Here is a 288,358-nt window from a genome sequence, read left to right as displayed (position 1 = left end):
CCACAGCTGCTGGTGGTGTAAGTTGCATGGACTCCCACTGCAGTAGAAAGCGGGAGCTCCCAGGTTACTCCAGCTTACTGGAGATGTTTCTGTAGCTGGGTTTAGCCAACTGCACGCTTTCCCCACTTCAGCCTGGACATGTGCCCCTCCTAATGCTGTCAACTGGACCCCAGGCTCTTCCTCTTCAACCAGTATGGCTCACAGCAAAGCCTGAAGGCTCCAATGCCTGCATCCAGCTTGGGTTCTCCTGCTGGGTTGAGAGCTGCAGTTATGCCTTCCCGGTTTGGGGCTTTTATAAATATTCTCTGTTAAATTTTTACACCTACAACATTGCCATCCATTTGGATTTGGATTTATGTTACCAGGAAGTTGGTTTTGCTTTTTGCACATCAATGCACAAACCTATTTTTGGCAGATTCATTAAACTGTCTGAGGAGAGAAAAGGGAGGGAAGGCACTTAGACATCATCCAATACTCAAAGAGGACAACTGGATATTTTTATTTGAAGGATTTCTATAATTCTTCTTTTGTGGTTCCTGTTCAGTGTTCTTCAAAGTCAACCGTGTTCTCTGAATCAAATTCTATGGCTGTATAGGCTTTTAAAGAGAAACTCCACACATTAGTGTAGTCCATGTTAGGGACTCCTCTTTTGCAGGCTACACTGAATGCATCTCCTTACATTAATAAAGGCATATGGGAAGAGAGGAAGGCAACCTCCCTGCTTCATGCTAGGAGTTGTGATGTTTGGAGGCTGCGCATGCAAACAGCTAGCTCCTCTAGGAAGCCTGCCGCTGCTTCTCCTAGCTGTGGGAAAAAAACGGAGGCCATAAGTTGATTCTATTTTTGTCCAAACAGCCTGTGGAAAGCAAAGTAGAGTTTCCTGTGAGAACACGCTGCTTCCGAAGCCACCTGAGCCTGTTGGTGACAATGGCGCTGTGTCACACAGCCAGTCTCCCTTGGTAGCGGCATGCGCGTGGTTACTGGGCAAGGACAACAAGGGTGGGCAATGGCACTCGTGGGCAAGCCGGCATTTTTCTTGTGAGACTTTGCACAGGTGAACAGCGATATTGTTCCTTAGGGAACCTGTTTCTCACACAGGCTGGTAAGGACAACTCATGGGTACAAGAATGACATTTATAGCTTGGTGCCAGCAGGAGGCAATGGGGGAGAGGGTTGTGGTCATGGCACCGAATGCCTGTTCCTGCATGCTTGTTCCTCATCAGTCAGCAAGTGTTCCCTGAATAAAATTGTTCTGACTTGTCTCATTAAAATGCTTCCCCCTGAAATGGCCACAGTTTGTTGCCAGGTTGTTTTTGTAGCCTCATTATAATGCTGGAATCCCCCATAGCTTACAGCCACTTTCAGACCAAGAAACAGGAGCTGAAACAACCCCTCATTTTGAGCTAATGATTGTCCTCGCTCAAAACGCTTATAGGAGCAAGACCCAGCAACTGCAGTCTGACTGAGAGGATGGACTTTTGTCCAGCTATCCCGTGAGAGGTTATGCAAACCAATGAGCTGACCATGCTTTGGGGTGTCATTGCTTCACATCTTCTTTCACTCTCTTCAGCCACTTTCCCATTCCTCTAAATGTGGATTCCCAGGAATGGCAGATAATCCTTTTTCTTCCGTCCTGGCACCTCCTGGTAAGACCTCAGCAGCACATGGACAAAATGAAAATGATCTCATAAGGGAAACACAAACTAGCACTTTGCTCCTTCTTTCACCACCAGCTTGCCTCTCTGTGTTACAAGCCTGGCCATACCTCAGAAATCCCAGTTTTCTTGTAGGAGCTCAGAAGTCTGTGTCATTTTTTCAGTCCCCAGCTTTTTAAATGCAGATGCTGTAACATTTTCACACGTTACAGAGCATTAGTAGCAAAGGGCTCAAGATGTGCAGCACAGCCCTTTGCGGTTATGGGTAACAAATGCTGTAATGCCCTTCCCAGAGTATCACATTATATCTTCACAGTAGCTGGCAGAGGAGAGTAAAGAAAGTTAGGTATCTTCCAGTTCCTGGTATAGGCATAGCTATGGATCACAGACATCTACTTGTCCTCATGCCAGCATTACTCTTCTTCTTAAATGGCTCTTTTTCTTTTTTCTTCCTCTATGTGTTACAGACAGCAATCATGCTCTCCACCTTCTCTCTGCTAAAGCAGCCAAATTCTTCCATCCCCCTTCATACCCGTAAAAGAAATATCATTGTTCTTCCCTGAGGCAGTGCCCACAAATGATTTTCTGGGTTTTAGAGCCATAAGGTCTTACAAAAGGTAGACCTGCAGCTGACTCGAGGACAGTGCTTCCTGACCAGAGACAGTTAATCATTAACAGTATCCAGATGGTTTGTGACTGGGCCTGGTGATGATGCATATACTTGGGGAATTTCCAGGTTTTGTTCATGATTCATTCAGCTTTGACTTCCCTGGCTGAAAAGGGAAGATCTCACAAAACATAGTAATAGTTTGCATTATACAGCACTTCACAGACAGCTTTGCATCAATTGAAATGGAGATTTTGAGATGACTCCTTCATGGGGATGTTGTGGCATCGCATCATGAGGTTGGATCTGTATCAGTTTTCCTCTTCTGTTTGGTACAGGCACAGGCTCACAGGAACTTTTTATACGATTCAGTTTATCTGTGTCCAAGGCCATTAACTGCTGCAATGGGAGAGGGCTTAGCTTCCCTTCCAGTCTGCTGTTCTGCTTGTATCCCTGCTTTAATAATGACAGTAATGCAAACTGTCACTCTCCTTTTATTCCAAAGGCAGCTGACTTTTTACAAACTGACACCAGCTTTGCATCTTATAATACAACTGCATTCACTCAAATGAGTGGTAAGAAATGCAGCAGAGCATCCTTTTGGCACCAGGAACATATGCATCTACTCTTGGCACTTCAGTGATAATGAGATGCACCTTATCAGTGTGTTATGTGAGCATCTGCAACATCCTTAAGAGGTTCGTCCCACTTCAGCTAACTGCCAGGAGTGTGCTGTAGTCAGAAAACATGGTGGCATTTCAAGGTCAAATCGTGCATATTGCTCACAGTCACAGTGCTTGATATATTCTGAAGAGGTTTGACATAATAGGTTGGGTTTTGTTCTCCTTATGGAGCAGAAACTTGCAGAAACTTACAAGATGTTGCTTATCATGAATGTGCTCACCTACGTGAACATTGCAGCACTGCTAGCAGCCACACATAGCTAGCACAGGCTGGTACTCCCTATGCTTTTTTCTCCTGTTGCCATCAGAACACTCACAGTCCGTGCCTTTCACCGTGGGCTGATGGCTGCTTTAAACCCCCACAGGCTCCTGCCCCTCAGGGCATGCTCTGCTTTCACATCTGGGCTGCTGCGGACAGGGGACACGGTCACTAGTGGGCCCAATGTGGTTATATCCCTCCTGGCACCTGCAAGCATCCCAGCAGCACCCCCAGCTCATAGGACCCAGCACCTCAGGGTCGGCAGGGAGGTCTCCCGGGAGCTGTGGCACAGCCTGTGTTCTTCCCAACGACAGTACGCTGTTGCACGTCCTTTCTGGGGAAAAGCCCCATAACCATTGAATATTACTCCCCATCATTTAGTCTCTGCTGCAATGCTCTGCTGGAAAGGCAGGGTCCTCAAGACACCTCAGCTGCCATCGCTTCCTCTGTCCCCTGCATCCTTCACTCCTCTGGCCCGGCACACCCCCATCTGACAGTCTCCGTGGCTTGCCCCGTGCTGTCACAGGAAAAAGGGAGACCCATTTCTCCACTGTGCCATTCCCTTCCCTTTGCCAATGACTCATCCTTGCTGTAATTCCTTCAAAAAGCAAGTTAATACAATCAATTAAAAAAAAAAAAAGAAAAAGAAAACAAAACAAAACATTCAGTCCTTCCAGCTTGTCAGCTGCTTCCTTTTTATTTCGATCTGCAGGCTCTCCAAGGCATCTCATTTGTGTGCTAAACCACATCGAGCACTGACACCACTTTTCTGATGACAGAAACACTCTGTTCTAGTGGCCAGCACTGCCTGTGTGCATGGGGACATAAAATATTCTGCAGGACACTTTATCCACGTCCCTAGAGGCTCCAGGGAAGAGGACTCAGGGTGGCAGTGCTGAAGTGTTATCACTCATCCGTGTGCCACAGCCCAGGCAAAAGTCCACCTCTCAGCTCCTCAGTGCTCCCCAACTCAACAGCAGAGGCAGGAAACAAGGATGGCAGAGGAGCTGCCCCACCTCAGGTGACCAGTGCAGCCCATCAGTATTTTTAATAAAGCGGGTTTCAGCTGTTGTTTGAGCTCTTTCATCGTTTATGTCTCTTCCCCTCTTCTCTGGGAAAAAAAAAACACCAGAAGGTAAAAAAGTGGAGGGAGCCTAGACCAGAAACGCTCTTGCTTTTCCAGAAGAATGATAATCACTCCACTGTGCACTGTTCTTGTATCATAGCCTTCCCAAAAATACCACTAGAGAGAACAGTTTGCAATTTGGAGGTGCCCCCTTTCCCAGTTCAGTGCAGACTCAGGCCTCAGAGGTACAAGCTGGCAGAGATTCTCCAGAACCAGCCCTTGCCAAGGTCCAGGCGGGGCAGTGACTGAGCCCACGGCTTGTGCTTTGCGCCATGTGGTCATGATCCACCCAAGGTGCCTCAGCCATGCTTTCTGTGTGCTCTCAAGAAGAGGCATACCTAATGTCTAAGAAAGGCCATTTTTGTCTTCAGCCCAATGATCTAATCCAATACTTTTCTTCTTGAAAATAAAACAGGTTAATGTTAATATTTTTTGGCCACATGCAGTTTGTAGGACACAGGAAATGATAGAAAGCATCTTTTAACTACCATGCCTGGTTTATTCCATATCCTCTGACTACAGCGGAGAAATGTATCTTCCTGTTACCACATTCATTTCATTTTTACTAGACTTGTGTAAACTTTAACTTCTGTGATACACAATTAAATTTCTTTTGGGTTTCAGAGGCAGTGACGAAAGAAGGAAGAACATCTAAGGAACATCCACCCACTTTATTACTGTTCCTGGTATCTCACCACCCCACCCTCATTTGGGCTGTCAGATGAAACCAATAGCTCTCCTTTAGGCTTCCCTATTCAGAAAACAGGGGTTATACAGCACTAAAAGGGCTTCCTGGAGGAGAAGCCTGATGATTTGAGTTGTATCCTGTGGGCCAGTGCAGACCAAGGGTGTTTTACTGGGTCAGCTTCTTATCATTCCCAAATATCTGAAGGCAGCATAGGCAGCAAAAGAAGTGAGCCCATGCTCTCACAGTGTCTTGACATATGATGGGACACTAATAATTAAACAAATCCAACACACCAAATGGCAAGTTCACGTAGTACAGATGGCCAGTTACATTGCTGCCAGTTTCACTCTGTATTTTGCATGGGTTCTCAGTACTTTGAAGCCCTCAGCGGTTGGTGCATCTCCAGTGGACCTCCACCCTCAGCAGTTCTCCTGGTCTGAAGAGCAGCTGGCCCAGTCCTACCACCCAAGTTCAGTGTTTCCATTGCCTCTCTTGTGACAGGCTCACACCCGAGCTGCAAAGCCACATCTGCAGTATTTGCATGGTGCCAAATTACTGTCTCCCATAAATCATTCATATGCTACCACTTCCCTTCCCTCTCCTTCCTTGCCTCCCCTCCCCTCCCCTCCCCTCCCCTCCTCTCCCCTCCCCTCCCCTCCCCTTACTTTCCTGTTGTTGGCATCTGCCCTAAAATAACTTTCTATCACAGAATGCTTTTAAATCTGTGGTGCGCACTATTTTACACCTTTCCCTTTCTAGAGCTGGTCTGCCTTCATTGCCACCCTTCATAACTTGGAATGGCAGAAAACTCAATAATGTGATTATTAAATTCTAAATACTTAAAATAAACCTTTGTTTTAAATTGAAAGATCAAAATTTAACTCCAATATTTCATTATCACTGCTAAAAGCACTGTTTCTCCTTGGAAGAGAAATAAAACTTGAGAACTGGTTCTGCTCTTGCTGTGGAGGATTTGATTCTCTCCTAGCCTATATATGATAGAGTTACTTATCCCTGTGTAGCCCCAAATGAAAATGGGTGATATGCAATGCTTATAAATGGTATGGTATAGTATCGTGATTGTAAAATCTATAGGAAGAACAGCTTTATTTCTGCATGGTATTAGTCTTTAACACAAACAATTGAGAGTTAGTGCATCACCTTTTTTTTACACCAAGTTTATGCTTTTGTATTAAAATTACATTTGAACAGACAGCTGTGAGGTCAAACTAAGGTGTTGAGTTTTCACGTAGAAATTTAAAAGTGATGACTCTGAAAAGAGCAGTTCCTCACCTGAATGTAGCCCTTTGTGTTAAGTCAGCACAACTCCCACCGAGAGCTCTTGGGACTGAGCTCAGCTGAGGCAAAGAAATGTGTCAGGGGGCGCAGGGGGCACGCTGAATGCAGCAAGAGCAGCCAGGCACAGTCCTGTGGATTTGCTGTGCAACTCTGAGTGTGTCCATGCAGACCCTGATCCTCAGGGAAGTGGCGAGCACCAGAGTGCAGCCCTGCAAGATCCACCAGCAGCTGCTCCTGGCCCTGTCCCAGCATCGTTGCATGTCCCAGCATGGCCCGTCCCTGGAATCATTCAAGGTCAGTTTGGACGGGGCTCTGAGCAACCTGATCTAGTTGAAGATGTCCCTGCTCATTGCAGGGGGGTTGTACTGGACGACCTTTAAAGGTCCCTTCCAACCCAAACTGTTCTATGATCCTATGATCCCCACAGGGCATGGGGCTGAGAGCAGCACCTGGTTGTGCTCGTGGACCTGGCCAGGGCAGGCCCCACCACTGGAGATGGGAGGTTATAATTCCCATTGATTCCTAAGGCAGTAAGCTACCAACATAAATACGGCGATACTAATCTCCATCCTCAGGGAGGTGAGACAAGGAGTGGTGTTATGAAGGCTCTCAGACACTGGTAAAATATACGCTTGATACATGCAACAAGATAAGGACTGTATGTAGATTGTATGTAAATCTACCTTTTTTTAAACTAACTAATGCAAATGGGGTAAAAACTGGCAAGCAGTCAGGCATGTGAGCACACCTTCCTTCTCCATAAGCCCACAAGCTTGCTCTTGCTTACGATTTTAGACCAACCCTGCTGAAATCCTACCACCGATCTATACCGAAATTAATTTGAATCAGTGTGGTATTCTGTGGATGACTGCAACTTAAGTTTCAAAGAAATGTATGGCAGTAAGGATAGAGCTGTGGTTTAAGCACTCCAGAGATGCAGGTTTATTTCTTTACGGCATCCTGAGTATCGCAGGGCGTGCTGCCAAGTGATGCAGTTTTCCAGCTCCTAAGATAAAGATACTCTTTCACAGATATGATGTTAGAATATTGCAGTGATTTGACATTTTGTGAGTTTTTAAAATGTGTCCCTTGGATTTAATTCTCTATATCAATATCAAGCCACAGACCTAGATAAGAAAGTTGAAGTAAGAAAAACAGAGTAGAGTGTATTAGAAGTTGAGACCAATTCACCCAAACCTTGTAAGACTTAGAGGGAGAAGGAAAAATACTGATCCCAGTGGAATTTCCTAGAATTTTGTCATGAATCTGTGAAGATTTTTAAGCCAGAAAGGACTTGCTGTCAAACTTCTGACACTTTGAAGCTTTCTTTTCATGAAACGGCAAACTTTTTATACACTCTGCTTACAGAATCACAGTGAGGACGCATTCAAGTAGAGGGAAATAGGAAAGATGGTACTTTGACTTAGGAGTCTTTCTAAAGTTCCCAGGGATTCAAAGAAAGCAGACAATCAAGCAGTTCCCTCCACTGGAGTTAGCCTTGGCCACCTGGAATATATCCCGTAACAGCGTGACATAGCTCCGGGTTACTTCAGTAATCCAACAAATGTGATTTCAACCCTGCGGAAACAGAACTGTGCAAAAATGTAATTATAGGCTTAGAAAAATCATACTTTCCTAGTATTCCATTGCTTTCCCAAGAGAAATATATTACCTTGATGACTGAAACGTGTGTGTATTTGCTACATCCATCAATATGGATGATACATGAAATCTACTGCCACTTCTACCTACAAGTACAAGATGCTAGAGTCTGGGGTGCCCTTACTGTAGCAACTCCAGTGAAATCAAAGTACTTATGTCAAACAAGATACTCATGGGTTTAGATGAGAATCAGAGACATCAAAACAATTTTATTTTAGTATTATTCCTGCTCTTTACGTCACGCATAGATCCACACTTCATCTTTTCATAGAGATGTGTTGGCTGCAGCGGACCTACACCAATTTACACTAGCCAAGGACTGGAATATGTGTTTAAAACTGCCAAAAAGTCCTTGAGTGGAATATGTCAGCAGGAACATGCAAGTACTGTTCTTCATCCTTCCAGCAAAGAAATGCAAATCAAAATCATTCAGTCAGCCTGAAAAGCCTTAACAAAATGACTGCTGTAATCCCTGTTGCTTGTTGGCAGACCTTGAGATCGATGAAGCCCGCTTATTTCATGATAGCTCTCACCTGCCCTATCCTTCATCAGTGGAGGTAGATCAGCAACCTTCCCGTATGGGAATTGCTATGGGGATTCCGCCAAAAACATGCTTGCTTGGAAAATCAATCAGGATTTTTCAACAAGCATTGGTGACCCACAGTCAAAAGAAGAAAAACACTCCTGTCTCCGTCATCTTTTTCCACCCAACAACCCAAGCTTAGGGAGTTCACAGGTTAAGATGCTTTTTGAGAATTGAGATGCTAAGGTGAACATCTCTGCTTTGTGACACGAACCAACCTGCTCTTGGCCATTTGGGCACGACTGAGTCCCGCTTCCTGATTTCTTGTGTACAAAAACATTGAAGTCTATTTCATTCTGACACGGAATGGAAAATGATTGAAATCTCCTGTCTTGGGTGCATGTGGCAAGCTGTTGGCAGCGGGGAGGTGCAGGGATGGCCTCTGTAAGGAGAGGCTGGGGCTGCCCCTGGTACCAGCTGGCTCACTGCAGGGCACAGCTGAACACCTCAGCCACGATGGTGGCACCTCCAAACTGACCAGAGGAGTCTGTGGCGCTTCTGTGAAAACATATCTAATAAAGGGTGGTAAAAGCTGAGAGAGAGGGAAGAGCAAGTCCAGAGGAGTAGGAGGCACTGCATGGCAGAGCTGGTAACACCCCCCGAAGGGACTGTGGCACGTGGATAACCCATGCCAGAGCAGGTACTCCCCCAAAGAGACTGCAGCCCATGGAGGATCAATGTTAGAGGACAGAAAAAGTGCGAGAAGGAAGGTGCAGTGGAATAAAAGAGTGAGAAACAACAAGTGGCAGAAAGAAACCTCTGTGCCCTGACTCCAAGCCCCTGTACCACCCATCACCTCACCAAAGGGAGTGAGAGCAACCTGTGGCTGTCACACGGGGAGTAGAGACCAGGAAGGGGAGAGGAGAGCTGTCTGGAGTGAAGCTGAGCCTGAGAAAGGCAGAGGAAAAGTGTTTTCTCTAAGTATTGGCATGTTTGGCCTCTTTGTTTCCCAATACGTGAATCAGCAATTAAATGTTTGTGTTAATTGGCAATAAATTAAGATAATTCCCCAAGTCCAGTCTGGTTTGCCCTCAACAGTAATTGCGGGCAACAGCAAGTGATCTACCCATCTTTACTTCAACCCACACATTTTCTCACTCTCATCCTTCCTCTTCTCTTCCCTTGCCGCTGGGGAGGGTGAGCAAGTGGCTGACTGTGTTTGGCTGCTGGCTGGGGCCAGCCCACAACATCCCCAGAACATTTGTGGCACAAGAAAATAATCTCCTGTCCTCTCTGACTGATGGAGTAGCTGTGGGGATCATGAAGCATTTGAAAAGGCTGCCTGAAACAGCCATGAAGTCTCACCTGATGGTGTTTTTAAGGATCCATGAGTGAACTATCTGCCAGGAATGACATTGTAACCTGGGTGAGGTGGGGGAGTAGATAGAATCACAGAATGTGGTGGGTTGGAAGGGACCTTTAAAGGTCATGTAGTCCAACCCCCCTGCAGTAAACAGGGACACCTTCAACTAGATCAGGTTGCTCAGAGCCTCATCAAGCCTGGCCTTGAATGTCTCCAGGATGGGGCCTTCACCACCTCTCTGAGCAACCTGAGCCAGTGTCTCACCACCCTCAAAGTAAAGAACTTCATCCTAATGTGTAATCTAAACCTACCCTGCTCTAGTTTAAAGCCATTGCCCCTCGTCCTATCACTACATGCCCTTGCAAACAGCCCCTCCCCAGCTTTCCTGTAGGCCCCCTTCAGGTACTGGAAGGCCACTATAAGGTCTCCCTGAAGCCTTCTCTTCTCCAGGCTGAACAACCCCAACTGCCTCATCCTGTTCTCACAGGAGAGGTGCTCCAGCCCTTGGATCATCTTCGTGGCCCTCCTCTGGACCTGGTCCAACAGGTCCATGTCCTTCTTGCACTGAGGGCTCCAGAGAGGGACACAGTACTCCAGGTGGGGTGTCATGAGAGCAGAGTAGAGGGGGAGAATCACCTCTCTGGATCTGCTGGCCACGGTTCTTTTGATGCAGCCCAGGATGCGATTGGCTTCCTGGGCTGCAAGCACACATATGAAGCGATCCTATTTCCTATGACCATATGGTCTCTGTTTCTAACATTCCAGCTACCACAGATCTGATCATTCAAAAATGACAAATGAAAAGGATCTACGTTCATGTTTATGAACACCCACAAATGGATAGCTTTGTTTTTATCATGAACAAACGCCTTCAAAATTTGTTTTTCGAATAATGTCACATTTATTTTATCATACCTTGTGTAAGAAGAATCCAAGGGTGCTTTTTCGCAGTATGAAATAACACTGGAACAAAGTAATTGCTCAGGAATGTTGGTGCATACCTTATCTCACCTCTCTGTCAGCAGCAACGCAGACACCACGTGGCTGAGTGCTTCCTGGAGCTCCAGCAGGAGTTAACCAGACCAGGATGATTCAGGCAGAAGTCCAAGGATGATACTGAGGAAAGGAAAACTACAACTTTGTTGGGGATTTTTGGTTGGTCGGTCGGTTCGTTTTGGTCATTCCTAAAGGTGTACGTTGGCCATCCAAGAGAAAAAGAATGGTAGTTGTTGTTCTTCCCATGTTGGCCAGCCAGAATATTCTGGACTTTTCCTCCAAGTTGGTATGGATGAGACAGCTTAGCTTCTAAAAAATTTACCATATGTGGCCTCCTGGTATAGTCTGTTGCTCTTTGTAGCTTGGACCACACTGTTGGAGTGAGGTCACTGCAGACCTAATGTGCTGTGGTCCTGATGTGTAAGTGTAACTGCGTGATGCTAAAACAGCTAATAATGATCTTGAAAGAATAACTTGTTTTCTTTTTCCAAATAAGCAGAGCAAAAAAAAACAATGCAAAATGAAAAAAAAAGAAATCTACATTTGAAATATTCCTGTCAGTTACAATTCTTAAAAATATCCACTGCAGAATGTAGGAGGATAGGAATTGTTCGGTCATTTTTTTTGGTCTACCATATTTTTTATCACAATAATTCATACAAGTCTACCAATGGTGTATCTGCACAGAGAGCATCAGCCAGTCCTTGGTAGTTGATGTTGCTCCTCAGAGTCCTAAACACATGGCGACTTGCAACTGGGGAACTGAGGATAGCTGTCACAGATGAACCTGTCATATTATTATTCAGAGCGTTTCCTCATACCGTATAAGTTCTTAAGCCACTTAGAGTGTGGGGTTTTTTTATTGGGTTTCTTTTCCTGACAAAAATCATTATCTTAAAATGTTCCTGCCTCATTTAACAACAATTACTGCTAATATATTTCCATGGAGTAATATTGTAATGTAAATTTAGCTTGTCTGCATGAAGATGCAGGGATTTGCAAGTGCTGCTGAAAGTGTTGCTGTGGGAATCTACATTAAGCTCTGAAAGTAAGATTCTACACTTTGTCTATAGTAAAGCAAAAGGGCTCCTGACACCTTCCAACTTATCCTCCAGCCTTATCCTCGTAAAAGCTGGGTAAACCACAGCATGTAACTGAATTGGACAAAAATAGGATTCCTGCTGCCAAGGAGTGACAGGGCCATTGGAGGCAGCACCTACATTTTTGACAAAAAGATCCCATGTTTGAAGTAGAGAGAAAGCACTGGAGTCCAGCAAGTGCCATGCTGACCTCCTGTCGGTTTAGGCTGTTTGCAGACAAATGAAGCCCAGCAAAGCTCTGAAAAAAAATGTATCTTTGGTGCTATTTCAGCTCACAACTCAACATTTTCTTTCTCCCACCTTGACGGCCTCCCCATGCCCCGTCCTGGGACTGTGAGGGCCCCAAGGGATGCAGGATGTGAACAAGCACACTCTGACCAGATCTGTTATGCTGCAGTGCGGTATGTGACTGCTATCCACGCGGGCTGGTGACAGGCACAAGCACAAGGGATGGCGGAGCCCCATGGCCTGACAGGGGTGCCAGGCCGGCAGCATGTGCCCCTGCCCTGTGCTTGGGCTGGCCAAGCTCAATGTGCTCCAAGCAGAGGTGTACCCTGGCTTTGTCACTGGCTTCGGAGACACCAGCAGGGAGGAAAACACCCTACATATTTCCTTTTTTCAAAGGAGAATTGCTGCAAAAAAGCATGACCCAAGAGATGTGAAAGCAGAGGAGGAGAGGGGAGTGTGTTGTATCACTCTGTTTTCACCCATGAGATCAGGGAACTATTGTTTTGCCTTTTTCTCCCTAAAGAACATTTTGCCATTGCCCAACTGCGCTTCAAGGAGAGGGGCTGAAGCAGCAGCCAGCCAAGGCATCACGCCAGACAGACTGCAAGGTATGGTAAACCCGATTCAAGTGAAGGGAGGCTTCTTGCCCGTATGATTGAGCTCTGTGAAGCCCAGACGTTAGGTCACCCTGGCCTCTCTTCCTTAAGGGAGCATGCTTTCAAGGAAAGCACATTGTCTTGGCTGTCAGTTCCTGATTTAGCCACTATTCAGTATTTTCTTTTTGAATTTGGCTACACTAGCCAAACCCTGCTTGGATGATTGACATTTTTATAAGAGACTAGCAAATAGCAGATGACAAATGATTTATGTCTCCTGTAGATTTATGAAGTTTGGGATTTATAAACATTTTCATTACTGTGCCACAGCTATCTAAATGTTTCCAAACAAAGAGAAACAGAAGCTCATGAGGAGTGAAGCCCTCAGTATCAGTTGGTTATTCCAGAAACTAGAGCTGTGTTATGGAATCAGCTCCAACACTTGACCTATCTTTTACCCTTTGCTTCATCCCTTTCGCTTCCATTGCCCACTTTTCATTGTTTATCCTCTTGCATGCCTATATACTTTCACCCTTATGAGTTTTACTTCAAGTGTGCGGAGGTTTTTCATATTATGTTGATTTCTAAGACATTCAGAAAGCTTAAGGATGCTGTTTTTGAAAAGCCTCGAGTATGAAAGAAGCCTATGCATTTACAGGCTGTGACTTTCAATGAAAGGCAGGTACTTCACTTTCCATGGAACAGCCTGTTGTACCCATTCTCTGCTCTCCGTGCTTTACAGATAAACACATGCTCATACAGCAAAAAAAAAATGAAATAAATCTATTTACTTAGACACTGAGCTGCACCAGCGTGACAGTATTGCTCAGTATCTGCAGTCCAGAAAACACCTTCCCACAGCCGCCACTTGAACACTATCGGATTTTGCAAAGCCACCACCTCCAAACAAGCCTCCCCATCACATGGCTCAGTATGTCCCTTGCCAACTCTGTTGCATGTCTACCATAAAATGTCCTTGACCAGCCAGTTCCAAGTTTCAGACAAATGTGTAGGCTCGTATGGTGGCACAAAAGGTGCCAGCTGAGGTTGACCGTCCTGAATGTAAAGCCTTAAGCATGGTGCTGCAGCAGCAGCCATAACCTATTTCTATTTAAACACAAACCTCACATAACCTTCCTTTTGGAAAGTTCCTCATTCACTTAATTAACTGTAACCTTCTCTTTTCATATTACCCTGTCCCTCTGCTAATCTAATTCACTGTAGCCTCCTCAAAACAAGGCGGCTGGCTTCATCAGTGAAATTCATGAGTGAACTTTTAATCCCATTTAGTGGTCAAAATGGGAGGGCAGAGGTGCCAGCATGGAAATTCTCAAGTCCTGGTATAATGATATTGCAGCTCATTGCTCAGTTGTAGAAAAAGTCAGGCTATTTTACGAGGTTCCCCTAAGGCACACCAGCCTTTTCTGCCCCAGGGTTGTGCCCTCACTAAGCTCCTGAAGTTCCAGTCCAGCCAAGACTGTGCTCCTAGTACAGGTGCTAGGACAGAATCTTTTCACTGACTTTACTGTAGGACCCTATGGTTATAGTCACTAAAATCTGAGTAAAATGTCAGATTAATATCTGGCGGGAGCCTCTTGCTCCATGCTGACTTCTTGGAAATACACTTCCACCAAACCAAACAAATGTCCCTTCAGACCGCTGCAAGGCTCTGTGTGAATGCCCTGCTTGGAAGCAGGCTGTGGGATGGAGAAGGGGTTGACATCACTGGCCATCTTTTTATTCTGGTTGCGCTGTTCTGTGAACCTTTCTCTCGTGCTGCCCTGGCTGCCACTGAGAACCACCTTCTCCCTCAGACGTGTGAGCCAAAGCCTTGAAGAGGGTTGCTGCAAGAAAGGTAAAGCGTTCGTCCCACTGCATGCGAAAGAAATCACCAGGGACCTTGCTTCTGGAGCCTGATCTGCCCACCGCTCTCAGGTTAGAGTTTCCCTGTTCAGCTGTGAGTGAGCATCCTGATGCTGAGGAAATCTACAGCCAGGCACATCGGTGAGTGCCACATTAGCAGCAATTTCTGCTCAGAGCTCCCCATTGTCTCCTCAATTAAAAACTGAGATCAGGATCAGCTAAAATAAGCTTTTGAAAAAGTCTTTACCGAAGAGAGGAATACCTGTCTTTTTGGAACTATTCTTTTCCATATATACACGCTAGGAGCACGTAATGAGTTACTGAAGTGCATGTGTTTATGTGCACATGCATGTACACATATATGCGCATTGTAAAGAGATTTTGTTTTGAAACAGCAGTAAGGCACATTTGCCAACACATAAATTAAAGGCAAGGAGCTATATTAGGCAGGAGAGCCAGAACAGAGACCTGCAGGGAAACATCAGTCTCTCATTTGAGTAAGAAAGAGAGTCTGCCGATTGATGAAAGCAGCTTTCTCACCCTTTCTCTTCTAACACAAAATTTTCTGTCTTTAAAGGCAAGCCGTCCCCCGCAAGGATTTGCTAAAAGGATAGAAATGCGAGAGAAGCCTTCCTCCTGCAGCAATGCTGCTGGAGCCTAATAACCTCAACTGACCTTAGGTGTCTCCATGCTCCAGCTCTGTATCTCCTCTTAGCTCATTCCGCAAGAGCTACTTAACCTAATTACAGAGGAGAAGACACCTCAAGACTATGGCAGGCGAGGAAGTGGGGGGAGGGTGGACAACGCATGCTTTCGCCCTGCATCCTCATGCGCGATTTGTACAGGATGAAAACAATTCCCTCTTCCCTTAAAAGAGAAACAAACAAGGATAAGCTCCACCTTGCGAGCCCGGGAGAGAGGAGCCGGGGAAGCCACACACCGCCGTGTGCAGCTGGGCTGCGCTTCCCGGCAGCCTGCGCTCCCGCATCGCCCAGGGCTCTGGCACTGCTGCGTCCTACGCTGGGGACAAATTATGTGGCACATGTAGGTTCTGCCTCTGCAAGCACTGCGACGTGCCCTGCTCTTCCCACGGGCGGGTGGAGCCCGAAGGACAAGCCGTGAAAACGAGCAGAGGACCGCTATGAATTTCCTGCGTGGAGATGTTGGTGGCAATTGAGCTGGAGGCAGCGTGACAGCTGCGGAAAACAGTAAACGGTTACGAGGAGAGTGAGCAGTATCATCTCTAATTCTTGCAACAGAAAAACAAGAGGGTATATGTGAAACGAGCCTGGCGAAGTTTTCTCTCCTGACTTTTCTTGAGTTGCCTGTGGAACGTCACGAGAGCTGGAGATGGGATGCAGTAAAGTGCATCAGTAATCTGCTTCAGAAAATTCTTACTGTATAAGAAAATTTTAAAAAATATATAAAAAGAGGCAAATCCCTCCTTAGGTCATATACATGCCTGTAACTTTCAGTAATTGAAACTTCTTCAAATGGCAACTTAGGCAAAAGGAAAAATTCTCCACAATAGGTTTTTTGTACCTTTTTCTGAAATGCTTGTTTTAATCATTCAGGGAAAAATATCGTAAATAGAGGAGCGGTAAGAGTCAGTGTGATAATAGCACTATTGCAGACATTTCTGAGAGCAGATCATCGATGAATGGTGCAAAACACACACCGCTGAGGTCTAAGCCAGGCTGCCGGGCTGTTTTCTGACAAGACACATGCGTGTAATTTGCATTCCTGCCTTTTGCAGGAGAAGTGTGGAGAACTACTTCAGCCATTGCTGCCCACACTTTTGAGGGTTACAGGAAAGGAGAAGGCTGGTTTTTCGTCTGGAAGATGAAGGGGATCCTCCCACAGGCCTCTTCCCCGTTCTTATGCAAGGAGAGCTGCAGATAGTTTTTCACGACAACACACGGAGAAGTTCATGAGCAGAAATCGTGCCGCTTTGCTGGGCAGAGAGGAGCCATGCGATGCTCCATGGGGATAGCAGTGCTGCTCTCCCACCCTTTCGTCGTGCTGCCTCAGGTGGCTAAGCGTGGCAGGGAAGGCAGGCTTGCCCTTCCTCTGCACTGCGCCTGGTGCAACAGGCTCTGGGGAGCGATGGGGACAGAATAAGGACATGACAGCTCTCCAGATCTGCTCGCACTCTCGCTCAGAGATGAACCAAGCCTCCCAAGTGTTTATTTGTGAAACGGACGTTTTTCAGTACGGTTGTTTTCAGACCAAACACCTCTGCTTTGCAGCTGAACTACTGGAGCCATCTCTCACCCCCCTCCTCTTGCCCCAGGGAGTCCTGCCTGGGGAGCCCCGCACGTGGTACATCCCTTCTCATGGAAGCCTGGATGACACCACTATGTGCTGTGCTGACAAAAGACTGGCTTCGATAAACCTGCGAACGGTGACACATTTGCATTTCATCAAAAAAGTCCTAGCTAGCTGTAACCCTGAAGTGAGGTGGTGTGACCTTCAGGCATGGTACAGTAGAAGCAATGAGGACAACAGCGTGTCCGATCATTGTACAAGAGAGGGTGGGAAGGACAGGTAGAATGTATGAGTTAATAACATGAGTCCTGACCACAGCAGAGGGTGCCTGACAAGATTTGACTGCACTCCTGAAAAATTGCAAAGCGATGCCTATAGGAAGCCTTGTAGCAATTCCCCTGGGATAGTGTCTCTTCCACAACATCTGCTTTTCAGATCTGGCTCCTTCGCAACCTCCAAAGTGTGTAAATCACCAAATATGCAGACCAGGATTTTTGAAGCAAGCGGTAAGCAATGGGTTTGGGCAGGGGGGAATTTAATTCCAGCCTAACTCTTGCAAGCTGATTTGATCTGCAAAACCCTACAGGCATGAACGCAGATCTGGGAGGACCCCAAGGTCTTGGCGCAGCACTTCCGTCACTCACCCTGCCCGCCGTCAGCAGCCCCAAGGTCACAGGGACATCTCTGTGGGGCAAGAGGTCAGGAAGAGAAGAGGACTCTGAAATGTCAGATAAGCAGGAGAAAGACTCAAATATAGGGAAAGGTCAATCTCCTCCTTAGTTTCTCAGTGTAAGTGATACAGAATCACTCCAACCACAAACACCATCAAAGGAAATAGCACCAATCACGTAGGATTTGCTACTGATAGATATATCCCACCATCCATACGCCTTGAGACTTTCTCCTTCAGAGAGGCAGAAAATGTAGAGATCCGTTCATACAGCCCAAATTACGAAACCTAACTTCTGTGGCTATAGAGGTGCCCCAGCACGTAACCCACTCAGTCCCACGCCGTGCTTTTTGTCTGAGGGTTTTACTGAAATTCCGTTAAAAACCGGCTGTTGTGTAAACCTGTCCGCTTCGGAGCGGGATTGGAGAAAGCCCCGATAACATTTACGACTGGGAGCTTGATATAATTCACAAGAGGGAGTTTTCTGGTTGGGTGCGTGGAAAGGCATCATTGTGGCAAAACTGCCGCCACCGTATTCCCCCCCCCCGTATTCCCCCCCCCGGCGCCGTATTCACACACGTTGCAGATGCTCCGACCTCTGGTGGCAGCAGAGGGGCGTTACAGAGGGGTTTCTGGTGATCGGTGTGGAAAGACCAGGAATAGAAAAAGCATCAGTACCTGTTTGAGCGTTCACATGTAACTGTAGATATAAAAAGCTTCAAAGCAGCTGAGTGAACGTAAAGCTGCCTGAAAAACTTTTTTTTTTTAAATAGCAAAGCAAAAAAAAAAAAAAAACAAACGACAATAATTTATTTCTGTGAACTCAAAAGGGAAGTGTTTTGGTATGCTCTGGTTCCAAAATGAATTGAGATAACATAAATTTAAAAGAAAAAAAACCACACACAGAACAATTTTCCTTTTTTTTTGAAACCCCTTTTTAGTTATTTTTATGAGTAATTATTTGAAAGGATAATCTGAGCTTTTTCTAGCTTTGTTGAGGAACTATTGTCTGACCTTGACTGGAAATGCCCCAAATTGTTCTGTTACATACACCTTCAAAAATTCACTTTTGTCCAAAAACTTTCACCAGCTTTCAGAAAACATTCCAGAAAACATGCTTTAAACAAACAAGTGTTGGTTAGGCAGGCGGAGTTTCATAGGGCAGTTTATTAATGTTGTTCTATAGGAAAAAGCATCCCTAGAGGAAGTAAGCTCTGCCTGGCCATCATGCTCCCTCTCTGATTGCATTCAATATTATATTTGGGGTGAAATTACCAAGCATCATAGACTGGAGATTAACTAAATCAAGAAAGAAAAGGAAAAGAAAAAAGAAAGAAAAGAAAAGAAAAGAAAAGAAAAGAAAAGAAAAGAAAAGAAAAGAAAAGAAAAGAAAAGAAAAGAAAAGAAAAGAAAAGAAAAGAAAAGAAAAGAAAAGAAAAAAGAAAAAAGAAAAGGAGGGATATGAAGACATAAGGATAAGGGGAACATGCTTGAAATTTCCTGAAAAACTTGGTTGCTTCAGGAGCATGGCACTGGAAAGGGAGAGGACCTCTGTGGGGAGAAGTGTGCTTGTCCTTCCAGAAGGAAAAGAGCTTTTTCCCTGACCCAGAGAAATGCATAACAAATGCTGTTGAAATATCCTGAGCTCTGGACTCAACAATATCTGATCTACATGTTGCTGACGTTAATATATACGCTGATTCCCTCTGACTGAATGAGCTGTCTCTTAATTTGATGGAGCAGACCCACCTTGTGGCACTGAAACAGATATGCAGAGCAGAGTGATGAGAAACAGCTGAAATTTCGATCTACATTTAGGTCTAGTGGACCTAAATGTAGGTTTCTGTGAGAGTTTCCAGAGAATTTCAAGCAATTTCATCAATGACACTTTATTAAAATTATTAACCAACATTTTCTGCTTACCAAAAGGGCAAGGTAAAAATGTTTGAGATGCTAACTCAATTTCAGAATCAATCTAGAAGCATAAAGATGTTTGTACAAAATACTGAAAAAGTCAAATGCAATGAAACCCCTGAAAAAGGGGTGAAAAGTCCTGCGATTATAAAGCGGGGTCATTTTTCACTGGAAAGCATCAATTGCCTCTGAATAAATAGAAGACACATACACACATGTACTTTCTCTGTACCATTTGGTAGCATGCCTCCCTTTGTCACATCCTCTTTTGTTCGGCTAAACTAAAAATCTCTACAAGTTTCAAAGTATTGGGGTGTTATTTATGTAAATGTAAGTAACAAAGACCTTTGCAGAAGTGACTGGGACACTTGGGAGCAAAGGCCTCTCTGCTCCTGGCTTACTTGTGGAAGTGTCCTCCGACTTCTCTGAACCACTCAAATTTCTGGCAAGTCTGTCCCAGGCCAAATGACCATAGAAATGTCTAATAAATAAACAAAAGCCCCTGCATTTTGTCAGTTTTGGGACTGTAGGAATACACCCTTTGCTTTTGGGAAGTCTGTCTTACCACGCTTGGCTGTGCAAAGGAAACTGAGCAAATAGTGCGTCTATTCTATTATACGCAGTTTCCTTTGATTCCTTGTGCTTGAATTATTATTTTTCTTCAGAAGGAGGAACAAAAACTGGGTAAGAGGCAAGTGGAGGTGCTTCCTTGATAATCAAGCCCGCCTTTTGTCCTTTTCAGTGGAGTTTTATTTGCAAATGCCTGTCTGCACAAGCTTTAAAAGGCCTCAGCTTCTAACAATGCCGTGTCCTCATTGAGGCTGACCTGGAGCGGACCTCTATTTACCAAATATAAAGATGCTAATTATTTCGTGTATAGGCCTTAACGTGATTACAGCAAGCATGGACACTGGTTGTTGTTATAGCAATCTGAATTAAATTATGCTTGTGCCAGCATAAATAGGATCCCCCCCCATGAGTCTATTGGGCTGGCATTTTAAAGTGGCATCTCAGCAGCTTGGTAAAAACGATGACAATTTCACTGTTGTGCCAGCTAAAGCATGCAGGCTGAGAGACTGAAAAAAAAAAAAAGGAAGACATTTCTTGAGCAAATCCTGAGGCGGGAGGTCTGGGCTTTATGAGAAGCCCAGAGATGGCTTTCCTGCCCCTCTGAGCGTCACAATAAATACTCTTAAAAAAAAAAAAAGGAACTGGAGTTATAAAAACTGAACTTAGGCCAGGCTTTCCTTGTTAAACGAATGCCTTTGCGCCGTGGAAACAATTGTAGTATTCAAGCCCTGGAACACAAACGAGGTAGCAAAGTTATTAGGCTGGGGACAGGCGTGCACGTTGTGGGGGCGAGGAGGGGCAGCTGAGGCGGGCGGCGGGTGGCAGGGAATTTCAGAAAGCCAGGCAGGAATAAGGATGCAGCTGGGAGGCCGGATCGGTGCCTTTGGCCAGCCCTGGTCCCTGCCATGGGCAGAGAGGCCTCAGGCCTTTGGCAGGAGGCAGGATATCCCTCAGCAAGGCTCCAAGTGTCTGTGCCGCTGTCCCTCTGCCTCCCTCCTTGGGACCCACACTGCGCCGGCTGCAGCTTTATGACACACCTTTGGCAACAGCTGAAGGTGAACACGTGTCTTCTGCCTCCTTTCTGCTGTTTTGGAGGACACTGTCGAAAGCTTCCCGAGGGCCAGGGCAGTTGGTGTTTCCAATGGAGAAGCTGCATCTGCATGCTGGCTCTGCTCCTGGTGAGTTATCCCCAAGGACCAGAGGGAATGTCCCCGGGGCATCCCTGCCACGGAGCGCGCCTGCACAAGCCCCGCACCCATCTGCTGCTCACCGGTGCGGACACCCAGTCCCAGAGTTCCCCCCAAGGAGTGGCAGCAGGGGAGGGACACACAGAGCTACAACATATGACACGTGCCTGTCTGAATCGTAAACACTGTCAATGTGGTCAGGAGGGAAAAGGTGTTAGTTTCTCACAGGAGCTCCAGCATGGGTAACTCTGGCAGGTGGTTCGGCTTCTAAAAAAGATGTTAGTCCATCAGAGGTGTGAGTCTCCTGGTGGCAGCAGCGATGCAAGTCGTGCGTCGGAAGCCTGTGTGGTCAGTACTACAGGGATCTCACCGCAGCAGAAAATCACCGCGTCAGACACTTGGTGGGATGCTTTGCTTCCAAAAACCCATAAAAAATTAGCTGAAAGCTAGACAAATGCATTGCAGCCGATGGGATGACACTCGCATTTTTAGTTATGTATGTGCTTAAGGAATTTGTGAAACCAGGGATTGTAGTTTGCTTTCACTTCCAGCACTTTGCACAATTCGATTTTCTGTGTATATTGTGAAGTCAGAAACAAGCAATAACATCAAGTCTACTATACAGAGAAGAACTGCACACCTTCCACATGCTTTCGAGGAACTCACCTCGAAAGTTTCTGAATATACAACCTTGTTAGCCAGGGCTTATGTTCTCTGGGATCATGGTGAGCCACAAATGTGAAAGAGGCCGGGAAGGAACCAGTTCACAGGGGAACTCCCACGCAGCAGAGCTCACTGACCTAAGTGGTCCAAGACACTGTCTTTGAAACTGTGAAAAGACTGCGGTAACAGCAGAGCAGCAAATGCAGCTTCCCTCGTCCTCACTATAGACCAGCCCCCTCATAAACAGCAACATGAAAAAGGGAACATTACCTTAAAGGCTGGTACTTTCAAGCGTATATTTACATCATACAATTGCCATTCAATCACCAGCATTATTTGCCCTAAGAATCAAATCCTGTGGGAGGAAAACTTTGCAATCAATAATAAATATTTGCAGTTAAGCTTGTTGGGGGAGTTAGGTAGGCTTAATCAAGTCTTTGTCATACCTGATGGCTCGTGGTAGATTTTCCTCCCACCCCAGAGCAGTGGTGGGACAATGCCAGTAGGGTAAATCTCAAGGGCCAGATTCAAACCCTGGATGGCTTCAGTGTTTGTTGAAAACAAGAGTTGGAGAAGACTTTTTCTTGGAAACAGGATCACCACCCAATGCATTCATGCATTCTGCTGTCAGTAAATATCCTCCTCTGTCCTGCTCTATCCATTTCTCCAAGGTGATCGGTCCCTGTCTTGCTACAGGGCACATCCATCACCGGCTGGAGTGTCAGACCTGCTCATGGGAGGCTGCCCTATCATGCAGGAAGTCCTCACACTCTAGCAGAGCCTCAGCAGCACCAACAAAAAAGATTTTACCCTTCCAGGGATGACGAGACCAACTCTGATGTCTCCCACACCCTGTGTGAGTGGCGTTATTCTCCTAACAGTCCAAGGAAAGGTCCTCCTTGGCCCAAACAGGCCCAACACCCAGCCTGTTAGGGCTTTGCCTTCTGTGGATGATGGCTCCTCTCCAGCTCCAGGCAACACCAGCTTTTGGCCCCCAACTCCCGTGCTTGAAGGAGCCGGTCCAGAGGTGCAGCCCAGCCTCCTGCCCAGGAGCAGGGAGGAAGAAGGGTGATAGAGGTGGAGGGATGCACGTTGTGGGGCTGGTTTGACACTGGCAGTAAAGCCACAGCTGCCCCTTTTTAAGGCAACCACGTCAGCTTGTGGCCAAAGCCAGACCTGCACTCCAACAGCAGGACCCAGCCGTGAAAGCTGACGAAGCATCTTAATGATCACAGCAACTGGAGGGGAAAGAGCAATTATTCATGCAAATTCTGGTAGATTTTTTTTTTTTCCCATGTGACACCCGAAACAGGAGCATCTTGCTTCCCTCCCTCACAGCAGCAGTATTTCTCCTGTACGGCTGCACTCAAGGCGATGCAGTTGGGTCGCAGATTCGTCTGCAATGGGTGTCTCAGCGCAGCAGCACAGGGGGGATCTTCTTGCTGTCAGCAGTCGCGGTGACTGCATTTTATCTAGATTCAATCCATGGATCTTAATATAGATCTTTGTTACGTGAGATTGAGTACTGTTCCTGTGAAAGCACTGCCTTTTGCAACAACATTTCAATGAGTTTATTATAAGAGCACTCATCAAATTGCTGGGAGGGGGGAGGGGGGTACAGGGTGGGGACAAGCTATTTTAGGAATTGAAAATGAACTCATGGTATTTAGCATAGAGCAGTCTTATAGGAACCTTCAGACTTAAAAAAAAAAAAAAAAAGAAATAAAAGTAAGGAATCAGGCTTCGATAAAAACAAATACAAATCTTTATGATATGATGTGTGTCAGTTCCCTGTGGCCCATAAAGATAACTCAGCATAAACTCAACCATGTGGACTTATGAAACAGATATAAGAATAAGCTAAGCTGATGTTATAGGGCATGGACTAAAAGCAATTGAATAGTTTACCGAAGTAACGTGACACAGAAGATACCAAGAGGGCACACATAATAGTCTGGCTTCATTTTCACATCGGCAGGGCGCTTCGTTTGAAGCGAAGGAACAAAATCAGTTCATTATTTCTGCAAAAGTCTCCAGATAATAGTGCAGTCTGAATGCCATTAATGTTAGTACCGCTGGATGTTTTACACCAGCTTGACTTTTGCTGCTCCTTCCTGAATTTGAGAAGAATTATTTACCTGTAACTCTTGTGCTGTCGGCATACGCAGAGGCTGTACCGGGGAGGCAGCGGGCCGGAGACCAGAAATGGGAGGTTTCCTCAGCTATTAATTTCTCTCCCCACTAGATGGCTCATACCTCTACCCATGAGCCGGGGGGAGGAAGAATTCTTCCCTGCACGTATTTCTGCTCGACAGAGCGATCCCACGCCGGCAGGCAGGCTCCGCAGGCTCGCAGCCCAGTGTGGGGAAACCTATTCCCTGCTGCCCTAATCCTGGCATCGCTGAGGGCTCTGTTTTGGAAAAGCCGTCTTCTGTATCTAGGAAGAGAGACGCAGCTCGCAAACCCTAAAATACGTGCCATTTCACATACGACTACCCACCGGAGAACCAGTGCCAATTCTGATGGTGTTTTTCCAGAAAACTGTATTTGGAAACTCGTATCCTGAATTTAAAGGCAACTCCCCTGTTTTTACAGCATGCAGATTTTTCACCTGCACATCGCTATTCCTTTTGCTGCTCCAGAGAAACATTTACATAGCTCTAAGCAGGTCTGACACTGCCCAACAGAAAGCAGGGTGCATCCTCTTTTATATCTATGTACACACACTCTTAGGTACCTAACTTCCTTCCCACATTGAAGAGGGAAAACTACCCCCCCCCCCAAAAAAAAAAATAAAAATCTCTAGCTACATTGATCTGTGAAGATAAAAATAAAATATTTAATTTCCTCTTTGTGACCCAATCAGGACAGGAAAAAAGCAGCTCATTGTAAACATATTTACCTACAGCTAGAGAGCAGGAAGGACTGGCATATTTCAGACAAAAAAAAAAAAAAGTAATCTGTTCATCAGTGAGGACCTCTGATGTAAAAATGGGAGCAAACCAGCATGGAAGCAAAACCAATGTTTTATTTAGCTTGACGAACTGGGATCCAGGTAAACTAGAAAACCTGACATTCCCACTCCAAAACCAGAGACTTCATACTAAGAAAGAAGTCAGACACACAGCGAGGAAAATCCTCTTCTGTTACAGCTTTTATGACATGACCATCTCCTTGCATTACATCTGCACCGCTCTTAACTATATGTCAAAATCGTATAGCCTAAGGAATCCATGTCCTTATGGTGGAGGCATAAAATATGCACACACATTATTAAAGTTGCATTAGTTTCGTTCAATCTGCAACACGAGACCTTGGAGGCATTGTTGCCTTGAAGAGCAAACACCAGTTCTGGTAGTTAAGGAGCATAAATGCTAATTCCTTCTCTGATATTCACCTAGCTTGAAACTTCAGCTATGTCACTTGTGCTGCAGTTTCCTTACTTGTGAGGCATGGAGGAAATAGCAGTGTGTTTGCCTTGCAGGAGTATCTTGAACTGTTAATGGTTGAACTCTGATTTGAATACAAATGGCTCTGTATTTTTAAAACCCACTTCTTTTTTCAAGAAGTCTGAGGTCTTTTTAGTGATTCATCTGGTTTTCTCTTGGTCACCCTTGTGACAGGCTGTGTAGCTGTTCCCGGAGGAGAGAAGGAAAGGATATTGGATGGCAGAGCATGGGCGCAGGGCACTCTGCCTTTCAGAGGGACACTGCAGCTGCCCACGTAGAACAGCCCAGTGATGCGTCAAGCCCGGCATGCATCACCTGCAGTGGCACCTGCAGTGCACTCCAGAGGAAAGGTAGGTATTCCCACATAACTCAACGCGTCATGTGGTCAATATTATACTACGGAGACAAGCTATGCATTCCTGACCTCCTCTGTCACTCATGCCAAGAAAGCAGATTAATGACCCCTGCAAGGACCAGAATAGAAGTGGTACTAGTAAATATCAATCTTCCTCCTTTCTGTACTATCCAGATCCGTACCTTAGCACAGACTAAGTCTGCGTCTGAAAATTCCCAGAGGTCCTAGCCAAAAGCACCAAAATCCTCCTGCCAGGCTGCACTGTCAATGTAACGTGCTCCTATCTCCCCTTAGTGCTCTGTTTGCCCCTCTTCTTGGGGTGGTTGATATGCCAGTGCCTTGCCTACTTCACACATCCTGACAGACAGACCCATGTTCTTCATGACCCTCAAGGAAGAAGTATGACCATCTCCAGCCGCCACACATCCATAGCAATTTACCCTGGCCATTGCTATACAGTCTCTGTCTCTCAAGCTACTGAAGACATGAACATCTCAGGCCCATCCAAAACAGGCAACCAGAGGCTGATGTGTCAAGTCATGGCTATTCTGTGGAAAGGACTTGGGCCTTAGGAATAAAGGGTTGTACTGATTTGATAGGCAACAAAATACAGTGTGTAACATGTGAGCAGTTTGCTGTTGACCAGAGCACAGGGAGCCTAAATGAAAGACAACTGAGTTTTTGTATAACCTTGGTGGAGCTGGTGTAGGACTGCAGCCTTTCTCCCTCTCCAACATATGTGGCAGAGTTCTCTTTTCTTCTTCAGTAATTAGAAGTGAGGCCTCAGAATAAAAAGCAACCAGTATAATACAGCTGCAGTACTGATGTCAGATGTGCGTGGAGAGACCATGGAGAAAGAAAGCAAGAGCACGTTGCATATGAATAATAGCAGGTCTCCGTGAAGTTGTATGGCCAGTCAGTTGGTGGAGTAACAATTTTAGTAGCGCTTTTTTTTCCCCTGGGAGAGAGACCCTCAGTAATGGAGTCCTTAGTATCAAATAGTACTAAGTGTGGCATTCCTCAGGGGTCGGTATTGGCACAGGTGCTGTTCAACATCTTTGTCAGCGACATGGACAGTGAGATGGAGTGCACCCTCAGCAAATCTGCTGATGACACCAAGCTTTGTGGAGAGGTTAACACACTGGAGGGAAGGGATGCCATCCAGAGGGACCTGGACAGGCTTGAGAGGTGGACCTGGGAGAACTTCATGAAGTTCAACAAAGCCAAGTGCAAGGTCCTGCACCTGGGTCAGGGCAATCCCAAGCACAACTACAGGCTGTGTAGAGAATGGCTTGAGAGCAGCCCTGAGGAGAAGGACTTGGGGGTGCTGGTGGACAAGAAACTCAACATGAACTGGCAACATGCACTTGCAGCCCAGAAAGCCAAACTCATCCTGAGCTGCATGAAAAGAAGCATGTCCAGCAGGTCGAGTGAGGTGATTCTGCCCCTCTACTCCACTCTGGTGAGACCCCACCTGGAGTACTGCGTGCAGCTCTGGGGCCCCCAACATAAGAAAGACATGGACCTGTAGGAGAGAGTCCAGAGGAGGGCCACAAAGATGATCCAAGGGCTGGAGCACCTCTGCTATGAAGACAGGCTGACAGAGTTGGCATTGTTCAGCCTGGAGAAGAGAAGGCTCCGGGGAGACCTTATAGCAGCCTTCCAGTACCTAAAGGGGGCCTACAGGAGAGACAGGGAGGGACTCTTTATCAAGGAGCATAGCAATAGGATGAGGGGCAATGCTTTTAAACTGAAAAAGGGTAGATTTAGATTAGATATCAGGAAGAAATTCTTTACTTTGAGGGTGATGAGACACTGGAACAAGTTGCCCAGAAGTGTTCAAGGCCAGGCTGGATGGGGCTTTGAGCAACCTGGTCTAGTGGGAGGTGTCCCTGCCCATGGCAGGGGGGTTGGAACTAGATGATCTTTAAGGTCTCTTCCAACCCAAACTATGACTGTAATATTGATTTTTGTGATATCTCCAACACAGCAAGCAATCCTTTCAGCCATCAGAGTTTGGTCACTGGAGAAGTGCAGTCTAAGATAATACCGATGTATGCATCAGGGTGAATGACTGACACAACTGATTTCCACATTCTCATGATGCCAAACTGTTGAAATTTGGTACAAACATACATTAGAAATGGAGCTGCATACAAACAGTTGGAGGAGAAGCAAATTTCATTTTTGATGTTTCTTTCTGAGATCACCAGAAGGTCAGCTTTTTTGTTGGGTCTCGTCTCAAGCACTAATGCTCCCTTTAAGCTGAGATTTTCAAATTCATTCTGGTCCTATGATTATGGAAAAAAAACAACTTTAAAATTTAGTATTTCTGTCACAAAGAGGTCATCAGTAATATTCTATCATTTTATTTAATTTTTCATCTGTGGCACATGTAGGACATGAAACTTCTAATTTGGAGAAATTAAAGGTCCTTTGAGGTCACTGGTTCAGTTTTTTGAGCTTTACGCAAGACACCTCTCAAAGGGAAGCAAGCATATTGCAGACATTGATGCTGATTGTCACTGTGAGCTAACGGGTCAGCTGCGGTCAATTAATAAAGCCTTGAGGTCCATACAAAGAGGATCCTCATTTTGGGTGAATCTGAGCACACATATGCAGGAGCTTCCACAGTAAATAACAGTTCAATAGTTATGTTACTGCTTCATATTATGTTCCTCCTTAATAACGCTAATTCAGCAATGTGCTGGGATCCAGAATCTGAAAACTCTTTAGCTGTCTAATGAAGAGCAAAATCATTGGAAGAAAAGTGTCTTAAACCACCATGGAAGGTGCTTTAGGTATCACATTTCATAGAAATTTCAACTTGCTGAGTATCACATTATTGACACCTCTTTCTCTCTGAAAAGCACATCACAATCTTTTCCAATCCGTCTTCTAAGAAGAGTTTCCGTCTTCAGAAGCAAGAATCCCATGAAGTTTGTGAGAAATTTTGCTATTTCTAATAACTTTCCAGGGCAGGTGCTCATAGCCTGCGGCAGGCAGTTATAAGCCTGCACTTAGGCATAAGTACTTAAGTCTCTGCTGTAGTTAAATCTCATCCTAAGTGAATCCATGATATGTCAATCAGAAGACAAGTCAGAGCTGATGAAATTTCTCTGTAATGCTGAGGAACAGCGTAGTGATTGTGAAGGCAGTTTAGGTCAATGATTATGAAATTCTGCACCCAAAAGGACATACAGATAATCTATATAAATCTTTAAAGCCTTCACAGGATTAAATTTAAAATGATCTAATATCAGGCTAATGCTTTCTCCTCAAAGAAGAGAACACACTGCTTCTTAGCAGGAGCTGTAGGTAAGCTTCAAATTATCTCTTTCCAGCCAGCCACAACAGAATGGGTCACCAATCAAAGCTTTTCTTCCCCTTCCTGAAGTGTCCACCTAACAAAAGGTTATTTCCATGACAGAGAAACTGAAAGACCAGAGGAATGTAAGTGTGCAACAACTCCCATGTTCTGCAAGTTCTCAGGCAGAATAAAGAAGTCACAGACGTGTCTGAACCCCTCTAAGAAACCAGTATGTGATTCAAAGGCCCAAGAGACTTTGAAACGTAACTCAAGTGAACTATCCTCAGCACTTCTTGACAGAAAGTTGTCGCTTTCCTCTTACCTACCACACTAATTCTGAGCAGGAGCTGTATCAACACAGGTTGGAAAAGCAACAGGTGTTGAAGAAAAAGCTGGGAGGCCGAACATCCTCTTCATCAGAAGCAATGAAGTACTTTTCTAATCCTAGTGGACATTCTCTGTACCCTTCCTAAAATATTTCCCCCAAAAGGATTCAAATACTATGCATTTACTCTTGCAGCAGCTACTCCACAAAGGACAACATATTGCCTGTCTTTCCTCTAAGTTCTCTGTACATGCCTGTTCTTTGACTGGGAGCTTCTGTGATCAGAGAGTGCTTGGCACATATCTAACGTGTGCTTGCGATTAATTAATTGTAATCAAAGAGAGGCCTGTAGGTACAGACAGACTGCTCGCCTCCCTGGAGAAAACATTGCCTTTCTCATGTCTAGTATCCACAAATGAAACAAGAACCCCAAACACCACCTTTTGTCATCATTCTGTTGGAAAATTTACATTCAGGGACTGAATGATGGGAAAGGCAGCAACGTCTCACACAAGAGCTCTGACTAAACTCCCGTCCCCTTCTCTGTTTCCAGCCATGAGTGAGGCCGTTAGGATGTGGAGAAGACATCCATCTCTGAGCTACTGGACATGAATCCTGGTGAGTTCCCTGCCATCTGTGGGCAGCACAAACCTTGCGCTCCCCAGGAATAACCTAGAGCCCTGTGACAGCAATTTCTGCCTCCTGAGCAACCCTCTGCAATCAAAACACTCCCTTCTCTCAAAGCCTCTCAACATACAAAGCAAACAAAAAGCCCATAACTCTAGAAGAAAAGAACAAAAGGAAGGAGGCTGAGGGGATGAATCTAGAGGTGACTCCTCCACACGCCCATTTCCGTACTTATGTTAGCACACCATACATCACAGGACAAAGTTACTCTGGGAAGGAAACCCACCAAATATGGCTTCTCTTGGAAGATTTTTGGTGCAAAGGTGCAATCTGGCTAAATGCTTCTGTTCCTCAGAAGCTGCCTGGTTCTGAGACAAATCAACACCAAAAAAAAGCCATCCTCTGGCCTGTTGCAGCAAAGACAGCAGGTATAAGTATCTACTCATGGGAAAGCAGTAACAACTGATCTGTGACCAAAACCAGCCTGCATGACTTGCCCGTACAGGACAGTGAAGCATGTTAATATGACACAGTCAGATGTGTGCCTTTTCTGCCCTTTGTGAGTGCTGAGTGTAACAGAGGATATTTTCAACAAAAAAATCCACTTTCTTCCAGAAGAAGCAGCATTAACATGCAGAAAGGGTGATGACTAATGCTGGACAAATTAATTTCGTTGCAACATTTGTTTTGTGAAATGCCTCAAATGAACCTCTGTAATTTATTTCCAGAAAGCAGTGCTCTTTACTGATGACTGACTTTTACTGATGGCATTCTTAGAAACCCCCAAATGATCGTTTTGGGAGTTGTCAATGTGGCTATTTGCAGGTGATGAAGAAAGGAAGTAAATAAAAATACGATTTGACATTTCATTAGTAATGCTAGAGATGGCTGTGCACAGGGCAGAGGCAATGAATATTGCACCTGCTGGAGTGCAAGCAATAAAGGCAAATGCCTAGCCTGCTCTGACCTCTAGCCTTCATTACCCAGAACAATATGCTGTTCCCTGTATCTGAAATCATACTACGCCTGTGATAGCAGCAACCAGTGGCTGGATTTACATCCAACCAGCCGGAGTTAAATTGCTATGATTCAGCTACCTCCTTCCTTTCTCTCTTGAACATAACCTGTCTTCTAGCTAGACTGCTGCCTTTCCAGTTGGGAATAAGCCACTGTTTTAAAGAAAAAGAACTGTGTGGGTGGAACGAAATGCTTGGAGGATATATGCTCTGCCACTTAGATTTTTTTTTTCCCCTAATAAAGAAAGGGTGCAAAAAAGATGCCAGAATCCAAAGCACAAACTCAAGTGTGCAACTGCATCTTTGAACTTCTTGATCATTTAGATAAACAGATAAAAAAAGGCAGAACGCAAGGTCCCAATTTCCAGACTAACTCCGAGCAATCAGCGGTGAATAGTCCAAATATTTTAACGGTAACAAAGATTAATATTAAAGTGATATTCCTTTCTAAAGAATGTAGCGATTCACACAGTTTACAGTGGCATAAATAAGATCAGAGTTTGACCCTGTATGAACATATAATCTATTAGTGAGCTACCCTGTGAACAAAAAGCCATTTCCGTGTACTTGATACTTGAAGAGATTATGAGAAAATGATATGCTTTGTATAAAATATAGTGTACAGGCTTGTGCCACTCTAGCTTGAAGGAAAGGTTACATTCACAACCCATTATTAGTAAGAACCTTATTTTTCTCCTGGTCATCTAGTTCTTGACTTCGAAATAAGAGCATCTAGAAAACACTGTGTTTGTTTTCCATCTGGTGTGGGTGATAAAAATGATTTCCCAGTGCCAGTCTTGCACAAGATGCCCACACTTGGCTCTAGCAGTGGTCAGTCTCAGTGAGAAGTGCACTAGGAAAAGCTGTCATTTGGAGTCCACTAACAGTCAACCTCCCTGGTATCTTCTGGCAGAAAGTGTTAAACTCAGCCAAATAACACAATCTCCCTGCCCCTCTCAAACTGTTGGTCCAGTCCACGCACCATCGCAGCTGGGTGCATCATGAGGGAAAGTCTAAAGGTGTTCATGGTACGGCTGAGTCTGTGTAACGGATCTGAGCTTATCTTTACTAAGGACATTAGCTTTATGTATGTGTAAATCTATGTAGAGAAATACATAGTAAAAGATATACATTTATCTAGGTTTAAATATACAGAAGGATAGATATAGGTATAAAGATATAAATACATAGAAATAGAATTTACCCCTTCTTTACAGATGGGCTACAAAATATTTTTTGTGTCCAGCAGTTCCCGTCTCCCTTTGGAGAGCTGGCCAGTCTCTGCCATGCTTTGCTTGCTGGGTTAACCCTCTCCCTCTCCCTCTTTTGGCCACCTCCCTCAAAAGAATAATTAACTTATACTGCTTTATGCCTGAATTGATTAATGTCACATTCCAGTGTGGATGAAAATCAGTTCTCTCATTGACTTGGCTGCTCACATGCACACATACCTTTCCAGGATACAATTCAACGGCACCCAGGAAATTTGGACTAAGGCATGACCTGATGGTGATGGTGAGAAAACTGCACAATTCCTCACTGGAATCTAGAGAGGAGTAACTGTGCTGATGGAAACACCGCCTAGCTGCTGCACAAATGGCAGAGCTCTTCCTAGAGACTTGGGACATAAACAAAGCACCAGGCACAAGCTTTTCTACCTGGCCTGAATTCAGATCCAAAATTATTCTATCAGAACGGAATAGCTCAACCTTGCTCTCTACTTCAGAGGAGTATTGCAGGCAGCGAGGAACAAAGCTACCAGTAGTTATCAACAAGACTGCATCTTAGGGTACCCGGTGGCATCTCATTTATGGCATCCATCAAATGGGTAGAAGACACAAGGAAATTCGCTCAGGTACAAAGAGGAATTGAACCAAAGAGGGATTTTGAGCTGTGTCCACAGAGCTCAAAGATGTAGCAGCAGCTGTCCCGCCTCTGCATGACAAAGGGTCAGTGAGAGATGTTCAGTCACTATAAACAACATTTCTGACAGTAAGTAAAACCTACCTGCGGAAAAAAAATGCTCAGCTCTACTCCCGCATCACTTGGCCATTTATGAAAATATTGGCCTAACCCAACAGAACCATTCAGCAGCTTCCAGTAGGAAACAGAAAAAAAAAGTAAAGAAAGAAAATGAAATCTTTCCAATAGCATAAGGATTTGTTGTTTACTTTTAGAGTGCAAAGGGCAGGTGGGGCATCTGACTGTTGTTGATATTCAGTGGAAGTCAGCATTTCTGTGCCTTTTGAAAATTTCCCTCATAATTTCTGACAAAGAGCCTAGACAGTGAGAAAGGAGGAAGTGTCCCAATCATCTGGATAAGTGAACTAAACAGTCCATCTTAGTCTGGCATCTCCGCAGAAATTAGTCTGAGAAGGCCAGTTTCTGATCCTTTGTGAATCACATCCTCACTCTACAAGGTGGTAATAGAGACAGTACCTAGTCTTGCATATCGTTTACAATCCATAGGATTCAAAGTACAGGACTAATCCTTTGAATGACCTACTCAAACATGGAGTTAGGAGTTCACAATTTGTTCTCAGAAGAGGAAAAGGGAAGTAGTAGCAATGTTCTAGCTTTGTCCAGTTAAAATCTAAGCTTTCTGTTACACCAAATAAGCCAAGAACCATAGGTTCAGTCCTCAATGTCGATCAAAATATGGTCAAGATTGCAAGCATGGAGTCTGGGGACTGCACATAAGCACGTGTTTAAAACCAAAAATGCACCCTTCCCTACTACGTTCACCAAAGGCAAATGTCCAGCACCTTTGAAGCGCTTCTTTGAACCATGGTTTCTGGATCTGGGCCAAGAGAGAAACAAATTCCTGGCTCCAGTGAGCTTTGCAACCTGCCCTCAGGTACATAAATCTCAAGGCACCTCATCTAATTACAGTTTCAAGAGCAAAATATTGGAGGAAGTAGTTTTAAAAAAACGTTGCCATCACTTCTGCCACATAGATATTTATGATCTCATCTCTGTCTGCAGGGTCAATACTTCCACCTAGAGGTGGTTTTCCATAAGAATGTCAAATTTATGTTGACGCTTTTGTAGAGCCGTTCTGCAGAAATGAATGGGCTGGAGACTGGGGAAAGCTCATGTCTGCAGCCAATTATTCCTGTTTGGCAGGAGTCCTTCCTTCTGTTTTTAAGTTGTGGCCTATCATTTCCCTGTGATTCACTCACACTTCAGTGTTAAGCCTATGTACAGACACGGTGCAAAGCTTAGATACAGTCAGAAGACCCAGCGAAGCCAGTTGGCAACTCAGAGGAGCTAAAACTCTGACCTGTTTACTTTTAAAATCAAACCTTATCTTTCCTGGCTTGCTGGAGGGCTAAAGACAATGTAAAGGGAGCTTTCTCACCTTTCCATGATGATCACTCCTGAAGTCTTTGCTTGGAGGGGATGAAATCTTCCCTCCCTCCAGCTCAGTAGAAGACATCTGCAAAACTTCATCCTTAAAATACGCTTTAGAAGTGTTACATAGAGCCCTTTACACAGAGGTGAATTTTACAGAGCAGTGGCACTTCAATTACTTTAGCACCCACATGTTGTCTCTGAAAATCCAGCAGTCCATTCTCCTTACTTCAGAAACAAACAATTAGCATAACATTTTTGCATTCAGTGGCTCTGATTCCATTTTCATGTGCATATCTTGAACCCTGGTGTAACTTTAAGCATACTCAGATACAGTTGCTGTAACTGCTGACAGCAGAAGACCTAGAATGGTTCACATTTATTGCATAATTGTGACTTAATACAGAGGCAAGCGGTGAGTGTATTTGTTTTACCAATATCAGTTTTTTCTCAGCTTAAAACTTTCCCTTTCTTTTTGGAATGCAATTGGCATTATATTATTCTGGACTGTGAAAACCTCAACAATTACACTTTTCTTGAAATACCAGGAAAGTTAAGTCTGTCAAAAAGAAGGATGCTGCCTTGCAGACTATGAATGAAATCCTGATCACATTGAAATCAGATTTACAATTTAATTTGACTTCAGGGAAGACAAAAATTTCTTACCAACCATAATTACTCAGAAACTGTATGCGTTACCTTCGCAGGGACTTTCTGCAAAAAGCTTCCTGTCTGGGTTTGCAGAATTTAACTGAATGTAAGGTATCTGAAAAGTCTTGATGGGAAACGTCCTTCTTTGATGTCTCCATGTTTAAATTGCCATTCTTTTTTATCTGAATCTATTTTATGGAACAAGTTGGGCTGCTAGAATTCTGTTAAATAGCTCTTATATAGCTTGTTGATTTGGGGGGATAGTTTTTGGGGTGGGTTTTTTTTTCAGAAATGCTGCATTCAGAAATGCAGCTTTGTACTGAGGGGATAAGAGAGCGGCAGCGTGCAAAGCTGTGCCCTGTGAGCTACTCAGTTGTTCCCGACACAGCTCAGCCACCTTCCCCCTGCCTGGACATGGAGAAGTGCGGTGTAAGATCTCCCCTGGTGTGGTGCGCCTCGCAGGCGGCTGCCTTGATGGGCACCACCACCGTGAAGCTGTGGGACGAGATGACATTCCACCACTGACCATGGAGCATCACCTCTGGGCCTCGCAGAAGCTCCCTCTCAGTTTTACCGTACCGGGCTTCAAAGATGGGGGTGCAAGTGTTGCTTTTTCTTCTGGTTTCCTGAAGGAACAGGCACAAAGGACACAGCCACTTAGCATCCTGACATCTTACCTGTGAAATGGGAATAACGTGCTGCTTCTGCCTTAAAGAAACACCATGAGGATGAACCAGGGCTGTTAAAGTCCAGCTGAGGTCTGAAACTCACTGACATGCAGCATCCAGAAATGCCTTGTTTGTTCCCCTCCTGACCCCTGTGCATCTCCTGGCAAGAGAAAAAGGTGGCATGCAGGACCATGAGTCTCTCACATTTTTTCATAGGCTTCTTCTGGAAAAAAAAAGTCTGTTCCTTTTCATTGCTATTATTTTATAATTCAGGAACTGCAGGTGAGACGTGTGAAACCCTTTTCTGTATCATTTGCTCAGTTATGCTGTCTCAATGACTGCTGTGATTAAAGTAAAGCAGGTCCGTGAAGTATGGACCTTTAACTTGGCTTAATGTTATTTAAAGCTGGTTCCTTGGAAGAAAAGGAAAGAACTGTATCAATGAAACCTTGTCTTTACTGTCACACCTTGTCAGTTACCAGTACAACCACACCAAAATCCACATTCTAAGGCAGTACGTGGACCCCAGATATATATCAGTACAAAACCATGGTGAAGCTGTGTGTGGGGAATCCTTCTTCACATATAAAGATACTAATCAAACCTAGCCATTAAAACACTAGATGAGTAATGCCCAAATTTCTTGTCTCAGCAAACAATGGGGCTTTTCCAGCAGCAGCAGAAGTCCTTCTGCTCTACCCTTGTTACCCTACCACCGCAAAGCTGTTCCCCGTACCCAAAGCCAACACAACGTACTCCCAAGCCACTGCTAGGAGGAGGCTGAAGGCCTGACATGTTCGGGCACCCTCTTGACTGTCTGACAGGCCTTTGACTGAGCATCCCAGCATCGGACAAAATCCAAAGCAGTCTCACTGCCTTGGCAAGCTAACCTGCCATCGCTGACCTCAGCAATAGGAAATAAAGCTCTCTGTGCTAATTCCAGGCAAAATCCAGGGAAAAATCCAGAAAAACTCTTCAGCATATCTGATATTAGCTTTTGGACCTGCTAGTGATCTGCTGCTCCTCACCCGTTAGACCTTGCCCCAAACCAGTTAATGGCACCAAACACCAGAGGCTGTGGCAGGGGACCGCACTGTTCCTTGCACTGAACACTGAGGGGTACCGTGGCCGAGTGGGTACCTTCTTGGGTACTTTACAGATAACACAGGTGAGTCTAAGCACAACACAGAAACAAGCAAGATCAGTGTCACAGAAATTGAGCATTTATGTTGCTCTCCTAGTCCATGAGGCTTGTACTCTTGACAACTGTGCAGAGATGGAACCACCACCCAGGACTTAGATTTCTATAGGAGTGGAGGGGGGAACCTTCTTACTCAAAATATCTAACTGGGTAATCCATCTCCAGAAGAAAAGCATGATCACATGGGAAAAAAGTTTTTACTATGGGTTTTTTTTAATATTCTGTTATGCACAAAGTAAGTTAATAGTTAACCAGCTAGGCCCACATGGTATGTTTGATAGTAGGGAGGGCGTGAATGAGGAAGATTAAGGGTTGTAGAAACACAGTCATGCAACTATTCAGCTGATTTGTATGAACGTCCTGGTGGTTTTACCCATGCTTCTTCCTTTTTTTCTTCTTTTTTTAAGAAAACATGTTGGATGCAATCCTGGTCCCTCTGAGATGAATGGAAAAGAACATTGACTCACTTTGTGTGGGCACTGTGGAAGAAAGTGGTGGGGATTTTTTTCAGGGAGAACTTAAATAACAGGCTGGGTGGACCAGCATAGTGAAAGACGACCGAGACTGCCGTGCAAAAGTAGTTGGCGGTGTTGTGATTTTTTTTTTTAAAAAAGAAACTAGGGCAGAAAAAAGATTGTAGGTGGCTCACCACTTCATTGTGGGGGTGGGGAATGGCGGGGTGAGCACAGCCATTTTGGAAAGCTGAACAAATAGGACAGAGTGTCATTGAGTAGTCACGGTGCTGAGCTGGGAACATGGGGAGCTGTGTTTTATTCCCACTTTTAACAGCGCTGAAAGGTTCATGCCAGGCAAACCATTTTACCTGTGCTGCCTTCTCCAGGCCCCTTCTCCATGGCTGTCCCATGGTATTGCCCTTCAGGGCACAGCGACGTTTCTGACTCCTATGTTTCTCAAAGTAGGGTTTAGCGAGAAAGTCCTAAATTGTTTTAGACCCATTCTTCCTCTCCTTTGCAATCATACAAGTGAGCTTGTGCCTGCTGGATCATGCCCCATGGCCACCCTGATGCTGGGGCTTTACCTCCATGCTCAATGGTGTGACTCTATCCATGGCAGGGCATGTTCCCGGCACGCAGGCATCCTGACTTTACTCCTGGCAGTATTGACTTGGAGAAGTCCTCAACAGCCGTCTGGAGCAAAGCTTTGTACTCACACTTTTGGTAAAGTCGTCTGAGGTATTATTAGCTGTCCAGTTCTCGTACCCTCCTGTTGTAATACAAACAGTAAATAATGAATAGAAATGGCAGGCGTTCACTATGACTAAATGTTATCCAGACCGTAAAACTCAAACAGAAACAACAAAGAAATGTTCCGCTGCATAATTACAGCTGGAAATATTTCAGGCATTTAGTAGTGTGAAGTAACATCAATAAAAGGAGAAAGTGCACTCAGGAGTTTAAAAATAAATATTTATTTGAAAAATTGATAATTGAATAAATTATGTTCACAGTCTCTTCAAAAGAGGCTGAATATTTACCGGTTAAGCCAGAGACCCGTGACTTGGCTGAGCTATAGGCAAAGCTGCTGAGTAGGTGATGTGCTGCAGGCAATTTATACTTTGCTCTTAGCTGCAGTTTTAGGGCACGATGCTGCCTGCAAGCCATTGCCTGAGAACCACTTCTTTGCACCAACATTGCCTAACCTTTTGACCGCAATAGACCGCACCTGCCTCCTCCATCAAATGAGCAGAATTTTCTGTCTTGTGTTCCTGATCCCAAGCTTTCCCAACAATTGACGAGGGTGTCATACAGCCCCATCAAACAACTCCACACACCTCCACAGTCAACCATATGAATAAGGGGACACCTCTGTTTTGGTCACTTAACCTATATGTGTCTTTTTATTGCAGTCAGACAGTGTGAGGTACTTAAGAAAGAGGATAGCAGGAGGCCAGCTGAGAGATACCAAACCTCTGAGCTGTGAACATTATTTGCTCCCTCTCCACATTTGACAGGCTTCAAGAAAAACAAGGAGCAAGCAGCGGACTGGATTAAATCTTGTGACAGGACTGAACTCTGCCTACTGGAAATTATTATATTTTTTACAATATGTACTGTGGCAATTTATTGGTACCCCATAGAGGAGCCATGCATTTTGCATGGCCACAATAATAGTAACAAACTTGTATTTATTTTTTTTTTAACAGCACATAAAAATCTCAGCACTATCCACTCCTGGGTGACACCAACACAGTCTTGCTAGCTTAACTAACTGCACTAACATCAGCGACCTCTTTCACTGGTTAGGTCAGTAATCACATCTCTTCAACCCCTCACAAATAGTAGGGTATGCTCAATTTATCCAGGTTCCAGAAAATCATCTTCCCAGGAATAGTAGATATTTATCATCACAACTAGAAGAAATGTTAATTCCTTTATCATAAAAGATAGGCAGGCCTGTGTCTTAGAGATTACAGCTGTGATGAACTCTGCACTTCAATATGAACTAAGATATTACGTCCATTCTAAAAATACATAAATAAGATGTAGGAAAAGATCCTTAGCAGCTTTAGAGCATTGTAGCTTTGTTGATTTCAGTGGAGCTTTATTAATTTACATGAAATGTAGGTCCAGCCCTGCATTTGCAGTGCACCCTTCTCAGATGGAGCATAGGAAAGAAATATAGAAAAGATATAGTCCTTCAAACTGAGTATTAGTCAAGATTACAGAGACATGAAACAGAGTAAAATCCTGATCTTATTTCTAACAGTGTATATTCTTTTCTTGGGATTATTTTTGATCTTCCCAGTTTGGGTCAGGCACAGATGCATAGGATCTAGATCATATCTTTTAGGCTCCCTCTGATTCAACATCTAATAGTGTTTATCAGTTGCTAATTTAAAGGGGACAGAAGTTATCAAGTAATTGATGCCTTATCTGCAAGAAGTAATTCTCTTGATAGAAGCCTCTGAACAACACAGAAGCAGTCATTATTTCCAGGAACTTCTAACTAAAAAAAAAAATGCATCCTTGAAAAATAGCAATCTAATTCCTCGTAGTAAAGCCTCATAACTCAACAGTTTAATTCACTTTTAATAATTCACAGCCTTTCCCCTGGAGAAAGCTATGTGAGGTGGTCAGAGTGGTCATCAAATGAGATGAGGTGAACTTTCACATACTCTTAATTAATTGTCCTGTGCCCATTGGTCTGTGCCTAATAAGAGCTTGTGGTGGCTTCATGAACTAGGGGGTTGAAAAATATTTTAAAAATCACTGGTATCTACAGCTGATAAACCTAGTATGTTTTCTAAAGCTATTCTCCCTCCTTCCCTGAAGAGTCAGACCCCATTTTCTGGCTTCCAGCTAGAGATTTTAGGCTGAGAAACAGAGAACGGAGAACCACTGTGGATACCAAACCCCATCCACTGCAATCACAGGCAGCCACCCGGCTATCGTCACTGTCTGCTTATGAGACATCGTCCATAAACCTGGCTTTTCCATCTTACCCATTGGAAATCTTTGATTCACGAATGTTCTAGAAGATGCCCAAAGTGTGACAGCGTTCTGCTATGGTTCAGTGGTGAATCAGAGAAAGGACCGGTAAGAAATAAGTTTTGATTAAAGGATATAGCATCATTTTTTGTAAGAAGCTTTGAGAAGATGACATGGAGAGTGGCTGCCCTTGCCCCTCTTCCCTGACTCCTTAATAGTGACAGCTGTAAATCAGAAAAAGCAATGCAAATGAGGTGGTGCTACCATTTCTCCTCTTTCTCTCCTTGAGAGCAAGAAAGGCCAGGTCTGACTTGCTTTTTCCTAGAGAGGTGAATGGGATGATTTCATGTGTAAATGAGGAAACCTTGGCAGTCTAAATGAAAGTTATAGCGGTTAATGTTTGAGAAAGTCGACCAAATGGACTAGTCTAACTGTCAATAAAAATAAATGATCTAAAACTAAATCATGAAGAAAAGAGCACTCTGAGAAAATGGGTCTCAATAAAAAAAGCTGTTCTGGAAATATGAAATTCCTTGAGTGGTTTTGTAGAAAAGAACGCATAGTAAACACAGCCATCAGTCCAAACAGAAACACAAGTTAAGACTGAGTTAGTTATTTTCTGAAAGAAAATCTGTTATGAGTACATTTACTTCTTCGGGAAAAACACGTTAAGTCTCTCAAGATAAATTCAAGCTCTCCTGTATGTGTATGTTATATGATATCTGTGCAGGTTGTCTGAAGGCATTTAAAAAGCAATTCAGTAGTTTGTGTTAATATTTTCAAAATCCTGCTAAGGTTATTTTCTATGAAACAGTCAATTGCAGGACAGTTTTCTAATAAATAGCCCATTTCTTTTTGCAAACTCTGCATCAAACTTAATGGTGAACTCTATGGTCGCATAACACACACATCAACAGCTTCACTCCGGTCTCCCTTACGGAGGTAGCTCTCTGGTGTCACCAGCCCCAAAGAAGCAGAACCACTTCTGGAGAAGGAATGACAAGAGATGAATGACCAGGCAAAAACTGGCCTTGGGGGATTTACAAGGGGCAAAAACTGTACCTCTGCTGTCATCGGGACATTTTACATCCATCTAGATCTGGGGTGGTTTAACTGGCATTGGATGAGCTGAAAACACTGTGTGGATTCAGTGGAGCTGCAAAACTTTCATCCAAAAGATCAAATTTGTACTTGAGTTAATTCTTGCCAAAGCTGCTAATACCAAGGTTAAAGTACAGCTTCAGGTATGAAGGAATGTATGGACATGGATTAAATCAGGGAGGTGCCTGCTTTGTCGTCTTTCACTAAGACTGCTCTTCTGGCTCTTTGGTACTTCCATTACATTCATTTTGTACCATGAGATGGTACAAGCTGTAATGCCTTGCAATTTAGGGTTTTTTTTTCTGACTAATTTCTGACCAACCTGTTAATGTCTTCAGTTACCTGTCTTAACATCTCTCTTGCCTATACCTGACTGCTTTTCTTGCCCCCAGATTTTCTCACTGAAACTCCTTGTTTCAGAAGAGAGTGTCAGTCTGAACTGACATCCATTTCATGTATGTTCAGAGGCCTACAAGATACAGCTACCTACATCTAGGCTAGTTTTTCTTTACAGTCAGTGGGGGGAATCAGGCACTTATAGGACGTGATTCATATGACCTATTTTAGACCTGCTTCAGATGAAATGAATCACAGCCTAATCATGCCTATTTTTCCCTCCATGGAGTCAAAGGAAGCCTGGAATGACTTGTTCAGCTGTGGATATCTGCAGTTGAGCTGCCTACAACACGGATATCCATATAATGTCAGATGGACCCTACCTTTGGTTGATAGACTCATTGTAACAGCAGCTTAACTTTCCTCCAGAAACATAACACTTACTGTTTGGTGAAGATATTAATTCCATTGAATTTTTCTTTCTTTGGTATTCATCCCCAAATATTCTTCGCTGTTAAAAGGAAAGTGACTGTATCTTTTGATGTTTTTTTGTGAAACTGCTTCTTACATGTGCTCTTTCTTTTTTCCTTTTTCATTCTTCCTCTTAGCAATGCTGCTGATAATAAACAATGAATTGAAAAGAGAGAGCAAAAGCAAACCTTCATCTTCTGCCAAGGGCCTGATGGGTTAGTCAGAGAGCTGCTGGCTTGGATTTGTACATTAGGTGTAAGGAATTTACGTTGGAGTGTTGGTTTTCTGTTCTAAAATATAACTGTTCTTTAATAATTCCTAGCCTCTTGAGAACAAGACAGCAGGGCTATCCATGTTTTCTCATGGTTCAGCATTTTCTGAATCCTGAACTTCTCATTAGGATGAGGCACATTCTAATGTAGCAAAATTTTCTCTCTATCTGTAGCCTCATAATAGTTTGTTGGAGCAGAGTTCATACAGCCATGGACATAAATGCTCTATAGTTCAATACTTGTGTTTTTCAGTATCTAAACTGCACCGATAGGGCCCAAAGACTCTGCAAAGAAGATGGGAGGAGAGTTTAGCAACACGATGAGGTGAATAGCCAGTTGTTTCAAAGAGCAGGTTGGAGACTCCTTCCCTTGCAGCTCAGGCATGCTATTAGAAGGCAGAGGAATACAAGAAGTAAATCAAATAGTTGGTATTGTAATGCCAAGGAATGTCCAGAGGAATAAGAAATAAGGGAGATATAGTCATCTGCTTAAATAGGATTTGGTCAGAAAAAAATCTACAGATTTCCAATGCAAAACTACAGATACCCAATGCAAAAGTTACCTCTACCTCAACACATGAAAGTGAGAGCCAGAAATCCACCAAAGGCGTAGACGGAGATCAAATACTATCAAATGCAAATTTCTCAGAGTAAATACTATGTATTAGATATACTGAATTTGTAGCAGAGTGCTCCACAGGCTCTTAGGTCATTCAGAGGAAAAGGAGAGGGAAATATCTGGACAGTGTGCTGAGAATGAACATGGAGCATCTCTCAAGGCGGCAGCCAGATCTCCCGGTTAGCTGCAGAAGCCCTCCATCAAGCAGCACATAAAGGGAACTGTGGCATTTAACCACTACAAGGACACACAGAGGGCAACAACCCAAGGCAGAGAGGGATGATGGATCCATGCTTGTGTCATGGTGGCAGAGGAAGGACACTGATTCAGCCTGACAAAGTTATAATCAGAGAGCAGGATGACAATCATGGTAATTCCAAACTCCTGCAACATCTCCCTTTTGCCATGTCCCATGGATGACATGCACAGCACGACAGAGCTTCCAGGGCAGCTTGTAAAAAAACACTATGGAAGACTAAGACTGCAAGGTCCTACATTTGGTGTTTTTCTATCTTCTTCTCTTTTCTTCTTAACAAATTTTCTGTACATTGTCCTCAGTCTTGTTTGAAGTTTTGATGTGAAGTCACTTCTCCATAGGCTTTTCCCCCTTCACCACTCCTACTCTCAGGAGTACTGCCAATAATAAGCATCGCTAACACTGTCAATATTAAACACAGGTTAAAAACTCTTAGGAAATTTAAATAATTAGCACAGGCTAAAATCTATGCCCAAGCACAGGTGTAGTCTCATTCACTACCATAGATCTACACTTGATCTATGGTAAAGGAGAGAATCGGGAACAGAACTGTGAGGGAACAGAATTTCTTTCCTATGAAAGCATTCAGGATTTCAAGGACTATTGATGAAAACCAAGAATGAAGTCAAGGAACTTGACATTTTCTGCAAGAACAGAATTTCCCAGGGAGGGAATGTTACTGGGTGAAAGGGAAGGTGTCATTCAGAATTCCATGACAATTGCTCCATACTTGGTATTTTTTTAAACCAAAAGTAAATTCAATGTATTTTCAAACAAAACTGTAGAAAACAGGATATTCTTTCAATGAGCATCTGTTTTTTCAGAAAAAAGTCATGTCTCTGGTAAAAGCATTTTACGAGAAAAATATTCAAACAGGTCTAGCCAGGAGAATTTTTTATTTATAACTGTGAAACAAACTTGAAAGAATTTAAATTTTCCAACAGCCACTACATAGTTTATGTCTTACTTAAGGCATCTAAATAGTATTTAGCTAGAGATAAGGGAAGTAGAAGGAAGTTCTTTTTTCCCCCTGTGTTCATGAGATTAATGTATTATATAGCTCCTCTTACTCAGTGTAGCAAAATGTAGGCTTGCGGGGGGTATACACTCAGAGATACGAAAAATTTAGGAGCATGTTTAACCTAAAGGATAATGCTGGCACGGAAACAGAGGGTCCAAAACTAGCTATGAAGAAGTTGATGCCAGGCAGCTTCTGGCTCTGGAGCAACCTTCCAGGAGGAAGGTGAGGGAAGGAAATCTATATGCAGTAAAGTGATACATTTATAAAAGAGATGGTACGACCTGTTTGCCTGTGATAGAAGAGAGCTGGACACAAGGATTTTTGCACAAAGCAAGGTGATGAATACATCAGGTAAACCCGAATGATGGCTTTTGGTTATTACAGCCTTCGGAGTACTTTCCCGTTATCTACCAGCAAATCTTCCAGCAAATGCTTGTAAAAAAATAAATTAGCTCAGACATATTAAATGTGGGAGGAGAGGAAAAGAGGGTGCAGGGGGGAAACATGTGCACGCACTCGGACTGAATGCTTGCACTCGTAGCTCCAACCCAAAAAATAAAATAAAATATCAACCTGTTAAAGAGGCAGTACGACCCATGGGACAGAGTGCTGGCCTTGCTCCAAGGGGAGCCCCATGCAGCTCTGGTTGTGGTGTGAGGGACGACCTTCACCGAATCCCTTTATCTCCTGAGGTTCCCCATCAGCAGTGATCATCAGTGTTGATGATTACAGCCCCTTTCTTCAAGGGCTTTGAGATCTACACTTTTGAATTACTGTGTGAAATAGATATTGTTACTTTGCCACAGATTTAGTGACGGGAGATTTCATTGTAAACTTTATCCAGTACGATACTGTATATACTGTATACTCTTATATCTACATGGACAACAGGTCCCTGGGGTATGTTTTACAAAAGTGTTTAAGAAGTACACACTTAAAATACCTTTTTAAATATCAGCCTTAGAATTTAAAAAAAAAAAAAAAAAAGGAAAGCAAAAAGAGGAAATTGCAATCTAAATTAAAGCAAAATTGCTCAGGAATTCTGAAATTTGAGTGCAAATAGATCTTCGCAGAAAAATGGCAAAATAGTTTGTCTCAGATTTTTAGGTCATCGCAAACTTGCTACAAATAGTTTTGAGGATGTGCAGGCCAGCACTGGGGGTAAGACACACACCCCACCCCCACCCCCCCCGCAATGCCCTCTGAATAAAGGAAGCCTTCTTTTCAGTTGACCCTGGTCTGATTTATCACCCAAGAGAAAACTCATGACAGTAGTTCACCTTACTTCATTTTTCTTTAACAAGCTACCAAGAGCACACAGCTAAACAGAAAGCCAAATATTAAGATTTCTAGACTGACATTAAGTGTCAGTTATATAGACGCTATATAGACAACTATATATACAATTTCTATCTCTGCGCATTTCCTTTGTACATTTTCTCTCTTAATCTTGCCCAAACACCCTCACCCCAGACTGAGAGGAAGGTGTAGCCACCTGCCAGAGTTAAAAGATACTCACACAGAGAACGACGGGGCTACTCACACTTCTCTGGCAAAGCGGACCCGTTATGACTGCCTAATTTTGTAACGGCCATGTTGGTGGTTGGGATTACTACTCTCTGTGTGATTTACCTTACCGTTTAGCTTACCTTTTTCCCCATATGTTTCGGGTTGCAACAGGCCTTGTTTTGTAGGAATGCACGGGCTATGTTACTGACTAAAAATAAAGCTGACCTGGCACTACTGGTAAGCATATTAATCACCAAAATTTGTTTTGGCACAAACCTTGCTTTTGGGATGAGGAAAACGTGGTGTGAGTTTGACTTTGTTTCACTGCATTACTGAACGACTGCATTTCTTTTTGGTAGGTTTTATTTCAACAAAATTCTTTTCTCCAAACCGCTTTTGTTTTAAAGCGGCTTTCTTTTTGTTGAAGAAACAATAAAATGACTAAAAGAAACTCTCAAACGCAGAATAAAATGTTTCGAGTGAGGTCATATGAAATATATTTTTAATATAGTTCTCTTGGAGTTGTTTTGGTTTTTTTTTATTTTTTGAATGACAAATGAATCCAGCAGCGGTCAGTCGTGAGACTCTCCTCCCACTCTCTGCACGGTGCTGCAGACCGATGCAATCAGACCTGTGGCATTTTATACCCGCTTCTGTTTGAACAAACACAATTAAAGGGCAAAGTAAGCTACAAGGCACTGGCGTATCAGGCCTTTTGTCTTTAAGGGTGATATCTGTGCGCTGCCTATACAATGTAGGCAGGAGTCCAGCAGCCAGAGTTGATACAGCTGGCCTCTAGAGGTAGTCTTGCTTTTCCACAGTGTAAACTACGATAAGGTCTATATGGCTAAACCTGAGCGGAAACTGAAACAGATTACCACGGAGTATTTGGAAATTATAACCAACATCAGTGTAATTCCTGCTATTTGCTGCACTGAGTGGATTTAGATACAGCCAAGAACACAGCCTGACATTATTTCCTGCCTGGGAATTTCCTATTTGTTTGTCTCTTTCATGCCCTGAGAGATAGCCTAGAGCCTATTAAGAGGTTTAATAGACAGCAGCATTAACAGGTCACATTTATAATAGTTTACAGGTTCTAAACAAGCTTCTCCCAATAAATTCCATCAATTGGTCCTAATGTCCTAAAGCAAAATTCACTGCCTAAATCACAATGTTTAATTTTTTCTTGTGCTCTTAGTGTACTTGTTTCAACTTCTGGCCTTTGCTTTTAAAAAAGAGGAGGTGTGTACGGTGGAAAATGCAACCAAGGACTTCAGTTGACATGAAAGTGCTACATCATCTTGATCTGCAGACATGCAACTTCATTCATAAAATGCATGAGTAATTATGTGGCATAATTACATGGTCTATCCAGGTAATTGCATGTGAAATTGAGCATGGTGTCATGTGCTAATGAGGTTTACAGCTACATTTAAATTTTTCTGTGTATGATTGCATTGATAAAGATAATTTAAATCTGCTCATAATAGTAAGGGTTATTCAATTGTCTGGTCTAAACTACTTCCAGCAGGGTGAAAGCCTACCATCACAGAAGTTTAGCACAAGGCCTTTTCATCACTGATATTTTTCAAGCAGAAATTAAATGCGAGCTCTTTCTCCTCCCACTGTTGGTCCAGTTACACTGTAAAAAGCTGCCTAGCAATGATCCATTTCTCTTGTGCCAGTGGAAATCAGGAATCAACAGGAGAAATCAGGAAAATCGCTGAGGTCTTGCTACCGCTGTCATGTGTCAATAGGCTGTGTACAGAATGGTAGATAAAGCGTGTCATGTACAAGCTGGGTGTTTAGTGCTGACATATCAGAGTGGTGTACAGATGGTTATCCTATTGCCTCAGGGAGGCAGCAGGAGGAGGGCCTGGTAGACCTGCCTGGGTATGGTTTTGCTCCTCAGGGTGACGGAGGGTACGTCCAGCACCTCTCAGAAAGCTGCTGCCCGTGTTATTTCAGTATTTTGTGGAGCCCCCAAGGGCAGGTTTGAGGCTAGGTACTCTATACAAATCCTGCAGAAGCCACCAAAGAACCTGCAGCGTACCCTGCTTCCCGATAGTAGGACCGACATGCAACAACCACCAGGTCTCAGGGACCTTCCCCACTACAGCAGCCCCCAGGCAGGAGCTGCAGCACTGCCCACTCCCAACAGCAATCCTCCTCCACGATCTCTTCCCTCCTGTCTTCTGTACGTTCTGCTATCAACTACTGGAAAGGAAGGGAGGTTCCACAGCGACGGCAACGGCTGGCCAAGTGATCCTTTTGCCCCAGGTATTACCCTGGCGATCCCATCATCATTGCCATCTGTGGATCTGGTAAGGCTGAATAGTCCAGGAGAGTAGGCGGAGGGAGGTGTGCCTGACCAAGGAAATTAAAGACCTATTAAATGCTCATTTACAAAGGGGGGTGAGATCATACCGGAACACAGCACCTGGCCTTTCTTGCAAGTTTATAATACTGACACCTGCTAACATTAAAAAAATACCCCATTAGGAAAATGATTTCACCTACACTGTCTCGCAATTGTCTTTCCTTTCACTGAAAAGGATATATTAGCACCAAAATCTTCTGCTGCTGTTTTCCCACTGGCTGCAGTAATACTGGAATCAAGCCTAAATGTGAACATAATTGAGAACTCTTTTGAATAAAATTATCTCATTCAGACATACTGGTTCTAGGAAGTCAGGCTAATGCAATCATTACGGTAGGAGTCTAGAAGTCCAGGGCTGCTTACTTCTACACCTGATTTGCCTACTAACTTGTTTTATGACTTTAGAAACGACTTAACTTTTCTGTGATTCATCTCCTTCAGCTGGAAGATGGATATGATAATGTTTGTTTATTTCAATTAAGTCTTGAGTGGTTTAAAAGGGATTAATTAACCTCCATCAGACAACTTTGAAAGGTACTAATGCATAATGTTAATAATATTATAATAACCCTAAAAATGAGGAACAGGAGGACGTTTTAGAAGAAGTTGCAGAGCTTTAAGCTTACAGGTGGTGTAAATAGGAAGGAAAGACAGTCGTTTTATGAGCAAGACAAGTTAGATTTTGCACATTTATTTACCAGTGAACCATGTGTCTTCTAATACCTTCTTGGCTGGTAATCCATTACAGTTAGTTGGGGAATGTTTATGTTTGTTATCATAAAATCCCATTCATACCTCTCACTGTTTCAAATTAATTAACCCAGCTCAAACTTCAGTCTACGTTGATCCTTTCAAGAGTAGCTTACACTGTTAATACATCCAATACACAGAACTTGGGATCATACCACATTGCTCAAAAAGAGCATTAGATTTGCAGCCTACTCCCAGCCAGCATGGTTGTTCTTCCAGCACAAATTTGCATTCTTGGGGCTGAAAACCTGAGGTGATATTCTAAGTGACCTGAAGTAGATCTCTACAATTTCTCTGAAGACAATTGAAATATATTGATCCACAAGAGTTGATGCTCTAGCCTTGCCATAATATATATAATTAAGAGCTGTGCCCATGTCAAAAAAAAAGCACAGTCTGCATCTGTACTTATTTCTGTATTTTTAAGCAAGGAATTTAGTGTTAAACTCAGTCCTCATGTACTACTACGAATAAGTACCTAAAGGCAGAGTTGATTCTTGCTGTCATCCATCTTCCTCTGTAGCTGCCAGTAGAAAGCACAAATCTGAGGACCTTTAGGCTACAAGATCCATCTCTTTCCATGAGTAGGTTGGGAGTAGATGGTTCTCCAAAGGTAGAGTTTGTCAGTGCTGGTGTGTGTTGCCAAGTTATCATTTAAGTTCGTTATAGTTTTCTCAGGACATTAAGGCAATTATGTCATTGCATTTATAGGTTATATCAATAATTAATAGAGCCTAGAATTAGTCCTGTTTGGAACAGTCGCAAATACACAGATGAACTAAAAATGATCATCATTCTCTATGTGGCTACTTTCACCCCATGTCATCAATAAGTTAAATAATACTAGAAGCAAAGTATTCTTGAGAGACAGCTCACTTATCAGTCTTCTTCCATGGAAAGGCTGTTTGTCTCTGTCATAATGTTGAACACCTTCTACATAATAGCTCCTTCCTCTTTGGAGGAGCTCTTCCTCTCCAAATATTAGTTGATTTTAATTAGACTCTATAGGTCCCCCAATACACCACTTGGTCTCATCTGTATGCAGCTTCCACAATTTTCCTTGGTGAATTTAATACAAGTGCAGGATTAGCGGTATTTTAGTCTTTGCAGTAAGTGGCTGTTTCTAAGTATTGCTCCTAGGGAACTTGTGGTAACATTTTCAAAATCACCTAAGAGCCCAAGTTCCACTTTCAACAGTGAGCAAGTGCCCACGTCTCCAGGCGAAGGAGCGCGCAGGCAGCCTGACGGCCATTTCAGTGTAGACCATGCACCAGCTGTGGCCCAGCATTATGGAGGTGCAGAAATCCCCCTTCTTTTGGTCACACCGGGCTGCTGAAGAGAAACTCATGCTCATAGAGCCTTCTGGATATCTCCTACTTCATCTGCATTCATTCGGTATCCCTATGGCAACTACAGCAATTGCTCACTTGGAGTAGTCATCTTAGGATAGTATTATATCAGTTCTTCTTCTAAGTGATTTAGCAATGGAAAATAAAAGAAAACGGTAAAACAGCATCAATGACCCAATAGCTCTATGAAGACAATGTGCAACTACTTAATAGGACCAGGAGATGTCTGAAGACTGCTGCTTGAGTGGAACTGGACTCAGCAAAAAGCTACAGCCTTCCACTTGGGCAGCTCAGCACATTTCCTTGGCGCTAATTAGAATGGGGAGAGGGGGAAATAGCTCTTAAATCAGAAAGAAACCTCAAAAGTTACATTCAGGGAAGGAGTAGCTTTTATTTAGGTCAGTGCTTCTGAGGTCTCTAATTTCTAGCATCGCTCTCTTGAAAGGGTTTTGCATCTGTGAACTGAAATTCTTTATCAGGGGCTCTAAATGGCAATGAAAATTATACAGTGAAGGGCTCAGCCAGTATTGGGATACATTTCTTTTCTCCATCTGCTTATCGCTTAGCATCCATATCAATGTGGTGGGTTTGGTTTCATCCAGCTACTGCAGAAGCATTATATTAACTGTACATCAATAAAGCTTTGATTGGTATCATGGTGTTTTTCTTGTTTCCATACGCAGCCATTTCGTGGAAAATGTCTGTTAAAATCCTCAGGTCTTCATGGTTTGCAGGGGTTTATTGTGTTTCACAGTCCCCAGTGTCAGCAAAGGTGAAGTCAATCAGATCATTTCAAGGCCTCTACACCACTTTAAATCCAATTTAATCATGTTGAGAGATTTTAGTGACGTACAACACTTGTGTTGGGCCATCTTTTGTGCTGTGAGACCAGATATAAAAAAAATACTTACATTTTTGAGGTCCCTTCCAACTTGGATTATTCGATGATTCTGATTTTTTTCAGATACAATTTTCCAAATTTGTCTTACTCGGACTGGCACATTTGGATTGCACTCACCTGCAGTATGCTCAGCTTTCAAGCTGAATACTGTAAGATGTGAACATGCAACAGGTCACAAAACTGTAAGCTTAGCTTAAAGGCTGGGAGATTTTTAAATAGTAATATACTTATGCTTGAGAAATTGTGGCTTTATGCAACACGCTGATTTTTGTAAGACTTTGTAAAATACTGACTGCTATAGGACTAAGAAATGCATTAAAGTTTCCGTGTTTAGTTCCCATCAAAGGTTTATGAGAAAACATAACACCACCCATGAGTGAGGCAGTGGTCCTGACAGCACAGTCAGAGACAAGCTGATAAAACTTCTCTTTCTTTCATGAAAATTAAGTCTTTTCCATCTAGGTGACAGCAAAAACGAGAAAATTTCATTGCAAGTTATTTCTGTATTTAAAAAAGAAACAAATACCTTTGAGCACTTTCACTTTGAGCCTATCATATTTTCTTCCATATTAAAACATGAGTAGAGGAACCTCTGTGTGTGTATCTGTGGGGTTTTTTTGCATACATCTAGTCACACAGATATTTTAAAACATCAGTGAAATCAAACACTTGAGGATTATATATGTCCCTTTTGAAGCCAATGGCTAACAAGCAACCTCAACGTGTCCATCCTTACCTGTAATTATGTCTTGAGATTTACCTGGAAAAGCTTAATTTGTTGTCAGTGGAACCAGTCTCTCCCTTGCTAGTTTATTATGGATTGTTCTTCCCGAGAAATTAAGAGTAAGAGGAATTGTAAAAGGCAGGAATAGAAATCAGATTTTCCACTGATATATGGGAAATCTGACTGGCAGCAACAGTCAGATATACTGAGATGAAAATCTGAAGATACAAACTTGGACTGAGATTATTGGAAATATAAAGTTTACTTAGTTCAGAACTGAGAAATGTTTACAATTGTAACTATTTCACATATTAACTTTCATTACTTCCTTAGGTATATGTAAACATCAAAAGTTACAAAATAGAAATAAATGCTTTTTCAAGTTTATTCTCCAAAATGAGTTACTTCTAATGAATTTCCTTTTTAATATATTTTTAAACACTGCATTTTCATATGAGTTACAAAAATAAATCAGAAAGAGAAAAGAAACATATATAGATATGTACATACTTTTAAAATCAACATATGTTCAATTAAATTGTATTTTGCAATGAGGTCAGCCTCCTGCTTCAGAAGCTTTCCTGAAAAATATATTTGTGTAGATGAATCATTTTAAGATTCAACAGTCAGTGGAAGTTGACAGAGGCTTTTCATATGAAATATTACACAACCTTATGAACATCAAAATTATATGGCAGGAACTGTTCTGTTGAGCACTACAGTCACTTTCCCAGGATCAGATCAATACATTTTCTGTCAAAGAACAAAATCTGCTAAAACGACCAGAAAATTTTTGCAAGAAAATGTTATTTTTGATACAGCTAAGCGTGTGATTCTAGACCAATAGAGATAGGCTTTTATTGAAGTAAACTGAGGAGGTAACAGAGATTTCCCAGTACATTTTCACAAACTCAGACGCATCTTGCAAAAGCTTTTGGACATGCTTAACTTTTCACAGAGGTGTATTTATTTCAATAGGCTAGGTCTCTGCCTGCAAAGTAAGCACATACATTAAATCTTTTCAAAAGTGGGGTCTTTGGTGCTGATCACACAGGCAGCTGCATAAGCTCATCCCTGTAACTTGGATAAATCCCATTTACAACATGTGCAAGGGTTGTCTTCACAAACAGCTCTCAGGGTATAGCTAAACTTTGGAAACATTCTGCATGTGCATAGCTTTTCAGGAGGAGTATAATTAAAGACTACCTTGTTTGATCCCAGTGGATCCAGGCACCGTTGCAGAATTGTTTTAAAGGTCTTTCCATGTGTCGGCTGCAGCTCTTTATGCACGCCTCGTGGAAGCTTCTGAGCTGCTTTCAAGGGGAGTCAAGATCTCTTTCTGTATGATATGAGACACAAAGACAAAAGGAGAGGTTGATATTTCTTTGCTTTCTAAGAAATTAGACATCATTTGCAGGACCAGTCATCATTTGGTCTCTTTGTTTTGATAGATCTTTATTCCCGTTCTCAAGAAGTCAATGTCCCACTGATGGTAAAGAGTTAATCAGTAAAAATAATTGGTTTCCTGTGTTGGATTAAAAATAATGGCATCGTATTGACGGTTGCAATGCCTGTAACAGGGTGAAGCAATAAAATAGTTGTTGAATTGAGTCTTTTGTTACGGTGTAAGAATGTGTTTGAACCGTACAAACTTGATTATTTGAGGCAGGGATCCCTGGATGCTTAATTTAAATCTGGTGGAGAGGAAATTAGCATTTTTTTAGGTTCTCTGTTCTTCTAAATCTTCATACAGGAAAACTAACTTTAGGTACCTAAGCACTTCTGCCAAAAGACAATCTCCTCAGATTCTGTTTATAGACAGTGAGGGGCGCTGAGCAACGAGCAAAAAAAACCCAGAGTGAGCCTAGGTCCAAGGGGGGCCTGGTGAAGAGGAGCCTAAGAAGATCTAGCCTAAACTGAATCCCCATCTAATTTGACTTATTCTAGGCCTCATAATCTATTGCTTACATATTCAAAGGACCCGATCACTTAACAAACAGACAGCTACAATAGAACTTAATCTCCCCATTCACAAACCCTTTGCTTATGAGTCTGTGCACAGCCCAAGTTAGTCATTCATAGATTCTTCTTGAAAAACATGTCCAAAGTTTTGCTTTTGTCTCCAAATTCAAGCACATAACTGGATAACAATGGCTTTATTTGTCCTTCACCTCTTGCAAGAGGCTTAAGATGCCTCAAGGCTGTCTCTTCTAACAGATACTCAGGGAAAGAAATGGAGTGATGGCTGCAGGACACCTTGTGAAGCAACCACAGAAGAGGGCAGTAGGTGCAGCGCCTGGTGTCTCAAGGGGGAGTCTCACACACGGATAAGGCCTGAGCTTCCAATGTTCACCTCCACTTTGGCGGTGCTTAGATGAATAATGAGGTTCTGAGAAGGTACCTTCCTATTTCCCAGTGAGCTGTCATCAAACGTATCACTTCCCATCACATAAACCCAATTTGAGTATCTGCTGTTGTCAGTATCTGAATACCGCTTGGTCTTCTGGCTAGGAGTAAATTTGTCTGACAGGAAGGACCACCTGTCTGGACACAAGGCTGTTTTTTTGAACTTCTGATAGTGACAGAATTTTCTTCAATTTCTGAGCTACCATGCAGACTCCCTGGAGTTTGGGAAAAGTGCATTCCCTTTTCTTCTCAGAGGTCGTAGTGGTACATTCCTTCAGTAACGTCAAGGTCATGTACAAAACCCATTTTAGCATCTGGGTGATGCAGGCCATGGTGTGAGAGACTCAGTCCTCCACTAGCTCACACTTCTCCTCCTTGGATTACTTCAAGAAGGAGAGAAGAAAAGAAACCAAGCCCTGGACTTTGCCTCCTCTGGGGGCATCAGGAAATCCATGGTTCACTTCAAGCATCCTTGGACAAGTTGCACCCATCTGTCTGCAGTACCGTTTAGTTTCAGCCCACCTACAACTCAGGACTGGCTCTGGTAGAGAAAACTACCCCTACCCTGAGGATTTAAGTGGCCCTGTGTTTGGTACTGGTGTGCCAGCAACAGTGACTGTTTGTGCTAAATTTTAATTCAAATTGTCTTCAACAATTTCTTTTTGCAGAACTGTGAGGCATCAAGTTTTCACCGTCTCCAGCCAAGAGAGAATGTAAAATGGCCCCAACAGGTGCAGCAAAGAAGCACTTTAGAATCCACTCATAAGTCAACAGACACAAAGTAAATGTATTCAATAAATATTTTATTTTGACACATAGTACATATTCGTACTTTAAGAAAATACTATAGCCAAAGGGATGCTTACAAAGAGATTGACACAAAAGAAATAGCAAAGCATAAAATTATCATTTTCCTGAACAGAGAGATTTTTGTACTTAGAAGAATTTTTATATTATTCATTGAGTACCATTCATGTGCTCTGTACTGCTGAGAATGTATAGCCAGCCCTGGGATAAATATTTTCAGAGTCATCAAGTGATTTGGCGACTAAGACCCACTGGCTGTCAGTAGTTATTAGGTGCTTTTGACGGTGTTACCTGCCTTGTGCAGTCCACAGGGCTCGCTATCTAAACCCTTGAGTTCATTAAGAGACTTTCCATTTACTTCAAAGGCTCTGTGTCAGGCCTGCAAGGTGCTGTAAGCTCTCTATGAGGAGACGGGAACCTTTCTGAAACAACAGATTGCTTTGGACTAAGAGAGATCGTTTAGTGAGGATAATACAAAGTATTTTTAAGTAGGTGACGCTCATTGCTAAAATGCGAACAGCTGAAGGAGTGGCACTAGGATAATACTGCACGTGCATTTTGTCCTTTCTAGTGAATTAGGAAGAAAACCTATAAAAACAACACCCCAGTTTGATTCAAACTGCTGCAGTCTTCACTCGCACCTTAGCCAGGGAAAACTCAAGTAATCTTTGGCAAACCTGCAGCATCCCATCAAGATTAGCAAGGAAAAAAAATGACTCACCTTGCTCTCTTCTGTCTACTCAAATTTGAAAGAATCAGGGCTGCCTTTTGTTATGAAACCCAACCTTGTGTGGATTCCAAGCTGATGAGCACGAGAGGCTGAAAATATCAGAAAACTGTGGTTTAGCAAGAGAAATAGGGAGTGAGTGGAGGAGCCATCCTGTTGATTTTGGAAGGAGTGGCAAAAGTTCCACTGACTTCAGCTGGGCACGAGCCAGGCCCACTGGGCATAAAACTCCACTTGGCATCTCTTCCATCTTCCACACACAATACTGACAGGGGTCCTGCAGACAAAACGTAATTGATTGTGGCACTCAGACATCACCCAGAAATTGTTTCTTTGTGGTAGACTTTACCCGTGTGTAAAGAGTCAGCGCAAATAGGACTATGAGGGACTTGGATGCTACATAAACCTTGTTTTGTTCCTCTGCATAATTGAATTCCACCCTTGGAGGATAAGCAAGGAAGTCTGCTTCTTAATGGTTAGTTTTCTGTTACGACACATGATGGATGACTGTTTTTAAAATATTTGTAAAGGCATGTATGCATTATACTAAAGAAAGGTGTTAGTTTGATGGTGCTGGGGAATAGAACCTTGGATTTAGTCAGAGATAAGAAATAACCCTTTGATACTTTCATAAAATCTCTGGTTGAAACGAAGATACAGCTGCATCCTATGGCTTCATCAGTCCCCAGCACCACAACTGTTTCCTAACAGCCTTTCAGAGAGCTTAATACGGAGGACAAAGATCAGCAGGATGCTATTATCAAGCAGCATGTGCTGGGAAAGGGTAAATGCTGAAACAGTCTGTACTAGCATCCTTGTTGTATTGTCTCTGCATCCAGGGATAGTGAGAAAATGAGGGCTTCTTGGAGTTAATTCACCTGAAGAATTTGACCTTCATCTTACTATTATGGTAAAATATTACTTCATCATACATAAAGGAGTCACAAAGTGGAGCAGGACAAACGCCATACTGAAAACTTTGAATTTTGTAGGATATTATTCCCCTCTTCAATTCACACATTCACATACACACACGCCTGTTCAGAGTGAAAACCAACTAGCTAGCAATCCAGAAAATGCCTCCAAGAACACAGAAGTTTTGCAGCATAAAGCAACGTGTTCCAGCAGCAACATATGCACTGGTTACTGCCATGAGAAAGCAGGCTACCCCTACAGACCTCAGTGTGGGAATGGCAACCTAACAAAATCACACCCTGGACTTACTTCAGTGTCCCTGGAAAAGCTCTGAAGAAAGCTGGAGAATAGAAGAGATCAAAACAATATTTTAAATAACGGTTGGTACTCTAACAAAAACAGCATCAAGATTTCACCACCTGGGTCTTTTCTTGGGAAGATGCTGAATGGGAAGGTAGCAACCAACAATTTTCTTGGTGTCACAGATTAGCAAAAATTAAATAATACCTTTGGAGAAAGTGCATTATTCATGATAGCAGGAAAATGCCCAAAAGTATTTGGGCCCTTTCATTAAACCACTACAGCTGATTACATAAAAACTACTTTTGGGGAAAGATTCTGTATCTATTACAGGCCCTAAATCATAAAGAAGGAACATAGATGTGAACGAACTCATTTTTTCCTTGATTAAAAGTGCTACTGAGGTTGTCTTCAGCATAAGGAGAGATTCTGAAATAAGAAAAGCAATAAAACAATCTAGCAGGAAAAACAATGGGGGTGACACCCATCCGAGTGCAAGCAGAGTTATAAACCAACACAGAGAAAAGATAGAAAGAGAAATGAAGGTGGTGGAGAAAAAACATTAAAGAAAATACATTAAAGAAACTGTGCCCCATATTCCTACTCGAATGCCCCTTGGAGGACAAGGGGTGTTCCAGCCTTTCCTACAGTGATGGAACGACTCAATAGAAAACACAACAGAGAAACAGTCGGCAACAGTTTTTGCCTTGTAGGGCAAAGTTTATAATCAGAAATCAAACCGAGTTAATACAGAGGCAACACTGACAAAAGAAGAACTACAAAAGATCCCTAGCGTAGAACCACCTACTTCAATAACAGAGGTTCAGTGTATGGTGTCATCCTTGCGTTCTCATTTTCCTAGAAGATACCTTCCTATAGTACTACGGACAGATTAGACCTAACCTGAACATTGAAGGAGAAATGATTATTCTCTAACCATTCTGCTAGCAAGAGCCATGCAAGTTCATAGCCTCCCAGACACACACTGTGTCTGACTGTTGAATGATTTAGAGGCACTGACGTTCAAAGCGGCTCCACCAGGCACCTGTGAAACTATGCTCTTCCATCTAGCACCATTTTGATGCCATTGCGGGTAGTTCATTTGGATTGGCAATACTTCACTCAGAGAATTCATTATTGTAAAACATCTCGAATTACTGAACTAGTGGATAGCTAAAGTGATTCTTGTCCTAGCTCCCAGCAATCTTTTTCCAATCACAATTGATATCCAATAGTTTCAGTCCACATTTCATGTTTGTGTACACCATATCTTAATGGTGTCTTTAATTGGTTTTCACTGTCCCATTTCAGAAACAGGATAAAACATTCTAGAAATGGGCTCGCCAATTAAATGTTCAAATCCATAAGGGATATACGCTGTATTACCCATGCTGTTTCCCATACTGAAAGGCACTAATTTAGGAAAAACTGCTGTCTTTTGGGCATGTTCATCCCCATGTGCATGGGATGAACCTCACAAACACACTGGGTGAACGTGCATTTTGTGTAAGCGAATTTATCCCTGGCAATAACCTGTATTCAGGCTTGCATGCTTACTCCGTCTCCATGTATTTGGCTGGTTCTGCTTATAAACTTGTGTGTATAAAGAGCTCAGTCCAGTATTCATTCTATAAGTATATTAACAGGGAGGTGGAACTGGGGAGATCTTATTCGTGTTGGTGGGCATTTACTTAGGTCATTGTACCTGCTGAGAAAATCTTGCCAACAGGTATTACAGCTCCACAATCTAGCCTCACATAATCAGGTTCTGCCTGTATGTGGTTAGAGGCCTCCACAATGAAGCATTTCCATTCCCTGAAAAGGAGAGCTGCATGTGGAATCAAGCAAGCTGATGTTTTCACCCATACAGTTTTTCTCTTGCCAGGAAACTGGTTGGGTTTTATTTGTTTGGTTTTTTTGTTTGTTTGCTTGCTTGTTTTTATGTGAATGTCCACGGGGAAATGTAATTTCCACTTAAACTTCTTTTTTTTTTTTAATTTATTTTGGTAGTAAACGCAAACAATTCAATGAAGATAAATGTTCGGCTTGGTATATGTTGCACGAGAAGTATGAAAAATTCCTAATAAAATGTATTCATTTGAAATTGGAAGGTGAAGAGGTTCCTGTCAACTATAATGTGAAAGACTAGGAGGATTTGTCCTTAAGGAAGTAACACTTCCCACATCAGTTAACACTCTATGTGGTAAGGAAAGGAAACAGAAGAGGGTGCATGGTCACAGCTTCTGCTCCACTCATCCACGCATGCCTGTTACACCTGCATGTGTGGATGCGAAAATGCCAAGCTCTGAATTATACCAACCTCATCAAAACAGCAGAGGTTTGAGAACCACCCTGCGCTGATTGACACAAATGTGATGCTTTCCAATAACTTTGACAGGGTTTGGTACAGGACTCTTTTTAGCATGGGTTCACACAGCATTGTGAGGGCAGCCAGGGAGAGACTTCACTTTTTTTTGATAAGTCAGCATCTTATTTCATGATTATTATGAAATAATGCATGCATAGTGCTCCTTAAAAGTACACGTAAAAAAAATTGTTTTCAACTGCTTCCAGCTAACTGAGGAGTTGCACTGGTGCAGGACCAAACCATGAGTGTGAACATACGGGACTGAATGCCAGTTTGAGCACAGATTCAGGTATATGACAATGGTGAGGACAGAAAATTGAAAGCCACATGAACACTAAAAAAAACCCCAGTCATGATGACTGGCTTTGGGAGATCCCTGAGGTGGTTCACAGGGTGCCCATAGGCACAGGGATGGTTCTGGCTGTTTGTCTATAACTTAAGGCTGGAGAAAACTCAGTTTCATCTCCTGTTTGGCCACCATTTTCCATTGTAGCTTGGAAAGAGCCATTGTTACTCTTTGTGCTTCAGTTTTCTAACTGTAAAACAGATATAATAATGCTTACTTTCTTACCATTTGGAAATGAGGTGAACATACAACACCTACAGTTCAGAGGCAGTACAGTAATCTACATGTAAGCACAATAGGTAAAAGAATGGATACAGGACTGGACTCTGGTCCTGAACCTTAGTTGCTATTGAACCAGAAGGTAGCTTAAGTAAAGCCTCACACTCCTCTTCTCTCTGCCTTTTCAGTGACTCAAGCCTGCAAGGGCTTGTTGAGACCTTTGGGTTCCTTCATAGCTCACTAAAGCTAATGCTGAATCCCTTTGCAAGGCTGCTACGAGAGCTCTGTGTCAGGAAATTTCTGTAGAAAGCTCAGTACATATATACGTACACACTGTTGTTACTGTTAGTACGCAGAGATATTACTGTTACCTGTTGCTTCAGCTGCTTGAGGTGCTTAGCCAAACCCCTGCTCCACCATGGCATCTGCCAGATTTTCTACAAAATCCTTAGGGCCACGTTCTGCTGTCTTCATACACTTGGAGGGTGAGGGCTAAGGTTAATTTGCCTGCTTACTCATCTGCTTTTGACACCTGTATTTAAAGCAACGGGCCTCTCGTGCAGCAGCAGGTAGAGAAGAGGAGCTGGGTGAGTGAGGTGGCTTTCCCTGCTCCTGAGCTGATACGCTGATGGGTGAACCTCCACACGCCACCCTGCTTGGCGGCCAGTGCCATTACCCGGCCTTGTAATGAGTTTTCCATCAGCACGGATGTGATGGCTTTGTCCCCGGGAAAACATGAGCTCCGCCCCCATTAGCAAACATCCCACACAACTTTTCATCCTCACATAAAAATGGCTTTTTACCCCAAAAGCACGAATACTGGGAGTATTTTCTTGTTACTGAAGTATATGGAGATCGGCTTTGACACAGATGTGCCACTGAGGGGCAATTTTGGTTCAGCTTTTGGTACTTCGCATACCCATTCAGAAGCACAATGAAAAAATAAGGAAATAAAAATAATAATAATAAAAGCTATACCAGCAAATGTGGTTATACCAATGAATTCCCTCAATTCTTTCCAGTAACAAAAATCTGGGGTGCAGCAATGGTTGACTGAGAAATCTCAGACCAGGTCTTGAGTCTAGCTATTGCCACCTGTATTGAAATACAAGAGATCCTGACAAGTACTTCTAAGCTGTTGACAGCAAAACAGTATCCCTCCGTAGCCAACGAGAGCCCCATCACTGCGTTTCACACTGTCAGGATTTCACTTTACTGACTGTTAAGTTTTGGAGCAGGAAATGCATCCCAACACAAAGCTCCAGCTTCACAAGGAAGACAGAAGCGACAGACCTTTGAAGCCACTGTCACTCGTTTCTAGGCAGGCCGTCTTGGAAGAACCAAGATCATGCGCAAGCTTAACCTTATGTGCACAAACAGCTCCCTCGAAAGTCAATAGATGAGTACATAAACCTCCCTTTGACTGAGACCTAAGTTTGGATGTAAGGCGCTCTGGTACTTTTTAAAATAAGGTTTTTATATGGGCAGGAAAAGTGGAGTGGAAGCAACAAGTCAGGCTGGAAATTTAAGAATGAAGGGGAAATAATTATTAACTTAATCTGCACGCTGCTGAGCATGCACAAGTTAAGTTCTTCTCAGTAGGACTTCAACAGAGTCACAGACTTAAAGTTTCTGTATGAACACACAGTTCATCACAGACCATAAATCTCACCACAGATCTCTGCATGCCTTCCACAACTTCCATTTGAAAAAAATCCAGACAGGGCTACGCAAACCACCGATTTTTCAAATTGTTGGAAGTTCCAAAAAAAAGCCTGGGACAACAGATCACTTGTGTTAACCTGGACTGATTATTTTTCAAAAACTTATGTTGAAGCAAATTGACATTGAAGGTCAGGAAACTCCACTAACAATGCTATGTTTCAGGTTTGATCATTTTTAAGAATTTTTTTAATTGAAACACGGAAATGTTTAATTTAGAAAGCATTTGAAAATTTAAACTTTTGCATGCAAATACAGGTACTTATACCTGCCCTTCCCTCCACATACATAAACATAATTACCCAAACCAGCAATTCACAAAAACCATCATTTGAAAAAAATGGCCCAGTATTATCAAACTGATGTTTTGCTGATAAAACTTAAAATATGGATCAGCTCCACCACTTACCTTCTATAAAATTACAAGGAGAGACAGAGCATTACAACCAGAAACGGCTGTAACTTTTAGCGATGCAGAGTTCTCAACACAAATAAATGCTTCAACTGGAGCTGCAGACTGTCAGAATAAGGGAAATACACACCCACCATGGGTGTTTGAGGGCTACACCAAGCAGGGTTGGCCGATAGACTCCAGTGTGGAATTTGCTTACTTCATAGAGCTAAACAGCTTCCTGGCTACAACACTGGCACTGGGGAAAGCTATGAGAACCTGCTGACTTCAGGGAAAAGCCACATTAAGAAGGCATGGAGGAAAGCACTATATATTTTTAAAAAGGCTAGTTCTTACAGGTTGGCCTGCCAATGATTCTCATGTTGGAGCAGGGAGGAGCAGGAGAAAATGCCCTTCTTAAATTTCACCTTCTTCTCCATTTTAACCCAGTGAGACAGAAACAATGCAATGTTCTGATTTAATTTCCTCTCGTGAGGCCTTTCACCTGGATGCACTGAAGCAGTGCACAGCCTTGCTCCTGCAGGAATATTTATAGTAGGCTGCACTAGTCCAAGACAAGAATTGTTTTCTTTTTCTCTTCTTTTTTTTTTTTTTTTTTTCCTTCTGGAAGGCCTCAAGATCCATCTAGTTTTGTTCCCCACCCTACATCATTCCTCAAAGCTGGTAATTGTGATTCCAAAAGCAATTCCTCAAAAAGGAAAAGCTAGATGCGGTCCCCTGTCTCTGGGCTCCACTGGATTGGATGCTTCTCTTTTTGCCAGGAGGTAAGCCAGGACTCCTTCACTGTGTCCCCACATGACCACCACCTGAAGGAATAAAATTATGACCTCTGCCTCTTTGAAGCCTCTCCCTTGCAGAGACGAACAAGACCACTAATATTAAATCTGCAGTGCTCTGTATTTCCCTAGATATAACAAGTTAAAGAGTCAAATACCATGTCTTTGAGTAGTTCAGTGACTAATGCATGCTCTTGTTATTTAGGGTTAAATGGTCACTTGCTTTGTTTACTTTACAAATGGTAGCAGCACTGTGTGGCCAAAGATGTGTGCTGCGGTCTCAAAATGGACATAACTACAGGCATGGCAAGTGGGGCAGTAAGATACGCATCTGGGAAGCTCACCAAGCTGTAAGAATTCATGCTCAGACCTAATGGGTGCTGCTCTTTCACTTGAGTCGCTGCAGGGACTTGCCACTTGTCAAGCACAGACTCAATGACATCCTCTTCAGTTAAGCAGTGGACTTAGCAGGCTAAAAACTTTTTACCCCTTGATTGTCCTTGCTCCTCTAGGCAGAAGTAAATATATATTTGTGAGGTAGCTCTGAAGTCTCTGGTGCTATATTGGAGGTTGGAGGAGGACACTGCAACAGAGTTGTAGTTTCTTTAAAGCACCGTGAACATTTATAGAAAAGGCAGAATGAGCAAATAAACAAATAAATGTTTGAATAATACCAGAAACAGAGATAGGAAAAAGAGGCCCTTGGGTGGAGGAGGGAACTACTTGATAGCACTGAACTGTAATAAGGGGCAAACAATCTAAAATTGAAAAATGAGTTCCAATTACATTTTATGCTTAAAGCAGTTAAATATTATTGCAGTTTACATGCGAGTTAAAGCAGCAACTGTAAAAATCTTAAGTGTGGGGTTGCAGGAAAGCCGCTCTCCTTTGGCCCAGCTTTTAATGGGGATTTTGTCAATAAGTTTGAAGGAATCCCAAGTTATTAGATGTGAACGGTAGACCCACTGCTCTCTTGTGTGTCGCTGGCTATGGAAAAATATTTGCTTGCACTATAATAACTCAATGGGCTCCAAAACCTCAGGAGAGCAGGTCGGATCTGATTTACGTATTTTTTGTAATGCAGCATACTTGTATAAGGACAAGGAAAATCTACTGAGTTTAGAGCTTAGCAGGCAATTGCTTCATTATGACAGACATTGCATATTTCACATAGGCTAATATGTTAAGTAGTTAATATCTATTAGTTTAACATATACTTAAATGTCTTGCAGAATCAGAAGCAGTTTTTACAGAGGTGATAGACTCAAATGGGTCTGGATGCTCCAGCTAACCTATTACTCAATTCTTCTGAAACAGGAAAAAATGGTTAAAAAGCTCCTCAAGGTGTAGTAATATTTCTTGGAAAAAGGAAGGCGCTATAAAAGAGAAATCTCAGCGCAACAGCGAAAGAAATGTATGGAGCAACACACTGCAAGTTAGAAGCCCAGATTTGATTCCTGACTTTGCTGCTTCCATACTGTGAGACTACTGGCAAGTCAATTCACCTGTCTCTTCCCCTTCCTACTCCCTTGTCTAATTTGTCAAATGAAACTGCTAGCAGCTTAGGCCAGAGGTTGCTTGTAGGATCTAACGCTCTTAGTGGGTGGCTCTATCAAACGGCTCTAATCAGAGTTGTCAATGTTCCACTAACAAAAAGAGGCATAAAAAAATAAGAAAAGGAGTTAATAGGAGTCAGTGGGAAGTAGATGCACACGTATGGAAAGAGAACGTTCAAAAGCAGCATCTCAAAATTATGAAGAAGAAATTATCCTCACTATTTAATGTTGTGAAATAATAGGAGCAAGGAATAGGAGCAAAGAAATAGTCAGTTTCCCGCAGAGAAACCAACCGAGCAAGTTAGCCCTTCCTTTGACTTCTACAAACTTCTGTTGAGTTCTCAAGAAACTGAAAGTGTTCCTAAAAGGGGCTGAGTTGGGAACAATAACTTCCTAAAAGTGTGGTTCTTGAAGAATGGCTGTCCTGCACTGATCCTGTAGTTCTGTTCCCACTCTAAAGTGGATATTCTGCAGCTTTAGTTCAGATAAAATGCCTCCTCCCTTCAGTGCTTGCACATAAATTGCTATTAATGTTACCATGTTATACAAGTGCATTGGGGAGGAAAATAGGCCCACTAATGCATTGTCCTGCTCCAGTGTTTTTTAACCTGGAGGATGCCACGCTATTCCATGGACTGTGGGTGGGCACAAGCCATGGGGAAAAAAAAAGCAACAGAGGTGGGACAGCCTCCACAAGGCTGCATCTGCCTCACCCTTTCTTCCCCACGCTTCTCCCCAGGCTGCGTGCAAAGCTTAACGCAGATAAAGCATATGCTCCCCGAGTTGCCTTATGGCCTTCCTCCCCTGCTCACATGACAACCGTCACTTGTAGTCAGCCATGGTAGCAGCTCAAAGGGATCCAGGGCCTGCAGGCTCAGACTGCAGCTGGCTAGTCCAAGCTTCCTTTTTATTATCTGAATACATTTGAAATGGCCATGGAAGCACGCGTCTATCTCAGCCCAGAAGAGCTACCAGCGGTCAGCTCGGTTCTGCAGGCAGCAGGTAGCTCCTGCCATGGTCAGGAGGAGGAGAGAAAACGGTAATCAAGGACCAAACTCAGGACCCCCTGATGTAACTGAGCTCCACAGCAGGCCCCAAAGGAAGGGCACAGAACAAATCCTGATTACTATTATTTATATCAAGGCTATCATTTTTCCTGTTACTATTAAAAAAGAACAAAGTGAAGGGAAATATTTTTTTCCCTTTTGACGGAGCATAGACACATGTCTACTTATGTCTTTTATGTTGTGCCACAGATTTAATTAAGAAGGGACATGCGGTCAGGAGGAAGATACTCCACCGTCACTTGAGCGCAAAACAGGCAAACCCAGATGAACTCAAACACATGTGAAACTTCGAAGCCCCAACTTCTGTTGTGCCGGCATCTGAGCAAACTGCTTGATTTGTGCTGAACTGCATCAACTCTAGCGGATTGCTGGCTGTACGCAGGAGTACCTGTGAGCAGTCCGCAAGGTAGGCTCAGGGCATCATTCTTTTAAAAACTAATACCAGTTACACAGAAGTGAGAGAAAAGTGCCATGTGACGATACAAGTTTCTGCAGAAAAATCTGGAAATGCAACTTGTGCGGAGTTTTAAAACGACTAATAATCAACACGCAATTTTAAAAATTTCAGCACTCACTGTCCCTCGAAAAATTCCTCACAGACTCTGGCTAGCACCTTATAACTCTCGATAACAGTGACTGACTAAAGCCAGAAATATCTCCAAGTGGGCATGCAAAGAGATTAATTTGCTTAAAATAGTATATAGAGAAATGGAAACCCAGAAATATTTACTATTCTCTCCCTCTCCCCATCACGACCTCAGTGTTTGCAGAAGGTCCTGGACTGAGAGCCCAAGAAAATACAGTCCTCTCTTTCACTATGGACACAATAAATCAAAGGCAGCGGAAACTCAAGCATTTTATTTTCTGACCATATCAGTGTACCTTAGCTTAACTCATCTCTCTTAAAGGCTGACAAAATACTTCTGCTTCTGTAGGTCTAATAGGTGGCTGCCTTGCAACTCATGAAGCCATTTGTAACTGTACAAAGTGGACACAAAACACGATTGTTCTAATTAGTAGTACTGCATATCCACTTTGTATAGCTGTAAACAACCACATTGCATGCAAGGTGTCCCTATTGACCTCTTTTCTGAAATGGCCAGTAAAGGCATCAAGTGTAACAGAGAGTCCTGTTAACAACAAAACGGAGCATCCTTTAAAATGAACTTCATGTATACTAGCAAGCATCTACATCGCTTATATTGCTTAGTAATTACCTATGTTGGCAGGATTTTAGCAATGAAGAGGTACAAGAGGCTCCATGATGTACTATCTTTAATATGGGTAAAAGAATCCAAGAAACAAGGCACTAATACTGAGAAGTAAGAAACTATACCATGTAAGTTTTAACTGTCTGGCTTAGGCCTCTTACTGGCAACTGCTTATGCATACTGAAAAGATGCTGCTTACCTACAATTGCAAAGCACTTGACAATCTACACACGATAGAAGGAAGCTCTGCCTAAAAATTAGGCCAACCTTTTCAAATGTGACTAATAACATTTGTGTGCCTTCACTTGCCAGCGTCCCGACCTGTGACACCTGACGTGCACCTGACTCCCAGCGGGTGGATGGTCGGCTCTGCTTTCTTAGCACTGGAAGTGAAAAAAATGAGGCAGAATGCTTTAATTAATTAATTAATGCATTAAAATATGTGGGCTGATTTAAAATGACTTCTCAGAAACATGGATGCAATTTAATTTTCTAAAATCAGCTTGTACTTCACCCCACCATTTTATTCAAACATAAGAAATATTATTTCACAGTTATTTAACATAATTGTGCTGTAAAGAAAAATGGGGGGAGAGGGGAATGAAAGAAGAGTAGGGAAGCAATGGGAAGATGCTGAAATCAACTACACCACAATGGAAAACAGCTCAGGACAGAGAACATACGGAAAAAACTCTGCAACACCCTTGGAGTGGTGGCTATGTCAAGCCATTGTGAAGCACAAACGTTGCTTTTTTACTGAAAAAAAACAAGGGCACTTCGGTTTCCGTTGTTATTATTACTAATATTGTTTCTGATATTTTATTGTTTTTTTTTTTAAATATGCCAACTGCTGACTGGAAGTCCCACCTGGAGACAATGCCGCACAAAAATTAATAAGAATAAATACCATGTGTAAGAATAAATACCATGTGTTCTACTCCTAAAATACATGAAGTTCTCGTGTTATGTTCAAATCCTTGTGAACGCTAATACGTCGGGTCAGTGTACACAGTATGCTTTCATGCCACGTTTGATTCCCGCAGGAGAAAGGAGCTTTTCCAAAGAAAGTTAGACTATGTTTCCACGGGGCTTTTCCGACACCCGTCAGCACAATCGCCACGCAGCCACCCAAAAGCCGCTGGCCTCACGCTGTCGCTTTGTCCCCACCAGCCTGCGAGTCACACAAATATCCCAGATGAACTTCACACCCCGGCGGCCGGTAACCGACGTGAGGTGCAGAGCAGACAGCCGGGCAGGACACCGGAGCCTGGCAAGGACGCCAACCTTACACTTCTACTTGCGCCCAGCGAGTGCCCGCAGCCCCCGTGGAGAGCGATGTGAAGACGGCTCCGCTGTCGATGCTGGGCCGCCCAGGGCCTCTCCGCCACCTTTGGGCCAGGATTATTAGCAGGGCGGCGGGGCACCGCCGGGGCTCAGCCGCATCCCCCTGCGGCGCCGCTGCTCGAAACCCTCCGGGCCCGGATCAGGGGGCGACCGCCGGCCTGGGCCCCCCCCGCCCGCCCCGGGGCTTGGCTTCCCGTGTTTACTCCCCGATGCGCTGCCGCCTCCCTCAACTTCTCCGCTCGCTGGCGTTTCGGCCTCTGAATGAAAGCCGCCCAACTCGGCAGAGTAAGTTAGCGGGGGGCAGCGCGGAGGGTCGGCCGGGGACCGGCCGGGGCCGGGCCGGGCCGTGCCCGCCGCCCGCACCCCGCCGCCACCGTTACCCCGCGGCGCTGCCCGGGGCAGGCGTAGTTTACTCTCGCAGCCCAGCCCGGGCGGCCAATGGACAGCGGCTGCCGGCGCTGTGGCCGGCACGGCTCCGCGGCTCCCCTCGGCGCCGGCGGCCCCCCGCTACCTGCCCCGCTCCGCCACCCGCCGCCACCAGCCCCTCCAGCCCAGCGAGGAGCAGCGCGACGATCTTTGTGTGAGTGTGTGCGGGGAGTGTGTGCGCCAGCGGCTCCCCGGCGGGCCGCGGGTGTAACGGCGCCGCTGAGTGGCTGGCCAACACGTCCCTCAACGCACCGGCCAATGGCGGGCCGCCTTATATCGCGGGGAGTGTTGTGGCGCTGCCCGGGGTTGCATGGCTCTGTGTGGAGCCGCGTTCCGCGGGCGCCGAGGCGGAGGGGCTCCGCGCCGCGCCGCGCCTCGCTCCGGCCCAGCGGCGCCCTACCCGCCCGCCCGCCGGGCCCGCCGAGGTGAGTGCGCGGCGCTCGCCGCCCCTCGGCGGAGGGCAGGGAGGCGGGCGGAGACGGGCAGCGGCGGGCAGGGGAGAGGGGGTGCCCTCGCCCCACACTTTCCCCTCAGCGGCGGGGCAGCAGCCCCCGGGCCCCCTCCGCGTCGGCGGCGGACGGGAAGGGAGACGCGGAGCTTCCCCTGCCCTGCACGGCGGCTGCCGCCGCTCCCCGTCACTTTTCCTCCCTCTTGGCAGCCCTGCCTTCGTTTGAAAGTTTGGGCAGGGGAGAACCGGGTGGGTTTGGTGCCGCCAGCCCGCTGCCCGGCCGGGAGGACAGGGGTGAGCGGGCGTGTTTTACCGAAGGGGGTTGGGGGGCGAGGTGAATTGCAGTACAGCGCCGTGTATTTAAAAAAAAATAATTAAAAAAAAAAATAACGAAGAAGGCGGCGGCGGGGGTAGGCCAGCCAGTGCCAGGCTGCGTTTGAAACCAGGCACCTCTCGCCGCCACAGAGAGAGAGAGGCAAGAGCAGCGGCGGCCGCGACGGAGGGAGGAAGGGGAAGGAGGGCGAGGAGGAGGAGGGATAGCCATCGGCCGCCGCTCGGTGTGTGCCTCCGGGGGGGGCGACTTTGACAGGGAAATCGCGGCAGGCAGAAACGAAACTTCATCCCGAGGGGCGGCGAGGCGAGGCGCGGGGGGGAGAGTGCGCCGATCGGTATGGGTTGCCGCCGGCCTGGGGGGGCTCGGCGCCGCCGCCGGGAGAACGGGGCGGGAGAAGGGGGGGTGCATATAAAACCATGGAGGGCGAGGGGGCCGATCCGGTGGCTGCACGGGTTGGGGAGGATGGTGGCGGGGGGGGGGAGGGAAGCGGGAGGAAAAACCCCGGCGCCGACCCCGACAACAACAGCGGCCGGGCTCGGCCGGAGAGTTGGGCTGTGCGTTTTCCGGTAGTCATCGGCGATGCACCCGGGGCGGCGGCGGCCCCGGTGGGCAGCCGTGGGGAGGAGGGGTGTGAGTGTGCGGGGGCGGGCGGCCCTGCCGGGGTTTTTCGCGTGGATGTGGGATTATGTTGTGTCAATAAGTTTAAGGTGGAGAGGGAAAAAGGGAGGGAGGGAGGCAGGCGGGCGGGGGCCGGGGGCGGGGGGGGGGGGGGAGACGGCGGCAGGCCTCGGCCGCGCGAAGTCCTATTTCTGAAGGTAAGTTGTGACATTGGGTGGTCGCGATGACAGAAAACTTGGAGGGGGCCGCCCCGGGGAGGGGGCGGCCGCCTCGGGGGGGTTCTCTCTCCGCCGCCGGGAGCCGGATGGGTGCTCGGCTGTTATTTGCTGCTGCGAGATCGGGTCGCTGGTAAATTACAGAAAGCAGCCCTCCTCCTCCTCCTCCTCCCCCCCCCCCCCCCTCCGCCAGCCGCTTCGCTCTTCCTCCTCTCGGGTTTATTTGCAATGTATGAAACTTGCATGGCTGTGAGGAGAGCCGATCCAGTGTAGGTTTAGGAGGAGGAGGAGGACGGGGAAGGCAGGCAGGCAGGCAGGGGAAAGGGAGGCAATCGCGTTAATCCCGGGCGCCGCACGGCAGCAGGTTTGCGTTAGAAATACCGGTGGCAGCCCGCCGCCCCTGAATGAGGAAGGTAAAACGAAGCGATGCGAGAGCCGCCGAGGCGACATGTACGGCGGTGGGGCGAGAGGCACCGGCAGGCGGTTGCCCGCCCCCTCCCTGCCTGCTGCCTGCCTGCTGCCTGCCTGCCTCCTCCCTCTCTCCCTCCCCGCCGGGGCGGGGAAGGACCGTGCCCGGGTCTCCCCCGCTCGTCGCCAGCCGAGCCGGGGGGCCGCGGGGCTTTAACCGTGTGCGGGGCGGATTCGCCACTTTTGTTGGTTTTGGTGTTTTGTTTTTTGTTTGGTTTGTGTTTTTTTTTTTTTCCGGGGGAGGCCCGCGGTTAAAAGTTTTCTTTTTTTTTTTTCTTCTTTTTTATTACGGAGGTGAGTGTGTGCGGGGAGGCCGGGGCGCCGCCAGGCCGGCGGTCGGTGGTCACTCGGGCCTGGGGCGCCGAAACCATTGCCCGTCCTGCCGGTGACACGTCCAAGTCCCGCAGCCCGGCGGGGCGGCGGAGGGGACCCGGTCCGGCCGCCGGGGCAGGGACGGGGTGTCGGTCTCCATGTGGTTCTCCCGGCGGCGGCGGCACCTCCTCCCCGGTGGCAGCAGCGGCGGCGGCAGCAGCGGGATCATCGCCCGGGCCCGCGGGGAGGAGGAGGGGAGCAGCAGGGAGGTGTTTGCTGCCAGCCTGCCTCGCCAGATCCCGCCTGGGAGGGCAGCTGGGAGGGCCGGGGAGCCCCCCGCGCCCCCTCCCCGCCCCGCCGCCCCTTCCCTGCTCGCCCGCCCGCCCCCAAAGGTGTTGTGCAGACTTTTCCCCCGGGAGGGTGAGATTTATGCGCTGCATTATTGCTCCTCTCCTCCCCCCTCAAAGCAAGATGGACTCTCTCTTCTCTCTCTCTCTCTCTCACACACACTCACTCATACTCTCTCTCTCTCTCTCTCCCCCCCCACCCCCCCCACCTCCCTGTGTCTTGTCAGCCTTCAAGATCGACATTTTGTAACTAAGATGCAAACTTGATGGTGACCGGGGGGGCGCGGGGGAGACGGGAAAACCCTGGGTCACGGCGGTCTTTCTCCATATTTAATACCTTTTCTTTCCACCCCACCCCGGAGCCCGGATTCCGGTGGCCCTACACTTTGCACGGGCGGGGGTGGGCGGCGGCTGCGAACGACGTTTCCCCCCCTTTCCCCTCCGCCCCTTCCCCATCCGCCGCGGCGGCCGGGGGTCTCGCCGCTCTCCCCGCGGGCTGCGGTGGCGGAGGGGCCGGCTGGGCGGTCGCAGGACTCCGGGCTGGGCTCTGCCGGGAAGGGGAACGAACGGGCATTACCTGAAACTGTGTTACAGCGTTGCAGCCTCCCCTCCGTCCGTCCCTCTGTCTGTCTGTCTTGTCTCCCCGGGTGGATCTCGTACCTGCAGCCTGGCGGCTTATGGCTTGTTGTTAATTTTGCGTTGTTTGGTTTATCCACGCGCGGGGATTGATCGCTCACTTGTGTAAGTTCCCGGGGGTTATTGTTATGTATGCCTCCTTGCAGATGGTGGTCAACTTTCTGCTTTTTTATTTTGGTGATGCATGCGGGTTTCTCTGTGTGTGCATGTAAATAATTACGTGATGCATCCCTGTGTACGTATATGTGTCTGTGTGTGCGTGTAAACATGCATTCGTGTGTACCAGAGACACAGAGGAAAAATAACCCACTCTGCTGATGCACACTCAAATGATTTGCTCCGTTTGCCCAGTCCTAACGCCCTTTAAAGACACCGTGCATCTTTTGTTTGTTCCTTACGATTTCCTGAGACTGGCATCTTGTTTTAGGGACAACTTACCTGGGGTGGGGGTGAGGAGGAATCAAGTTTCAAGTTTTGGGATCTCTCCTCTTGTTGGCGTTGTGGTGAGTTGCAATATTGTAAAATCATGGTGTGCTGATGATGTGCCTTTATTTGATACTTTATAGGTCACTATCACATGACAAAGGCTTTGAGACAGCTTCATCTTCGTCTGTCGGTAATTTCCATTTGCCTTCCTGGGTAAGTATGTAAACTGTACACACGGATAAAGAACTCAGTTGTTGTTGATAAGACAGAGGTCCTTGTGCTGCCACTTTTTATGTGGAAGATGCTTGTTCAGGTTTTAGCGCCTCAGAAAACATGTCTTCTCTGGGTGCTCATGGCAACTGCTAGATTACAAAGTTTGTATGTAGGGGTGGGTCTGAATAACCTGAGAATTAAAAGGCTGTGCATATTCAGATCTCTCCTCACTTTTCTTTCTTCTTGTTTTTTTTTTTTTTTCTTCTTAAACCTTGTTTTGTAAAGGTAGTCAGCTGGTTGACTTAGGGCAAAAGTTTTAAAACAAAGTAACATTAGAATATGCAAAGTACAGCACACAGGTCAAGAACTTAATGAGAATGTAAAGTCCTTTTAAAATTCAGTGGTAGGAAAAATATGAAAATGTAAACAGAATAGGTAATTAGAAATCTCTGAAGGTCAAGAATTCAGTGAGAAGTTTTAGCAGAACTGTAACACTACTGCAACAGGAGTTGGTTCAGTTTTAACACATAAACTGAGAGCTAATTAGAATTCCATCCATGCTCTTTCTGTGTTACTGTTCTTTCTTTTGGCATTGATTAATGCAGGTACCTATCAATTTGAAAGATGAATCTTAGTGACTAATTTACTGGTATTCCTAAGTTTTCAGGTACACAATCTGTTTTGTTTTTTTTTTTTAATCTGTATGCTGGGAAAAGTTTTGACACCTTTTGAGGGGTTTGATGTCTTTTAAGCTGAAGTAGAAGTGGTAGTTTAAAGAAGAGGTTCTAAATTTGTGGGGTCACATTCATAAATGGCATGAAATGAGTGGCACTTGGGGCGCTTCTCATACAATCACCCATGGTGGCACCGAACTGCATTTGGCCCAAAATGGGGAAGTGGGTGGTAGTATTTTTTTTTTATGGTACTATTGTGTATGTAATTAAAAACAAGACAAGACATGTATTTGGGGTAAGCGTAGTATTCATAAATGTGAGTGATTAATAACATACTCTTGACCTTTTCCAGGCATCATATAGCAGACACAGAATAAATGATGGTCCCAAACACGCTGTCTTGAAGGGGGCTGCTGGGAGCAGCTGTCTCAGTGTGATACTATGACCACAAAACTAGTGTTAAGGCTGGGATAACCACTGTGGGGAGAAGGTTCAAAGGAAGCATTCTGTCTGTTCCCCAGTTCCTGTAGAATTACACCCAAATTTCAGTTTTTCAGATTTTGTGGGCAGTGAGATTGGTATGTGTAGGTCTGGGAGCACAAACACAAAGTAAAATTACTGAAATTCTTTATGACAGACTAGTTACATAGGAGAATATTGCTTTCAGTTTTATAGCATTACTGACAAGGATCGTGTTCTGTGTAGAGTAATTGGTGCAACAATTTTTACAAAGTAAAAATGTATTGGGAAATTCAAAAACTGGCAGATAGAGTTCAAACTGTTGTTCAGAGCTGAATACAAATGCACTGATTTCTGAACTTTCTGTGTCTTCAGGTAAGAGTCAGATAAGAGTCCTGTAAGTGCCAAGGACTTTTTCTTTATTTGGAGAAATAGTAAAGGGTACTGAATAAGAATAGCTTAGGGACCTTGCTTCAGGTAGTACCTTCAGTCGTTGTCTGGTTTTAGTTTTATGTGAGGAAGTCTTCTGGATGCATGGAAATTTGGTCCTAGAAATGAAATAGTGATCATAATGTTGTGCATAGTGCTAAATGTAGGTATTACCTGATGTTGAACTGTTGTGAACAAATTGCAAAGAATAGAAGGGTAGGATATCTTTTTGAGGAAAAAGGCATAATAGAAGCTTTAGAAAAAGCAGAGAAATAAATTTCCTAGTAGCTTAAAAAAAAGATAATAGTGTGCCTAGTTAAGGGGAGAATAGAGATTTCATTAGATTTGTCCATGACTAGAAACTTCCATTACTTTAGGGCAGCTTTTATTTTGGTAAAAGTGAAGATTTCTTTTATTATACATTTCTCAGCAAAGTAACCATTTATGAATGGAGTTTAGTAATTCAGTCTTGAGGTACAGGAGAGACACCTGGGTTCTGGTCTTGGTTAACAAGTGCTGGGTGCAGGGTCGGTGCGTCACAAGCTAAGAGGAGATGAGCTGCTTAGCAAAGGACCCTGTGAGTGTTTCAAAAATTGGCCCACGGTCTCAAAAGTTTGTTGCATACTGCTGTTCCTCTTCACACAGCAAGCTGAGAAACCATTTCAAGCAGACACATAGTTCAGCAGAAACGTAACTGGTTTCTGTGTTGAGGTAAACACAGAATATTTAAGAAGCTTGCCCTTGATGCTTTTGAATTTTTTGGGGGCTGCTTGCTGTAGACCCGTTACCTGCAAAACTTCCAGTGATTTCATCAGGAGGTTTATGTAGGAAAGGAGTGTAGGAGCGATGGTGAGAGGAATTTGTCCATGTTTATTTTCCCATTCAAGGAAGAAAACCTTTCTCTTTCATAGCTGTTGTGTGAATAATTAAAGATATTAAATGTCAGTTTTCCACATAAAATATCAGAGGTAATTGTGCAGTTATTTTATAGCTAACATTTTCCCTGTTCATCCAGAATGATCTTAATACACTTTGTAAATTAGTGGTTCCATAGCTTGCGATCCTGTAAGCACGTGAATATCTTTAAGCAGATGACAAGTCTTGTTAAATTCACTGATACAATTGCTCACCTTCAGAGCTTAAAGTTCTTCCAGGTTGCTGCTGCTCGTGGTCTGCAGGCTGAGGGTGCGCAGTGTCTCTGAAGCTCAGTCACCGTGGCATTAGGCAAGGACAGTCTTCTGGCATAGAGGTGGTAGCAGGGTGGCATGAAGACAGGAAATTTTGACCAAGCTAGCTGGGGAGAGTTACGCTTCCACTGCATGTAGTGGTGGGGAGGTGCAGGTGAAGTAGACGAGACCTGCAGCATGCAGGGCTCTGCCATCCTGTGATTGTTGTAAACCCACTTGCAGTAAAATCTGGGCACCTGGGAGGTGAAACACTGCCTCTCTTTTGACAGTATGTGGCACATGTAGTGTTCAGGCACTTCTTCTGAAGGTGGTTCCTTCGTGGAGGAAGGTACTGTAAATTTCAGTTGGAACTGAACTGAAACTCTGTTTTTGCTTTCTGAGTGTGTCGCAGGTTGTCTCTGTGAGCTCTGGCAGGTGATGTAGTCAAAAGCAGAGCCCACTTTCCAAATTTTGGAGCCAAGTTGGACTGCCTGTGCCCTGCTGTGGGGATGGCCAGCCGCAGCTGCTGGTGGAGTCAGTGGCACTGCTGTGGCCCAGCACTGGCTTCCAGGGTCAGAGTTTACTCTTGGAAACACAGCCATGTGTCCCTTTGACACCTGCAAATGGAGACTAGCAGTACTTCGCTGTATCATTAAATCATACGGCACCCATATATTGGAATGTTTTTCCTGAGTGAATTAAGTTTGTTTTAAAGCAGTATGGATAGTGTTTTACCTTACTGTAGCCTTAATAATTTATATTTTCTTTATTACTTAGGAGTCTGTAAAACTGGGTTGAAACAGTAGTTGTTTGTGTTTCAGAATATTCTTGAGAAGAAACAGGAAAGTCAACTTTCTGACTTCTGTATTCTTAATTTTCATTCTTTTCTTTCTACCATGTTTCCCTTCTTTCCTGGGGTATCATTGTCAGAAGCTTTTTCATTCTGTTTTATGTCAAAAGATTATTAGGACTTACTTCCTTTTTATTATTTTATTTTATTTTTTTTTAAGATCAGTAGTGATAAAGTGTTTCTGTCTGACAGCCGCCTGGTGCTAGTGGACGTGTGAATTTCACAGATGCCTCCTACAGCTCTTACCCTTCTTGACAGTTTCAGAAGGGGTAAGACCTGAACCAGCATAAGAATTGCTCTAACTTTTAAGAATGGTTTGATGGGCTGCTGTTAGATTGCATTGCTTGGAAAAAAAGGAAAAAAACCAAACCCCATATGTTAATCTCTCAATAATAATGAAATTAATAATTGGCAGTTGTAGGCATTGCCTTATTCATGTGCTTGTGTCCTGTCTGGTGAAGTACATAAGCCATATTGTAATCACACACCTCAAAACAAGGAACAGTCATTTTTATCCGTGTTTTAGGCATCTGAGATACAAAGCACTGAAGGAGCATAGCCTTGCCTGCAGTCACTTAGCTGGTTAAGCATTAGCACGGAATGGAATAAAAATCCGCATCTTACTCCTTAATTTTGTGTCCGTTCCCTTGGTGTGTGCTACTGCTCTGAAGCTTTCCTGGTAAATGCCTTTCTTGACATGTGAGTAGTCTCACTGAATTCTGTGCCAGTTAGGCATCTTTTGCTAATACTCAACTTTCATTCATAATGCTGCTTTAAAAAGGAAAAAAAAAAACAAACACCTTCAGAATAGTGTGAAGTTGCTGACTTTCAGTTCAGTTATATTTATTGACAGGAGAGTCTAAAGTAGGAGGAGAGCTTACTTAAGATTTTTTGTCACTAAACATTGTATTTAGGCTGCTGTGTATATTACACTACTTATTTAATACTAACTTGTATTAACTTTATGAAGTAAGTTACTGGTTTTCATAGCAATGTTGTTAATATATGCGTACATGTGAAAAATTCCTTTACAATTAAATTATTTTTCATATTCATAATCTAATGTGAAATCACAACTAGTTTTCATATGAAACACGGAATTGACAGAAGCAGCTACTTTGGCACTCTGGCAGTATTGTGATAAATAGGGTAACTTACTAATTTGAACTTCCAGACCTGATAAATGTACTTCATCCTGTGAGATTCTCAGATTTGCTGATTACTGGTGTTTTGTTACTGAGAATGAGTTGGCTTTGATTTTAAAATCGGAGCTGTATTTGAGGAATAAAGCATACTTTACTTAATGCCTGAGTGTACACCTAATTGTGATATTCTCACAATGATAGCAGCTTTTTATTATTTTTAATATTTATAAATTTGATTACATAGAAGATGAATCAACAAAGAGGAAAAGCATGGTTTTGACACTTTTCAGTGTTCTTGCCTTTTCCTTTATAGCACACAAATGCATAATGTAATAGCAAGTCCTTATGAGCATGGACAATTCAGCATGCAAAAATAAACTAGCTTCAGGCATATCTGAGTACAAAGAAAGCTAGTACAACAAAATTTCAATTTTTAGGGAGGGGAAGGAAAGTTAACAGGATTTTATGAGACTACACTAAGAAAATCAGTTGCTTAGGAAGCATGGAATTTTTATGGTCGGAAATCTTCCATGTGGGTTTTTCGATATAAGAGATTTTTTAAAATGTAGCCATCACTGAAAATAAGAAGTAGCATTTTATTGACCCTTATTGTCACAGAGAGCCTCATTGAGCAAAAATAAAAATAATTCTGGGGACTTGCACACTGTGGGATCTATGGAGCTTAATTCAAGTGGAAGTTCTCTTGACAAGAAGCTTAAGTCCTGTCTACACCTTCCGTTGCTGAGAGAAAGTGGGAATGTGTGTCTTCCTTCTGCCTGTTTGGTGTGTTTTGTTTAGTTTGTATTTTTATTATTCTTTCTGAAAGGTAATAGTGTGTAGCAAATCGTTGAGGAGTCTGCTTTGAGACATTGTGAATCCACACTAACTTTGTGCCTGGTGGCTGTGGGGATACTCTCCTCTTACACAGGTGTATCAACAGGAAGATTTTGGCCATGCACGCTCTCAGGAGGGGCTTCGTTCTGCTCTTCTGGAATCCAGCGTTCCCCTTGGCAGGCCCAAGCATGCGTGCAAAAGTCCTGCTCCTTGGTGCTGTTGATGAGAGCTGTACTGGCCTGTGGCAGGGTTCAAGTGAGGAAAGCTTAAACCTGGTCCTGGGCCTCTGGTGGGCTGGGTTGGGTTGGTGACTACACCCTACTGCTGCGTGTGCCGGGCAGTACTTAACTGCTGTTGGGTTGATGGCTTTCAACCTATACCTTTCAGTTCTTTTCCCAGTATGTTTTTTTTCTGCCAGCTTCGTAAGGGGTTTTAAACATATGCCTCGTCAGAGGTTGTCTTTTTCTTTTTTTTTTTTAATATATATTTCATTTGTACCCATGTCCTGCACAATCAAGAGTTACCCAGCAGTGGCGGTGGGTAATGCATGTCACACGATAATAGTTAGGATTGTATCTCTTGCAGTAGAATAGTAAGTCTTCGCTTTTCAGTCTCTGTGTTCTTTTATGAAGCTAATAATCCTAGGTTTTTGTTTGTGTATGTGAGAGAATGCGTTATTTTGTGGTTGTCAAAGCAATATTTAAGAGAAAGATATCACGAGAGATTTGGAGATGAAGCTGGATAAAGAAAACCTGGGGAGAGAATGGAAGGAGTGAGGGGGAACTTGATTTTTTTTATTTTTTTTTTTGGTCTTATTTCAGCCTCTTCACTGTGAAGTAACTCCATGAAAGTCAGTGGATTTGAAACATTGTGATGTTCTGCATTAAAATCTGTCTGTGAAAGTTGGGAGTAAGTTGCTCTCTTTTTGCCAGTTTGATGAAAAAGGCATTTTTGTGGCCGGCCATGTTTTGATTTGCTTTCCACAAGTGGTCTTCAGCCACATCGTGCCTACAGTGATCTACAGTTAGCAACATCATGCTGATTTTTTTTATATTATTTTTTTTATTACTTACGGGGTGAAGTACAGGAACATCAACGTATCTTGTCCTAACTACTGAAGAGCTCAGTCCTGTAGCTGTAACTGTGCAGTTGGATTCCTGAACAAAAAAACAGAACCAGAGCTGCATCAGCAATGTGCACCCCTTTGCAGATCTGCTGCCTGAAGTTGCTGGTGGCCTGTAATTCCTCAGGAAAGCTGCAGATTTCACATTATTCTTAATTATTGATGCGCTGATAGTCCTGTCGGGGTCGTGCTCAGTTGTACTTGGTGATGAGTGCACAAGCTTATAGGCAGTCCTTGATCTGATGATGAGCAATGCAGGAAGGGTTAGGAGTAGAGACATTGCTGGAATATGCAGGGTTCCCATAAATGAGAAGAGGGTGGAAGAACATAAAGTGTGGGAATGTCATTTGGTAGATGGTATGTCGCTTGGCGTGTGTGCCATTTTGTTTGAGTACGTTTGCTTCCCAAGTTGTTTATATGGCCAGCCAAAGAAAGCATTCTGATGTGCTGCAAATCAATGGTCGGAGATGATAGATTTGGAAAGAAGTAGCGTTATTACTTCAACTTCATTGGTAAGTCTAGCTTCAGATTTTCTTTCTCTTTGCAGAAGGCTTCTTTATATCCCTGTTTCATGTTGAATAATGCAGACTTCCTGCCTACCTCAGCTCTAATCAGTGAGTGCTCCGTGCCACAAACTTGTGAGTTTCAGGGTTTACCTCTTGTTTGAATACGTCTGTAATTTTTTGTCTTACTTAAGTAAAGTGTCTGTATTTGTATTTCTTCCCTTTAATTTGTTTGAGATACTCTTTCATACATTGTGTTAAACAGCAGTCATCAAGTGCTCATAATATATTTTGAAACAAGTACGCAAAATTGCAGCATGATCCAGCACTGATTAGAGCTATGGCATACAAATTAATAAGAAAATAAAAATAGCATCATTAATTTCCAGCTGCTTTTGGAGAAACAGAGGTGTTCAGAGGGGGAAATTTGGTGTCTGCAAAATGAAGAATGACAAAACTAGTAGCAAATGCATTAATGCAAATGACTATTCACAATTTACTTCCTCTATTCTATTTATTAAAAATGGGTTCCAGTGCTGAAAGAATAAGCAGAAGCTCCAGTGCCATTCTTTATAAACTGTTGGACTAAATAAAGAACACAAGTGTCAGAACTTGAGCAAGGGGAGGAAGTTTTTGACTTTATTTCTCAGTATGGAAAACCTTAAATAAGGGAAGTAAGTTATGGATAGCTAAGTATGATGATTGGTTGAATGTGTCCAATTCTCATTAATATGAGAGAGAATTGCCTGTGTGTGAGTGGAAAATTATCTTTTAAGTGTTTCTCTTGCAAGGAAAATACTGATTTACTACCATCCCTTGTATGTGCTTGCTTGTGCTCATCTGTCTCACCTCAGCATTGTGTACCAAAGCAGCAGAAAGTAAATAAAGTCTACGGATAAAAGTGACACAGGCAAAAATATTACACCGTGAGGGGCCCCACCACAGTTCAGACCATCGGTTTCCTTCGGAGGATGCTGGGGAAGAGATCTGGATGCTTAGTTGCAGGTTTTGGAATCTTTGTTCAGTTTGCTGTTACTCAGGGCCGGCCCGTTGTTCAGGTGGAAGCTCCAAACAAAGCTTTGGGCCTGCATGCCTGCAAAGTCTTCCTGGTTTTTAATTGGCAAAGGAAGATCCTGCCCTCCTGAGAGACATGTCTAGAGGAAGCGGATTATTTATTTATATTGGTGAAGTGGACTCTCGAGGATGTCCCTGTCGAGCTTTCTGTTTCGCTGTGGCGATGGGGCCTGGGTGAGTGAAAGGATGCTGGAGCGCAGGGAGGGAAGCACCTGAGGAAACTGGCCAGCTGCTGTGTTTGGCCTAAGAATTGTCATCCTGGTTTCTGTGCCACGGGTGATCTAGTTTCTGGGTGCAGTCTTGCTTTCCTGGATGGACCCACAGGCCTGCATTTGAAGTCTACTGTTACTCTTCACTTGTGGACGCAGGAGGTGTGGCAGTCATCGCAGACATCCCCGTGCAATCGGTCACAGGAGAGAAGGGCAAGGTTCAGGTTTTCCAGTGAGGACAGTATGTGTTCCCTTATTCAAGGATCCTGGAGAAAAAAAAAATAAATATCTTTGTGAGTGGGGGATGGTGTTTTGTGGAGCACTAACAGGCTTTGGAGAGATTGAACAGGGCTGAAGGAGAGAGTGGGGGCAGGCACAGTGAGAGCAGGGAGGTTTTTACACCTCCTGCTACTGGCCCTTGTGAGCCCCTCTGTACGTGGGCTTATGTGTCTGCTGCCTGGACATTCCAGTTACACCTGTGGAATTGATTTAAATCATGATTTTTGGCCAATAAACACTTGTTTTAAATTGGCACTTTTAATCTCATTTTGCTTTGGTATTTTTGTATTTGTTTTCTCAGAAGCAATCTCTATTGGTAGACAACCATTAAAATATGTTGCTAAATATAGTCTTTACACTAAATTTGGTGCTACTTTTTCTGTTAGTTCAGAGGATGCACTGTATGCCTGCACACTTTCTAAGTGATTGCATGGCTTCCATGCATTTATTTAGATTGCAACTGTTAAGAAAGTTTTGATTTAGGACATGAGAAATTATGTTTTTTAGATGTGGCCTTTAAGAATGCCCTATTTAATAAAGCCACACTCATGCACGAACACGCATGTACACACCAGCTATTGCAAACGGAGTTTACACTTAAAATGTAAGTAAAGTATTATTCCTACTAAGGTAACCAATTCTGTTGTAACTGAACACAAGCTTTTAGAACTAGTAGAACTCAAACTTCTCTGCTTTGATTTCTCAGATGAGAAGGAAAACAAGTGATCTTGCTTTCTCAATTCCCAATTAATTTCTCAACTTTACACGAAACTCTACTAAGTGACTTTTGGAGCAAAGACTTTTTCTCTGCAAATGCAGTGGAAGGTACTACTTTGAGGTTCTAAACCTTAATACTTGTTCCTGGTCCTTCAGTGAAGACTCACCTGTTCAGTATTTGAACTTTGTTCACAGTTTTGGCATCAAACGTTTGCCATTTATTTTAATTTTATATAAATTAAGTTATATAATATTACAGTAGAATTTAACATTGTTTCGTCATAATTTAAATTAAAATTAGGATTTTTTAAAATTAAAATACATGTAGTATCAATAACATCTGATTGAAATTTTGTTCTGATTTCTTTGTTCAGAAAGGATTAATTTGTTTTTGTTAAACTTGAATATATTTTCTCAGATCACTTCAGTATCTATTATCCAAACTTTCTATTTCTAATAACAGATGCCGTAGGCAGTATCTTCCACCGTTAAGGAGTGTGGAGTAGCTCAGTAAGTGGTACTGTGGCTGTAGTAACTTTTTTTTTTTTGTGGGAGCTAGACCTCTCTGTAGCTTCTAGCAGATATAGGTCAACAGATACCTGTCTGTTTACACATATTAAGTACTTAACAGTCAAAAAAAATTAAGTTATTTTAAAATTGTTGTTGCAAACTTTCCCCTAAACTGTGGCATGTGACTGTGACCTTAATGGTTGAGGGGGGGAACGTCACAGCTTCTAGGAAGGAATCTAGCACCACTGGTGTCCAGAAACCAAGTTGGTTACTGGATGCTGAATGTATTACTAATGTATTAGATGAAGAAAGAATGAGGAGGGGAAAAAAAAAACCCCAGGTAAATATCTCATAGAAACTCAGTGGGCTAACATGGGTAAAGAATTCTAACCCCCACCCTACCAAAATATTAATAGCATCTGGGCAGAGCCAAAAGAGCTTGATAACATGTATTGACTCTGCAGCTCCACATCATTTTTCAGCAGCAGGAGAACTCTGTAGCAGTGTCTCCACGTTAAGGAATGTGGAGTTAGACCTCTGGTAGTAGAAGGGTTGTGCTCAGAAACGTAGAGTGTGCCTGAGGCCTGGTGGCACAGTTATACAAACTACTCATATAGTGCAATTTTGTCCCTGCCCACTGAAGGAGGCGTTACACACTTCAAGAAGTTTTTTATGGCCTTCTCTCCCCAGCGCAAACATAGGTTTCGTGATCCTGTCTTTGTCCTGTTTTTCCATATTCTTTCATATCAATGTGTAGGGTATTCAAAGTCTCAACAGTTATTGTGATCTTGTATAACTAAATATAAAAAGATAAGATTAGAAAGCTAAATAGAAAATGGAAGAAAATCGAAACAAAGGTCAGAATGCTATTGTAGGTCACAAATGTTTAAAACAGTCAATTTTTAAAAAGAAAACTTTCCTTAAAAAATTGAAATGGGGAAAATTACTGAGTATTACCTGCTCTTTTTCTTAAGAACAGAACAAGGCAAAGATGAATCACTCATCCTGAAAGGGTCGTCATTTTCATTTTCACATACATTTGGTTCAAGATCAGTAAGAAAATAAAGTGGTTACATATTTCGGCAACTTTTCTGATGGAAGCTGTTCATTGCTGAAGCATTTATGTTTTATGAATCTGCCCTTAAACAATTAGCTCTTGTTTAGCATAAGTGTTTAAACAGAATGCCTTACTAATGCGGCTGATTTTGTAGTTATTGCATTTCCATAGGATTGAACTATCCTTGTTCTAACTTGCATTTTCCCCCCTTAGACATGTGAAATGTTGAGGCTTTCTTCCCTTTCAGAAAATAAGTATTTCAGCCAAGATTTTTTTCAGGAGAATTGGTATCTTTGAGGGTGCTCTGTCTGAGATGTCTCAGAGAAGCCTTTTACTCAGCATGTGCTTAGCAGTGTTTTCCTGCTAGGTTACGTTGAAATGGGCTACTGGTCAGGCTGAGAAATTTGGATATAAAATTCACTTTGGTCTGAATTCAGAGTTGGTGTGAGCTTGTGCAATTCCACTGAGGCTGCTGAACAGAATTTGGCTGCGTTAGTCATGGCGATTGTGGCAAAACCAGCTAGGAGCAGTGCATGTTTAAAATATTGCTGTAACTACATCAGTAACACTTGGTCAGAAGAATGAGACACCCTTGGTCCTTTTTGGTTTGTTTGTTGATTTTTTTTTTTTTTTTTTTTTTATTTTCGCGTGAGGGTGTTTGGTCCCATCACTGTAATTAAAGCTCACTTTTTTCCCTTTAGTTTGGTGAGCTAGATGGATCAATTTAGTGAAATAATCCCACCAATGGTCCATATTTAGGATGACAGGCCAGTCTTTTTCTTGAAACAATTTTATACTCAGGAACTTCCAGAAAATCATATCTTTACAACCGGAAGCGTTTCTGCTAGTTCTTGTTGCTGCCAAGCAGTCTGCTTTCATGGCAGCTCTAGCCAAGCGCAGAGGGAGTGGAAAGGTAGGTGCACTATCTTAGCCCGAGCCCTCCAAGTTTGTATAAGGTAAGCTGCAGGGGAATATCCTTTGCAAAGTATCATATGTATTGCTCACTGTCTGCAAAATGGATTCTGTCACTTTCCCAGGTACTTCTCCCCTCACACCTCCAAAAGTGACGGGGCAGCTAATCATATGTGTGATTCCCCCACCTCCCGTCCAAAAAGGAGCTATGCTGTTATGTGTGAGCTGTGCCCCATTAGGTCTAATCACTGTCACGCTGAGTTCCGTGAGAACTTTGCTATTGATTTCAGTTGAAATAAATTCTGACTTGGAAGAAAACCTTAATGAATCTCATTGAGGATTCTTTAAGGATCATCTGTACTTTACTGGTATAATGATATAGGTGATTAGTGTGAGTTTCACTGAGGTACAAATGTGGGTGAAAGTATGAGCATGGGTGCAGTAACCTTGGAATAAAGGTACAGTATGCCAGTACAACTTTTCAGCTATGGCGACTAAAAAAAGCTGTAAAATTCCTTTCACAAGGGTGTGCTTGCATTTCTCTAAGTTTGATTTTTTTTTTTACCCTTCGAGGTGTGCTGGTATAATAACTGGTGTAGAAGTGAAGTGCACGCACATAAAAAAAATCACTTGCTAAGTATAGACTAGTATCCTGGTGCCGTAGCACTTGTTCTGATTGTGTTCTGGCATAGCTGAAACAAGACTTTTCTAAGGTAGACCATTTCCTAGCGTAATGCATAGATTATACTCTGATCATGCTAGGAGTGAAGAAGAATGATCTTGAAGTGAGTTTCTAGTAAAATGTGTCCCAGACACTGAATTAAATTCTTGAAATACGACCTGGGGCATACACAATACTGTATCTAGTACAATTTACTATTTAAGCTCAAATATATTCAGAGGGATGGGTGAAAATGCATTCCAACTCTGCACTTATATTTTAGCAAGCAAATGAATGGTTAGCACTTCCTTCTAGGATTCTGGCAAAGGGTGAAAATTGTGCTGGATGGAACCGGAAAAAAAACACTGGCTGGTGCTGCAGTTTTTACCATTAACTTGCTTCATGATCTCAGGCAGCGTGCTTCCTCTTTCTTTCTCTCTGTTTCTCCATTTACAAACTTAGGATGGTGATGGCTTCTGTCTTTGTAAAGTGTTGTGCAATCTCTGGAAGAAAAACTTGGTACTGAGTAGCAGGGCAGAAGGTTGAGAAGAGTTGTCCAGAGTTTTTAATTTTTTATTATTTTTTTTATTACCATTGTTGGCTCTATCATAGGGTAAAATAGGAGTGGCATGAATTGTGGTAGTGTTATAATAGTTAGGGAAAACTCTCCCCTGAGGCTCAGTTTTGTTTAATTTTTGTGAAGGTCTAGAAGAGATGCCTGCTTCTTACTGTAGAGTGGTGGACTTCAGGTTGACTTTCAGCATTTCATCCTACCGGAGAGTTAAAACAACTCACTTCCTAAACAGGTAGATAAACAAAGTCTGTAAGAGTGTGTACTGCAGAGCACAGGTGGTGTTGTCATTTATGTGTTAAATATTTTGTTAAACAGCACATTAATAGGCTGTAATAACACTTTGCTCTCCTGTTGTGTACTTTTACAGGCATCAACTAACTACATTTTACAAACATTTCAGAACCAGTGTTACCACCCCTGTTTTGCAGATTGCAGAGTAGACCCAGGGATGTTCAGGTAAGACCAGATGGCTGGTGGCAGAACCAAGTACGGAACTCCTGAACTTCCTGCAAGTTTCTGTGTCACTGTTAAATTTATTACACCAGCTACCTCTTTGTTCCTAAAACATCTGCCTTGTGTATGTGCACGTATTACTTCTCCATATTGGTAGGTGAAAAAAATGATAGCGAGCTGTCATCTATCAGTTTCAGGCTTACTGGTTAAGTATTTGTGAACTTAGCAAATCTGTTGGCATCCAAGTTCAATTCAGAATTATTCTTCTACATTTAAGAGTTTGCTGCATGATAGAAACGTAACCTTGTAGGTCAGAGCTTTTGGACTTGATGTTTTGTTCTTCCAACCCAGAGTCTCTTCTTAACTCAGTGCTGTGTGAATATTGCCCTCAGTTCTCCCTACTTCTCTGAAAGTGACTCTTCCAAGGATGCATAAGCATGTTCTGTTTGAGATGTGTGAAGGTGATAGCATTTATGCTGGTTCCAGGCATGAGCCAAAAATGTCCTACTGTTCAAATGGGCTTCTTAGGCCAGGCTTGGTCTGTACTTAAGTATTTCAGAGTGTTCAGTTCAGCTCTCTAGCCTGAGATTCTTGCTCTAAGAATTGGCACAAATGGTCTGTAAGGAAGTCAGCATTGTGGCAATGTGGGGTTTTGTGGGGCACTTTGTAGTTCAGGTCCCAACTTTAAACTTGCGGTTTCATAGTGGGTGAGTAATGAGGAAGCCTAATGACTGTCTTTTAAAGCAGATTAGACTGAGAATCCGTGAATCTCGTGCGTTCTTTTCTTAGGCTAGTACTGTTGAGAGCTGCGGACTTCTGTGCTGACCTGGGGTTGTAAGCATGTTCCACTTTCTCAGTTGGTACAGTCTTGAACATACCAGAGCTTGATTTCACAGAAAATTCTTAATACCTTGTTCACCTTCTGATTTCAAATCCAGCCATCTGTGCGCTATACTGTGAAATAAAATGATAGAAGGCTAAGGAGATAATCAATAAAAATCTGTAGATCCCAAGGGGAGTTATCCCCCATCCTTGCTCTACAGTTCCGGCCAGTGCTATCAGATTTTCTGACTGCTGACCTTTTTTTAAATGCTGCCAAACTTGCATCTTTTTGACTTTCTCCTGTGTTGGGCTTATCTTAAAGGCAAGGGCCACGTAGGGAGATGGGAAAGAATTACTAGAATAAAAATATTTATCTTCAAGAAAAAAAAAACCAACTGAAAAACAACTTCTAAAAAAACCAACAAAACAAAAAATGGGGAACTAGCCTGTAGATCTTAAGGAACTGGCCTGAAGAATGCTAGTCCTGCCTGCTATCCAAATAATTGATTTTTATTTCACAAATACAGAAGTTTTTTGTTTGGTTGATTTTTATTTAAGAATTGTGCCTCAGTTGTGGAGAGGACAAATATCTTTATATACTTGGTTGTTTTAGGGCCCAGTCCTGCAATGCATGTGTCATAGCAGTCTACCTGAGTTACTGCAGTTGTGGGATTGAAGCCTTACATTGCAGCTAATCTTACAGGGACCTGATCCTGCTCAGAGATGTTTTGTTACAGATCCTTGGGCATGTGCACAGTTCTGGGTAAGCCGTTGTGGCTTGGCATCAATGAAACAATTGGTGAAGATGGATCTGATTGTGGATTCCGGTTTATGAAGCAATGAGGTTCCTCTTGGAAATCTGATAAGACTTGTTACATATAGAACTTTGTAAATTCTGTAACTTGAGTGATTTTTAGAGGTGTTTCTTGAGAAATAGAGACAATTACATTCAGAACTTTCCTTTTTTCCTTCTTAAAGTGTAAGGCTAAACAGTTGACAATGAAAGGAAATCAATAAGGGTATAGATAAAATAAAAACATAAGGGGTAAGTGGCCCAATAGTGGGGTTTTTTGGTTTTTGTTTGGTTGGTTTTTTAATATTTCTTCCTCCAGTTAATACATGACTAAAATAATTTATGTAACTGCTTGTAAAGTTTCCTCGACAAAAGCCTGCAAAAGTCAAATACTGGTGTTTTTTTTCAGAAAAAAAAAATATTCTGAGGAAAAAGTAAAACAGATCTTACCCTGACAGCTAAGGAGTAGTGTTTCAGATGGGAACCAGGCTGAAGTGATGCTGTGATGCTTCCTTGACCTGGACCAGATGCTTCTGACTCCTTAGAGAACCTGCATCTTTAAGCAAAGTTAATGCTGGTTAGTTTTGGCTGCTGGCGTTCAGAATGCTGTGGACAACAGTGCGAACTGAAAATCATCAGGTACTTTTCAGTCTGATGCTGCTTGGGAGTGCTGTTGTTATCAGTTCCAACTAAGTTATGCTCACCAAGAAGAGGACTTCTAGTCAGGGTATGAGAAGTCTCTCTATGCTACCACTGGTTTGCAGCAATCCTGAATAATAAGGTAGTAGCTCAACTCCCTGGTACTGTAGTTGGACTGCTATGGGTATGAAGGCAAGCAGAAAGTTAGCTCAGAGATCTTCTTGCTGCATTGGTAGTACTGAAGAATATAGGAATAGTAGAGAAATAAAATGGAAATAAGAGGATATGGCAGGATATGATTCACTTGCATCAAAGTGGAATTTCTTGTAAGGTTCTAGTATTTCCCTCTTATGCTTTCTGGTGTTATGGAGACCTGCAGTTGGATCTGATTCATTCTGGTGCTAGAGCATGCTGTTTCTTTTTCTCTGTAGCCAAGGACTGAAGGTGGCTCTTAGATACATGTCTGCAGTTACAGTGAGGCTGACTTAACATCATGGTGCTCCAGAGCAGGGAAAAGGCTGAACCAAATAGCTCGTGACAAGGAGATGTCTGTATTCCTAATTCCCAGAGTGAGGTAAGAGTGTGGTGGTAGTGGTACTGGGGCTGTCCTTGCAAGGTGTTGGCTGTGTCTTGGGCAGGTGGGGGTATGTCCTGCAGTTCTGATTCCCTGGTCATCCAGGCGGAGGACTTTCTTCTAGACCTCCCTGCCTCTTTGTCTGGGTTTCCTGTAGTGGAGATTGGGACAGGTAAGGACAAATATCAGGAACATTTTGGTGTCTTCCAGACAGTCAGGACACAGACACAGCTTGGTCTGGGAGGGATTCTCACTACAGGAGCTGAGGTGTGGTCAGAGGTTGTCACAGACCCCTGAACTTTGGCTTATAAGTTAATTGTATGGGTACTGGGACTTCAGGAGTGTATAGGAAGAGATAAGGGGGGGGAGGAACATGATGGCTATCGGAGGCAACCCAGCTTGTGAAGTTACCAGGGAAGCTTGTGAGATCATAAAACTTTTTATTCAAGAACACAAAATTTCTGTCTCTCCAGTATACTGTGCCAACTTGATTCATTGCCTGACATTTTGTCATTGTTTGACTCTTTAGCAAAAATCCATTATGCTTATGGATGAAAGAGGACATTCCTTCTATATTTCCTTTGGCTGTGGATCTGTAATTATTGTTCTTGAGTTTATTTATAAGCTACTAAGGCCTTTACTAGAGATGATTTGCTTGTGACGTCAGGAAGAGCTGTTCCTGTTTTGAGTCTGTTAACAGTTTTTCCTTTACCAGAAGGAAGTTACGAGGAGTTAAGTTTGCTGCAGTTGGCATCAAGTACACAGCACAGTAGATCTCCACTAGGTTCAGTAAAGCAGTTGTGGGATGATGAGGGGGAAGTGCTCCCTAACTGTTCTTGCATTTCTGTGCATCTGTAACAAATCACTTAGCTTTAAGAATAGAAAGGAGCAGGTTCATTGAGGCTGTTGATCGGGTTCATGGAGTCACATCATTTGCACTCCTCTGTGCTTTTTCATTTTTGAGATCTGGAGCAGCAGAGGTTTTGCTTAAATGAAAACAGAACCTCATCTCTTCTCTACTGTTTGCAGCTGCTGTTGTCTTTTCCACCTCCGCAAAGTAGATGTGGTGAGTTACCTGTCTGAGGGGCAGTAGACAACATGTAAGACATCAGAATGGAGATCCATGGGTCTTCACCTGCTTGTTACTGTGTTGAAGAAGTTCATCCATTCCAATTGTCTCATTCTTCTTTGGAGAACTTCACTCGTTTGTTAAGTTGGCCATGTATGGTAGGGGTAGAGAGGGATGAGGAGAGGAAAAACATAAAATAGGAAGTCAAATGGCAGTTAAAAAGTAATCACATGGAATCAGATCTTTTGGGAGAATTGGACATGTGCTATCACTATATTAAAAGTTAAGCACATGCATAATTCCTTATAAGACTGAGATTATTATTGGATTTCAAAATTACACCTGGCAGCAAGGATTTTCAGCCTAAATTCATATTATTTCTATGTGGAATCAATTTCAAATATGTGAAACTTACTACTGGTGACAAGTATTTGATCATAGTGTTATTTTAAACTTAGATGCATTAGCTTCCAAAACTTAGGATTCTTGACAGATATTTAAATATTTAAAACACCCTCCATAAGATTACTAAATCCAGCAGTTCAACTATATAAACAATGCTAAGAATAATGAACCAGAAAATACTCAAAATGGCATACCCTCTCCATAAATATTTCTCTCTTATTTTAACATTCACCATGGTGAAACACAAGGAAAGTAACTCCTGAAAGCTTGTGTTTTAACTGACTAGCTTGCTGCTGAAACAAGCTTTCAGGGAAATCTGTGGAGTCCCACAAGGTGGCAGGAGCTAACTGTTCTGTACTAGAGCTGTGATCTGAAGGAAAGTAAAGGTAATAAACTGATTTTGGTAGTTGCATTCATTCAAATCACGAGCAAGTTAGACCAAAATTTCAAAAACTCACCTTATGGAGGCATTTCTTGGACTTGTGAAGAATTTGGGCAAATGAACAAGATTCTATCCTCAAGAGTCTTACTTCAAAACAGAAAGTTCAAGCATTCTTACTTTGTCAACAAAAAAGACTTTTATTTTCACCTAGTGGTAGTAATTTGCTTGTAATGTGCATCATCATTGTGAATGGAGAGCAGGGATGAAGCCATTCAGGAACTTGCTGGCCTGTGAGGTTCACAGTTTAAAAAATTGGCAGTGAGCATCTCGAACTTGCAAACTCACCTTGACATCGTGGGATTGCTGATCACGAGGTGGGACACAGCAGTCAGGGCTGAGGGACTGTGGAAGTGAAAGAATTTTCTGCTGCTTCAGTGAGGCTATAGAGATGTTTTTTATTGGAAACTCTGAATAATCAAAACAACATTAAAAGTATCCAAGTTTGGGGATTATTGGAAATAATCAAAATAGCTCACCCTAACTAGTGAGACTGTGTTGGCTGGGTGTTGGCTAGTATATAGAACATAAGGCTGAAACTTACTCCTTTCCCAGGAATGGGAAAGTGTCCCAGTCTGTCTTTAGGCTGCTGGAGTTCTTGTTTCGCTTTTTCTTGCTTTTGTTTCAGTTACCTGCTGATGGTCAACACTCTCCTGAAACACTCTGTGATCAGGATGTAAAGCACTGCAAAAGAACAAGGGGCTTAATCAAGTATGTCTCATTGAAGGCATGATTCGAGACCTCTGGTTATATGCTCACACTTGCTTAACCTTGTCCTTTGAGTTCTAAGTCTCTAATTTTTGTAAAATATCTCTGGCCTGTCTTAGAAGAACTCGGTGGACTCCAGGGTTTTAGTTGGTGGAAGTAACACTGAACCGAAGAGTAGTAAGATGAAGTGATTTGCCCTGATTCAGTGGACCACAGAGTGTTGGTTTTGAGACTGTGAATTTCTTGATTTGTGTTAAGAGATTTTATTTTAAATCGGTAAATGTCCATTTTTATTTCTTGAATGAGAAGACAGATCTGTATAGTAGCCAGGCATCTTTGGGAATTTGGACAGCCCTGTTTATGTGAACAGACAATGCAATTCAGTAGGACTAAGGTGAAACTGAGAATAGGGAGCTTTCTTAACCAGTAGACAGGTATTAGGAGTAAAACTAATTCAACTTCTCTATGAAATTTCAGTTTCTCCCATCCCACTTCGTGTCAATTGCTTGCCATTATAGTGTAGAAAAAGGTTCTAAGCATTCGTGATAGAGATATCTGGAATGTATATGAATGCCTGTATATGAAATAGTGTCGTTTCCTTTTCTAGCAATGATGGAAGCAACTGAAGTTAAGAACATTTAGAATCAATTCTGTAGTGGCTTACAGACCTGTTGTACTAACGTGCATTGTCCAGTAAAATACCTACATCTTGTCCTATCATCTCTGTCAGTAAAACAAGATGTAGAGATGAATGTTTTCAGCAGCTGCCATAAAGGAGTAGCATATACCATTGTCTTGCCAAAATATGGAAGCTGCAGAAGCATTTCTTTTTATACCCCTATTGCAGGAATGCATGAAACTTAGGAAAGATCTTTGTTGTTGGGGCTGACCTGAATAATTTCAGTGGATGCAGTCAGATGATACTTGTAATTTCAAAGTGAAAATTTTGTGATTTCTGATGGTTACACCTTTCACTTGCCTCTCATTTGAAAAGAATGTTAGTTCTTACATAAACATCCTAAACTAATGATTAGAAAAGTAAATAATTAAGCAAGGATTCAGCATTTGATAAGCAGACTACTGAAATCTGTTCTATACGGTTGAACAGACACATGATTTACACATTTATGTACCAGTAGGATCGGACTGACTATCAGTTGTGACTATCAACTGTGCTTTATTAAGCAGTCGGTGCTTATTGAAACAAACTTAGCTATATCTGCCATTACTTCTGTTTGAAGCTTTCAGTCACACAAGTGAGAGAAATGCCTCGTTCCCATTGCAACTCGTAAGCAATGGGTCACTTATGGTGACTTGAAATACTCAAAAAAACCCCACGTACCTGTATGTAGATATGATGAAAGAAATCAGTTTTAAACTTTAAGATGGGAAATCATGTATTACCCAGGTGTCTGTGTTCAACAGCGTTCTTCAAGTGTAGTCCTGTATGCTACAAATGTGTAGACCTTAATGTGGCTTGCAGAGAGTTTGCTACTGCTGCACATCCAGCATATTATAGCAAGGTAAAGTTTCATTCTTAAGTTTCTTTATGCACAAAAATTCAGTGATCATGATAATACCAGGGGTAGAAAGAGTAGTGCAAGCAACTTGGTTTAATTCAATCCCAGAGGCAATTCAGAAAAAGGCTCCAGGGTGTATAGTGACATATGTCTTACTGGGCAGAGTGGTAATGTTCCAGAAAACAGTGGTTGGTCGCTGGGTGGTCGTTCTGAGCAGTGATGAATAAATGATCGTGAGAGGTTTCTGCTTTGTGATGTACTTAAAATTATTACAGTGAACTGGGATGTCTAGTAAATATTACTGAATAATTTGGCAATTGATGACAATTGCTGTATAACTCCAAATTAATCACAGTATTACTAGAGGAAGTGGAGGTGGGAGGTGAAGAGGACAACGCAGGACATGTGCCTCTCCACTGTAAACCCAGGGTCTTCCCTCCCTATCTGCCAAACCCTGTCTTAAATGTCTCAACTATTCTGTTGATTTTAGTTAATTCAGGGACAATTGCAGTTGTCCCATCAACCAGATCCCCCGCCGAGGTGCTGAGTGCTTTCTCTTCTCCATGACCTCCTTGGGAATGCAGGGCATCGCTGGTCTCTGGTAAATGCCCAGCTCAGCCAAAGAGTCCAGCCAAACAAACAGGCAAATATATACTGCCTGTTTACTAACAAAGCTAAGAGTTTTCTGCATCCCTCCCAAGTCTGATTTGCAATTGGATTTGAGGGATTTTTGAGGTCTAGTAATTTGGCTGTGCAGTATGCAGGGTCTTTTACAGAAAAATTCAGAAGATTCTTTACTACCAACTTCTAGAAGCACCTTGTTAAAATGTAGCATTTTAAAGCCTAACCTATGGATAAAACCTGGCATAATCTCAAACATTAAGGGTATGTCTACATTGTAGACCACTGTGTTTTGTAGTTAACCTAAGTATGCTTTCAATAAGGTAGAACAAGTATCAGAAGTGGTTTGGCAGTGGTAGCATGGAGCATTGTGCACGCTAATTTAACTTGCATCGTGTTAGGGTAAATTAGCTCATGCAGAGCTGGGCTGGGCTGCTGTGGTTAGAGTTCCTTGTACTCTATTAGTTGGTTTGAGTAAGGTTTCTGTGTCTAGGAGCATAGGGCTGCTGAAGCCGTCTGGAGTCTTTGGGGACAGTCACTGATAGCTGGTGCCATATGCAACGAGGGCACATCTTGGAAATTCCTTCAAGGTGCAAAGTCTGCTTAGGCTGCAGCAGCAGCTCTTCCTACACTAGCAAGTTGCAAATCCTGTTTATGGATTTCTTTTATAGCACTGGATGTTGAAAGCAGTAGTTTCTCTTGGGAAATTATTATTCAATTAGCTTGGTATTTATTTTGATATTAAGTTTTGTTGTTGCTGAAAGTGAAAACTAGTTGGGGATAAGATCTGCTTATTAGAGGGCTTGTTCTTGGGTTTTATAGGGGCAAACAGAGGAGGATGAGCATATTGCCTTTGGTGCTCAGGGTAGAATTTTTGCCCTGCTCTTCTGCCTTTCCTTAAATAAGCTGTAATTGAAAACTAAAGTTCTTGGGATTGTATGTGAAATACGGAAGTCAGTCAACACTGACTGTCAGTCAACTGTCTGTTAACTGTCAACATCAAGTTACCTGTGTTTATCTAAAGTATCTAGTGTGTGCTATTCGATTTAGTATCTATTTAGTACCCATTGCTTAAATAGATTAAACTGGTCTTTTAGTGACTTAAATGAAGTCAGGTACTAAAATTAAATGAAAATTAAAAGAAACTGTAAATGTGATGGCTGAGTGCTGCAATTATTGGGCTGAGCTTTGTGCTCTTACACCAGCATAATTCTTCAAGGCTGCGTTTAGCATTCTCCGCTGTCCTCCCTCCACTCTCCTATAGAGAAAGTAAAATTAAAAAAAAAAAAGGAATAATAATCAATACAGTATTTAGTGTGCTGAAGGTTTAATTGAGTGTCCGTTGTCAGGGAATTATTATGTCTGTGTGGTTCGTACACCGCATTGGTCCACAAGTGATGCAGTTAAGTTCACAACCTACTCCCAAGTCAGAAGATCAAATTATAATAGTGAAGTCGCTTTGACAAAAATGTGAATATTGGAGAAGATGCTGAACTTCTCCAGGTTGCTTGTTACAGCAGCCTCTTGCTCCTAGAGGAATGCACTTGCCCTTTCTCAGGTCTCTTCATCATCAAAGCTAGCTTTTGCTCTCCTTCCTTCTCCTGGGCTGTACCGCAGAGGGTCCCAAAGAGCAGCAGTGGTGATCAGCTAGGTGAGAGACACAGGTACACAACGGATGACTTCTCTAAATTTTAACAGCAGCATCTGGAAGTTTTATTGTCTCCTATGGGCCATTGCACCTTTCTGTGGCAGTTCAAAATGCATTGGTAGCAAAAGTAGCAGTGTGTCAGCTCTGCAGCCACAGCATTTTGCTGTGTGAGGTTTTAATGTAAATAGCTGTTATTGTTAACCTGTGTTTAACTTAAGGAGTGCAGGACAGATGCAGGAATAGGAGAATTTGTGATACGGGCAAGCCAGTGTCATACCCTAACTAGAGTGTTTGTTGTTCTTCTGCATAGACCAAGGACGTAACTTGGATCTATAAAGCATTGCATCCTTTGGTAACAAGTGGCCTATCTTAAACCTTTTCTTCCTGTCAATTAAAAACAAAAGAGGCAGCTTATATATTACAGAAAGGCCAATATATTAATGCTCTTACTGTGTTTATTTTTATACAAGCAGGTAGCTAACATGTAGATTGGCATCTGTGTTCCTTGCATTCATGCTGGAGTAGAAGGAAGAGACCCACCCTCTTCTATGGTGTCCCACAGATGTGTGTTAGTCTTGAATGCAAGAAACCTGTATGATATTCCGTGATGAAGAGGTTTGTTGTATTTATATGTGCATCAATCAGTATTTTACATAGTGCTTTGACTTTTGGTGGCTGAACCTAAAATGTAAAAAAACCCAAAAAACAAACAAACAAAAAACACACAAAAAAAAAACCCCCAACCAAACAAAAACAAACAAACAAAAAAGTTTGGGTTTGGGGTTTTTCTTTTGGGGGTGTGTTGCATGTTTGAAGTAAAATGTGAATTTTTAAAGTTGGTAATCTGTTTTGTGTTATTTTATAGTAAAGTGAAGTGTTGCATAATAGAAACTTTTTTTAGCTTTAGAGTCCCACACAAACACTGGGGAGAAAACCACAGACCAGAGAAGAAAAAGCTTCTTTTTTTTTTTTTATTGAATGAGAAAAATGACTCATTTAGTTTTAGATAGTATGCTGACAAAATGTAGAGAAACTCTTAGTTAGAGAAGACCATGTGACAGCTACCGATTCACACGTCCGGCTTTGGTGTCAGGTCTTTGGATAAGAGTGGACATCATCATGAGAGATGTTACAGCAAATATTTTGCTCTGGTGTGTGAAACCCAGTAATAAGTGTCGCTTAGGGTTTCACATTTAGGGTTTCACATTTATGGGTGTTTTTTTAAAGTGAGTTTGCAATTAGCCAAGGCTAATTAATTGTTTTGCAGAAGCACCTCGATTTCAATTTGTTCACAATCATTCAGAGGAATGAGTTGTTGGTAAAACAAAGGAACAGGTAAAGATTATGACATCTCATAAATCCACAGAGGCGATGAAAATTTTACTTTATTTTCTGGATTTGCATGCTGGGTAGTGTGTTTACACGGCACTTTCTTGCAGGCATAACCTGCCCCCCCCCCACCGTGTTCCAGGGAGGAGTCCTCTGTCCTTGCTCACAGCTGCGATGGCCTTGGCTGGGGCCAGCTGTCCCCCTAGCAGCTCTGCTTCCCAGGGGTGGCTGTTGCCAAAGCCGTGGTGCGTGCTGTGTACCCTTGCCGTGGCGTGTGATGGTGTACCCCTGCAGCAGGGTGGGCACCCCAGGACAGGGTGGGGTGCCTGGGCCACCTCTGCCAGAGGGTGAGGGTGGAAGGGGGAGGCTGCAGAGGTGGGAGAGCAGCTGTAGGTCAAAACAACGTAAGAACAGTTAAAGGTCAGGGTGGGTTTGCTCTCAAGTAAAACTGAACAAAAAAATGATTTCCCTGATGCTTTTGCTGCCCTGCTCGCTTTTCCAGAAAGCGTGTTTGTGGAGGAAAGTACAACCTGGATATGCCAAGAATGGGATGGCAGCCCACCTGCAGGGACCTGACCTCTCTCCTCTGTGCTTGCTCCCTCTCTCGCTTGATGCTGCCACAGAGACTGATCTCATCTCCTGCCGTGGCTGGCACAGCCGCCAGCTGTCCACAGATGTGAACAAAACACATTTCTTTAAGTCACTTGTGTGTTTTCTAAATCTTGCCCACTTTGTTGCCCAACTTCTTCCAGTGCCTACAGAAGTTTGTCATGGTTTTGGCCATTAAATCTAAAAGGAATGGATTGTAGATTACAACCCAAAACAAAGCTAAACTTCAGGATTTTGGCAAATGTGATACCAGTGGGACCAAGATCCAAAAATCTGATTCCTAGTTCTGGTACTAAAGTCTTATATTGGACTTGATCACTATCTTAATAATTAATATTCAAATAAGGGCCAAACTTGGGCTTTCTAATGTGCAAGTTAATACTGTAACCTGAAGAAAATCACAAGTGTATCCTGAATGCAGATCTCAGTCTGCCATAGTGGTTTTCCAGCATTTCATTAAAATAAAATAAATTTGAAAGACTTGTTTTTATATGTATCAAGATTTGAATTCAATTAAGTACTTGCTGAATAAGATGTGAAGCTGGAGGAATTTTTTTTTTTGAGAAAAGATGACAATATTTGGCCCAAACACTAAAGGATTCTGTAAAAACAATTACACATACTCTAAAGGAAATCATTCAAATAAATAGTTGTGTGTAGTGGCTGTTTCTAATTGGGCTTGGTGTTTTATCACAGTTAGTTTCCCATTTAGGAGGGAGGATAGGAACCATAAAACTTGACACAAATTAGTGGAGTGAAATAGCTTTCTTTGCAACTGCTCTTTGAACCTTCGCATCTTTTTTAAGAATACGCTTGCAGAATATTGTGTAGTACATTTAGGAAGAACTGTTTTTGTTTGGTTTTTTTTAAAAAAAAAAAAAAAACAACCCAGAAGTATATGTCTTTCTAATAAATTGTTTCTGATAGAACTAGAAAATAGAGAAGATTATATCAATGTAGTTTTCTTTTAAAAAGTCTGTTTTGCATTTTAGTCTCATGGAGAACAGCTCTCATTATTCTTAAAGCAAAAACTAGACAAAACCTTCCTAATTTTAAAATATTTTGCTATTGGAAATGTGGTAAGGTTTTTGTGCTACAGATAGTGTGAGACCTTACATTGTGAGAAGTAAACTTCTGCATCTCTAAACTTGCCAGTGTCTTGTTCTGGTAATAAAGCTAAAAAGGAGGCAACAGTGTTAGGATTTTATTCTGCGGCATTGTATGTAGTATCTGAGTGCCTTCCACCTATAGCAGAGAAGGGCTGGGATTTAACTTCTCAGGCTGTCAGTGGGGAAGGGATGAGAAGGCACAGCATGCTACTTGTGATAGGATTTTTGGCTTGGGTATTTTACGTGTTATTTAGGTATGACATTTGTACCTGAAGTTGTTCTGACGCTTGTGATGTGGGGGGGTATGTAGTAGGTAATGGGGCAGTGGCATTTTGGGGATGGAAATCTGCTGTATGCTGTTAATGTGCTACATAGCTGTATGCTGTTAATGTACTACAGAGCTCAGGGAGATCTTCTGTGTACATGTGCATATATGAAAATATTTGATACAACGTCTAGGAAGTGCTGAGATGTAGGAATTGTTAAAATGGTGATTCTGCTATTTCTGAATACACTGCTTGTTGATGGTGTTTTCTGGAATGTTTGATGAATTAATTTATCTGTTTAGTGTTAAATTAACTGTGTTGTATTGCAGAGTTATATAAGCATTAGATTGGGAGATTGTATCCATTTTGAGCTGAGTAGTGACTGTTTAGATTTAGTGATTAATATTGTATTTCTTCATGGGGTTGGAATAAAACATGGAGCTTCAGTGGAGACAGTAATTTATTGATACTGCTGCAAACTCTGTATGTATATGTGAGCACAATTCTCTTGTGAATTTTACAGGATGCTAGATTACAATAATAGACTGATACTGCAAATGTGGTTGATTGGAGAATTGTTTGGATGTCTTCAAAACTTAATCTGGAAGTGACCATCAGTGGACTATTTTAAATATACTCTGAAAATGTTTGTTTCCGTGTTTGTGTTTGGTGTTACACAATATAACACCCATTGTTTGGTGTTATATTTCCTTGCTGGTTAGCAGGAGAAAGCTTTCAGCTGTGCAAGATTCATCAGTATTACTTTTTCCGTTTGTATCTTCTTTCACCAGGTCTTCCCCATCTTGGTCACTTTCTAAGTAATTTTAATGTTTGTAAAGTACCAGAGTAACAAGCCAGGAGAAGTCATCCTGTCACGTCAGTTCAGGAGAAGATAGATGTACTGATGCAGTGAGTAAATTTGTGATCAAACTGTCTCTGGGTTGGCTTGTTTTAAATAAATACAAAGATAATTTGGTGCCTAATTTCCACCTGCCTTTAATGTAGGGAATGAGAGGTCAGAAATTGTCACACACAAATGAATTTTGACAACTGTAGTTTAAGCAATACAAAAATTTCAAGTTAATGTTAAAAATGTACAGAATAACTATTTGATTGGAAGTGCCTGGACTGCTAAGTCTATGTGAATGAGTTTAAAGCACAGGAGTGCGTACGCTTGCTACTTCCAACTTCATGCCTTCTTTCTGAGGTAGGTTTTTATGTTGTTTAGTAGCTAAAGGACGATTATACGGTAGATGATCCCTTTTCATGACCATTTTCAGGCTTTCAAAACACTTGTATCCTCCCTGTGAGAAAAAAGCTGACGCAATTTAAAGTAGTGGGTTTTCAACCTTTTTTAATTATTATTACTTTAAAACCACTAAAAAAGTGTCCTGTAGATGATACGGATGCCTGAAAAATGAATGTAAGCCTACCAACAATGGACTAATCTTCTTAGTTACTTTTGCAGACCCGTAGGAAATAACGGCTACAGTGTAAAAACTGCTGATCTAATGCTGTATCTATACTGAAGTCAGAGACCTCTGGACAGGATAATAACACTAGCCAGCAAAGATAATGACAGAAGTCTAGCTGCTTGGTAGTGTTTAGCACAAACTGTTTCACTTTGAGAAGAACGGCTGCCTAATAATGACTTTCACAGTCCTGCCCCTGAAATCCTACAAATGGTAAACTTTGATTTTTAAAATGTACTTGTTAGTTTGACCTCAGTCAAGGAAACTTGGGAGGGGCAAAGAAGCAGAGAATAATTATTTGAAGTACAAGCAGATGCTACTTTTAATTTTTCTAGGAAGTTTCTTGCGTAGAAAGGCAGAGTTAAAGAAATGGAGCTTTTTGTACTGAAAACAATGCAATACTTTAGCCAGTGTCTCTCCAACATCTTAAGGATGAAGTGCTTTCAACAGTAAAGGACTGAAGTGGGTCAGCAGAGGAAGGTCTTTCAGAACCTTTTCAGAATAAAAAAAAAGTTTGCAAAATTAATAATAGCAAGTTACTTAAAAAGATGTATGAGAGTGTTTTAGTTTGTTACTAAGTCAAGATAGACTGAAGTTAAAGATGTGCATTGCTAAAGATGTGCTTTAAGTGATTTGTTAGTCAACTTTGTAAATTGGTTAATGATTTTTATTTACTAACTAAGAATACTACTTTTTTTAAAAAAAAGTGCTTTTGGTGTCTTCTAGGTTGCTGGAATAAATTGTCTTTGACTGTCATGTCAAGAGTGCCAGAAATTGCTCTTCTGTGTTTAATGAAATACTCTCACAGGTGTACATAAGTACTTGAACTGAAGAAGTAGAGAGGAGGAAGGAGGCTGGTACACTGTAGCAACAGCATACCTGGCCAGTGTTTGTGAGAACTGAGAAGTGCCCTTTCAAAACAGAATATCAATTTGAATAGCAGGGAAAAAAAACAGTACTCAAGTCTGTAGGATCTCTCTTCTGTAAAGCAGGTAGGCTCTGAAATACGCAGAATAATCCCTGGGATAGGAGGTGGCTTTATGGGCTCATTTGTCTCTGGTGTGGTGGACTCCCAGAGCTGTGAGTGATGCTGTACAAGTGTTTGTTTTGATTTGAAGAGGAGCCCAGGCATTTATGTGACAGTAATTGTACCAGAAAAGGGTTGGGAATATCTTTACCCTTTCTCCTAAATTGAGCTCTTAACCTGTATTTTAACCTTGCCTGCTGTTGGTCCGCACACCAGTGCCATCACAATATCCTATGCAGTTTTTGTGAATTCTTGGTTTTAACATTCACTAAATCTGTTCATGTGAGTGTATAAATTACATTCCCACTTCCGGTATAGTTCAGGCTTTAAACTATGTGTTTTCTTAGTAAGGAAGCAGCTGTATGTCACTTCAGTGCTAATAGTTTCCCTGAAAAGAAGGCTCTTCTGAGAGTGAAACTAGAGTGTCCTAGCGTATGAATGAAATGGGATAAAGCTGCCAAACTACATGGACACTGGTGCAGAATTGACATTGAGATTAGGATGGATAGGGTCTGGCATGTTTTTGTGATATGCTGGCTGGCCTAGCCTGTGTGCTGAGACTTAGGCTGCCTTTAGTCTCCTTGTGGCTCTGCTGATGTTGCTACAGCACCTGAAGATACTGCTGCAGTAAGGCTTTGCATCCATTCTGTCAGAGCTGAGAACTCTCATCAGTAGCTGTAGGTGGGGGTGTATGTCTGCATCAGCGACCTTCATCTTACAGCCCGAGGGGTTAATGTAACTGCAGTCACCGGAGGTAGGCTGTGAACTGGGAGGGCTGAGGACCAAGGCACGGGTCCTGTCTGTCCACTCTTGGAAGTGAAGGCCATCGGGCTTTGCAGAGAGGTAGGGAGAGAGGTGTGGTTGTGTCTCTGGCTCAGTCTGGATTCAACTGCAGACTGAGTATAGGACATACTTTGAAACAGTGTCAAAAAGTGAACAAGGCACAGTGAATTTCAAAGGAGTCATTACATGCTTTGTTAAAAGTTGCTGGGTTTCATAAGCCTCTGGACAGGATCTTCCAAATGCGAGTTAAAAACATACTAACAGGTTCCCCTATTAAGCAGAGAAGAGAAGATTTATGAAAGAAGTGTGAAGATCAAATTGGTTGGCCACCTTGCTTCTGTTTTCCCTTCTCCTGTCAGTACCAGTGTAGAGGGCACCAGACAGGATTTAAAAAAAAAAAATGTAAGAACTTGACTTAAACCAATGTACTGTCTTGTTTTGTTTTGGTCCGGTGTCCCCTCTGCACCCCCCAGTGCAGAATTCCTGCAAATCTTGCCATGCAAAGCTGATGAGGCAAAACATTCAGACCTGAAAGAGAGAGACAGACAGGTGTCTAAATAGGAATACTCTCTGTGGTTATCTCGCTGGTCTTATTTGGAAAGATCATAAATGCAGAGGGATTGTCTGCTTTTAGCTGAGAGGAATAGGTCAGATCCTGGCTGTGTGAGCGTTAGGAAGATCCACTGTTGTGCTGCCTTCCATTATGGGTTTTAATTCTTCTTTTGAAACAACGGCTGATGGCTCCTGTTGGTAGTTGGTCCACCTTGCCTGGTATCTTTTTGGCTTTAACTTGACGCTTTGTTTTCCAAGCTTACATTTACTTGGAATGTTATGTATCGCTCTGTTTTTTACGTGGGGTTTTGTAAATGCCATCCTAAAGATATGAACAAACCTCACTCCTAAGGTGCCATCCCCTGGGAAGGGGGGCCTTGGTGGGGTGAGCGTATGCTTTAGGGAGAGAAGGTTGATGCAGGGCAGGAGATGCTCTTAAGAGGTAACCCCAGCTTGGTGTCGCTTTGAATTTTAGCCTGAAAAGCCTTGCGGTTCTTGAAGGTGTTTTCCTGAAGAATTCCTCCTCCCCCCCCGCCCCGTTTTTATATGGCTTCATCAAAAGTAGTTAGTTAGGTGCAAAATATGTCAGTTCCATCTTTCAGAAGAGCCCACCACCTCTCGTTTTCAACGCGCAGCAGGCGTTGCCTCCAGCTGCAGGAGCGGGAGGGTCGCCTCGGTCCCGCGGGACGTGTCCTTTCGCACCGGCTCACGCGTGAAAGCCCCCGCCGGGGGCAGCCCTCGCCCGGGCTGGGGCCAGCGGGAAAGCATCCGAGGCCACTCGGGGGAGGGCGCGCGGGCGGGCGACCGGCTGCGCAGAGCTGGCTACCTGGTGGGGGGAGGGAAAAAGCCGGGGGGGGGGGGGGCGGGCGGCCATGTGTGTGCGTGGGGAAGGGGGTGTTGTTGGCGTCCGTGTTAGCCGTGGGACCGACCTGTGGGTAAGGCGGGGGTGTGCGTCCACGGGGCCAAAGCCCAGCCGTGAGTGGCGAGTGGCCGCTCGGCTTTCGCTCGCCCCGCTCCGCTCCGCTCCGCCCCGTCCGTGCGCCCCGCGCTGCTGAGATCAGCTTCCTGCTTCCAGCCTTCCTCCCGGCCCCGCCGCTCCTCCCCTGGAAAGAGTTATTTTCATCGCTCTGGAGTTAATTTTTACGGGTGGCTGCAGGCTCTGCGACTTGACGGGCCAGCACGCCGAGCTGGAGAAGCGGTATCATGGTGATTTTTGTTCTGTTGCGGCGAGGCGGAGCTGTGGGCAGAATGGTAGGCTGCTGCGCCGAAAACATTTCTGTGCCAGCTCTGTGACCGTGGAAGGCGAAGGAGGTGAGTGCCGGTTTTACGTCGCGTAGGTCCAGCGAGTTGTTAGAGGCAGAAACCAAGAATCTCAACCTGCCCCAGCTCAATAACAAGAAACGAGCAATTATGTTGTTATGCTCTCTTGATTAGATGCTTTTGCTCCTACTAATACTGTAATGGAGTACACTCAGGAAATGATGGATTTCGCTGTAGCAAAAGAACTGTAGTCAATGGAAGTTTATAGCGTGTAAATATGTCTTTCTTTCATTGAAAAGAAAGACATTGTGCCGTATATATACACGGCACAAATATAGCTGTAAAGGACAGACAATAAAGGTAAGATTCATTCCAGCCAACTTCCGATAGAAAAATCACTCAATAGGTAGCTTCAGAACTTCTAGATGGATTGAATAGTGCCAGAAAGAGACTTTAGTAATGTGTGATTTAGTAATAGCTATGGATCTAGAATAACGTGAAATGACATGATTTTATAATGTGCGAAAATAAAATCCTATACAGCAAAAACAAAAAGGAAAAAACAAAATTTTTCTTACAGTTGCTGAGTATCCTTCAGGATGGAAGCCAGGTTGTTTGAGAGAAAGCAGATTATTTGGAAGAATATCTCAGTTGCAACAAACAGGCAACTTGTATAGAAACATGTCTTCTTACATTGTTGCAATTTTTTTAAATTTAAATTTTTTGAAGGTTATTTTTCTTTATGGAGTGAAGAATGTAAATAGTACAGGTTCATTAACCATCTTTCAGCTTTTTAAACAGGCGAGCATCGTTTTCTGTATACCTTCTAATGGAGCTCTAAAATCATTAATCTGTAACTGCTGGCAAGTTGATACTTACTTTGTGCTGTAGTATCCTTCTGCTGCTGCCTTCTCATTACTGCCCATTAACAGTCAGATTAATGGGACAAGTTTGTTCATTTTGACGGTGGTGCCCTGAGTGATTTTTTGCAGAGGATTCTTCATAAGAAGCAACTCAAAAAGTGTAGCAGTGATGGGCCAGCCAGGCGTTAGATGCTGCTGTTGCAGCTACAGGGCACTGCTGCAGGTCTGAGCTGCTCCCTGGATGACAAGGTACAGTAGGTAGAAGTCAGGGATCTTGTTCAGGATCATGGGAGATGTGATGTGTCCCAAGCTCTGAGTCCTGACCAGAACTGTTTGTGCTCTCGATCCAGACCAGAGTGCACTTTGAGTAGCTGTTTTCTGTGATGCTGGTTGAATTTATTGGTTCTGCTATAAAATGAAACAAATTTAGTCTTTGGTTAGTCATGGGAGCGGGGGATACCTCTTTTACAGTGAAGTTCCTCAGTAGCTGTGCTGAAAGCAGTTCTGGGGAAACTTCGATTTCAAAGTTTGATGCATTTTGATGGAACATGAGAGGGGTATGGTAAATTAGAAACTAGGGTTTGATTTGTGGTAACATTTTTGGGTGTGACTGACTATCCTTTTCTTCCCTGGTGGAAATTAGCACCGCTTCTATCAGTTGCAAGGCAAGTAGGAGCATATTTTCTTAAGAGTGTGTTGTGTTACTGGGCCACACTTACCACTTGTAATTGAACAGCTTTGTAGATAAATGTGTAAGGTCAAAAGAAAAACAACAGACCACTTTATTGCCCAGTCTGTGGCCCGTCTGTGGTAGTGGTGGAAGAGCATTGTATAGGAAGTAATAATAAAACTTCCAGTCATGTATGGCCCTGCATCTTTTGTATTTGGTTTCAGGTGCCGGGTCTACTACACTGCGTGGTTTTGCCTTCATACAGTCTGTAAATTCATTGCAGCTAAATCTGCTTCTTGCTGTAGTCTTCTGCTGAAGAAGCTAATCCTGTGTTATGTCATTACTCTGAGGGATAAAACTGTGGTTAAAGACATTTTATGTACTGTTTGTATCGGTATGTTAGAAAGATGATGCATGCCCATTTGCCTTAGTGTGTTGATTCTAAAGATAATTTTAAATACTAATGTTTCCACAAGAAATATGTGAAAAATGTGCTTGTCCTATAGATGCAAATATATTTCCCAGGTGGGCCCAAGTACTCAACTCTTACTTGCCAAAGTTGCTACCTCTTTACTCACATTCTGTCCATAGAGAAACTCTGAAGAAGCACTGAGAACACAGGCATGATATTAAGTATCAAGCCCAACAGCTGCTGGACTACTTTGCTGTTTTACTCCTCTTGTATGTATTTTCAAAATTTTCATCCTGATTGATAGGAGGCTGCTGTAAAAAAAAAAAAAAAAAAAAAAAAAAAAAAAAATCTTACCTGTATCAGTAGAGTCAAGGGTTCCTACCAGTGACTCCAAATTTTGTGCTTATAACTGATTTGCCAGCCTTGCTGACAGACAGGGTCAAAGAATTTGCTGCTTCGGTAACATTTTGGCAACCTGGTCTTCTGTTAACTTGTAGAAATTTGCTAATTTATTTTGAAGTGAACTGAAGGGGGATAGGAAGTTCTGTCTGCAGGTTGGATCCTTTGTTAGAGAGATCACGAGGGTATTAATAAGTGCTCTCTATTTGTAGGCATGAAGAGAAGAGTGAAGGGTATGGCTCCCACAGTCTGTTTTCACCTTCACTTCACTGCATGTGTAATGCTGACCCCATCTTCAAAATAGGTAGAAGATACAATACATTATTTGAACTACAGCTTCCTGACAAAGAAGTGAATAGGACTTATTTGACAGAGGTAATAGTGAAGCATCATGTTTAAATGGCAGCACTGTCACTGAAAGAAAAAGTCCCAGCGTCAGACACTTGCGTCCTACCGCATGGGACCATGCTAGTGTTTTTGCAGTTGTGTAGTGAACTGGACTGGAGGACTGATCATAGCTAAAATTAATGTGGTTTTTTTAATAGCTTAACTTTTTCTGTCTACTAAAGATAGAACTGACCACTATACTGGGTGGATCACATATTGTGTCATGTATCAGAATAGAGAACTGAACACCTGTGTTGCCCCAAAAAAGGGTTGTCCAGGACTGTGGAGGACAGAAGCAGGACAAGGGGACAGGACTGCTTTTGTCTTCAGAGCTGGCTTATGCTGTCTTACTGCTTGTCAAAGTAGAGCCTTAAGGGCAGGCGAAGTAAAATGCAAGAGAAGGAGGATGTATCTCCAGAAATAGACCACTATTGTCGATATATCTTCTACTGGGGACATGTATGCATCTTTTAAATGTGATTTTGCAGTCTGGATAGTTTCCAGTCCAGATAGCATCAGTTAGTTACTGATGCTGAAGATAAAATGTTTTAATTGTGATGTTGCTTTTATCTTTCTCCTGTGATCCTTTCTGAAGTAGGTGCTGCCTTGCGTAGCTTTCCTTCGTGTGACCCGGCATAGCATGCTACGTGTCGGGCTGTCTTAAAACTTGCATAGGACTTTCAGTGAATGTATTTAATTCTGGATGCAGAATACCAGTTTACTACAGATTCAAGGTGCTGGTTAAATTTAAGTCTGGTGTTGGTGCTGTAAACTGTTCATATGATCAGTTACTCTGAGATTTTGACTAGTGGCAGAGCATCTTTAAAAGAGAAAGTAGCTTCTCCTCTGATGGTCGGTAAGAAGAGTATGTATCTGTGGCCAGTACTGTAATATTTTTGTTTGTTTTTAAATAGCAGGGTGATTGTTGTTGTTTATGTGTGATTTATGGAGTTCAGGAAGTTTTTGTTAGTGTTTTTCAAGCTTTTGTTCTGTGTGTTAGGTGCTGGCAAAAAGCAGCAATTAATATTTCTACATGCATTCCCTGGGGCTGTGTTTTGGCTAGGGTAGTCAAATGTTACATCTCAAGATAAAGATCCAGTTTTGAGATTTGCTAGTGTAGACCCATGCATTTGTTCAGGGCCTTGTTATCCTCTGTGAGAACCTGTGCAAGTATGGAAATCTGTGCTAGTGGATTTTGACAAGGGATTAAAGGATCGATGTTTGCTTTGCTTGGAAGTTGTTCAGATAGTAAGAGTTAAGAGTTGAAAACATCATCTGCTTCTTTCCTTGCCCTACTAAAGTAAACTGAAAGCCCATAGCAAAATGTGGCACATTGACTCTTCAGATTTTTTGAGTAATACTTTAGAGTACCTTAAGCTGCAAAAAGATGCTGTCCAATGAAAACTTTATACAAAACAAAAAATGTATTTGCAGGAGAGGAACAAAAGGAATAATAGTTTCAGGATAAGAAAGAAAACGTATTTAAATGTTCCTATCAAGCTTGCACAGCATGAAATTCAGTTGGCTTTTATAAAGCTGGAAGGATTGAAACTACCTACAATCCCAAGCATAAAAAAAAATAAAATAAAATAAATTGGCAGTTTGGTTTGATTGTCTTCCTTTTGGAGGGAAAAATAAGTTTCTCTCCTCTTCCTGTAAGTGGAGGAGCTAGTTAATGAGAGTAAATCACAAGAATAATGCTTTCTTTGTTAGGCAAATTACAGCAAAATACAAGGGACCTAACACCTCTAGAGTTGATGCAGCTGGGCCATGACCGTGGTTCTGTAAGCACACAGCTTCTGCTGGTGAGGACAAGGAGTTACTGCCCCTATTGCAGCGCTGGCTGACAGTGTTGATGGACATGGCGTAATGGCAGCGGCGTTCTCCGGGGACTTCTGTCTGGGATGAGACTGGGAGAGCCTCACTGGGAAGCGCTGTTACAGCTGTGGAGGGATGGTGCAGGGAGCTGGTGTGGTGTGCTGCCTCTGGACATAGTCTTCCCTGATGGCTAGGTAACCTGAGTTGAAACCCTGGCAGCATCTGAGATTTTTCAGATGTGAAACTTGAGTATGACAGGGTATGTTGGGTTTTTGGTTTTTTTTTGTAATGAGGGCTAATGCTTCACAGGGCCACTTTTTTTTTTTCCCCAAAAGCAGCCCAAAAAGATGCTACCAGAAAAACTTGTGCATTTCAACTAAGGATGAGCAGGATCCACTGCAGAGTAAAGCTACTCAAAATGGATCCCTCCCCTTTCATCTGTTAGATCACTACTGTAAGGTAAAGCATTTTTTTATGATATCGGGAGGTTAAAATATTTTCGAATTGAAGGGATATCTTTATGCAGATGTTCGAGCAAAATTATTGTTTCCCAAACTAATTCAAAAGTGAAACTGTCTGTAACAGAAGTGAAAACAATTTAATTGAATTGTCCTGTAGTCAGCTGGCTACAAGAATGTACGTTTTCTTAAGTTTAAAATGATAGTAATGTAGTTATAAGTGCACCATATGTGACTAAATTACTTTCTTTTTGTGATTGATGGTGCCCCTTGAAGCTTGTTAGTGTACGGAGTAACTCAGAAATAGCAATTGAGTGTGTAAACACCTGGAAGTTTCTTGGGTAAAACTGCAAGCAGATTACATGAAGGCCTATGTGCATTGACAAAATCTCAGTCAGCAGTAATACCTCCTGTGTTGGTGGCACTCACTCAAGAATTATGTTCTTGTTGGTCAGGGCCAGTAAAGAGTTACTAGATTTAAGCTATTTCCTCCCCCTTCGAGGCTGCAAGAAGGCAGCCAACTAGCCAGGCCCCATTTGGAAAAGACTGTGACATATTCTAACAACACAACTGAGGCCTTCCCATCTGTGTGGTTGTTTATGGCTCATTCAGAATGGTCACAGGACTTAGACTGTGGTACAGGCTTTCTGAATTGGATGCTGGGCTTTCACTGAATGTCTGACTCCGAGTCTCTGGCAGGTTCCGTTAAGCTTTGTGAATTCTGAATCTGCACATGGAAGTGTTCGCTGCTTCTGGTGGACCTGCAGTGAGACAAGGGATCCAAATTGCTGTGTTGCTGAAGTGGTGGTTAGGCAGAGGAAAAAGAGGTGCTTTCTGACTGAGCTTTCAGAATAAATGAATATATTTTAAATGTTATCAGCAATTTATACTGTTGCTTCTGATTAAATTTCCTGCAGTATGGGTTCACAAATGTACATAAAACAAATAAATCCTTTGCTCCTGGCAGTTCTGAGAGAGGTATTTCAGCTTATCCTGCAGGTCAGCAAGCTGAGGAATGATAGGAGGGCAGGACCCTTAGAGAAAAGCATCTTCAGTTGACTGATACTGTTTAGCTGATTTTTTGCTGAGTAATTAAGGTGCAAAGAGGCTGTCTTGAGATGGTTAGGCTTCAGTCAGTAACGTGTTGGTTTCAGGGTAGTCAGCCTCCTTGAATTATACCTGGAAATAATTCTGCAAAATTGTGCCATCTCTGGAAAATGAGTATAATATGCTCCCTTTTTGAAACATCGCAGGGGGGTGCGCTGCTACCCAGCTAACCAAAGTTCTCAGGTAGTCTGTGGTAAGACCTTTAGGAAAGACAAATTATGACTGTCTTCTGGGATCATAAAAGCCTGATCAATATAATAAACCTTTTATCAAAAGGAAGTCTGTCAACTCAGGTATTTGCAGCATTACCAAAGTACAGCCATGCTTTGGCTGATCTGCGTATTAAGAAGTAATAGAAGCTCCAGAAGGAACTTCACGTATTAATTTCGATGCACAAAGGTAGGTAGATATTTTAAGAGTGGCTGTGGTACTTTGCAATTTCTTGGGTTTTTAATTCCAGTCTGCCCATATTCATCTTCTGCATGGCTACTTTGCAAACCAGCCTGTTGTGTGGTGTTTGTTTGTATCTTGCACATACCTGCAAAAATGTATGTGTAGATATATATGTAAACACATATGTCTGTGATAAAAAAGTATGTGCATCTTCCTTGTAACAGTGGGATAAATGGGCTTGAGTGACTGTTACTGCTTCTCATTCACGCTTTGCAGTTCACCGAAAGCACAGTGTGAGCTAGGGCAATGTGACTTGGCCTAGCACAGTATAAATCAGTAGGTCTCTACCACTGTCTACTACTCATTTCATCAGTGAAACTTTTTGGCATGGTATTTTAGACCAGCAGTGAACTCGCTCTTTCACAGCTCTTTCCAAAGAGGATCTTACATGTAAAATACATAAATAAAATAAAGAAATAAAATTAGAAGGGATTAAATTTGTGTGAAAGTCTTAAGAAAAGAGTGGCCTTACCCTTCATATGATGTTGGCCAGTTAAGACTGCAGAATATAAATATTATTTTTATTGACAGTACAAGTTAGGCCTGTTTAAAAACTAGAAAAATAGATCTAGGCTGTGCTTGTGCAAACCTCGGAGTGCAGCAGAGCTGTTTTCTAACTTCCAGGCACCTCCGTGACTGGGCCCCTGAGCAGTGAGTGGCAAGAAACAATTCTTGGTGACTTACTGACCCAAAAGGATAAGGCGTCCCCCACCTTACAGAAATAAATGTGCTTCTGAGCCAGTCTTTCTCCAGGTCCTCCACGTAGGGCAGGTCTGACCAAGACTTAATTTGCTAGACCTGTGAACAAGCAAGGTGGAGGTGTTGCCTGCTGCGATCAGAGGGTGGCTGAGCTAAGTGCTAGCTTTAAACATCGCTTAGCTGCTGCTCGTGCCATGCCATTTTGAAGGAACCTTCTCTATTTAACTCTGGCACTAAGGCTTGCAAGGCCCATTTTTCATTCTTTCACTTGTTGGTGTAGTTGTGGTACCACTGTTTTCCACCACCGAGTGCAGCTTGAAGTAGGTCAGAGCTCCTTAACAATACCATAATGATTTTTTGCACTTTTCTAGCACTTTTCACTTGAATTACCCAAGTGATTTATAGGATTGATGAAGAAAACCAAGTGACACCTTTCTGACTGGGGTGACTGAGGCAGATAGAGGCTCTGAGTCACAGGGAAGTTGAGTATGAATTTAAGGAAGTCTTTTGGCTCATCCATGAGAGGTCTGAAGAACCCATGGTTCCTGATTTTGGGGGCGGGGAGGCTACTGCTGCCAAGACTAAGTTATAAGATGTTAAACTGCGTAGGTAGAGCGTGTGTGTGTGTGAGGAAATTGCGTGTGTGAGGGATATTTAACATCCTGGTGCTCACAGCGTTAGCTCACCTCTGAGCAACAGTACAAGCATTTAAAAAGAAAAGATGTAAATAGCAGTCTCTGCTCAGTGAAGGCAGAGTAGCAACACTTTCTTCCAGAGCCTGGCGTTAGTGTTGCAGCAAAGTGATTTCCAGAAACAAAAAGAAACTTAAGACAATATTGCTCTTTGTTCGGGTGCCTGCAGTTCAGTTCTCAACAGGTGGCACAAATTAACACAGAGTAACAAAAATGGGTCAGAATCCAAGTTTGTTTCAAATTAAGGTGTTTATGTAAAAAATCAGTACTGATTTTTCAATTTTTTATTTCTAATATAGCTCAAATAACCATTCATCTGGGTGAATATTTGAGGTTTTCAAATAATTATACTGCCTTAAATTTCTGGAGCTTACCTGACTGGAGGTGTTGAACAGAGAACTGACAAAGCATTACAGATTTTTATGAAGACTAGTAAGATTTTTGTAGGTGTCAATACTGTTTTTCAAAGTGCTATTTTAAATCATACTTTGAATACCTGTTTAAGATATCACGGTTCTTACTGAGTTTTGCGTGATGGTTCTCCCATGACTGAGATACCTTGCCTAAATACTTAGGTGCCTAAATACTTAGGTGCTTTGTCCAAACCTACACAGCCAGTTTGTGGAGGAGGAGGGTTGGGAAGGGAGTAAGATCAGTTAGCTTGCTGTGCCGCCGCTTTGCTCTTTAAGCAGTGGGCAAGACTGCCACTTGAACTGGTGCTTTGCATGTGTAATGACGTTATATCTTTGCCCACCCCTGAAGAGGAACAGTGAGCTACATATGGGTTAGAACCTACACATCTGTGTCTACTCCAAAACACGTTTAAGGAAGACAGAACTTGAATTTGTCCTTGACGCGGGCCAGAAATGGGAAACTAACGCTTACGGTGTGGTAGGGAATATGAACATGGAACACCATTAACATGGTTGCTAGGACCGTATCAGGGTTCAGATACTGGACCTTCAGCTGGAGCTTCTGCCAGCAGACTGTTGTCAGTGCTGCGAGTGGTTTAAGGGTTCAAAAGACTCGTCTCTTGCCCTGACAGCCAGACTGCAGAAGCTGGTGAGGCTGCAGGAATTATCTGTGACCACTAGATGACTCCTTCAGCCTGCTGGTATGTAAAGTCGGAGCTGAAAACAGCTGTGGAGGTGAAGAGCTGGTACGGGAAGGAGAGGACTGTTCTTGCTCTGTTCTGAATGAGATGCACCAAAATTAACGGGTTATGTATCTCACAACTGAAGGAAGTGTTAACATGGTTTTTAGTTTAAGTAGTTACAGGATAATATATACCTCTGGAAATCATTAATTTGTGAGGTTTGTTGATATGTACTTTGAAAGAATTTGCAAAACAAAGGTCCAGACCTGCTTAAGGTCAGGGCAGATTTATTGAGGCAATGAACATGTGAAGAAGCTAATTTTATGAGTTGTACTACTTCTTGACTAGACTACAAGTGATATCTGGTTTTGTGTCAAGCTCTACTGTTACAACTCTTACTTTGCAAGCTTTCAAAAAAAGAAAACCCACAAAAAACTCCACCCAAACCAGCAGCAACATAACGCTGTCTTTGCCTCTTTTGCGTCTTGTAGATGGATGGTTGAATCCTGTTAGGCTGGAAAAAATTTGAACAGACTGTGTTGAAGTTAAGGCACAGGCAGAATTTCCACAAACTCCCTACAGACTTCACTGCATACTCAGAGGGTTCACTCACCCTACAACGCTCAGGATTAAATAATTTCCCTGTCATTTAGAGACAGCATAAACAATGCTTCAGTTTCATAAACATGTATTTGCCAATGCCTCTACTAAGCATATAGTCACTTTATCAAGGTAATTGGATGATGAGGTGGTACTGCTGTTTCCCCTTGTGTTTTTCTGACATCCATTTTTATTTCTGAGGTTTAATAAGGAATCATTAGTTGCCATTAAATATGGCCAGTTTCTGGTGCAAAGTGTGTGCTGGATATAGCAGTAGTGCACATGGCTGATGATACTTATTTTTTCAGTATTGTTTTTGTCAGCCAAGAATCTCATAGAGATGAGCCTTGGCCCTGGACTATGGCTTGATCTGGGAAGTTTTTATGTTATTCTTTGAAGCTGTAATGTTTGAGTGCTTCAGTGTTCATTGTAAACATAGCACTAGTCCTGTTCTTAAACTTAGTACGCATTAAGGTCATATATCTGCTTTTAAGTAAGGGTCAGGCATACCACCCTTTCCACTTCTATCATATTTGGAAGCTTTCTTCAGATAAAGTTTTCCCTTTTCTCTTTTTAAATCATAGAATTGTTAGGGTTGGAAGGGACCTTAAAGATCATCTAGTTCCAACTCCCCTGCCATGGGCAGGGACACCTCCCACTAGATCAGGTTGCTCAGAGCCTCATGAAGCCTGGCATTGAATGTCTCCAGGGATGAGGCTTCCACCACATCTCTGGGCAACCTGTTCCAGTGTCTCACCACCCTCATGGTGAAGAACAACTTCCTAACGTCCAGTCTGAATCGACCCATCTCTAGTTTTAATCCATTCCCTCTAGTCCTACCATTACCCGACATCCTAAAAAGTCCCTGCCCAGCTTCCTTGTAGGCCCCCTTAAGATACTGGTAGGCCACTATAAGGTCTCCTCAGAGCCGCCTTTTCTCCAGACTGAACAACCCCAACTCTCTCAGTCTGTCCTCATAGGAGAGGTGCTCCAGCCCTCTCATCATCCTCGTGGTCCTTCTCTGGACACGTTCCAGCACGTCCATATCTTTCTTGTAGTAAGGGCTCCAGAATTCAAAGCAGTACTGCAGGTGGGGTCTCACAAGAGTGGAGTAGAGGGGGAGAATCACCTCCCTTGACCTGCTGGCCACTCTTCTCCTGATGCAGCCCAGGATACAGTTGGCTTTCTGGGCTGCTAGTGGACACTGACAGCTCATGTTGAGCCTCTCGTCCACCAGCACCCCCAGGTCCTTTTCTTCAGGGCTGCTCTCAAGCCAGTCACTGCCCAGTCTGTATCGGTGCTTGGGATTGCCCCGACCCAGATGGAGGACCTTGCACTTGGTCTTATTGAACTTCCTGAGGTTGGCATGGGCCCACCTCTCCAGCCTGTCAAAGTCCCTCTGGATGGCATCCCTTCCCTCCAGCATGTCAGCTGCCCCACACAGCTTGGTGTCGTCAGCAAACTTGCTGAGGGTGCACTCTATGCCACTGTCCATAAGACCTGTTGATAAATCCAAAACCCCTTCTGAATTAGCTTCCAAAAATGCAATTTTGGACTAAGTTGAGCCTTTGGAAACCAGCACTAAAATTTTCTTGATGCATACCTCTATCCATTTTGAGGGTTATGTTTACCCAGCAGCATGTTGGAGTTTAGTTCTTTGGATGTGTTACAAAGACATAATATAAAAGCAGCTGTTACTTGGGATTTTCAGTTACTTTCTATTTATGCATGTAGGATATGTATAATACATACAGTTCTTCATATATATGCAAACATCCCCTATCTTTCGCTTGCTTTCTCACTTTCAAAATACACATACCTTGGCATACCTGCGTAGGCATCCTTTCCTTTCTCCCTACCACCTTTTCCTCCCCAAGACCCCATACTTTGGGATTTGTAAATTTAGAAGCCATGCTATAGCAATTTCATACTGTTCTAAAGGGAAACTGCATGATCCATAATTTAAAACTAGACTAATATTTGTAAATGAAGTATGATAAAACTGATGAGAAATATTGAAATAAGGAAACTGGGTTTTGGCATTTGCTTAAATCATTTCCATCCTTCTTGCTGCTGACATTTCATTATTTTATTTCTTACACTGCACGTTCCATTTAACTTGCTTTCTGAGATCTCCATGTTTTTCTCTATTTATTTAAAAGCCATAATTTTAAGGACATACTTTGCCTTTCTTAATTGAAAGGGCAAGGAGGAAGGTTCAGGGGCAAGGCTAGAGAAGAAGCTGATCACCATCTATTTAAACTTAGTTGGTTTGGGTGAATTCCATGCTTTAATCTCTTATGTGCAGCAAGAGAAATAAAATTATTAGTAATAATTATGCTGCAGCATCTTAATATCAAACTAGCAAAATAAAAAAAAATTAAAGGAAATTTAAAAAAACCCAACATAATCCTGTAGTTCCCATTAACTTCTCACTCTTAAAACCGTTTTATTGTTGGATTTACACTATTTTTCCTGCTGCTGTCAGTGATGGTTGTAGATATGAATAGAAGGCAGCACGTAGCATGGATTCAAGTGAGGTGAATGAGCTGCATTAGAAATTTAGCAGCTTGAGCTAATCTGGCAGTGGAAATGACCTGAGAGACTTAATTTTATTTAGAACTGTGGAAAGGCAGAGGCATGCACATGTGTCGGTCCTATCTCCCCCGACCTCTGCCAGGTCCCTCTTCTTGTTCTCCTGGGCCCCAAATGATGTGCTGGGATGTGTGCAGGTTGTCGGCTGTGAGGGCATCTGGCATTTTAAAAATTATTTGGCCTACTGCAGCAGTTGGGAGCACAAGTGACGGCGGTATATTTTATGTTCAACCTCCTCTCTCAAGTGACTGAATTAAATCACGCAGCAGTACTGACAGCGGCAGGGAAAAGGCTGAGCAAGGTGCTGTCATCCCTCTGCAGACCTTTAGCTTGTAGGACTCTCTGTGCTTGCCTGCCTGCCTTTCTGCTCCTTCCTTGTTCATCGGCTATCATGTGGTGATAGAATAGCCAGTCCCTTTGATATCTCTTTGTTCCAACCCTTAGTATAGTAAATTTTCAGAATGGTCAATTGGCGTACTATGTAATGTTGTGTCTTGGTGTGCAAAGTCCCAGGGAAGGGAGTACTGAGAATGGTTAGGCTGAGACAGATAATGAGGGTTGCATTGTGTTTATTTAGGGGAAAAAAAAAAATGAACCACACAAAACAAACTCCTTGAGAGTCTGAGAAACTTTTTTGAATGAAGAGGAGAATTTTATTTAAGACAAGATTGTACAGCAGTTTTACTTACACAAGTTACTGGATTTAGGATTAAGAAATAAAGCTTCATATATTTCTCGTCTGCCTCCAACAGTTTTCCCCTTAAATACAAGCATTTAATTATGAATTAAGACTTAATTGTAAACTTGAAATCTTGTAGAGAACTCTTTGCAGATGTCTTTGAAGAAGTTGCCTTTTTCATTTCTGTGTTGGATTAGATAGCTGTAAAGTGAATATGTCTTAAAACAAGAGCTCCTAAAACTTTGAATTGTTCCTGCAAAAACCCAGAGTATTTTCATGCCTTAACCTTGTATTTTGCAAAGGTCTGTACCTGTATTGCAGTCAGCTGAAGTGGAGATAACATTGCACTAGCGCTTTCATGGAGTTTCTGACAACTGGAGTCTTTCCCAGCGTCAATTTTAGAAGTCAGGTTTTGTTTCCTAGTGCCAATATTGGCACAGTTCTGAGATGGGTGTATTTAGTCTTCATTCTGAACAGGGTGCGTTCTTTGATGTGCATCCAGAAAATTGTTTTGGTGTGGGTGGGATTTCTATTGTACATGGGCACGGGGGTTCCCTCTAGGATTAGATTTCCTCATCCTCCCAAAGCTGCTTTGAGATGAATGCTTTTTGTACTGCTGAGAATTGGATTTGGTGTAAAAGCCGGTTCCAGTGCATTGCATAGCAACTGCCTAGGCCACCCTACGATGCATGAGAAGTCCTCCCCAACCAGGGTGACCAAACTCCTACCATCTTCTTTACCCTTGCTGGCCTTCAGAACAGGAAACGTGTAGGAGAAGAGTGCTGGAATACTTAAATAGCAGTTATTAGTACTAATACCTCATTTTAGGATGATACTGGTGCTAATTTCTGATTTACTGAGAATCTTTGAAGTCAGTCATAATCTCAGTCCATCTCCTCACCAGCATAGTATTTCCAGGTAATTTGCAACTAAACAATCTATTTATGGGTTGTGGCGATGCATCATGCTGGACAAGATGACACATTGGCTTTTTGCATGTGCAGTAAGGAGGATAAAGAATCTGTATTGATTTAATATCCCTAACTGAGGTTGCAGCAGAAACTCTGCATAAACTGGTGATAGATACCTCAAAGTAACACCTCACGCTGTCCAGGCTGGCAGCCAGGAGTCTTCCTCAAGCAGTTGAAAGTTGGTTGAGTTTCCAAAGAGATGAACTGTTTGTAGCAGGGCTTTTACAGCCTGAGATGGGCTGCAGCAGGTCCTGTGTTGAAGTGAAGTCCTGACGGTAACTAATTGATATGTATTCTGAATTTCTAAATCATTTCTGTTATTCCCTCTCAAATGTAAAGCAGCAGCAAAACAGTCTTCAAATACAGTGCTTGATATTTATTTGAATATAATAGCCGTTACATCTGTGTGATTGACAAGTTATCTAAGTTTATCTTGTGGTCTGTTTCTGCATTAAGCACTTCCATTAAATTTGGTAGAAGTCTGTAATACCTCAGTTTGTAATAGAATACAGAGCAAGTTTCATAGATGGGATTGCACAAACCTGTTAAGTGTTATTCATTTAGAAAAAAAACCCAAACACAAAAACCTCAACCTGGCATTCAATATGCATAATTTTGTGTATGCAAGAGTTCTGCAGTCATCCTTGGCATTCTGCTGTTGACAATCTGTACCACTAGAATGGGTAATACTGAATAGTGTTCTTTACACTACATCGTTGTTATATTATTTTTCCACAACAGCTGAATCTTACTGCAAATGCTTCACAAATATGTTAACAGTACTTTCATTATTATAGAAGAAACAGCTTTTACATTTATACTATGTTGGAGACTCAAAGTATACTTTTTTTTTGTGTAATAGACATAGACATATACAGATCAGGCATAGTAAGGAAGTCCAGCTGGAAGCCTGAAGAGTGTCTTGATACCACTTTTTCCTACGCTAGTATAGGCACAAGAATTGGAACAGGAGTTTGAGGGGGGGGGTTGTTGAGAAAGCGTGAAAATTAGCAGTCCCATCTTCATGTATTTTTGTTTCCTGACAGTTTTATTAAAAAAAGGCTTTTTTTTTTTAATTAAAAAACACTTAAATAATTAGACGTCTGTGGCCTTTCCTTCCACCCCCTCAAAACCTGTTTTAGTTGTCCACTCTGATAAGGTCTATAAGTGCATGATTACATAGCATTGGCGAGTGAAGGAACATACCATGCTGTTCAGCAAATACAGTCTACAAATACAGGTTAATGGTTAACTACACTTAAGTCTGGAAATGATCGAATAGTAATTACAGTTAATTATGAGACGATACAAGTGCATTGCCATGCAGTGCCCTTAGAACACCGTGTAACTTCAAAATGTTCATTAGGAAGGGGATTTGAGTATTACAGCATTGTCTTAAGACAGAAGTACTGTTCTTCAGTCTGAAATCACTGAAGAGCCTTCATGGCTAAGTCTGGCGTTAACGTGCAGGCTCAGCTCCTTCAGTGAAAGTTCATATGTGTATCTCTAAAGAAAAATTAATCTGTTTCCATTTTAACGGCAGTGATAACAACTTGTCCAGCTGCATGGTTTGTGCCTGTGCTTGGCCCCAGAGCAGCGCCTAGAGCAAAGGTAGTTTCTCCTGATGCATTTTTGGAACTCCTTTGGAGTTCGTCCCTCTTAGAGTTGCCTTTAGGCAACTCCTAGCATGCTGCGTTTTGGCTTCTGCGTATCTCTTGGCTATGCACCAAGGTGTGATGTTTAAGAGTGCGCTGTGCTCCCCTATGACTCTCCTCTTCTGGGGCAGCCTCTGGGAAATCGGGATTTTTATAGCTAGTTTTCCCTGCCTTTCTGCCCTCAAATAAGAGGCCGTGGCAGAGCAAAGAATTGGCTCTCTTGATGATTTTTTTTTTCCAAGACAAAATGAATCTGTTCTTCATCCCATGTCTATATCCTTTTTATAATACTGCTAATAATTTTTATTATTATTGGTTTGCACCTTCTGCTGAAAGTCAGATTCTGCAAAAAGATTGTAGCTTGTATGACAGGGGCTTCTCTGCGCAGCCAAAGTTTCACAGGGTCAACAGGAGTGCTGCAACGAGTGAGGGCTCAAAGGCCACAGCTCTTAAGTGTTGATCTTGAGAATATTTACACTTAAGCATAACTTCTCCACCAAAGCTCCCTTCTGTTGACTTCAGGGATGACTTGTGCATTTGAAACGGAGCTCAAATGTAAGCACTCACAAGTTGGTGACCACAGGAGGGGGAGGCAGAGTGTAAATGTACTGCTGTGAAGGGTGGCGTTCATTTTCCTGCCCCCAGGATATCCACTGGCCACACAGGTGTTCTGCCCAGCCTCCAGCTACTGCTCCAGAAGGGTGGGCATCTTCCGGGGGTCCCGTGGCATATCTACCAGCCCCTGGGGAGGTCTCGGGTACTCCAGTAGTTCTCACGTGCTCACAGGCACTGAAGGCCTGTTTTTAGGCAACATCATCCCATCCTAACTAGCTTGACTGTATCTTAGAGTAATGAAATCTTTACTGAACAGGCAAAATTGAGATACAGGTACTGCCTTACAGACTTTAAAAAGTAGCTTTTCTGGAACTCTTAATAAAAACGCAATAATTACTGAAATTGTTTTCAGGGTCGTGACCAGCCGCTGGATCAATCTCCCAAGGCAGTCATGATTATCCTGGGTGGTTTTCCTTAATACACTGAGGATGCTCACAGTGTTGGAAGACATGTTAAGGAAGAGGTTGCAGGACTGATGGATGACAGTGGTTGAGTTGGTCTGTGTGTGGTATTGACAGAGGGGAAAAAAAACCAACATTGTCCTTCAGCCCATTCAGGTTGCTTGAGTTCTCTGTCAGCCTTCCAGTTAATAATGTTGTTTAAGAAACAGCTCTGTGGTATCTGTAAATGCCTTTTATGAAGAGGGGAGAAAGTACTTATAGAGATGCTTTCTGTAATTACATATTAAAATAAATACTTGCATCTCTGAGTGATTGCACAAGGCAATTAAGGACCCATGACATGAGCATTTCTTAAAAAAAGAAAAGTTGATTTTCTTTTTTTTTTTCATCCTTGTAAGTTTGAATTGTTTTTTAAAGTGATTTGTAACTGACTGCTCACTGTTATGGTGAAACTAATTTTGGGTAACTAATCATCATTGAATTTGTAACATCATAAAAAGGCTACTCCTGCAGTGAATTTAAAGTTGCTTTCTATTGTATAGTACAGAAACAAATACGTGATTTGTCAATGGAGAATAATAATCCCTACCTGACATGTAACGCTCCTTATTGCTGCATTACTGGGGCTGTTCACAGAGGAGTTAACCAGTGTTGTCCCTTGTTTTCTAGAAAGCTGGAACAGGATGGACATCCTGGGGTGCCAGTGCTGGGTCAGTCTCATATGGCCTCTGGATTTTTTTCAGGAAAAGCCAATTATGAGCTGCAGCACTAAACGTAACAAACTTCCCTAATTAAGGCACAGAATTTCGGGTAACGCCTACTGAGAGAGTATGCTTCCTTGAGGATTCCTGTGTAGGAAGGTTTTCCTCATGCAGCTGACTCCTCAAAGGGGTGGGCACCATCACTGACCAGTATCCAAACATATTCATTTTCATGGGTCTAAATAGAAAAAGCTTTTGGGAAGGCCATGAGACCCTATCTAAGCATATGGCTTCTTGCCAGCAAAGCTCCACTGGATTCATAGTAAGATGATGCTGCCATCCCAGCACAGCTCCTTTTTATTGCACCCAAATTTAGGTGAGGGCTGCCGTGAAACTTCAGCTGTTACCTCTTCTGCGTCATTTCCATGGACCTGAAGAGGAAGGAAAGGACTAAAAATGTAACTGCGGGCACACTTAGATGAAAATTATCAAAGATCGCAGAGCATCACAAATCTATACATTTATAGCAAGTTTATGTAATTTGTGCATAAAACTTCGTGTCATGGTAGTTTTAATGTTGTATTCTTGAGATCAAACAGGAAAAGCAACTAGGATTATTTTTTACCTTTAAAAAAAAAAAGCTTAATTTTAAAACTGTTATAAGTCTGTTTTTAAATACATCTCTGTAGACTTGTGATCATACTTAGAATAATATCTTTATTTCCTTAATTTAAATGCAGTGCCTCCCATTTTGAGACAAAATCAAACTGGAGAGGGGTTGGGAAGAAGGCAGACTCACTGTGAGAGTTCCTGCTTTCCTTCAAATTTGTTTGGATCAGAAATCTTATTCGGCTGTTGTGCTTCAGTAAAACCATTGGCACTGTCAGAGATGGTATATTGGAAATGTATCCGGATACAAACACACTGGATATGTTTGGAAAAGGGTCGTTTTCTTTTTCTGTCGTTTACCTTGATTGTAACCTTTCTGTATGTGGGTTAATCCTGCTGCTCTCAGTGTGTGTAGCTACTGGTTTTAATAGAAAGCCTGATAAAGGGTATGCACATTATCTTCTAAATATACACAACAGTGGGTAAATGTAGAGGTCATGAAAAACAAGTCTTGTCTAAACTAACTAGGAAGAATATTTTTCCTGCAATTTATTTGGTACATGTTTCTGTACTTTTCTAGATTCTCAGAGTGCCCAGCATCTAAGTTCTTCAATCCCCCCTCTCCCGCCCCTCCCCGACTTTGGGGCTTCCGTGGGAAGCCTGTCCAATAAAACTTGGAAGATAACTTAGGGTGACACTTCTGAGATTTTATTTATTTTTGTACACTAGGAAATAACAGACTGCAAAGCTGTTGGCTAATGCTGGAACAGCATGTTGGGGGCAAAGTAATTTCTTACTGTTAAATTGATGGGGGGTGTGTATATATTTTTAATATCTGGGCCCATTATTTAGACCATCTTTTATAATCTGTATAATCACAAGGTGTGAAAATAGAAGTAACCATTGTAGTTGGTTTTTGAAACTGACAGCTGCAACATAGGAAAAGGTATTTTAGTGTCGAGGAGTATTTTGCTGCACTATGGTTGGTGGGGTGGGGTAGGGTTTTTTTGGTCTGGGGTTTTGGGTGTTTTTGGTTTTTTGGTTCAAGATTTTGTCGAGTGAGTGAATTTAACAAAACTTTTTTGATACTTCTTTTTTTCACCTCGTACATCATCATTCAGTATTTAAGTGTTCTGTAGGATTAAGAAGAATTAATAGTCATAATTTTTCTGTTCACTATACTGTTTTTCAGTCTCTTGTAAAAGAGCTCTATTTTTTTTATACTAAAGTCTGTCAGATGATTTAGAAACAAAACAATGGTGAAGACTTAATCATTAATTTTCTTTATTTCTTTATGTTACGAGGGCATGTTCGTGCTTTTTCCAATTTATTTTAGGCATTAAAAGAGAATTGTGTAAGGATAAGGATCTTGTTGAGCTGAACATAGCACAAATGAGTGAGCCTTGAAAGATAAATGGTACTCCCAAGCACTAACCACATAGTCACAGTTACTTTAGATTATTAAATGACATGGTTATAGTTCCCGACACAGGAGTGCAGCAGCGATTTTTTGCACACCTGTCTGTCCGTCTGTCTGCTTCTCCAAAACACTTCTGCAAAACTAGAAATGCAGATTGAAAGGTGGCTGGACTAACTCAGGAAGAATGCTGTTGGGAGATGGAAGAGAGTGCTTAGGAATTCCCGGTAAATTCAGTGTTATCGTATGGAAAAGGCTTGTCAGGCTGCAGGCTAGTTGTAGGGTTTCTGTGACAAAACTGCTGAATGCAAAAGCTGGAAGAATGATAGGAATGTGCATTGTTTGTCCTGCTCAACAGCAGCTTAGGGTAGCGGAGTTAATCGGGTTCTTCCTGGGGTTTTACTGTGCTTGATAAAGTTAATTTTAGGCCTGATTCTGCCTTGTCTGGCAGCTCTGCCATCCTCTTGGGCTGAGTGTGGGAGAAAGGGAAACGGGTCACAGGCACAGAAACTGGTCTTGCAGACAAAACCTGGCGGGCAGCTTTGGTGACGCGGCGCTGAGGCGGCGATCTGTTTATCCGCTTGTTGTTCTGTTGGCTCGGCAGTGGTAATGGGACTAAGAACTAATAAAACTTTCTGTCGTTAAAGTGAGCGCTGACAGGGAGATCATCTGCTGAGTCAGAGAACGTCAGTTTTATATCACTGCTTTTAGGAGTGTGTGCACTTAGGGAAAGGATATTTACTCCTAATGCAATTTTGTGCACATGTATTTTCTCCATTTTGTATAGTAAATAGTAGTTTGGCAGTGCAAAGGTTTTAATTTGAGACAATCCAATTTAAATATATGTAGTTAAAGAAATCCAGATAAGATTTTGAAGTGAGTGTACACGTACATCTGTGCTGGCATTGAAATGTCCCTCATTACTACTGCTTGCGGAATTAATGAGACATCAGTGTATCGATGTATTTATTTATTAAAGAACATGTAAGTTGCTGTTGTGCATAGGAAGACCGGACAATTTATCCAAAAAAAAAAAAGTGTGTGTCTTGTGGAGTATAAAGTAGCAGTATAACAGACTTCACAGAAAGCTTAAATTTTCTTTTGCAGTCTCCTACTTGTTCAGGTTATGTGTGTGTATATATAAAATATAAGCAACATATATATAAAATTATTTACTGTATACATATTTTGTATATTGCATACTGAATAGGAGGCTTGAAAATCTCCCCCTCTCCCCCAGCACTGGGGTTATAAAAGTGAAATCTGAGCCCATGTTCAGGTTTCTCTCTAAATATCTTCATGGTTCCATCAAACTCTGGCCAGGCAGTTTGCTTCTGCCTAACACTTCACTATTTCAGGAGGCCAGGAGTTTCCATGTCATCCTTTAATATGCGCTGGTCTTTCTTCAGCAGATGAGGAAGGCAGTTTCAACTGCCTGTATAATTTTATTACAAATGGGTTGGGGTGCAATGAGGAATATGACTTATAAGCTGTATTACAACTTTATCCTAGACTCTGAATGTCATAGTGATACAGTGGGCAGCTGAACCTTCTCATTCTAGTACCGTTCCAACCGTTTGGGGAAAAAAACCCAAACAACAAAACCCAGTATAAAAACTAGGCATCCAAGAACAGTGGTTGCTTACTGATGTGCCCTTCTTTTTAATGGAGTAGGACAAGGATGCTTTTTCAACTTTGTGGTTTTTCAATTCCCATGCACGTGACTTTTATGTTTTCAGACGTTCCTCTGCAGCTATAAGCTTTGTCATCTTTTCCTCTGAAGGAAAGCAGAAACCACTGGATTTCAAGAATTTGCGACATGCTAATGGAATTATTGTACCATCTAACTTTACATATCTGTGTGCCTGAGTTGAACACAGAATATGATTTGGAGGTATGAAAGGCTACTTCCCTAAATACCACACAGCGAGCTATAAAGTTGTCTAATCTGACAGCATGGGTGGAGGTGTTTCTGTTTCCATTCCCAGGGTGACTTTTCAGTCTTCCAAGTGTATTCCATTGCATGAGGAGCATCTTTAAGAGGATCAGGGTTCAGGAACCATTTCCTTAGTAATCTTCTGCAAGACACCTGAAGTAAATGACTCATCCGATAGTGCCTTAATGTTCTTGGCCTTAACCTGTAACTTAGGGATGCCAAATGTTCGGTTTTGCAATATGTAGTTACAGTTTGTGAAGAGGTAGTTTCCTTTTCTCCAGTTGATTCAACCTCAAATCAAACATATATTCCTTTTGAAAACACAGTTCCTCTGATCTCCTTTTCTGATGTTTGAATTTGTGTGTTTCCTTTCAGATCCTAAAAAAGAGCAAATCCCACTTGCAGGTTGGTGGGGTTTGTGTGTGTGTGTGTGTGTTTGGAGTTTTTTTCTTTGGTTGGTTTTTTGTTTGTTTTATTTTTGTGTCGTTTACTGTCTGTGTCTCACCTAGAGCAGTTTGCATGTCCTCAGCATTCCATGCAGGCCAAGACCTTCCTGTAAGATTAGGGGGTTTTGTTTGTTTGCTTTCCCCTAGCAAACCATGCGGCTTCCATGGTGCTGAAGAAAACCAAATCAGACTGGCTTAATTTTGTTCTTGATGAGACCGAGTTTGATAAACTCCACAGTCAACTTATCTTTATGGTGTGAATCCAACATTATTACATGCTTTTTTGTTTGTCCCACCTTGTTTTAACAAGCCAGAAACATCAGGATTCAAGTGTTTTAATGCTCAAGGGCGGGGGGCCGCCGGGGGGGGGGGGGGGGAATACTGCTTTAATATTACTCAGTATGCATATTTTAGTCACTAGAGGGCAGACTTGTACTTCTCTGAATAAATGAGTAACTGCAAACTAATAATTAATTGGATCCAAAGAAGTAGAAATAGTTGCCTAATGAAAATAAGTATATTTGATGCATTGTTTTTTTGAATAAAGCAAATAAAAAAATGGCCCTTTTCATTTTAGTTAAAGATGCTTCATCAAGGATTTCATTGTTGCTATGTTTTCTGAATTGCTTCAGAGCTCTGAAATTTGCTTGCTCTGATTTACTTGAAATAACATTGACGGGATTGGTGGGCAAGCTTGATACCCTTCCGTCTCCCACTTTGTATGTCCATTACCTCATAGAAACCGTGTATATGCATATGTTCTGTGCTCAAAGTCTGCTGAGTCCACTAAATTTTCCTTTCTGTGAGATAACAAAAGAATATTGCAAATAGAAATTGGACTGATACTTGGGGCCGAAATCGCCATTATTGCACTATATCTCTGTAATTCTTTTCCCAGTGTGAAGTTTGAAGACTGTTCTACCATGCAGGTGGGAAGCATTTTGCACTGGTATAAGAGATGACATGCACCAACAAAGAATAAAGCCAAACTTTGTCTTTTTGACATATAACATAGGAAATATCTTCCAGTTAATGGCTTTAGTAATTTTCTTTGAAATGACATTGAGATTAATGAAAAGCAGCCCTCTCCCCCCCAGTCTTAGAATTTCCTGTCTACTTACTTGCCTTTGCTGCACTTTCCCTTTTTTATCCCCCATTAGCGTGTAGGTTAATAAAATGGAGTAACAGAATTGGTTTGCACAAGACTGTCTTGTGGATCATAAACATAGCTCAGTTTATTGCTTGTTACCTCCTATTTCAAAAACAGTGAGAGAACATCTGGAATGTGCCTATATTGTAGTAAAAGGTTTATTTAGCAATGGTGTTACCAGCTTGATTAGTTGATAGAGACGTTAAGTGTGCTGATACCTGGCATAAGAATGCCAGTGGGGAAGGGATTATCAGCTATTTGTGATAAAATTCCTTTTCATACACAAGAATTTATAAAAATGGTCTTCAAAGAGATGTTGCTACTAATGGTTCCTCCTTTCATGGGTTTTATGCTACATAATGACTGTTTTAAAGGTTCAGCTCTTAAAATTATGTTCACTTAAATTCTTGACTTTAAAATTCCTGACTTTAATTAAAGTAACCCCCCAATGATTCTATTTAAAAACAAACAAACAAAAAACCCACAAACAAACAAAAAAATAATCTTGCAAGTGCAAGTCCTTGAAGCTTCAGAGTTAGACACCAAACTACCGAGTTCGTAATGACTTTTATTTGAAATCATATAATTGTTTACTAAGTCCCGTTTGCCTGGAGTCTACTCTGGTCTTAAGGTGTTCTCTCTGTAAGATAATATCTGCTACTTACCTTATTAATAGTATAAGTATCTTGATAGATGACAGCAACAACACCGAAAGGGCCTTTTCTTATCTTTCTTTTTCCCTGAGCTCACTTTCTATTGGTGCATTTTCATTTTTGACTCTTCCAGTGTGAAGACTGGTAAACATCCCCCTGCGCAGGCCCTGAGAAAAGAGCAGTGACCTCAGTTATGCACAACCATACCTCTCAGTCTTGGCAAAGACCTGTCATGAGTTGCAATGTTCAACAGAGACGAAGCAAAGGACATACACATTTTTCACACATAAGATTTAAAATACAGTAGGATTTCTTCCTTTTAGTACAAAGAACTCTTTCAACATCCTCTTATTATCTGCCTTTGTTTCTTAGCTGAATAATTCCTGCAGCTTGGGTGAACGGACACTAAATTTGTGTGGCTCATCTATAAGGGCTAAAATGTGAGATGAGTAATAGTTAAGAAGAATATATGCAAATGGAAGATATTTTCCCACTTCCTCTCACTTACAAGCATGTCACCATTTGCCTGTAACAATAGCAGGTACAGCATACGCAGATTGAAATTATGATACTTGAAGATGATACTAGACTGCAGCATTGTGCTTGGCTGATAAGAGCTGCCACGGCAGCCTTCAGAAGGTGTTTGCTGAAGTGGTTGACTGTTGCAAGACACATCATGAAGACACCTTCATTTGAATAAACACTTGAGAAGTCACAAAGGCTTTTGAAGACTATTTGACACTTGTATTTCAGCTTGTCTTTTCTGGATCTCCTTGTCTCCCTTTCTACCTCTGCCTCCCTGCCTTCCTTTTTCACTCTGCTTTGTGAGTCCTTGGGCTGCGCAGCTCTTGCTTTTCCAATGGTCGCGTTCACTTGTCTTGCTCCGACTTTCCTCTCTGTAGCTACAAGAAGCTGGATGTGTGCTTCTCTCCTCCATACTGAAAACATAGCTTTAATGTTTTTATTTCTAAGGAACTGACAAGTCTTGGGTGAATCAGGGTTGAAAATTTAAGAACAGTTTCTTTTCTTACCCATTTAATGCACTTTTAAGAGCTGGTGCTCAGGGAAACAAGCAATATAATTACATTCAGGTATTCTGGTATCATCAAATTATTAACCTTCGTTTGCACTAAACATTTCATGCTCTAGGTAAACATTTTTTTCAGTGCAGAATGTGTTGGACTACAGATGATGCTGATGATCTACAGCTGTTTGCAATGGGTGGCTTTTTGGGAACACTTGGAGAATTAAGAGAATTTGTTAAATGGAATTAAAATTTGCCTCATTCTGGTTGACAGTTATCTGTTTATAGTTCCCAGGAGCTTTTCATTGAACAATAATATATTGTATATGTGGTACTAAATATCAGGTACTGTACCAAGATTCTAGAGATATTTTAGACTGGGGAGGACACTAAAATTAACATGTTAGGTGTATTGGAATTAGACTGACACACCTTTAGGACCAGTCTCCCGATGCTTCAGGTGTCTGTGCATGGGCATCTTCCTGGTCTCATTAACTTCATTGCCACTGTGTGGGTACTTATTTCACGGTTAATGTGTTCCTACATGGGTAACTGGGAGCTGTTGCTGTTCTCTCTCAGAAGTTGTTGCATAGCAATAGCAGTACCTATAGCAATTCTGCGGCTCTGCTGTGCCCACTTCACAGGCAAACATGCACTGTCAACCACCTCTTTGCTCTGCTGAACAGTCCCGCACCTCTGGGAGCAGGTTCCATGTGCTGGCTTGGAGAAGATTGATAAGGCAAAGAGGCTGGTCCCCAGTAGTTCAGAGTGGTCTGAAAGAGCCCAGGAGCACACATAAGGAAATACCCCTGGTTTTTCAACTATCTTTTCACAGCCATGTTTGCAAACTTGTCTAAGCTGTATAAACATTCAAGTGAAAGTAACTTCTCATATGGATAATGTTAGGAATTATTATGCCTTACACCAAGCTTTGTCTTGATTAGAAATTCTGTTGCATGACTTTTTTGGGGGGGTATAAGCTGAATTAACCTGTGAAAGTTGTTTTTCCTTTTGAAATTGGTTATCAATTGGATATCATCAGATCAGTGCATTTACCGCTTTCCCTTTGTTGGGGGGGAACAGGGTAAGCTGTGGAGAAAGAAGGAAAATTTCTTTTGAAACTCAGGATGAACCCATTCTCTTCTCAGTCCTACCTCCCCCTCTCTCTTCATCTAGTGTAAAGCAGGTAGCAACAACCTGTACTAATTCTGGTGGGTGCACGGGCATGTCAGTAGGTGTTCAGATGAGACGCCTCTGTGTTATTTTCGTCTCTTTTTTTTTTTTTTGCCTTTTTTTCTTCCCCCCCCCCCCCCCCCCCCAGCCTCTTAGAATTAAAGTCTCTTAGGAGTTACCAGGCAAGACTTGGGATCCATTGGTAGGTGATGGTGAAGAGCACTTTCTGTGCTTTTATTGTCCTCCGTATGATTTTCAAAGTCTTATGTGGATAAGCCCTGGACAAGTTCAGGGGGAATGCATTTTCTGGTTTGTGCAATTCTGAACTATACCCAGGATCATAACTTAGTATATGATCAGCAGGGATAGTTCTCAGATCTCTATCTTCTTTATGAGCCTTTTCCAGTTTGGAGGTTGGTTACTGTTTTGAATAGCTTCCTGTATCGGACTCTCTTTAAGCTATGAGGTCATTAGGCCAAGGGTTATGTTGCTCGAGCGTTTGGAAAAGGCTGTATGTGAAACATAGAAAGTTTTGGTATCATACAACTCTCTCCTGAAAAAGCTTTTTACTAGGGGATGGTATTTGCTGCATCAGTGGCTCGTAGTGAGCTGGTAAATGAAACCGAGCCACTGCTGTGAAGCCAGCTGTTGTGAGCTGTAGGGGTACACCTGCAGGTTTGCTTGCAGTGTCCCCTTGCTTGATGGCGTTTCTCAGACTTGATCCCTTCAAAAGGAGAGGGTATTTGAAGCATTAGCAGGTGCGTTCATCGCTTCCATGCTAAGCTCCTGGTGAGTGTTGGGAGCGGCCACTCAGTTTTCAGTTACTTGCATCTCCATGACGCTTCCGTTTCCCATAGAGACGGTGGCTGCCTGGGTCCTGGGGGGCTTCTGAGCCCATGTCCTTAGGCTTGGGCAGGCATCTCTGGCCTGCAGCGCTTCCAGACAATAACATCTTCACTAAGAATAATCTCTTTGCTAGAGATTCGGTGAATACTTCAATATCTTGAAATATTTCTTCTGCATAGTTAGCATTGGTTTTAGCAGCAGTTGTCGTTCATCCAGGAGTCCAGTTGGGAAGAAGGTGGGTAAATCTTACTCCCGTCAAGCTAGAAGTAATGTAGAGTCGTAGAACTCTGAGAGTGCAAGTTGTTCATTGGTAACATGGGGCAGATCCTCTAGGTACTGTGAATTGGTGTAGTCAGTTGAAGAAAGTGGCCTTGTTGAGCTTGTGACCAGTGACTTAAAAAAGGTAACACGATTCAAGAGTGTGGTGGTTAGTTGTGGTATCTAATACTATCTCACTGTTCAGGAAGATGCCTGCTTCTGCATTTTCCTGCAACTCAAGCTGATATTTATATCTTTAACATAGTCTTAGATTAAGCCTCAACGAATCCAGTATTCTGCTGCTTCCTTCATGCTGAAATTGAGAAGTGCAGGGCACATGTTGAGCTCCAGACAATCCTTGTTTGCTTTTGTCTCTGGGCAGCAGCTTTGTTGGGTTAGGCTGAGTTGGATAGCCATTATCTTGCCAGCATCTGATTCTGTGTCTGAGCCTTTTAACAGTGTGTTCAGTTGTGAACAAATGGGTTGGGTAATGTCACTGGTCTGCAAACCCGTATCTTAAACTTTGGCTGTAGTAGGGTAGCTTTCCACTACTATAGTGGTGGCCAGCCTACTGCAGTCACTTGCCAGCTGCTGCTGTGTCCCCCTTTGTATGGTCAGAGATGCGTTAAGAGCTGGTCGTTATGTGTTGGGTACATGGCTAGGCATGTGGTAGGACACAGCACGCACATTGTTTTCACACATGGAGACTTCTATATGGTCACAGTCTTCTCCAGATTGTGGACACCTGGTGAGTGTTGTGGTGTGAACACCAGTCTGGTGCTCCGGTGGCATGGACCTTGCAGCAGGCCGCTGACTGAGGATATATTTCAGTAAAAAGTTTTGATAACTGAGTATCTGCAGCTTCTGCTGGGAACGCTCTTGTGGTGAGGTAAAGTAGGTGGACTCCACAAATCTCCTTTCATTGAATTTTCTCCATTCAAATCTCCTATTATTTGGCTTTCATAAGCCAAAAATGTGCTTGACCTGGCTTTTGCTTTAGGCTGACGTGTGCATGTATGGTCAGCTACACAGCTCAGCTACTTAAATTGCTGTAACTTAGTTCTTTTTCTAAGCTCATAAATCCATTTAACCTAAATCAAAGTAGTGAACTTTGTAAATGATTTGTCTTGTGAGGCTTCAGCTTTCTGACTTCTTTCATCAGAAATCAGACCAGATTTTGGGACACACTGTCACATATGTCATGGATGTAAATTTCAACGTTTGGTACAGCTTTATTCCCCTGGCATGGTCTGAGCTTTGTGGTGTTGAGGAACCAGCCTAAGCTAACTGACAACAAATGGTTCTTAGATTGAAATAAGAATTGGAAGCATCTGAGTTGGTTTTAATTTACTAATGTGAGTTCCTGTGTAAATAAAGGCTTATCCTTGTATACGCAGTGTAACTTCCACAGCCTAAACAAGTAGGAAATTTTAGAAGACTGGTTGCTGATTCAGATTTCCATAATGGCCTGTGAAAAGTTGTGACATGGCTAATTTGGAGAAAGGAAAATGTCAAATATCAAACACTCAATGAGTGATATAACTGGCTTCTAATTTGATGTGGAGCTTGCTTACAGTGCGTCTTGTCACTGAGCTCTAGCAAGTTGCAGCATAAGTGGTCATCTGAGATGCATCTTGCTAGGCGTTAATGTCATAAAGCGATTCATAATTCAGAAGCCTCTCTCTCTGAGGGTAAAAATCCCCTTTCCAGGTTCTTGTAAATACGTGTGTACAGTAAAATAAACAAGTTTGGTAGAGCCACAAAATCCAGAAGTTGCATGTGTTAGACTGTATCTCAGCTATTTCAGTTTAGACATTATGTCACTGTATGTATAATACAACAGAATAAAAAGCTTGATTTCTGGCAAATTACTTATTGTTTACTTTCTCCAGTGAGACCATTTTTGAACACTTCTGTCATTTCCATATGTTTTTAGTGTGCAAAGCAATAAAAACTGCATTAGAACTTTATTGTGTAGGAGTTAAAAAAAAAAAAGTCAGTTTTTCTTCACCCATTCAAGGCGATAACAATGCATACAGGATGCTCAGTTGTAATGTAGAGTCTACAAAATACGAAATTACAAACCTAAATGTATTTATCTTATTTATCCTATCTTATCTCTCTTATTTATCTTTGGCTTTGCTGGGGACTCTATACGGTGAAGAGATGGTCCAGAATAACATCATAGAGCAGTTCAGGAGAAGAGGTCTTCAAGCATCATATAAGCCGTCAATTTGTTTTCACTCCTTCTGGATCTTTCTCCACCAGCCAGATCTGATTTCCATAGCCTTGTATAGGTATTGTAGGTCATTATCTCAATTGTAAAAGCTGCTTTTCCATGCAACAGGGAAGGCATAATCTCATATTGTCTGAGGATGAATAAGAAAACCCTTTGAGTACACGGGTGTCAGTAGTTCAGTAATGGTCTGTCTGTATTCCCATCTCTCATGCATGCTGATTTAAATTACTTTTGAGTCTAAGCTCAGGGTAACCTTATATATTTTTATGGGGTTTCTCTGATAACACAATAGAGACTTCAGGGCTTCCTTAGCAAAACAAGACAGGGATTTTTGTTTGTTTTGATCCCTTATCTCTTCTCCAGAGAAATGTCTTTGCAGTCTTGTGGGTTTTTGTATGTGGTGGCTATTGCAGACACAGCTTGTTTATAATTTTGTGTGTGAGGATACTGTTCTCTTTTAATGAATGTCAAGGAAAAAAGTTAATTACTTAAATTCGCAATCTTTTTAATAAGAAGAGGTGTTTTCTCAGGCATTACACTGCTTTCTAAAGATGTTTTTGAAGCTGAACAGAATAAATTCAAGCCTACAATTCTCTATAAGACAAAGACCTAACATCATTTCGCGACTTCAGGTGACGTGCTCTGGAGTTTTGCCTGGAGTCCTCCTGAGTACTAGGAGATACTTAGTGTGCTTGGTGTGCTGTTACTTGCATAACAATAAGTGATGGCAGCTTTTGTTACAAAAAAGATGATCTCCAAGGTGTGCTAATATATCTGCTGTCCTGTCCCCCCTCTCCACACACCCCCCTGTTTTATCAACCTTAGGGGAAACACCTAAATAATAACAACTGGAAAATACTAGTCTTTAGGGCCTTTTTATTTGCTTATTCATTATGCCACCCCATCTGTCTTTGTGAATTTAGGCTGGTTTGTAGTTAGCTCACCACTGTGGCAGATGTGAGTCTTGCAGACAGGAAAGCATACAGAAGTTGTGACTTTAAGCCCTTGGCGAGGAGGCTGGTGGTGGACTAGCAGTGGGCTTTGTGGAGTGGATGGGGCCATGTATGGCCCCATGCTTGGCACTGCTCTGAGGCAGCTGGGGCTGTTTCATGTGAAATCTCTGCTGACTTTGCTGATGTAGGAAGATCGTTGAGGTATGTAGTGAGGAAGGGAATCTGCAGCATAAAAAACCCACAATGCATAGTGGTTAATCCTGTAGCTGGAAGTGCTTGTCAGCTCAGCCACACCACTTGTCATCCTTGGACATCGGAGGGACACCAGTGCTCACCTTCCTGCAGCCCCTCGCATGCAGCAAGAAGGGCCCAAGATGCCATTCACCTGCCCCGGTGGCTCTTACACAGTGTGTTGCCTTGTGGGAGCCACAGGCAGGGATGCAGGTGGCCAAAGCCTCTCACCTGCCACGAGGTAGTGTGATTAAAGGAACACTATGAGATGGTGACTACTGCATTGGCCTGGGTGTTTTCAAAGAAAGCTGTGTTCATATGGACTCAGCAGGAGTAAGAAAGACTTAGCAGTTGTTCTTTGGGTACAGTGTGGGGTGTTCATTATTTCTTTCCTCGTCAGCACTGGATAGTCAGTGTCCTGTCTTCTCGGCTTCTGCTCCCCGCTGTTCCAGGGCTTAGCTGAAGTGTTCTGGGCAAGGAAAAGTTTGTGGGAAGGCTGGTGGGCAAACAGTTTTCCTGCTGCAGCAAGTGAGTTCATTTCAGGAAGGTGAGAAGGTGGAGGGTGGCTGTTACTGTTCTGCTCTGTAGTTTAAAGCTACCTGCTTTGATTCCTGATGCAAACAGAAAAGGGAGTTTGGCTTTGGAGAAGAAGTCAAGTCAGATTTGCCACATTTCAGTAAGCCAAAATTACAGCAAATAGGAAATATTTCACGATCTGTGACTTGGTTGTATCATTTACAATTGCTTTGATATGATCAGTTCTTTAATTGATAATTGACGGTGCAGCAAATCATTATTAAAAGGGCAAACCTTGATGTCATTGCTGTGCCATTTAACAGAGAAAACAGAAAATTCTCCTCCACTTGAAGAGATCTAGTCCTTAACCATAGAGGAAGGGGTTTCATCAGCAATTGTTCTCTTTACAGGAATAGTATTTGTATTGATAGTTTCATTTCAATGAGTTATCTGTGGGCACAGCTGCAGTTTCTCCTTGGCTGGTGGCAGAGTAGCTAGATGTAAAACCTATGACCTAACATGTATACATAGTTAGATGTAGATAGATCTTATCTAAAAGTGTATCTGTTTCTCCATCTAGGAATATCTGCATAGGCATAATAATGCATTTTATAAAGCTCATAAAAATGTTGGAGGCATTCACAAAAACTCAATTTTACATGTGTTAAACAATCAGTAAAGATCTCCAGTAGCAATCAAAAGAACTAGGAAAAACAATATTCCCATCTTTATTTCTCTGTGGTTATAAAGATATGAAGATAAAACCCATATTGCCTACCTGTAATCTTCACTATCCAATCTTATTTGAGGTGTGGCTTATTTGTGAAGTAGCTTTTTTTTATGTTGGCTGGAGGTTTATTGTGGTTTTTTTTTTTTTTTTTTTTTCTGCCAGAGAACTACAGAAGCAGTTTTCACCACCCAGCTGGAGCCAGACTTGGAGTTTTTTTCATGAAGCCACTTCTTCTTTGACTGTCGGTTCAGAAATGTGAGTTTTAAATAGGTGATAATGAGAACCCAAAGTTTAAATAATCTATTTTACTAAGAGGACTTCTCCTTTCATTTTTTTATGGATCTCTGGTGCTTTCTTCATAGTTCTCCAGGAAACCCTGCCAAAAGTAGATATAATGGAACAGTGCAGACTGAGATCCTCTACTTGTGGCAACATCATTTTTGACTGCAGCTCTTCCAGTTTACAATTTTACTCCATATTTTTGAGGTGCATAAGGCTTATTAAAAAAGAATAGCTGACAACAACAAAACCCCAAATGAAAAGGCAGCTGTTTTCCATACTTTTCATATTCAAAATAAGCACAAAGAGCTGAATCCCAGGCTATGGGACTTGGCAGCAGAGGGAACCCGTGTTTTATGTGTTAGTTCTCTCTTTCCAGACTTCAGTGTTAGTTAGGAGTGCCTCTGTCAAATGTTTTCCTGCAGTTTTGTTTTTTTCCTTTTACTTTTCTCTTAAATCAGCTTTCTGGCTTGTTGTGTTGTTACTGGAAGTTGCTACTGTGGGTGGTCTTGAAGCATCGTTCCTTTCAAGAAAATATTCCGTGTGTAAATGTTTTACTGAGTACTTTGCCTTCACATTTTGGGGATCTTTATGCTGTTTGTCTCTGTGGGGTTTTTTCTTCAGTGGTAGGCCTGTGCAGTGGAAGTGTGAATTAAAGATAATTAAAGACTTTGGAAGTGGCGTACTTTTTCCTCTGAGCTGACTTTGCCCTTGTACTGAGAATATTTACAAAGATGAGAACTCATTTGCTCTTCCTGAGCTTTAGCCAAATGTTTGCCTTGTCATAATTTAACTGTGATATAAGGCAAACTGAGGTATTTAATGCTAATGTCAGAAATAGTTACCAAGCGCCGCTTTTCGTAAATCCAGTTTTAATCTTTAAAACTGGAATGAGTCATTTAATATGACGCAATGAAAACAGAAAAGCAGGAGAGATACTGAAGCACAAAGGTGTCAGTTCATCTTCCACTTTTCATGTTCCATAGAAAATCATTCCAGTCAGGAGGAAATTTTTAAGCTGTCTGCAATATAACTTCATGAAGATGCTGTGGTGTTTCCTAAAGAGCAGGAATTCAGGACTCTGTTACTGCTGATAGCGGGGGCCGGGGCGGGGGGGGAATGTCCTTCTGAACTAAAGGAGTCCCCCTGCTGAGTTCATACAGTAGCCTGAAGAAGGTAGGATTGATCAAATACCTGGGACATTGAGAGTTAAGTCCATTTCTTTCGCTTACCATAATGTGCAGTTTAAATCAGCGGAGGAGCTCAGGTCCTAGGTAATGAACATAGCATAGATGGTAGGACGTACTCTGTACAGGAGTACAAGGAACAGTAAGCACGTAATGAGTGTTTTCTTGTCCACAGTAGCCTGCCATTATTGACACCCAAAGCGTTCAGGAGAAATCCATCTGTTTCCCAGGCTTTTGAAAACATTGGATACATATGGGGATAATTTTTTGAGTGATGAAAGCCTAAATGAGTTGTGGCTTGTTGGCTGGTATTTTAAGAGCTTTTTTTTATACTAAGATTTTTTTATGATCTTTGTTTATTAAATGGTAAAAAGCGTCCAGCTTTGTGAGTTGTATTGCATTGTGAACAGGCATCAGCAGATAAAAACAAAGGACCACTCAGTGTTTCAAAGATGGAGGTTTCCGAGTTACTGCTTAATGAATGGTATGTGTCTGCGTTCACATATCCATGAAATCTACCCATTCTGAGATGGCTTCGTTAAGAGCCCAGCATTTTATAAGCAAGTATCCATAGCCAGGCTTTAGAGGGATTTTTTGTGTTCCAAAGTACCTGTCCACTTAAAATCTTTTAAAAAGAAAAGAAAAACCACATCTTGCTTCCTGAGGAAGTTTCAGTGCAAACCTGCACTACTCATAGAAGGAACTCTCTCAGATGATTTTAAGTGTTTGATTCTTTAGTGGGCTGACTTTAGTCTCTTGCAGTGAGATCCTTTGTGTCACCAGCCTAAGGCTTATGAAAGACCCATGTATCACAGAGATTGCTGCCAAATTAATGCATCCCATAGCAATTCTAGAGTACTTAAAAGACCTTCTGCCTGTTTTCTCACAAACTCCAAACCGTGGCAAAAGACGCAAGTTATGGTTATTTTTGAAACTTGAATTGGAAAGTCGTCCTTGGGCATCTTCACTGTTTACAGTAAGCTTTTGATCAGCAAATCATGTGTGGCTGTCTGTCCAGTTGCTTACCAGCTCACCTGGGACCTAGACTTCCAGGGAAGACTTTTTTGTGTTTAGGCCCTTCAGCATAGAGAAACAGACTTCCGAACTGGCCTGTCCACAGAAGATCTCTGAGAATGTTAAACATCTGGGTTTTAGAAAGAATTTGTTCATTAGGTGCCAGACGCTCATATGTTATTCTTACGTTACACGCTTTACTTGACCAGGAAGTTCACTTGCCTGCTCTTGCTCTCTCGTTTGCTCTCTTGAGGTGTTTTTTTAGGGCTTTCCATTTCCAGGCACATGAAGGACAACAAGGTGACTGGGAACAGCCAAACGTGGATTTCCCGTGGGTAAATTATGCTTGATCAATGTGATGAAGTGATGGAGACAAGGTGCTGTGGGCAAAGGGAGAGCAGAGGGCCTTGTTTACTTTGGTAAACTAAGGTTTTTGACACTCCCATTAACATTCCCGGAGCCAAACTGGGTAGGGACCAGTTAGATGGACTACACAGAGCGTGAAAAATTGCATGAATCAGTGGTTCAGCACTGAACTGGCAGAGTTGCTGCTGGTATTCCTTGGGAGCTGATACTGGTGCCAGTGTTGTTTAATATTTTCATTAACGACACAAATGATGGGATGGAGTGCCACGTCAGCAAGTCAAAGGTGACATCAAATTGTTGGAAACAGTGGATATGCAGGAGGGCAGAGCTGTCATTCAGCAGGACTTTAGAAAACTGGAGCGAGCTGATAGAACCTCATGAAGTTCAACAAAATGAAAGGCAGAAAACAGCTTTGCAGAGAATACCTGGGGATCCCAGTGGGCAGTAAATTGAATAGGACTCAGCAGCATGACCTTGTAGCCACAAAGCAAACTGCAGTCTGGACTGTTTGAGTAAGAACATAGCCAGCAGGTGGAGAAAAGGAGATTTCCTGCCCCACTTGGCACTTCTGAGACTGTGAACCCCTGTACAAGAAAGACTGATGAACTGGAGGAACCATAACCAAGGACCACTGAGGTGATTGAGTCTGGAGCACGACTTACCATGAAGGGCTGTGAGAGCTGGTTGTGTTAGAGCTGAGAAGAGGCTGAGAGAGGCTCCAATTGACTCTAGCTCTCTGCAGGGCAATTATGAAGAAGGTGGACCTAGACTCCTCTTAGAGGTGCACAGTGAAAGGACAGGCAAGCAGCAGTAGTCACAAGTTAAAGCAAGGGAAATTCTGGTTGAGTATAAGAAAAATACCTTCCGTAGTGAGGGTGGTGGAACAGGTGTCAGAGAGGTGGTGGATTCTCCATTCCTGGACAGGCATGAGCAGCATGATCCAGTTTTGAAGCTAGGCCTGCCTTGAGCAGGACCAGACACCTCCAGGTGCTATGAATGTAGTCTTTAATATTTCCCTTTTCTTGAAATAATGGAAACTAGTAATTATATAATCTAATTTTAAGGAAAAAGAAGCAAAAATATGTTGCCTTAAATCTTTTACGTACAGCTCGTGTCAAATTCCTGGCTTTGGATCTTTCGAAGTGGACATTGCTGAATCATGTGATTATGTTTCCATGAATTAAAAATAAGCCAAGTCTTTCTCCTTAAAAGAGGCTGTTATATTCAGCAGAACTCATTGTGGTGATGGTTTTTGCAACATTAGTGAGTATGCATAAGGCTTAAGAATGGGAGCATTCTCTGCAGCCCTGCTTACTTCTGATGGTTTAGTTTGGAGCTTATTTGAGAGAGAGATTTTCAGGGGAAAAACTCTTGAAAACTATGACTTATTGCGTAAACCTACCTCTTCGGCAAAGAACAGACTTTCTTCGTAACTTGCTTTCTTCCGGGAGTTTGAAGTCATCCATGCCTAACATCCATCAAACTTCACGAGAAAGTGGCTATAAGACCAACTACAGTGAAATGCCAACCATTAAATATGGGTGCATTGTGTTACGCGCTTCTTATCTTTATGAATACAGTTTGTCATTCTACAGGCTTTCCTAAGTCATACTCTTAATCTTGTAGCTCTCAAATAAACCAGTTTTTAAAACTATTCTATGAAAGAGACTAAAAGTATTCCTCTTTTTTCTTAATTTGCTTAAGCTCTTTGGGTTTGACCTTTAGGCCTTTTCCATCAAAAGAAATAATTTAAGACTGCATGCAGAATTTCAGCTTATTTTTCCCCTGCATCTACGTTTCACCTGAAAAAAAGCAGTAGGCTTGGGCTTGATGTTGTATGGCCTCCTGGGGCATGTTCTTTGCTAACTTGGCTCAGATCATTTTGATGTGCAGGCTCTGACTAGACACACACCTGAGAGAATACACAAAATACTTATATCCCAAAAAGACCTAGCAGCCATCAAGACAAAAGCTTCCACGCCTTCTAAATTGAATGCACGTTTTTGTTTAACAGATCAATAACGCAACAATTTAAGCAGCGAGATATGGAACTATGGGACTTTAAAATATTTTAATTTTGTGCTTTAGGTGTTAAAAGGAGAATTTAATGTGCTATGTAACTGAGGCCACCATTTTGGGGCTAGACCTGCAATAAGATAATATGCTTCCTTCTGAGGATTAAGTAATGTTGTTTATTTCTTTTTTTTTTTTTTTTAAATCTTATGTGTTATGAAATGTTACTGCTCTTTATGGCATTGTGTATGCCCTGTTCTCGTGTTCAGGGGCAGCTTTGTGATTTTATGCATCTACAAATCTTAGCATTGTTTTTTATCTAATCGCCCAGAGGTAGCAGTGCTATCCTATAAATTTTCCAGGACCTGTATGTGGATTATTATGTTAAGGATATTGGATAAGCCTCAAATCAGATGGAGGCATCCCACAGTGTGTTTAAGGGCTTGTAGGCATTACAAATGGGAGACAGTGTTCAGGTCTAAAGTGAGACGCATACAGGTTTGTCCATGTAGTGTTTTGTCAGCACAGGCAATTCGGGTTGCCCAGCGAAATCCTTTGCTGCTGGTGTTGTGAAGGGGTGGTGTGCCTGGCTTTCTCAGGCTCTACCACACAAGAACTGCAGCAATCACCTGCGTGGGGTGATTGGGTTGGCACTGGCTGTTCAGTGCATGGGCACGGGTGTTTGCCGGCAGAGTGGTACATGCATCTGTACTTCATCATCTTCAATTCTGCAGCTTCTTGGAGACCTGCATGGAGGTGGATCTAAAGCGTGCCTCACTGGGGATGTTTACTGTCTCTGTAATTGCCCATGTAACAAGCACACAAAAAGATTGCTGAATATGAAGGCTTTCTTTTCGGTTTCTTCATCTTATGTCTTCTGAAGGGAGAGATGGCAGAAGGGAGCAGGGGCTGGGATCAGAGTTACAGACTGTCTTCCCGGTTTCACTGTGAATTTGTTTCCGACCTTTTTTTGAGAGATTTCGTCTCGACTCTGTTTCCTAAGTGGAAAAATTATGAAAATATCAATGTTCCTACCTTTTATTAGGTGGGATTGCTTTGTAATCTTGATTCAAGACACAATGAATAAGAGCTATGCTTTCCCCCCCCCCCCCCCCCCCCCAGTGAATTTGATTCTGCCACAGCAAGGTAGCTGAGAAGTCTTTCAGTAGAAAAATAATAGATGATGAAGTTTAGTAACAGTATGTTTTTAATTTTGTCTCTGTCTCAAACTTTATGTTCTAATACTTCCTCTGTAGAGATAGACACAAATTTATGTGTATATTCCTGTAGATCTATCAAAGCATGTTACCGAAGTAGAACATCTTCTTTTTAGGCTCTCAGAAGTCCATTGTGGAGAAGCCCAGATATTTTTGTTGGTTCGCTTACCTGGCACTGACTTCCATGTTTGTGTCTGGGGATTTCCAGATGAAGATAGAAGCACGTAGGTTTCTCTGTATACATATTGAATTCAGGATTTGATGTGCTCTGCGTGTTTCCCACAGGTTGTCTACGTAGCATAGACCGTAGGTTTGATGTCTTCCTGGGCATGCTGTACTGCATGTGCATGTTTAGCCATTTTTCAGGATACCTAGTCAGCCCAATTCCTTATACTTGGAGAATAAGAGGATATTTGAGGTGGGAGACAGAAGACCTGAAGTAATTGTTCCCATTATGAGACTAATATGAGAAGTCACCAAACTTAGCTGGATATCAAAGTTTTGTGCCCGTGTAAGATCACAGGTTGGGTTGAGTGTAAAACAGAAACCTCTTGATACTGCACAGTGGATTTTTGGCTTTATCTGGTGTGAGAAATGCTTAGAACATGTTTTACTCTCCAGGATTTTCTCATAGGTTCAGTTGAGGCCCTAATTACTTATGGACTTTCAACATGTCAGAATTTTCTCATGATACGAAGTCATTAAGTTGTACTGAAAAAGCTCTAAATAATGAACTGACATTTATGCCCTGATTTGTTTCTATAGATAAGATGGATAAGATTTTTTTGCCCTTTTAATTTCTTAGGGCTAAAATCAGCTGTCTTTTGGCCCAAATTCAGTCCATGCTTAAATTTAGGCTTAATTTAAGCTTCTGCTTATCATTGCAGGACCAAGAGTTGCATAATAAAATAATAGTAAGTGATAGAAGTAACAAAGTTTTTTAAAAATTTCAAAAGTGGGCAAAGTTATTTTTAAATACCAAATTGAAATAAAAATGAAAATAACCACTAGATGGCACTTCAAAATTGTATATTGAGATAGTATGTTTGCTTTCAAAATCATTACAAATTTTGATAGACCCAAAAGGTTTTCATGTGGATCTGCATAGTTCCGAGATGGTGGTGTTTCCAAAACCAGTCAAAGTTCCTTTAGGTGTATCTCCTTATTCCGTGATCAAAGTAAACTACTCACTAGTCTTCATTAAAAGCTCTTTCCTGATGCTTAAAATGCTGCCTTTAGAAAGAAGAGAAATACCTGTATAACTGATAAGTGTGTGCAAATTCATTTGTTTTCCACTGATTTTTATTTATATCCAACTTTCTAACAAAATTCTGCTCTGCCCTGGTGTTCTGTTTACTTTGGGTTATGCCTAACTTGAGATATGACGTATTGATGCTTTAATATTTCTTGTAATATTATTTTAGGTCAGTAGCTTGGAAATTAACCCATAGTCTGGTAGGGGCAGGTTCAGGCAGGGAACAGATTCCAAGGGTTCACTGTTCACTGATTTTTCACTTTACCTACTTTATCTCTTGGTAGGGGGAGAAGATGGAAGGAGATTGTGACAATTTGGTTCTGCAGAAAACATGATAGTAGTTAGGAATTTATTATGAAGTCAATCTTGTGGTGTTTCTGTCAGCGATCATTGCACAAGCCTGTTTTATTTGACATTTTCATGTAGCCTCTTTATTGTTGTTTCTGAGGTGCATAAGAGTTACGTTACCGTGATTTATGAGCTAATAATACTGAAGATGAGCAAAGCTGAGTAAATACTGTCTGTAGCCATTAATTTGATTCTTCTTCCATAGGAGCTGTTTTGAGGGGTTGTTTGGACAACTGTCTTAGTCTATTGTACTTGAGTTGAAGAGAGCGAAAGTAGACAAACTATAATACTGGCTTGTGCAAGGATATTTTATGGCCTATTAAATATGTATTAAGGGACTAATTCTTTCATTTGCTCATACAGCTGTATATGGTTCCCCTGACACTGGTAGTAATTATGACTGAATTTTATTATGAGAGCTTCGTTACGCCCATGGTAAACCTTAGAATGGATTACAGTAGCGATGGACACAGCCGCATTGTCCCGGTTTTGCAGAAGACGCGAGGGCACAATCAACAAGAGGTGAAAAGGAGAGTTGGAACAATTTTCCCATTCAGCTGCGCTCACCCTGCGATGTCTGCTGCAGGAACGTCTCCCCTTTTGTGCTGCTCTGTGCTGCACAAAAGCACTTGGCTGTGCTTCTGCTGTGACTGGACCCTACAGCAATTTGTATGCCTACTAATCCAAGATAAAAATGAAGCTTTGGGAGTGGCAAGTCAAAAAGATTGACTTTTTTTTTTTTTCTTTTTTTGACATTTAGAGGGTCTCATCCTCTGATGCCTGAGAGCAGAACTCCAGGCCATCCCTCTTGTTGGCATAAAATTTCAATTTGACTTTGAGTTCTTACCCGGTAGGTACATCAGTGAGGATGCTGTTGCTGAACTGCAGATGCCCTCGTGGGAATGTGCTGATGGGAGTACCCATGCACTGAAATTCATTAAGTATTTCCTGTGGCCATCTTACCGGTGATCTCACTGCCTCTAAAGCTCTTTACACAGAGATTAACTGTTTAGTGACTTGCAAAAGCTAGAGGGAACGGTGGTGTTCCAGTTAACAAACGACAAAGATTTTCATTTTAGGACAATATTAAAATACCAGCATAACACAGGAATGACAGCTGTCTTTCTAGAAAAGCTGCTCTTCGTGCAGGCTCAGGTAGTCCCAATCACACAGGAGCACAAAGCAAATTTTTTGGGGTGTGGATGTGAATGCTCTCTCAGTTCTGGATCCTTGTTTTCGTTGCTGTCTGGCAACTATTCTCTCTGTCAGAATTTCTCCCCTGCTTTAACGTGTAAAAAGTCAGTGATTTTTACATTGTGCTGTTGCTATGGTCTGTGATGCTCTGCAGACAGGCCCTCCTCTCCTGTCTGAGGTGGTTGCATTTCACAGCTTCTCTGTGTCCCTGGAGGAAAAATACGCTATTGATAAATTGCTCTGGCGTCAGCAGAGGGCTTTTATGGTGTGTGTTGTCGTTATCCACCACGCCCCCCCTTCCCCCCCCCCGCCCCCGGCCTCCGTGGGAGGAAGCATTGCAAAGTGGGTTGGGCTCTGTCTGCCTCCTCTGTGTTTTGAATTTCAGGCATTTATTCTGCTCGCCTTCCTGGGTTTGTTGGCGCTCTCTTCTGTTGTGGCAGCAGATGTAGGAGCAAAAAGAAATGCTGCTTTTTGAGCAAAAGGATGCCAGAGCTTTCTGGCTGGGTGGGTCATGTCTCTTTTCACTTAGGAGCAGGGCTGGGTTTAGTAGCGCAGGTGTCCCAGTGTATCCATCCCATGGGTGGACCAGCCTCACCTGGCTCCTTTGCATTTCCACTGCACAGAGCCTGCAGTGAGGGAAACCCCTGCCTGCTCTCCAGAAGCTGCAGGCAAAGGAAGCTGCTAGGCTTATCCAGGTGGATTTTCCCAGGGGATGCGCATAGCCATGGGCAGACCTGCTGTGGCCATCAGTTGGTTGGCACGTGGGGTGGTTAGTGCCTGGTGTCCCAAAGGCAGCTCTCACCCTAACAAATGCTTGTCTCCTGCACTTTATGAACCATAAATTTTGACTAGTGGAGTGTGTCACTGGAGTCTTGTTAACATTTCAGTGAAGTAGGTGTAGCTGTGGTCTGTGACTCGCTCGGCTTCTTGTTTTGTTGTTCCTGCCTCTGCAGCTGCTGAAGGCTGAAGTTATTCCTGCAATAGCAAATGTCCTACTGTAGTTTAAGTTCAAGGCAAAAGAGAAAAAAGCCCTGTTTTGGTTAAGACCTGAATCTTCAGACAGCTGATTTTTTGAAGTGACTCTGGAAGAAAGCCACACAAGCTGAAAAATAATGTTAATACAAAATGGTTATCTCCAGTTACTTCAAACTGTTAAATTGCATCCTTCTGTAAGGCCCCTCTTTGGAGACATTAATGTGTTTGAGCAAAGACGTTCGTGATTTACACCCCCAAACCTATTTCTGCAAGGCAAACTCTTCCATCGGAGATGCGCGCTGTGCGGCACAGGGCAGATAGGCAGCTTTCCCCTTGACTGCCACCAGTGAGAGACAACCACACGTGCATGCATCCTTTTGGGTGGGTTGGCTGCTGTTTTATTTCCACAGTGCATGCTGCTTGTTGTTGTGTTGGTTTTTTTGTTTTTTGGGTTTTTTTGTTTAAGTTTACTTTTGAAAGGTGCGAGCTTCCCTGCCCCCCTCCTCCCCCCCCCCCTCCTCCCCCCTTTAACCCCAGGATGCCAGTTTAGAACCCCCGGGGCTGGGGACAGTTTGGAAGTAACCAACCTCCAACCCCTTCACCTGCTGCCCAGGCTCAGCTTCTGCTTGGCGTCCTCCCTCTCCTCCAGCACCGAGCTCAGAAATGGGGAGAATCCTCTGAGCAAAGCCTCAAACACCTCGTTGGTTTTCCGCTGGGCCCACGGAGGTCTCCTGCGAGGGCATCGCTCAGCAGAGCTGCCAAGTGTGGCTTCTCCCTTTCCTCACAGCAGGTATTTACTGCCCTTTCCCTCTTCCCAAAACACTGGGCGGTGGCTTGATATGACTGGAGAGTTGGCACGTGGCTCCAGGAGCCCTAAAACAGGTGGTGTGCCTGGCCCCTCGCCTGTGGGAGCAGTTCCTGGCTGGCCGGTGGGACCTGCACCAGCCGCTGGGCACACAACTGTACCCCCTCACTGTGCCCCAGTAGCCCTGTTGGCCCAGGAGGTTGCCCTGCCCTGGGCTGCCCTGCAGCTCCCTGGCAGCCTGGCCACGGTACAGCCGCCAGGTCCAGCACCCCAGAGGCTGCTTTTCAGCCTCCCCTCTATCCTGCGCGGGTACCAATGCCAAGATGCAGTTACTGGCCGTTTGGTCACAGCGCTGGCGTGGGTCGCCGTTGGCACTGGCTGGCAGCAGCATTTCTGGTACCTCCTCCTCATTTTCCTGAGCCATCCTGCACAGCGTGCCTCCCCCTCCTGTTCCTGAAGTGCTGTGCTGTTCAGGCAGGTGTGTTTCCCATACCCCCTCCTTCTTCTGGATCTAATAATCACCTACTGGACAGGTGCTGGGTTAGTAGATGTGCGTTGTTTTTGAGTTGTGTGGGTGTTTTGTTTTGATGTGGAAGCAGTATGTTTCTGCCAAACAGAAAACCGTGTGGCCCCAACAGAGCAAACGTTTCCTGTGGGGCCGGTGGCTTGCCATTTCATCCACCAGTTTTCATTAAAAGCTTGGTCAAAAGTAAAGCGGAACCTGTTGTGCCTGGCCTTAGCAAGTCCATTTGAAAAGTGTTTGTCGACCGCATGGCCATCTTGTTATTTTTTGAAAATTAATAATTAGTGTTCGAAGTCCTGACTTTTTTCAGAGTCTAGGTGAGTCTAGGTTATATTTAGGATGAAGCATAGTAGAAAATAAAAGCTTGTCTGTTCCCTAAACCATTTCTCACTTTATAAAGATTATTTTTGTAGGTCCGGGAGCTGATTCCCACAAGCCTGGTAGTTCGTAGCTTCCAGGTACCGCTGATAAGTTTAAGATAAATGCACTGATTTGGTGTTACCTGGCATTCAAACTGTGGAAAAAAAACATAAATGGCGGGGAAAAAACCACCAAACAACAACATAATGAAATACTTTAAAGAACTAGGGGCTGGTTGTTTTTATAAAGATTGTCCAAACTCCTATCTGACCACCCTACTTGCATTCAGTACATTTTGAGTACTTTTTTAAAATACATTTTAAGTTGCATGTTTGAAATACCATGTACCGCTCAGCTTTCATAACTAGATTAAATTTTTTTACATTCAACTAGACAAGGCAACTTGGGGGGTTTGTTCAGGAGTGCCATTGCCCTGCGTGCCACGGCCCCGGGGTGCTGGCTGTCCCCCCACTTCCCTCAGCAGATGCTCTCCTGCTGCCGCTCCTGTAGCACTGCCTGCGAGGGACCGCTCTCCAGGGCTTCGCCTCCCTTTTCCTTCCTGTCAGCAGAGGCCACCCACTTGTGCTCTGCATGATGGATGTGGAAAATAGATTATTTGCTGATGCTTTTTATGTATTCAAAGCCTGTTATTTTGTCTTTGTCAAGCTAAGTGATGCTAGTTTTCACAGAGATTTTCCTTTTTTTTTTCTTGGCCCTTTTTCTTCATTCTTTTTTCTTTTCTCATCTCTTTTCACCCTTTTTTCTTCCTCCATCTTTGCTTGTCTTTTTACTGTTTGCTCTCTTTTCCTTTTTTTTTTTTTTTTTTTATTTTTGAGTGTATTTTCTAGATTGCAGCTACCAAGTTACAGTTTAACAAGTAGTTTCCCTACTGACAACAATCACTTCTTGGCAGCCCAACCATGATATACTGTTAACTTGGTTTTCCAGTACCGTATCTAATGTAGCACTCCAAATTTGGGTTATGTACTGAATTTCAGGCCAAGTGTTGGTTGAAATACTCGCTTGGCTGAGTAAGGTACAGTCAGCTGTGTTTGTTCTCTGGCAGGGGCATAAGGAAAGCCCAATAGTCAAGTTCTATGCTGTTTTGTCTTTCTAATTTCCTAATCAGTTTACTTACACACTGTCGTGATAGAATCCAGTTCCCAAGTGTGTCTTCTGAGGGCAATTTTGTAGCAGGCAGGGTTTGCCAGTCTTTCACTTATTTTAATGAGGACATTCCTGAAGGCTGAAGAACTCCCTATAAAGTAAAATATTATTTTATTATATTTCTTCATGTTGACTTCTGTGAACGAAGAGGAAAAAAGAGAAATAGAAAGAAAAACAAATGAGAAATCATTATTTAAAATCAGCCATCATTAAAAGACTTTGCTGTAGATAACATCTCCTCAGGACTTTTCAAGCTTTATTTCTTATATTATGCTTAAGTCTCATGGAAAGATTCATGTTTGTTTAGTATCTTTTAAAACACAGTTGCCTGAAATGGTGACACAACCACATCTGGGCAGAGTATTCCTTGCATGGAATAGGCAAGTTTTTTCTGTTTATTGAATATGAAGTTTTCTTGTTCAATGTGTTCTTCTGCTATACTGTGCACTTGCTGTCTGTGTGGTTTCCAATTTAATAGCAGATTTGGAGAGAGCTAGCATTTGAAATGCTCTTACAACTATTTTGATCAATAGCTCTGAAGAATTAACTATAATAATATTAACCAAAAGCAAAACTAAATGATGTGCACATAAAAAAGGACAGTGAACAGTAGTAAAATTTATATCCCCCCCCTTTTTTTTTAATTTGAAGCATCCTGATATCATGCTAATGATGAGTACAGATGTTCAACATAAAGTGCTTTTCATACTAGGCAAAACATGGTTGATTTTTTTGCATTTAAAAAACCCAAAGAACATCTTATTTTTTGTGCGTGTGTGAATGAGCTGAGAAAGATTGGAGCTGAAGTTTAAAACCTGATGACTTTTATTATATGTTGCTTTTATTCCTCATTGGTAGGCCTGAAAGATTCACTTAACCCCCAAAATTCAAAAAAGTGCTTTTGACATTCTTTTGATGATCTTGGGGTTTAATTTTATGTATTAGAGAACAAAGAAAGCAAACAACTCAGATATGAGTTTAAGAGAATAAGAAATAGTTTAAAACCATTTATGAAGATGGAAGGGCATGTCATTAAAAATTAAGTAAGACTTGTTGCTGGGTTGCTAAGCGTTTCGTGTGGTGACAGTCTACCCCAAACCTCTGCTAGCAAACAGGACTCCATTGAATCTCAGCATGTCCCCCATTAAACCGTCACATCTCCGAAAGTTAGAAAGCTCATTAATGGCTTTCCACTGTGAAACAATAAAGAATATGTTTGCTGACTAGTCAGTAATTAGTGCCAATTAGTTTTTGTCCCTCATGATAGAAATACTCTGGTTCAGTTATTCCAGAGCTAAAAGAAATTTACTTTTTTAAAAAGCCTTTTGTATTCATGTAGGTGTATTTTACTGTCAGCAATCTCCTTTTATTTGAAAATTCAAATACCTCTTCAGCCCACTAGACCTGTGAGAACATGAGCTCATTTCCCAGTCTCCTGCTTCTTTGTTGAAATAGCTCAGTTCACTGACTCAGCAGCCCCCCAGACACCAAGCCATTAGTGTCATAGTTCAGTCCTCTCTTCTCTCATTGGTATTTGTTGTTACGAAGTAGTAGAAAATTTAGATAGTGTAAAATAGAGCAGAAAGTGCAGAAAATACACTTGAATTTTTCCTTCTGCCCCTTTGTACTAGTAACATGCATGGAGTCAGCTGAGGGTCCAGCTGGACTCCAGGAAGTGTGGTCTTAAGGTAACAGGAAAATAGAAATTCGTTTCCACTGTCCTCATGGAAATAAGGTGGGTGTTGCTGACGTTCAGGCATTCTTCCACAGATTACCTTCCAACAGGGACTACACCATAGTCACAGTTCGCATCTTGGGGGTTCTACTTTTGCAGGTCTTGGATTTCTTCCTACCCTGTATTACAACATGTGCCTTAAAGCACTTATTTACTTTTAAAGACCATTATAAGGATTTTGGTGTTTGTGGACATAGTTTGAGGAGTGCTGGTGAGTGCAGCTTGTTCAGCACAAGCACTAGCAGCATTCTCGGTGACAGATCAACCATAGGGCGAGACAGTCCCAAAACTAGGACCACAGAAGTTGGTCACCTGTCTGTATCAGGCTTTATAAATGGCAGAGGAAGATGGGAGGAAAATAAAACTTAATGAAGATAACCAAACACTTGTTGTTAATGAGCATTTGCATACAGTTGTGTAATTGAAATAGAAATGTATGCTGTAAAAAGCTAAACAATCATTCTACTTCCCTGCTTCCCTCTCCCCCAACCCCTATCCAGCTCTTTTCTTAAGGAATCTTACTTTTTTTTCTCTGAAGCCCCACTAGGTATACGTATTTATAAGACATCCAAGAAAACTGTGATTCTTCGATTAATGTTTCCAAAACTAGAAAGGAAATAACACAGCCAGCACACAAAAAAAAAGAAGAAAAAATAATTTTTTTTACTGGTGTAATACCTATGTAACGTTTGATCTGTATCTGAAGTAAAGGTTGGTGTAGAACATCACCCTGAAGGTATCTCTTGCTGTGAATGGATTGTGAATGTCAGCCTTGACAGGTATACTCTGGTGATGTTATAAAGCATATGTGGCTTATTTTAAGCAAAGCTGTCCATATTTTTGTCTTGTCTTGTTGGAATATTGCTACTTTCTCCCTGGTGTCTGTCACTTCTTTGTCATCCGTAAGCTGAGAAATGTCTTGTAAAATCTTGTTAGCTGGTTTTAATTGTTTTTCTTCGTGCTAACTTCTAAAAGCCATTACATCTAACTTAAAAGATACATGGTATTTTTACTGATACTGTAGTAGAAATTACTTTTTTTTTTTTGTGATAGGGTTCATAAATCCCAGTTGTTGCAAACCTTGCACTTTGGGTGCTTTGTATCTTCTGTACTTTTAAGCCCCAAATCCTGCAAAGAACTGCCCATGACTTGTTCAGTGACTTTGTATGGAACTATGTAATTGCCAAGCTTAAACGCATGCTTCAGTTCTTGTAGGGTCTGAGTCCATCTCTCTTTGCAAAAGCCTGCTGGTAGGGGTGTTTGACAGCACCTGGGGATCCCTGAGAGGGAGAGAAGGAGCTGGTGTTTTTGCTTGCTTCTGTCTGCCAGCTTCCTGTCTCCCATACAAAAAGAGCAACTAACATGCTATTGATGATGTGTCCAGGGGCAAAAAAAAATCAGGCAAATAAATAGAATCTGAAGAGTCCACTAAATGGATTGTATTGATGTTTTGCCATTCAGTGAGTAAATAATGTCAGTAAAACTTGTGCTGTCATTTAATCACGTGCATTCACTTGGCTGTGGAGTGTCTTGTCTAAGTAGTTAAGCTATGTCTTGCCGAAATCTTGCAGACAAGAAACTGAATGAAAGTGTTCATGTTAGCTGTGTTTTGCATTTGACTGGATTTATTTTTTTTATGGGACAGCTTCTCTCATAATTATATAATTGTATGTGAATATATCAACAGTTATGACAAAAATGCCCATGAAGTGTGGGGGTACTAATATGGAAGATGAAGCAATCCAAAGGAAAACAAGTTCATCACACTATGTCAGCATCCTTTTTTTAAAAGGAAAAGTCCCCCCTAGTAGAGAATTAGAATGGTTTTCATGGTGACAATTCTATGTTTGACTGAGAGGCATCAGCAAAAAGTGAACACCAAAAAAGTCTCTGAAATGTTGGTCAAAACTTAGGAGAACTTGAATAAGAGCTTCAATAAAACTGGGGAAAAAGGATTTGGAAACACAGAAGTATTAAAAAATAGGGGTTGAAATAGTTCATTTGTTCATGGTATGAATGACCCCCTATTATTATAGGAAAGAAGAGAGGACATAGATGATAGAGTATATAGCTTGACATATTTAAGGGGTTGGGAGGCTTCCAGGCCATGCTGTAAAAGTAGAGTTTGAAGTCAGTTTGTGGCCTCAGCCTTTCCATTAGTGGGGTTAAATCAGGAGGATTTTTGTTGTTGACTGTTGCAGAGATTCACTCTGAAGTGGAAGCAAAGAGCGGCATTGTGTGTCCTTCTGTAGTATAAGGTGCCTGTGTAACAGCCAAGATCTGACTTTCTCTGTGTCTTGGGTCTCCTAAATGCTTGTTCAGCTGATAGGGGAACGACCCATCTTGGTAAAAAGCCTCTTTATAGTAGAACTGCTGCTTCAGGGTGATGACTAGGGTAAAATGGGTCACAATTTAAGAAAACAACCTAATGAACATCACTTGAATTCCTGGAGCTGAGCATATGTTTCTATTTCAGCACTAATGTGCAGCGAGCTTTGGTTAATTTATTTTAGGGGTAACTAGGTGTTCAATACCTAGCCTTCATGCATGGAAAACAAAAATTATTTATGAGCTGTGCAATAGTAGAGACATAACGTACTGAGAGCCCCTTTGGGACTTGCAAGGTGATGGGTGCCTAGGGTCTGTGCTGCCTTGCTGAGCTCAGCGTAGCATAGGCAGGGCCCCAGGGGTCATGGAGAACACCTGTAAAATACACCGTGGGATCATTTAAGTCCTGTGAAGGTTTCTCTTGCTCATCTTTCTAAGGGTAGCAGGCAGAGAGATGCCAGCTAAAGGCGATGCTGTTGTTGAAATAGCACTGAGGCTTCAGCTGAGCTTTGTAAAGCAGGTCATGGAGCACGCTTCAAACATTAATTTAGTTTCACGCTAACAAGGTAGAAGGTTCCCAGTAATACTCATCTTACTTAGGACGGACTGCAGGCAGAAACCATACTATTAGCTCACCTAGGTAAGTCACTGGTAGGAAAGGGCTGGAGTAGCTGACTCCCTGTCATACTTCTAGCGCATTTATCCTGCTCAGAAATAGGCCACATACTTTATCGACTACAGTATTAGGCAGATCTCTATCATTTAACAAACTCTGAGACTCAGCGAATCTCTGCAGCCCACAGGAGCTGAAGTTCCTGCTTGAACAGTAGCTCAGCTACTCTGTCGATTTGTGTCTGAAAATACCCCAAACAAAAGCAAATGGTGTTTCAGCACTTTAGTAAGAGAGACAGATGGGGAGCACGGTGCTGTGTGATACATGGTGGAGGTCACGGCGGGACAGAAACAATGTCAAATCTACATTTTGTGATACCGGATTGCAGCTTGATTTTTCCACACTTCAGTGTTCTTTTAAAGCCAAAGTTGTTTTCTTTCTGTGTATGTGGGGCCACTTTGCAAGTCATGGACAAAGATTTGGGTGAAATGGTGCATGATTATGTGCCATATAATACTCGCTGAAAAGACAGGAGTTGGTCACAGAAAATTATCAGAGGAGCGGGTGCCATAAAATCAAAGTTTAAATGTGCTCTGAGTAGAAGCTGCACGATGGGGACAGCGAAGTGCGGAGCCTAATGGCAAGCTGCTGTGAAGTTACAGGGCATTCTTAACTGGTGGGGGTCAGGTACTGCTGATAAGCAGGGAGGAACTAGCAATCTAATACACATGCAGGAAAATGCCATTTTTAAATGTAGGTTAAAATTTCTGGACCTGCTTCCTTCAGGGTTCAGTTGTTTCTTCCAGCAAGCAGTGTCTGAAGGTCCTTCAGCTTTCTGTGCTCTTGGGATCTGTGGGGGAAGCAGCTGCTTTGCACATTTCTGGTGCCAACAAGGGCACATTGCCAAAATGCTGGTGAGTTAACCAAGAAGAAACACATGTGGAAGAGATCATCCAAAAACAGAACTAGTGATCACTAAAAGGGTGGGATACGTAGGAGCATGGCAGGGTCTGTACGGGCTGTAGCTGCTGAGCAACACTGTATGAGATGGCTCTGGTGAGGCATTTGGCCCAACGCTGACACCAGGGCTCGGGCAACCAGTGTAAGTGCAGCTGTCGCAGCTTTCCCTTCTACAACTGTAGGCTGAAGCATTAGTGCTCTAGCAGGCGTCTTCCAGAAAGCAGCATCCTAAAATGCAATATGGGGCCTTGCAGTTACAAGGCTTGACTTCTTTTCGTGCCCTTCACCCGAAATAAAAACCAAGTTGCTTCTGGCTTTGCTTATGGGACCAGGACTTAGCCCAGCTACTTTATCCTGCTGGCAAGAAGTCCCTGTGAGCCTTCAGCAATTTGTATTGGCTTTATAAAGATCTAGCTGGCTAACCACTCTCCAGTTTCAGTTTGTTTTGATGTTTGCGTTGATTTCTTGGAAAGCCAGCCATGCTCCTGACAGGATTATCCATTGACATTACACAGTGTAAACAAAAGGCTATGAGGGACCAGACACTGCTGGCAGTGCTTGCTTCCTATGGGCTTTGGTGCTTGGATGCGGCATGCTGACTTTATTTATATATTTATTTGCCCCTTACTTGGGTAGCAGATGTTTAAGCCACCCCTTAAATTGGTAGTTAGCATTTGTTAAGCAAGTATTTTTACTGAGTGGTAGTTCAGAAGTATGTTTTAGAAGAGGACGCACACAGAGGGGATAGGTGTGTAAGTAAGTACTATTTACCTTCTGTGGGCATTTGGTTCTGTGGATGGTTTGTTTTCTTTGCTCTGCAGGGGCTTTTGTTGATGAGTACTTCGGAAGTGTCAGGGTAACTACTTCTGGTTGTTTGCTTCAAATTCATGTATTAAAATTCACTTCTCGGGCAGGGAGTCAAATTTCCCCATTGCACCTTTTAATGGGGAAATCCTAGCTCATAGTGTCATGGGCTTCTACATCAACATTGCTATATGTAAGTGCATGATTAACAGATGAGTTCCGCTGCTAAAAAAAGAGGGCAAAATATGAAAAACTGCAGTGGACACAGGTGTGGGAGCGCTGTGGAGTCTCTCACTCACTTGACTAGTGAAGTGCAAGGGCTTTTCTGCTATGTTTCAGGCAGGAGCACATTCAAGAGCTGCACTGGCCAGTGTCCTTGCTTCATGCTCTTAAATTGTATGTTGATAGTTAATCTGGCATTAGGTGGAAATGTTAAGATTGGAAAAGATATATCCATGCTGTTGTTGATAATCAAAATAAATCTCTATCTAATATCTTGCCAGAAACTTACAAGTCTTGCATTAGTGCCCCATATATCTGTCACTGGTTTCTTTAAATATCTGTATGATGGTCGTCTATGCCTAAGGGTTTGTTGTGAACTTATGACTATTTTTGCATGACAGGTCACAGTAATGAAAGGCAGTAGTAGGAATAAGGATCATTCGACAGAAGGAGAAGGAACTGGGAAGCGACCAAAAAGAAAGTGTCTTCAGTGGCATCCCCTGCTTGCCAAGAAACTCCTTGACTTCTCTGAAGAGGAGGAGGAGGAAGAAGAGGAGGAAGATATTGATAAGGTAGACTTCATTGGATGCTTTGACAATAGATCATCAATGGTGGGTCGGATTCTCCCTTGCTATGTTTTTATTTTGTTTGCTTCTAGCTGTTCTCTTTTGTGAACAAACACAGTCAATTAAAAGATGTGATGCTGTGCCCATAAGGCTATAAAGGCAAGTAGCAAATAACACAAAAAAGTGAATCATCAATCATGCTTTTAAAATCTTGGACAAAACTCTGTGTTTTTTAGTGTTAAACTGGAAGAGTTTTAACTGGGTTGTTTTAATAACGAATTGCACATCTCGATCTTGATTGCTCAAGGTGGGTTTTTGACATGGTTTTTTTACTTATTTACTTTAGACGTGAAGTTAGCCTGTGCTTGATATCTGCTTCTAGTGGCTTTGAGGACATACCAGGCTAATGGTTTTCTTTCTATATTAAAGATTAAACAAATACAAAGATGAAAAGGGAAAAAGAAGGAGAAAGTTGCCAACAATTTTACTATCTTTGCATGTGAAATTCAACACCCTCCAGAGCATTGAGAGCACAGGTGCAATAATCAGTCTCTGGTTTGACGCTTAGTGTTTTAGTATTGTTCAATGACGCTGGCCTTACCCATTTTTTATAAGGGCCCCATAATGTGGCACCTTGCAAATGTACAGTAAGACTCATCCTCTGTAACAAGAAGTGGGAATGGCTTACGGAGATGTGATGTTTCCATCACGTGGATAACATTCATATCTGCATCTCCTTGATACCTTCCTAAGGCAGGAAGGGAGAGGTCATTGCTGAGGAGACTGCCTTGACCTACATACTGGTAAGGTAGAGTGACCCTGATAAGGATATGAAGCAGCAAAGAGGAGCCTGATACTCCAACAGTGCTTTCTGTTGACCTTACAGGTCACTTTCACAATGTGGTATAAAATAGCAGTGTTGCAGTTAGGGTAGGAGATGGTTTTCTGTCTCGTACAGAAAGCAATTCCTTTCATTCAGTCAGAACTAGCCTTCTGTGGTGTGTCCCTTTTGTAGGAATGATACACTGGCCTGTAAGTGGAGAGAGCGTATTTTGGCAGCGTGTTCTGTTGAGATTTGCCCTCTGTCTCTGCATGGGCAAAAGTGCAGTGGCTGCACTGGAGCACAGCTCACAGGCTGAGTAATGAACAGCAGGAGGTAGGGCAACAACTGTTATCTGTGCACTTTCCTTCCTACGCACTCTGTAGTTGCAAACGTATGTAATTTGAGGTCCAAGGTAGCTTAGTTCACCTCATCCCACTGAGATGACTTCTAGTTTGTGGGAAGCAAGTAGGAAGGATGTCTTCCCCCCAGCCGCTTTAGGACTGTTACTGGAGAACACTCCTCAATTTAGAAATCTGCTCCACTTGCAAGTCAGAGTTTAAGTCTTGCAGAAAGTATGAATGAACCTTGGACCGTCAGGTGAGGAGGTTTGACGTAGAACTCTGGGTCTTTTGGACAGAACGGATGGCATTTGGAGACAGCTGTGTGTAGCCATGTGCGTCTCCCTTGTTCACGCATAGCATACATGGGCGCTCAGTCTCCATGAGTAACAAGGGGTAAATGAGTTTACACCCCTTCCCTTTCGGTTCTGCTAGGTGCCGCTCCTTGGTGCTGACGGTTTAGAGCAGGATGCTGATGAAACCGAAGATGATGAATCCTCAGAGCAACGAGCTCGCCGACCAATGAATGCGTTTCTCTTGTTCTGCAAACGCCATCGCGCTCTCGTGCGAAAAGAACACCCTCGCCTTGATAACCGTGGCGCAACCAAGATCTTGGCAGACTGGTGGGCTGTTCTAGATCCAAAAGAAAAGCAGAAATACACTGACATGGCCAAGGAAGTACGTACTATCTGAATGGTGGATGTAGAGGGATTTCATTACACTTTTGTCTGTTTTCTGTTTCTCAGTGTATTAAATGTTTTCTGTGGGGTCTTTCTCTTCCCTGAGCTCCTCAGTTTCCCTAGTGGGATTATGGTGCCTAGAGCTGCTGCCGTTCTTGCTTTGATTCACTTGATCCATTGGGCCAGAATGAAAAGAAATTGGTCTGTGTACACAAACTAATTTGCCTCTAGTAGTCATTGGAACAAATATATGCACTTTGTGATAGATACCACCTGAAAATTCCTGCAGCGCAAGCATTAACACGTGGATAAGAGTGTGGCCGTTAAAAACAATAAATGTTACGGTTCAGTATCAGCTGACTGTAGTGATACGTCCTTAAGCTGTGCATTTGGCATTGATAATACAGATTTCTGTTATAATACAGGTGGACCAAACCAAAAGCATAGTCAACAAATGTAGTCTCTTTTTATCTTTGATGCTAAAGAATTTTAAATTTACTAGTGTTTCATGAAGTACTCTCCCTATGTATTGCTACTGGTTTCTGATACAGCAACCTTTGGTGAGGCAGAGTCCAATACCTGAATTGGAGAGCAAGACACAGCCAGAGTCCTTTAACTGAGAGCAAGGAAAAGAGATTTATCCCCTTGCTTCACAAAATTTTATGTTACTTCAAAATTTAAATGGGGTTTCTTAGGAAATAGCTTGAGTGGTAAGTTGGCCCCAAGAAGGCTGTGGATGTTGATAGTGGAGAGTGAAAGACAAAGCCAGTTACATAGGCTGATAACATCACCCCAAACCATATCACTGTAATTACCTATGTGGTCTAGATTGTGGGTAACCATTGTATTAAATCTTTGAAAAAATAATCGAGGACTAGTGAGAAGGAAGAACATCTGTCATTCATCAAGTAATGCTAGTGTACTGCCAGTACAGATAGCTGTGAAACAGTTGGGGAAACTGTTATCTGTACCTGCCCTGTCACCCGAAGTTGTCTGCCGCTGTTAATGCATGTATATAAGGTCTGGCTGTTCAGTAGTTTGTGTGAGCATGGAAGGGTGTGAAGTGTTCTGCATGGCAGGTCCTTTTTGAAGCAGGGTCTGTAGTACCCCTGTAGCCTCCCATCTGTGACACTGTGTTGAAATACTTGAGTCTTAACTTTGACCAACCATTCCTGGTTTGTTCTGCATTCCCACTTACAAATTAGGGATGCTTCTTGAAATGTGTGGGACAAGGGCAATTAGGAGATCCAGTACAGATAGAGAGGAAGGAAAGATGAAAATGAAGAAATAATTTTTGGAAGGAACGAACCTGATGTGACTGTTTTTCTTAGCCTTTTGTATTGCTGAAGGAAATTAATTCATTAAGAAGGAAAATAATTGCAGAACTTCTCTATGAAGTGACAGATCTGAAACCATTAATCATATTGTTGTAGAAATCATTGTTCCTGTAGTGATTTATTTGTTTTTCTGGGCATGAAGAACAAATTGCATCTCCAACGTCAAAGAGAAACAATAAGTAGTTTAGATCATCACGACTAGTTCCAAGAATGTCTAAAGAGAGAGAGCATATAACTTTTATTCTTTAAACAGTTGCATGTTACAACATTAATTAGCAGCTATAATGTGCCATTGAATGTATTTGTGTCTTCACCACCAGGCCTATTCTCTGTGTGCGTGTCAGTTGTTTATTTTAACACTCACTTTTATAGTTAGGTTTACTGCTGAGACTGTCAAAAATATGTTAAGTCTTGTGTACCATTTATTGGTGTTTTGCTTTTTCCTAAGGAGAGCTCATTTAAAAGTCAAGAAGGTGAATGCCTTTGGAAGGACATAAAATTACCGTTGCATTAGTAATCTTCTGCTTGTGTACCTATACTTACAATTGTAAACACATTGAGGTTTAAAATACAAGGATGAGCTTCCATTACTTAAATGTAGCTTTTCAGTGCCCTTTGACTTCCAGTTTTCACCGCATAGCCTCTAGCCGTTGCCCTGGCAGGATGCACATCTCCCAGAGGACCCAGTGTCATATCTGCTGTCCCCACAACGTGTCTTGTGTACCCTGAGCATCTGAATCACTCTTCCAGAGGTAGGAATGGGCCTGACAGAAGTGGTCCCTACTGCAGGGGCTACAACCTATTACTTTACAGTCTTGAGAATGTTTTTACTACTTGAAGCCAGGGTTCACAAAGCCAGTTAGCTCAGATCAAGCATCAGGCAAGCAGCTTTCAGTTTCTCACCTGCTTAGTACCAGCAGTCAATACTATCTTAGCAGTATGGCATATTTACTTAACACATATCTGATTATATGGAAGATCCAAGATTTTGGAAGACAGTGAGGCACCTGAACACCTTGCCAAGTGAATTATGAGAAGTTTTCTATTGGGTTGGACATCTATCTGTGATTCCCACTGAGGGGGTAATTGGATCTATGATTCATTTAGGCACTTTTGGAAAATCCCATTATGTATCTGTCTGTACCTTGGGGTGCCTTAAATTTCCGAGCTAAAACTGGCCCCATCCTCCTTCTATTTTCAGTCTTATGATTTATGGTCTCTTGTAGCAACACCTGCCCCAGAGACCTCATACGGTGCCTGCAGAGCTCAGTGTCAGCTTCTGCTGGTGTTTTCTTCAGGACTAGGCTTTCTATTTGTATCATACAGACTTTGTAGATCATCTTAACTTTCAAAGTTTCATGATAGAGGATTTAAGCCCAGTAGCTGATAAATACACCCAAGTGGAACCACAGGTGTTCCTGACATTTGTTAGCATTTCCCTTCGCTGAGGGGAAAATGAATTCTGGCCACTCATAAATACACTCCAACATTTTTAGTTACTACAGTAATAAGGGTAGTGTTCTCCTGTTAACTTTTATGGGGCTTACTGGGAATATTCATCTGTCTTGGAAAACGTCCACTGAGATTATTATTGTTGAAGCCCCGTTTCCCTTGCTAGAAAACACTTCATTTTTAAATAACGTCCTTGCATCGGCAAGATCCAGGAAGTCGGGATTGTTTCCTGTAGGGAGCAGCCTGATGAATCCAGGCTGCTGCCATTCAGTGGCGGAGATGAACACTTCCCCCCACGAGTGCTGGGCCAGTGGTCTCACAGGTACGGTCAGCCTGGCTGGGAGCTGCCTGTCCTTGCTACACCGCTGCTTTGGCAGCTGCCTCCGAGTAGGAGGGAGCAAATGTTCTGGCTTCCTCGCTGGAGTCTGTCAAGTTCACTGGGTGACGTACGGACCATAACGTGTAGTGCAAACCCTGTGTCCTTCAGGAGTGAAAAACGGAGTGTAATATTTTCTGGGCATTTTGTTTTTTGTTAGATCTCTGGGATTCATGTGACGTTTAATAGCCAGTTGGTGGTATTTAAGCATCCATTTAAAGTTAAGCATGTGCTAACTGCTACCCTGTGGTGGAATCCACTTGTGAGCTCCTGTTCCCACCACACTGGAGAAAGCAAATCTTTTTTCTTTTATTTGGTGATGAAAGCAACTCGGGGAGTTGTGCTGAGGCGCAGCACCTTTTTTAACCTCAGCTCTAAAGTGGCATCAGTCCCACTGCATAACCCAGGCTTTCGCAAAACAGAAATGATCCATCCGACCAATCCCACAAACATATCCTCTGCTTTTTTTATCTTACGTGGAACTTCTGGAGGTGACACTGCTGGTCTGTCCATGCCACTCATGTGGGAACCAAGGTGGTGTCTTTGCATTCCAGGTTAAGGGCTCACCTTCCCCCCCACCCTCCACCTTTTAAAACGATTTTAGAGATGTCCTTAGGCTGGCTGTGTTAAGTCGGTTGAATGGAGGAAAACAGTAAGCTCTGCTATTGCCTTTGGCGTTTTCTCGTTCCTTTGTAGCTCATTTTAAGTTATCTTCTCATGACCTGGCAAGCAGAATCTATCACTTCATTTTAGGCCTCAGTCTAATAGTCACAAAAATCAATACTAAAAATCTTTCTGAGATTTGGATCAGGCCCCTGTATGCATTTCATAAAACTACTTCTTGGCCATTGTTTAACTTCTTACATTTGCATTTATCTTGAGCGTTGAAGTTGTGAAAGGGGCCGATGAGTTGTCCTCCCTCAGTTTGCTCTCTGCCCTTTGGGGAGAGTGCAGTCAATGTTCACTTCTTGGCTTTGAGAAGGAAAAAAATCCATTAATACATCAGCTCACTTGAATTGCTCTTGTTGGAAACTGATTAAAAGCTTATTGCTGCCTCATCTTGCAAATGGTATGCATTCTGGTTCTCATTTGATGGGCAGCCTGTCGGCTTGTCAAATTATTCCATAGAATAATTCAATTACTCAAAGCAGCAATGCTGGTATGAAGAGTTTATGTACCTCATTGCTAGCGATTCTGTGCTTTTTCACTCTGCAGGCTGGAAACATGATTTGTGAGTGGGCTGTGGCTTTAACAATGGAAAGCAAAGCTGCTTCTCTCTCTATTTCCTTTCCCTTCTCCCCTTCCCCCCTCCCCATCCCTTCCATCCACCAGGCTATTTTTGTGGTGTACTGAGCTCCCAAACCAAGCTGAGGGAAAGGGAAAAGGGGCGAGGTGAGAGGTGTCGCAGTCCTTAGTTTGCAGATTTAACACATAGACCCTATTCAGAAAATACAGTGTGTATGTGGGTCAGCGGTCCCTGCACATTTTTATTATTCATAGCCATTTCTATAAATATAGGACTTCACACAGCGGGTTCACACGGTGCTGATTCTTGTAAACGGAAATGTTTTTATCCTTACCACAGTCTGGAGGTAGCAAGTGCCAGCTGATAGGTTACGATGGAAATGAAAGTAAGCGATACAGTTGTGATGGCGATCCTGCCCCAAGGCACACCGTTTATTGATCTGGGAAAACACTGCAGTGACTCTTTCAGAGGACAAGGTTTTCAGTGCTATTTCTGTATTTGATACCCAAGGGATTTTTTTCCCCCCTCCTGGGTGTGTGTTTCTGTGCAGGCATGTGCATGAAACGTAGGTGCTTCTCCATGCTGTATCCTGGGCTGATGACAGCTTGGGGGGTGGGAACAAGTGGAATCACAGAAGAAACTTCCTGCAGCTGCCCTGCCATGTACTTTAGGATAAAACTGCTCTTTTTGTTGGTTATTGCCATTGAGAGCTACCTAGTGCATGAGGAGGTATTGGGTTCCTTCTCCCTGTGCTGAGCACTGGTACTTACTGGGCAGGCTCCCACAGCAGCCAGTGCTGTAAGCCCCTATCAGTTGTTAGGCAAACATTTGCAGCTGGAATGCGTGGCATGTTCCTCTGATTCGCCCGGTCTCCACTTCACATAGCAACACATCTAAAATACTGAAATGTGTTCTTTTTATTGCTGTTAACATTCAAAAATCTTGCTTTGGTCTGGTCAGCAAGATACTTGGGAAGATGTCACTGTTGCGTTTTGTGAAGAAAATAAGTCCCTATCCTTCCCTCTACCCCCCAAACTGTGTAGAATCCAGACCTTTTCCGCTACCCCTCCATGTGTAGTCTGGTATGGTTCAGTTTTCTGCCTCATACCAAGAATATAGCAAACAACTGAGGTGTGTGCTGAGTGCTTAAGGCCAAAGAAAGTTTTAAATGGTCCCAGTTTATTTTATGCAGCCATGCAGCATGGTACATTTTGGAAGGAAGGCTGGGATGATGTATCAAAGTTACTGAAAATGAGATGATACTGGTAGCGGTTTATTTTCGGTGTCTGGTTTGGGAAAGCCTATGCTCAAATATTCTAAAATACAGAACTATTAGAGAAAAATGAGTGCAAGGTAAGGAGCATCATGCTGCATTTATTGCTAAATGTATGTTTTCATTTCATTCAAACTATAAAGTAAACAAAGATTGGACCTGCAAAATAATTCGAATAGCTGTCTGTCTTTCCCAGAGAGTCAGCACACAAGCACCGGGGAGCAGTTTGCAGAATCAGAACTTCAGCCTGGCTCTGGGTGATAAACCCTGAGGAGAGCAAAGAGAAACCCCACTTTTTTAAATACAGCTCTACTTATCTTATTTCTTCTTATCAAATTGTGTTTGTGGTCAGACTGTAAGCATGTGATTAAACTGTTAAAAAATCAAGACATTTAAGGGTTATTTACTGTATTAAATCTTCTCACACGCAGTGCACTCTATTGCCCTGTGGACAGTATAATGTCATAACTGGCATGACTGGTGATTTTCCTTTTCTTTTCTAGTACAAGGATGCATTTATGAAGGCAAATCCGGGGTACAAGTGGTGCCCCACAACAAACAAACCTGTTAAAACCCAAGCATCCACTGTTACAAACAGGAAAAAACTATGGGCCTTAGCATCAGATACTGCAAAAGATATACCAAGCCCGAGGAAAACGACAAAAAGTGAAGAAATGCCACAGCTTAACTTTGGGATGGCAGGTGAGATTTCCGTCCATGTTACTCAGACATAGCATTCGCATTTTGTTTGAGAAAGTGGTGTTGAAATCGAACTGTGATAACCAGTTTTCTTTACTGCACATGGTACTGTAGTGCAAATAACTTTCATGTCCCGAATTAGCTTGCAAAGACTCTACTTAAAACTCTGCATAACAACTACCTAAAATTTTCCTTAGTGCATGATTGCTTTCAAGAGTCAGGTACAGATGTGGCATCATAACCCATACCCCAACTGGGGTCTGGATTTGCTTGATTTTTAATTCTGTTTTATCTGCTGTTTGAGATTTTCAGTTTCTAGTCAAAAAGGAAAATGCTGATTGTGTGCATTCTTTTTCTTTTTCATTGAGCGTTGTACTATGATTAGTAATCTGCTGTTTACAAAAACAATTTATGGATGTCTGTAAAGTTGGAGGTGTCAACATTCTTGTGGATGAATGTACTGCTGGAGCTAACTTTTTGTAATTAAATCAAGAGAAGAGTAATTTAATTTCACTTAAAACATGCACTTTTGCCCATTATACCTTGGAGGAGAGGATTCTAACCTTTTAAACATTTAAAAAAAAAAAAAATCAAATCTGTGAATAAGTGTAGGTGGAGTGCCTGAACTGGTGAAAGGCAGATAATCTCTCACTGCTGGCTTATCCACAAATAGCAGAACTGTTGCAATCATGACCTTAAAATACAGAGACATGAATGTTAAATACTGACAGCCGAAGAACCTAACAGTCAATGTGGAAAATAATTTTTTCGCCCACCACCCTTTTTTTTTTTTTCCCCATTTTTGCGGTTTAAAGGTTCTAATTTTATAAATACTGATATATTTGAAACTTTGTCCGATCCTACTTAGTTTTTGACAAATGCGTGGCAGATAGGACTTTTCTGCTTAGAGAGATCGTGAGCTGGAGAGTGGAAAATGGTTTTATGGAACAAGTATAAAAGGATAAAAAGGCATGTACACCTTTTTGACAGTATAGTGGTATGAAAATTCCTGTAATGAAATTCCTTCTGGCTATGAAGGAACTGTGAAATGTGATCAAAAGAAAGTTTTTTGTGCTACATAGTTATGATATGTGGGAGACCAGTTCTAAAAATCGCAAGTCCCTTCATCCCATTCTGCTTTTGCTATCAAGAGGAGTAATTTCTATGCTCCTTATAGGCTTACTGACTTAACACAAAGAACAAGTAATAGGTCTTGGTCTACCTGTTTGCCATCCCCCACCGCTCCTGCTGGTCTACTCAAATGTCGAGTTTCTGAGTACAGAGAGATCTTGAATCAACGTCTGTCAGAGTAGAGGACAGAAAACTTAAGAATTAATTAGAAATTAATCTAATCCATTGTTTTATCTACAGAGCCATTCATTTCTGAAGGAAGGCCCTTTTGTGCTACATCTGATTTAATGTTTTTTATTATTATTTATTTAACTGCAGACTGAGTCAATGAGCATAATAATTCATAGGGGTCTCACTCCAGTCCTTATGCCAATGAAGCCTGACTATTTCTGGAGTATAACAATAGCTCATAAGGTAACGACAGCTTCTGACAGAGATGTTAACAGCATCCAAATCATGACAAGTCTGCCATGCCAAATGGATTACTGTTTTGTCAGCTATATACCAGTTTGTGCTAAATGAGTTTTGTTGTGTTCTTCTCTCCGTGACTTCATAGGATAGTTCAGTTCAACTCTAACTCTTCTATCCAGCACAGCCTCTTTTAAAATGCAGGCAGCTGTATACTAGCCAATGAACTAAAATATAGCTGAACCACCTCAAAAACACTTTTACCTTTGAAAGGCCACTGACTGTCTTGCATCTTCAAAGCAGATAGCTTCCTTAAGACAGGGATTATATGATTCCACAATCATTCCAGGAAGTCAGTTTTACTTGTTGGTAGTTGTTAATCCTGCCTTGATTGCTTTTTAAATGTTACATTTCATTTTGGAAAATGCAATATGTAGAGAGTAAGATCTTCCTTTCTTTTTTTTCTAAGCCTCTCATATTGACTCGTCATTGTGTCAAGAGGCTGAGGTGTGGCAGCAGCATTGGGCTTCTGACTTGCGGACCCCACTAGTGGTGTCCATGCTCATGCAGCCTGGAAGCTGTAATTGAGCATGTTTTTCTCATGACATGGCTCACCTGTCATCTGTTGTAGGGCATAGGGCCAAGACAACTGCTGTTCACGGGTGAACGCGACCATTGCAGCATCTACCGTCACAGCTACAGAGCAAAGTGAGCAACAGCTTTGCTATACAAATGTGCAAGATTCCCAATACTTTCACATTTCTGCATCAGAAGAAAAACCTCTGAGCCAAAAAGCCTTTTAGTGAAGCGAAGGGTAGAAAAAAGACACTTCCTTGAGTAGGCAATATCTTGATAGAGATGCAATTTTTGGTTTTTTTAGAAAGAAGCTTAATTCTGCACCCAGGTAAAAGTTAGTTGAAACTGGCACCTGCTGGCCTTCTTTCTACTTAGTTCTTCCACAGTTCTTTATTTCCTCTGACTGAAAAAACGTGATGATGAACAAGCCAGCCTGCTGAGTGTCCAAACCCGACCAATACTAACAAAGTATGTCGTTCCCAAATAGTGAGATGGTTTTAAGTTTCTTCAATATTAAAAACTGTTGAGAAAGTCATGAATCGCCTCCCATTCTGCAAGTCAAATGTCTGTGCTATTTTCTCACTACTGTTGATTTAACTGTAAATTGCTTTAAAAATAGCACTTAAAATTCTTAATTCTTCAAACCAGTAAGTTCCTCGTGTCATAAAAGAAACATTGTTGGGCTGAGAAGGCACTATAAACATATGGCAGTGTCTGCATATGTACATTTTGTCTTCCCTTAGATGGAGTTCTTTTGTAATTTGAAACCTTAGTGGAAGGATTTTTGTTTTTATCATGATCAGACATCTAAGCACCAGCCCTCTGCTACAGCTGCAGCATAAGTATTCAAGGTCTTTAAGGACCAAATTAAACTTGCTTTCCACTTAGCTGTCATTTTTTTCCTTCCTCTTAATTTTCATATTTAAATAAACAGTCTTAAGTATTTTCTTACTTGGGGAAAAAGCAGTCCTATCCTTGTCCTGTTACTTAAGCTACTTATTTGAAGGGCAGAAAGCTGAGACCACCAAGAAGATATTTAGAGGCAGGGGAAGAATTTTAGAGCCATAAACTGGGTGTTCTCCAGTTGTCCAAAACTGAGGAGGGGGAAGAAGATCCACAGGTAATTAAAGTGGAGCACAAGAGAGGAGTGGGGAGCCATCAGTGTGATGTGGGCCTAAGAAAGTGCTTTACTGCAGCATGTCAGACAAAGTGTTTTCAAGACCTGTAGAGTTAATGCCATTGAACAGGGCACAGCTCATCTGATGTGGTTGCCCTGCTGGTCATTGACATACAAGAAAGATGAACTCCACCTGGAATAACTGGAGAGGAGAGCTATCTGATCGATGGGGGCCATGGGAGATGGACAGGCTAGATGACATGAGGAGATCTTGATTTGCTTAGGCTAGGAAAGCAAGTGGAAGAAGAGTAGGGCGATTCCTGTAAACACAGAAGAGGGAAATACCATTTAGGTAGAACACAAAAAAAAAAGAGGAGGAAGAATGTATGCCTCCTGGTCCTGAGTAAATTTAAACTGAAAACTTGAAAAAAGCTTTCACTTCTTAGATTTGGGTTTTGCAACAGCCTTCTTTCCAATGGGAACTAAGAAAGTAGAAAGCAACCAGCCAAGCTCTTAGTGTTTAATATGAAGCTCAGTAAGTTTATGATGGGCCTAAAGATCTCTTGCCATCTTTCCTGCCTCCAAATTAACTGCCTGCTCAGGCATTATCTTTCAAGGTACATGTTCACATGTCACTTCTAAATTGCTCTGGTATCTTCTTGTTTGAAGGACTGAACGGTTTCTGATCAAGTATTTTGATGGCAAAAAGTGCTGTGCTGACAGGATCACTTCACTTAGAATTATGCTTAGGTACTTGCTGGCCCGTCCCGTTTTCTGTCTCCATTTCTTCAAACACTTCTTGTTACTAGATCCTACACTTCTGATAGTGCCTTGTTTCTTTGTAGAAACTTAATATCTTTTGTTCCCTTTTTTGTTTAAAAGTTTAAAAAAAAAAACAAAACAACCTACGAAAACCCCACATACCTTCTACCTGTTTACTATGGTAAATGAAAAAATCAATTACAGTTGAACATTGGTTTTAAAGCCAGATGCTATTTAGGCTGTGTTCTTAAGATAATGAGCCACTCTTCTATCCTTGAGATAGTGGTTGAGCCTGATTTATTCACATTGCCTTCCTCTGCTTCTATTTGCTGCTGTTGTAAGAGAGTATTGAAAAAGCTTAGCCAGTGAATGTCAGTGCAAGATGCTGTCTGTGTGAGAACTTTTGGCAGCATCTGTGCTATTGAATTAAACAGCACCAGTGAGTATTCCCATAAACTGGACCTTGATCATCTGTAGCACTAAATCATTTGGAGCTTTACAGGTACAGGTTTGGCCCACGTCAGCTGAGAAACTCAACAAATTCCCCAGCACCGCTCATGAGTGGGAATGGGCCAGGGGATTTCCCAGTGGGCATTTTGGATGCAGCTATTGTGCATCCAAATTTTGCGTAACAAAATGCAACCAAATGGACAAGGGTAATTGTGCCAGTTGGCCTGCATTCCAGGGAATGGTCCCAGGCACGTGTAATTATTGTTGTAGAGAGAGGTTTTGTATAGTTCAGTGAAAGGAAATTGGAAAATGCGAGTGCACGCTTAGTGAAACCTGGGGAAGGTTACTTATCTTTGGCCTCCTATTGTTACTGAATTTGGCATCTCAGCAATACAGCAAGGATAATGTTTCCCTTTCTCTTACGTTGTGCCTGTTGTGCAAGCCATTTGGGCCACAGACTGTCTCCCTGTCTATACATAACGTTCTGTTAAATCAGGCCCCTGCATTGCTTCCAAGGCACTCCCCCAAAATCAGACAATTAGACTTCATAATGATGAAGAGCAACCACCACTGTTCTGAGCGGAAAAGCCACTCCATGAGTAATTCAGTCCCACTGTTCACTGCTTTCACTTCTTGTTGTCGTTTCCTGAGCTCCTGAGATACGGGAAGGCTGGAGGCGAGAAGCTGTCAGCATCAAATGCTTGGAGAAAGAACATTTATATCTCCATTTTACTTTCCTCAATTATATATTGTATTGGCAGGGCAACAGGTAGGCAGGCAGCTTGCCTGGCCAGTGCCTGCGCTGTTCTGGCACAGAGGATTAAGCGCTTCATGCTTCAGAGCTGTCAGGCTGGCACTTTTCACCAGTAAATGCAGCTCTAAATTAAAGCTAAATGAAAATAGAAATTTTGCTTCAGAGCTTGATTGTGTCATTTTGTTCTGTCTTTTTACTTGTTCAGTGGCTAAGGAAGGGAACTACTCCCTCAGTAGGAGCATCCATTGAGTTATAAACTTGTGCCGATATTAGAGCATCTTTGTGTATATTTATGTATGAGATCATTACAGTTGCTATTTTAAAGATATCCATCTCTGTAGTACATAAAACCTTTGGCAGTAAAATTGTAAATCCACGCAATGGGGTGTTAAGCACACAAATCCAATTAAATCCTTCAAACAGCTTTGAAAGCCTCTCCCAGAGGGTACAAAAATGGTTATTTGTGATTCTCTTGAACTGCCTTTTATGGCAGCTTGCTTAGAGTGTCTGTGACAAGTAGTCTTCTGGGGGTTTAACACTGCAAATGGTAGGTTCTTTAAACAAGCAAATGAATAAACTTAAGACTTGGTTTTACTCTTAACAGATCCTACGCAAATGGGAGGCCTGAGTATGCTGCTTCTAGCAGGGGAACATGCCCTGACTGCACAAGAGGTAAGGAACTCTCTTCTCTCCCTTACCGCGAGGCCTCAGTTTAAAGAGAGCTCTGAAGAGGAGTATTTGACCAGCGGGAAGTGAAATTTAAGATACATCTTGGGTAACCTCAGATGGGACTGAAGTGTGAGCCCTGTGATCTGAGTCTTGTATCCCAACTGTGAACATAGAGTTTGGGCCCAGGTTTTATATCGGTTCAATGTTAACTCTGCTGACTGAATATTTTGATCAGACCAGGCAAGTCTGCCCCCTGAGAGGATATTGTCACAGGTAGAAGGGTTGAAATACAATGACTCTGTTAAACAGGTGGTTTGCAAGCTTTTTTGGGCAAGGATTTCATATGCTTGTGCAATGCCTCACACAGCTGTGGACTTGGCATTCATAAAAAAAGGGAGGAGGATTTCTTTTTTGCTTTTTTGTTGTTGTTGGGAGGAAAGGCAATCATTAACTGTCTGTATGTGATACCCCCGAATGCAAAATGTGTAGTGCATTTGAGATAGATTGCTCCTGGACTGCCAAGACTGAGCTAAGATTCCTCAATGCATTGCACACCAGTTTGAGCAGTGGAAGTCTTTGTGCAGATGTGGGTACTGGCTTTCTGTGCTGCAGCATGAAAAATAAGAAACACTAGGATAAGGTTGGCAGAGAAGTGAAAAGAAATTGATTATTTTGTGCTAAAATGAGAGTGCCCTGTAGTTTTCAAACTTCTAGTCTCTCAACTTAGAGTTTAAAAACTGCTTTTACTATGCTGTTATGTTTAAATGGGAGGAAAGGTGTACTCTAGTCACAGATAGTTCCATTAAGAAGGGTCTTTGCTATGGCCTTGTGAGTTGAGCCAGAAATTAGTCTATACTTACTAATGAGTTACCTTATTTTAATTGTCCCACACTGTCTGAGAAGCAGGTAAGGGTCAGAGCACTTTGCCAGGGAGCAAAACTGCATGTCTCTGATTCTTTCAGAGGATCCCCTATGTAAAATACATCTTCCAGAACAATCTGTGTGCTTGGTATTCTCAAAGGGACCCAAATGGATGAATTTCAGTCCTCCTAACTGTGCATCAGCATGAATTGAGTCTCCAGTTGTGTTTCTGTGCACTGGGAAACTTCCTTAGTTTCTTTGTGTGGCAGCCCTGGTGTGTTTTCCATTTTCCTTTGTTTCCTTTTAATTCAGTTTTTCAGTGGTGATTAGACATGAAGCAAATACTTCTCGGGCTTGTTTTTCCCCAAATGCAGTAAAGATCCTAAACCTCTTCAGACTTGGGTAACGGAAGAGTACTTCTGGCTTCCCATCCTCAGGCGTGTGGTCAGAGGAGACATAAGGCGTTTGTCCTTGCATGCCTATGGGTTGAATTTCCGTGCTTTATGCTTGAAAACAGTTTCATGCTCAGACCAGCGTTTGGGAGGTTAGCAGAAGACGCTAGGAGGTGGTATGGCAGGCTCAGTAGGAAGCACCAGAATTCATTGTAGAATTGGTAAACTGCTTGCTTCTTCAGAGGAGGGGAGTTAGTTGTGTTGCGTTAGAGTTGGTATTGATGTGGGAGGGAATTTGGTGTACTAAGGTGACTGCTGAGGTATTGTCAGTGAAGAGGTTCAAAGTTGCTTAACTACAGAAAATACAGGTATTGTTTTTATAGCCGTGTAAGTATATAAATATATGTTGTATATCTAAACCCCTGGCATTTCTATTTATTTTTTTTTTAAAAAAAGGATAGATGTAGTGTCATTTGTAAAAGAATGCTCCAAATGATATCATGTAGTCTTCATTATCATTAAAGTGTATATGTGTACAGGTAAGATGCACATGCATATATATGTTTCTTAAACTGAGGGACTGCCAGAAGTAAGATTACCTGTCAACATGCAGTTTGATTGCTTGTGCACATGTATGATTATGCAGACTTGCGTGGCCTTGTAAGCATAGGTCTTTAATAATACTATGATCTTAAAAGCTGGTAATAGAAAGGAGGGCAGTAGTGGCATAGTTTGCTCAGAACTTGGGAGAAGATGAGGGAAATTATACTTAGACGTCTGCTAATCCCACATAAATGTGTTCAGCGCCCACTGATTTTCTGTCAAGTGTGTGTTAATGGAAGTATAGGGACTTTTCAAGACCTTCGCGTTGTCCGAAGCCCAGATGTCAGGTAACAAAGTGAACAGGCCCCAGTGGAAGGATGGGAAGAGGCGTTAAGACTGATATTTACAAAGTTGCCTTGAGACTGCAGTCACCATCTCTGTATGTTGCCAGTTATGTTCCTGTTGTTGTAATTTTTTTAATAGACTAGGCAATTTTTCTTCTGATAACAGAATTCGGTGTCAGTACATGACTGATTTCCACGCGGCATCTGGAGTTACTAAGCAGATAGGCAAGAGAAGCTACAGACCTTACCAGCTGTAAATAAAGTACTAGTTGTCCTGGTTTGAGGTAAAACAGAACCAATTTTCTGGTTAGTAATATTACTTTTTAGCTGGGCCTCTTCTAACTGACTAAACTCTGAAATGAACAGTATATTGTTCAGAAACTGTTCACTCTGAGTGATAAGACCTGATTATACCAGGGAATATAGCACAGAGGCTCTTGCTTATACTTACTGCTATAACAACCAAGGTCAGCTAACTTAGTTGCTTGCCCCGATAGAGGGTCGGAAGCGGAAAAGCATGGAGGGGTCCCCCCTGCAGGGAGGAGCGGACGGGACAGGTGACCCAAAACTGACCAACAGGGTATTCCTTGGTATGAAAGCTAAGGGATCAAAGGGTCAAGTCTTTTCTTCAATGGCCAACGTCTGAGGAGGACTGTGTCTGTTCATTTGCCTTTGATCCCGATCTGAGCATTCCTGACTCTAGTTCTGGAATTCAGCTCCTGTCCGTCGCTGACTCCAGTCTGGGACCTTCCCTGTGCCTGCTGGTGACACGATCGTCATCCTGCGAGCTGGATACGGTTTTGTATATATTGTATACTTTTTAATTATTGTTTTTATTATTCTATTATTATTTACTATTTTCTCATTTATTATTATTTTCATTAAAGTAGTTTAGTTCTTTAGATAAACTCGTAAATCTCCTTATCTCTTCCTCTCCTCCCTGAGGAGAGAGGCAGGGGGAGGGCCATCTGTCGTTCTGATTGGCCAATCCGGCCAAAACCAAGACACCAGTAAATAAAGGACTTGGATATATTCAGTGAGTTTCCATCTGGCTTTTTGGTCCTCTCATCAGTTACACAAGACTGCGGTGCATATATGAGCATATTTTGTTGAACACCCGAGGAGAAACGCCAGACGGGTCTGCTCCAGCTACTGTCTTGTGCTAGGCGAAGCTCGGTCCTCGCAGCAGGTTCATTAGCTGAAGAGCTGAAGTTGGGTGAGGAGCGCTCTTTGCTTGCCCGCTCACCTCCCTCCCTGCACAGCTCCCTTGCTTGCCCGTCAGGCCCGTTCCTTGCCTTACAGCAGCACCTAGTGGCCTGTCTGTAGGTTACTGCCCAGAAATACTGGAATTTGTAGTGTAGTCCGAAACCTGGCTCTTCTACCAGTTTCCTCCCTGGCCGCTGCCCGGCACATCAGGACGGCATTAAAGCCTCACGTCGGTCAGTGCAGAAGGTGAGCCAGGGGCCGCCCGTCACTTTCATTCAGCGTGATCCATTTAGAGCAGGTTACGGTAACCTGCAGAGAAAGGGAGGCTACGGAGGCGTTATCCTCGCGGTTTCCTTCTCTTTGAGAACAAAAGGTTACCCTACATGCAGTGCTGGGTCTGTGCACGGTGGTATTGCCCAGGGTGTAAAACAGAAGTGAAAAATCTCTCGGTGCAGCTGAGGGTAAGCTGAGAGGAGGAAAGAAGAAATGAGGAGATGCTGAGGATGTTTATTACGGCAGGAAATGAGACATACGCAATGGCACTATTTGTGCATCCATTCCCTGCGGTAATTATTTGAACGCTTTGATCAAGTTCAGCCTGGTGGAGGTTAGAAGTCTTGGAGATAATAACTTTTCCCCAAGTCGGGAGTGTGTGGGGAGTGGCAGAGCAGAAGAAACCAGCTCAAATTAGTGCTTCTGTCAAGCAAAGGCAACAGTATTAACTTCTTAAAGATAATGGAAATTGACAGGATAAGTGTAGTTGTTGTAACCACAAAATCATCTCTTGAGTTACTGGGCACCAGCAATCTCTCCTTTAAACACAAAGCTGTAGGAGACCGGGCTTCACACCTTCCACAACTTGTGGTTCCTGGTACCGCAAGGTGAACAAGCCATGCCTGACCCACAGCACGTGGCCTTGGAGGCAGCAAGATGGCTCATCCTCCCTCTCCGTGCCTGCCCAGGGAGCGAGTGAGTGCCATACAGCACTTATGTTGCAGGGGCTGAGCTGTAACAGCCCCTCTCGGGGGGGGCTTCTCCCCTCCAGCACAGTGCTCCTGGGGTGGCACAGGTGAATGGCTGCTCCCAACTCGGAGCTGGTTTGTGCCATGCCAGCTGTTGACACGTTCATGCGGACATGTCCTTACATAGGCAGAGGAAGGTGTGAAGCCTCGGCCTCCATTAGGGCGGGTGGGCAGGGTTCAAGCATTGCGTGGCCCCGCAGCGCCTGCCTTGGGGAGCGGAGAGGTTTCACACGGCTTCCTCATTCACATCGCTTCTCCTAAGCAAAACAGTGCCCTTTTGTACGGCACATTGAATATAGGCTCCACTTGCAAACAGACTGCTTCAATAGATACCAGAAACAAAGCTACATAAGGCAGCTGGTCAAACTGCAGAACATTTAAGTTATATGGGGAACAAAATCCCAAATTTGGTTATTCCTGGGAAAATCCCACTAGTGAAGTGGCCTGAAATAACCAAATGAGTGCTCAGGCATGCAAGCAGCATCCTTACATATTTCATAGAATCATTTAGGTTGGGAAAGACCCTTGGGATCATCGAGTGCAACCATCAACCCCACTCTACAAAGTTCTCCCCTACACCATATCCCCTAACACCACATCTAAACGACTCTTAAACACATCCAGGGATGGTGACTCCACCACCTCCCTGGGCAGCCCATTCCAGTGTCTGACCACTCTTTCTGTGATTCTGTCTAACCACTCTTTCACACCAGTGCAGAGGCTCGGACCTTCAGAGACGAGTCACTCAACAGCAGCGAGATGAGTATGCATCCCTGGTACAATCCACACCGCTGCTGAGACGCAGACATCTTAAATAGATCATACAGAAACATGAGAAAAGCAGTAATAAACATGACATGAGTGAAAACAGTAACACAAACCATTGAAAAAAAACAAAAGACAGACATTAAAAATACATTCTTTGTAACCCTTAGGGTTGGTATACTCCCGTAGTACACTGATGAAACATCCTGTTCAGTGTTTAATAAATATAATGGAAGCACAGATCATAGGAAGCACTGTTGGTTTTATGGCAGGAAGAAACAAGTTTGACTGTGTACGTTAAGCAAATTGCGTGGTATAGTTCCCCTTGGCTGTGGGTTGCTACACTCAGATTTAGTGTTTTCAGGGGAGTAGGGGTAGCAGATTCCTGAAACGAAAAGCCATGGGTGCTATTGCAGTGCTTAAGCATCTGGGACAAAGAGCAGCAGTACAAACCACATGTGCGGTAGGCCTGCTTATTCCGCAGTGCTTTGTGCTTACCGGCAACAGATGCAGTTGCTAGCTAAATCTCCTGTGTGCATTCACGAATAAATGCCATTGCCATACTTGTTTTCGTAATAAATAAGAGAAGAAAAGCATTTGCATCAAAGTGTTTTAAATGAACTGAAATACCGTGAAAAATTTGAAATGGTTTAGGAAAAAAAAAAATCCATCCTGTTACTTCCCTAAAATCCCACAAAGCCTCCTTCCTTTCTTCTGTTTCCTGTAAGCCATGTTACATACCTTATTTTATACTAACAGTACCTTATGCTTCTAGGAATTACGCATGTAAATCTTCTACGCTTAAATGTGACATTTAATGAAGGTCTTGTATTTGATACAATTCCTTTACAGAATGATGCTTGATTAACACATTTCTGTCTAAAAAAGAATTGTATGGCTAAGCTCTGTGTTAGTTTGAATAAGGCTGTTGGTTTTGAGCAGTCATTTCTTTGTATTTTAATTTCAGAAGTTATGACTCTTTCTTGCACTGTTTCTCATAAGCACCCCAAAATGGATGTTTAGGTACATTATTTGAGCAATTTTAGGCTTGTAGTACCCTTAAATACTTATTTTCATGTTGTCAGGGGGCTGGGAATTATTTTTCTAATAAGCGTTTCTGTCACTTAGCAACCCTCAGTGTCTTCAATTTTTTTTTTTTAGCTTCTAAATAATTTTTGTATTCAGAATGGTAGTACAAATTACAGATGCAACAGTGTTGATAGCATCACCGATACAAGGTAGTTGTGTGTGTAGCCCCGTATCATCAGTCTAGTATCCTGTTGCATAAAACTCTTTTGCAAAGTTTGGAATTACAAAAGAAAAAAAAATCCTTGGTATTTTTGTGGTCTTTCTTCCTAGGTGATTTTCAAATGCCCTAAAATGGGTGCTGAACTATGTTTTCACCTATAAGTTTGATTAAACCTGTCCAGAGCTGTGAAACATTAGATTAGATGTTGTGATACATTCTTCTCTTAAACATTACTTCTTGTTACTGCTGCCTGGTATTTTGTTTTGCTCCCTGTTGTTCTTAGCTTCAAAAAAGCACCTTTGAAGTCTTACTCTGCACATTCCTTGTTTCAGATTTCCTCGAGTACTTGCCAGTCTGATGCAACTAATTCTACGGAAACCTGTCAGAAGTCATCATTGTTTCAGTTTGCAGAGGTGAGTTTCTTTAAGAAGGGTTGTCTTCCCCATCTTCCCCTTCCTTTTAAGAAGCATCTGATGTTCAGCTGAAAGAGAAATCAGAAATCTTTGACTCAAGTTCATGCTTTTATTTGTTCCTTCTTTTTGGGTTTATGGTAATGGATCATTTATCAGGTAGATAGGCCAGACTGGAAGTGCAGGAGAGTGTGTTTAGGTACATGGTGGAAACCCTAGTGCAATAATGGAACTGTGGTTTAAGCAGTAAGTTAGAGATGAGTCATTCCTGCATTTAAACTAGAGTCTTACCAACTAAAGTTTTAACGTGTACGTTTGGATGTCACATTATGTTCTCTATCTATTGTGGCTGCTTTAGTCGTTGACTCCATCAAAAATAACTGGAGTTCTGGAATTTCCAAAATTTTCTTCTATTCTATGACCACCAAATAGCTCTAGGCAGCTATGCTTTAGTTTTACAATGTACAACATTTCCGTCAACGTATTTCCAGTTATTGGTAGAAGTGCAACTGTGGTGTTTTTGCTGTTGTTTGTTGTTGGTTTTGGTTTTTTTTTTTTAAAGTATACACTATTTCATCCAAGTTTTAATGGATCTCATTGGCATAACTAACATGACAAGAATGAGATTGCAAAGAACCCTGGTCATCTGCAAGCATCACTTGCTTGATTATATCTTTCCAACTTTTTCGAAATTATCATAATCAAGTGACACAGAAATATTTAGCTATATAAATACTGATTGTGCAGGATGGTGGTGTTTTATTATGTGTTTTCACACCAGCTGTGAATCTGGTTCCTGTGTCTTTAATACTCATTGCTGTGTGCACCATCCTACTCCTCCCTAAATATCATCACTTATGGAGCAGATATATTGCAATCCTAGCACGCGGCAAATGGGAAACGTTTTGTTTTGGTTTTGTTTTAACATGAACCCACAAGACCTTGAGTTTCCAACTTAAGATCTGAGGCTTTCAAAATGTATTAGAAATAAAGCACTGGTCCTTTTTTTCTGATTAAAGGTAATGGCTGCAGTGAAGTACGTAACCTGTAATTAGGCTCTTAAACAACCTGCTGGCTTTTTGTGTTAGAAAGAGGAAATGCCTGGTGTGTGAGCAATACTTAAAAGCTTCTTAAAATTGGTTAATTCCAGTCTCACTTATGATAGTTCTATGGCAATAATTCATCATCCATCTTCCAGTATTTCTAAGATACTTTTGCATACTTATACTGTCAGTTGAGTAATGTCATACTTTGTATAGTTTCTCTTGGTAACGGTCTCTTTCTTAAATTTCACTGTTAAGTCTTTCAAAGAGTAAGACAAATACTAGCTCACTTAATTGTTTCAGTTCAATTTTTCAGTGCTCAAGCAGTAAAGCACTAGAGCCATGCGGTAGCAGGCAGGAATCGTGAGCTGCAAGATACGCTTCTGCTAAGGGCTTGTGACCCCTGGCTTTTCCTTACCCCTCAAAGAACTTCTTCACTGGATGCCAGGAAACAAGCTCATCTGCACCACTAAAACATGAGGTTTAGAAGTAGCTCACTGATGATCAGTAATTAGAAATGCGTATTAGCTAGTCTTACTTTTCAAGGATGTTAAACAGCCCGTAGTGAGGCTGCACCTAACCAGCGCATGGTAGGTACGTGTGTCAATGGCAAAATAATCGGTACTTGTACCAAAGTGTGATGTTATTCAGAGGTGTCATTTGCAACAAAAATAACTGACACAAGTTAAACAGTATAAAATGCAGTTACCTTTGTGGCTGGGATAGATCTGGTATCTCAGAGTACTTGCATGCGTTGTGTCGGGGTCCACACTTACCTTCCTTGCTAAGTAGCAATTTGTGCTCTATCAGCACCACCATTCTGCAGTCTCAGGTCTTTCACTGAACTGTGAAATACAATATAGCATTAGGTTTTTGTTGCTAATCCTCTTTTGACGTATCAGTAGGCAAATAAAAGCCCTTCAAAAAAGTTTTAGCCTGTTCTATTTATTATAGGAAAGATTTTCCTTGAGAAAAATAACTCAAGATCACCGTTTCACAGATCACCCATTTATGTGTCTCCTGGAAAGCAGATACTGTTCTTTGTACAGGTGTGCTGGGACTCGTTTGTATGCTCTTAGGTACCAGGAGTCTTTCTGTACGATGGATCAGAAATTTAGCACGCTGAAGTTTGATACTGAAACTGAAGAGTTGGGTAATACAAATATAATTGTTTTCCTGACAGATCTCTTCAAGCACATCACAGCCTGGAGTCCCCGGAGCTGTAAAACAAACCGAGGAGTCTGCATTATTTCAGTTTGCTGAGGTATAATGGCTGAAATATGGTGGGGGAGGATGGGAGGAAGCAACGAACCAGTAAGAGTTGTCACTGAATGGCTAAGCGCCCTGCCTTATAAAGGATTCCCATCCGTAGACGTTTATCTTCATGACAGCATTGTGTTAAGAAAATTGTGGAGGGAATAACCAGTGACTAGTCGAGATGTTGGCCAGTTCTACCAGCGCTAGCATGCATAAAAGATACTGGGCTTCTGAACATTACCTGTCCTTCCATACCAAAGAACCACTGCAGACATTTTCCAAATGGTCTTTTAATTTACATCTAGGAAAACAACAAATAAAGACATTCCGAAATGACATTATGCACTGCCTATGGAAGAGGCTGCAGCAGTGCAAAATGGCAACCCCTCTAGAGGCAGGAATCCTTTGAGAAATAACCTTGCAGGTCAAAGGAAGCTTATCACAACAGCTCCAAGGATATGTAACAGCATTGTTAGGTGGTGACCTATAAATTACCCCGAAGTATGTAAGCTATCCTCCTTCCTCCACTTATTGAAGAGTTGGAGTTCTTAAAGATTGCTTTTAAGAATTTCTTCTCACATGTGTTTAATGTGCCTCTATGAATTGACTTTCCACGTATACTCTTCTTGCCCATTTGGGGGAGTCTGGTACTGCTTGCAGAATCACTTACGCTAAAGGTATATTCAGGGCATATCGGACAAGACTAGGATTGGAGCTGGTGCTGTTACTTACTGTTCGTTACTCCATGTGCTTACAGAGGTTTGAGTACATACGACACGCTTCTTTCTGCTAAATGTAAAGCTAATTGCATGCTGCGTGTTTTTAGATGTATTTCTTAGGAGGCCCAATTAAGAAAAAACAATTTACTGATTCAGCTGCCATAAAATACCTGACTACAAACACCCCTATAAAAGATACAGTAGAGTTAGTATCTCTATTCAGGAAGGTGTTTTCATATGTCCCATCTTTTTTTAAAGTTACGAATTAATGTGGAAAGCTCTTTTGAGAAAATTAGTGAAATTGAGCAGGATGAAACCATGTGCTGAAGCCAACCTTTTAAACCCAGTAAAAGATATAAGCTGGAGGACATTTCTTGTGAATTTTATTGCAAAATGTTGTGCAAGTGAACCTGCTAACTTAGTTTCAAAAATCTTAACCATCTTATGTTCTAATTAAACAGCAATTTTAGATATCTGCAGAGTTGAACAGGCTATGAATTGCCTTGAGTACAGTATTTTCAAATTGTCATGTAAAACCATATTTACATTGTCATGTAAAACCATACACTCAAAATTTCGCAGAACGTAAAATAGTTTCCTCTTCAAATTGAACAAATAACAAAATGACGAACCTGAAAATTGTCATATGGATGTGACATATGCATTAAGTTGCATACCACTATGCTGAGCCAGCACACTTGGGACATTGGAGTGCGTGTATGAATCATCAAATGTTAGGTGGAAGAGGTGCTTAGGAAGTTAATTAGAAACTGGAGAGGACAGTTTTAAAGTCAGGGTTAATATCTTTTTCTTCTAAAAATATTAAAATGTGTGTGCAGTATGGAGGTGATTGGTTTTTCAGTGTCTGGAAATAAGGGACAGAAATGTGGAAAAGCAAAAAACAAAACAACCAACCAACACAAAAAAAAACAACCCAAAAACCCCCTTGTTGGCCATGGTTATTCCTCCTGTATTGTACTGTTGTGAAACCTTAATGGCAGTGACTAGCACCGTGTTTTGTCTATAGCAATAGAGAAATGTCTTTTTTTTTTTTTTTTTTTTTTTAAGATTACAGCCTGATTTCATTTAGGTTGTTCGAGGGGAAAGTCTTGAGCATACTACAGAACCTCTTAAAGCTTTCCCCCTCCGCTATTAAAGCTGCTTGTACTCTTTCAAATATAAGGGCTTTCATTTGCACAGGATGTCTTTGTCAAGTTTGGCAAAAATCCCATTCCTTACTGTGCCACTTCTTACTGGGTCCTGTCTATATGAATGCATTACTGCATTTAGGAAGCTAAATTATGGTAAGCAATTTGCAGTAGGCTGCTGTCAGCAATGTCCAGTGTTACAAAAGAAAAGAGAGAGGGAGAGAAAATAGTTATTTAGCCAGTAGCCAAGTAGACCTGTGAAGAAATGTGAAGTGTGCTGTGGTCTGATGTGCCTGGAGACTTTTGGCAGCCATCCCAGCTCAGTTTTGGTTCTGCTGGGTGTTCCTCATATGTTCCCTTTCTCTTTGCTGCCTTTGCGGCAGGGTGAGTAAGAGTGCCTCTTTGTGAAGACAGCAATCCCATTGAGTAGACTTGTCATTTAAAATGAACACCTTTACCCCAGGAGTACAAGTCCCCCGTCACTCAGAAACAGCTCATTATTTGTAGACGTAGCATGGGATTCTTTCTTCATTACAGCCTCGGTTAGGCTTTCGTCTGTTTGTCTGTCCCAAGTGCTATAGTTTTCAATTAAACTTGTTGAGGATATGGCTAATGAGGCTTGCCCAGTGACTTGCTACAACAGATAATGAAAATCCCAGCACTAAGACTTCATTGGGTCCTGCGGCTCTGCAGGCGAGCACTGTGGAGATGATCACAGCTGATGTGACGTCCTCCTAAGAGGTTTTTTGAAATGTGGAGTGTTGCCAAGTTACACTCTCGGCTTTCTCATTCTACTCTGATTTTGGAAATACTTGGCCCTACTTTTTGTCCTTCTCATTTGTACCTTTAGGGGAAGCCATTATATAGGCCAGTGATTTCTGAGCAGTGGGCTGTGTTCCTCAGCGCGGTGGCTGTTTGCAAGCTGTCTGCTCACGTGGGCTGGTTGCTGTCATCCTCCTTGCCATGTGAGGGAAGCAGAGCAGATGGGACCCCTTGCTCTCTTGGTCTTACTGGATGTGTGTTTGGCAAACGTGAACAGATGGTGATGACTGCTTCATAGAGAAGAAACACGAGCACCTCTTAGATTTACTTAGCTAAACTCTCATCCGTTATTAAATGAAGAAAATGCTTCCTGAGAGTGAAAGCAATAAAATTGCTGGTTTACCCATCTTAAACACAAAATGAAGCCAAAACCCACAAACTCTTCACTTTCAGCTGCTTTTCTGAAGTTTTTCCTCTAGGTAATTTAATAAAAAAAAAAAAAGAATTGCATGCAGCATGCAACAAGGTGCAATTTTCTTTGCTGGTCCAGCAGGTTACTATGAGTTAAGAAAAATGCATGCTTGAGGATGATTTTGTCCCTGCTGCATTCTCACATACTCACTTTGAGCTGGCTTGCAGGCAACCCTTTCTGTTTATTTCTGTGCTGAATAGAAGGTTTGAATCCAGGACTTTAGGTCAAAATGCCTTGAAATTGGAGTGTGAGAGCTAGTCAGTATCTTCTCTTCCAGCTTTCCCTTAGGTAAAGCTGTAACCTTCCCAGGTAAAGCCTTTATGTAAAACAGATTAATATATTTGCTCTTTGCCTATATACTGAAATTATTAAATATCTGTGTTGAAGTGAAATGCCTGTTCTAGGAGGAGAAATGAAAAAGCGGTATCATGGCATGTGCTTCTTATGCAAACTAGAATGTAATATAGTAGCTAAAATGCTGACCTGCATTGTAATACAAGATAACTTGATCCTAATGATCCCCAAGTTAAACCTCTACATAAGAAGGGGCTATTTGTGGTTGTAGTAGTCCAGGTTCCAATTATTCTAATTAAAACTGGAAGATGATGCTAAGAGACAGGGAATGAGATCTGTAACCTCACTGAGAGCTGATTGATCAGCCATCCTCTTCTGATGTTTGGCCAGCAACTTTGGCAGAATGAGTTCAAGGTTTATGTCTCTTGTAGTTTGTTTTCTTGACTATGAAGAGAATCTTTTTGCTGAAGTGAGATGTTGGCTTCCTCTCTTTCTGTTAGTATAAGGATCTCACTTGCATTTTGTTAGGAGCACCCGTTCCATCGTCAAAATGAGACTCTTTCTTCTTTCCTCACATTATGCATCAGGAGGCAAGACGTGCCTGCATGTTCTCAGGTTATACTTGAGTGTGTGGGTGTTTTTCTGTCCCTTTTATGCCATTCATACTGTACTGAAAAAATCATTAAAAGCTGAGAAATTATTACAGTAGAAAGATAAAAAGTTGAGGCCCTCTTCCTACAAAGTGCAGTGTACAAGATCACTTACCCACTGTGGTTCTGAGCAGCTTCCCTGAACTGTCTCAAAGCAAAACTAGGATTTTGAATTATTTTAGTTTAATATTAAGAATTGCTATTAATGTATATTCAAGTATTATTGCCCATATTTTAAATAGATTGCAGTAAAATAGATGTTCCATGTTGGGGGGGGAATGTGTGTGTTGTAATGAATCTCCTTGACAATTGGAAAGTAAACTCTTCAAATAATCTAGTTCAAAAGAAAGACATTAAATATAAAGAGAAAGGCTAAAACAATAATTTTTGCATCTGAAAGATCATGGTCATAAGTGTGACTCTTGCGATGAGGTAGATGCCATGGAAACACCGGTGGTCTTGCCCCTAATCTTAGGGATTTTCAAGGTTTCCAGGTCAAATACTAACCAAGTAATGCCATGCCAGAATAAAAATAATTATTAACTCTTGCGTTGGTGAACTCATAATGCTGCACTTGGAAGCAGGTCAGAAAAAATGTGGCTGCAAAACCAATTCCCTGAAGTGCCCTGGTAGTTACTTACTCAGCGTTGGTGCTGGCACACCAATATCTATTTAGAAGGCTAGATTTGATCTCCAAACGTAAGGTCTTGTTTCTTTTTTTCTAACTAAATTGAAGTGAAACAAGCAGTGCCTGTGAGGACAAGCAGTCCTTTTCTATATATAACCAAATGGGAAACACTGCCCAGGCTTTCCAGGAGAATTTTATTTCCTTGACCAGTTTATGTTTTTAAGCAACAGGTAATGTCTTGTTCACTTAGTCACATAAAGCACACGGCACGATAGAATATTAGCTGTGGAGAATACAAATGTAGAAGAGGATCCATCAGCCTGATCTACGGAAGAAATTCTGCATTTGCTTGTATCCTGCTGACTTCTAAGTGCCTGTTAATTGTTTCTTGGATGGGATTGCCTATCTGAAGTAGGGCCTTCTGGCAGAAAGATCTAAAAGTAACTGATTTAACTAACTCCTCAATTTTTTCGTTCTTTTTTTCTCTTCATTTCTGTCTTTTCTGTGTGCCACTGAAATATTTTTCTCCTCTGTTCATTTAAAACCTAGATCTCATCAAATACTTCCCAGTTGTCAAGTCCTGAGCCAGTAAAGCAGTGTGGGAAGTCGGCACTCTTCCAGTTGGCAGAGGTAAAGTTATACCCATTAGTGTCACAATGGGAAGATGTGTGTATCTTTTCCCCAAAAAAGTATGAATTGCATAAGGTTTACTCTAGTATCAAATTTCATGTTTCAAGAAGCATAAATTAGTAAATAATGGAATAGCAAGAGAATTAGGCAGTTGCAGTGGCCCCAGGGACCTAGCTTTTCTTTATACACTTGTTAGTTTGGATAGTTTCTTGGATACCATGCAGAAGTTACACTTCTTTTTTGAAAAAAATAGCCTTGTAACTATAATAAAGGCAATGCTCAGGACAATAGCAAAGACAAAAGACAACAGCATTCTTCTTAATGAGGAGCTGGGTACCAGGATTCAAAATGTAAAGCTTCAGTTATAAGGACTGGAAGATGCATTGCTGAATCGGGGACCAAGAATAAGAAGAGAAAAGTAGACTTTGAGATCATCAGGAATCTTTATGAAGAGTTGGAAGCTGAAGCAGTGTATTAAGTTCTGAAATCGGCCTCTGTCAGCAGTAAACAAGAATACTAGGTCAGGTTTTCCTAGAAATTCTCTGTGAATCTTAAATATAACCTTGTAGAGGTCTCCTCTTTGATATCGATGAATCACTCAAAAACCTTTGAGGTTTGGTGTGCAAATATTATTCTTCTTGATGATTGAAAGATGAAGATACATGCTGTATTCCAGGTAAATAAGGGAGAGTGCTAGCACCTTACTTGTACATGTTTTTTTGCTTGGGTTTTTGTTTGTTTATTTTTCAAAATCATGTCCTATTTCAGTGAGGAAAATGGTTCTCTAGATTCCATCTAGGGGCATCTAGCATATATTCTTGCTGGTGAGGTTAATCCCTCTCAGGGAAAAAAAGACAGAGATTGGAAGCACGGAAAGAGAAGTATTTTGTGCCTTGTTCCATGGATAGTAATGCTACTATCTATCTGACTTTATAGGAACTTATATGAGTGGAAGAAAACCTGCCTTATTTTACAGGCAGTCCCTGGCAGTAGTAGAATTTGTGGGTGGTTGCTACGTTGTCAGCAGTACCTTTGCAAGAGTGATTACACCTAACTCTGATCAGTGATTCATAATGGCATTTGACTGTTGCAGCCCAGAGACAGCAGAAAGGCTGGTAGTATTTTGTCAGGAACACCAGAGGTTTTTGAGGTGCCTCTTACAGGACAGCAGTAGGCTTTGAGTAGTGCTGCTCTGGCATAAAGCTGTTGTTGAGTGCAGCCTGAGTCTTGGAAGTCAGTGTTAAAAGTTGTGATGTGACTGTGAAGCTTGTGAAGCCCTGATTTGAGGGAAGGACAGGTGCTTGTCCACAGGAGTGCGGAGTTTGTACTGCAGTTGGCAGAAGAAGTGAAGCTAAGTCTGGCAGGATGACGTTTGCATGTTGGACAGGTTTCTGTGCTATCTCTCTCAGTGCTTGCTCAAATGGATTCTTACAAGCCTAATTTACTGTACAAAATGAATGTTAAAGGCTCTGATTCAAACTGAGAAAAGCATGGCAGATGTGCTAAGAACATCCTCCTTGTCTCTAGCTCTTGTAGGGCATTGGTGCTATTGATTTTTTTTTTTTCCAGTTTTGAAGACCTCTGTAATGTTAGATTGAAATGGGATAAATAAAATCTGAGAATTCCAGCTTAAGTTTTATAGAATCAGAAAATTGCCTAAGTTGAAAGGGACCTTTCAGATCATCTAGTCCAACCATCAACCTAACTCTGACAAAAGCCATCACTAATCACTATATCTCTTAAGTACTATGTCTACCCATCTTTTAAATACCTCCAGGGATGGTGCCTTGACCACTTCCCTGGGCAGCCTTTTCGAATGCTTAATAACCCTTTCAGTGTAAAAATTTTTCCTAATATCCAGTCTAAACTTCCCCTGGCGCAACTTGAAGCCATTTCCTCTTGTCCTGTCGCCTGATACTTGGGAGAAGAGACCGATAACAGTTCAGGACCTGATTTGGAGCATCCCAAATAAACGGCATTCATTATCAACTCGAGGGTGTCTTAGGTTTGCAAGTTGATGTTGCAGACATCTGTGCCATGCTGCTGTTAACTCCAAACTGCAGATGCTGTGCACTGGAGGGGACTGAACTGCTCTCTCCATGCTACTGGCAAGGCAGGAGGGGTCTGGTGTGTGGGAGCCTGTCTGCTTCTGCACACCACATTGCTCTGCTCCTCCTTCACCTGTCTGCTATGTTGATTAACCAATTTTATCTTCTCCTCTCCACAAACACCCATTCCTTTTTGATATTTCACAGATGGTGATAAAATAAAATGCAGAAGTGTGTTAAATTATTTTCTAAAAAATTCCAAGAATTTCTAAGTTTCTAAAAATGGTTGGAGCAGCTGCTCTGCAGTCTGAAACCTTCAGAGGCTGTTCCTGATTGACTCTGCTGAGTCTCTTGCTGTGCCTAAATGCATGCTTTGTCTTTAGCCTTCAGTGTGGAGGCAGGAGAGTGAAGAGAGGCAGTGGTGGGGGTGCATGTCACCTCCAGAAGACAACGAGAGGCCACTTTTGCCACAGAGGGCTAACAGCGCTAACAATGCCTGGCTGTAACCGGTGTTTGGAGACTTGAGCTGTAATGGTCAGAGCTTGGGAGATGCTGTGAAGAGCTACAGCTTCCAGGAGACATAGGGATATAGCATTGATAACCTTTTTTGTTTATTTCCTTCACAGTAATGAAGGGTTGATTTCTGCAAAATCAACTTTGCGGGCCTGTGTTGGTTGAAAGCAATGAAATCTGAGTTTGGGGGGATAGGGGGACCTAAAAGGTTGTAAACATTTTAGTTCCTCAGTCCCTAGAGCTCCATCTCTTTCTAAGGAAGCAAGTATAAGAAACCTGCAAGTATAAGAAACCTGCAAGCCTGATCGGAGATTATGGAATAAGTCCTTAAAAATGGAACATTTTCTTCTCCATACTAATGGCAAATCCTGAGACCGATGCTTTTAATTTGTTTAGAAAAAGATAATTTCTTGGCACCTAACTCAAAACTGACACAAAACACTCTAAAGTATTGAAAAGGATCATGGCTTGATACAGGAAAAAGATTCTGGAGAATAAACAGCTGCCTGCTTGCCAGATAGCCTCCCGTACTCTTGAGGGGGTAGTAAAGGTTACCAAAGGCTTGAGGGCTCCTACTTCACTTTGGTTTTGTAGCATCTTTTTTATGTGAGTCCTATAGGACACCAACACCTGACAGGAGTAACCTTCTTAAGCTATGAAAATGAAGTGATTTTGCAATCAAATGTCTAACTAAGCCTTCAAAAACACCACCAGCTGGGTTGCACGCTGGTGTAGATTGGTGCTGAGCTGCTGGAGACTGTTTATGTGCGAGAGAGCATGTGCTTCAGTTCCTCCTGCTCTTCAAAGGGAGTCCCGACAAGAAGATCCCCAAATCTGGAAAAAGCTTTTGGTGTCCAGTGGTATTATCCACCGGAGCAATGCTGGAGCAGGGTGTTTATTTATAACAGCGTGCACAGGTCTGCACTTCTTTTTCAGTATATAATCTTATGAATGAGTTTTTGAAGAGGGAGGAAATAACCCATTCAAAAGCTGTGTGGTAAACATAAAAGAATTGTGCTGGTAAAATAATGGTTTTCTTTTTTCTCCCCCTCTGTTTGTTCTTTAGATTTCCTCAAGTACATCCCATTCAGGTCCTTCTGATTTAACAAAACAGTGTGGAACATCAGCATTGTTTCAGCTGGCAGAGGTAATATTAAAATACTGGTGACTAATTACCACAGGTGCAGTGGGGTGGAGAAGTTAATGATGTTAATTGCCGAAGTCTGGAAGGCAGAACAGTGCTACAGTTCTAATTACAGTGTTGCTTATAGAAGCGTAAATTATCGTGGCTTGGGTGCTACAAGTCAAGGTGTCCCCAGACTAGCCGTCACTTGGAGGTTTCTAAGAGTGTGTGCTGCAGCTGAGAAGTGCCAGTCCCTGGTGGCAAAGGGACTTTCCAGTCACCATTGAGATTGTTTCAGTTCCTTGTTTTAGGGTTTGGGGGTTTGACTGGTTTGGTTGGGGGTTGTGGGAGTGCGAGCGCAAGGAGTTGTGAGAGGGCTGGACTAGTCTGTTACTCAGATTAGGGCATTGCCATTACAAATACCAGTTAAAGGTCATTAGTCGCTTTCATTTATTTTTGCTTTTCATGCCTGCTGTTTTTTGAAGTGGGGAATAAACAGGTCAATAACTTCTATAGAAACTCTGCTGTGATACTCAGCAGATCCTCCTTCTTGGAACATTTAAAACCAGTGGCATCTTATTGAAATGTTGTATTTCTTTTGTTTCTAAGCTTTTTTTTTTCCTAAGCTTTCCCAATCTTAAAGACTGCGAATTGCAAGTTTATTTAGAGCTAACAAAATTTTTTTGTGGCCACATCCATAGCCCTCTGTACTATTGGTTACTGCAGAAGCAGCAAAGGTATAAAGAAAAAACAAAAAAAAACCATTTTCAGGGGTGTGTGTGTGTTTAATTGACAAAGTGTAATTACTGTCCAAAGAGTTGTATTCTAAAGATTGATCTTTAGCATTTGAAAATCACAGGCTGTGTTTACATTGCAGTGCAGTAAAGAAGTCACAGAAGTACCTTGGTACCAAGAACCCACTTCAACATAGTTGTGGAGTTCTCCTCTGCATAATTTCACTGCTTCCTGATAGATGCTGTGCTTCCCAAGCTCTGGTGTTTCCAGTGCTCAGCCTAGCTTGACCTAAGCCAGATCAGGAGTTTCTGCCCTGTGCAGTGAGAATTTTGGAAACCTTCAAACTATTCTGTCACTGGTGTTATGCTCATACGTATATTGGTGTAAGAGGTATTTTTAAATTACAAGGAAAAAATGCCTTGCCAATTTGAGAAATCTAAAATTAAGCTAAAGACAGCCCAGTGATCTGGAGGGTACGTCCATACTGACCACATGGCCTGTGGGCTGAGCTGCAGGATAGGGAAGCTCCTGAGGTCTGGTTGTTCAAAGCAAGCCTCTTCCACCTGGTTTTGCTCCAGGTGGCTGTTTGTTTGGCTTCTGTTTTAAAAATAAAATAGCAGCGGAAATTCAGCTTGGAGGCTTTGAGAGGGAAAGGAAGAAGAAGAAATCATGTCTTCCCAAGGACAATTGTGTGGTGGTGTGAATGGGACTACGCTTTGTCACAGTGCCAATGTGGTTTACAGGTGATCCAAAACCAAGAAGATCTCCTAAGTCAGTGCTGCAGAAACATCGCAGATTGAGGACCTCTTTACAGCTTTTTTTTTTTTTTTTTTTTAATATTGCTGTTCCTCAGACAGTAAGAGGGTTTTGGTTTCCATTAATGTTATCTCCAGGAGATGATAACCATGGCAACCACTGCTGCTTTGCAATTCTTTGCAAAATAAGTCTGTGACGTGAGAAGAAAGATTCAGAAGGTTTTTTTACTACCTTCCAAATTATTTTGCACATTCAAGTAAAAGAAAATAATCTCGATTACTGAGATTAAATTGACTTTCCCCCTTCCCCCCCATTTCAGGGCCATTTGGAAAATGGAGGAAAGAGTTGTGTATAGGGACATTTGGGAGTTGAAGGGGGTATGAATGTGAGGTTTCAGGTAACTTGTCTGTGGCAATAGTTAGAGATACTGTATTGTTCCGTTGCATTTAGGGTATTCTGAAAATCAATCTAGCAGTGGGTTTCCAGATTATATAAAAGGCATTTAAAGGATCATGGAAACACCACTGACATCAGTTGGAGTCTTCTTCCATTAGAGCAGTAGAACCTGCCAGCCTTATTCTAGCACTTAGCCGTCATCACGTCGCATCAGTTTCAGTAGGGCTTCAGCATGTTTTTCAGTACTGTCCTGTAGCATAGTTTGCTTTCCTGAACTAAGATGCCAGAGGGATTCCCTCTGTAATGCTTCTGTTAATATAGGTAAGTAACATTAATGGGTGAGATGTTTGTTTAATGGGACTATTTTTAAATTCGTTTTAGATGTGCCTTGCTTCAGAAGGAGTAAAAGTGAAAGAACCTGGGAAAACAAAAGTGGAAGCACCCCAAGACGTGGGAAGGGAAGTTTCAGAGGAAATGGAACGAGAAGAACTGGAGAAAACAACAATAAAAGACTCCTGTAAAGTAAAAGTAGAACAATCGGAGACAGAGAAAGTGCAAAACTGGGATGAGATAAAAGCTGAGGAATCAGAAACTGCAAAATGCAGAGATTTTACTAGTCTTGCAATGGAGAGCAGTCCTTTTGAGAGACATGATAACACAAAGGATCACTTGTGCTGTTCTCCAGAACTTTCAATGGCTGACATGAATATCCTCGGGCTAAAGCCAGAAAAAATAAAGAAGAAAAAGAAAAAAAATAAGTTGGACCGGCACACAAACGAAAAATCCACTCCCAAGAAACCTTGTAAAAAGAGGCAGTCCTCCGAATCGGACATTGAAAGTGTAATGTATACAATTGAAGCCGTTGCAAAGGGGGACTGGGGTGCTGAGAGACTCGCAGAAACCCCCCACAAAAAACCCCGCCCTGTCTCAAATGTGAAGGGAAGCGTGTTGGATACAAAATCACCAAAGAAAAAAGTGAAATCGAAAGAGAAGAAAACATCAAAGGAGAAACCCCTGGAGACCACCAAAGAATCAAAGCCTCCCGATTTCCTTAGTCTTGCAGCCAGCAAGGAAGTACCCTGTGAGGCTTCTGATAACATTAAAGTGGAACCACTGACCCCAACAGAGGAGGTGGTACCCCAAAGCTTACCAGGACAGGTCAAAACTGAGGACAGTGACTGTGTTAAAAAAATAGAAACCTGTGGCTCCAGGAAATCGGAGAGATCTTGCAAAGGTGCTCTATATAAAACTCTGGTGTCAGAGGGCATGCTCACGTCTCTGCGCGCTAATGTGGACAGAGGTGGGTGGCTTTGAGTGTTTCATTTACAGCATGAACTGCAAAAGCCTTCCTGGAGTGGGAGGAAAAGCAAAAGTCCATGTTTAAGCTGGAGTTTGAGCAGTGTGTGATTGGAATGCTGTGTCTGGTCACCTGAGATGCTGGAGGCAGGTGGAGGGGACGGAGGTCTTCTCAAGTCCTACCCTCTGTGTTGGTACTCACCTCACCAACTCTTAACCTCTCTCCCTTTTTGTCTCTTATGAGCTGAGATTCAGCTTTTTGACTGAAGGCTTTGTTGGGTAATTTGTCAGCCTGCTGACAGATGTAGGCAGGACTTGTGTTGTATGTAACCCTGAACAATTAGCTTGTTTCTGTATAAACAGCTCTAGTGGTTGTGAGCATAGTTCTCAGTCCTACGAGAGGCAAGTGTGGTGTGCTTTTGCTTTGGTTGTTAGTTTGGCTGCAGGTGGTGAGCGAGAACCCTTCACCTTGTGGAAGGATAAATTTGAGATAATTTCTGGAAGCTTTCGGTGAGATGTCTTGAAATGTATTTTTCTGATTAGTAGATTCATATGTGTAATTAGAACAGTCAGAAAAGAAAAAGATGTTTTAAAATTGGGGAAGTTTATTACTTTATTACTGTAAATCTACTCATATCTTTCTCTTCCTTTATGCCTTGAGAGATTCTGACTTTGGGGGGCGGGGGAATGGGATGACAGGAAATAGTTGCCAATATCATCATTATCCACTTTAAAATAAATAAATAAATGTTTTGTAACCCCTTCAAGAAGGTCAAGCATCATAAAGTTGCAGTACTAAATGGGTGCACAAGTTCCTTCTGAGGCCACTTTGTTTCGGCACGTTTTTCTTAAGATGAGAAACAATTTTCTGCCTTCATCCCAGGAAAAAGAAGCTCAGGAAAAGGCAACTCCTCTGATCATGAAGGATGCTGGAATGAAGAAAACTGGGCTTTTTCCCAATGTGGCACAAGTGGGAACAAGAAACTGAAAAAGCCTAAGCCAAAGGAAGAGTTTGTTTTTGGGTAAGTTGCGGCTTAACACTGTGCAAAGTTTTAGTTAAGTCTGCATGGTAGCTTAAGAGTGAGTCCTCCTCATTGCAGCTAGTGAACTGCATCCAACACCCAAATAATGACAGTTAGACAGAATTCCTGAAAATTACAAACCCTACTGGGCTGAGTCATGCTCTAGATACTTGTTGTTTATATACCAAAGTAATTCCTTTGAGATCTTTCCTGTTTTACACTACTGTAAACAGATCTGAATTGACATTATTTGCTCACTTCTAAAAAAAAAAAAAAAAAGAAAACGTGCAATGTTTACCTGCTCAAGAGGTGGTGAAGAGGTTTACTTGTATTTTCAGAGCACTTTGCAAGCAGTATTGAAAGTGCTATGTAGGTGTTCAGTCATCATAAACAGAACTAGACTAGAAAGAATCTTTGCCTGCTTGGCGGGATTGCTTACAGAGGAAAAGTAAACAATGTTCTAATACTGGCAAATAACTATAACAAATATATCATTTTTCCTTTGTAGAGACATTGTAGAGAGGTTGGTGCTGGTCTCTTCTCACAGGTAACTAGTGATAGAACAAGAGGGAATGGGTTCAAGCTGCAGCAGGGTAGGTTTAGACTGGACATTAGGGAAAAATTCTTCACAGAAAGAGTGGTCAGACACTGGAATGGGCTGCCCAGGGAGGTAGTGGAGTCACCATCCCTGGATGTGTTTAAGAGTCGTTTAGATGTGGTGTTAGGGGATATGGTGTAGGGGAGAACTTTGTAGAGTGGGGTTGATGGTTGGACTTGATGATCCCAAGGGTCTTTTTCAACCTAAACGATTCTATGATTCTATATTTAAACTGTTTATGTACACCGTGAAGAAATTAAATATATCAGAAGAATAATTAACAATTACAAATGCATTAAAATTTAGAAAGGATTACTTTTCTAGTATATGAATAACAATTTTTGTCAGAGTTTTACAGATTTATTTAACTGCACGCATAGGTGTTAAATCTGCTTAGCCATTCATATGTACTTGCAAATTCTTGAAGACTTCCAATTATCTGAATTCAGAGGGTGAAAAGGAATTTTAAAAAGTAGATTTTCCACACTCCATGTTTAAAATTGTAATGTGTGTGTTTTGTGGAGGCTTGCGGTAGCCTTTTTTATAACAGAGTCTATGTGAAATTTAGCTGCAGCTCACTTTGCTGTAAAGACATTAAATTGATGAAAATCTCCCAAGTCTTGATTGCTTGGAATAGTCAAGAAAAACTAATGGAATGCTTCTTGTATTTTTAGTGCATTGTATATAAGATTTGTAAGTATTTTTTAAATTTAAATTGAAAGATTAAAAGCTTTTCACACCTAATGGTGTGAAAACTGAATGCATCTCCTAGCCCAAAAAAAAAAATAATTGTAGTTACAAATGATTTATTCAAAGTAGCTAGGAAAATTGTGTAAATAATTAATTCATTTGACAAATACTGTTCTACCATCATTAGCTGGCTGGATGGGGAAAATACATATTTGCCAGTATTGCTTCTTGATTCAGTCGTGTCATTAATGAATATTATTCAGTGAACTCTGTAAAGTCAGAATCAGTAATTTGTGGAGCGTAAGTGCTGGAGAAGGTATCCATTATCCCTATTCATTGCACTACCTGATCTTCTAGCTACTCAATGAGCTGGTTTTACCTCTACCTGTTCTTCCTAACTCTTTCTGCCCCCTTCAGCATCACCTTTGAGCCTCATTTTGTGTGTGTGTAGGGAGGAGGGTCCTCACCGCTTTGGAATTATATCTTTTTCTCCATCAGTAGTTGTCCACGCTTCCCCCGTGGCCCCTGTCAGGTGTGCTTTGTCCACGTGCAGCCCCCCGCCTTTGCCCAGCAGTGCTCTGCCTGCGTGTGTCTCCTGGCAGGACCAGGCTGTCCGGCATGAAGACCTCAGCTCAGCTACATGTGTTTAACCAGGCTTGTGAGATGCTTTGAAAATTCATGACAGCGTGAATGATTTGTTTATTATTTTTTTTAAATAATTAATCGCTGATACAGTGATAAGCAGCACTCTCCGCTGCCTCCATGTTGCACAAGCTATAAATTACAAGCCAGGATGGCAGCTCATCTGTTTTCAGGGTAGGTCCTTCCTAATTAGAGCTGCAGCCCCTCATATGCCACAGTGGGAGAGGAGCTGGGGCAGAGGATGGAATTGCATGACAGCTGTCAGAGCAGAAAATCAGCTTGTGTTGTGGTTGTCAGGGAACATCCGCAAGGAAGAGAAAGGTAGCAGCACGGAGCACCACTGATGCCACATATCTTGGTGATTTAAAACCAAAACAAAACATGCACATGCACAAAAAAAAATAACAAACAAAACAAACAGCAAACAAACCCTACCATGCACGCAGTCTGCCAAGAGCCAAGTCTGTATTTTAAGATGGAAGATTGCTTACCGAAACATTTAATGATTACTGAGATAAAATGAAGTATCATTCTGTGTACCAAAGCTTTAAGAATACAATGTGTTTGAAGTGCTACTTCAGGGAGCAGAGAGACATGTCGTGTTTCTTGTGATACTTCCAAGTCTACAGTGCTCAGGGTCCAGTGTTCATGCCAGTTTTTGTCAAGTTCAGGTTTTCCATAGCAAACAGAATTAAATACAAGTAGAAAATGTCGTTCCCCTGTCATTAATGGTGCTATTTATAACTTGCCTATCTGTGCGCAATGCCTTTTATTAAAATACAATTCCTTCTTGTGCTCCTGCCTGGCTGCAAAAATTTGCTGGAACAGGGTGCTTAAACAAGACAGCGTAGTCATTACAGCCAGAAATGCCATGCCATACCATCCGGTTTGAGTGGTTTATTTACATCTGGCTATTAGGAACAACAATACCACGTCTGTGAATTTCTTGAGCTGTACGTAAAGCTAATTACAGTCATTCGGGTTGGGCTGATATATGAGGAATGTTGCGTTTCATGAAAGTATGAGCTAGTTGGTGTTCTTCATCTGTCAACAAATAAAATATGAGGGGAGGAAATACAATCCCTCAGAACAAATACAAAGCTAATTCTCCCCGCAAAGCATCAGGTTTTAGAATATCCCCAGAAGATTGAATAGTTTGACACTTTTCTTCTGGTTTGAATTGTTGCTGTTTTCATTCTGGTGTAAGGACTTTTATGTGAAGTTTGTTTGTTTGTTTGTTTATTGGTTTTATTGGCTCTTTTTAATTCCCCTCACAGAATAGACAAATCTGTATGAATCCGTGCGGCAGAACTGAATGTCACCAGCGTGACATTGATTTTTTTTTTCTTTATTATTTTTTTTTTTACCCCGAATTTTAATATATGCCACTGATGTAATCAGTTTGTACTGAGTTACAAATGCAGAAGCTGGAGCGTACATTCTCATCCCAAAGTTTGATTAATATATACTAGTTTGGTGTTTACAGTGTGTGCACGCTTATCTCTTTCCCCCTTACTCTATCTAGATAGCTATGTATATACGCACACATATTCCTAAACAATATATTTTTTTCTCCAGAAACGGAGTTACATTTGATTTGATTGGTTTTGTTTCCCCTTTAGCTTAGCAAAGTTGGAAGAAGAATTTGAAAAGAAATTCAACAGCCTCCCTCAATACAGTCCTATTACCTTTGACAGGAAAAATTCTGCTGTTCCAAGGAAAAAGAGAAAGGTTGGAAGTGGCTCATCTGAACAACCAAAATCCAACAAAGGTAAATTACCACGTGCAATACATTCTTAAGCAACACAATCCTATGACAAGCTCAGGAATCTATATTTTCTTACTTTACTGTTACATGTGAAAAGTGTGAAGTGAAAGAAAACATTTTTCTAGCACTGAAATTAGTTGGTTCTCACCTGGGTTAGTTTTCGGGCTGTACTCTTGACTACTGATTTTCATGCTGAGTAGAACTGCTTAGAGTTTGTACATTAAATATATTCCTTATAGCAAGAAAATTTATCAAAGCCATGAATATTTGTGAGCTAAGTGAATTTGACAAGTTTTCCCAGGAGAAAATGTGGAAAAAATGCCAGATGATCAAAAGGTTACATTTTGACATTTTTTAGAATAGAATGTAGTTTTATGCTGGTTTGCATTTCACTGTAAATTTAGGCTCTATGAATTAAACTGTAAGATACCAGAGACGTCTGAATGAAACATTTTTATTTTTTGTCAAGATTTTAACTCCTATCATAAGTTTAGAGCAAAAATGTCCTGACATAATGAAAAAAAAAAAATTAGAGGACCTCATGACACATTTGGCTTTTTATACACAAACAACCTGTGACATAGAGGTTGTAGAGAAGTGAGAATATGGTACGCAAAACTACTTTTAAGTAGACTGTGGCAGAAATACTGATGCTTGCATACAGTACAGAAGCATCACAAAATGAAGGGATGATGTACCAGTAATCCTACAAAATAAAAGGATGCTCAAGAGTCCTCATTGCGCATAGTTCACAATGTGAAGCTGGTTTCCTTTTCTGCTACTATGGTAGTTCCACTGACTGACAGGTTTTCAGATCTAATATGGCTATTTTAGCCAGGTGACCCTGGATTAGATCTGTGCCTTTTGAATGCTTCACAAATAATCACATTACAGTATGCAGGATTGAGCAGCTGTCCTTTTGTAGTGCATGCCAATTTTGCTATTGATTTTTGTCTTTATATAATTAGATGTGGAACAGTCACTTTTGCAAAATTAGACTTGTGCTAATCCCAAGTGAGTTCTGACTTCAAATGCCTTTCAATTTTTTTATGGTATGTATTTGACAGAAGTTCTTCAATGAGCATGAATGAATTGCTTTACAGTATGATATCACAGTGGTTAATTAAGCGACATCTGTTGGGAATAAGATCCCCTCATCTACTGTGATGTCGCAGTTAAAGTTGTAATAGCAACTCCTTGGATCTCTCTCTACAGTATTTACCTGTTCAGGTGTCTGTGTGTCTAAAAAATTTCGCAGGACCTACTACGTTGTTTGGGAATGGCACGCTAGAATACTACCTCAGGTCGGGTAGCCCAGAACTGCGTTCTGCTTTTGACTAGGTTCATATGTGAGAGCTTGATTTTTATCCTTGTTTGCATCACTTCAAAAGCTTTGGAGTAGATTCGTCCATGTCTCAAGGGAAGGTCAGAAACATAACTGCAGGCAGGTTACAAGCCTGATATAAGCAGTTTTGCCACAGCCCTGTGGTGGAGGCCGCAGAGCATTTGCCTGTAGCTGACAATAAGGGCTCTTTAAACTAAGCCGGCTGACTTTGCACTGAAGCAGATGGTAAACAGTCACATGAACTTTTCCACAACTGAGCTGTGGGGTTGCAACAAGCAGCCCCAGGGCAGGAATATCTGATCGTGACACTGCTGTTTCTGTAGCGAACGTCTAACCGCAGCCCTGAACTAAATCCAGATGGAGCTAGTGATACCTGCTCCTAATTTGAACGAATGTTGAATTCACTCAAGTTAGCTGGGCAAGCTGTCAGCTTGTGTCAGTCATTCCAGCTCCCCGGAGAGTGAAGTTTAGCGCTCAAGAGGTAGTTGAAAAACTTTCTGACAAACCTTTTTTCTTTTGGAAAAGAAAGATTGCTTAAAAGTAAATATTCCATGGCAATGGGTCGACTTTAATTTGTTTTATTTTGTTAGGGTGCTTAAAATTAGGATGCGAGTTGTGGATTTGAAATGACCTGAACCAAATTGCATACAAGCAAGCTTACTAGCTTAGTAGGGAAACTGTTCCAGCTGAGCCAAACATTCATTAAGCTGAATCCTCAATTTGATTTGTGGTGTACTGACGGGCCATTCAGCCTCGTCGTGTTGCTGGCTTGCCTATGAACTGTGACGAGTCCAAACATGGTTAGAGAATACTGACCTCCAAAGGTGTTAAGCACACAGGTCTGCATACTAGGCTCCTGCAAGTATTGCAGGAAATTAAAATGGCATATTGTGCAAAATGGTAGAGCTTGGTTTCGAATGGTTCTGTGTTGTTTTTTTTTTTTTTTTGAATTATTGTGGGTTTTTTACACCATCAGAATTAAACTAAAGTAACATCTTATTCTTGCAATGTGATGAGCATGAACCGTGAAGGGTCAGTGTAGTCTTATGGGTGTGATTGTGTTGGGATGTAGGAGACCTTCACTTTGCTCTGCTGTGCTCTGCATTACCGCATCCTGTGGGGTTGTTTCTGCTGCTTTGCTCTGTCTGCAAGGTAATTAGAAAAGATGTCCAGCACAAATAGCGCCTACTACTGGTTGGTACCTCTGGATGTTTCCAAACAACAGGTGATCACTAGAGGTAGGTTTAGTAAACACTGTTTAAAATCATCCCCTGCTTCTTCTGAATGAGCACGTGCAGGTTCATAAACTTCCCAGGCATTCTTAGTTCTCAGATAAGTACTTAATTTTTGAAGTCTATGTATCAATGCCTACTACATTATATTTAAAATCTGGAAAATAGTGCTGCACACTAAAACTTCCCCAGGATGTTAGGTGAATAAAAATGGAGAAATGTTTTTGTTTGTTGTTTCTGGGGGTTGTTCCTCCCCCCCGCCCCCCAACTAGCACTGCATGCCTTAATATGGTTTTGGTTTTTTTCTGGAGTAAATGGTGCCGGATTGATTTTTCTGTCAAATGTCATTAAGCTATACCTACAAGAGGCCTGATCTGCTACCTAACCCAAACAGCCAGGATTGTCAGGATGTTTTTTACTCCTACGCGGAAAATGAGTGGGTCAGTGCCCACTGACTCCTGCTGTTGTGCTTCTCATGTCCAGTCCTCACTTCACCCAGTTCTTTTCATATAAAAACACTTGAAGAATTCTGTAATGTGAAAGCTGTTTCAAATCGACATGTATAAGGGAAAATTTGAACTTTCTTAAATGAGAGGCAGTTTTTTTCCCCAGAGCTTTCCAAATTGTCCAGATTCTGCTCCCACTGAAATTAATGGGGGTCTTTATTTAGTGTGAGCAGGACTGAACAAGCCATAATGCTTCGGCAAATTCTACCTCAAGCATTTTGAACTGGGAGTATGCATATACAATAATAATGTCACAAAATGGCTGAAAAATACAGCTATACTGAATCTGTGCAGATGGCCTGCTCCGACATTTGCTGGAGCTGTGACTGATTTCTTTTTTTTTTTTTCTTCTTTCCAATGGCATGTGTGCCAAAACATCCCACCACACAGAAGTCAGCAGTCTGCAGTGAGTCACTAATCCGCTTGTATGCAAAAATGAGCAACAGGCATAGTCATTATTTCTGCCTTGTGCTGTGAAGAAATGCTCACTTATACACTAAGCGCTTTACTAAGGCTTTCATTTTAGGAAGGCAAGGAGAGGAATGCATAGTGTGCTTTTATTTGGGAAAGGGATTGTCCACAATTTTTTTTGTGTCTGTGGCCTCTAGGACTAGAAATAAAGCATCAGCTTAAAACGGATGCTTCTTTGTGGCATTCCTCTCAGTCTTAGCTCGAGGGGGGGCAGGGCGGGGGGCTAGCTCAGTTCAAGGCGTTCAAAGGCCTGGAGATCGCATGCCGTAATGTTCCAAAGATCATGACCTAAAAATACAGCATCTTCCTCCTGAGAGGTGCAGAAATGCACAGAGAAATCTGTTTGTCCTGGTTTTCTTACAGTCATGTTGAAGTGTTCTCTATTTGATCAGACCCTTTAAAATAGGGAACTTTGTGGGAGCAGAGGGGGCATATGCCGAGAAATGTGGAGGAAATGCAGTTATGGTTCATTATGTACGGTGGGTTCATTTTCTTGCCTGCTGCTTCCCCGAGCAGCTGCCGTTGGCTGTAGCAAGTATTCCCAGGAGGAAACCCCTACCGCCCTCAGTGAGCACAGTGGACGAGCCAGGGATTAGCAGGTGGTTAAATCCTGTGGCAACTGCTGAAATGCTAGGGAAAGGAAGAGCCGTGTAGAATATTTCCAATAGATAAGCAGGAGAAAAAGACTTTACGCTTGCAGGTGGCTGTATGATAATAAACTAACATTAAAAGGTCTTTTTCAGCTTTCTATCAGAAATGCCATCCAGTGTCCACTGCCTAACAGCAAGCCTTTTAGGGTAGGTAGTTTTTTCAGTTCAGGGATTTTCTCTGTATTGAATGTTGACAAATGGCATTTGTTCGAAGTCTGGGAGTACTTGCCTGCTGTCCCCATGAAACAGGTGTAGCCCAGCCAGCCATCCTGTGAAGTCCTGCATGGGTGAGCGTGCCTAAACTGTGTCCCTGGGGCACCTGCTAGGGAGAGCCTGAAAAGGGTTATTCACTCTATCCAAAACCAGCACGTGATCTCAGGAAGACTCCCTTGTTCAGCCTTTCCTACATGCAGGCATCCTCTCCGATCCAGACTATAGTTTGCCTTCTCCATATTGGTTTAGTTCAGTTAATTTGTATTAAAAGAAAAGCTCTGGTTTTCATGCCTGAATATGCCATGCAAAGATCCTATGTTCGGCAGTTCATTGGCTTAAGCCTTAATCTAAAGGCTGGATGGGATGTGGCTGTTTTTGAAGAACCACTAGATAGTCTGTTTGGTATAATTACTAGACGTGTGTGAGAGCGATTGTAATTTGGCTTTTCACAGAGGACAGTGAGCATATCCTCATAGTTCACTCTAAGTATTTCTGGCAGGGAGTGTGGATGAAGTTTCTCATGGAATCAGAAGTTACATTCTCAGGTCCGAGTATGACATGTTGACCTATTTAGCTATTAGCTCATCTTCTCTTTCACTGCATTCATGGCCAGAGGCTATTCAAGTGTCAATGGGCACTGTCTCACAGGAGTAACAGCTAAAAGGGAAGGAAATTGGAAGTTTCCTTAGGAAAAGGCAGCTTCTCTTTTGATCCCACTGAAGTCAATGTTCTTGGCTTTTCAGTTTGGGAACAAAATTTTACATGCGAGTGGCATGTGCCTTGGAGTATCCCTCATGTTGCAGATACAAGCTTATGACAAAGGTGCCTTGGATGGTAGAAAAGAGATGAAAGACACAGGTTTCCTTCTTCATGCAATGCTTGTCATCTTTTTGTGAGTTTTTCATCTCAGTTATTCTGCTTAGAGTTGCTCGTGCTGGCTGACAGTCTACAATACCGATTGAAATGGTCTATATGGTACAGGTTGAGCTGTAGAAATGGAGATGTCTGTGATACTATGTAACATGTTGCTTATTCCAAGCACCTGCAAAAATCACTAATTTGCTAATTTAAAAAATAATGTCGTAAGAATCATCTAGTTATGTACTTCTGTCTCTGTCATCTTAGCTAACTGTTGTGGGGAAGCTTTTCTCTTTTGATGTGTTTGATCTTAGTCTTCAGAAAAGCTCAGTTTTTTTCACTTAGGCTTTCCCTCAGCCTGCCTGAGCTTTTTAATTCCTTATTTTGCATTTTTATTGCACTGCCACTAGATTGCTTATGCAACTCTGTGATACTCAGGAAGCTGTTGTAAAATTTGTAGAATGACACTTGAATCATTTTCAGTGAATATGGCCTCTTCTATTGAACTTTCTGGTATTTTCTATGCAAGTTCTTGTGAAGCTATTCAATTTCAAGATGATGTTGCCTAAGATGATGTCTCACTTGGACTTTATTTGGTTTGTTGGTCGAATTCTAGATTTTTGGGACATTATTAATCTTTTCCAAAGTTTTGATTTCTTCAGTAGTAAAAAACAAGCATCAGTGAGACACAAAAGCGACAGGTACAAAATCGCAGAATTTCTATGCCTGTTTCTAGCTCAATTTTAGCTTTCAGTAACTTTCAGTATTATTCAAGCAGCCTAGTGTCTATGAATGATTTTTCCCCTCATAAGACTAGATCCTTCCATGTGCTACACAATTTTCTCCTCCTTTCCCTGCATCACAGTCAGTGATGGCAAATTGCAGATGCCTGATATAGACTTACCTTGATCGTGTGTTACTGCATGGTTGCAGTTGTGTCGCAGTAGCCAATGTGTGCTTCTGGTTCCTTTTGAGGAGGAGGAGGAGTGGAGGAGGCGAATATTTGTGGTGGATAGAATCCTGTTCCAAGTCAGCTGCAGATGGAAGGACGCCCTTTTGTTAGGCTATAAGCCATCTTGTCCCCTGCAGTGCATCTCATTTCTGTTTGGACTGGTCTGTTCTGAGCTGAAGACTTGCTTGCCTGCTGTATCTTAGCAAATAAGATTTTAAAGTGCAGTTTCTGAAAAGTAACTCTATAAAATTGGCTTTGCAGTGTAGAGACTATGCATCTATTGTATCTTTGGTCTGTTCCATCTATATTGGTATAATATCACTGTTTACTCCATTAGTGAGACAAAGGGTAGCTGCTTGATGACCTTTGCTAGACTTTGTGGTCTGATGTCACATAAGATGTCTTCTGACTACTACTAGTAAAGACTCTGCTGTCAAACTAAGAATGATACCATGAGCTGGGCGTAACTTCACCTTCCTCTCCTGGGGACTTCTGCATTTAGTATAAACTCATTTCTGGTCACCAAAAAGGCAAATGTGACTCTTGCACCCTGTGGTGGGTTGGCCCTGGCTGGTAGGTAAGTCCCCACGCTGTCGCTTGCTCACTCTCTGCCACTGGGATGGGGGAGAGAGTTGGAAGGGCAAAAGCAAGGAAAAAACCTCATGGGTCAAGATAAAGACAGTTTCATAAGTGAACGGGGCGGGGGGGGAGGTACGGAAACAAGTGATACGAAACCACCAGCAAACTGATGCCCAGCTAGTCCCTGAGCAATGACTACTTTGGAAAAAAGCCTCTCCCCCCACTTTTAAGGCTGAGCATGATGTTATATGGTATGAAATACTGCTTGATCAGTGTGGGTCAACTGTCACAACTAATGTCCCCTTCTAACCTCTTGCATACCCTCAGCCTACTCGCTGGTGTGGCAGAGTGAGATGCTCTGGAAACACAGTTCAGCAGTAACTAAAACACTGGTGTGTTACCAACATAGTTTTGGTCACTGGTCTAAAACACAGCACCGTCCAGGCTGCTATGAGGAAGGTTTAGTTCACTCCAACCAAATATGGCCAAACTCCAGACGTGTCTAAAAGACAGCATATGCTTAAACAAGCAAGCAAACCCCTTGTTTTATTGTGAGCATTCTCCAAAATGCTTTCTATGCAGTTAAGCATTGGGAGCTGACAGGTTGAAGTACAGCCTGCTGAAGGCCTCCATAATCCATTCTGGCAGAAGGTCAGGTTTTGTGCTTCCCCATGAAACAGCATCCTGTAATTAGTGGAAGGGGAGGTTGTATAGTACATATTGTGACTGTTGTACTCTTTTTAAAACTGCTAATTAAAAGTATGTGTTATTAATGTTGTCTGTAGGTTCATTCCAGTCTCAGAAAAAGAACTTATTCTACAAAATTGTCAGCAAATGTAAGCACAGAAAGGAGAAGCTTAATGTTCCGGACACAGGTACTGGTGCATCACTTAGTTAAGGTTTTGGGCTGCCTTCTCTCTCCATTCAGTCTCAGAGAAATGCTTCTAGACAAAGGCTACTCAGCTGTCTAGTCTTTGATTGCTTTGGTCCCTTATTTCCCTGTCTGCTTTGATTCCATTAGCTCCTGGCTCCAGTTGATCATATTACCTTATTCCAGTATGATGCTGTTTTGTTTTTAATTGGCGTCTCCCTTAATTACAGTTTCCCTGCTCCAGACGCCATGCAGCAGAGCTGACAAAGCAAGGGCAATTCTGCAGTTGGCCCTGAACTCTTTATGTTCAACAGCTCAGAGCTCTTTTGTCCATTTCCTGCTGTCTAGAACTTTGCAGACTGCAGCTGGTCAGAACGTAAGAGCTTGTTTCTGCACCAGATCTCAGAAATACTAACCTAAAACCTGACCCTTCTTCTGTAGAAATCTTAACTAGCTTCCTGTTTGCTTCAGATTGAAAGTAACTTTGACAGTGTTTTAAGTTATGTCCTGGATTTACTCTGCCTGCTATCCTGCTGGAAGCTTTCCAAAGTCTTTTTCTTGTTACAGTGTTGTGGTCCTGCATACCTATATACTCACAACTCTGAGGGGCATTTTCAAGTGTACAGCAAGTACAGGGTTATAGCTTAATCTCCTTCCCTGGGCCTTTTTTTTTTGTAGTCATGTTGTCCACACTATCCAAATCATGCCCAGGCTGTTCCTTAGCCCTTCCACAGTGGAGTTCTCTCCCACATCGTACTTGTGGTATGGAGGAGCCTCTCTGGTTCTGCTTACTTAGGTAGCTCCATGAATTTCTTCCATTTTTGTTGCCCATCCATATCTGTCTAAAATAATAAAATTATTATCCTCATCTCCAGTTCCCCCAGCTTCATTTATGCTTAATATCTTTCCCTAAGGCTTGGCCATGCCATTTCCTCTCCTTCCCCGATGCTATGTTTTCTGTCCTCTGTGGTGCACGTGCACTGTTTTCCCACATAGGCTCTGCCAGCTCTGCTGCATTGACTGGTGCAAATATTTTGAAATCACTTGCTCTGTTTCATTGTATTTGTACAACAAACATGTTGTAGGAGTCGCTTATGAGAAGTAACTATCTTGCTTCCGTGCTGGTGTGAAAAAAGCGTCATACATTAACATAGCCTTTATTGGGTGCTATTCAGATTTTTGTTCCTGAGTTCCTGAATTATTAATAGAGCATGTAGACAAATTAGTAAGAAAAAAGTGTGTGTAAATTCTCCTGTGGGAAAAGAACCAGAAAGTGTTTAATACATGATAGACTAAAAAATATAAATATCTTTAAATCTGCAAATATAAATGTGGCTAAACAAAATGTCAAAGCCTCCATTTGATTAAAAGAAACCATCCTGTTTTGATATAAAGTGAAGTATGCACTATGATCAAAGATTCAAGCCTGGCAAGTGTTGAGTACCCTGGCTTTGTTCCAGCACAACACAGAGGCATGTCCTTGGAAGTTAAGCATGTGAATAATGTCATCACGTCTAAACATTAAAGAGGTGTCTGTGCATTTGCTGGAGTAGGGCCAGTTTGCTGAGTTCCTCCCAAGACTGAAGCAAAGACACGAGGAACTTCCCAGCCTTACACAGCCTACATAGAAACCATCAAAGGAAAGACAGTGGATATGTATATTGGTGGGGAACCGCATTTTCTCTGAGTTAAAAAGGGGAAAAAATCTGGGGTCTTGCCTCCTCGTAAGTGTACCATGTAGGGACACAGAAAGCAAAGTGTTGATCAGCAAAGTGCAGCATGAGCATGGCCTTGGCACTTGGTGTACAGCCTCGTCATCATGTGCTTTCATGAGTTCCCAGACAGTAGGGCCCTAAATTCTTTGACTCCACTGTCCCATGCTCTGCAGCATTCGAGCTGGGAATCCCTGCGTCTTCATTTCAGTTCAGATATACAAGGATTTAGTGAATCAAACACTAAATGAAAATTTCAACTCCTTTTTGTGGTTAGTCTATACTTGGGGCGAGTCACAAGTCTGTCATGTGTGGGTTTGGTTTTTATGGAGTTAATTTTGCTGGGGGAAGGAGTTTGAATATTCTTATATCTGGAGAGGAGACACTTGGAAGGGTTGCTGTCAGCAGAGGTCGTGCTGGATTCATATGTTGTCATCTTGAAAAGTGGGTGTGCCTGTGTGCATCTGTGTTTTGAATGAAGAAAAGTAAGTGCAGTAAAAGCAAATTTTGATGTGTTGAATCACGTTGTCTATGTCTGTCTCTGGTTTGAGTATCTGAGTGAATTTTGACTCCACGTGACCATATCGTACACAGCATCACCAGTGCAAATCACCGTATTATGAGTTTGCAGGTGTTGAGAGAGACAGATACAGCCCAGTAAAATACCAGTGGATGTGTCACAACCCCTGCTTCCCCTAGCACAAAGTGCACAGTGATGCAGCTGACTATGTTAAGACATATGTCACTTCCTTGGGAGGGCTGACAGAAGCACAGCTGGACCTATCCCTGTTTGGGGAGGTTGAACACCACTCAGCTGAGATGCTTATTTTCTGACACACTGTCACGGCTTTCTGGTGGGAGGCAATACTTTAAATAACAAGGGGTAAGTCACAACTCTTGACTCCTTGCAGGTACGTTTAGTGAGCTGTCTTGAGGGCTCTTGAGGAGATGAACTTACACACCAGTCTCGGCACAAGCAGATGTGTGAAGGAGCCCCATCTCCTGCGGCTGGTAGAGCTAACTGCCTGCTACTGGTTCTCCATCAGCTCTCCCACACGCACATCAGTCTGCACAGCCTTAGCACATATATTTGAGACAGAACAGAAAGTGCAGAAAATCAGCAGAATGACTTTTTTTTTTTTTTCTTTCTGCTGAGAAAGCCCTGTTGTGTGGGCCCTGCAGCCCAGAGGGAGCCAGCAGCTCTGTGCCACTGTGCCTTTGGCAACCATCCAGCCTGGAGGAGGACTGGGTCAGCATAGGCTCATGCAGCAGAGCTCCCCATCCAGGCAGCTGTTCCATACACTTGGCTTGACCATCTGCTGCTTTGTCAGCTGGTGTCCCTCTGCTGGTTAGTCCCCAGCCCTTGCTGCAGCTCCGTGTGCCACCTGACCCCACAAGCAGCGTGCAGCAGCATCCCGTTGTCAGAAGAGCTGGAATTTCCACCAGGGTAATCAGAGTGTGCTTGGCTTCAGCTCTTCGGTGAAGTGTTTCCCCGGGCACTGGTGACTTGAGGCTTTTCTCCGCCTTTCTAAGCTTCCCCTTTTTAACTTCATAAATACCATCAAAGCATTACAGCCCATCTTTTCTTCTTGATACCACTGGGCTTAGACCCACAGAGCATTTGTTCTCCACTAAATGGGGTTAAACTTCTGCAGCACTCTCTTGTAACAGATAGGCACCACTGAAGAAATTCTTTTAAGTCTGTCTGTGTCTTGCTGGGGTTTGGTCTGAAAAGCTTGTACTTTTCTGTGGTGTGCTGAGTCAGTCCAATGGACTTCATTTTTCTTGTTTGCAAAGATGGGGGGAAATAAGACTACGTGTACTCTGCATGCCTGCAGAATAGGGTAAAGTGTCCATGCTAACTTTTAACAAATCTACCTCAGGAAACCATCTGGCATAGAGCTCTAGATGTTTTTCTCTCAGTCGTTTTCGTCACTGTGGTGTAAGCATGCCAAAAGGCTCACGTCCTCATATCATGTGCTCAACTTTGCTTGCAAAAATAGCCCTGTAGTTTTGCATGTGCTACTGTCATACAGAAAGCTAACCATGTAAATACCTGTTAGCAGGACTGCATAGTAGCTGCAGAACTTCATTTCATTTCTAGACAGCATTTTCCTGAAAATTAGCAGAGCTCTACGTGGGGCAGCTCTTGAACACAGGACTGTGTGGAAACAGAAGGGGTATGAAACGGATTAAAGAAATGAATAAATAAAACCACAGGGGATTTAACTTTTTTAGCCCTGTCCTTTCTGCACAGCAAAATCAAGTCCTGGTTTGGAGCATCCCTATGGATATACCTTTGTCAGGTGAAGCAATGGGGTGCTATTCCTCTTGAAGGAGGTGCAGGAGGACCCCTGTTAGCACCTAGCTTAGCTATAAGGTTGTAGAAGCATGGACGACTCTATCCTCTGAAGTTCAGTGCAAAGGGACTTGAGTGAAGCCTTTGTGTGATTTCCTCCAAGTTAGGTTTTATGCCTGCTTGAATAATAATCTGTAAAGAATTCAGTGAACTGATTTCTTAGCCCAGTGTCAACTAAGACTGCTAGAGAAGAAAGAATAAGCTCTTCCCTTCAACACACACACACACACACACACACACACACACACACACACTTGCTCATTGTTTACCTTTAGTCCTTCCTTCCTTCAAAACTGTATGGCAGCAATGTTATGATGAAGTGATAAAGAGCTTACTTCAGAGCTAGAGGAGGGAAAAAAAAGAGGACTCTCAAGTCTCATTTCAAGGATTGAAAAACCTTAAAACATGGAGAGGGAATATGCTTCCTGTGTCCTGAGTTTGTCAGCCACCTTCTGCTATTTCTTAGTCAAAAACGCCAACGTCATATACTCATCCTTATGTATTTAGTAACTATCAGCTCTTTTTATTTTACCTTTCAAGTTTTTTTTTCTTATCTTTAATTTCTTGAGCTTTTTGACATACACAGTATGAGAAAGAAAACAGGTGTAAAAGGCAACTGTCTCCTGTATTGGCCAATTGTGTTAATTTCTAGTCACCTGGCATGGCTTGTACTGTACAACACATCTAATTAAAAATATATCAAATCAGGTTTCTGTATATCATATGTTGTTTATTGTTGGAAATCATGTCTTAATAAATGTAAAAGAAAAAAAAAGGTGACTTGTATTACTAAGATTAAAGCCGTTATAAACTCAATCAACTAGAATTAAACAGCACTGTCAAAGTACTATCTAATTAGAGCAAATCCCCAAATCGGAATTAACAAATAGTGTTGGACTACAACCAAACCATTACATTAATACATAATCAGCGCTTATGAATTTCCTTAATAAGAAATTCAGAGAGAAAGCTGCCCATTTAATTATACATTCCAATTAAGATTTTGGTCTCAGTCAGTGCAGTAAGCTTATCTGAACATCTCACTATTAGCCCAGTTGAGTTACTTGAAAGTCACATTTGCAGTCATTGGCGCTTCTACTTAATTGGACTGTTATGGGGAAGATCTTTTCTTGTGATTTCTCTTGCTCTCTTTACAAAAAAATAAGTTTTACAGCATAGCTCTGCTCTAGAAAGGTTAGCAGCTATAGCTAAACACTGAGAAAAGCTATTTGAAGCTGTGGGCTTTTTTTCAAAATAAAGGGCATGCACAAGTTCAGAAATGTTTTACAAGAGGAGATATGAAGCTGAATTAAGAACATAAACAAATTAAGGTTTGGAACATTTCCAAATGTTTTTACACATTTGTACTAGATCTGATTGTATTCTTATGCCATAAAACTTAAAAGATCCTTTCCCACTTAAAAGAGTGAAGGGCAGCCGCTAACAAGATAAAATGTGTTACAGCTATTCTCTTCACTCAGTCCACATCCTCACACAGTTAACAGTTGAAGAAGCTAGCAAAAGATAGAGGTTGTATTAGCCATATCTTTGAATTGGAAGATCATTAAATCTACAAAACAAACAATAAACAAACAGTAAATACACTCATGTATTTACAGTAAATACACAATGAAAGAGGGCAAAGTCCATGCAGACTGTTCGGCTTATTGTGCATGGTTTGTGGGGTTGGGGGTGCTCCTGCACGACACAGCCAGTCTCGGTGCAGGAGGCTGGTCTTGTTCAGTGCTGAGCCCTTCTGAAAGAGCAGTTGTTTGCGCTCCAGCTTGAGTTGTTGTGCGTATAATTTTTGCTGGTCTGACCACTCAGAAAGTGAACAAATGGATCTTAAACATATCTTTAAAATGGCAAGGAAGATTGAAAGAAATTGCGGGGAAGAGAAAGCTAACTGTAGGCACAGTAACAGCTGTGAATTATATAAAGGACTGGCGCAAAGAGATGCGGTATAACCTGAGGTGTAGTAAAGAAGATAACGAGTTGAAAATGCAGCAGGGAAGATGAGGTGCAAACATTAGGAAAAAATGTGTAATCATTCAGGATGGCAGCGCCCTGGGAAAAAACACCCCAAGGACTTGGTGCGGATGCCCATGAGTGCTCCCAATTTCAAAGCAGATTAGACAAGCATCTGTAAGAAATGACTTGGGCATTCCCTTTGCTACCTGTAGTCTCCTTCTAACCCTAGCTTACAGTGATCACAAATGGGGTAGGCCTCATAATACTTCTGTCATAGGAGGAAAAAAAGATGTCACAGATTGAATTTATGGACTATGAGCAGCATGGCTTATTAAATCAATGGAAATTACAAACGATTGATGACTACGCACTGATCTCAGACTTTGGAAGCTTAAATACATTTTGTGATAGCTGCCTGACCAGTTTCTTCATCAACAAGATTAAAGTGACTTTAGTCAAGTGGAAGTTCATGGTCATGTTTCATTTCAGGGCAGAAGGCTGCTTTGAAATGCCAACACTGGTGCTGTTGAGAAACGTTCAAACTGTTCCTTTCTCACTCTCTGACTTTATGTAGGCATTATTTCCGTCACGGTATTTTATCCTGTGCTTGCTTTCTTTTTTTAGCGTTCTTGTCTTCAGCTGTGGTCCAGCTCTGCTTTTGCACTTGTTGCCTTTAGGGTGTTCTTTAAGGTTTGTTGTTTTATAATAGGCAGTATTTCCCTCTGCTTAGAGGGGATGACGTAGAGTGACTATAGAGGGAAGACTGGGAGTTAGGCAGGAATTCCTGAATTCTGCTTGTGAGTCTGTCTGTGAGCTAAATTAATCTTACATGAGGACCATTATTGTTCCTTCAAATACATTTTGTCTCTTAGCTACTTGCTGGCATCTTCTGTTGCAGAGCGTTTTATATAGACCGTTTGATACCCTGCTCCCACTGAAGTACGACTACCCATCTCACAGGTTTTTTTGCAAATAGTAGAAACTTGAACCTTCCAGGACATCTTTAAGAGCTGTTGCTACTATTTCCCTGCAACCATCTGCAGCATTCAGATCATATCTTGCCATGGGTTATGCTCTGAGCACCTGTGAGGGAACGCTTTATGCAGATTGGTGCAAAATGGTAAACGAGCATAGCTAGTAGCTGAATTATTCCACGTGTAAAACTGCATTTTTATCCTCTTTCAGCCATATTCTCAGAAGACAGAAATTCCAGTGACTCTGCCTGGAAGAATAAATTTTCTATATCTGCCCTAAACACTCCGGAGCCGGTAATGATGCATGAGCCTTTAGTTGGCAGCCAGAAAAGGAAAGCAAGGAAAACTAAGATCACTCATCTTGTCCGAACAGCAGATGGTCGAGTGTCACCAGCAGGAGGGACACTGGGTAAGGAAATCAGAGTTTAACTTCTGTTAAAACTGAATGGTTGGAGGAGGTTGGGGAGTACAAGCAACCTATCAGGGAACTATGTTTCAGTTAGCTTGGTTTCATACCTGCTTAGAAAGATCATTCTTTAAAATACAGGTATCAATCAATTGGGAAATCAGTAAGTCCATAATGGCCAACTTCTTTTGTTTGAATGCCCAAATATGTCTTCTTTCACTGGGTATTTCTCTCTCAAAAACTGGGAGGTGATACAGAGAGAAATGGAAAGCGGTTACCTTTCATAATTTGTTTCCAGTCCCATAAAGAAATTACACTGTGCGTAGTTAAAGGATGTAAAAATGAATTCCATAATATGACAGTCAATGCCACAATCCTCACAGGAGTCCTCTGCAGTTAAGATAAGCTTTCTGGGCTTCTGTATCTAAAACGCACACAAAAGCCCTCTTGCTTGACCTAAAACATCAAGCTCTGTTGAATGCAAAATCAGTAAACTGCTTCGTAAACCTTAGTACTGTCCTTCTGACAGTAGCTTGGGTCAGAAGAGGTTGCAGCATGAATCGCATTACACTTGCAAAATCAAAGTCCTAAAGGTAAAGATTCTGTTAACACCAGACTAGTCAGTATATTGATGGGCTGCTGTGAATTTAAGGTCTAGATTTGCAAGCTTAACTTTTTCTTATTGCAGAGGAGAAGCCAAAAGAGCTGCCACAAAGTACTCTTCAAAAAACGCCAAGCGCAGAAACAGATTGCAACAGTGAATGCTCCAGAAATGCAGAGACAGAAGAAAATCATAGTATTACATCAGATATGCCAGCGGTGTCTGCATTTTTTAGCTTAGCTGCTCTGGCAGAGGTAGCAGCTATGGAAAATGTACACAGGTATGGTTTTCTTTTCCCCTTATTGTCTATGTGAATAGTATGTGGCTGCCAGATCGCTCAGAAAGCATGTGAATTGCAGACTGTTTAATTTGGCTTGTGTTTTCTCTTCCACAGCTTTCTATGAATGTCAGGTTTACACCACTTGCTTAGTAGTGTTAAGTCTTCACCTAAATGGCTATGTAATCTATTTTGTTAGTAAAGTGATCCTCCCTGGTAAGCTTACCTACCGATTTTTTTATAAAACCAGACTTATATGCTCCTTGAGATCCTAATGGTTGAAGGTTTCTAATTATCAGATGCCATTTGTCAGATAATAGCTATTGCCTGCTGATTTGTATTTTTCACTGGCCTAAGACTGTCGAGAGAATTTCATAAAACTTCAGCTGTTTTTATGCTGAACATGGCTGAAGGAAACTAACTTGTTATTTTTACTCTTGTGCTTTGCCGTGTAGGAGGCAAAGCATCTGCAGAATGGCATGGGCAGAAGAACTCTGGGTGATGGAAGGCCATGTTAGTTTGGGTTGGTCCTCCCTGTTACTGAGTAGACCATCCACACAGATGAGGTGGTGTATGTGCAGGTTACTTAGGGCTGTTGGATCAGTTCAGCATGGTCAGATCCTGCATGCTGGACTTGTGATGGGAGGAAACTAAGGACAGCAAGTCCTCCTTGGCTCTTAATTATCCAGTGTTGTTCTTTGGTGCTGCAGCTTATTGGAGATGAAGCCCTGTCCTTTCCTGCAGTGGAGAGTCAGTGAGGAAGTGCTGGGACAGTTTGAAACCATCCAGCCGCTGCGTTTGACAAATTGCTGTCTGCCTAAGAAACTCCACAAGGCCGTGGTCGATGAAACCATTCACAGCCTCAGTTTACTGTTGATCTTGTGGCCCCTATCAGCCAGCCCAGTCCTGTGTGTTCAGGCTGTGCATCAAATACTGAAAGGCTTTTTAGAAGTTCAGGTGTCCTACAAGAAACAAAGTCAGCCAAACCCAGTCTGTTAGCTCTTCTCTGCAGAAGCTGATGTCTTGCTTTAGCAACATTGTTCTCGGTGAGAAGTGTTTTCACGCTGCAGTCAGCCTGTCCTTTCCTCCCAGCATTGCAGAACAGGTGTCTGCTATCAAGACAGCAAAAGTCTGAACTCGTTTCTGTCATCTTCTGTTGTCAGAAGCCACAAAGTGAGACTTGGGGAAGTGCTGTGCTAAGCTCTGCTCTCGCTCACACCATTGTGGTTTCATTGATTTCCATTAAGGCTGACCAGAATTGCACAAGAGCAATGGGATTCGCTTCACTGTGGTTTTTCCCTCTTTGTTTCTCTGAGAGTTCTTGTCCTCCTCTTGTCCCTGTTGAAGTGGGCTAATATTTTACATAGCCTTCTGTTTGGGTCTCTCTTTCTTACTCCCACCTTTTGTCATCTCATCATGCAGCTAGAGCAATGCAGCACCTTCCATGAGGTCTGAAAACACCAAACCAGCAAATGTCCAGCAACTGTTGCAAATTCCAGATTGTAATCACTGCAGGGGGAAATGACAAGGCGGGAGGACTCTTTCGCAGTAGAAACTTTGCCATGTCTTTCACAGACTTGGCAAATGGAAGTCAAAACAGAAACCTAAATCTAATGGGCTAGATGCTTATCTCTTTCCTACTCTGCTTGTTATCTTTTGCAACTCACTTCTTTATTTGCAAATAACCCGAAATGAGAACAACAGCATTAGAGGTTTGCTTGATGTGTTTCTTCAGTGTCTGAATTTAATTATGAAATAATTTCACAGAGCCTTGGGCCACGGAAGCCAAACTCCTTTTTAACTGTAATTACAGCTTGTCTGGAAGTGGCAGCGTGGTTTTCATGCGAAGGCTTCTGTTTAGCTTCATTTACCTTGTGCATGCCCCGGTTAAGCACTGTGAGCCTGAGCTGCATTTTGTGCCAAGGCTGCTTCGTTGCACTCCGGTACTGCAAAGCACGTTGGTTCCTTCCTTTCTGCTGGGGTCTTAGCTGTGCCGGAGTGAGGTAAAAGTGTAAATAAGAAGTGGGGCCCAGATTTTCATTGCTGCAAATGACACATACTGTAACAAAAATAGAACCTGACTTGCGAGATTAGATAACAGGCGGTGACGTGCTTTGTGTATGTATTTTAAAAGGCAAGCTGCAAAGGAGCTCTCCCAAGTCCATCTGCTACAATGATTGATGTTGATTTCCAGCACATAATTCTGGCGCAGTTTATTTTTATGATCCCCTGTGCCAGGGGATCATTTGTAAATTAACACAGCTGTAGTAATGAAAGAGATGTTGTGCTGGGCTGATGAAGTGTTAAGTCATGAAACTTGGAGTAATCCCAATGTGTAACTCTGCTGATGAGTGTATTTCCATATTGCTTAAAAGCTGGCTGCGGACTTGCATTAATATGATACATGCCTCTGTGCCTTTACCTTCTTTTGTCACACGTGAGCTCTACTCTGTGCTTCTGAGGGCTGAAGCCACTCTCTTACAAAATGAGTAACAGCACCTGTGCGCTCTTAACTTACTCTTTGGGCATGCATTTTGTTTAGTGTCTTCAAATACCATCATGTCATGGTTTTGCCTGACTTTGCGTTGCATTGCAGGTTGTCCTCAGGATATCGTGTTATACTGTTGCAGGAATGCCTCTAAAAAGAGCGTGTAACAGCAGTATGTGGGTGTCTGTAGCAGCAGGGAGTTACGGTGCTGTAATGCCGGATGTTAAACCATATCACATGCCGCTTCCCATCCTTTCCGGTCTGATACAAGCTCCGAATAATGATGGGTGGCTTTTCTTTTCTTCTTTTGCAGAAGTCAGAGGGCCACACCTCTCCCACATGATGGACAGCCAAATGAAATGTCTCAGGCTCCAGTGCTTATTTCCTGCGCTGACCAGTGAAGCTCCACTTTATTGTAAAACATTGTGCTTTACCTAATATCCTAGCCTTGTCTTTACCAAGGGAAGCTAGTCAGTCCATATGATGGAAACTATAGACTGCAAGCAAGCGTTTATTGCTCTGAGTGGCCCAGAATTCACTGGAAGTCAGACGTTAGCAACTTGGGCCAGGTCCTCAAATCGGATCCAGTATGTAGGAGGGTGATATTAATTGTCTATTAATGAACAGAAATGGTATGATCCCAGAGCTTGCTTTCTATTGAAGGCTTTTAAACAGTAAATAGGTGGTTGGTGTGAAAAAGGCTGCCTTTACTGTAAGCTCACACAGCATCTCTTTTACCAACCAGAGAGTACGGCAACTAGTTTCGTATAATACCTAGTTATTCTAAATTAAAATGAAAAAAAAAAACAACAACAAAAACACTGACGCACTGCACTAGTTATTATTAGATATTCTTAGTCATTTTTGTACATGAAGATTTAAGTTCTAAGATGGTTTATATTAATAGGTTATGCCTACATTTATATTGTAGAATGAATTTAAAACCTGTTCCAGAGAACTCAAGGCAGCCTGGACAGATGTACCATTGTTAGCGGTGTTTGGGCAGCCATGTGGTCCAGATGTTCTGCACTTTTATATTTGCCACCAGAGTGGTAGAGTTTACTGGCAAAAATTCTGACAGGCTATGTTTGGGTTTGTTTCTTTTTAATTTAGCTTTGAATAACCAGGATGATGTGCATTAGAAAAAGGAGTGGTGTATGGAAAAGAAAATACTGCAGATAATTGACATGCCTTGGAGGGTTCCTTTATTTTTGCATAGATATCTGAGCGACTTGGTGAAACTTTCCTGTAAACAAAGAGTACTGCAAATGCGTTTTTCAAAAGTGACCTTAGTATTATTTCACCGTTCTGAAAAACCTAAAACCGTGACTTTTCAATATACATTTACACCAATACACATACCTTTTACATTTTACAGACACTGGCATTGTTGTAGTTACTATGCACAGTCCAGATCAGCTTCAGAGTTTGCGTAAAGGGCCAATTACAGTTTGTTTTGGTAAAGTGGGAAGTTGTACACAGGTAAACTACAAATGAAGAGTAACGTTTGACTGAATTCAGACTACCAAACAGATCCATCTGCCAGTTTCTGTCTTTGCTTATGTTGAATTTTTGTGTTTTGCTCTCATAAATACATCCCAAAAGCAGGCCAAGTGTATCACTTGACCTGTCATCTTCGCTATCGTGACTTACACTATTGTATAACCAAGCATTGATTCCTACCAACAGATGCAAAACGATCACTAGTAATTGATCTAAAGCTACAAATTCAACAGGGTACTTCTTCTATAGCACAAGATGTTTCCCTACTTTTTGCATTGTAGCACAACAATTTACCAAATTGGACTCCAGCAATAATTTTCTATTAGTCTTCGTCATACCGGCTGAACTTTTGATAGTATTAGATTGAGTTTGAAGTTCTTTGAATTAAGTCTTTAAATGATGCGAGTTTACATCATTCTATCAGGCATTCTTATTTATACTTGACTGAATTGATAATGTGTTTTGGGGTTATTTTGTAACTAATTTGATGTAATAGCCATATGGACAGTAACTCTATTAATGCTTGCTAGGTTTAGCCTTTCATTGTTGTAGTTAAGTGAAAGTCTTTGGTTCAGTGTCGGGAAACAATATACAACATACCACGCGAGTTGTAACGAAGGATTAAAGGTCTGACAAAAGGCAGGGAGCTGGGGAAGTGTCACTGAAACAGCACCATCGAGGATGCATGTGTTGGAAGAAGGGAACAGCAACAAAAGAACAACATTTACAAGCCAATGAGTCAGTGAAAAGGCTTTTTAAAAATTCAGGTGAATATATGACTAAGAGCCCCTGGAATGCCATTGCAGCCTGTGGCAGTATTTTTAATAAGATTTTATTAAAGTTTTATAAGTTATTTTAACAAGACAGAAAAAACCTAAAAGACTTAAAACTGTTGGGTCACAGCAAGGTGGCTGTTGGTGTTTTGGACCACTTTATAATTAGCTGAAATCCAAATATGTTACAGTGCAGGCCGTTCACGTTGACAATGGTACTAACTTATTTCTCTAGAAACCTTTAGAGTAGATATATTTTTGTCAAAGCACCCCATCCTTCCTCGATTTAAATTTCAATATTGTTCCTGAAGATATTTCTGTATATTAATGGTACCTTTTTTAAAAGAAACAGAAAATTACTTTTTTCTATATGAATTAATATCTTACTTGATCTGCTTTTCCTTGACTTTCCCTTAGAGAGGGGGTAGGGTTGGGTCAGTTTACTGGATATGACTGTTTTCAGATACTTATAAACCTTTTTGTAGATATGCTTAATTTTTAAGCGATTAGGCACTGAGAGTAGCAGAAATCCTGCAAAGCTTTATAGTTCACTAGGCATTTGCCTTTGTTGGTTCTCTGAGTGATGTCTTGATTTTAGTAGCTAGAATTTTCCCTGAATCTACTAGAAGGGGTATCAGTATTTTCAGGTAACAAAGTCTGTTAGCACAACAAAAATTTCAGACCAATATCTTACTGTATTGGGGTTGGGTTTTTTCCTTGTTTGTTTTGTTTTAATTTTTATTAATTTCAGCTGCTTTCATTTTGGAAGATCTTATTGCTATTGTGTGTACTTCAGTATACCAGCAAACACTGTTACCCGTTAACACATTGTCCACAAATGCCTCTAGAGAAGAAATTGTTGCACCTTATGTATATCTCAAGCAAACCAAAATATGATGCTTTTCTGCTTTGTTTATTCTGAATATGTTGTATCATACTTTACTGAACCCATTTTAACTTAGCTAAAGCTATCAATATTTATGCATTTCACCTTATTTTCTGGATCTGAACCTGTGTATAAATCTTTCTTTAAAAAAAAAGAAAAGCATTTACCGTAGTCGTCCTCTGTGAGTTATCCATGGGAGGGGGGAATCTTGTCTCAAGTGTAAAATGCAGTACTGTCCCAGTTTTCCTTGGCTTTTATTTATTTAGTGATCTTTGATATTTCATACTTAGTTTTGAGGTATACTAAATGCATTGTCGTAGCCGAAGCTACAGGTCTAAGCAGCTGGGAGAAAATTACTGTAATGTCTTCTTACTTGTTCTAGTACTGTATACAAATATGGGAAAAATGTTCTGCAGAACATTTGAGATGCAGATTCTTATCCCCACAGTAGGTTTTTTTCCAGATATTAGACCAAATCAGTCAAAACGCGATGATCTTAAAGGATTTTGTGATTCTAAAAACATCTATGGAGATTACTTTAATGCTCTGCTTATGGCAGTAACTACCCCTTGAATGTGCTGTGATTTCAGAAATAGAATATATTTATTTAATATGACTGAATGCTCTTTTATACTAATACAATATCCCAAAGTCATGAGCAAGAGACTTCTTGGTAGTTTGGGTGTCTATTTTATAGCATTGGTGCATGACTTTTGAAATTAAAGTGATAAGCGTTGTTGGAAAGGAGCACAGGAACAAGGGACTGGTAGAAGCGTGTGAACTTGTGGTGTTTAAATTCCAGCTTTGGTCTTTATTATTTGGGTGAAAGCTGCCTTTGTAGCACGAGGCTGTAGCACGACTGCATCCCGCAGTCTGTATCAAGTAGAAGCCCAAGAGAGTTGTAACTCACATCAGAACAAGGGAATGCCTTACAGTTTGGATGCTTTCTCTTGGAACAGGATATTAGATTGAAGCAGTTTTAATTTCCACTGCCTGTTCAGCTACTGTACGGATACTGAACAGACCGAAGGCAACGGTTGTAGTTGTGGGACAGCTAAGAAAGGATGAAAGGAAAGCTGGCCTTTGTTCTCAGTATGGCAAAGTTATGGCAACAAAGGGGAATTATGAAAAAAGATAGATGTATATATATATGTGTGTGTGTGTGCATGTGTGCGTGTGCGCCTGGGTGTGTACATTCTGCAAAAAAAAAAAATGTAGGAAAAAACAAAAACATGATGGGTCTGCAAGAGACTATAATGTATGTTGACCCTTTGAGTGCACTCCCTTTTTTTGAATGCTGAGTCTAATATGGCTACCTCTCCTAAAAGACTACTTTCGTTAACTTCCATTTGCATTCAAGCTTGATCGTGTAATCTTTTCAGCCATTGGTACCATTTGTATATCACTGTGTGCTTTACTTTGCAAGAGCAACATTTATATAGCGCAGGCGACGTAAAGGCTGAATATACAGTGGTAGCCAAACTATGTTGTTGGAGCATTTTTGTTTAACCTCTGCCATAGTCATATGGGTTGCAGGACGTGGGCCCTCTAGCTCTAGTTGGTTCAGTGAAATCGGTTTCTATAACAGCAGAAAATGCAGTGCTCACGGGGTGGTGGACTTCAGATACTGCCAGAGGTGACGCAGTAAGCCAAGTGCTGCTCTTGAAACTTGTTCTGGAGTTTACGTTTGCAATCCTGATTTCGCAAGGAAACGTAACTGTGCAACTCGTGTGTTGTATATCATACGTTATCCATTAGATGCCGTTTGTTTGCCGTGCTTGTTTGATAGATCGTAGAGCTCCTAGGTATCTTTGCCATGTTTTGTAACACTTGTGGCATTCTCCCTACCTTGTACATACTGTGGAACTTTCACCTACAGCTGCCAGGATGCCGAGGCACTTCAGGACACTGAGCGCCATGAACGAGTGCGTTTAGTCTGTGAAAGAGTTACTTGCCTCCTCCCCTGAATTCCCCAATAAAAAGGCACAGTGAGGTTTATGCTCTCACCTAAGTACTATTATAGTCACTTATATACTCAGTATTTTCTACTGAATTGAGAACTTTGAAGAAGCTTATGAGATGGACGTGTATTTTATGTTCCCCCACTAATTCTTCTAAGGCAGAAATCTAGGAGGACTTGACATGAGATCTCCGCTCAGCAACACACCTAAGCTTACACTGAAAACCATCCTTACTTATGGGGCAGCATTGTTGTTTGCACTGTGACAGTGCAGGAGCCCCGATTATGGACCACTACGCTCTTGGAGTTAAGCTTGGGCTTGTGTGATGTTCCTGGGGGAGGCACATCATTGTGACCTAGGGCCTTCATTGACATGGAATCTTAAAAACGACTGCAAATAGCTTAACATTTATTGAGTTCTTCCAGATAATTGTATTGTAGTTTCTGGATCTTAACTGTTACTGTGTACCAGCAGACCCACGCTGTACTCTACTGGGAAAAAACACACATGTACAGGCTAACTAGGCTTCCAAATGTAATGGTCTAATCTACTTTTTTCACCCCTGCAACAGAAACCTTATTTTCTCCCACACACTGCTACACTTTAATCAGTGGTTGGGGCTTTGAAGGTGACAAAAGGAAGAGTGTCATATATGTACGTGTGTCTGCGTGTATGTATACATATACATACACACACACACACACACAGGACGGCAGTGATTTGCAACATGTTCTCTGTACAGAAGTGTTCCCGTGTTAGGTCAATAAAATAACGTGAGATTTCTCAGATGATAGTTTTCCAACTTTCTTGCTAGATTTCAGTCTCTTTCCTTCACATTACACCATAAGGTGTGATCTTCAAAAATCACACCTGAGAAAAACCCACAGATCCTGCTGACCTGGATGCTACGAAAACCTTCTTTCTCAGCAGTGCTTGCTTTTAATAACCAGTATCTGTTGACAGTTTTAACACAACGGATTTGCTATGATCTTTCTTCCTAGGGCCCGATCCTTCAACTTTTATTCTCACACATAATTCCACAGAATTTTGACCCAGTATTTGGCTTTATTCTCTCCAAAGCTTCATGTAAACATGCCTTACAAGAGTTCGTCTCCATCAATCGTATAACAAAGCTACTGCCTTCTTAGCTGTGTGTAGTTGGAAGTCAATAAGCACATTTCTAGAATGTCGTACTTTCTTCAAAAACCTATAATTTGATATTTTTAAGTGCACATGTTAAGTCATGTGTATAACATGCTAAAGTACATTAAACTGTGATAATGAAACTGAATAAAATATTTAATAAAATATTTGAAATATTTGAAAAGGACCTTCAAATAGATTTCTTTATGTTCATTCTATTTTGGTTATCTAGTGTGTGCCTGTAAACAGTTTCCCATTTAAACCTAATGATTGCAAATAAATGCTATTCAAACAGAGCTTCTTTGATACTTCACCTGCTTTACTATCAAATGATTGTTTATTTGAACATATGGCTGAGTTAGCAGTATTTGCAAAATTTGGTTTTAGCTACAGCATGAATTTGTTGGCTTTTTTAACACTTAAAAAGAAACAAGCTCATTTTCCACCTGAAAACGGAAGATGCCAAAACCCAGAGATGGATCCTCAGAGCTGTAAGCTGTAGTTTCCTGTCAGACCATCCATTCAACTTCTGCACAATGGCTGTAAAGATGTTGCATGCTTTGCAAAGAACTTCTGCCCATTTGTTCTTGCTTACACATGTCTACAACGGGAGCTTCCATTTTATTTTTAAAAACTTCTGGTTCAGCACTGTTGACATTGTTGGAAAGATCCATAGACCCATGCAAGTGCTCCAGAATTCAATGGATTTATATTGGCATAAAGCTGGAGACTGTGGGACAGAGAGAGCCAGGACTCGGTGCCATTGGGCTGTGGGAGAAAAGTTTGCCTTTTCTCCTGAGCTTTCCAGGTATCCCCTTTGTGTTTCTGGATTTTGTCGTCTTTGCACGGTTGGGAAGCTCATTTATAGTTCACACAAATGTAAGAGGAGTCGTCTCACATGAAGTTGTTTTTGGTCTTTGGACGCTAAGAGAACTTATTCAAAAATGGATTCTCTTTTCGAAATAAGTAGCCAGTGTCATCAACGTTTGAACTTAAAGGTCCCCACTACTTTGGAAACTTATTTAAACCAGGACTGTGTTCTGCCCATGTATTTTACCCTCCTGAGGCTTGAAAATTAGACCGTTGGGGATCTTGTCTTTTCCTGCCCTTGCGTGCCTGAAGCCTCCTCGTATTTTTCTGATCACAGAAGACCCAAGTACAGACTTGGTAGTAAAAGTCAGTAGATACCAGTTGTTCACATGGGAGCAGAACTCCTGTGTCTGAGTGAGAAGTAGCAGAAGGGAAGCCTTTAGTTTTGAGGGTTTTTTTTAACTATGTGCCATTTACTCAGGGAAGAAGAAATGTATGCAATCTTGCACTGCCTTTACTGGGTACGTATCAGTATGTCTGCAAAGAAACACCAGGAATGGAAGAGCTTCAACATTAAAGGCCATGTAAAGGTCGTACGTGGGGAAGGTGGAGAAAAGCTCTGATTCAGTGAGCAAACAAAGCTGGAAGAAATCTTGTTATGAAATTTATATTTTCTTGTTATAGTATGCCCAGTCAGGGACATTGAAGTCACTATTCTGGTTTTTTTGATTACCAAATTACCTTAAAACAGTCATCTTCATTCCTTGAACTCCTGTCTTTTTTCATCTGCTCTCATTCTGTTCTTCCAACAAAACACCTGCTGAATCCAACTAACTCTCGGTGCATCTAGGTCTGGTTTGTTACCCAGCTCTCACTCACGTTGCTTCTTGCAGCCGCATTGCATTACGCTGACACTCTCTTAACTGTCAGGTAAGACACTTCCACGAATACTTCTGGAAAAACACAGGGTGGAACGGCATCATCCCCCTAAAGTGCACCACACTTCTGCCAGGTGCTCAGACATTCTCCCCTTGGTACCATTTGTTGGGTTCTTTTCATTGTTCATCCCCGAGGTTTTTAACATGCAGCTAACCCTGCTTCCAAACCCTTTTTTTATTCCCCCCCTACAGTGTGTGACAACATAAAGCAAGACGCAAAGTCTACTTGAGCATACCATAACCATGTTATAGTTCATGAAGCTGTCGATTCTTCAGTAGGACACTAGCACTTTGTAACAAAATATGAGACGCGTTCCTATATCTGCTGCAAAATTCTATTTTGTTTTGTTTTCAGAAATAAAACCTGTAAGATGTAACGCCTACCATCTATTCAGTGTCAGCTTCTTTTTGTGGACTGTTCTTCGCACAGAAACAGTAAGAAATTGAGGTCTAATATAGTTGTGTTTAAAATGTATTCTAGATTTCAGCTAGGCTTCCCTTAGTTACTTTCTGATAGGAGGTGATAACATTAGATCTTCAGCAGAAGTAAGCGAGCACAAGATGTAGCTGTCTCGCCCCCAGCTGAAACTCCAATTGAAAATCCAGCCTATATAAAGTGACACAAAAACTTTATTCCATGTAGAGCAGCACTTCAGCCTATTTGTCAGCCCATAAAACAAGAGGAACTAGTTAAAATAGTCCCAGAAATCAAACCAGTTGAGTTAGAGTGTCAGGCTTAGTACCAAAGTGTAATTTTCTGAGTGCAGTCACCTGGTACTTTAACCCATTCTATGGCTTTGCTTATTGCTTTTGTTACCTTTGTTCTTAGATACGGAGAAGTAATGTTGAGAATGTCAGGTGCATTTATTACAGTTTGCACACTAAGAGAAGGCTGTGTTGCCATCATACAAAATCCAGTTTAAGGAAAAAAAAAGGGAGGGGGAGGAGAAATAAATTGAGTGCTCAGGGGATGTCCTTCTGATCCAAAAGTAAGTAGTATTTGGAGTACATCTTAAATATATGGCCCACTGAAGGCTTCCCAGACGTGGCAGGCCATCAGGCTGCAGTCAGATCAATCTGAGCATCAGTTTCCTTCCTTCCGCGGTCTGGGTGGGTTCCCTAAATACACAGTCAACACCTAGAGTTATGGTTTCCTTTCAGGCTTTCCTAGTATGACAAATCTTGATTTGTGTATGTTCTCATGAGTGAGATTCTTAAAATGATACTGCTGCTGGAGGATTTAAAACTCAGCAGCATGTTGCCAAAAGTTTCAAGGTCTAGTATCTCAGATACCAACCTCAGAAAGTTTACCATAATGGGATTTCTGTTCTAATTGCGGCTCTCTAAATGCTGCTGTCTTATCACTGTAGTTTATTAAAACATCTTACCATCTTTTCAGGAGTTAAGGAGAATTTGGTAGTCATATAGTCCCAATCCGTCAGTAGTTTAAGATTTTTTTTTTTGGTGTCGGTGTCCAGTAATACTGACTGAGATGTTCTATCTGGTTTGGTCCTTGCTGGCTCAGTCAAACACCCATTCTTGTCCATGGGTGAGCATTATCAGGACTCCCAGTTGCAGCATTTGTCACAAAGCAGGGCTCTGGCAGAGGGAGGCTCTTTCGCCAAAAGCCTCCTGGCCTCTCCCCTTCAGGACAGCAAAGTGTTTCTGTGCTACAGCAGCTTTGTCCATGCAGCTGGGCACTTTGCCCACAGCTGCTCAGATATATATATATATGTTTAAAACAAAACAAAACAAAACAAAACACACCTCGCTGGGAACTTGACAGTAGAGACAGATCTTCATGAATTTCCAGGTTTTGGTAGGCGATAGTTTGCATGAGGGGTCTAATGTGTCTTCTGTCAGAGCAGCTATGTAAATTGTGTGCAGAGATTGACAGGTTACTGCAACAGAGCTGGGTTTCCTGTTGTTTCGGAGAGCAGTGTTTTATAATGGAAGTAAGGTGGCAGGGAAATTACCATCGCAGCAGATGGACTATTTCCTTGTCTTCAGAAGATTCCTATTTCAAGAGCGAGGTTTGCCAACCGGTCTAAAAAAAGAGGAGAAATTGCAGTTCTAGTCTGTGGCTTGGAATGGATGCCGTGTTTTACTTCAGTGACCGTGGTGGTAACTTTTCAGTCGGAAGTAATATGTGAGCTGCTCGAGGTGTGATGCAGTTTTAAACCATCCCATTCACCTCTAAATGACAGACGTATTTGGCGCATGGCAAAGGTGTTGCCAACAGGTGCTTCCCTGCATGTACGCCATAAATAATACTAAGTGTTTATCATCATTTCAATAGGTGACGGAGAAAATTCTTCCTGCTGTATTTCAAGAAAATAGATTGTGCTTGGCTGGCACAAGGCATAGTTTTACCCCATAAAGTAACAGAGAGAAGCACTCACTGTGTGACTGTTTAATCTCGGTACATCATTTTTTTCAAAACATCTTTACCAGTAACTATCTGTAGTGTACCATATTTAGGATATAGTTCATTCAGCTTTGGGGTCTCTGAAAGTGAAGATAACTACTTAATTCTCGTGCAGAAATCCACACCAGCAGGGAATCTCTTAGGGATGAAGGGTTGATGAAGGATGCTGGATGCAAATGCTAGACCTCGTAAGATGTGTGAGATACCAGAGGTACGGTTGCAGACTGAGGAGCCAGCCTGTTGGCAGGTATCGGCACAGGTTGACAGTGTGATTGTGCTGACTTGCACGAGGGGAAAACAAAAGAGCCTGTGGTTTACGCGTCAGGACGGCTGTATTCTAAACCCATTTGATTCACTGAGTCCAACGCGTTGTCGTCCGGCACCGTGTGCTCTTGCCAGAGGGCGGCTGAGGGTTGCTGGGGCGGGAGGTTCCCTTGCTGTGCTGCTGCTGGTCCTCGGCATTCGCTGCTCAGTGGCTTTCTGCAGCTCCGCGTTTTTAACCTACAGCTGGGTGTGGAGACAGTCGCAGGCTCCTAGATCAGCCGTAGTGATACTTGGTACAATCGCGTCGCCCACTGACGGGCGCAGCAGCCCCGGTGTAGATCTAAGGCAGTAAAGTAGTAACCGGTGGTTCCCGAGCACCTCCGGGATTGTCTCCTTGGGGTGGCCCAGGGCAGCTGCTGCCTGCTTCGGAGGAAGGACAGGCTGTGGGTTTTACGGTGGCAGCACTGGCAAGCCTGATCTGGGACGGGGCTCTCTGAACAGCAGAAACAGAGGATGTTCGTAAAAAGTCGTTACGATAAGCAAAGCAGATTTTTACTCGGTCACATCTGTACACACATAACAAGAGGATCCATTTGGTCTTTTATGGCTTTTATACAAAAGCTGCCTGGAATACACGGTGTTTGCTGCCACGAGCTCTGACATGGCAGCTGCACTGCTCATGCAGCGTGCACTGTGCACTTGGTTATTTATGAACGAGTGAGGGGGAAAGAATATTTATTTTTTACAGATTTCTCTATCTACCAGATGGCAAAATGTACCTGACATACCTTGGTCACCGGGTGGTTAGAAGAACAGTAATCTCCATGTTATCTGTAGGGCTGGGTCCTTATTTTAGCATTTTCAAACAGCCGCATTTTTAAAATGACTGATTTGTGAGTTGTACGCGGGATGTTTCATGTGTGAGAACCATGAAAACACCATAATGCGTAAGAGTCAATATAAAAGCAGTAGGTTTGTGTTCACAGGCTGATAATCTGCAGCTCCTTTGAAAAACCTAGATAAAAAATAAATGTGCTCTTCCACCTTGGCAAAGTGATTCTGTAATTGCCAGTCAAGGGCTACCAGCAGGGATTTAAAAGCATCTTTAATAATGAAATAAAAATATCTGGGCTTTTAGACCATTCGGAAAATACTCCAACTGCTTTGTGGGATGAGTAATTTTTTACTAGTTTTGATTAATAAAACCACAAATACAGTTAGCTTGACAATCCTCAAATAAATAGAAGACGGTGGATGTCATTTTTTAGATGCCACGCGTTCCCTCAGACCTCGATGGGAGTCCCTTGGCAGCACCGGCCCGTCGCAGTTGGTGGCGCTTGCGGGAGGACGTGGTGGCATGTCTGGAATGTGCAGCTGCCTTCAGCACCAAACCACCCTCCCGTAAATCTCAGCCGTTGGAAATCCATTGCCATCTAGGTAGAAGGGTCATAAAAGCTGTTTAAAAGTAAGAACTGGTTGGGTTTTGTCACTTTTGTCAAATCTACTGTCCAACTGAAAGTGCTTTTTATTTGATAGAGACAAAACGTCTTCTCTGTATGGTTTTGTTCACGTTGCTGGAAGTTGGGAATGTCAAGCTTTGCTTAGAAATTTCTCACCTTCCTTTTCAGTCATCTCTCCTCTCTCTGCTCGAGCAGCTAAAAACATGATGGACATCAGTAGCAAAACGTCCCGCTGATTTTCATTAGGATGGGCAGCGTCCCACACCTTCCCGAGCTACTGCACAACTCTGAAAAGCCCACAGAGAGTATTTTTTTAAGTAGTGGTATTTTAACAGCAATTTCCCCCAATTTTGTCTGTGCATCAAGCGCAGCTTCTGCAAAAAGATAGGCACGAGGAGGTGGGATCCTCCAGCAAAGTAGGTGGAGCAGCAAAGCTGGGCTCCTCAGCCCAAGCAGCGCCGGTGTTGGGAACCCGGCAGGCTTTTGAAATATGATAAATTATTTCCTTCTCCTAATAGTCTGTTGTTGAGAATAGATTCGTAGTTTATGAGGATTTGGCCTGGTTCATTTTTTGGTGCGTGGCTTGTTAGACCAACTAATGTAGCTTGAAGTCACATGCTTCTTTTTTAAAAACAAACCCAGCCCCCCTTCAGCACTGCATTTTAGACCTGCAACGTTTGTGTTAACGCATACTGAGCCTTAACTTGCAAAATAAAACTCTTACCATGTTTCTAAATTTCTTTCTTAGAGGGGAAAAAGAGTCCCTGGACAATTAAATTCCCTTTCTCCGTAATTACTGAAGAAACCTTCAGATCAAATAAATGTAATACCGGCTTTTCCGGTTACCTTGCCCACGTAGCCTCGCCTAAGCCGAGAGGTGCGTGTGGGGGAATCCTGCGGGATCAGGACCATCATTGCTTTCCCACCGGAGCAGGCACCCCGGCCACGGGGAAGCGCGGTGCAGCTGCCCCACTGCATCCGAAGGGATGGGATGGGGATGCCCCGGCGGAAGGGTGTGGAGAAATCCCCTCAGCGCCCGTGGCAGAAAGCGGCAGTCGGAGCTGCATCTGCAGGATGCACGCATCGAAGTGTCGTAGGCTTGTTGCTCTGCATGTCAGTAAAATGGGGCTTTTAATTTCCGCATCTTTCGCCTGCTGCTGTTGGAAGGCTGTCCTAGGCACTTTGCGTGACAGAGCTTGTGTCGGGCGAGCAGTTCTCTCTGGTTTTGAGTTGTTACGGTGGAAGATTTCACGGTGGCTGTAGCAGCTCTGGGTACTTGCCATTGTGATCTCCGGCCGTCTCCTTGGAATACGGTGGTGGTGGTTGTCCCAAGCCACTGTGCGCATGGAGTTACTGCTGATGCAAAGACTTTTTTATCCTCGTAGTATTGTTACTGGGCATTGATTTCATCAAGAAACATGAATTCAGGAAGGACGCCACAGATTTTCATTAATTAAATAAAATGTGTCTTTTTTTTCACCCCTGTGAAATTCATTAATTGGGGGGAAAATAATGCAGCGTGCAGACAAGCCTATAGGAAAGGCCAGCGTCTCCATAAATCAAATTCTGCATTGTCTGCATGCGTTCCTACGGTGAGGGCAGGTCAGCGAGCTGCTCAAGGAACTCTCCACTGCCGACATGGTAAACGGACGGATTCCCGCGGCCGTCCATAGGTGAGCGTGGCAGACCGGTGCTTCCGCTGCCGCTGTTCATTCGCTTCCTCTCCTGCCTTGTAGGTTGATTGCTCTTCATGTGGTTATATTAATTGCGCAGCGTAAGCCAGCCGAGAGGAGCTCGGTGCGCGAGGTCAGCTTCGGGCAGTCGCGTTAGGTGGAATGCAACGCCGCAAATCATCGTCGCAGAAGTGTTGGTATTTCCTAATGGCGTTTCATCTCGACGTTTGTGCGTGCCTGCTTAAAATGTCCCAGGCTCCTAGCTTGGCTGGTTTTCCTTTTTTTTTTTTCTTTTCTGAGGCAGAGTCGTGTTTGATGTAAACCGGGTAATTCTTTGTGCTACTTGTAGCAGATTTTAAAAACCAGCTGCTCTTTAAAGCCGCGCAAGCTATTGGCAAGAACCGGCAGAGAATATTTAAAAGACGCAGTGATTCTTGTCAACGTGGTTTTTTCTTGCTCATTACCAACTTGCCAACAGTTCAGTCAACATTTTTCAAGATGACAAAAGGCTGAAAGAAAACTCTTTGTGGCAGCTTCTGCAATGTTCAGGTGAACATTTCTCCACGTTCTTCTTGGCTTGCTGCTCCCCAGGTTTGTTTTTTTCAGGGGGAGTATAAGAGTAGACAGGCTTTTGATGCTTTGTGAGGAAGATGTTGGCCGTCTCTTAATAGGATGTCTGAAGAGCTTGTGTGTGCTCCTGGACAAACAGCAAGCCAAAGCAGAAAAGCGAGCAGCCAGTCAGGATATTAAACACATCCCGGGTCCCGGCGGGATGAGATGTTGACAGTGTTTACTTGGCGCAGAGTCACAGGGACAAAAGGGACTTGGAGACGTCAGCTAGAGAGTTTCTCTGCCCTAAGACAGGTTAAGCTATACTTAGCACATGCCTGACGGGGGGGTGTTGAACCTGACCTTAAAAGCCTTTAATAGTGGAGGCTCGACCATTTCCACATGCGGTTTTTGCCAGTGCTTGACTATCTTTACGTTTTGAGGGTGGCTTATTCCCGCAGTGCCTGAGTACAAGATTTTAGGGTATGGGAGAAAAAGACGGTGTCCTCAAAAGATGTTAGACAGAGAAGCATTTTAGCTGTTTTTACAAATGCAGCCTTAGAAATAATGATCAGATAAAATCTGAGACGAGATTTTCAAGGAGCGCCAGCCCAACTTCATTGCTAGCCACAGGACTCCTCCACGCCTTTGAAAATCTCTTCCTTCAAATGGCTTGTCAGGGTGACGGTTAATAGCCATACCAGAGAGGTTCAAAAAGACCTTTCTCTTCTATGCTGTGTTTTCTATCTAGCAGTTGCCTTTAATTTTTTTTTTTTTACAGAGTTCTGTCAGTAAAAAAACAGAAACCAAAACCAAAAAAAAAAAACCAAAACCAAGCCCAAAACAACTCAGCTTGCCAGCTTTTTCCTGGGTACCCTTTTCAGACACTTCGAGTCCATCGTTAAAGCCATATTGCAAGGAGGAAACCAAAGGCGAACAGCATCCATTTCATTAGGCAGCGCTTGTGCCAGCCGTGCCGAGAGGCTGGTGAGCCGGCGGGCGCCAGAGCCTGCCCTCGCCCCGCGGCCACCCTCTCTCAGCTGCTGCCAGGCTTGGAAATGAGCGTTTTCCTGGCTGTCCTCTGGCAGGATGCTGCTGGCGAGGCATCGCCTGCACTTGCAGCGAGGTCCCTGCCTAGTGTCCGATCCAGCTTCTCCCCGGGAGACGTGGGAAAAGCTGCCTGCGGTGATGTCAGCCGTGCAGGGAACAGGACATCCCTGGGTCTCTGCTTTGGGATGGGGACCCACGGCTGTACCTGCGATACTGTCTCCAGCTCTAAACCCAGGACTAGTGGAACAATTTTGAAACAGTTAGGAGACTAAGGGAGCAAGTGCAGTGTGTTGGCAAGAGCGGTGCGCTCACGAGCCGACGGTGCACTGATTTAGCCAGGGAGATGCTGAGGAGTCGCGGGGGGACAGACTGTGCTTTTCTCCATGCCGAGTACCCAACACCAGGAGTGGGCATTCAACAGGGATGCAGAGGAGAGAGCACATCCCTCGAGCAAGGGGTGCCATTGCCTTCACTTTCTGCCTGTGCCGGGCTGTTGGAAGCTCCCAGCCTGCGCTCCCGGTCGCTGTGCCTGGCACCAGGGCAGGGTTTCGCCGTGCTCAGCAGAAGCTGTAGGCTTGCGGGAATGGGTTGGCAAAACCTCTTCCACACTAACGATCCAGGCACGGGGCAAATGTCATGTTGGCGTGCTGCCGGGACCCGGCCCCAGCTCCCACCAGCCCTGTTCTGCATGGCACCATGCAGCTCGGAGGCAACGGCAAAGTCTCCTGGCTCTGGCGGTGAGCGACGTTAGCACCTTCTGCAGTGCGTGGCAGCCCCTTGCCAGCCCCACACTGCCGTGGCAGGGGCCAGCGACACCAACGAGAGCTGCACGGGGCGCTGGGGTGGTGCCCAGCACCTGTCGTGCACGTCCTTGGCTTTGCAACCCCAAGAAGAAACAGCAGCGAGTGGTGGCAGAGGTGGCCCTGCAGGCGCTGCCGGAGGCGTGCAGAGCCCATCAGTGGCCATTGTGGCCCCGAGGCCCCCTTTAAGCTGCTTTACGTGGTGGTACAGACCCGGGCACTGACACCCAGGGAGACACAGCAAGGAAAAGCAAGGACTGAGTGCTGTATTAAGAGCTAATATAAGTGAATCCACAGGCAGGACACAAAGCAGAGGCCCTAGTAACACCGGCCTCCTACAGGAACTTGTTCCAGGTGTCGCCTGGCCCAATTCTGGCATGGGCATGGCAAGGAGCAGATGGGTGAGGGACCCAAGTCTGTTTGATTCCAGTAAGAGCCTTTGACAAAAACCAGTGCAACTGCGTACAGACCAGAGGCTGACTTTCTAAGGGCGGTATCTCCACAGAGAATCGGCTACGGTAGTTGGCAATCTCGGAGTGTTGAGAGAAAAAGCATTTTATGGCGAAAAATGAAACGGGTGCAGCGGAGCAGGTCAGGAAATGCAATTTCCTCAACAACCTTGTGAGCGGGAGAAACGGCACTTTTATAAAAGGGGAAACGAGGTGTGTGGAAGGGATGAACTGATTTTGTCTAAGCCCAGTAATCACCCCAGCAAGGATGGCGGTAGGAATTTTTGACTTCTAGTTTTACACACAAACTATGAAATACAGCGGATGCCTGTCAAACTGCACTTCAGTTGCAAATTAACCAATATGTTCAGCAGTCCCTGGCTTTTACCATTGATATAATCTTCAGAGATGCCTGGAGAAGGAAGGGTGTTTTCCTCCGCGTTTCACAGTTTCTCTCCCTCTCCAATAGGCTCTTAATCCCTCGTGCTCCCCCTGATTTCCTAACTCCTGCTCAGCCCTAGCAGCCCTACCCAGGATAAGCAAAAACAGGTTGCGGTGGTGTCAAAAGTGACAAAAAAGTCTGCGCTTTGCAGCGGATCAACCTGAGCCTGACTTCCAAATTACACCCGTTTCCTCAGTAGTCAAAAAAACAGAAGAGCAGCCAGTAAAGGTGAATCTTTAGTTGATTTTATATCCGACGTATATGCTTTTCTCTTAAAATGTGCCCTTTCTTTTCTTCTTCACAGCATAGCGGGGCGCTGCTCCTATTTTCCCCGCTGTTGAGTATCAGCGTGTGCTTTGAGTCCTGTAGTGCTGAAGAGGAATTACTAACAGAACTGAGAAATTACACTAATCCTCTAACCCTTGTAGGCACAAAATTCTTACCAAAATATATATATATAAAAAAAAAAAAAAAAAAAAAAGGAGCATTTTGCTTCTGCTGTGCTTGCACGCGCATCTGCAGAACAGCCAGGGTGAAGCAAGGCCCCGACTTGTAAGTGAGATGAAGCAGTGCTCTGTGGAGATGCAGGGACTGAGGTGACTGAGTTTTGGACAGCCTCCACACGCAGTGGCTTTCCCAATATAGGCAGAAGAATTTACGTCGTGCACCGTACAGGTCAGCTTCTAGCTTGTGCGTGTGCCTCTCTTCTTACGGTACTTACCTGCATGCTCAGTTTGGGCGCCTGGATGAGACAGAGGAGGATACCTGCGGCTTGGGGAGCCAAGGTTGCTCCTGAGGTCACTCTGAAATACCTGTCAGGAATTTTCTAGCTTTCCTGATTTGTAAGCAGAGAGGCAGAGGGTAATGCTGGGTTCGGCGAGGATGAGTTTGCCTGGCAAAGCGCTAATGATAGGTGTGCTTTTAAATACAGTCCACCCTTCGTTCTCTAATAACTGCAGATACCTCCTGTTCCATCAGGGCATCATTCTTTAAAATACCCATTTTTAAGCTCCCCTGCCAAAACGTCAGGGTTATAATGGGAAACAAGTTATTTATGGCCACACGCTCCTTGCTACATGTTTTGTGCTGTACTCAAAATGACGGCTTCTGTCGGGGGGGTGTTGTACGCTGTTGGTCGGGTGTCGGTGCTGGTACTGGAGGTTGTTTCTGCCTGTGTGGGGCCGGGGGTGCCAGGGGAGCAGGGCCCTCTCTCCCACTGGTGGGACCGTGACAAGTCACACGGGCCGGATCCCGGCTCGGCAGGTCGCCAGGAAAGGTTGCATGCAGGCTGTGGGGGACACCCGGGTGCCTGTGAAAATGGAGCTGAAGCCAGAAACATCCTTCCCACCCCCCCAGCCGTCCCGCTGATGGGGTTTTCTGCCCGAGTGGGAGACCCCCACGCTTGCGCTGCTGTGTGTCAGGTCGTCCCTGGGTCTGAGCCACTTAGGAGCCATCCTTCATGCAACCCCAGCTCCTCACCACCAGGGTGGTACCCCAAGTAGAATAACTGTGTTTCAGGGTGTCATCGCTGATATGGGAAGAGGCTTCTAGAAACCCTTATGGCAGGGAACATGTTAAGTGACGCCTGCGTCGTGGACAAAAGTGATGTAGGACCTCAGGATCAGCAAAGCCTGGGGAGGGTTGGGCTGAGAGCAGAACGGCATCACTTACAAAGGGGGCCTTGTCCCTCGATCCTTGTTTCTAATGAAAAATCCCATTGGAAGAGTTGCTGGCCATCTGCACGTGCATTCTCCCGCTTCGCCTTTGCGAGGGGACCCCAAGATGCAAGCAGCGAGCAGGCTAGAATCAGGTGGCCACAAAAGGCATCCCTTGGTCTCGCTGGGTCCTAAACGGTGTCCCCAGCAAACGTCTCTCCCTCCCCTGTCCCCTGCTCCGTGGCTTGGGCTCGGCTCTCAGGCAGCAGCAGCGATGGGCGGCGCTCTGCTGCCTGCCTGCTGGCGGGAGCAGGAGGCCAAAATAGCCCATCTGGACATTCTGGCCCAAAATGCGTTTAAAGCATTTCCTCAAATAGTTGTTTTTAATTTTACTAAGTCATACTTAGTAGCTCTCAGGACACTGGCTGTGGAAGAGGGAAGGGTTATGCCCTAAAAGTGAAATAGGATGGATGGATGGATGGATGGATGGATGGATGGATGGGTGGGTGGATGCTGTGTGAAGGACTGCTGAGAGTTTGGTGTGGGGTGAGAGGCATCACATCTTCCTTAGAGAGAGGAGCCCTTGCAACGTGGTTTGAGCAGCGTGGGGTGGGGGGGGTTGGCAGGGGAAGCACTTTGACTGAGAAATGTTCTTTTAGATTAAACAACAAAACTCTGCATGCACGTACAGACTAGTTCTTCATAATGCGTCCAGGCTTTGACAGTGTACTGCGGCATTATTGCTATTTATAATCAACAATTACTAACACTATAATCCAGTAAACTTAGTGGTAGCAATTACAGCAACATAAATAGCAATCCAGATGACTAAAGGCGTTGCTGTCAATGCGGACGGCAGCTACAGAAAAAAAATCTGGAGGGAAGATATCGGAAGTTGATGTGCGAGCTTGGGTCTGCTAGTCTTTTATATACCATTTTTAATATACTTCCTGAAATGAAGCTTCAGAAAGGTACACTGCCTCTTTAAAATTAGTCTAGGAACTACAGGTAGTTCACATTATTTTTAAAATAATAAATCTCTATATATATCTATATTAAAATATATATGTATACATAAGTTGGCTAGCCTGCCTTGTGGAAAGGCTGCAGCTAAACTAAGTCTGAGCTAATATTGTATTACCATGGTCTTCTGGTTTGTAGATAGCCCTTCCTTATTAGATGAGGTTCTGTTCTTGCTCCACAGAAGGTGCCTGTGTATATAACTCCTTTGTATTGCTTTCTGCAGAGTCCCTTATATATTTCTTACTACTAATGCTGTGTAGAAAAGGAAATCCAGAGATTTTACTACTGATAATTAACCATATAATGGCCATTAGCAAAATAAAGATTTAGTTGTTTGGGAAACAGATTATTTATATTGTGTATGGTTTATTGCCTGATAACTTGTTTGGTGACTGGATATTCTTTTCCTTCTCCTGGTCCTTTTCTGCTTTTTCCAGCTATGGTGTTTACTCCTCACTTTGATTATCTAGCAGGCAATAAAGTATATTGTATGTTTTGAAGCCGAGCGGTGTGCTTCTTAATTGTCCATTAAGGGGGAGTCAGTGTCGGTGGGAGCTGGACGGTGGAGGACCTCTCTGGCAGGAGGACAGTTCTCCAGCCACAGAATCACAGAATGGCAGGGGTTGGAAGGGACCTCTGGAGATATCTAGTCCAACCCCCCTGCCAGAGCAGGGTCACCTAGAGCAGGTTGCACAGGAACGCGTCCAGGCGGGTTTGGAATGTCTCCAGAGACGGAGACTCCACCACCTCTCTGGGCAGCCTGTGACAGTGCTCTGCCACCCTCAAAGTAAAGAAGCTCCTCCTCATGTTTAGGTGGAACTTCCTGTGCTCAAGACAGAAAACTGGCGTTTCCTACTGAAAGAGAAGGAGCTGCAACTGGGAGCAGTCATAGCCTCGCTTCCTAGCCATCCCTAAGGACAGGAGGAGCCCATGTGGACACAGAAGAATTACTGCATATCTTCTAATTTCACACAACAACCCTTTTTACTTCCCCAGTGTGGACAGCGGGGGGCAGTGGCAGGTACGGTCACTGTCACTGGCAGCTTCTGGCCAGTGCCCCAGCTGTGCCGGGTATTTACCCGGAGGTATGGAGATAGGCAGAGCTCAGGGCACAGGCCAGGCTCGTGTCCGTGGCCTGGCAAGGAACCTCCGGGTCACTTCGTGCTTTTCTGCAGATGAGGGGATGCACCATCCATCCCCAGCAGCTGCACACCCACACAGGCAGCGTGTGCCGAAACACGTCTCCCGGGAACACGCTCACGCACATGGCGAACGGCCCCACCTTACCTGGTCTGCTTGTCTGGGGTTTTATTGCTCTGCTTTTGTTTTGGTTTTAGTGGGGAGCTAAGTTCTGCCTGGCGATTCCTCTCCCTCCTGACACCCGTGGCCTTTTTTTTTTTTTTTTCTGCATTTCTAAGATGTCACTCCCAGAAGCGACTAGTGGGGAGGGTGCCAGGTGCTGCCTTGGCAGGAGAAGCCTGTCCTTCTCCACCCCCTTCCCTTCCTCTTCCTCAGCCGTCGCTGCTCAGAGGTGGCTTGTCACCTCCTGGGAGGGACACACAGACAGAGACACACAGAGACACACACACGCAGCATCACCTTGCCCTCCTCTCAGCAGAAGACGGCAGCCTTAGCACAGCACGGTGGGGGGCTGCAATTGGGTCGCTCACCTGACAAAGCTGGTCCCTCTCCTGGAGCTGGGATGTGGGCACGTGGCCCCCCTCCCGTGTGGCAGGTCAGGGAGGACGGGGTGGAAGAGGGCAAAGCCACTTCCCGCCAAATCTCATAAGAAATTAACAGATTTGGCACCCGGGGAGATGAAGCTGCTAAAACATTGAGCCTTCGCCGGTCAATGCGATTTCCTGGGGTTTATTTTTCCCCATTCCACCCTGAAGCCAAAGGTTTGAAATGGTGGCACTGCCCGTGCAGCAAAGCTTCCCAAAAAGCAGTAAAAGGAAAAAAAACAAAAACTCCCTCATTTGTAAGTCAAATGGAATTTTTTCGCTTCAGCGCTGACATTCACTTATTTTGCTAGTTTTTGTGTGGGCGAATGTGTGTGTGTGTGTGTGTGTGTGTGTGTGTATTTCATGCACGTACGCAAGGAGGGACAGCGAAAAAGCCTGAGTCCGTACGCCTGCGCACGGCTCTGGTCCCTGCACCTCAAGGTAGGTTTTTTTTTTGGAGGGGGACGCAAACAAAGGCTGCCGCAGCCCCCATCCCCAGTGTCCGGCCAGGCAGCGATGCAGGGACCCATGTGCAAGGAGCTACTGCCCTCCAAGGAGGGATGGAGCGCCCTTAAGGGTGCCAAAAAGGGCCCCAAAGGCGCCCTTGCTGTCACACAAGGACACTGGGGAGCCAGCCCCACGGCTGCCGGCAGGGGGGGCGGAGAGGCTCCTCACCACTACGTGTTCGAGGTGGGGATGCTGGGGCGAGGAGGGCACCTCTTCATTTTATGTGGTCGCAGTGAAAGGGCTCAGCAAGTCAAAAAAATTATTTACTGCTCATTTTCGAGCAGTCCTTTCCTCATTTAGAAGCAGGAATACAACACGACCCCTTGAACAGCACCTGCAGTTTGGTCCCCTACCGTTGGCGCAACTCCTGCTGGGAACAAAAGTGATTTTTCATGTTAATAAAAGTATACAGGGGATTATTCAACTTGTTTCGATGTCAACAGAGAAGATGAACAAGAGACTCACATGCGGGAAATGCCTGGCTTCATCTTGCTGTTCTTGCTGCATCATGGCGGGGGAAAACAGGAATAAAAGCTGCTTCCATGTTCTAAGCAGTGGTGCTTCTCCCTTGGACCTAAATCACAGCTCTTACGTCCTCAGGTGCCCGTGCCAGGACTTGGCCTTACCCGCACATCCCACCTGGAGACATCAGTTGGTAACATAGGCGGCAGCAAAGCTGGCGGCTCTGGGTGGGTACAACAGCCCACACCACCTATATTCAGCAAACAGCGAGTGCTGGAGTAAAACCTCAGTTACGAAGCATATTTTTTTTCTATACAAGTGTCTATATACTTTTTTTTTTTCCTTTTTAAAATTGCTTATTATGGCATATTTATGATTGACGGTATTATGATTTTTTTCCATGGTACAAATTGAATCTGACACAGGCTTTTTTGCCAGCACAAGTTAGATGTCAGAAGAGAAGGGTCGCTGCAGGTACTGGGGGAGGTTAACGCCTTCCTCTCTGGATTAGCCCACCTGGCAGTCACAGGGAGCGTTTCGTACAAATAAAATGAACCTTGTGTTCGTGCTGGGCCTTATGTCCTCAGAGGGAACGGCGGGCAAGCGATGCTCCCAGGTTTGTGGAGGGAAGGCTTGGGTGCCCTCCAGGCTCCTGCAGGAGCTGTGGTTTGGCAAACCCCACGTCTGCAGCCACGGGCCGGCGCAGTTCTCTGGTTTGAGTGTTTCACCATTTGGCGAACGCTTCGAACCAGCTGGCCAAAATGAAGGACTTGCACCCCGCCCCCGGCGGACTAAGGAGCACTTCAAAGTCGGACAAAAGTCTCTGTGGATATACTTGGTTTGGGTGAAAGCAGAGCAGGCCGGAGAATGACCAGTCCCTTGGCTGTACCAACCCATGGGCTTGGGGACCAGTTTTGGTTATGGGCTCAGTGGTCTCGGGACGCGTGTCTGGCAGGATTAGGGGAAGGTATCTTTAATTAAACCAGCTAGTTTAGGGGGGAAAAACTCTTTCAGCCTGCAAGCCCTGGGGCTCAGTTGTGTGAGCATCGTTGCAGCTCATGGTTTCCCACCCCATCACAGAGGGGCCGGCTGCGACAAGACCCTTGAGCCAGGTGCCTGCTTTCTGAGCCATGGCCGTGCCGGACAGGCCCCCTTTGAGCAGCAAAAACCTCCCAGGGTGGTTGATGGTGAAACGCTTGCACCAGCCACGTTTCTCCTCCCTGATCGAAGGTCACTACCAGCACCAGGAGCTCGTTTTCTGTCACTGCAATGTTTATGGAAACGGCTGCTGCTGGGATGGGAACACCGGCACTCAGGTTCCCAAGGCAAATCCCTTAAACCACACTCCTTGCGACAGGCAGTGCCAGGAGGCTATGAACGTGTGCTCCCCCCCAGCCACCAATCTGATCTTTATCAACAACCACCTGTGGTGGCCACCACCCCATGATGTGGGTGCATCTAGTTGTGATAGTGGCATCCGGGGCTCAACGGGTTTTCGGGGAGACAGATAACAACACAATAGCCAAGGGCAAACTTGAGCAATGCTGGTACTGCAGTTGATAAGCAAATATGACTATAGGTCAATCATCTTGACCCCATAAACAGTGAAGAGCCCAAGAGCCCTGTGAGCTCTCCTGCACGGCAGCGGGCTGCACGACAGCATCTCCCCTTGAGTAGAGATGCCCGCTCAAGGTGACTTCTTGAGATTCAGACATTCCTTGCCACAACACATCCTCAGGAAGTGATTAATAGCATGCTAAACTTTGAAATCTTAGCTAAGCAATATAAAGGATTGATTGTGCATCTATAATCCTTTAGACATAAACCGTTGCCCAAGTCTGGGGCAAGGACTGGATCCAGCCACACCCAGACTCCTCTCTGACAATTTTAGAAACCAAGGGGGGTCCCTTCTGAACCTCATGATTCAACGGCAGGGTCTCCCTGACAGCTCTGTCTGACCCTGTCCTCCATGCAGTAAATAACCAAGTGTGCCTCGCCATCTCAAACCTTGTTAAAACACTGTCGCGTTTGCCATCAAACCTTGTTAAATCCCCATTTTATATCAAGAAATTTACTGCTGCTTCTCTCTCCGAGTGAAGGGCATCCCTCCATCCGTGACAGAGGATGCAGCCGGCTTCCGTGCGCCGCCCCGGCACCACGGGGATGTTTTGGTGTGTGTGGCTGCCAGCACGGGGCCGGGCAGCAGCCCACGCCCACACCATGCAAGTGCTGCCTTGCGTCAATCTTACTTGTCCTGCCAAAAGCGAACGGCTTCCTTGTCATCTGATAACCAACGGGAAGCTTTGGTTGTGGGTCATGGAGCAGCAGTGATAACCTCTGATTTAAAAATTAAATAAAAAAAATAAAGCTACGCACTGCAAGCCATTTGGGGCAGAAATCCTCCTCCTCCTCCTCCACCTTACTGCATCTCATCAGCTTCCAATGGTTGGTTTAGATAGATTTGAGGGCACACTTGGGCTGGCACCTTAATTGCTTGTCTTAAGGACCTAAGTCTTTAATTAAAAGCCTGATATTACAAGGCATGGAGAGGAATCCTAAGGGGCAGCACAGCTCATGGATGTAAAATCTTAACAAAAGCGCTCCACCTTTCCTGGTTTGAATTTCTCCCTAGCTAAATAAAAATGGATTTTGTTCATTAATATTTCTCGCTCCTTAAACTTTCTTGAGCTTTCTATGCTGCAAATGGTTTATATATAGTCTGCTTTTCTCCTGATGGCACACCATGAGATTTAAAATACCATGGACACTTGGGAACGGAAATTTACCAGGAAACTTCCTGAAATTCTGTTTTGTTCAGATAGAATTGGGGAAGGGGAAACCAAACGCAAATATTGCCAGTGCCAGCCATCCCTTTGGAAGGGAAAGCTGCAATTGTGCCAGCCTGGGAAGAGGAGTTTTCTCCCAGTGGTTACGAGCAGCAGGAGGGGTGGGGGCTCTGCAACCGCACGGTGCTTTTGCTGCTTTTAGTTGCTAAGTGAGGTTTAACTGTGCCCACCTCGCGGGACACGTCATGAAGAGACACACAGTGCAAACACGGGGTGCAAGAGCACAAGGAAGCAAACCTGGCACTCAGACCTCTGATTATATCCTTTTTTTTCCCGCCACGTTGCAGAGAGAAAGAAGAAGGAAGTAAATCTTTGTAAGCTGAGTTGCTTGGGCTGGAAGCTGTGAGAAAATCTTTTTCTGAGCCGTTCGTGATGAAAAACACTTCATTCCTTCTCTGCAAAGTGGTGGTCAAGAAGAGTTGACACTAAAGACCTCAAAGGCTGGTTTTCCCAGCCTTTCCTATTTTTTTTGGATGCTGTGAAGCATGTCCAGCTGCCCAGAGCAGAGTCTGAATTGCCCCTGTGTTCAGCAATGTCTCTTCTCCGGAGCTTGGTACCTGCAGAGGTTTGGCCTTTCTGTTTGCATTTTCTGTGGTAGGGAGCTATGAGCCAGCAATCCCCCCAGACAGCACACACATGTGCACACACACACGTGCGCACACACACACACGGAGCCTGGTACCGCTGCCCTGGCTCCCGGTAGCGATCCTGTCCACCATGGTTGCTGCCTTGCGGTCTGGTGCTTGCAGATGTGCGCCCTCCGTTCCTAGCCTCCTCATATGGAGCCCCAAGCCATCCATGCAGTGGTGGGGTCTCCATTCCAGGAGCTTCACAGAATGAAAGGGGTTGGAAGGGACCTCTGGAGATCACCTAGTCCAACCCCCCCTGCCAGAGCAGGGTCACCTAGAGCAGGTTGGACAGGAATACATCCAGGCAGGTTTTGAATGTCTCCAGAGACGGAGACTCCACCACCTCTCTGGGCAGCCTGTTCCAGTGCTCTGCCACCCTCAAAGTAAAGAAGTTTTCCTCATGTTGAGATGGAATTTCCTGTGTTCCAGTTTGTGCCTGCTGCTCCTTGTCCTGTCACTGGGCACCACTGAGAAGAGTCTGGCCCAGCCTCTTGACACCAGCCCTTTAGATATTGATAAGCATTGGTAAGATCCCCTCTCAGTCTTCTCTTCTCCAGGCTCAACAGACAGAGGTCTCTCAGCCTTTCCTCATAAGAGAGATGTTCCAATCCCCTCATCATCTTCGTAGCCCTGCGCTGGACTCTCTCCATCAGTTCCCTGTCCTTCTTGAACCGGGGAGCCCAGAACTGGACACAGTACTCCAGATGTGGCCTCACCAGTGCAGAGTAGAGGGGGAGGGTGACCTCCCTCGACCTGCTGGCCACACTCTTTTTTATGCACCCCAGGATGCCATTGGCCTTCAAGCGCCTCCCCCCGGTTTCGGTTTCTAAGTCTCCAGATTGTTTGTATAATTGAGTGACAGCTGGTAAAGACCTTTTTAAAACCAGGTCTTTTAAAGGCTAATGGAAAATATTAATATGTATTTATGTATAAGGTAATTATTCCCTTGTTTTGCATGTTCCTGAAAAGAAGTGTTGTATTAATAACACATGGACTTTTAAGGCAAATTTTAGTTGCTAGAAAGGTCTGGATTATCAGTATACTTGATTCATCCTTTGAGGGCTGGAGCATGGTTGATTCATCACTACAGCTTCAGCCAGGTGTTTAATGTCTCTTCTTTTCTTTTCTTTTCTTTTCTTTTCTTTTCTTTTCTTTTCTTTTCTTTTCTTTTCTTTTCTTTTCTTTTCTTTTCTTTTCTTTTCTTTTCTTTTCTTTTCTTTTCTTTTCTTTTCTTTTCTTTTTCCCCCAGCTATCTGGATGCCTAGTTCCTGTTGATTTTAATAGGAATTAAACATGCTTAGCCCTCTGACATTTAAAAAAAATATATCTCAACTTCAGTATTTATTTTCCATAAGTAAGCATGCAGAGCACAGGCATGCAAAGGCTCGCAGTCCGTGGCTGCCTCACTGCCGCTGCCCCCCTGTCACCCATTTCCAATGTGCTTTGCTTTCTTCTTCTTCCGAAAGCACCGGGGCTGGGCACAGCAGCTCTGGAAAAGCATCAGTGACGAAGATGATTTCGAGATTAAACTTGGAGGGAGGGGGAGATCCCCTGCAGCACGGCTGGGGATGTCTGCACTGCAGTGCCATGCAGGGCGAAAAATGTAAGGGGAAAGGGGAAAATCCCTGGTGGGAGTGGAGTAGTCCTGCCTGAAGGTTTATGCCTTCAAAGGCTGGGACTACAGAATTGGGAATTCAATGAGTGTGAATTCCCACCCCTGTGGTGTGCCATCACCTCTCCTGCCAGCCTCAGCTCCAGCCCCAATTCCCATTTTGTGGGTGTTGGTGTTGGCAAGGTTCGTCATCATGTAAAGCAGGACTAATCTCCTGATCGAGCCACTTAATAGAAGGATATGAAAGACAATGCTGCTTGCTTTTCCCTGCTCCCTAGACAGTGCACTTGGCCCCACAATTTTCTCCTAGGCCTGGTCAAAAAAGTTCTGTGAGTCCTTTGATGGAAAGCTCTTCTGCTTTGATGTGCTACACAAGTTAAACGCCATTTACGTGGGCTGAGGAACCACGTCTGCTACCTGGAGCAAAGTGTATATTCATCATCTAACAAAGCCTTGCCGGTCTAATCGAAATAAAACCCAACAGGTTCTATTAATTCAGTTACCATGTTACTGAAATTCATAATCCCAATTATCTAATTGCTGCTATTTTTTTTATTATTTTACCCTTTCCATGCATTGGTATGGCATGCACTCTACATCCCTGTTTCTTTGCCCGGAGAAGGACATCAGTGGAGGGGTTTCTTCCTCCTTGGTCAAAAGCCCATTTGAGGTTATTTTTTAACAAATTTTAAGCAGTGTGGTTGAGCAGTCTTTCCTTTTTTTTTAAGCTTGCCTGCAGGTGTAGTTACAGCATGATCACTTGGGTGGTGAGGGTCTCTTGCTATCATTTCCTTGCACAAAGCGAAGTTAAAGCTAAAAGCAAGTTGGGCAGCAGTCAGGCAGTTCGCTCTTACAGCAAAACACAAGCTGAAATAAGGTCACGGCTGCCCAAAATGAGTTTGTCCAAGACACCAGGCCTCGTGGCACTGAGCTGCCGCCCGCCTGCGGGTGTATCTTATCACACAGTTTTACCCCAGGCGCTAGATCAGTCCCTGCAGTCTACTCTCAATCCCCAAAATGTTTGACTTCAAGAGTGCCTCTGACAGCTCCTCTTTGCCAAGCAAATATCTGATTTTGAGGCAGCTTTTCCTTTTATTTTTCCTATTTATAACCAGATATTGAAGGTAAACCACCCCCCATTACCAGGAGCGGTGGGAGGAAAGCATCCCTCCTGTGTGACTCAGCAAACTTTAATCAAATAGAATCAGCTTAAATTGCTGCAAGCCTGGTGCCTGAGATGCTGGATATTTCTCAGGTCTTGCCGGTGGTGTTCCAGCTCTTGGGAGCTGTTAAACTGGCACCGCTCATTTTCATGTAAACCAGTTTATTTCACTCTCATCTCTATTCCCCAGACTTGTTTCAGCCAGTGACGGGATCCAAGCTGAACCACTGCCCGAACATGAAAAGACTTTGGCTGGCGGGTAAAGGCATGGTTCAGCTGCAGCGTCTGATGGCGAGGTAAATAATTACCTGCAGCCCTACGGAGGGAGCTGTGGCGCGAGTCGAGCCTCTCCCAAGTAAAGCGCTCGAGGACGAGCTCTTCGGCTCAGCTGTAGTTTCATCGGTTTTTGAAACTGCAGTCAAGATTTAGGGGTGATGCTTCTGAAGGCAGCGCCAAACATCAGGTGTGACACTCCTGGAAGTACATCTGAGTTGCTGGGAGAGGTGATTGCTATGGCGACAAGACTGAAATCAGTGCAGAATCATTAAAAATAATGCAAACCAATCCGTAGCTTTCTGTTAATTTTCGTTATTTAGCAAATTCAATGATCCTCAAACTCTCCGAAGGCCCAGTGTGCCCCTAGGTTATTGGTCTCCTGCAGCCCCAGGCAAGCACCCATGATTTTCAAGTGATACATACCTGGGTGATTACACTCACGTCATGGTTTCAGAGCCTCTTATATCCATAGAGTTTACACTAATTCATTGCTGTTTCAAGCTGAGCCACAACAAGGCACTGTTAAATTTATTTAATACAAAACTGAAACACAAACAAGCCCTGGCCTGATGTCCACACTAATTATTTTCAGGTTATCGCAGGCAAGTACAGTAGAACTGGCCCCAAAACACCCAGTGAGGGTGGGTTAATCCCACCCAAACCCAAGGGACCTCATACAACCAACAAGTTGTGCCAGATTTGCTGTTAAACTGCTGCACTCAGTAGTGTTTCGACTCAGTTCATCTCCTCCTGGCTGTGCTGGTCTGGAGGAGCTGTGTGATGGTGGACCAGCTGCTGTGGTGACCCCCTATGCTTTGCAGGGAGGGGGCCAGTGGTGCACGTGCATTAATTTTCTTCTGGCATTTAAGAACCTGGCAGCTCTGGGCCAGGCATGCCCCAAATGCAAGCAAGGCCCCCAGGGGGACATCTGGAATCCTCCTGTGGACAGCTTCCAGCCACGCGTGCGCTAGGGACCTGCAGCGCCTGTGTGTGGGGACAGATGGACAGAGAGACTACACCTGGTTGTATGTAAAAGCCCTGGAATGGAATTTCAATACAGAGTCAGCGACTCAGCTGGTTTGCTCTGGTCCATTGCAGCAAATTACTTGCTAATGAGTCATTCGAAAAATTACTTACCCACGTCTGATCTCCTCGTGCTGCTTCGCCTGGCTGGCTCGTGGGGAGGGAGAGGGGAGAGCCCGCCTCAGCTCAGCGGCCAGGACAGTGTCACCCACCTGTGGGTACGAAGGCGAGCAAGCGCAGATGGAAGTCCAGCCTTCACATAGCCCAGCAGGGTGGGCACCTCCCAGGTTTTCAGTGCAGGCTGTGCTGCAGAAAAGGGAAGCCAAACCCCTCTCTGTGCAGAGCTGGCTCTGAGCTGCTCCAAAACCAAGGGCAAACACTGGCCCATCACAGAAAAAAATATCAACATTTTCTCTGGCCTCACCATAGGAGCCTCATGCCTCCACATGCCAGGGTCTGGTGGCTGGTGTGCAAGCAGGGGGCAAGGCACTGGTGGCCGGGCTGTGTGCCTCGGGTAACATGGGCTGAGTGAGAGCAGCGGTGGTGGCATCTCCACTAGGACCACATCACTGCGGGGTCTTCAGCTGCAAGTTTGGGCTCTCATTTCCTTCTGCACCCGTGCAGTGTTAGCACGTGTGGGGTCTCAAGCATTGCTAAGGCAATAAATGCAGAAGTCTCTGAAGAGGCTGCTTTTCCTGCAGCCAGCCTAATGCTGTGCAGAGATAAAGTTATTTCTGATTAACTTTTGTTTTCTTATCCTGCTTCCGTGGAAAGTTTTTATCAAATCAAATATTTTTATCGGATCAAATATTTGCAATTCTGGTACTGTGTGAGAATGGCAGGGCTGGTGATGGGGACACAATGTGTAACACCACCACTAACCAGCACCGGTGGATTAGTTTGGTTTTATTAAACAATATCCCAAGGCTGTAAAGGCTTACAACTGGGCTAGCCACCATGGCGTGCCACATGCCAAGGCTCAGGGACTGCTGGTCTCAGACATATGATGGATATGGTCACAGCTATGGGTGACATTGCTGACAGAAATCCCATGTGCCACAGCTTCCTCATCAGCCTTGTCCAAAACTGCTGCTGGGAGCCCAGGCATTGACCTAGCGCTGTGGCAAGTATGGGGCCAGGAGCCCAGCTGGGCTGAAGCCACCCACCCTGCACAGCAAGGTGTGGAGGGACACCGAGAAGGTGGCCAGCCCAGGTGGCGTCAGTCTTGCTCGCAGTGTGGTATGGGAGAGGATGCTGCCAAGTCTGGTGCTGCCAACCGTGAGGAGAAGCCACCCTGATGCGTGCACTGTGGAGGCTGTTTCACGTGGGGTTTGATGGACAGGCAGTAAGGAGAAAGGGAAGTGAAAGCCACCAACAGCATGAATAGAAGGGATGAGGGGAGGGACTTGCCATACTGAGGAAACGCTGGTTGTGAAGCTTGACTGATGTCCGAGTGCTGCAGGAAGCAGATACGGGCCAACGTTTTGGGGAACACCCACCTCCATCACCTCCTGAGCCATCTGCAGGGAACTGAAGAGAAGTTGTTTGCAACTGCCCAGGAAGCAAAAAATGTTTATTTTTAAACTTTAATCCACAGCTCTAATCCAGCTTGAAAATCTGTCCACAGCCCATTTTAACATTTGGTGGTGCTGAAGCTGCGTGAGGCACACAGCTTAATGCCAGCAGGTGCTCGTGGAGCGAGACACTGAGAGGCCACCTCGCTTTTTTCTACACGTAATTGAGCCTTAAACAGGAGAATAAAGAAATTGTCTAACTATAAAAGACAGATCATTCACTAAAATATTTGTCTAAAACAGGTGGCTCTGGTGACTCAGATAAAATACTCCCCCTGCTACGAGCTAGCTGAAAAGCAACCGTAGTTTGCCATTTAGAAAAAAATGACACACTGTGGTGATGAGCCTATCTAGGAAAAATGGAAGAAAAAAAAAAAAAAGTACTCACAGGTCCCATTTAAAAGATAAAAAAGGTTTATCTGGACCACTTCCCCGGTCTAGCACGAGCTTGGTGGTGCATGTGTGCAAGGATGGGGTGTGGGACACATCAGGAACTGATTTGTTACTCCTTGTTTTTCAGGATGAAGTTATATCACCCAAAAACAGGGCACAGGGATTTCCATAAATACCTTCAGATTCTTGGTTTCAGTCACTTCTGTGGCATCATTGTTTTTTATTTCGTTTGGGGAAAATTGTAGTATATAGCTATTTTTGCCATAGCTTTTACGTCTTAGTTCCCTTTTTCTACCTTTGCAAATTCACTGAATTCTTTCCTTTTGTCGTTTTTGGCTACTGGCCAGCCACAAGCCTGTGCTTCTTCCTTTCTGCTGGCTACCTTTACAAACACCTGCTGCTCTGCCCTCTCCTTCTGAGACTTGATGCTTTCACTCCTCTCAGAAAAGCTTGTGTTATTCTGCAGCACTCGCATTCTGCTGGAAACCTTCAAAATATCTGTGTGCTTGTGGCTTACCAAACACGGCATAGCTGTTGTAATATTCGGTAGGCTTTGACTCGAATAAAATACAACTTACATCTGCAGATACACTTTTAATTTACCAGTTTTGACTATTTGCTTGTTCCTCATAGTGTAATTTTTATGGCTACAGCTGGGGTGGGGGGGCACAGATGCTTTTCCCTTGCCCAAGCCTTTGTAGTACAGCTGCCGAGCGAGCCGGCACCACATGACTGCTGCGCATCTCCTGCATGGACATCCCTCCTCTGGCTCACACTGGTGGGAGGTCACTCCCTGGTCAGGGAACACAAGACCACGCCTGCAACCAGTGCGGTGATCCCAGCTTGTACCTCCCCACCTGCAAGCCCCTGGCCCTGGCAGCGAGGAGCCTGGCAGATGCTCTGGACCCTGCTGGAGGAGCTCTTTCCAAGTCTCCATGATAGCCAAGGAAAGCTCTCTATATGGCTTAGGTAGAAGTTCTTCTGGGAGGGAAAATATAGTTTTGGCCCTTAAAATACCCAGCTGGGCTGTTAAGCTTGCTTTCTCATTTTCTGCTGAAGGTTTCCCTTTGGGACCGTGCATTAAGGGCTTCTCAGCCTTTAGCCAAGTGGACGGAAGGATTAGGCTTTTAATAAAGTCTATTAATAAAGCCTGCAAGTGATTGGAGTGAAGCAGATGTACAGTGAAAAAGAAAAGATCTAATCAGCCATCTCTTTCCTTGTTTTCCAAGCTGCTGTACCATCGCTGGTTGTAAAGTAAGTCCGCCCTTGCCTGTATTTGTGGAGTATGGTGCACTCACTGTCTGGTATAGTGTACGTACCATACGCATATAGGGTTTTATGTACATATGTATGTGCATATATCTAAAAACTTATCTTCTATACCACAGTACAATAGTAAAAGTCCCTCTTTATCCCAGTATATCTTCTTATACTGGGGTAACTAGTGATTGACATACAGAAAATCAGGAATGTGTCCTGGGCTCCTTGTGCCTGCCTAACTACAGCTGCCATGGGGGCCACACCAGCGCCAACATGTTGCTAAAGAAAAACAGAACAGAAAAGCACCTTCGAAGCCTCACAGCTCGAGTCCCACATGGCTGGGGTGGGAGAGGGCAGCTGTGGGGTGCCCTCGGCTGCATCGCCCATGAGCAAGGGAGGAGCACGCCAGCTGATGAGCGGTACCAACACCACTGGTCAGTGCCAGTAACGCTGTTTCCTACCATGTTTCACTGCTCTGACTGTCACGAATGAGTGAAAAGCACAGCACGGGGAGAGGGCTGGAGACAGCGTTAGCAGGTACTTCAAGGCCACCTTTCTGCCTGTTGTACCGTAATAGTGGCACTGCATAAGAGATGGCACTGCATTTCCTGCACTTCCGCTCTCAGGTGAGTGAACAGGACTGATCTCGGTGTGTTACACTGCTGGGTCTGGGGAAAAGAATCTTTTAGTAATACTAATTATTTTTTAATTTGTCAGTAGCACACCAACAGGCAAAATGCCACCAGCATCCCCTGCCCCTAGGGAACAAAGATTAAGGTTTTCCAAGACCATGGCTCCTTGTAGGCTGGGAAAGCCAGGCGTGGTGCCACAGCTGTTGTGGTGCTCAGCCTTACCTGGTTTGTGCTTGGCTGGGCCAAAGCAGTACCTCTAACCCCTCAACGTTGTTTTTCTCTTGTGTAAAACCCAAAAAATACACTTCAAGAAAGGTAGACATCTCCTTCTGCTAACCTTCCCATCCCAACCCCCTTCCCCAAGGCTACAATTGGCAACATCACAAGGTTTCAAAGCAGTTTAAGAACCAGCATATTTGTTGAAACAGCCTGTCCAAAAGCTGGTTTTTCTTGGCTTTAATAAGTTGAGAGGTTAAAATGCACCAGAATTTTTAAGCAGGTATTTTTGAACTGCTTATTTAAATCAGCTGAGTTTAAATTCCGGCTCTATTCTTCTGCTTCCCTAAAGAAAAGTTGGTATTTCAAAAGCTCAGGGCTTCAGTTCAAGTGATTCACCCTGCAGCAGATACCATCCGAATCAAAACAAAGCACGGATCCAACAACGACACTCACTAAGGGAGAATTAAACCACTAAAAACATTTTTTTAATTGGCCCTTATGAATAATCATGACATATTTCCTCAATTGCTCTCTTTTAGCTTTGTTTTAGCAGATATAATCCCCTGCGTGAGACAACCCCCGCCTGTTTGAAGAGCATTATCCTCAAAGACAAACAGCTTCTGGAGGGAAGATGGATCCCACTCTCTGAAACGCGTGGACCAGTCATTAAATTGTAATGCTGACCGCCCTCCTCCTCATGGGAGGATGGCTCTGTACCTTTTTGGCACAGGACATACACATGTTTTCTGAGGTATTTCCAGGGAAAAACAGTGTTTTGCTTCCCTTTTTTGTGCGTCCTGCAGGCTGTTCCCCCCCAAAAAAGAGCTGCTACAAACCAAAGCAATAGCTGGGTGCAAATACACCTTATGGAAACTATTTTCACTGCTCCCGCTGTCCTCATGATCTCTAATGATCCAGAACCCTATTTGGCCTCATCCATGAGTCATCAGGTCCCCAGTCTTCTTCCAGCCAAATGCACACTTTGCCCATCCCAGGAATCACAAGGGATTTTTTTTCCTTTCCATGAACCTTAGTTTCAGACCCTCCACTGCGTACTTCCTCACACACTTCCCTGAGCTGTAGTCATGTCTGTCCCGTCTTTACAGATTTCGACAGCAGGTCCAACCCCCAGAATACCAACATCCATTTAACAATCTGATTACCATTTTTACAGACCTCTCTGATCTCCTACAGGCCGAGATAAAGCAATGGGGCTGTAGAGTTGAGCTGAAGCAAGAAGCAGGTGGGTGCTGAGGCCCCAGAGTTGCTTTGCAAAGCTCTGTGCTGTGCAGCCCTTGGTGGCGCCAGGCTGGAGCTGAGCGCTGTGAAGGCGCAAGGAGCAACTGTGAAAGCGCCTTGGGGTGCCCTGGGCTGAAGGGGCAGCTCCTGGCCAGGCCTAAACATGCGTGGGCCGGTGGGGGGAGCAGGGGGTGGGGGCGTGCAGTGGGGCGTGGGGCGCTGTGCGGGCTGTAGGGAGCCCATACCCGAGGGCGATGGTCGCTTGACAGTGGCCCAGGGGAGCACCGCGGGTTCGAGGCCCACCGATGCCTTTTGCCCGACTGACCGCCCACCGCCAAGGGGTGGGGGCCACGACAGGACCACAACCTCCCTCCACCTCCTGCCCGCGCTCTTTTCTTTCTTAGGACACCACTGCCCGCCTCGGCCACAAGGCCACATGGCTGCCTCACGCTCACCTGCTTCTCCAAGCCACCAGCACTCCCAGGTCTCTCTCTCTCTCCACGGCTGCTTGCCAGCAGCTCAGCCCCTCACCTGGGCTGGGCCATGGCCTTAGTCCTCCCTACGGGCAGCACCCGACGCTGGCCCTGCTTCAACTTCAGGAGCTCCCAACTCTCCGGCCCGTCCAGCTCTTGCCGAACGGCAGCATGGCCTTCTGGTGGCTCAGCCACTGCGCCCGGGTTTGTGTCAGCAGCAAACTCCCTGAGGGGACACTCTGGCCCCTCATCCAGCTCCCTGAGGACCATGGTGAGGAAGACTGGGCCCAGGACTCACCCCTGGGCAACACCGCTAGCTACAGGCCTCCAACTAGACTCTGCGCCGCTGATCCCAACCCTCTCAGCTCGGCCATTCGGCCACTGCTCAACCCACCGCACTGTCCTCTCCTCTAACCCACGCTTCCCAAGCCTGCCTGGGAGCATCTTGGGCGAGACAGTGCCAAAAGCCTTGCTGAAGCCCAGGTAGACAGCGACCACTGCTCTCCCCTCATCCACCCAGCCAGTCCTGCCACCACAGAAGGCCACCACATTGCTCCAGCGTGACTCCCCCTTGGGCAATCCCTGCTGACCACTCCCCAGAACCTTCTTTTCCTCTACCTGCTTACCGATGACAGCCAGAACGAGCTGCTCCATCACTTTCCAGGGAGGGAGCTGAGGCTGACTGGCCTGTACTTTCCTGGGTCCTCCTTCTTGCCCTTTTGGAAGACTGGAGCGACACTGGCTTGCCTCCAGTCCTCAGGCACCTCTCCTGTTCTCCAGGACCTTGCAAAGAGGATGGAGAGCAGCTTTGCGAGAACTTCTGCCGGCTCCCTCAGCTCTCCTGGGTGCATCCTATCAGGGCCCAGGTGTCGTGGTACAACTGCCTCCCCCCTCTTCAGGCCACTTGGTACTTTCTGTCATCTCCCTCCCAACCTGGGCTGCAGAACAACACTATGGACCAGAACATAACACAATAGTCTAACATGAAAGAAAAGATAGAGAGCTACAAACCAGGACACAATAGTGCGCCTTGTCCCCATGGCTCCTACTGTTTGATGATAATAACTATAATCGATCAATCCTGACACCGTATGTACCGTGGCCACAGAGAGGAGATATTAGGACCCCAAGATCTAGCAAGCTCTGGGGTTCTGTAACTATCATCTGAGGTGTGCCGGAGTGGAAAAGTACCTGATGAAAGTCAATTCTCTCAGATCCTGTAAGTAGTAATTTGAGTAAAGACCCTTTGAGCTCTTCTGGATTGTCGCTGGCTGTGGCCAGTAACTCCCCTATTTCCAGCTGGCTGTAGAAGGCCTCATTGACGTCCTCTTCCTGATCTGGTGGTCTGTCATAAACACCCACAACAGTGTCACCCAGATTAGCCTGCCCCTTAATTCTTACCCATAAACTCTCAACATGTTCTTCATCCAGCCCTGGGCAGAGCTCCATATGTTCCAGCTGCTCTCTTGGATAGAGAGCAACTCCACCACCTCACTCCACTGGCTTCTCTTTCTGAAAAAGTACATGGCCATCCATGACAGCGTTCCAGTCATGCGAGCTAATCCACCGTGTCTCTGTAATTGCATTAGGTCCTGTCCCTGTGACCACACATGCTACAGACTTGGGGAAGAGTGGCTGGAAAGCTGCGTGGTGGGAAAGGATCTGGGGGTCTTGGTCGACAGCTGGCTGAATATGAGCCAGCAGTGTGCCCAGGTAGCCAAGGCCGCCAAGAGTATCCTGGCTTGTATCAGCAATAGTGTGGCCAGCAGGTCAAGGGGAGTGATCGTCCCTCTTTGCTCAGCACTGGTGAGGTGGGGTCCTTTAATTATAGTTGATATATTTTATTATAATCCTTAAATTCTCAGTGTTTCTTGAATCAAAGCTTTCAAGTTCTACCTAGCCTGATGTCCAGTGCCTGCGGGGGTCTGTACACCACACAGTACTTCTACTTCCACTTTACGTTTAATATGATGAATTTTCTTTTCCACAGAGCTCAAATTCCAAGAGATGTCAGAGAACCCTAAATCACCTTTTGCTTCAGTGAAACTCTATCTTGACTGGTTATGCTCAAACTTAAATTAAATTAATTGTAATGGATAGATCTTAAAAGATCCCTATTCTCCTTACTATTGTCTTTGAACTTTTCATTGTTTGTGCTTGGATGAACCTTCTAGTCGACAACAGAGTGAATTTCTGCTGGTTTCTTTTTGCATATACCTAATTTATTAAAGAATACTGCTTTCTTACACAGAAACCCCCCCCCCAAACACCCAAAATACAAACAAGTGCTCTTGCTCTGAAAGCAATTCTTGCTGCATTTATGGAAGAAAAAAAGGAAAGTTAAATGAATGTAACCAAATAAAACTAACATCAAGCTGCCCCTAAGGTCGAAGTTCTGAAAAAATGTTGTCATCCTTCATTTTTCCACAAGTCTGGTAATCGTTCTAAGTTTAACCTGCACCTACCTATTGTGCAATCTTAAATGAAAAGGAAAAAAACCCAAACAAATTACTAACCAGCTAGAGCACTCCGTTTCAAAATCTTTCATTATCTGCAAGAGCATAAATTGTGAATGACAGGTAAAAGCCAGTACTTTAAACAGTTTCTGATTCAAGTTGAAGGCATCCTAAACCTTAATCTTTACCAGTTAGTTACTGTGCCCAAGGGACATCACCAAGGTGTGGAGGTAGCATGCTGACTTCATGTGGCAACTGTATGTCCCCAAAAACCTCTACTTGGTCAGCTGGCTGGTCACATACAGAGCCTGGCGCTATATAGAGTCTTACAACTCCTGAAGGCTCCAGAACTACCACTGTTAGAGCGAAGCTGGAGAAACTGTACGCTTTTCTAGCAAATCTGCAGTCCCTAAGCTCTTTAAAATACTTCTCCCCCCAAAACTGTATTCATGACAGCCTTTCTTCCCTTCATTGCACCCACTCTCCAGCCCAGTAATTTCAAAAGCCTCCTTTCTGTAGTTATTAAAAACAAGCAAGCCAGCAAAAGAACAGAAGGAAACCGAAACTTGTTTCAACACTGCAGTTCTCCTCCCCCAAAGCAGATGATCCTTGTCTCCATGCTATTTACATTTGTGCGTTAAAATTTCTTGCCAATTCATCAAACCACTGAAATACAGCCCTGCTCTGTCCTTTTCTCATACTTTATGACTACTCCTTCCCTTTCTACTGTAGCCCAAGCTGCATCAGAAAAGGTGGCCTGTGAAAGGCAATCCTCAGTGCTGGTGCAGGGACTGCAGCGCCTTGCGCAGGCTTTGGAGCCCACCTACCAGGTCACCCCGTACCCTCAGGAGCCTGCACAGTAGGCAACAGGACAACCGTGAGCACTTAAGCAAGAGGGACAGTCCAGCTCATGCACTTTTTTCGTCACGAAAGTTTCGAAGCCAGACATATTTAACTCCCAAGATTGTACTAGCTGTATCTATGACAAAGGCAAAGAACACTAAGCACAAAATAATTATTTGCTGGAGAAAATAAATAAGTAACACACTTTTATTACACGAAAGGAACTAGAGGATGCCCACTTTTACTATTAGACAGGTAACTACGGTAGTAAATGTCCAACTAAAGCACTCTAATAAAGCACTGAAGCTCTTTCAAAAGGCTTCTAGACTGAAGAGTTCAGGTTTGGGTCGGCTTTCCAGGCTTACCTGATTGGAACAGTTGGAATTACAGGTATTAGATGTGATTGCATTGAGATAGTCTCCAACTGCTTACATTTAATTAGCCTCGTTCTTCTCACCCCAAGGTTCAAGCAGGCAGTCTTCCTGAGCTTTAGGACAAGGGTCACTCGGAGTTTACAGTTTACCTTGCAGTTAGGTCCCCTACACAGCAAAATCCTAAAATTTTCAAATTTCATAGCTCAAATTGTTCTTCATTGCTCCTTTAGAGAGGAAAGCGTGTGTGTAGGGAAATCACGTGAAGAGATCTTGAAGTAACAGCCACAGTTCAACTCACCCTGAACACGCCGGCAATTGCTAGTAACGGTAACTGCTCCCATCAGCTCAGCTCCGCTGAAGGGGATGTGCGAGCAGAAACACTTCCAGACAGGGCTTACAGCCTTCTCTCATTTCTCCACTCTCAAACGAATGTCAAACACAACTTGAGAAGATCTGGAACCTATGCAGTCGTACTTCAGCAGTAACACAGGAATGCCATTTCAGTGTTGTGAAGACTGACTAGAAGTATGCGTTGCTCTGTGTTTTTAAAGGTACACTAGCAGCTTGTTATTCCTCAGCTCCTGTTTCCTCCCACAGCATACAGGAGTGACAACATTCAACGGCTGAAGTTGGTCAGCCCAATTAAAGTTATCAGAGGGCAACCTACATACTTTCTTCCCCAACTGGATGACCTTCTTGAGGAGAAACACCCAAGATCTCCCAACCAAAACCAGCTGCAGCAGCATAAGTAACACTGAGAACATTCCAGTATACCCAATAAGTAACGTCAGGGGAGAGAGGGTGTAAAGGCAGGGAGAGAAGCTATGACTATAAATTTATGGAAGCGACAAGAAAATATCTCACAAAAACAACTTAAAATGACTTTATTTTTTAAGTATATTAGCACAATATTTACAAAATTGTTTCATAAATAAAAACATTTTCTTGGGTAAAGACTATAGATCTATAGATATTTAAAATGTCTATATATTTATATATACACACATACATACACACACAAATGGAACCATACAGTTATGAACAACTTTGGTTTTAAATTACTGGTGGGAAAGGGCTGGGAGTAACAAGGACTCTTTAAACTCTTGCTTTTAAAGTTATACCTCCAAGATATCCAGAGCAGAGCCCCTAGCGCAACAACAGGATGGTGGGTTTCTCCCATTTCTGAGGCAACTGACCCTGCAGCCTGTACATGGCCACTGAGCTCTTCATGTTTCGGCAAAGCCTAGTAACAGCTCGGCCTCATCCCACAGCAACACAAACGGGTTCAACTGCAGTTTGCTTTACAGAAGTTAACATAAAGCTATTATACATAATGGTTCTTATAAGGCAGTATACCTCAAGAGAATTCCAGTTGGGTTTGTTTTTTATTCCTCAATGGCTCAACTTTCAACTCACCAGAGGGAATCACTAGTTATAAATAGGGAGCTCTGCATGGTACTTCATCAGGTAAATTCTTACACTGAATTGTTAATGGAGAGTAATCTCCCATCTTTAGGTAGAGGTTGCTGTGATTATGGAAAAACCTGTATCAAAAGATACTCAATCTTCTGCTCAAATCTTCTTATGAATGCTCCCACTGACAAACCTGAAGGCATGGAACTAAGTGTAAACCATACGTGCTTCTTAAATGTTTTATCATGTGAATAACCCTCTTCGCTGTGGCCCGTTCCACTGACTTTAGTAAGGGCTGGACCATGGGTTCCTCTAAGCAGTTCGGTCCTGCAGCCCTAGCAAGAGGGCTGTTTATGAGAGTAAATATTGTAAAATCAGATACCTCGATTTTATTTTGTTGAATTCTTGATGCAAGGCGTCTGCATCGAGACTTGGAGCTCAACATGCAGAGACCTGAATCTCTGCAATGTGCACCCACAACATGGATATGAATCTTAGTTTGTAACATCCAACTCCGAGATGTGCCAAATTACTCAGAATCTTTAAAAACATGGATTTTATTACATTACTGTTTGGCGACAGCTTTCCAAACAAATTGTTAGAAGGAGAAAACCATGTGTGCCTTTGAAATATATTACCTTAGTACTAATAGGAGGCAGTGTGAAGATTTCTACAAAGATACATAAAGTCCAAGAGAAGCCAACTATATTGGAACGATTTTCAAAACAGTTGTAAAACGTGGTAAGATCTCATGGAATGTGCGAGTCCTAGAAAATTGATTTTTACCCATACCACTTACATATATACACAAACTGAGCCTCCTTGCTTCTCATCAACTCCTCCGGCTTATCCTCTATTTTATGTATTTGTGTTGTAATGGCAGCACCACAAACTTGGGTCAGAAATGAAATAGCTCCTTTTTCCATTCAAGAAAACAGATTTTAAAACTCTGTCAAAAATACACTAAATAGGACAGCTCCTATTTTTTATGAAGCATCAATGAGTTTTACAAATTCACTGAGTTAAGAAAATCTGAAATTGCTTCCAGTACCACACACTGCACGACATGAACGCACAAAAGAACCACATTCAGCATGAAAATTACTAGCTGCTGTGCTCCATAATTCCAGTGCTGAATTAGGCTCAAAGAGCTGAGCAGTTTCTCACCAAAGAACACAGAAGAGGCACGGAGAGCTCTCTCACTGGACTAAAATATCGGTCACCAGAGCATATATGACTATGGCCTATGGAGAGGTCTACTACTGTTTTGTGGAATTCTGAGAACTCGGTGAATAACTTAAGGAGAGCTGGGAGTAAACTTTGTACTTACGCAACTTTGTGTATAAGGATTTTATTTATCTTTTTTATAAAAGTTTTGCTGACTCTCAGAAAAGATGTATTTGTAAAATCTCTACTTCCTGCTTGTATCATAGACACATGACCGTACCTTGCCCATGCACACAAATAAAGAAAACAATAGTCTAAATGGTATTGCAATCTTTGGGCTGTGCAGGCCCATTACCAAAGCAGTGACTAATGATAGTTTTTGAAAATAATACCACTAAGTATTACTGCAGGGAGACCCTGTAGTGGGCAAACAGTGCTTTTTGTATCCTCACCCTCAACCATACCATTTATACCATAACAAGAAAATAAAGATTACATGTGGGCAAACACACATGTTCCTCGCTACAGCTGCTGTGACTATAAAATTACATCATTTATATCAAAAGCACTTTTGCCACACATGCAAAACAACTAGTTTCCTGAATTTCTTCTCTTTGAGTAGTGCATCTTCAAGGCCACGGTGTATCAACAACGGTGTACTATTCACGTATCACATAACTCTGCAGTTCTGGGGAAAGAAACAAAAAAAAAGATTGTCTGGGATGAGCAGCAACATTTTGTGCTCAAGTTACAGCTTAAAAAAAAAAAAAAAAAGACTTTTTATTTCAAACTTCGACAGCATGCTTAGCACTCAAACAATGGAAAAGTGTGGTACTAACAGCAAGTGATGTTTCAGTCTCTCCACAACAGCAAAGTGGACACTGTCTTGGAGCTCCAACTCATGAACTGGAGTGAGCTGTAGCGTCTCCCAGCCTTAGCTGTCTGACCTGTCCTGTCTTTACTCTTAAATGATGGTTTACTTTCACGTGCCATTTTGCAAGCTAGTGTGCTTCAGCATCTGACTCATCCCTTCAGTGTGTGAACTTCCAAGGGAAGGTTAAGGTAGAAAACAGGTAGAGCTCAAAAGGTTCCTGCCTCCAGCTTGTGTGTCAGAGCCCTTGCCTTCTATCTGTAAAACCTTCTGTTATGTTTAGGAGCCATCTTTCAAGGCAGAAAAAGCAGATGGACTTCTAACCTTACCCTAAAAGTTCAAAAGAAATGGACAATTAGCAATTTCTGTGCTTTTGGAAGCTCTACATCAGCACTTAAAAGAGGAGGCAGGTTTTTGTAAGCCTAAATGAGACCCAAGAAGAAACAGTCAACTTATTTAAAATTGGATCTCCAAGAAAAACTCTACCTTGCTCTCCAAGAACAAGCAGCAGAATGCAGTAACTGTATCCATCCCACCCTTATCTCCTTTCTGGTCAGTTTTGAATGCAATACGCTGCCAAATATCTATTTGTTTCCTGATCTCAAACTGCTGCCATGAAGAACGAGCAACAGTCACTTCTGAAGAAGGACCTACCTTCCACTCTTCCTATTTCAGATTATACTAACTGGTATACATTTTATCAATGCATTTAGAAGACACCAGCAGTTGTCCTTTGTACTGCAAAAGTGCCTGTATTCCTACTGGTTTAGAAAATAATCCTACAGCATGTTTGGATGAATCAGGTAGTAGTCATAAGTAACATAAACCCAGCAGTACCTGGTATTTGTAAGGAAGCCTGTTTTTAAAATCCACTGACATAACTTTTCCCAATTAGGGATAACTAGTACCTCATTTATTGTCACATTCTCAATTCATACCTTCTAGAAGTGGCATGGTATAAAAATATTTTAATTTAGAGTGACCTTACTCTTTATCCTGACTAGTGAAATGTAATTTGATGCAGGAGTACTAGGCTAAGGGTCTAGAGATACCTTGTGACAAGCTTGCTCAGTTTCCAGCAAGAAACAAAAGTAGCAATAGCATCAACATGTGCTCTTTTATCCTATTCCCATGAAAATTATATACAGCTTCTGAATAGGAAAAAAATCAGTAAAAGACTGTTTTCATTTTCAAACCTGAGCATCTAATCCAAAACTTAAGATCTTCAATGAGAGCTTAAATTTTAAGCTCTCTACAATCTGGCCAGGCAAATTCTGTTACTCTTCCGATGGATATGAGCTGCAGGAACCAAGAATCTTGGCAAACTTGGCTACTCACTTTAGGTACCAGTTTGGGAATTTTGGGCCAAGTTAATACAGTCCCTCTTGTTTCATGGCTTATTATAAATTATCAGGAGTCTATTTACACGTAGTCAGTGTTGCAATCTCACAGGCTGTTATAAAATCAGAAAGGACTCATCCCAGCATTGACATTTCAAACCAGAAGAAATCTTAAATTAAGCCAGGACACTGCAACATACATCTTTGTTTACCACATTTGGTAGATCTTTAAACATCAAGCATAACCAACAGGCAGAAGCCACAGTGCACCTTTAGATCTTGAAGTTCAAAATTCAGGTTTGTCAAAAGTAAGTTGAAGTTATGTGAACAGTTCTTAAATCTTATGCAGATGTGTTTCAGTTCTGTTTGTTTTTAAACACTACTATCTGACCCTGAAAAATAATAAATTGCGTAAAATCCAATTGGAATGCAAACAATCTAACAAAACCCAGAGAATTTAAGTAACCTCTAAAGGGGGCAAGGGGGAGATAAAGTCTACTTTTAAACTACTTTCCTGTGAACTTCCATGGGAGATGACCAATTAAATACGTAGAGAAGTCTTAGTTATATTAACAACAACAACAAAAACAACCAAAAAACAAATACAACAACCCACCACCAAGGAAACAGTCCATGCATCTTAAATAATATGTAACTATAAAGGAAGCATACAAACTATTTGACTTTCCACATTCAATCAGAAACACACTATTTAATAGTTCTCTCACTGACTTATCCTCTTCGCTGTTTAGAAATAAACATTCTTCCCCTATGTATGATACAGAAAATACGTATGCTTTCTTTTCAATGAAACATAATTTGAGTAAGAACAGCACTTGCACTGAAACCTGTCCTCTAAGTTTAGTCATATTAGCACTGGGTAACTCTGAACATCAAAATCCCCGAATACATGTTAATTAAAATAAATATCTGGAGATATATTTGGACTTACCATCATTCTAACATCACTCCTTTTGCATCTTTAAAAGCCAAGCAAACAGATTAGTAATGAGCCAAACACCAAGAAATGCTTCATAATTAATATTCAGATTAATTCTAAAATTTGGGTTACTTGCTACTGCCCAGCATGCCAATTAGTGAACAGAACAGCAAAAATAAAAATAAAAAAGTCAGAGTCATTCCTTCCAAATTTCCCCCATCTTAAGCGCAATCAAGAGTAGCCCAACACCATTGCAGAGTTTCTCCAACCCAAAGAAATATCAAAAGAATAGAGTGACAAGGATAGAATTTGCTATAATCGTAAGTATTCCACCAAGATAAAATGCCCATGAAGAAGAATTAACATTGATTTTCAAGATCTGTCCCCTCTTTTCCTCTTAAAAGCTGGACTTTTTGCAAGGTGAAGAGGGTGGGTATAATATCCTGAGATACTAGATTTGTCCTAAAACCAGCCAACCAATGCCACTAGCTAGCAAAGCACAGTAACGTACAACAGGGGGTCTGGAGCTGCAGGCATAATTTCATCGAGAGATCAAATTCTTACTAACTCACAGAGCCACATAAGTTGACATACCGATCTGCCATCTCAGTGATGTTGTATTGAGAACTAAAATTATTTTTTTGACCTTTTTCCATAATTAATCCCTTCATTAGAAGATAAGCCTTGAATATCACCTACCATTTAGTGGTTCTTCTACAGCTTTCTGCAAAACATTTAAAAATATATATATGTATAAAAAGCCTTCATGTTTACTTTTGGCTCGCCACAGTTAAATTACTCTAATTGACATATACAGTAAGTAGTGATTCTACAAAAATGAAGAAAGCTGAATGTTAATAAAATTAATGACTAGAGTTCTGAAAAAAAATAAATCAATCAATAACTGCATTCTCCAGATTATTTTTCCCCCACTGCAAATTTTTCCTCAGATGAAATACCTCTAGGTGGCAGCAAAAGGCATGCAGATACTACTTTTAAGCTCTAAAATCTAACTGATATTTCTGTGATTTGATCAATGGTTAGTAATAAAGCAGCATTGACTAAAAAACTAAAAAAAATAATAAAAATAGCCAAGCAATCAAGTGTAATCTCCTCAAAAGGAAATACACCACAATTGTGCATTTAGTTTGGTAGACAATAATCAGAAACACCACATGCAATCTACAGAAACATTTAAAAAAATAATAAGGAATTCCTTAAGATGGCAGATTTCAAAATACACATCTTTTCCCTTCAGACTCAAGAAAATATCAAGCATCATTTTTTAAGTGTGCCCCATTGTCAAAATTAAGCACTTCACCAATAGTAATTTTTCCATAGTCTTTAGATTACACAGAATCAAAGTGTACTTTCAAAATAACTTTCAAAATAACACCTACTTATTGCCTCAAAGTACAGCAATATACGCTGAACTGCCCTTGGTGGAAATGAGAACATATTAATACACTTCATTTTCCACTAGGTCTTTCCTTAACTTATGTAAATTCATGGGCACAAATTATTGTCACCTGAATTCCTCTGTATCTGGCCTTCCACTAACTGCAGCTGCAAAACCCATATTTTTAGTGGCTGAGATTTCCAATGACCTCCAAGTTTTAAAAATGTCTTTGATTTTATTCCTGTCTCCAATTCAGAGAGTAACATGGTGTTCATTACGACATAATTGTGGCTATTACTTTATTTGTCAAATCCTCACTGCAGTGTAAAACCTTGTGAAGAGAACGGCTCATAAAGAGAACAGAGTTCCACAAAGGATATTATTTAGCATTTAATAAAATAAAAAAATAAAAACATATAATAAAGGTAATTTACAACCAAAAAACTAAGTTTAAAAAAAAAATATCTCCTCTTGCCCTGTTTGCTTCCATTCTACAGGTTAAAATAAGCGTGTTAAATAAAGGCAAGATTGCATTTCGAAAGAAGAGTATCCGTAGTACATTTCTCAGCTCATTTTTATAACATAATGAACCCTGTAAACCTCCTCTGTTTTTAAATTTTTTTTTAAACTCCATGCACTGATTTTCCTTCTGTAAGTACGAGACCAATTCTATGAAATATTATTCCTTAAAATGAAAATGGATGAGAAAAAGCAAAGGGAAAAAAAAAATAATCTCTGCTGTCCTAACTACGGTCAGCTCTCCTGCCCCACTGTTAGAAACCATCTTTCTTTAACAGCTGGGTCTCAGGCCATAGACTGAAGAAGAGATCTGAAAACACGTCTCAAATAATGGCTATCAGTCAAGAAATGGGATGACTTAGAATTTGCCATACTCCCCTGCTACAAGGAAATTTTACTGGTATTTTACAGTTGTGCCTCTTTACTTGCTTCTGCAAAACTCCAGAAACCAGGCAGCTCACATTCATGGATCACTAGAAAGCACTGCATAAGTCTATGAAAATTACTGTTTGAGGAATGATTACTCTAGAATTCAAACAGACTGACTGAAAAACCTTCTTTAAAAAACACAAAGTGCTTTTCCATTTGTTCTGTGTGACCTAAAGGCTCTGCTTTCAGATGGTCTCATCAAATTAAGGGGCACTATAGTAAAATAAGAAAAGAAAAAAAGATCAAGGCTACAGCACTCGTATAGCTGGGAATGCAAGAGAATTTTAAAGAGTTCTGATGTAGAAGACCATAGGAAAAAAACCCAACCTAAGTCTTTGTTTTAAGCCACCTAGATTAAAAAAAAAATTCAGTGGTATTCTGCATTCACCTTAAGGAAAAAGCATTTTCCTTACGGTGAGCAAAAGGTCTTTATAAATTCATGTGAAAGAGTGCATTGTAAAAGAACACCAGACTTCCCTTCACATCCACCACCTTTTTGTGACAGCCCTTGAAACTCCATTTGGGCGCAACAGCCAGAGTAGCCATCAGGTAAGGGTGGCAATTACAGTACTAGAGACACACTCAATAGGGACAATGAAGACCACCAACTCACTCAACATTAGACATCTGTTACACAGCCAGAACTTTTGCTTGCTACCAACCTGGTCTGAATTCGAACTAGTGAAGAAAGGTTCAGTATCTCACTACAATCCCCTGAGCCATCTAGTCACCCCAAATTTATTAATTTTAAGCTTACCCCTGGACGAGGATGATCTTTCATTCTGGGACCTAAATAATTGCAAAAGAGTGAGCATGTCATGATCGACCGAATAAAAATAATCTACTGATGAAACGTGGAACAGAGCAGCAAGAGACAAAAATGAAGCTTCGTCTATCCAAAACTACTTAATACGATGATCTGCAAATTCTTAAAGCCCCTAAGCACTCCTCTGTTTACGAACTGAATAACCTTATCATGTACAGTTTGTGAATTGTCTCACTCATGCATTCAGCTCTAAAAATGAATTATGCTACACACTACTCTTTGTGCTTATTTTTGGTGTGCTGGAATCTACCCAACAGTCACATTTGACTTCTTCAGCTAGCATAACCAAACTACAAGTGGAATATTTATGCAGACACATAGACACACATCATATATACAAGTAGTCCAAAGTCAATAAAAATTACTTTTATTGTTGTTAAAAGGCTTGCTTCATCTCTGTCACATTTTTGACTCATCTTCATCTCAGACATCAAATATTAGGCATTCTGCCTTAATTTCTTCTTTAATGGAAATCCTCCCTGTCTCAGGGTCTATTCTGACCATGCCTACACAAGGTGTGCATGTACTAAACCTGGAAGACTGCATAGTTCAGTGCAGACCAGGGTCTGCACTGACTGTTTACACATCAGCGCAATATATCCTCAATTGCATGGTTCTCTGTCCAAACTAACGAGCTGTTTGAAAAGCCTTCATGCACAGCTTGAGACAAGGAAGTCACACTGCTCTCAAATCCAAGATGTAAAGTCCACATAATATGCTGTGGTGTACCAGCATTCCAATCACATAGCATTGCTGTATTCTTTGCTTATTTAGCAGGCCTGACTGGCTTTTTCATCTTTATATCTCTCATCTTTTTGAGATCTCGTGAACAGACCTGTTTCTGAAACAAAGTATTACTAGTCTTTCCTCCTGGCTTTTAAAATTAAGCATAAGAAAAAATAGGATTCACTAAAACGAAAGGTGTGCATTCAAATCGCTCTTATTTTAACCTACCTCTAACCAGTGGAAATCACTAGGCAGACTTTTCTTCTTTAAATTCCTATTTTGATAAGCTTTTGTGTGCACCATCCCATAACCCACTCTAGAATCCTTGAAATCCTTTTGCTCTCTTCATTCTAAGGTTCACCTAGCCAACTGTATAAATGAAGAGCTTAAACAGTAACAACAATCCTACAGTTGCAACACTCGTACTTAAGAAACCTGGCTGTGTTGATCTCAAGACAGTTTATTATGATAAGCTGTAAATTTCTTTACTCAAGATTCCCCACACAAGCTCTATGAAACAAAGCCAATATATACAGACAACTTTTCAGTAATTTTTTTAACTATGTAATTGTGAAATCACACCTTATGTTCAAATAAGCTGTGTCTACCTCTGAAAAGTACAATAGAGAAAATTGCTCTTCCGAATATTGAAGTGCTAGAAAAAAATAATGCGGAATATTAGGTGCTACTTACCCATAATAAACACGTAACCCAGACTAAGCAAATTTGCAATAGCCAGAATAGCTAAGCCAGCAACGACAACAGACCCATGTATCGGAGGACAAGCTGTTAAAAACACAATAAAAGAAACTGTATCGTCTGACACAAGTAAAAGCACAAACCTTTATTTTGGATATAACTGAATACTAAAATAAATAAGCCTAATAAAACCAGATGTGATTCATTTCTCTTTCAAAGCTATCCCAGAACTACTTCTGCATCTTTCTTTTTCTATATACATTCTTTAATGGTACAGAGGCATTTACTGATTTATCCTGCTTAACTATACTAGCATACTACAGTTTAGCCATTCTGTCATTCACTGCAATCAACAACATTCTTTCATTAATTAAATTATTTTAAATTTAAACTTATATCTTCAATCCCATTTGTTTGAACTATAATTGCATTAGAATTACAGAATTCAACACTGTTACTGATAAAAAAAGAGTAAAAAAAAAAGGGAAGAAGGGAGCAGAATATGAGGGCAGTTCTGAGGCAAATCCAGGCCTATCACAGAGCAGGAACAGGCTACTATTACCCAACCATAGTTGACTGTACAAACTCCTTGTTCTCTGATCCTTGTTTCCAGGGACCTGAAGTCATTGCAACTACCTGTGAGCTCAACCTAGGAGGAGCTATTTCTGCTGACACTTAAGGGTCATTGAACTAAACTTCCAGGGACACAAATAACATCTACCTTGATGACGATAACATCTACCTGTGAAAAGGTCACCCTGAAAAACTAGGGAGACTTTCCATTTGAGCACATAATAAAAACATCCTCCATTTTCTATTACTCTAGGGGATTAATGCTTTACCAGAAATCTCCCATCAGTTTATTTTACTACTACATTTGACAACACTTAAGCGTCCCTCACATATACTTCTGTAAATACTAAACAATAAGCATAAAACTCCAAACACAACTCCACTGAAAGGTGTATCATTTCACCCAGATCAGCAGACCTTTAGAAACCACTTCAAGGAGAAATAGTTTTTCTTAAATCCCCAACCAAATACAAAATGAACAATGTCTCTAAGAAACAATAAGCCAGGGCTATAAAGTGCTTCCAATGAACATGAGTATGTATTCTACTACTAAATATACTGCCAAGGATGCCTAGTCCTAAATTCACCCTTTTCTCTGCTGTGGGGTTTTCTGGTGGGCAGAGTTCCAGGAAGGCTGGCAGGGTACAAAGGGAGGGTACGAGGCAGGGATAAGGGGTAGCACTGTGTGTGGTATTTAGTTGGAGTTCTTCTACAACAGTGACTGTTTTCAGGGCTGAAACAGAATGCCAGCCACAACCAGACTTAAAACAGTCCAAGAACACTTCCAAGTTTACTGTCTCTGCATTTGCCTTTTTAAGCTGTTACAAAGGTATTCGTTTCCCAGCGACTCAGTTATCAGTCGCATACAAGTGGAGATCAACAAAGAATTTCTGATTTATTCATTGAACATGAGAAAGTCATTATGACTCTCGTTTAGCTTCTAAATACCCTAGGCCTCAGTAAAAATAACATTAATAAAGGTCAACATTGGTTTTAGGTGACTCTTCAGGGCACTAACTGTTGTAAAATTAAAACAATTAACTTTTCTTTTTTTGTTAAGCAACGGCTCATAGAATGCAGTCATGCTGGATGTAGTCATACTAATGAAACTGATATATGTGATACTGCCTTTGGGCTATTCTTCTTTCACCAGATAAAAGAGCATTAAGACAGTAATCCTAAAGTACGTTTACAGAAGTTACTCACTAACGTTCAATGTAGTGAAGCCATTTTCACAGCATTTTAGTGTTACAAATAAGCAAACATCAGGTAGGGACAAAAGTAAAAAGACACCTTTACAGAAGAGAAATTGCTTACCTGAGACACACAAAGCAAAACCAACCACAGCAATTACATAACCAAGAATTTGCAGACCTATCAGAGCAAATGTTGCTTGTGGTAGACTACCGAACACTGGGAAAGACAGAAAGAGAAACAAAATTGCAATTTTTCAAAGACTAACTAAAGGGATACAAAATGCAGATCATTCCCATAAAAACTAGCAATCAGACTCTCCTAAATTCCAGGCTCAGCCAGCCAGCGTGATAACAAAACAGCTATGCAAGTCACTCAGTGCTCTTGATGTATACACACGCACAGAAAAATATATGTATATATAAATAAAATTATAAATATACTATAAAAATTATAAATAAAGCATAAGCAAAATTAAATACACATGTTCTGAGAGTTAGTTATTCATCCCAGTCCCAAGACCTAGGAAGGAAGAGCAGGAATGGCTCAGATGTTCTACCCTAAATCTCATTTTTCAAGCAGGTAACTTATACTTCTTCCCTGAAGCAACTCAGGCAAACAAACAAGGTTAAACATTTTGTTTTGAGATACTATGAAGGTCAGGAACCCAGCATGCTATGGTAGCACCTATTTATTAAAAAAAAAAAAAAAAAAAAAAAAGAAAACAGTATGTAGACTTGGGGGAGGCTCAGTTTTTCAGTCAGTATGTTCTTGTGCTAGTGAATAAATACTCACCTATTCCAAACATAAAGTATTGAAGCGGTACGAAAATCACAGCAGGGACTACAATTAGGCCAAGGCCAGTTTGATTCTGTGCAGTATAGCCATCTGCAAACATTTATACAGAAATTAGTAAAACAGAAATCCTTGATTGGAGTAAAGCACAAAGCAAAAGTAAATTGTTAGTATCATCAAGTTTTTAGGGTCCAGAAAAAAATCCCATTGAACACCAGAAGTCAGTCCCTAGCCCCTAGCATTCACTCAAGGCAGCAGGACAGAAAATAGAAATAAATTTGGAGTCTCTATCTCCCTATGATCATCTGAGGGCCTGACACCCACAATGCTGTTTTTGTTGTATTCTATATTTTTTTCATTTTAAAATTAGTAGATAGCTATTAATAGGTGGTACTAACTTCCATACTACTGCATGGAAGAGATTAATTTGTGCTCTTATTCCCTTAAACTAGGCAGGCAATTTTAATACACTTACCTTGGACAAAAAGAACAGTGCCTACAACAGCAACAACTATGGAGAAGACAGCTGCTACAATAACGCCCATTCTCTTCTCAGGTCCAATTTCATATTTTAATGCTTAAAGACAAAACCAAGAGAGACAGAGAGGAAAACAATCAGACGTACGGATTATCTCACTAAAATACACAGATTTTATGATTGAGACTGTTGTCCTAAACAAATAAACAAAGTCCTAAAAACTTAGAACTATAAATACTACCAAGGTATCATTTGTTTTCATTGTTTGATATGGTTAATATGGCTTACTCAGATAAATGAAACCCGGCACTGGTGTTTTAGTCAAATTCTTAATTCCATCTTCTGTGTAATTCAGGTGATATGTTATCAAAATAACTTTGGGACATGGTACTGGTTAATTCAAGTAGATGCGCTACTGACATTTAAATAATGTTACATTGAATTTGTTACTCAGGTGAGTGTCAGACAGGGATTTCAAAATTCCAGGTTTAATTCTCTTCCCTGTGACACTGTATATCACCTTCATGCCCAACGGAACAAGGTGATGTTCCCATCTCACCAGAATGCTTTGAGAATGAGTAGATATGGGCTGACCTACATATTCGGATGCCATAGACAAGACTAATTTTCAGTAAAACTGCACTGCTAAATAGCTGCCATCTCAGAAATGGTTGATTCTAGTGGAGGGTTTCAAAGCAGCAGCACTTTAGTAGTCTTTGGAAAAGAAGGAACAGTACAAATACATCATCTTAATACGCCGTGTTTGTTTCTGCCTCATACACTGCTAAAACTAAGACACAAAATGAGGCAGCTCTTGCTCCAAGCTTGAAAATTAATATACCGCGAATCTTGGTGTATGTTGAAATTGGTAATCACAAACAGAGAACAAATACTGCCAGTAACTTCAAAAAGAAAAACAAGGAACAAGTACAATATTAACATCCCACTTACATGCACTGCATAAGCACAAAAAAAGTATCATGAGGATACAGTAAATATTCTAGAGGGTACATGTAACAAAATCTTTAATAGTATCTTATCTATGGAAGGGTCACAGCATACTCTCTTGTAATTAAAACTCAGTCGTTCATTATATTCACATTGTCTAAAGCAACAAGACCCCAGTCATGCTCACAAGTACTATTGTCATTTAAACCAAAAACTTATTTGGAATAGTAGTAATAGTAAAAACTTCCTGCATATCTGTACTGGAAATTCATATTTTTTCCTATTATAAATATGCTAAATAAGGAAAGCAAGACACAAAGGCAAAAATACGTAATGGATATGCTATACTTAAATCCTAAAAAACAATCCTGTAAGCATATCAAAAAACCCCACCACAAACCAACCAACCAACAAAAAAAACTCCAAGAAAACAAACCCCCCATAAAACACAAACCCAAGAAAACATATATTCCAAAGTGTTACACAGAAAAATCAAGCCCAGTTTAACAAACTATTTAAAGGTATACTGTAGCATTGCTGGATTCACAGGTTAACTAAACCAGTGCAAATTAAAGGGAAAAAAACTGGCTGGATGGCCATGCCCAAAGAGTTGTGATTAATGGGGTGAAATCCCCTTGGTGGCCGGTCACCAGTGGTGTCCCTCAGGGCTCAGCTTTGGGGCCAGTTTTGTTTAATATCTTTATCAATGATCTGGATGAGGGGATTGAGTACACCCTCAGTAAGTTTGCAGATGACACCAAACTAGATGGGAGTCTTGGTCTGCTTGAGGGTAGGAAGGCTCTACAGAGGGACCTGGACAGGCTGGATCGATGGGCCAAGGCCAACTGTATGAGGTTTAATAAGGCCAAGTGCCAGGTCCTGCATTTCAGTCACAACAATCCCAAGCAACGCCACAGGCTTGGGGGAAGAGTGGCTGGAAAGCTGCCCAGCAGAAAAGGACCTGGGGGTGCTGGTGGATGGCCAGCTTAACATGAGCCAGCAGTGTGTCCAGGTGGCCAAGAGGGCCAACAGCATTCTGGCTTGTATCAGGAATAGCGTGGCTGGCAGGAGTAGGGAAGGGATCGTGCCTCCGTACTCGGCACTGGTGAGGCCTCACCTCGAGTGCTGTGTTCAGTTCTGGGCCCCTCTGTACAAGAGGGACACTGAAGTGCTGGAGCGTGTCCAGAGGAGAGCCACCAGGCTGGTGAGGGGTCTGGAGACCAAGTCATATGAGGAGAGGCTGAGGGAGCTGGGCATGTTTAGCTTGGAGAAGAGGAAGCTGAGGGGAGACCTCATTGCCCTCTACAACTACCTGAAAGGAGGGTGTAGAGAGGTGGGTGTTGGCCTCTTCTCCCAGGTGAATAATGACAGGACCAGAGGAAAAGGTCTGAAGTTGCAGCAAGGGAGGTTTAGGTTAGATATTAGGAAGAGTTACTTCACTGAAAGAGTGGTCAGGCACTGGAACAGCCTGCCCAGGGAGGTGGTTGAGTCACCACCCCTAGAGGTATTTAAGAAACATCTAGATTGGGCACTTCAGGGCATGCTCTAGTGACAGAGATTGTAAAGGTTTGGGGTTTTTTTTGTGTGTGTATGGTTGGACTCGATGATCTCAAAGGTCCTTTCCAACCATGAAGATTCTATGATTAAGTTAGAGGTAGCACGATTACTTTTCCCCAGAGAGGTCAAAGACCTCGCAATAAAGTGCACAGATGCAATAAAATCCAAGCAGGCTCAACTTACTTAGGTAAAATGACAATGCTTCTATCAATGCTTATTTCAGGACAATTATTACTTTCCTATCAAAATGCTAAAAAATGTTAAAGTTCTGCTATAAATGGAAGGCAATGACAACTCCTGGATATATCAGAAACTCCTAAACCATTATGAACAATAATGAAAATCAGGAATCTAACACTATGGAAATAAAATAATTTAAAAAATACATATTAGTTGTCAACCTCTGACCATGGATGAACCTTTGAAGAGTCACGTACCACTTTCAGAGGTGCATGAAGAGGTAGTAAAGGAAATTATATACAGATGGCTGAATATGTATGTGATTACTATGAATCACTCTGAGCGCGAGTTCTTTCCATTTCTTATGGACTCGCCTCTAACCAGCTGGTTTTTTTTTTTAATTTTTTGGAAGTCTACAAATTGAAAAAGGCTGAAAAAACCTTGAAAGAGTGATATAACAAATTGCACCACAGGGGACCGTGTAAAAGACTAGGACATAAAGCACACTCTACATTGTATACATGTTGGACACCAGTGTATAAAGAACATCTAAAGATGTCTTACACTGGTGAAGCATTGCCTCTGAAAACATCTAACAAAATCAGTGTTAGATTGTAACTCAGCCAGTGCTAAAACACTAATGAACAACTTTATATTAAGAAGACAACCCCATCTTTTCTAATACTGATTTTATGACCCTAAAATGAAATGTGTTTCTATTTCTAATAATTCAGTGTCATGGTGAACCAACAGTCAAAAAAACCTTCTTTGTTCTAACCAATGACAGTAGAAATTACTATTTATACCCCACAAAAATTACACATGTGCAAAAAAGCTCATTGTTTGCAACAGTACTGGCAGCAGAAACATCACCATGTGGCAGACTAGCTCTAAACACAGACTTTTTAGGCTGCACGTCACACCTTTGTCTACAAGGATATATATCTGCTAAAAATCTTAACTCCGGGAAGCAACCTCTGGCCTCCAAGCAAATAGAGCAGACTGGCCCAGACCCTGCTGCTTAGGGTTAGACCCCAGCACCTGAGTCCACACTGCATGACTGGGGCACCACGTGGCACGCTGAAGCCCCAAAACACATCTTTTTGATGAGTTCATGTTTGGTTTCAGTTCAAAGGTCCCAAACTGCAAATGTTATGCCAGACGAATGCTTTCACAGCTTGATGCCAAAAACGTACGTTACGTGTCCTGAAAGAGTGCAAGGCTTACTGAATAAGGAAATGGAGTACAAAGCTCCATTTTTTGTAGCACAAAAGAGTGTAGCTTGGTGTGCTCTTATTGATCAAGCCTGTAAGTAACAGTGCTTATTAGGAGCTACCATATACAAGTTGAATCTCTTGTAATATTAGCTGATTCATGCCAAAAGAAAGCCCAGACATGAACATAAGTAACACCGTGTGGATGATCAGGAGAGGGATTCCAGAGCAAACCAAACACCGTATCATGTGACAAAGTAGGCAAACCACCCTTCTGAGTATCATCTAGATCAATTCCACCAGACACCTTTTAGATGTAAGCACTGTCTTTCATCTTACACGGATGATTTTATGCAAGCAAGTGATTTTAGAACAAATCAGTAATTGCAAAGAATTAAAGAGTCAATACTTACCAACAAGAATTAACTGAGCCAAACACAAAGCAACAATTACAAACAGCAACGCTATGATGATAGCCCTTTCCACTAGAAGAAACCATGATCCTAGAGAACAAAAAAAGAAAAATGGTAGGAAGAAAACAAAAACTGAGGTTGTTAGCTTTACATTTATTGCTCATTTTAGGCTATGCTCTAGATTGCTCAATACTCAATGTAATAGTTAGCATGAAGAGTTATAATAGGCTAAGATGACTTCTACCTATGTATTTTTCACTCTCATCTTGTGTGTGACAACCTACTTTTTCAGTATTTCTAGTTGCCCTAACATTTTCCAGACTGGAGGTCTTAACCTCCACTGCAGCAGAGGACAGGTTTATGCTACTGTATGGCAGTACAAGCTAGTTAGCTTGTGGAACTACAAACAGCACAGTAGATCAGAAAAAAATGGTGTATTTAGGCTAAGCAGGGAAGCTGGGCAAGATATGAAAAGTCCAATTTGATGCTTCCCGAGCTATTCTATTCTACCTCCAACTGCCGTAATTCCTGAAATCCAGACGTGTGGTAAGGAATACAGGAACTACCTAAGTGAGAAGGAAACACTGCTTTGTTAATTTTAGAGATCATACATTTTCCTTTAGGTCTCCCCACCATCATCCATTTAGCTTTTCTTCCCCTGCATCTTGGATACCTTAGGCTGTTCAGTCACCTGTGCTGTAAGACCGTGTAAGCCACCTTCTAACAGAAAATTCTGAAAACATCTCCACTGAACTAGAAAATGCAGTTGATTCTTACATCTCTGCTCATAACTTCATTTACACTCACCCAGTGGAGTCCAAAGTCTCCATTTCTTACATTATACCGTTCCTCTGCCTGCACATTTGCTTCCAAAGAAACTTCTAATCTTCATTTAGACGCATACTCCTTGCACTTACTCTCCATATTTAAAAGCTGTATCTTCAGCTCCAGAAACATGGAATGAACTATTGATACATCACAACTTTCAATGACAAGTAAATACCTTGAGGACAGTTTCAAATTCACAAATTCCCCTCTTTCCCCCTCCCCCGCAAGGAGTCACAGAAGAAGTTACTATAGTTAGAACATAAATACAAGGCAATCGCAAAATATGATAAAGGCAGAGAAATGGAGGAATATCTGCCAACTTCCTTATCAGCAAAAGAAGCCTAATTCAACGAATGATTTCATTACATGTTTTGCTTCATTTGCATTTTCAAAAAAGCAACAAACATTGAACGGTAACTTCAATGCACAGTTGCCATTCTCTAGATTAGCCAAATCTTACAGGCAACTCCCAGCGATGTTAACTGACAATTATTAACGAATTGAAAGTATCTGCAAGCAGAGACTGAAAAGCAGCTTCACTTCCTCTACAGCATTTCCAGATTACACTAACAGGTATTACAAATAGAAAAAAAAGCAGACATGAAGCCTGGTATCTGCTAGAACTTCAGCATGCAACATGGAACCACATATGGTCCAGTCTTCAAGTCTAAAAGCACTTATTGTATGGAAATGCTTGCAATACTGCGGTATATGCAGCATGCAAATAAGAGAAACAGCTGAACACATTTTCTTGGTAATACATTTTGCTTACTCTGTTGCTTCATAGCAATTAGGTAAACTCCTGGTGAAAAGTATTATTTTGAGAGCCAATCGAAGTCAGTTCCAAACTAACAAGAGACACTTACAGACATGCTGGGGAAGAAGAGAGAAAACAAGAGAAGAGGGAAAAGGCAGAGGAAACAGGTGAAGGAGAGAGGAGGAAAGGAGGCAAAGGAAAGGAAACAGAGGAGGAGAGAGAGGAGAACAGAGGAAAAGGGAAGAGGAGGAAAAAAAGAGAAAAAGGGGAAACTTTACGGTCACTCTCCTGTCATAACTGATCAGGAAAGAGTGTGCCCAAAGACAAGGGTACTAGCATTTAAGTCTTGCTCACTCTGCTACCCGCTTCCTATGTGAATCCAGGAATTCTATAAAGTGAGATGGAGAATAGTTGGCTCTTATATGACTATCTTTGTATAAGCATCAATTTGAATATATTAATAGTGACAGCATGAATTCATTGCTCTGAAATGGCAGAGTGAAGACTAGTACAGGATTTCCATTATTTACTAACCCTTTTCAAAACTCACTTGCTACACTTTCTTCTATTAGCTTATTATCTCAAGAGTCTCTCTAGAACACTGAGGAGCAAACAGAAAAAATTGTGCAGAAGAACTTAAAGAGAGAACAAGCAACTGGTTTACTTTCAGCTAAACACTCAAACATAACACTACGTTTTACATTTTCTGGCATATACTCTCAAACTAATGTGACCTCGCAACTATAAATTCTTCACCAACCACATTTTTCCTTTGGTGTTGGGGTACTTTCCTCGCCGCAACTGACGACTAGAAAATGAAATTAGAAAAATTACATCAGTTTCCCGCTTTGTAGTCTTTATACAGCTTTCAAAATTCTAAACACAGAATAAGTAAAAATAAAACAATAAAACTTGCAAATTAGGACTTGATTGTATTACTTCCTCAAGCCTTGTTTCCTCTTGTAGAGCTTAACAGTGAATGGCAAAAACAGTCCAAAAAGGCTGAGTAACGAACAAGCTACAAGAGAAGGAAGGAAACTGCCTATACACCTCTTCCCCTGTTTTTGCGGTGTTCTAAGAACCAAATGATTTTGCAGCATCCTCACTCTTTCAGCGGCTGTGCCCCTCTCAATCCATTTCAGGATCACATTTGCTTTGCAGTGTATAGGGTTAACTCAATAATTAGACCCAACCGTGAATTACACCGCCATTTGCAGCAGAACACAAGTAACGTGTCTGACCTTCATAAACATTTTAATGACAAATGCAAAAACTAGTAGCAAAAAGGTCCTAGGACAATTCTACAGTGCATGGGTAAGACTCCACGTGCTATGCAAATGTAACATATTCAGTGCTTCTGAGAAGCCTTCCAGAAGCAAGTCTCCTGTGCAGAACAGAGAAACAATATGCACATATGTGCAGCAAAACTGTCACTTCTGCAGAATACTAGACAGACTGCACATGTACAGCAGATCCCTTTATTCAATAGCTGCGGCACTAGAGCACATGGGCTGCATCTGACAAGATAAGGTAAAATGGCTCACTAGATGCAAAATTCATCACTTAGTCACCATTATTTTAAACATGGCCTTCTAAAGATGACATTGAATACCAGACATCCCTAACAAGTTACCACCTAGTAGCATTTTCAACCTTGCTGGAAAACTGCATACTTTCAGATCAAGTTTTACAACTCTTATACAGAATTTCTATTAGTTCTATCTGTAATTTTTCAGCGTAGCTAAAGACTGCAAGATGCAATTTTTCAAAGAAAAGATCTCTGCAGCCGCTGGATGTATACAGTTCAGTATTACAAAGATATTAAAAATATCTTTCAGTATGTAATGCAATAACATAACCATGCTGAAAATATTACCAACTATATAATCTAAAAGATGCTGGAAAGCATATATTGTACTCTGTAAGACAAGTGATTTTCAGACATTTATTACAGAGTGAAAAAATGTGTTCAGATCTTTCCCACAGAAGCTCTCCCCTATAACTTAATTCAAAATAACTCGCATTAGCATTCAAGTTAGAAGACTTGTGCTACGTTTTTTGTATTTTCAATTTAACATAATACATTGTCATATTAATTATTTTTCTCTTTCCCGTAAGATTTTGCTTGTTTTCTCTCCCAACAAATTCTAAAACAGTGGCAGGCAACTCACCTGAGTATTTTCTAAGTTCAACTCTTGTTTCTCCTTCTCTGTTTGATTCCGTTACTTCACAACTGTAATTTCCAACATCTGCTTCTTCACTGTTAAGCCTTAGAGAGGCAATACCCTTGGGTAAATCCACCAGAGATACTAAGTTAGCTGATGGAACAGTTGAATCTCTGAAAAACTCCTTTCTTCCTCCATCAAAAGAGAAAATTGTTTTTCCTTGTCTCTTCCACGTGACAAACATGACATCTGGATTGTTCTCATTTAGATTAATCACATGGCAAGGTAAAATCACAGTTTTATTACAGTTAGTTTTCTGAACAACATCTGTCACATTAAACATCAACTGGGCAGAACCTATAAAGAAAAATGAAAATTGACACATTCAGAATGATTTCTTAATGTACAAGAAAAGAAAGAAAAAAGAATTACAACATGCCATTTGGGAAAACAAAACACTCCCGCGAAACCACAAAAAGAGAACCATGCTTTAAGGGAGTAACAAAAGAAAGGAAAAAAAGCATTATTCTAATTCTACCACAGCGCTATACAGACTTAGCCATTCTCACATCCGTTTAATGTACAGATACCATAACCTATCATAAATTTTAAAAAAAAGTAATAAAACTTTGGACTGCCACTTACTTGGACACTTCCTCTAAAACTCCATATGCAGAAATACTGCATTAAGGCCTTGTTTCTGCAAAGCATACACATAACACTAACCACAGGTTGTCCCACTGATGTTCAAATTTTTGCTGCTGATCACACAGGTATCTAAAAATGGAGGTCCAGGCATCAGCTCCACACCAGCATCCGCTATAGTTTGTTAAGGACACAGGGAAAAAATTCTGCTTTTACACTTCTGAGAGAAGGCAGGCAGGGCAGCTTAATCAACAAAGGTTTGTCATTTGTTCCTTCTTATCTCTGAAGGTGGAGCCAAATGCCCATAGGTTTAGAACACTTCTTGCGAATTCTCTCTTTTCCTTTCTGATGGACGAGGTGCACACACAATACCATATATTACATAAAATCATTACTTACTTAGTATTTGAGTGTATACACAATAGAATTGAAAATGGAAATTTTTTAAGAAGTGTCCTGTATTGTAAAGTGTTGTGATTAATGCTACTAACAACGAAATTCAATGCAGGTAATGAAAAATCACCATCACACAGAATGATGTTATCACTGCTAGTTTTTATCATTTCTCTCACACATTGCACCACAGTTCTAAAACAGCCGTACTGACTGAACAGTGCTTCAAGAAAGACCTAAATCCTATGCCAAGATTTTATCTGAAATGAAGACCCATTAACCAGTTCTTGAATATACCAAAAATTATAACATCAGTATTTAAATTACACCAGGAACCAAAAGAAAGAGGTTAATTAAACTAACTTGACTGCAAAGTATGAAGGCTTTGAATCCTTATTTTCTGTATTTTTCCTCGTTTGTGTGAAATTATAACTTAGTTAATAGCTTTCCTAATAGTCATTATTCCCCAGAGTTCCAGTGGCATTAATCATTCAAAATGTTTGACTATATTCACCTGACAAAATCAAATATGGGAAAAGACACATATTGTAAAACAAGACCACAACCCCTAATACTGTAAGCACACAGAGTTACAAAGTGGAGTAGCTCCAGTGACTTCAGAGGAACTACTGGTATTCAAATGTCTAAACCAGCTCAGAGTTGAGATATGTATTTGATGACTGAATTCAATGAGGGGAAAGGGAGGAGAAAAACAAAAACAAACAAACAAAAAAAAAAGTTGTGTTGCTATTTGCAGTAGCCCATTTTTTTCAAAGCAACAGTCTCAGATCAAATTTAAAAAGTACATATCCTTGAAACATTGATTTAATATTCTCGCACAAATCACTGGATTACTACGAAATATCAAAAGCTTATAATAAACTGACAAAATGCATTATGTATGACAGCACTTAACAATGAAGAAAGAATTATTCTCTAGTTTACTCATTGTGTTGCATTCTTTAGACTGTACTTCAAAAAAAATAAAAAGTAACAAAAGCAGAACAAAGGATAACTATTGCCAAACTGTGCACTAACAAAAAAAAAAATGCAAGCAATTAAAAGCTGTAGTGTTTCAGTGTTTCTTCCTGAAATAAATTTCACATCTGTTTTATTTTAACACTATCTCACAACAAAAGGTTTCTGAGTGTGAGGTTGTCGGTTTTGGGGGTTTTTTTCCTCCTTTAGAGCTAGTACATTTACACTTTGTAGGAAGAATATATTCTCTGCTGGCTCCAATCACTGGGAAAGGTGATCTTCAACTAAAGAAAGCAACTATACTTCCAAATATTTACCAAAGTAAATTAAAAAAAAAAAAACTTGAAGGAATTAAAATAAATCGATCACAACTTTCTCACTAGTATTAGCACAGAATGGCAGGGAGCTGTACATTACTGATTCGACGGGTTTGTGTGATGTTAGCCTATAAGGGCTGGCATATTTTGCCTGAAGCCAGTGAAGAAGTGCTCATGTGAACTGCTCCACCAGCAGAGTGCTGGGGAAATAATGAGCAGGCTGCAGACAGGCACCAGCAGCAGCACACAGGCAAATATTTGCAGGTTTTGTCCTCTGCAAATCTGACTGCTTTAATAGAAGGTGGTGTGTGTCTGCTATCTCACTAAAGGGAACCTGACTGCTTACTACACATGGCATTTCCACTATCAACTTCTGACGTTCTTCTTGTGGGACGAGAAAGTCATCAGAACCCTTCGGCAACAGTTCCCAAATCCTCCACGCAGTGGACTACTAGGTGGCCTCCTAGCCTCAAACTTTCTCATGGATTATCAGCTTAGAGGTGTCACACAAAGGTGACAATTTTAGAGCCTTACACTAAGCAGTTCAGGGGGGCCTGCTTCTGAAGAAAATGCAGTTGTGAAGCCGTCACAGAAAAGTTGTTTCAAATGACACATGCAGTGCAAATTCAGGAATACTGCACATTATGCCAAAATTGGCTAAGCCTGGTAGTTGCACCTGATGGACACCTGCATTTCTCACTGACTACAAAACACACCTGGGGACTCAGCATTTAAGCCAGTCCACTGCTAACTCGGCAACCCAGACATGAATTTTGATGCTAGTTTTAAACACGCAGCTCTAGATGTGCTGCTTACTGACAGGAGAGCATTTGCACCTCAGTGAAAAGCGCCCCAATTTTTTTTAGCTCTCCCTCCCCGCACCGAGTTTCTTCTGGAGGCACAGAAAAATAAGAAGTTAGATTGCGAGATGCCATTTGCACGTCAGTGACACCCAAACTTCTTTCAAGACCGAGAAATTTCGTCAACCCTACAGCAGACGAGCAGTTTGATCGTCGCCAATTTCTTCAAGAAGGGGCATTAAGCTGCCCTGAACGCTACGAGGCAGTACAAGACGAGGAGCTTTGCGCTGGTCACGGCGTCCCTCCTCCCCCCCACGACTTCTGCGAGAAGCCACCCACCCCCAGACCCGGGGAGGATGCGGGAGGCGGAGGGGCGGAGGAACACCCCACACACACCGTAGCAGCGGATGGCGACCTACAGCTCAGCACAGCGCAGTCCCACACACGCCGGCTGTCACCCTCGCCGCTCGGTGGTCACCAGCCACGGCCGGGAGCTCCGGGCAGGCGCGATGGGAGCCCCCACGCTCAGCGGAGGAGGCCCCGCGGGACCGGACGCCTCACGACCCGATACGTCCCCTCTCCCCCCCGCCCTTCTCCCGCCGCCTCGGCGACGCCCGCCCCTCCCTTTCCCGCCCACCCAACGGCTGCAGGGGGCCGGGTGAGGCGGCTCTGCCCTCCTTTCCTCAGACCCCATGGGGCTGGCAGGGCGCCTGCACAGGGACGCCGCTGGAGGCGGGAGTGGGCGGAAAGGCGTCCCGGGCCCGGCTGCCGCGGCCCCAAGCCGCAGGGGTCGGGACGACGGAGGGAGAGAGGGAGAAAGGAGGGAGGGAGAGAGGGCGGCGAGAACTCACCGACGCCCACGGCGCTGAGCAGCACCCAAGCGGCCAGCTGCCACATGGCGAAGCGGCGACGGGGAGCGCGGCCAGTCAGCCCAACGGCCTCCGGAGCTGGGCGCCGCAGCGGGCGGGCGGCTTCGCGCAGGGGGCGGGGCGACTGGCGGGATCTGGGGGGGGGAAGGAGGGGGCGTTCTCGCGTCGCTGATTGGCTGCAGCCGCTCCCGCGGGGGTGGGTGCCGCGCGCCCCTGCTTTCCCGCCTCCGCCTGGCCGTGACGGAAGCAGGCGCCCGTCCCGCCGGTGGGGCCCCTCGCGCTCCGCCCGGCGGTTACCAGCAGCGGCGTGTGTCGCCGTTGGTGGGGGCAGGCGCGGCCCCGCGGGCGGGGAGCTGGCCCGCTTCCTTCCCTCTCCCCGCCGGGAAACCGAAACAGCCCCCGGGAATAGCTCCGACAAAGCCCGTTTATTGTTTGTTTTCAGTAATTATGGGGACCGATAAGTAGTTTTCCTGGACCGCTTGGGCTCTGGGGTCAGGGTGTGTTGTCGCTGCGCGCAGAGAGCTGTGTTTTGAGTAACGGCTGAATAAAATGGCTGACTGGGCCGGCCGGGGCTGCGAGGAGGAAGGTGCCGAGTCCAAGGCAAGGGGAAGCGTTGAGGGGGCGGCTCCCGCTCCCCTTCCCGAAGCGACTCCCAGATCGTTTTAGTGAAGTTGAACGCGGTTAAACCCCCCTTCGCCGGCGGGGTGGGAGGTGGTGTCTATTCGCCCCAGCAACGCTTAACCCCTTCCGCTCCTCTCCTGCGGGGGCCGGGCAGGAGGGAAGGGCCGGCGCTTTCGGTTTCCGTCTCCCTTTCCCGTTAATCACCTGACACGACACTGGTAAATAAGCCGGGGCGGGGAGCAGTGCCGTTAAAAGCCCTGTGGAAAAGCTGACCCCGTCAGTGTCGCGTTTGCTTCTGGCAGGAGAGAGGCTGCGGCTCTGTCCCGCCGAGGGAAGGGCAGCGAGGGGAGCTCGGTCCCCGTCCTCCCTGGGCTGAGGCCCTGAGCCTCCCCCCGCCTCCACAGTCCTGGGCCCCTCGGTGAGTTACTAGCCTGATGCGGCGTACGTACCGCTGAAATATAAAGATTTTAAAGACGGCACAAAACACGGAAGAATTTGTAGGTGTTCTTTTGTTGCCCCTCAATTAAAAGTGAGGATAAACGCTCTCTACCTACTTCCTACATCTGCAGTTAATACACATTCGACTGTTTCAGCAATGTTTCAACAAATGTTTCTCCAGAAGTAGCCCTCTTTAGGCCTTTATTTTTTTTAATGGTAGAATTGTCTCAAAATTTTGGATGTATAAATAACTGGCACCCTAAGTGCCTACTTTGTTCACAGGCATATGTGTTGGTGAAGTGTTAAAAAAAAAAAAAAAGGACTGCTAAACATATTTGAGGAGCATACACACATAGGTACATAGATATATATATATATAAAAATGTTTTACAAGTCCCAAAGTTCAACAGAGGGTGAAAGCCAGGACAGAACCAAAAATCTGCAAGAAACTGAATTTCCATATTTTATATGTCTCATATGGTTTTAGTACATCTATTTTTTAGCTGCAACATTAATATTGACTTGGATGGTTCTTTGCTGTCTGCACCCCTCCACCCTCCACCCCCCCCAGCTTCCTGAGATTCTATTGTCTTAAATTCTTCCCCAGCCCTCCTTAAGTTATTAATGGGTACCGATGCCTTGACGACTGTGTTTGTTTTCTCCAGATATTCATAAAGCACTCAGACATCCTCCAGCATTCCACTATAGTAAAAAGCTTTGAGCAGTGGGAGCCATCTGACTCCAGAAACGACAGAGGGGGCTGGCACGAAGCAGCTGATCCTGCTTTTGCCAGACTGATTCAGACGATGTTCTCTGTAGGCCAGGAGAGACAGGCTGGAGCGGAGGGGAGTAGGGAAGACATGTCTGCTTCAGTTGTAGCTCATGCGTCTGTGCCTAGACTGAGTGCCAGCGCATTCAGAGCCGCAGGCAGGTGCTGGGGGAACAGGGTCAGCTCCATGGGGAGCTGCGCAGCGCGTTGTCTGTTAAGAAAACTGGGGATGCTCTCCTGCTGCAAAGAGGAGAGACAGAGATGGCCATGGCTGCAGCACCCATTTGTCGCTGTTGCTAAGGTAGCACGTAACACACCCCCGCTCGCCTCAAAGCAAAACAGTGCGCATGGGAAATTTCACACAGGCAGGAGTCTTGCACGAGAGAGTGTTGCTCCCTGTCAGGCACTGTCTCCTATACTACTGAGCTGGCTTTCGCCAATCCCCAAAGGATAACTCTCCATGCAGTTTCCCTGGGATTTTTTTTGGAGGTAGCAGTGCCATCCAGCTAGGCGTGCATCTGTAATACTTTGTCCTGCAATGCTCTGCCTTCTGCTGCTGAGAAAGGTCTGTAACGCCTCTGCTTGCTGATGGTCTCAGGAAGCAGGATTGTGCAGCGCCAGGCGGTTCTGATGTTTCTGATTCCTACTGAGAGAGAGGTTAGGCAGTTCTGCTTTCCTTTCTGGGCCAGGTCCACCACGCAAACCCTGTTGTAATAGCAGAGCTGTGTGCTTTTAACCACTTCTTTTTCTAACGTCACTGTGACCATTTTCCTCTCTTTTTGCCCTGCGGTGCTGCATGTCTTTCTTCACCCAGAGCATGCACGCTCTAGAAACTTGTACAGAAACACATCTCGGAAGCTGTGACCCATTTCTGACTTGCTGCATGGGGTCCACGCGCTCCAAAAGCAATAGGTTGTATATTTTGAAAACACTGCGTGAGTCCTTCATTGATAACTACCAAGGCATGCTTTTGATCTTTCAACTAGGCAACTATTTTATTACTGCTACTAGGCACTGATCTGCCATTTTATACCGGTTTACTGCTCTTTGGAGTGCCATTGATCACTGTTTGGGGTCAGCAAGTGAAGCTGCGGCAGCCGTGAATCACACACACAAGCCAACATGCGGGAGGCAGCAGGAAAATGCTGAAGAGTGACATAAAAGCCTGCGTGCCTAAAGCAAAGGGTGTCTGTGGCTGTGATTTGTCAAACTGACTGTGAGAACTTGTCTCTCTCAGCAAGAAATGCAGCGGCCAGACCTCCCTGTGTGTTCATGGACTCACTTGATGTACATATCGTAACGCTCACAGAAACCATCCATACCCAGAAGTCACGGTGCAACAGCAACGTGATGGACAATACCTTGTTCTCCCTCAAGCACCACAAAGCATTCGCAAAGGAGCCTGGTTATCCCTTTCTTTTTTGATCTGGAAACTGAGGCATGGCAAGGTTAAATGAACTGACTAAGGTTTCATAATTAGCCAGTGGCAGAGCTGAGAATAGATTCCATATCCATTTCTCCAGGCCTAAGATCTAACTCTCAGACCTGTCTCGGGGGCATAGGCAGCCTACCAAAGCTGTACATCACAGCTCTATAGAATATGACATTTTTAGAGCAGGCTCAACCCTGAACTTACTGTAAGTCTAAAAAAACCCCACCAAACCAGTCAAAAAAAAAAAAAAGGAAAATAAAAGCAACAATATTTTCTTCTTATGAGAGATCTTGCCTGGGCAAGAGGGTAAAAATGGGATTCAAGTAGCATTTATAAATATTAATGGACTTCTAAGCACTAGCTGATTAAAAAAGTTCCCAAAGCCTGAACTAACTTTGAGTAATAGTTGCTGGAGACCTACTCAAAAATAAAGCAATGCTGTGACAAAGTGCTAACCTTTCACAGTTGTTTGATAGGGCTAAAATGCAATCATTTTTCCTCCATTTCAAAACTATTTCAGGGAAAGAGTGCTTCTTTCACATTCCCCCTTCCCCTTCCTTACTTACTCTCTTTCTACTCCTGTATTTCAATGTGGGGTTTTTTTGTATTTCCATTTTTATTTTGCATTTTCTGTTCACCTGCCGCTGTAGCTACGGGGATTCATCACCCAACTTATCCCTTTAGTGACTTGTTGGCCACCAAAAGCCCAAGCCCGTGACACGCTCTCCTGCGACAGGGGCTCCTGAACTCAAGCTTTGCAGCTCAGGCCACTGAATAGCCGCTCCGGGCCACTGCCCGAGACAGCTAGGTGGAGCAACTGTCTTGGATGTTATCTACAGCTGCCCTCCACTTCAGTGAGGCTCCTGGAGAATCCTGGATCAGATTATCAACAAGTTTAAAGAAATTATATGTTATGGTATTTAGGTGGTGCAGATGGTGATCTGCTTTCACCCTAGGCATTTTCCCCCTTCCAAGAAGGTTCTGTAATGATGAAACAGTATGTATCATTTCAGGGAGTGGTTCAGTTAAGCAAGACCTGTAGTTTTCTAGTTGGTTCTCAAAGGCAGTTCCAGAAATCTCTCATTTCAGTCAAGTTTCGCTCAGAGAGAGGGTCAGTTCTTCTGAAATATTTAAGAAGAAAGGTTCACAGCTTTAAAGCTGTTTAAAAACATGACTTCTCATCCAGTGTAAGTCAGAATCCTTTTTGATGTTGGAGAGAATTAGGCTCTACCTATCTTCAAATATTTTGGCTGAGTCACCTAAATGCATTTACAAAGGCTTGAGCAGCTTTCATTAGTGTATTGGCAGGTCTCAGAGCCCAGGGAACACATTGTCCCCCACATGGCAACTATTTGTTAGCAATGCGCCTATTATGTTCCATTATTGTAACCATGCCTTGCACTTTGCCACTCTGTCTTCCCTACAGGCACCTACCAGCCCAGCCCAGCCCAGCCCAGCCCAGCCGCCATCCAAGTTTTGCAACCCATGAGTACAGCCCCGGGGCAAAATAGTGCCACTGCCTGCATCAAAACAGCAAGTCTTTTCTCTCCGTCACAGGTCACAGCCGGTGGAAGGAAGGTCTGTGTCTGCTCCCCTTCAGCTGCAGTGATGTCCCCTATGAAATAATACCCATGGGCAAGAGGCGGAACGTCCTCGTGAGCCGTTTGGAGAGACAGCCATGCCGACTGACTCCCCTTGCCTGCAGCCCAACTGGCCGCCTTCGGCCAGGATGGGCTGAGGATCAGACGAAGCCTCCCGGATTTCCTTGATGTGGCACGCTCACAGTGTGGTTTTGTGCTCTGTCCTCTCCCTCCTCGTCCCTAGCCCCAACCCCGTCTGCTACTGCCTTTCACCAAATCCATAGAAATACAATTATCATGGAGATGTCTGCCTCTAGCGATTTTTTTTCTTTGGAAATAATTATAATTGGCTGTGGCAGTTAAAAACTTATCAGCGTAGACAGATGACAGACAGCACAATCACATAAGCTTGCCTCTGAGAAAATAAAGCTAAAACCCATTTATCATCCTAGTTGGGAACAAAAGGCCTTCCTCTGAAGAGCCAGGCTGTGGAAACACAGAGAGGACTGTTATGCTCAGGGATTAAATCTGTGGTAGGTAACCAAGCGCAAGCAGTGTGTTTGCAGCAGGATGGTACTGTAGTAATTATATCACTTCTTTCATCTGAGGAGTACCTAACTATCTAGGGGCATATCAGCCAGTTCAGAGGCAGTGACCGAGGTCCCAAGAGGTTAATTAAGAGTCTGGAAGACAGCGGGCCTGAAGGGTGCACCATGGACACAGAAAAATGTAAGCATATCCCCATAGTGTCTATAAGGGCCACTTGCATTGGGATGCAAAGCTGGACATGGATCACTTATTCCTGGAGTAAATCATTAATTGCCCTCTTCCAGAGAGCAGAAAAGTTTTGATTCCTGGGTGTGTCTCCAAGGCACAAGGTCTCCTGGAGCCATCTTTCATGTGATAGCTTGCCTGCCATCCCCGGGAGGAGCCTGCACCCTCTCCACCCTGCTTCCCAGGAGAGCCCAGGCAAGGACCGTGCAGCCCTTGTCCTCCCTCCCTCTTGGTTTAGCAGCTCTCATTCTCCAGCGGGGTAGGATAATCCAGCCACCCTGCCCACAGTCCAAATACAGATATTTTTTTTTCCAGATGATTTTTAACATCTGGATGCTCTTTGGGCTGAATGGGTTTCTGATGGCACGGGGGCCAGGGGCGGTTGGGGAGGTGAGTGGGAGAGCTTCTCTTGGTACTAATTTAAAATGCTTAAACAATTCATAACCATTCCTGAGGTATTTTAAGAAAATGAAAGCTGGGTAAGAAGAATGGTTGTCCTGTGGATGTTGTTGACTACCCCATATATGCCTCAAATTCTGAAAGATATGCTTGGATCTAACGGTATTTGCATAGGCACAAAGAGAAATATTGTTAGCACGCAACCAGTTGTTGTATGGGGGAGGGCTGAAAAGTGGATGGAGAGGAGGGAGGATGGGAGAGATAAGGAGAGAGGAATACCAGAAACAGAACTGCACAAAACGTTTTCTGTAGCTCTGCTTCCCAGGATTACAAACAACCCTCCAACATATTCACTAATTGACATGCCTCACGTGCAGCAACATTAGTGTCACTACTATTTCACTTGGCTTGGTGCATGCATTCCGCTGACAAACTCTTCTGCCTTCGGATGAAATTGTGGATGGTTTCAAACCTTTTTTTTTTTTTTTTTTTTTTAATAGTCTTCTTGGCTCCCAACAGCTTTGCCTGGTTAGATTTCCCCTTCTGGCTAAAAAAAGAAATTAGACTGATCTCTTTTGGCAGCTGTGAAATGGTTGCATATTGTGTATGTTTTCTTGATGAGCTTGCATGAAATGGAATTTGGTTTTCTTTTGATGGATACACCACTTTTAGCACAATGTCCCCACAAGATTAGCAAGTGTTTACTTTTTTTAGAGGAGTTTTTATGTGCATGTAATGTCATGTATGCCATTTCTATACAACATTATGAATAGCGCATAAAGCCGCTTGAACAGGGAAATGGAACCGATTGAGGAATGTTTCCCCAGTGCATGTGCAATATGATTTGTGATGGTGTGTAATTTGCTAATCACAAAGCTTCAGTCGATGGCAAAAATTCCATGAAATTCAGGTTTTAACTCTTACCACTTCCCAGAGCCAAATTCAGGTGCTGTATAACCTATGAAACCAGCTGTGCTGGGACTGCCCTAAGAGCAGTTTAGCCCCGTGTCCTGTAATGACAGTGCCCAGACGCGGATGCCTGGGCAAGAGGGCAGACGTATACGGTAGTTCTTACTTTCTTGCTTCCACAGCCTCCAGTTTTTTTTAGCTCAAGCTCCCTGAGCTCCCTGTTTCTGTGTATTTTAGAGCCCACAATGAAGAGAGAGAGGAGGTGCAACTTCCACTGAAGACGACAGATATTACACTGAAAAGCACCGTGGGTGAATGTGATTGCTCTGTCGTCTTGTATGGTTATGTGCACGAGCCTCAGTCTAGCCTGTGTTTCAGGGCGATGCTCTTATTAAGAATAATATCAATGAATGACAAAGGAGATGTTCCGAGACAACAGGGAAAAGGCCAAAATGAGTATAAAAGGGTAATAACATTATACGAGATCTTTATTATTATAATATTATGAAATCAAGTGGCTGGCATTCTGCCATTCTCTTGTCCAATGTCTAATTTACCCATGAAGGTCTTTTTTGAAATTAGATTCAAGAGAGTCTGGAGAGGACAGGGGGGCACAGAATCTATTCTCTCTTGAAATTAAAAGCTTTTGTGAGGTGGAGGTGGCATCATTTAATTGTTTGTCTGACAGGACTTCTCAAGATCAAATTCAAATGTAAGAAACACTAAGTAGTGGAATAATTAACACAGTGTTTTTGTTTCATTTATTATATACTCTTGGCCTGCCTGCTTGCTGAAACTCTTCGGTACTGGTAGGAGCCATTAATGGCTAATGGGGAATGACAGACTCTGACCTTGTAGGCTGCAGTTGGACCACCAGCTGAAGCTGGTTTAGCTGTGGATTGCCAACAAAAGACTCCCCTGTGCCTCTCTTTCCCATTCCGTGCCTTCCCAAGGGGCTGCTGAGCCAACTGCGTGGGGTGGGGTGGGGTGCGGTGGGCAGGCGGGCGAGGGGGCTCCCACAGGATTAGTGTTCAGGCTGATCTTTGAGCTTTTCTAGCTCATCATGCTGCTTCGCATTGGCAACTCGTGTGAAGAAAGTGGCAGAAAGGTGCAGATGAGGAAACAAAATGGGGAACTGAACCTACCCGCAGCAGCTTCTTGTTAGATCACCTTAACCCAGCACTAAAGCTGAAGTCCCAGGGTTTTTCCTACCGTGACTGCCGGCAGAGCGCTGCTTCTCCAGACAGGCTTCATCAGCCCAGCCGCCGCTAAAGCTGGGGCTTAGGAGGCTTTCCGAGCCAGTGTAGGCAGTCCACCGGGCACTGCCTTCTCCAGCTTGGTGGATCTCCGTGGAACCAGGAGTCTTCCCAGGCAGTCTGTCCCAGGCCCAGGGCATGGAGACATACGGTCGGTCTGTGGCTCTGGGGCAGGGTGCCAGGGACGCAGGCAGCACTCCAGCTGAACCTAGCTTCAACTCTGCAACTGGCTTGTTTCAAGTAAAGCACTTTGGCATCATCATGTGGGCATTCTTCCACCTGATTTTGGTTACACAAGAGTATTTTCAACCCGCTTGTCATCGGAAGTCTTCAGTTTGGAGTAGGGACAAAGAAGTAACAAGGAAGAAGTTCTTTTCTGAGTTTTTCTGAGTCTTTTCTTTTCACTTCTGCCTGAAGTGGTAATTGTGGGTTCTGCCCTTTGACATCAAATTTGAACTTGCCAACAGGAAAAAGGGAAGTGTTCAACAGGAACTCCGCTGGAGTTACCACTGGTGAACTGAAAAAACTGTAAAACGGCTTTCGTTTTGTTTGAAATTTCCCTATTTCTTGTAAAAATTATACTGGACATAAAACATTAAAGAACAAAATTCTGTTTATCTACCAAGTAACAGCGGATAAATGAAGTTCATCTCCAAAGAGAGAGGGGGAAAAAGCAAGAGAGGAAACATAGTGCCCTGGAAAGGGTTACTGTAAGAATTTTTTTACCCTTTCCCCTCAAGATAGTAGCCAAACAATGACAGTTTTATTGATTTGTAGCTGTTACAAGTAGGGTCTTACTTGTACTCTTGCAGCAGCTTACACTGCACTTAACTGTTTCTTTGTGGCTGCAGCAGATAATGTAATATCTGCCTGTATAACAGCTGGAACAGCTCCAGCTATTCAGACACCAAAACTGGAAGAGCTGATAACAAAGGAGGCCTATGTGAAAACCAGCATCGTTCCAGCACATTTAGCATACTGGGCTCTGCCTTCCTCCTCCTCCCTCCTCTTCTTCCGTTTACAGTTTCCTTTCCTTGTGTATCTGTTTCTGAAGTTGCTCAGCCTCTGTCCTCACCTAACCTTTTGACTTCCCCCTGTTTTTTCACCTCTCCTTATTTCCTTTGATTTCTCCTTGTGGCTTTTGGGCACCAAAGCCAGTTCTGGTAAATATAAGTTTTGTTTGGGGGTGTTCGTGTGTGCACATATGCTGGGGAAAATATACTGTGACTTATGTTAGCTTATGTTAAGGCTGTAGTGAACTCCAATTTCAGACCACTCTGTTCTCCCTACCCTCAATGCCTCTTTTTCCCTCTTCCTTTCAGCCAGCTGCTCCTTTTTCCTATCAACTGTGCTTTTCTCTTGCTGGTCACTGTCGTAGCAAATCTACTTGCTCCAGAGCTTTTGCT

At 42.7% G+C, this 288,358-nt stretch overlaps 2 protein-coding genes and 1 long non-coding RNA gene across 37 annotated transcripts; 2 read left to right on the top strand and 1 right to left on the bottom strand.

The window, feature by feature from the left end:
* The first annotated feature begins 68,629 nt into the window (after positions 1 to 68,629).
* Positions 68,630 to 234,137, top strand: BBX (BBX high mobility group box domain containing). Of its 28 annotated transcripts, none has more exons than XM_054190661.1 (19): positions 68,912 to 69,043; positions 72,563 to 72,635; positions 91,634 to 91,716; positions 135,524 to 135,616; positions 155,128 to 155,298; positions 156,889 to 157,131; positions 163,321 to 163,519; positions 169,319 to 169,386; positions 176,098 to 176,178; positions 178,402 to 178,482; positions 183,698 to 183,778; positions 187,406 to 187,486; positions 189,731 to 190,649; positions 191,529 to 191,667; positions 195,220 to 195,368; positions 202,957 to 203,046; positions 210,270 to 210,467; positions 211,153 to 211,345; positions 214,144 to 234,137. In XM_054190661.1, exons 5-19 carry the CDS (start codon positions 155,137 to 155,139, stop codon positions 214,229 to 214,231), a joined length of 2,772 nt encoding a protein of 923 aa, XP_054046636.1. In that variant the 5' UTR covers positions 68,912 to 69,043; positions 72,563 to 72,635; positions 91,634 to 91,716; positions 135,524 to 135,616; positions 155,128 to 155,136; the 3' UTR covers positions 214,232 to 234,137. The 28 variants fall into 28 exon arrangements, with proteins under 28 accessions (XP_054046727.1, XP_054046636.1, XP_054046627.1 ...); XM_054190652.1 differs by lacking the exon at positions 91,634 to 91,716 and adding an exon at positions 86,179 to 86,267; XM_054190642.1 differs by lacking the exon at positions 91,634 to 91,716 and adding an exon at positions 85,941 to 86,267.
* A 20,064-nt stretch (positions 234,138 to 254,201) lies between these two features.
* CD47 (CD47 molecule) lies at positions 254,202 to 278,894 on the bottom strand. Of its 8 annotated transcripts, XR_008466757.1 has the most exons (13): positions 278,757 to 278,894; positions 274,779 to 275,129; positions 273,368 to 273,415; positions 271,023 to 271,112; positions 266,708 to 266,809; positions 266,233 to 266,325; positions 265,561 to 265,656; positions 263,665 to 263,757; positions 262,177 to 262,208; positions 259,772 to 259,796; positions 259,085 to 259,112; positions 258,403 to 258,524; positions 254,202 to 256,609 (listed from the first exon to the last, which is right to left on the bottom strand). XR_008466757.1 is itself a non-coding variant. In XM_054203928.1 (12 exons), exons 1-11 carry the CDS (start codon positions 278,800 to 278,802, stop codon positions 259,087 to 259,089), a joined length of 1,002 nt encoding a protein of 333 aa, XP_054059903.1. In that variant the 5' UTR covers positions 278,803 to 278,894; the 3' UTR covers positions 254,202 to 256,609; positions 259,085 to 259,086. The 8 variants fall into 8 exon arrangements, 6 of the variants coding, with proteins under 6 accessions (XP_054059903.1, XP_054059893.1, XP_054059923.1 ...); XR_008466760.1 differs by lacking the exon at positions 259,772 to 259,796; XM_054203928.1 differs by lacking the exon at positions 258,403 to 258,524.
* Positions 278,895 to 279,019: 125 nt separating this feature from the next.
* On the top strand, positions 279,020 to 283,918 carry LOC128904129 (uncharacterized). The gene is made up of 2 exons (XR_008464411.1): positions 279,020 to 279,813; positions 283,461 to 283,918. It is a non-coding gene; the product is annotated as an uncharacterized LOC128904129 (long non-coding RNA).
* The last annotated feature ends 4,440 nt before the right edge of the window (positions 283,919 to 288,358 follow it).

The sequence above is a fragment of the Rissa tridactyla genome, chromosome 1 (assembly GCF_028500815.1).
Source record: "Rissa tridactyla isolate bRisTri1 chromosome 1, bRisTri1.patW.cur.20221130, whole genome shotgun sequence".
Lineage (NCBI taxonomy): Eukaryota > Metazoa > Chordata > Aves > Charadriiformes > Laridae > Rissa > Rissa tridactyla.
The sequence above is the reverse complement of the archived record's forward strand: the minus strand, read 5'-3'. Positions and strand labels throughout refer to the sequence as shown.

Bases quoted from the DNA above. Each gene is read 5' to 3' on its own strand.
- BBX (XM_054190535.1), top strand. From the start codon at position 108,720: ATGTTGGGTTTTTGGTTTTTTTTTGTAATGAGGGCTAATGCTTCACAG. The intron at 157,132-163,320 runs GTACGTACTATC...TTTCTTTTCTAG, and splicing joins ACACTGACATGGCCAAGGAA to TACAAGGATGCATTTATGAA. The intron at 176,179-178,401 runs GTGAGTTTCTTT...TTTTCCTGACAG, and splicing joins CATTGTTTCAGTTTGCAGAG to ATCTCTTCAAGCACATCACA.
- CD47 (XM_054203918.1), bottom strand. From the start codon at position 278,802: ATGTGGCAGCTGGCCGCTTGGGTGCTGCTCAGCGCCGTGGGCGTCG. The intron at 266,326-266,707 runs GTAAGTGTATTA...AAATGTTTGCAG, and splicing joins CACTGTTCTTTTTGTCCAAG to ATGGCTATACTGCACAGAAT. The intron at 259,797-262,176 runs GTAAGCTTAAAA...AATGTTTTGCAG, and splicing joins AAGATCATCCTCGTCCAGGG to AAAGCTGTAGAAGAACCACT.